This window comes from Lepisosteus oculatus, chromosome 5, assembly GCF_040954835.1.
Source record: "Lepisosteus oculatus isolate fLepOcu1 chromosome 5, fLepOcu1.hap2, whole genome shotgun sequence".
Taxonomy (NCBI): Eukaryota; Metazoa; Chordata; class Actinopteri; order Semionotiformes; family Lepisosteidae; genus Lepisosteus; species Lepisosteus oculatus.
The window spans coordinates 44,394,985-44,683,342 of NC_090700.1; the positions used below are offsets into that span (position 1 = coordinate 44,394,985).

General features: G+C 38.7%; 11 protein-coding genes and 3 long non-coding RNA genes across 31 annotated transcripts; 8 read left to right on the plus strand and 6 right to left on the minus strand.

The window, feature by feature from the left end:
- Positions 1-213: 213 nt before the first annotated feature.
- Positions 214-37,515, plus strand: dmxl2 (Dmx-like 2). Of its 11 annotated transcripts, none has more exons than XM_015342932.2 (45): positions 214-667; positions 4,854-4,979; positions 5,150-5,221; positions 5,883-5,961; positions 6,668-6,812; positions 7,914-7,980; positions 8,908-9,080; positions 9,373-9,553; positions 10,022-10,196; positions 10,685-10,891; positions 11,639-11,901; positions 12,227-12,929; positions 13,094-13,215; positions 13,388-13,477; positions 13,619-13,733; positions 13,957-14,076; positions 14,270-14,497; positions 14,705-16,402; positions 17,623-17,733; positions 18,420-18,589; positions 18,773-18,870; positions 19,278-19,443; positions 20,726-20,990; positions 21,423-22,525; positions 22,612-22,803; positions 23,205-23,281; positions 23,433-23,563; positions 24,078-24,326; positions 24,913-25,068; positions 27,872-28,053; positions 28,518-28,651; positions 28,868-28,953; positions 29,119-29,320; positions 29,434-29,551; positions 30,144-30,209; positions 30,699-30,785; positions 30,996-31,117; positions 31,217-31,355; positions 32,413-32,473; positions 32,731-32,858; positions 33,598-33,675; positions 33,880-33,971; positions 34,233-34,285; positions 34,852-35,069; positions 35,961-37,515. In XM_015342932.2, the coding sequence occupies exons 1-45, from the start codon at positions 581-583 to the stop codon at positions 36,168-36,170; spliced, it is 9,345 nt and encodes a 3,114-aa protein (XP_015198418.2). In that variant the 5' UTR covers positions 214-580; the 3' UTR covers positions 36,171-37,515. The 11 variants fall into 11 exon arrangements, with proteins under 11 accessions (XP_015198418.2, XP_015198419.2, XP_015198420.2 ...); XM_015342933.2 differs by having other exon boundaries at positions 23,436-23,563; XM_015342934.2 differs by having other exon boundaries at positions 22,612-22,797.
- A 99-nt stretch (positions 37,516-37,614) lies between these two features.
- gldn (gliomedin) lies at positions 37,615-49,076 on the minus strand. The gene is made up of 10 exons (XM_069190505.1): positions 48,551-49,076; positions 46,405-46,456; positions 45,082-45,099; positions 44,537-44,635; positions 42,540-42,632; positions 42,019-42,141; positions 41,563-41,646; positions 41,356-41,481; positions 38,857-39,007; positions 37,615-38,770 (listed from the first exon to the last, which is right to left on the minus strand). Exons 1-10 carry the CDS (start codon positions 48,878-48,880, stop codon positions 38,305-38,307), a joined length of 1,542 nt encoding a protein of 513 aa, XP_069046606.1. The 5' UTR covers positions 48,881-49,076; the 3' UTR covers positions 37,615-38,304.
- A 12,423-nt stretch (positions 49,077-61,499) lies between these two features.
- Positions 61,500-70,827, plus strand: cyp19a1a (cytochrome P450, family 19, subfamily A, polypeptide 1a). 2 transcript variants are annotated; one of them, XM_015343030.2, is made up of 10 exons: positions 61,500-61,739; positions 63,214-63,373; positions 65,161-65,311; positions 65,626-65,780; positions 66,345-66,521; positions 67,375-67,489; positions 68,689-68,800; positions 68,943-69,105; positions 69,631-69,872; positions 70,214-70,827. In XM_015343030.2, the coding sequence occupies exons 2-10, from the start codon at positions 63,232-63,234 to the stop codon at positions 70,451-70,453; spliced, it is 1,497 nt and encodes a 498-aa protein (XP_015198516.1). In that variant the 5' UTR covers positions 61,500-61,739; positions 63,214-63,231; the 3' UTR covers positions 70,454-70,827. The 2 variants fall into 2 exon arrangements, with proteins under 2 accessions (XP_015198516.1, XP_015198515.1); XM_015343029.2 differs by lacking the exon at positions 61,500-61,739 and having other exon boundaries at positions 63,205-63,373.
- Positions 70,828-71,315: 488 nt separating this feature from the next.
- On the minus strand, positions 71,316-77,845 carry LOC107076884 (uncharacterized). 2 transcript variants are annotated; one of them, XR_001478017.2, is made up of 4 exons: positions 77,606-77,845; positions 74,571-74,667; positions 73,165-73,283; positions 71,316-72,479 (listed from the first exon to the last, which is right to left on the minus strand). It is a non-coding gene; the product is annotated as an uncharacterized lncRNA (long non-coding RNA). The 2 variants fall into 2 exon arrangements; XR_001478016.2 differs by having other exon boundaries at positions 77,288-77,845.
- Positions 77,846-84,079: 6,234 nt separating this feature from the next.
- Positions 84,080-115,144, plus strand: tnfaip8l3 (tumor necrosis factor, alpha-induced protein 8-like 3). The gene is made up of 2 exons (XM_015343031.2): positions 84,080-84,289; positions 113,271-115,144. Exons 1-2 carry the CDS (start codon positions 84,244-84,246, stop codon positions 113,831-113,833), a joined length of 609 nt encoding a protein of 202 aa, XP_015198517.1. The 5' UTR covers positions 84,080-84,243; the 3' UTR covers positions 113,834-115,144.
- A 3,563-nt stretch (positions 115,145-118,707) lies between these two features.
- ap4e1 (adaptor related protein complex 4 subunit epsilon 1) lies at positions 118,708-135,999 on the minus strand. 2 transcript variants are annotated; one of them, XM_069190506.1, is made up of 21 exons: positions 135,734-135,999; positions 135,273-135,344; positions 133,350-133,473; positions 132,825-132,898; positions 132,618-132,739; positions 131,954-132,113; positions 130,560-130,726; positions 130,286-130,359; positions 130,066-130,188; positions 129,427-129,536; positions 128,890-129,033; positions 128,490-128,598; positions 126,852-126,970; positions 126,254-126,556; positions 125,744-125,855; positions 123,913-124,051; positions 123,345-123,603; positions 122,355-122,927; positions 122,064-122,254; positions 121,672-121,832; positions 118,708-120,985 (listed from the first exon to the last, which is right to left on the minus strand). In XM_069190506.1, exons 1-21 carry the CDS (start codon positions 135,872-135,874, stop codon positions 120,825-120,827), a joined length of 3,438 nt encoding a protein of 1,145 aa, XP_069046607.1. In that variant the 5' UTR covers positions 135,875-135,999; the 3' UTR covers positions 118,708-120,824. The 2 variants fall into 2 exon arrangements, with proteins under 2 accessions (XP_069046607.1, XP_069046608.1); XM_069190507.1 differs by lacking the exons at positions 132,825-132,898; positions 133,350-133,473; positions 135,273-135,344; positions 135,734-135,999 and having other exon boundaries at positions 131,954-132,049; positions 132,618-132,699.
- Positions 136,000-137,150: 1,151 nt separating this feature from the next.
- On the plus strand, positions 137,151-151,972 carry scg3 (secretogranin III). Its single transcript, XM_015342863.2, has 12 exons — positions 137,151-137,639; positions 138,262-138,314; positions 139,158-139,197; positions 139,335-139,556; positions 141,294-141,436; positions 141,854-142,009; positions 142,520-142,706; positions 143,380-143,496; positions 146,235-146,318; positions 147,016-147,126; positions 148,045-148,134; positions 150,949-151,972. The coding sequence occupies exons 1-12, from the start codon at positions 137,543-137,545 to the stop codon at positions 151,065-151,067; spliced, it is 1,419 nt and encodes a 472-aa protein (XP_015198349.1). The 5' UTR covers positions 137,151-137,542; the 3' UTR covers positions 151,068-151,972.
- Positions 151,973-154,850: 2,878 nt separating this feature from the next.
- lysmd2 (LysM, putative peptidoglycan-binding, domain containing 2) lies at positions 154,851-165,155 on the minus strand. The gene is made up of 3 exons (XM_015342867.2): positions 164,807-165,155; positions 163,003-163,361; positions 154,851-155,663 (listed from the first exon to the last, which is right to left on the minus strand). Exons 1-3 carry the CDS (start codon positions 165,050-165,052, stop codon positions 155,609-155,611), a joined length of 660 nt encoding a protein of 219 aa, XP_015198353.1. The 5' UTR covers positions 165,053-165,155; the 3' UTR covers positions 154,851-155,608.
- A 14,633-nt stretch (positions 165,156-179,788) lies between these two features.
- tmod2 (tropomodulin 2) lies at positions 179,789-203,414 on the minus strand. Its single transcript, XM_006628654.3, has 10 exons — positions 203,235-203,414; positions 195,956-196,156; positions 195,320-195,476; positions 186,473-186,595; positions 185,565-185,639; positions 185,250-185,380; positions 184,963-185,070; positions 184,184-184,327; positions 183,450-183,594; positions 179,789-181,998 (listed from the first exon to the last, which is right to left on the minus strand). The coding sequence occupies exons 2-10, from the start codon at positions 196,079-196,081 to the stop codon at positions 181,967-181,969; spliced, it is 1,041 nt and encodes a 346-aa protein (XP_006628717.1). The 5' UTR covers positions 196,082-196,156; positions 203,235-203,414; the 3' UTR covers positions 179,789-181,966.
- A 1,355-nt stretch (positions 203,415-204,769) lies between these two features.
- On the plus strand, positions 204,770-218,602 carry LOC107076875 (uncharacterized). 3 transcript variants are annotated; one of them, XM_069190509.1, is made up of 14 exons: positions 204,770-205,000; positions 205,509-205,624; positions 206,145-206,263; positions 207,247-207,372; positions 207,868-207,953; positions 208,359-208,569; positions 208,700-208,833; positions 210,410-210,542; positions 211,073-211,216; positions 212,870-212,952; positions 213,962-214,103; positions 214,818-215,021; positions 216,469-216,638; positions 218,230-218,602. In XM_069190509.1, exons 2-14 carry the CDS (start codon positions 205,584-205,586, stop codon positions 218,332-218,334), a joined length of 1,698 nt encoding a protein of 565 aa, XP_069046610.1. In that variant the 5' UTR covers positions 204,770-205,000; positions 205,509-205,583; the 3' UTR covers positions 218,335-218,602. The 3 variants fall into 3 exon arrangements, with proteins under 3 accessions (XP_069046610.1, XP_069046612.1, XP_069046611.1); XM_069190511.1 differs by having other exon boundaries at positions 216,469-216,626; XM_069190510.1 differs by having other exon boundaries at positions 212,873-212,952.
- Positions 216,426-220,211, minus strand: LOC138239228 (uncharacterized). Its single transcript, XR_011189698.1, has 2 exons — positions 219,718-220,211; positions 216,426-219,135 (listed from the first exon to the last, which is right to left on the minus strand). It is a non-coding gene; the product is annotated as an uncharacterized lncRNA (long non-coding RNA).
- Positions 220,212-221,334: 1,123 nt separating this feature from the next.
- Positions 221,335-231,030, plus strand: leo1 (LEO1 homolog, Paf1/RNA polymerase II complex component). The gene is made up of 12 exons (XM_069190508.1): positions 221,335-221,444; positions 224,326-225,036; positions 225,196-225,300; positions 225,761-225,855; positions 225,983-226,131; positions 226,283-226,367; positions 226,907-227,001; positions 227,679-227,813; positions 228,703-228,838; positions 229,715-229,907; positions 230,173-230,270; positions 230,733-231,030. Exons 1-12 carry the CDS (start codon positions 221,387-221,389, stop codon positions 230,835-230,837), a joined length of 1,965 nt encoding a protein of 654 aa, XP_069046609.1. The 5' UTR covers positions 221,335-221,386; the 3' UTR covers positions 230,838-231,030.
- A 20,718-nt stretch (positions 231,031-251,748) lies between these two features.
- Positions 251,749-253,898, plus strand: LOC107076881 (uncharacterized). Its single transcript, XR_001478010.2, has 3 exons — positions 251,749-251,870; positions 252,873-252,955; positions 253,677-253,898. It is a non-coding gene; the product is annotated as an uncharacterized lncRNA (long non-coding RNA).
- A 2,806-nt stretch (positions 253,899-256,704) lies between these two features.
- Positions 256,705-276,749, plus strand: mapk6 (mitogen-activated protein kinase 6). Of its 3 annotated transcripts, none has more exons than XM_015342984.2 (6): positions 256,705-256,950; positions 264,912-266,138; positions 272,831-272,975; positions 273,443-273,607; positions 273,877-274,078; positions 274,258-276,749. In XM_015342984.2, the coding sequence occupies exons 2-6, from the start codon at positions 265,584-265,586 to the stop codon at positions 275,360-275,362; spliced, it is 2,172 nt and encodes a 723-aa protein (XP_015198470.1). In that variant the 5' UTR covers positions 256,705-256,950; positions 264,912-265,583; the 3' UTR covers positions 275,363-276,749. The 3 variants fall into 3 exon arrangements, with proteins under 3 accessions (XP_015198470.1, XP_006628718.1, XP_015198471.1); XM_006628655.3 differs by lacking the exon at positions 256,705-256,950 and adding an exon at positions 261,780-261,880; XM_015342985.2 differs by lacking the exon at positions 256,705-256,950 and adding an exon at positions 262,916-263,052.
- Positions 276,750-288,358: the final 11,609 nt, after the last annotated feature.

Below are 288,358 nucleotides of genomic sequence, written 5' to 3' on the forward strand. Positions count from 1 at the left end.
AATTTTTGAATGCTTATAAATCTCCAGCCCCCTATATTCCCAATAATGAGTAACTGAACTCTTTACCAGACAGTGATCGTGACGTAAAAACTTAAGATAGCCGAGCTCCCAACGCTATCAGGAAAGAATTGACCGCAGCCGCGCGTCCTTTGACCGTCTGCCAAAGCGCGTGTCGTCATCAACCTGGAGCGCGCGCCGCCGAACTGAGCGGGTCTCGGCGCCGCGCATTCCCAGAGACTGATGGGGGCGCGCATGCTTGCGCCGCTGCAGAGCTGAGTCCGTGCAGTTGAAGAGAGTAATCCGGGCATTTACGTTTGATATCGAACCAAGACTAGAAATTAAAAACAGGTATCGAGGAAACCGGACGGCGAGAAAGGAAGCATTTCGGCGTTTCACACAGGGCGTTGAGAAAATATCAAGTAAACACGGGTGTTTGTTATAATTGCGCAAGGCAGGCCGAAAACTGACGGATGAGGTTCCTTTTCCATTCCAGCGTCCATGGAGAAACCGAGAGGCAGGAAGAGTGCCGGTGTGTTGTAAATAATTGAAGATCCACCCGGTGTCCGTAAAAGAGCGAAAAATGCATTTACACCAGGTGCTTACGGGTGCTGTCAATCCAGGCGATAATTGTTACTCGGTCGGAAGCGTCAATGACATCCCCTTCACGGTAAGAATGTAAATATTGTGGCAAAAAATCAGAGTGTTACAGCGTGTAATAATATTTAGCGACCCGCAAGTCAGATCTGCCAGGGAAGCCTGCCGGCATCTTTATCCGAAACATCATTAATTTTTCATGACAGCTGGGCTTTCTGTGTGTGTCTGAAGGTTATCTTTGGCGCTGTCCCTTGGACTCCTGCCGACGTAGGTTTGTTTAGAAATACGCAAGTTTCGGCAAATGACCTTTAAGGAATTTCTGCGGTTTTCGCAAAATATAGAAAGTACTGTCCGTGACGTGTCGTACTTAAGCTGTTTCGTGTTGTTGTTTTACCGAAGGCGAGTTTTTAGCGCAGTCAGTTGTTAACAATGTTGCTCCCGATTCCTCAAGGCTCGAGTTCACAGCTGGCACGATGACGAGGAGCATCGCACGAGAGATGCTGTAATTAGAATGGCTGGGTAGTAAAGTCATCATATCAGCTGCCCGCACCACGCATTTGTCGAAGCTGTGCTTGAGTTACCAGATTACCAGGTACCTAGCTGTTGTGAGCACAGCCGTTATAGGAAACAACTCGAGTCTGTTCAGATGAAGCACTGACCAGGATAAATGCACTACAAGACATTAAGGACGCAATCAATGAGTACTGGACCAAATAGCATCTGTTGTGTTTTTAGTGTCTTGTAAATACGACTAAATTAAAAATGTAAAGAGGCCTCACTTACACATCTGTTATAGTATGCGTATGCATTATTTAGGGCAGTCTTTTTGCCTTTCTGTATATTTACAACGTGCAATAACTTAAGCCTGTCGGGAGGTAATATATCTTCCAAAATAGCAAGTATTTGCTATTTTGTAAAAGCAACGAGAGAAGTTTGTATAGCTCAGTGATTTTTTAAATAGACTCCACTGCTGGTGCTGCTGTGAGATTTTTTTTGTTTGGCTGTTGTTTTCACGCGTGCTCTTCACACATTTTTGAATTGCACGCAGGCAAAACGCAGACTAGTTAGTATGAGGGAGGGTTGATAAGCCGTTTACATGTGACACAGGACTGTCATACCTACTAACGTTTTAAGATTATTCCGTTATGTTTTGTAAGTGTAAAAGCAGACAAAGAATTAGTATGTCTTGTTAATTTGAAGATTTTTTTGTACTGGTTTATAGTGAATCGATTCATTTTTGACAATGGAACCTTATAAATCCTTGCCTCTTTTTTAGGTTTTCCTTCCTGTATTTGGTAGAATTACTCAACGATACTACAACTGACAGTGTTTTCTGTGTAAAATGGAGAACTTAAAACTTGAAGCGAGCAGTTCTTTTGTTCTTTCACAGCTTGTCTTGAAACATTTTTGCATTCATTTAACCACTGTCAACCATGAAATGACCCTTTCAGAAATGGGATGTGACCAATCACAATTTTGTCTTCACAACAAGCATATACTGTAACTGTATAGTATACTATATTTAGTATTGCTTTTGTGATTCTGTGGCATCCCTCATTGGATACTAATGAAAAGTTTTTTTTAACTAAGTGCATTACCCATTTAGACTATGGCATTTGCAGAGGAGAGAAAAGATGTCTGATAATGATAATTGAAATTAATCATAATTACAGTCCAAACTTTTACACTGATTTTGCATTGGTTGTGTCAGAGCAGTGCTAGGAAATATGCATCAAATTCAGAAACTGTTTAAGTGTTGTGCAACTGTCTAAGATGTTTTGAGTCCTGGGTCTCATATTTGTAAAATACATTTTAGCTATGACTGAGTTTATGTGATAGTAGTGCGACACCATAATGTACTTCAGATGGAGAAGGACCTGCACAGACCAGTCGGATCCAGTTAAAATCTAATGTAGAGTTTCTCAGACCCTGGGATTAGATTTCAATGTAGCCTACAGATGTAGTATTGCATCATATCTTGATGCGTTTGAATTAACAAAAATGTGTATGAATCTTCATTGATGTTTTTTTTTAAATTTTAGACAGGTCTTTGGAGCTTGGCTTCAGTTTGTGTTTGTGTCATCTGAAATTTACAGTCCTTCTTTAGTTTTCATATTGTGCCAAAATACCCTTGTAAAGATGCACAGTTTCAGAGTTGTCTTATTCACTTAATCTCTTCAAACTTCATGTTGGCTTGTCCAAGGGTAGTTGCTCTCTGCCTAGAGGTTACCCAGAGTTAAAGCAACTTAGATGTGCAACAAACTACTGTAGTTGTGTGTCATACTGAGCAAGTTACTGAATCCCCTTGCGGTCAGACTGTCTTCAAATTGGGGTTCTTAGGGATTCCTAAACAGTAGGAGCTTAGTTAATGAGTTCTCTTCGTACTCTAAATCACTTATCATAAATCCTCATCTTGCGATCACAGCAAGAAATGTCAGTATGAGGACAGTGTGAACAGTTCATTGTTCTGTGTCCTTACATTGGAGCAGAAAGTGACAAGATAAAAAAAGTTATTCTGTTGTTTTGGGTTTAAGGATTTTGAGACGTTAAACTAAGGTCCTGACTACATCCCACATACCATAGTCTGTAAATTAAGTGTTGAACAGCCTGGCCTCTCTAAATAGTCCCTGTTATTCAAAAGCAAAAAATAATTTCTCAATTCTCCACCTCACCCATCACCCAGGTGGTTGCTGCTTATCGGTGATGGATGAAGTTTGTCCCTTCCTGTATGTAGAAGTCTTTGAAGATTGAAAACACTATTATTCTGTTTATTTCATAGTTATATAATAGTAATATAAATTTGTTAAAAGTAGCAAGGTGAAGAAGATAATCCTAAATAAACACTTCAAAACATGCTGCTGAGGTTATTGCAAACTGAAGGTGGGGACCAGACAAGATTACACCAGGTCTGTGTTACTGCAGGCTGAAGCACACAGGTTCAGCAGGACCTGCAGGAACACGACTACTGAAAGGGTTCCCCAAGCACCATAAACAACAGCAAGAGACATGTGGGCACTCAGTTCTCATATAGCACATAGCAACTCTATATTTAAAAGTTCAATATTTCATGTTTTGCTTAAAATGGCAAAAGGGGCTTGTGTGTGTCTGGTGTACTGAATACATTAAAATGTAGTTCTTGAGAAAGCAGTGGAGAACAATTTCCAACGCAGGATGACAAGGCTCCACTGTGTGGAAAAAGTCCAAACTTGCAGAAATGTGGAAAACGGGGGAAAAAAAAGAGGCCGTAGAGGGGTTTTTGTGCGAGGTTTTTTTGAAGCCAACGGTGATCTGTCCTTGATCTTCTTCCCCTGTTTTGTGTTTTTGATGGAGAGTTTTTATGATGCGGTTGCTCTGGGAATGGCTGGCCCAGCCGTGACGGTGACTGGCTTTAATTCTTCAGCTAATGTACAGTGCCTGTAAGCCTTGATGAGCTCTGCAGTGTCTCGCTCGGCTGTTTCGCAGTGCTGCTGCTATGCAGGTCTCATGTGAAACGCTAAGCCTCATTTGATGTGGAGGTAATTTCAACTCTCCTCCCCTCTTTCCCAATGCTGTAGATCACACTGAGTTACAGTATGTACCACAGGAGGCTGAGTGGTTTTTTTTGTGTGTTTGTGTATGCATTGAGGTTGAGCGCACGTGTGCCCACATTAACAATGCAAACATGGCAGACATTGTCTCCTTCTGATGTTCCCATTAATAAATCATGATGTCGACAAGAACACTCGTGATGTCCAGTGGGTTGGGTAACGACAGGTGCTGGCGAAACATTGGAGCTTTTTACCAGGGTAATATATTTGCTTGTTAGTCATCGGGTCTTTTGGCGATATCTGTGGAGAGTCACAGTGCAGTTGTTTCTTTTTTCATTATTTTTAAAAAAACTGCACTGAAGCTCTTCTTTGAGGTGTGATGCCTGAGCTGCAGAACTGCAGTTTTGCTGACACATGGTAACTGCCAAATTCCACACCAGAGGTGACTGCGGTCCATGGTATTGATCAGCGGTTTAGTTGGACACTAATTAAGGCCTGTGGTATCCTTGACTGTAGCTGGACACCACATCATTAAACAGCTCAGGATTAAAAAAGCACATTGTATGCAATCATTTTACCCCATGTAGTGTAAATACGATAACTTTGTTTATTTTAATGTGTACACCCTTGAGCCTATTGAATTAAGGCTTAAAACAAAATGCAAATTCACGGTGCAGGTATTATTGAGCAGGTAATTCATTCATTTTCCTTTTGTTGTTGCATTAATTGTAGGCTTACGGATCAGGATGCGACATTGTTGTTTTGGCGAGCGACTTTGAGTGTGTTCAGATCATACCAGGTGCTAATCATGGGAATATTCAAGTGGGCTGCGTGGAGTGCTCACCTCAGCTGGGGCGAGTAAGTGCTGATTACCTTTTCAGTGAAATCATGTACAGTAGAAACCCCTTGAGGGCATACAGGGTTGTGTAGCTGTTTGGGGTTTGTGTATTTAATGGTCATCATTTGCTGTGTCCTGACTAATATGTCCACTGCTTATTTGTTATTTTCATTGCATGTATTATTTTTAGATTGCAGCCTCTTATGGGAATACTGTGTGTATTTTTGAGCCAGTTTCTTCAAATCCACACAAAAGACATAAAGTAAGTAATCTTTTCCTAACCATCTGTATTACCACCCCCCAGAATGTGTTTCCTAATTGGAATATTTAATACTGTAAGTAAGTGTATTAGAAATAAATAGGATGTCTTTAAATAACACGTTTAGGCGCAGAAATGGTTGGTTTTCATGCATGAGAGCTGGCTTCTGATTATCTAACACTAAATGTCGTTATTTTGCAAATAATTTTTTTTAACACAGGAATTTTATTTTTCAGTTGTATTTGAATTGAAAAATGATTTAACTTGTGTGTCTCTAAAAGTGACTTTTTTAAAATAATGTCTGTGCTCAGTGAAACTACTGTTGTATTTTGATTTAAAAATACAGGAAAGAAAGTACTGTATTTACCTTTGCAATAAGACTTTTGTCAAAATATTTTGTAAGATGAAACTACAAAATATCAAATGTTCAATGATAGGTTGCAAATCAGTTATTAAATGCTATTTTGCATGCATTAATCTAAGAAATTAAAATTATTATTTGAATTCATAAGGAAAAATAATGCATTTGGGGTGTGGTGATGCATTGTATTTTTAGAAGCCCTGTGCTTTGTTCGCTGTCAGTTTTTACATGCCTAATAAATCAAATTGTACCTCCTTTTGTTTGAATCTAACTTTGTTTCTACTAACCTGTTTCCACTAACAGCACCTAAATTATCAATGGCAAAAGACAGGACAATTTTTCCTCAATTCCATTACCTGCAATTTGGCATGGGACCCACCAGGTAACTTAGACAATGTGTTTATCATCGCATTTCCAATTAACGTTGTTTTTCACCTTCATAGTTGTAGAAGCTTGAATGTGTGCACAGCATAGTGTAATGGATTTCCTTTACTGATCTGTTACTGAGAGCAGTATTATGTCTGAATTTTATCATTGAACTACAGGGAGAGGTCTACAGGTGATTAGAAAGGTATTTGCCTACTAGCTTTATAAATCTGGGTTGGTATCTAGCTTTTAGCTCACCAACATACTCACAATTAAATTGTAATTTATCTTTTGCAAAGAAAGTTTGTTGAGGCACAAAAATAAAGGATAGATATTTTTGTGTTGTACTGTTTGTTAATTGAAGATGTTTTCCCCAAAGGTGAGTGCAGATTGCTCCAAGCCAGTGCAGAGAGAAAAATATTAGTTGTTGATGTTTAGATGTTCATACAGACAAGAGTGTGAATGGGAGTTTTTGTAATCATTATCAGCTAAAACATTTGAATGAAAATGAACTAAGAAGCAAGCTTGTCAGGGAACTAGAATAATAAGTCCTTACTCTTGACTGTGATTCTTAAGCCATTTGAATTAAAATGTTTCTCATTAAAAATGTTGGAGCGTAGCTTGTTTTGTAATATTATTAAATTGCATTTGTGTCATCAAGTGCTCATTGCAATATTGGTGTTGTCCATTTCAAATTCCGGTTCCTGTTTTCTTCTGTCAAGGCAATCGGATATTAACAGCAACAGAGCAATTGCAGCTCTGGGCCCCGCCTTCTAGTGATGTTCTAGTGGAGGAGGAAGACTGTCACGTTACAGATGACAAAATACTACCAGTCTTAAATGACTGGAAATGTGTCTGGCAGTGCAAGTAAGTATTGTTCATACTGTGCACTTCCTGCACCCACCCATTAAAGCAGAAACAGAAGTTGTAACTTCAGTTTTATAGCATTGGCTGAATGGTAAATCCGTTCAGTCTTCACTAAAATATACATTTTCTTTCATTTTTTTTCTTTTATGGCTGTGAAAGGTGAACTTTGAGACACAGAAGGGGGTTTAATGCATTACATTATTCATTTCATTAAGTATGTATGTATGCTGTACTTGTGTATATACTGCATTCAAATTTCATGCAATACAATACAGTGAAAATGTAAAGTAGACAAATATTTGCAGAACTGAACTCTGAGTTCAGAAAATTGATTCTGTTAACCTGTTCTTTGATGTTTTCTATTACCTAGAATCGCCAGCAAACTGTCCCGCATTTTATGATTTTTTTCTTGGGTTGTGCAAAAATATTTGGAAAGAGCTTGCAGGCTGCTTTTTTGCCAAAGCTTATCTTTTACCAACATGAGTACTCTACTGTAACTGTTAAGCAAAGAAATGCTTTCTCATTGTGGTGATAATGAGTAATGAGGAGTTTAGAAAAGGCAGGTTATAAACCACTGGGGAGAACTAACATAGCAATGAAGTTGTACAATAAAAAGCCACTAAATCCTAGCAGTTGAAGTAGTGAAATGTGTCAGTAAAATAGAAATGAAAGCAGTGAGCATGCTTATGATAACAGCAAATGAACAAAGCAGTCTTGTGGTATTAAAGATAAGTAAATGCCACACACGTACTTTAATGTGATATATTGTTGCTTGTCTCAGGGTGTGACTCTTTCACTGGTGAACATGATAAACTACTGCTGCTCTTCCGTTACTGCTGAATGTGTGTACAATATATATATACAACGCAATACAGGATAGAGAAATCTTCTATAGTTGTGTTCTCAAACCTTTTGTCCATTATTACAAAGTAAAATGCTGCATTGCTTTTTACACTAATGAAAATGATGAAGGGGGTTTTGGAAAACCAGTTTTCTCACAAATTATAGATCTTAAGGATTTCAGTGTTGCGATTTGTGAAGCATAATTGGTCAGACATTCAGTTTTGATGCCTTACCATATGCATTCCTTTGTTTCCTAAGGACTGCAGTGTCGGTCCACATTATGAAGTGGTCCCCTGATGGTGAATATTTTGCCACAGCGGGGAAGGTAAGGAGAAAATGAATTAAAACAATTACTAAAATGTAATCCAAAATGCTACGTCTCCCAAGGGGTTAATGTTTCACGTTGGGTTTTATAAAAAAGAAATGTGTTGGAAACAAGCTTACTGATAAGTTCCCTTTCTGTGGAAAGCAATGACTGTATTCACATTGTATGCTGAATTTCGTACTGCTAATTTAAAATGATAAAACCTTAAAATACTCAAAAGAATGCCAATTATTTATTTAATTGTGAAATAAAGTGATAAAGGAAATAAGTAAACATGGTGCATACCTGCTGCACAATATAACCTGACCTATCGGCAAAGTAGATTTTGGAGTTTCTGCCTCACTATAATGCATTGTTTAACACTGGATCATTTATTTTTTTGTTCTTTTTTTTTAACTTGAAGTTACAAATTGATTTCTGTTTTCATACTTCATCCAGTCTGGATTTAACTTTGCGCCACTATGGGGCAATCTGAGTTTTTTATGCTTGACTCTTCAAACTTTATTCTGAAACCCTCAGTCTTTTTCATACTGTTAGTCCTGCAATGTTCTTAGCATTGAATTTTAGCATGCAAACTTAGCATTGAATTTTAGAACTGATACTGCTTTCACTTACAATGCCCTGAGCTGACAGGCTGGTGCCACAGAAGTTGCTGCTGTACATCAAGCCGGGGTGTCCCTATTCCCAGCCCTGGTGAAGCTCTAGTCGGGTAGCCCAGGCTCAAGCCAACTGGCATGAAACATGTTCGTTTCTCCCTGGCTGGTCTGGAGGGGTTACACCTGTCTCTTGACGTATGGCATAAAACCCAGCATCTCTCGATGGAACATGCGTCTTTGCTGTAACTTGCGAGAACTCTTTGGAATGAAGGTGTTCAACATGTTGTCGCTGCAGATGTAACATGAGCTCTTTTAATGCATGTTTGTACAGGACGACTGTCTTTTGAAGGTGTGGTATCCCACCACAAGCTGGAAGTCTGCTGTTGTAATACCAGAGCTGCCTGACAAAAAGCCACCACCTGTCCATTTCTCCTTTGTCTACCTGGCACATCCTCGCACTGTCACAGGGTTTTCTTGGAGGAAGACAAGCAAATATATGCCTAAGTTAGTCATTTTTATGACAGCTATTTGATTTGTTGTTTAAAAAAGCAGATTGGACACAATCATGATATTACGTATTTGTGCACTGTAATGTTTTACAGCCCCACTGATTAATTATTTTGAATTTATGTCACCTTGGATAAGGCAGCAGCAAGTTAAATTATTGTTTTAAGTTTAATCCAATTACAATGTTTTGATTTTCACATTGAAAAACTGGAGAATTGTTTTATATCACTGTAACATAAGCATAGTGTTTCACTGCAACAATTTAACCTTTTTTCTGTACTGTACACAGGGGATCAGTGTGCAATGTACTTCTTACCTCATGTCAGGACGGCATTTGTAGACTCTGGTCTGAAACTCTGCTGCCAGAAGACAGTCTTCTGGGTGGACAGATCTCGGAGAGCAGCACCAGTTTCAGCAGCAGTCTTCCTCATCTCGGGAGTCAGAAAGATAAAATCCAACATGCACTGGAGGTGAATACACCCATGTTTGTGACATTCTGTAGGAACGTGATGGTAGATTTGAAGTTATAACAACATAGGCGTTTCTATCACAGCTCTGAGCATTTGTTATCAGAAAGGTACTTATTCCTGGAAAGGGCTGTAGCCACCTCCTAGTGCTTGTCCTGGAAGCTCAGGGCTGGAGGCAGGATTTCATCCTGCATGGGGCCATCGGAGAGATCACACACGGAATCCCACAGGGATAGTTTAGAGATGCCGATTGACCTATTTGGCATGCCTTTGGGAGGTGCTTGGAATCCAGATCACCTGGCAATAACCCTGGCCATAAGAGGAGAATATTGCCGCTCTACACCAGCTCAGCATCAAACCCAGGGCTCACGTGCTGTTAGGCAGCAACACTTTCATGCCGTTGTGCCTCCTATGCTTACATATATTTGTTACAATTGCTTTTATTTTACAGTGTATCTTTGTGCCTTGCAGACGATTCATCATTTTAAACATCTCAGAAGAGGCCGAAGGAGGTCTTCAGCATTAGTGGCCCACACTGAGTTGTTACCAAGTCAGCTGGGTTCACATGAAGTCCACAGACACATTTCTCAACATGCTAACGCCCTTTGCCATTTTCACATTGCAGCAAGTATCAACCCTAACACAGGTACAGTGCAAAAACAGTTTTTTTTTGTATTAGAAGTAGTTATTTTAGAAATTCTAATGTGACAGTGTTTTCAAGAAGGTACAGAGATTCTAATGCTCGTTTTGTACTCATTGTTTTTGTATTCTTATGCCCTACGGTGCTGTGGACTGTGTCCTTCCCCTCTTTGTTGTAGAATCCCTTTCTTTTAATAGTAAATGACAGTGGTAAAGGGAAAATTAAATTATCTGAAATACTTTTTCTATGATTCCTACAGCAGGGTATTAGTTGAACCTTAATTAAATACAAAGTTCCTTAGCGGTTTATCATTACCAATTAAGTAAAATGCCTTAATTTCATCATTGTGTGTGACTGTTTATAATTTCAGTGCCAAACTTTAAAATGTATGTACATTATTATACAATACTGTGTTCCTTTTTCATTAGAAACAACACTTCATTTTGGGTTCATATCTGGAAATGAGAATACATTTTGTATTCTTTTCTCTGCAGACATTCCATCAGTATTGGCTGGTACAGCTTTCATATCAGATGAAGGAAACGGTGGCTTTGTTGTCCATTGGCTTAACAACAAAGATCTTAGCTTCACGTCTTCCATGGATCTGTTCATGCAGCAGCTGAGAAAGATCTCTGAGCAGCACCTAGACCCAACCACTGAGGAGTTTGACCAGGAAGGGTTACAGATGAAGTTTGACTTTGGTATGTGCTTTCAAAAAGCATTGCTCCATAAAACCTAATTGCAAGAAGTGCAATTTTTATGTTGTTGTTATAACATCGTTATCATAACGGTAATTATTGCTTTCATTAGATTCATTCCATCTTAATACGTATAATACAAAATATTATATAACATTGCTTACAAAGAGATGTATTTGTTAATCTCAAAGTATCAAACTTAAACTGCAAGTGATATATTCTTGAAATTAGTGCAACAGGATGCAATGGTGCTGAACATGTCACAGAAGTGACATCATCACTTTGGACCTAAGCAGTGCAGAATTCTTCTGCGGCAGAAGACCTGATGGTTTTGAATAGTGGAGTGCACTGTTAAGTAGGAAGTGGCATTGGGTGTGCTATGATCTAGCAAGTGACTGATTGAACCCTGGCAAGGGAAGAACAGAACTGCAGCTGTCACATTTGAAACCATAAAAACTGAAGGGCCAGATGGCTTCCTCTTGTTCATAACCATGTAGCCTATTTGATAGTTTACTAAACACCTTGTATATGTACAATAACTTCCTGTCTTTGGTAACCTTTCTTATGTTCTTATGTATACCTGGTGTGAAGACCCTGGTATTGTGTCAGTGCGTTCAGGAGTCAGTTCATGAACTACACTGAAACTCATTGGTACATTGTTAGCCCTTTTGGAATACATTTTAGATGTTGAAGTGCTTTTATTATTGCCAATTGCTAGCTGATGTCCTGATTGCTCTTGGTCCATGTTAGATCTGGATGACATGTCTGACAAGGGCTCATCGGAGCATGAAGATGGGGAGCAGGAAGGGAGCACCAAAGCATCATCCCCCGGCTCCAGTAGCAGTGTTCCACTTCCCACAATGCTGCTGGACAGGAAGATGGAGGCCCTTGTTACAGAGTGGAACAAGAGCCCTGACATGCTTTTTACTATCCATCCAGTCGACGGCTCCTACTTAGTCTGGCATGTGAAGTATTTGGATGAATACACCCCTGGGATTTTCCGACAGGTCCAGGTATCACCTCTGTTTTTGCTGTGGTTTACTCTCTGCATCCTAGTAGGTTCCAGGAAGTGATAGTGATTTCAGATATCCATTATCTTTAAAGTTTATGGACTAAGGTGATAAAATTAAATGTCACAATATTAACATTAATATTACCATATTACAATTTACCAATCCAACTATTGATGCCAGTTAAAGTTTAAAACTGCAGTTTTTCCATCTACAGTTATCTTCATTATTAACATTTTCTGTTTTCAGTGTATTATCACTTATGACACTTTCAACTGTTTTTTTTTTTTTACTGATACATTACAGGTGATTTGTTTTTTGCTTTCAGGTCTCCTTTTCCTCTCGTATTCCTGTGGCTTTCCCCACTGGAGACGCGAATTCCCTTAGTAAAAACATCATGATGTATGCCTCTACCTTTGCCGAGAAGGATCCTGGTCATGCTGTGGAGCAGAAGACCCCAGTAAAGAGGATTCCTCAGAGTGCATCGGCTGCAGCTGGATTAGGCTCTGGGTTGGGCTACTCATTGGGAGCCATCGGGGGACCTGCAGTAATGATGGTATCAAAGCACATTGATGGCTCTCTGAACCAGTGGGCTGTGACGTTTGCAGAGAAGTCCGCTTTCTCGTCAGTGTTAACCGTCTCCCACAAATTCAGATACTGCGGGCATCGCTTCCACCTCAATGACCTGGCTTGTCACACGGTGCTTCCTTTGCTCCTGACATCCTCTCACCACAACGCTCTGTCCACGCCCCAGTGCGAGAATGAGTGGGACCTGGAGAAGGAGAAGCACATGCTGCAGACCGTCCGGCCCCTGAAAAGGTTCTCCAGGAAGCAGCTGAAAAACGCAGCCACTCGAACGTTCCACGACCCGAATGCCATCTACAGCGAGCTGATCCTGTGGCGCGTGGATCACATCGGGCCTCTGTCCTGCACGGGCGGCGTATCCGAGTTGGCTCGGATTAACTCTTTACATACCTCTGCCTTCTCTAATGTGGCCTGGCTTCCAACACTGGTGCCCAGCTCGGTGCTTGGTGAGTGAGGGTGTCTTTATAACACTGGAAAGCTGCTGCTCATTGTGCTAGAATGCTAATTTTTATATGCACTGTGTTCACATTTCTTTGAATTTTTATTTAAAAACAACTACTTACCTTTCTCTCAAAACACATGTTTCTTCACTATTTTCTCCTTATGTCAGGTACCTACTGCAATTCTGCAAGTGCTTGCTTTGTGGCTTCTGATGGCAAAAACCTTAGGCTCTACCAAGCCGTAGTGGATGCACGAAAACTTTTAGATGAGCTTTCAGATCCCGAGATATCTGTAAGTTGATGTACAGCACAGATAACTTGTTTATTAAATTTCCATTGGTTTATGCATGATAATGAGTCTTGTTTGGAGGTTTGAAGAGAGAAACATGGGTGGGATGTCTTATATGCTCTGTTATTTAATTGCAGACTGATTAAAATGATTAATTCCCCGTCTTTTGTTATAGAAACTTGTTGGCGAAGTCTTTAATATTGTCAGCCAACAGTCCACGGCTCGGCCTGGTTGCATTATCGAACTTGATGTCATTACTAATCAGGTGAGCAAATGAAAACTTTTTTTTTATTTAAACAAGGTGGTATTTTGTCTAGTAAAAACTAATTTTGGAATATACGTATCTTACATGTTATGCTCATAAGTAAAGGTCATCTTTCCTAAAGTCATCTTCATTTTTCTTTAGTGTGGTTCAAATACACAGCTTCTTCATGTCTTTCAAGAGGACTTCATCTTGGGTTATAAACCACACAATGAAAATGATGAAATATTGGATCCATCGTGTTTTCCAGCAGCACCAGGTATTTTGCTGTCTTGATTGTTTTGTGATTAACTTTTCACGTTTTTACTGTGATTTACAGTCTACTGTAAATCACAAAAAGTAAATCACAAAATATCATGTGGCAGAGTTATTTTAATATGCTATATCTACTGAAAAAACAAATGCAGCAGAGCACAAAATAACCAGATCTCTGATTTTAGTTTCATTGTTACCATGATCCTATTTTTTTATGTTTTAAACAGGATTCCATCCTCAACCTTTTTCAGAAAAGTTCTTTCTTGTGGTAATTGAGAAGGACAATAACAGAAATTCTGTTCTGCAGATGTGGCACCTTCATTTAAAATCTGTGCAAGCTTGTGTGGGCAAGTACCATGTTTCTTTTTTGTTTTTCTAATGTTCCAAGTTTGTAATAACTAATTCTGTTCAATGTTTCTTCTTTGCCTTTGTCTTCTTTGTCATATTCTAATTGCTGTTGGCAAAGGTAAAAATGGTTCAATTATAATATTAAACAAATTAAATATTAAATAATGTGCGTTTTTTTTTGTTGCTGTGTAGGTAAAACGATACCAGAACAGCCTTTTGAAAACCAGTTAACAGTACCAGGTCAGAATGATGCAGAATCCTCACCAGATACCTCCCCAGGACAAAGCCCCCTTCCCCGCTCATCATCAACAGCAAACCTGCAGTCTGCGAGCAAGCTCATCCTCAGCTCCAAACTGGTGTACAGCCAGCCTCTAGAGCTGCCTAGGGGTGTTGAAGTTATCCGGGCCACACCCTCAGCAGGTAATGTTCTTTTTTTTAATGGTAATTTATCTCTATCCAGTATGTTTAATTTGAAGATTAGAGACAAGGAAATCTAAATTAATGATCAGTTGGAAAAGTTAATATAAAGGTTTGTGAGGTTGAGGGATACTGCTGTTACTTTTATGCTAAGAGTGTATAACCTTTAAAAAAAACTTGGAGTGACTTTTTCTTTCTTTTAATTTAAAGGGCACTTGAGTTCCTCTTCAATTTACCCCGTCTGCTTGGCACCTTACTTAATTGTGACAACGTGCTCTGACAGCAAAGTGAGGTTTTGGCGGTGCAATGTGGACACAGATTGTACCTCTGGGGATCCCGAGGAAGGCCGTGTGTATCGATGGGAGCCCTGGTCTCTGATGAATGAGGAGGAAGACAGCGACAGTGCAGTGTGTGTTCAAGGGAGGCCTGTTGCTGTCAGCTGTTCTTACACTGGGCGATTAGCAGTGTCCTATAAGCAAATGGAGCAGAACAATGGCTGTGTCTCTAAAGATTTCTCAATGCATGTGTCTATTTTTGAATGCGAGTCAACTGGAGGGTCTGAATGGGTGCTGGAACAGACTATTCATCTGGATGATTTTGCAAAGGTTGGAAATGTGCTAGACCCCAGAGTCAGTGTTGATAGTAACTTGTTTGTGTACAGCAAGTCAGATTTATACCTTAATAAAGAAATTTCCTTGAGCCCAAATATAAAACATTTTGTTCATCTTGACTGGCTGTCCAAAGAAGATGGTTCTCATATACTGACAGTAGGAGTGGGATCCAACATTTTAATGTATGGACGCATCTCTGGGATTGTAAATGAGCAAACCAGCAGTAAAGATGGTGTAGCTGTCATTACTCTGCCTCTAGGTGGAAGCATTAAGCAAGGAATAAAATCCCGATGGGTTCTTTTGAGATCAGTGGACCTAGTATCTTCAGTGGATGGTACTCCTTCCCTACCTGTATCCCTGTCATGGGTGAGAGATGGTATACTTGTTGTTGGAATGGACTGCGAAATGCATGTTTATGCTCAGTGGAAGCAAGGCAAGAAACCCACTGGTGAAGCAGAGAATGAGAGCGTGTCATTTTCTGAGAACATTGCAAGCCAGGCTACAGCTACAGAAAGTGACACCAAAGCCAAGGCAAAGAAGCACAGCGTGTTTGAAGGAACTATGTGCATGGAGGATGCTTTCAGAGCCCCTGCTGTCACTCAGGATGGGGGTCTTTTTGAGGCTGCACATTCCCTATCACCCACTCTGCCTCAGTATCACCCCACACAGCTCCTGGAGCTCATGGATTTAGGCAAAGTCCGTAGAGCCAAAGCAATACTTTCCCATTTGGTGAAATGCATTGCTGGGGAGGTGGCGGTAGTGAAAGATGTAGAAGCAGGAGAGGGAGGAGCAAGGCGTCACCTCTCCAGGACCATCAGCGTCAGCGGGAGTACGGCAAAGGACATTATCATAGCTGGGAAAGAAGGCGGACGGGATTACACAGAAATCGACTCAATTCCTCCCTTGCCTTTGTACGCCTTGTTGGCTGCTGACTTGGACACCTCATACAAGGCTGTGGAGGAAATCGGGAAGGGGGTCAAGGGCTCAGAGGCGCAAACGCAGAAGTCGTCGGAAGACCAATATGCAGAACTGTTCCAGGTTCAGTCAGTTACGACTGATGATTTTGTCAGCTTTGCAACTGAAAAGAAGGAGAGTAAATCACGTGTTATTAATCTGTCACAGTACGGGCCTACTTACTTTGGTCCAGAACACGCCCAGGTGTTATCGAGTCACCTAATGCACTCCAGCTTACCTGGGCTTACTCGTCTTGAGCAGATGTTCCTAGTGGCACTAGCTGACACAGTGGCCACGACAAGCGCTGAAGTGAGTGGAGGAAGCACAGACAAACAATACACAGGCGAGTCAACAGTGTTTCAAACTTTATTTTATAAGGAGGGGACAAATGATGTCCTGATAACGGGGAAATTTGTTGCAAAATAAAAATCAAAGGCAATCCATGCCATGGCTGTAGTTTAGGATGCTAATGTGTGATTGCTCCAAAACATCCCAGTAATGCCCACACTGCTGCACTGAACCAGCTGCCTTTTGATATTGGAGACATGGTATTTCCAAGTTGATAATGTTCATGTGTGGTGAGGAGCACATGATTATAATCCAAAGACATAATTCATTCAGTTTTCCATTTTTATTTGGCACCAAATCAAATGGGAGTTGCAAATGTTTTAGAGTTTCCAATGAATGGACGGCCTTTCATTGTGTAGAATGCTTAGGCTATCCTGCTGGAGGAAATGTTGATTACTGTTCCTTAAGCAATGCAGTAACCTTCTGATGCATTTACTTAGGTGAATTGTTTTACTTTCTTGTCCCTTTTACAAAATGGCACCTTGGCTGTTTCCCTGTGACAGAAATTTACATAATAATTACTCAGTCTATTATTCCATACAGTATATACTAACTGTACTGTCAAAATGGAAGCATAAAGCTTCTTATCTGATGTCTCTTACCTTCAATTAAAAACATATTTAGTCTTTCCAGTATAATGTAGATCAGACCTTAACAGAGCGTTCCGGCACGTAAAGTAAGCATTACTGTGATCACAAAAGCAAGGTTCAAGGGTGCTTATTAAAATGGAACATGACTCTGATTGCTGGATGTAGTTGGTAATATTGCAGGTTTTTGTGGGTGTTACCGCAAATATTAACGTTTTACACAAACTACTTTGTGTGGGGTATTAATAAAGGTGGATCTTCCCTAGAGATTTAAATAGAACTCAGATCAGCTTCAGTAGAGCTTGTCAGCTAATATTACTTTGTTTTTTATTTGAAATTTCCATTAGATTTCCATCTAAGTTATTCATTTCTTTTTAGTAGAAAGGTTAACTATAATCTGCACTGCAAAAGACTTTTGCTTTGCTTCTGATATCTGGTTTGCTAATCAGATTGAAAGCTAGACAGGCCTAAAGGGAAAGCCTAGCTGGACAGGCTCTGTAAAGAAAGCAAGAGATGAAAAAATACAGAATGGGGATGTTTAGATAGCCAGAGGCATGTTGACATTTGCTAGTTCATCCATCCTGTCACTGCTTTTTCTGACCTGTTTTTCTGTTCATGCTTTGTCCAGGAGGCGAGACGCTAGATGAGTGTGGTTTGAGGTATTTGCTGGCTATGCGTTTGCACACCTGTTTGCTGACGTCTCTTCCTCCATTGTATCGTATGCAGCTGCTGCACCAAGGTATAACGTGCCACATCTATGTGTCTGTTACCATTTAGTTTTCAGTTTCATGGGAAATGTGGGCATATACTTTAGGCAAAGGCTTAAAGGGAATATTTTTATACAGTATTTTAGATCTTTCATGCTAAAGTTGAAATGAAAGCTGAAGTTGAAATGAAGGGAGTTTATTAAAGATGTTGGGGAGGAAGGTTAGATCCTAAACTTGCACACTTCCCCTTGCCTACATAAACAGTATGGGTCTCACACCAAGGACTTTCCTTTGTGTATCTCTAATATCCCTCAGCCTCACCATCTATATCCTTACAGCAACTCCATAGCTCAATCTTCACAATAGTGAGCAGGTTTCTATCACATTCATTAGGATCTAACTGATCTACTGAAATAGTAGTTTGTTGCAGTTACAGTCTCATTTACCAGAATGCATTTAATTGATGTCACTTTTTCTCAATAAAATAAAGGATTAATGTAATAAGGCATTACAGTCCTCTAATTATTGTATATGCTCCTTTTATGATCCAGGTTTACTTAATCTATACCTATTTACAATTTATAGAAGTACAGGAAGTTTAATTTATAAGCTCATTTATATTTTGTCTGTAGCCTAGCTTTACACACTCCTGGTCTGTACGTGAGTCTGACCCCTGTAAACTGTTTTCATGAGCTAATGCCGTGACGTACTGTTCCAGGTCTCTCTACTTGCCACTTTGCTTGGGCTTTTCACTCCGAGGCAGAAGAGGAGCTTCTGAACATGATCCCAGCGATGCAGAGAGGAGACCCGCAGTGGTCCGAGCTAAGAGCCGTAGGAGTGGGCTGGTGGGTCAGGAACATCAACACTCTCAGGAGGATGGTGGAAAAGGTACTGATTTCCACATATGCTGAACCTCCTTGATTTAATAAGCAGAGCTACCTTGTTTTATTATCCATTACCAATGTTTCCAACTTCGTCGTGAGTTTGTCTTGTGGTCAACTGCAGATATTTGACTATAGGCATGAAGCGGTTTGGAGTGTTCTCATGATTTGTTTTTTTTTTTGGTTCCAGGTTGGGAAAGCTGCTTTTCAAAAGAATAATGATCCATTGGATGCTGCCTTGTTTTACCTCGCCATGAAGAAAAAAGCTGTTCTTTGGGGGCTGTTTAGGTAATAACACAAGCCACTTACTCGAGTATTAAATTTAATACTATTATTAAATAGTTAATACTCAAGTATAAGTCAACACAAGTTTTAGATGGTATGTTGGGGTGATGGTATATGTTGCCTCAATTCTCTTGAGTTCTGGGTTTGATTACAGGCTGGGGTACTGTGTGGAGTATGCATGTTCATGTGGGTATTCTTTGGGTGTATTGATTTCCTCTTGCCTTTGAGGCCTGTGCTGGTTAGGTCAATTAAATTCAAATTTTCCTCAGTATTCTCTGTATTAGTACAACATCTCACTGTTTTATGAGCAAAAGGAAGGCTTTTACAGCCAAAACTTTTGTGTAATGTGCGTAGATTGAGAAGTGGAGTACGAAGACTTTCTTTTGCACATTGTTATTCTTGATTGGCAGGTCCCAGCATGATGAGAGGATGACCCAGTTCTTCAGTCACAACTTCAGTGAAGACAGGTGGCGCAAAGCAGCATTAAAGAATGCCTTTTCCCTCCTTGGAAAGCAGCGGTTTGAGCAGTCTGCAGCCTTCTTCTTACTGGCGGGTTCACTGAAAGATGCCATTGAGGTTCAGAGATTTAATTTTTTGAAAGTGAAATGAGTTTGCTTCAGAAAAATGATATTTAGAATTCTAAAAGGTGTATATGAAATATTAAGGCCTGCATAAATAAGGAACAAAAATAAGTAATATGGGAAGGAAAATATAACTAACTAAAGCTTGTTTTCTTGAAAGAACTCTACTTGAACCAAATGACACAGCTGTGATATCTTTACATTGTAGATTCATAGGAAGAGAGGCAAGCCTAGCTGCATTTTAGAGTTGTGACATTTAACAAAATGACACTTAAAAACTACTGAGTAAAAAGGTGAATTTTCTGAATATGAAACTGCTCTATTCCCTTTATGATAATTGAGCTTTATAAATCATATCTTTGTTTCATGTCCTGTCAGATTGTACAGCTTGTCCACCTCAGGCATTCACACCAAAACTGTTTTTCTGAATGCAACTTGTTAATCGGGTGTCTGTTAGATCTAGAAACAGTACATTTAAGTATAAATAACACTATTACCTAGTGGGTACTTGGCCGACACCTTTATCCAAGCCAGCTCGTACTGTAAGTGTGGCAGTTAGCAAAACACTAATAATTAAATGTCTGCCATCTGTACTGGCTGACGAAGGCTGATATCCAGGAATAAAGGCACACAAAATGAAATGTTTTGCTCACAATGCAGCTTAATGACCAGAGTTTTTATGTTGATTTGAAAATTACAATGTGCCATGGTAATGTTCTATATGCTTAACATTACATGGAAAACTAGCTTGTGATTTGTTTTAGGAAAAAAAAACGTGCCTGACCATGAAGAAAATAAATGGTGTGATTGTCTCTTTGTGGTTTTCATCACTTTTCTTATATAACCCTGAGATTTGTGTTTCTTGGGAGTAGATGTAGTCTAAACTATTCAGATAAGTCAACGCAAGTACTAAGAAAATCACACATTTAGTTTACCTTGAGGAGAATGTTTATCACTACTTATAGTCTAAACAACAAGATAAGACATACATCCATGTTAAATTCAGTCTTGTGCCTCTCTGTTTGAAGTTTTTGCAATAAAACAGTTACTGTATATACTTTGGACTAAATCTGTTAGTGTTTTATTTACTACGTTCTTATGTAGTAATGTGCTAAGTTTTTACAGGATACTATTGGTTATTGTAGAAGCAGAAGCAGTTCTGTAGTAATTCTTTATATGTAGTGAATTTTACAGCTATCCAAGTTTACACATTTTTTTAAAAAGTAAAATTTTGGTGGCATAAATGTTCACATGACTCTTGTTTTGGACTTTCATAGGTGTGCCTTGAGAAAATGGACGATATCCAGTTAGCCATGATTGTTGCTCGGCTTTATGAGTCTGACTATGAAACCTCCTCTACTTGCACGGGCATTCTTTATGAACGAGTTCTGGGATGTATGAAAGATGGAACAGGCTTCTCTTGCACTAAGTTACACCCAGATCCTTTTCTGCGGAGCATCTCATACTGGATAACAAAAGACTATACAAAGGCTCTGGATACACTTTTAGAACAGATACCAAAGGAAGATGATGAAAATCCAGGTAATTTGATTTGGTGGTTTTACTTAAAACAATACTGTGGTATATGTAAACTTTATGATTCATTTGTCTGTAGATAAATGTTCTTGCTTCTTGTTCCTGAGAAGACAAAAATTGCTCTTTGAGTTATCTGGACAAAGTGAAAGAAAAGGTTGGTATCTGTAGATTCCTCAAGGTACAGTTTGAAAGGCATTATGTGTCGATAAGAAAACTCGGTTGATGTAGTCTTTGCAGAAATGTAGCGAAAATTAAAAATCACTAATTTGTGGTTGACTAAAAGTCTTCATGCATGTTTTTGAAGCCGTTGTCCTGGCTTCTTTCAAGAATTGGCTGCTGAGATTCTTGGATCAAATAGCTAGCTATTACCTAACAGGCTAGATAAGTTGAAAGTCCTGCTTTTGTTTGTAACCATTCTTGTTCTTGATATTTTTCCAGATGTGATGGTGAAATCTTGCAATCCTGTTGTCTTCAGCTTCTATAACTATTTACGAACCCATCCTCTGCTGATCCGAAGACACTTTGCCTCTCCAGACAGCACGTTAGCTACTTTAGGCCTGACAGCTGAAAAGAGCAATGCAGATGAGATCAATCTCATCGAGCGGAAGTTATTCTTCACCACTGCTAATGCCCACTTCAAAGTCGGTTGTCCAGTTTTAGCCCTCGAGGTGCTCTCCAAAATACCAAAAGTTACCAAGAAGTCCACTTCCTCCTTGAGCAAGGAGTCATCAGTGATTAATGCGAGGTCATCTCAGCCGCAGGAAAATGGAGGAAGAACTAGTGACGTGGACTGGTCAGTGTCAGACATGTCCTCCGCGGGTTTGGCGTGGGGGAGTAGTGGCGATACCGCCACAGTAATTGACTGGAGCCAGCCGGTGATGACCCTGGAAGACGAGGGCTTGCAGCTGGACTGGGGAGATGACAAAGACGAGGATGAAGAGGAGGAGGAGGATGGTGGTTTAACAATGAAAGCGTCTAAATCAGATGAAAAGGTTGCACTGCCAAAAGAGCAGCTGAGCTCAGGAACAGTGAAACCTCAGGGTCTTAAGAGAGGGGACTCCGGGGCTGCGGACTCGGAGGTGGATGTAATCGCCGAGCAGCTAAAATTCAGAGCATGCTTAAAGATTCTGATGACTGAGCTCCGCACACTGGCTACGGGGTATGAGGTTGATGGAGGCAAGCTCCGGTTCCAGCTCTACAACTGGTTAGAAAAAGAAATAGGCGCCATGCATCAGATCTGTAACTACAAGGTCAAGGGCAAGGAAGCTTCACCCGAACTAGAGAAATGGAAAGACAGCGATTCAGTGGATCAGGACAGTGCTCTAGACAAGACTGATGCGGGGTCCTATGAACGGCACCAGCTGGAGCGTCGTAGGTTGCAGGCCAAACAGCAGCATGCAGAAAGGCGCAAGGGCTGGCTGAGGAAAAACCAAGCACTGCTGCGAGTGTTTCTGAGCTACTGCAGCCTGCACGGTGCACAGGGAGGGGGAGTTGCATCTGTAAGAATGGAACTCATATTTCTGCTGCAGGAGTCACAACAGGTCAGCTCTTTAAGCTTTTAGAATTTAACTGAACCTTTTTCGAATTTTGTATACCCTGCCTTATTCCCTTTTCTTTCTTATTGCAGGAAACTACGGTAAAACAGCTTCAGTCCCCTCTTCCGTTGCCAACAACGCTGCCTTTGCTCTCTGCAAGCATTGCTCTTACCAAGACTGTCATAGCAAACCCAGTTTTGCACCTGTGTAACCATATTCACGACATTCTGTATACAATAGTGCAGATGGACTCTCCACCACATCCTGATTTTCCCGATGTAAGGGTAAGAACTGGTGACTCCAGAAAATGCAAATATTAGTCCTGAAATTCACAAAAGCACCAGAGATTCTAGAATCAGCTGTGTAATGAAGCATATGACAGCAGATGTGTCATGTAAAATAAGCCAGATTGGATAATAAAGCAGGTGGATAAATGTTGCTAGTGTATATTAGTACAGTATGTAATATTTATTCCTCCACCTGAAGTCTTGTGTCTCTCAGTCGTGTTTTTATTTAAATATATGTATGGTATGAAACATGGCACCTTCATGATTTGTTTTCTGTAAAACTAAGTATAGTCGATATAACTTTTTGTACAATCTTGAATATTGTAGAAGCAGCTTTAGTGTGTTGAATAACATGCTGCACTTCTGCTATTAATGGTGTCGGTTGGTTTGTCCTGCAGGTTTACTTATTGCACACGCTGGCAGCTTCCCTTTCTGCATGCATCTACCAAGCCCTGTGTGACAGTCACAGCTACAGGTACAGGTTGTATTGGACAGCTAGTTTGTGATATATAGAGAGATCTCATGCCTACATACAGTATATGAAAAACCAAGCTAAACATTTAAGAAAAAATATGCATTTATCTTTCTGTGTAACTCCACGTTTTTCCAATCTTCTTCCAATTAAGCAGCCAGACGGAAGCAAATCAGTTCACAGGAATGGTTTATCAGGGCCTGCTGTTAAGTGAAAGACGAAGATTACGCACTGAGAGTATCGAGGAGCATGCAACGCCAAGCTCACTTCCTGCCCAGTGGCCAGGTTTGGAATTTGGCCAGCTTCTTGCTTTTCTGAGTTTTTCCTATTCTTTTTCAAGCATTTATCCCAACTTCACTGCAGCTGCTTCCTCTTTATTTTCCATTCTTGCTTTGGAAGTAGAGCCTGTTAATTTGCTCTTTGCAGGAATCATGATCATCTCCTTCATGTCTGTCTTCATACTAACTTATAAGAGAAGGCAGGCACATCCTTGAAAACCTGTTCCATTTTCCAAGTATTCAAAGATTTTGCATTTTCTACAATCCACTTTGACAGAACAGATGGTGTACTGTGTGAAGGCTTTTGTAAGCATACAGTGTGAAGAACAGAAACGAGCAGAGCACAGTACTGAGATACTGTGCTTGTTACAGTACATTACATTAATTGCATAATTCCGTGGAAAAACTAACATGAATAATAAATCTGTGACCTATCTTGGGTTACATTCCCAAAGATATCTTATGTGGGCCATAGTCAGCGAGGTGCATTGCTCTGATGTAGTCCTGTTGTCTCCATGCAGGTGTGACCTCGCTCATTAATCTGCTCGCCTCTGCCCAGGATGAGGACCAGCCTAAGCTGAACATCATGTTGTGTGAGGCCGTCGTGGCTGTTTATCTCAGTTTGCTGATCCATGGCCTAGCCACCCACTCTAGCAACGAGCTATTTCGGCTCGCTGCACATCCCCTGAACAGCCGCATGTGGGCTGCTGTGTTTGGAGGAGGTGCAAAACTAATCGTGAAGATGAAGAGACCCTCAGAGACTGCACCAGGTATGAGCATTATTTCAGTGCTGTCAGTGGGTGCATTCAGTGATCCCTGTCTACTGTATACATCTGTGACTTTTGCCTAACAGCAGAACAGTGGTATAGTAAGACAATCCTTATGGAGCTCAGTTTGATTTTATAACCAGGAGAATATTTCTGAATATTTCAGTAAAATTTGCTCTGAACTAAATGAAGTAGTAAACACATTCACGTGCCTGTAGAATGACCATACATATATGACAATCGAAGAAGAATAAAATAAAGCTCATTAATTATAGCAGGAAATACAATTATATCACTAATCACATGTAAAATGATTTCCCAATAAGAGAAAAGCAAGTTCAATCAAGTTTCTTTTATCTACTTTGAAAGTTTAGAAGAATCTGGCAAAATTCATCACGTGAAATATTCAGGAATGAAATGTATATGACTATGAATAATGTGTTAATAGCAACAGCTGAAAGAGAATATTAATATGTAACAGTGTTTATGCACCCAATGCCAGTATGCTTTGCATACAGTATGTGCCTTACTGTGTTGCTTGTTATGGTGAATTATTTAATGCCACCATAACATTGTTTACTTTTGACAGCTGTGTTAGATGGAGATAAAACAGAAAGCTTGTATATAGTAGGAACTGAACAGAGTAGACCAGCACATACTGAGCAGCAATCTGCATTCCAAATCACTCTGTCTACTACTGTGAGTGCCACTGAACTTAAAGGAGACATGTCACCTCCATCAAATTGTGAGTAAAGTTAGTTGGTTGCGGTGCTGTGCCAAGCTCCTCTAATTTTCCTTTATTTTTTTTACCTTATTTTCTACCTAAATGCTGAATTATTTTCAGCTTATGCCAAATGTAATTTGCTTTGCATACAAAATCAGTTTGATTTTTTAACTTGTTAGGAAACAGTGTTTCCTTAAAAAAACTACCAATCATTTTGTAAATCAGGTTGGAATGATGTGCATGTGTTTTGCAGTGTGGGGTGGATTTGCAGAGGAACGTAGTGTTTGAAATGCTGTTAAAATAATGTTACTTAAACATGCTTGTCTATCAACAATGCAGCCAATGCTGATAACATTTACATGGATTCTGAATCCAAAGGAGACCAGAGTTCATATTGTAATGATACTGATGCAGGTATAAATTTTACATTACTTTGTGTTTTTATCTTTCAGCTGTATTTATGTAGCTCAGTGTTGCAGAAATAAACTATCCCTTCTTTAAACCATAGCTGTTCAGACAAAAATGCATCCATTGTCATGAGACATTCTGAGCTAAATGGCACTGGTATTCATAAATGTCCACACGAACTGTGAAAACTGTTGAAAAGGAACTTTGCGTCATTTCTGTCCTTACATTTTGAAATTACTTGAAATATCTATAAAAAGCCTTGGAGTCATAATTCGCTACAGAAGTATCAAGTCTGTTCATTTTAGTCAAAATATTGTATGATTTTTTAACTTTTTTTTTACTTTTCTTTCCCTTGAAATTGTCCTTGATTCTGACCTTTCCTACAGATGAGAACATATGGCACTAAATAAAATAATTCTCTTAACTGTATTCATCTGTATACAGCACCTTCAGAAAGTATTCACCCCCGTTGGATGTTTTTCAGAATTTGTTGCAAACTCAGATAGAAATGCATTTATGTGGGATTTTTTGTCACTGACCTACACAAACTGCTCTGTAAAGGAAAGATTATGTAACCACCCAAACACTTCCAGGCAAGAAGGAGAGACGTTTCCAAGAACCCATTGACCAACCTGACAGAACTACAGATTTGTATGGCTGAGATGGCAGATGTTGTTCAAGGACAGCAGTCACTACGCAGATTTAGTCTCTTAGGGAAAGTGGCTAGACAGAAGTAAATAGCACTTCTAGAGAAGAAGGCAGGTGGCAGAACCTGAGACCATGTGACAATAGATTCTCTGTTCTGATGAAATAAAAATTAAACTCTTTGGCTTGAAAGCAAAGCACTGTGCTCAACACTTGTCTAACAGATGCTTCACTACCATGATCACCGTCATCATCTTGTGAAGGTGCTTTTCAGGGGCTTAGACTGGGGCAAAAGGACTTTAAGACTGTTGTTACATCCAACTTGTCAGAGCTTGAGCCTGCATGAATGGGTGTAAATCCCCCAATCCAAATGTGCAAAGCTGATGGAAACACTCCCAAGAAGACTCAAAGCTGTAATTCCTACAAAAGGTGCTTCTACAAAACTGAGTTTTCTCAAACTGAGGGCAGTGAATATTTCAATATGGTGGTGCAGTGGTTGCAGTTGCTGCCTTGAAGCTCTGGAGCCCTGGGCTCAGTTCCAGAGCTGGAGTGCTATCTCGTGGAGTTCGTACGTTCTCCGCATGCTCACATTGGTTTCCTCCAGGTTCTCCCGTCTCTTCCCACAGTCCAGAAACATAGTGGTAGGTTAATTGGCTTGTACGAAGATTGACCCAGGCGTGAGTGTGCGTCTGCCCTGCGTGGGGCTGGCATCCTGTCTAAACTGTGCCCTGCCTTGCACCCACTGATGGTTGGGATAGGCTCCCACTCCCATGTAACTCTAATTTGGAAAAAGGGCAGAAAGGGGGTGGGTAAATTCTTGTTGGATGCTAAAAATATTTTCCCCTTTAAACTGTTATATATGTTGTGTGAATTAAAGTCATCTTCATGTGCTACAAATTCAGGTTGTAATACAGTACATATGGGACTGGAAACTTTCTGAAGGCACTGTAACTTATTAGTCATCTCAGAGTGATTTTCCTCCAAATGGACGATTTGAATGGTTTACAGTGATTCCTAAAATATTTTGCTTCACCTAGATAATGTACAGGGTCTGTAAATACATATGTGTAGGGCGTCTTTTATGTGAACTTCTTATAATACACTGTACAATTTTATAGAGATGTTATTTACATTTTAACTGTTTTATCTGTTTGCATTCATTATATCTACAGTAGCTGTTTTCTCTATAAATATAATTTAATGGGGTACAAGTCATTGGTGGTGCTTTTAGTATTTATCACTGAATTTATTTTATAGGGTTTAATTCCACTGTACAGTACAATAGCTGGAAGCCTTTGTTGTTTTCTCATGCATACCAAAGAGGGCTAAATAATTAAAGTTGGTAAAGTAAATTAATAATAAATACAAGACAATTCAGTCGGAGAACTTCATTTGAAGGTATAACAAAACAATTAAAGCAGACCAAGAATGAGTCATTTAAATGATTAACAGAAAAAAATAAGTGATTTGTTTTGCGGTTGTTATCTTTGCATGTTAATTTAATCAGTGTTAAAGATAAAAACTAATGTATTAGGGGGCAGATGTGCGTGAAGGGATGGGAAATATGCCATTTAATTAGTCACTTGAGTGGTCTTTAATTTTCCTGGTTAAAAGTGTGACATTCTCATCGGTGCTTTTGTTGGATGCGGATGAGAGATGCTGAATTAATTCTTATTCTCTTTAGAAATACCAGCATTGCAGGTGCTCATGAGACGTGACTGATACATAGACTGCTTTCTCTGTTTCCCCCCTCTCTCTCTGTGTGATGTAGCTCCTCCTGCCCCTGCAGAAGAGGTAGACAAGCATCGCCGCCGGTTCAACATGAGGATGCTGGTGCCTAGCAGGCCATCCAAAGAGACAGTGACACCTCCTCCGGTCCCCACAGAGAGGCCAACGTACAAGGAGAAGTTCATTCCTCCAGAGCTTAGCATGTGGGATTATTTTGTGGCCAAAGTAGGGGTTACAATTTAAGCTCTTTATTTTAAATAATAGTTACAAGCACGCATGCATCTATCCATTTTCTGACAATGCCAAGAGGCGCAAGGCAGGATACACCAATCCATCAACAGGCAGACCCAGGCATAGACACACTCGCACCACTGCCAATATTCCCATAAGCCAGTTAACCTACCCGTATGTCAGTGAACTGTGACAGGTAACTGGGCCACCTGGCAGAAACCCACACAAATGGGGAGAACATAAAAATTCCACTCATATAGCACCCCAGGTCCAGAATTGAACAAAGGGGCCCAGGTGCTGCACATCAGCAGTGCTAATCACTGTGCTACAGTGCCACCCACAAGTATAAATATTTGATGCAATTTAAATGTCACTCATTAACTGTTATTCCTTTAAACATACCTCCTCTGTGAATGTGTTTAGTAACAGGACCTATGAAATGTTATCCTTTTTTGCAGCCTTTCCTCCCATTGTCGGAGAGTGGCGCCCTGTACGATTCTGATGAGAGCATTCCAAGTGACGATGAGGATGATGACGATGCATTCCTTTCTGACACTCAGATGACGGAGCATTCTGACCCAAACTCTTACAGGTCTGCTACCTGTTTTTTGTGTTCAAGACTGCATATGTACAGTATATATACAGAAAGGCTACACTGACAACTTCTGTTCTCAGGACTGTTCCTTTTTTCATCTATTCCAAAACCTTATTATTAGTGAAGCAGTTCAAGATAGAAAGGATAGATTTTATTGTGATTATTAACTCTGCCATATTTGATGTAATGCATGCATTTATTTCTTTCCTGCAGCTGGGCACTAATGCGATTAGCCATGGTTAAGTTAGCTCTGCACAATATCAGGACGTTCTTTCCTGTGGCCGGACTGGAATTTGCAGGTACACAAATATGTACAGCAGTTTTCATGATGGGCATCTTCCTATTGCCTTTCTATTAAATTGATTTGTTGTATTGATTGCCCCTGGAGGTTGTTTTTTCTCATGTTGTAGTGCTTCAAGAGATGTTCAACCCTTAATTAATGTGTTGCATGTCACTCTTTTAAGACTTACCTGTCAACTCACCTTTGGGTAATGCGGTCATGAAAACATTGGAAAACTGGGAGCAGGTTCTGGTGGAAAAAATGAACAAGTTTGAGGGTCCTCCACCAAATTACATCAACACCTACCCCAGTGACCTTACTGCAGGAGGGGGGCCAGCCATACTGAGACACAAAGCCATGCTGGAGCCAGAGAACACTCCCTTCAAGTAAGCACCATTGCAATGAATTGCATTCGCTTCACCTTCAAGGCTTTCAGGCTCTCACAAAGAGAAGTGTGATTTTATTTCCCCATGTAAAGCTTTTCATATTGCTTTCTCAGGGCCAAACATCACCTGGCATTTCCTGTTAAACGGCTGTGGCATTTTCTGGTGAAGCAAGAGGTCCTGCAGGAGACTCTGATTCGCTACATCTTCACCAAGAAGAGGAAGCAGAGTGAGGTAAATGTGGGAAGAGCAGAGCCTTTCTGTTGTTTCCAGCTTTCTGCCTGTTCTCCCATTCAGGCAACACAAAATAATGAGCTACCAGTGTAGCTCCTATTTTGTTCCCATGCACATATTTAACATAACCATGACTTTTTATGTATTTTTCTTGCTCAGTCCTACATGAATAGATTGTCATGTAGTGCAAAGTTGATACTGAACTAAATCCCCCTTTGCCTATCTTATTCTTATTCTTATTCTTCTTATTATTATTTAAACCATTTTTTCAATTGGTTGTCAAAAGATTGAGTACATTTAGAAACTCAAAACGCCTTCATGTTATCAGGCAATACCCCAAAACCAGTGATCTGATTCAAGGTAAGTTATATACTGTAAGGGGGCAAAACCATGCATGGCAATCACGCAGGTAGAAACCATTTGGTAAGCTCTGACCACAGTTCAGGTAAAAAGTGGTGTGTGATTGGCATTGGCAAAATTGCCCATGTGTGTGCCTTCTTTATGCAGTTAAGAATTCTTTTCATTTCTTTTCATTTCATGTTTTGTTTCTGTGCATGTGTTTTGTGTTGTGACTGTGTGATGTGTTGTGTAGTCTGTAGAAGACCATGTGGAGCAACTCAAACAAAACTGCGTAGCGGGAGATCGCAAAAGCAACAAGGTAGTATCCCTCTGCCGAGATCCTCACCTTGAGCAGCTTCCTATCTTTTCAGTGGCTTTGCGCCTTTGTTGACATGAAACATGTTCTGGGACACTGCGGCTGTGGATCAATGAAGATTCATTTTAATTGTTGGAATTGCATCACTGTTTCTTTAACAAAAGCTGTTAAGACTGCTATACTCATGCCATTAACAAACTTCGAAATTTTAAACATGTGGCTTTTACCAAAACTGCAAGAGCTTTTCTAGAACAAAACTATTTGTGCAGGTGACTGCTCTACATAGGTTGTGTCAGCATGCATGTGTGATATCAGCATGCATAAGGCATAGAGACTTTCATCCAGGAAATGCCAAACCCACTGAACAGATGCAGTACATGGGTTTTGATATGCATGGTTTTTAACTATTTTATAAAGCCAGAGAATACTCCAGTGCTGCAGTGCAGGTTAAATGTGAATATATGACCTTACAGCATGTCAATTTTATTTCAGGTGGAAGCAGATCTTGGCTATCCAGGAGGAAAAGCTAAAATTATTCACAAGGAATCAGACATTATAATGGCCTTTGCCATTAACAAGGTAGGGCATTCCATAACTTCAGACAACAAGTGTTTATTCCCGTCATGGGAGCTGCAAAGTAACAAGTATATCAGCCATCAGAAGTGAAACCATTTACAGCATGTTATTTCTGCAATGCTGGCCACCCAGTGTTGGTTTTTAGATTGTTTAAATATGACACACTACACCATGATAATAGAATGTATACTTTTTATTCCCATTGTTTTGCAGTCAAATAATAATGAAATAGTCCTTGCATCAACCCATGATGTGCAAGAAGTTGACATTTCCATTCTTCTGGCTGCTCAGCCATATACCTGGATTGGGGAGGAGTGTGACCGGGAGTCACGGAGGTAGTTTTTTAACCGCAGTCATGCTTAATGGAGCCTTTGCAGGCTGTCCTGATGTGTCAGTGCGAGAATAACGTTTTGTGTTTGGTGGTGTTTCCTCAGCTCTGACGATCTTGATCATCGGTCTTCCCACACCAATATTGCCCAGGCTAGCGCTCCACATTTTGCCTCCACTCAGATACCAGCCTCCGCATCGATGCCATGGCTAGGCAGTGGGCAAACAAGCATGGGGGCGAGTGTGGTATGTAGCTAGCTTTCTAAAGTAAGCAGGATCCAGCGGTCCTGCAATACTATCATCCTGCCACTAGGTGGACATGGCGTGCTTTTTTGAAAGCCCTGTTTTCAGACATAAAATGAGGATTTGTTATTTGTATTTTTGTTTTGTTTTGACAATTTCAAACATCTAATCTAAAGATGTTTTAAATGTTTCGGCTCTGATGTTTTCATGTTATTTCAAATCGAGTTATTATAGTGCAGAAATTGAGCTTGGAGTATACAGATCATTTTTGTGTCCAGTTAAAGTTGACCTATATGTATACCTTAATTTTGTGATAAAAGCATGATATTTTTTTAAATTGGTCCTGATTGATTTTAAGTTTTAAAATGTAGGCCCTTTTGCTTAATCATATTTTACAGCATTTAATTCTTATTATTTTTTAATATTATTAATTATTTCTTATTTATCTGAATTACACAAATGTAAATATTACAATGTCTTGGCTGAGAAAGAACAAGTAATAGGTTTATTCCATGCTGAAAAAAAGAAGAATCAGGTGTGGGAAGAAGGCTCCACGGCCAAAACGTTGTGTTTTTTTCTTCTTTTTTTTTCAGCATGGAGTAAACCTATTACTTGTTCCTATATTCACAATATATTTGTATCTAAAGTGGTTTAGTGCCAGGTATTCCACTGTTACCACTAGCCATTAGATAAATTCAGCATATTGTAGAATTAGTTCTTACAGAATTTACCTTATGTAAACGACTTGGTCTTAACCAAAATATGATGTAGCAATCTCTGTTTTGGTGAGGTGTGTGGTGATCTTTTTTTTAAGTTAATGGTGTAGTAAAAAAAAAGCGGGTTTAAATAAGCAACTCCATGATGAATTACCCTGTACACTGTTGTCACACTAAAATGATTGAATTGTGGGATTTCAGTGCGTCTCAACAATAACAAGATTCTAGCTCATCACATGTTTTAGGCACTCTTAAAGGTTGTTTCTTATTGTATCAATAGGAGTGAATAAAGCTCTGAACCAAAGTCTGGATAGTAATATTAGTCTTTGCAAAATGTGTTGCAGATTATGAAAAGGAACTTGAATAATGTTAAAAGAATGACCTCACATCCCGTTTACCAGTATTGTAAGTATCAGTATTTATGAACTAAGCCTTCACGGACTATACTGACTTTTACTTACTGTAATGCTTGTAATGATTATTTGAAGCGCTTTTGTTAAACCTATGAAGGGGATTATGCTATTATGTATTTAATCCTGAGTAAAACATTGGTCTTTCTTTTTTAGCATCTTGCATGTTTCAAATGGTATTGATTGTAAAATAGATATGTTACTATATTTATAGTAATTCAGCATCTTTCCTCCCCTGCAAATTGTGATCAGATTTAACTGGAGCTCAGGATGGCAGTGTGCGGATGTTTGAATGGAGTCGACCTCAGCAACTGATATGTTTTCGACAGGCTGGCAATGCAAGGGTCACAAGAATGTACTTCAATTCTCAAGGAAACAAGGTAAAATAGCTTGTGTTGCTTATGAAGCTAGGGCTGCTTGTTTTTTTTTTATTGCACGTGGTGGATGCCAGTATTTCTATGATGTCTCTGAAATACATCTCGAAAAGTTGTGTACTTGGGTACTAAAGTGCAAACATTTTACATTATTTAAAAATAACTCCATACTCAAAGTAGCCGTTAGGTTTGCCCTACTTCGCTTGAATAGGAATGAAGACCTGATGAAACATATCGCCCATCAGGGAATGAGAACCTTGTGCCATCTGTGTGTAATTTGCACTTTACTCTCACGCGTCTCATATTTAGAAAGTGTACAGAACCTTTCCTCTTTAAAATTGTTAAACTGCTGTGTGAAAAGTGAGATTTTATTTCTTTTGTTGTGACGGTAGATTTAGGTATATCTTAATCCAGTTCAGATTTGCTACTGTTTTTTTCCTTTTAACAATAAACCATTTCAGCAATATTTAATTATTGAATCATTTCTCAGATTTGCATTAGGTTCTTAATTTCTTTTATATTAACCACTTATTTTTGTTGGTATGCTGCATGTTTGTTTTAAGACATATCAGACATATGTACAATATGTGGATGTTTTGCACAGTGTATATCCTTGTCTGCTATAAAAGTTATCCTGGGCCTTATACAGTACATTCAGGCAAGAAATAGCCCTTTTAGATTTTTTTCCAAATTTGTTTTCTGAGTCAGTTCATTTTAGTGTAATGCATACCTTTTTTTTCTGCAGTGTGGGGTCGCAGATGGAGAAGGATTTTTAAGCCTTTGGCAAGTAAACCAAACAGCATCTAATCCTAAACCTTATTTGGTAAGTAGAAAAAAGAAAACTTCATCAAGAATCTGTCATTGTAAGCATATAAACAGAATTAGTGAAGCGTGGTTAATTTAATGTTTGCTAAATAACTCTGCAAGCATACCATAGATTTATAATCTTTTCTACATTTTCTTGTCATCTCTGAGGCTGAAAGGAGATCCATGGTCTTAACTAACACATTCCTTACTCTCACTGTAGAGCTGGCAGTGTCACACTAAATCAACTGGAGATTTTGCTTTTATAACCTCCTCAAGCCTCATTGCTACAGCAGGGCAGTCCAATGACAACAGGTAATTAAGACTGTGCCCATTGATTTTATGAGAAGAATGGCTTAGACGTTTTATTCTGGAGAGAACTGTTGTATAAATGTAACTGCTGATTATTCTATAACTTTGTTAAAAGAGAAAATCTCAATTGTAAATGTAAAATCTAGATGTTTTATTTTCTGCATATACGATTGTATCATATATTTAGTGGAAATTAAACAGCCCTTGCACAGAAACTAAAGGACAGAATGAACACTATTTCTTTCCTTGTCTTGTTCTAAACAGAAACGTGTGTTTGTGGGACACTCTGATTTCACCTAATAATAGCCTGGTGCATGGTAAGTTAGTTTCCAAGAATATTAGTGGTTGTGGGCAACATTGATGTGTGGAATGTTACTAAAGCTGTCTCATATTTCCAGCTTCCTGAGTTCTGATCTGTCTGTGTGGAGCTTGCGTGTTCTCCCTTGTTTCTCAGTACGTTTTGGAAGGTGCTCCAGGCCCTTCTCCCCATCTCCAAAAGATTGGCTAAATTTGATGACCATTCCTAGATTGTCCCTTTCTCTGTGACCCTGCACATGACTGTACTGCACATCCCGTGCAGGGGGAGAGCTACCTTGTGCTTCCAGGCTGGGTTCCAGCTAAGCATAATCCTCACCATCAGTAAGCAATTGATGATGGATGGATAAATGTTTCACATGTATGTTCAATCTGAACACTCACACGTGCACACGTTAAGTAACCATCAGAATTATGGGTAGTAGTAACCCTCTAAATTATTTAAATTTATTTGAATAAGCAGTCTCCCTGGTGTTTGAAATCTGTGAATGATGTGTCTCATTGGAAGATGCATTTCTGTGAATTGACAATTTCCACTGTGCCTGATGTGCTCCGTTTTTCTCACTAGCTTTCCCCTGTCATGACAATGGTGCCACGGTACTCCAGTATGCACCTAAACAGCAGCTTATTGTTTCTGGAGGTAGAAAAGGCTTCATCTGCATATTTGATATAAGACAAAGACAACTGCTTCACACATTCCAAGCACATGATTCAGCCATCAAAGCTCTGGCGATGGACTCCTCAGAGGACTTCTTTATCACTGGCTCCGCTGAAGGAAACATGAAGGTACCTGCTTTTAGAGAGCTTTTAATGTTTAAGATCTATGACGCAGATCTGGAATCAGTATGGGACGGGCTATGCCGCTAGAGGAGATAAAAGCAAGCTGTGATTCTTTATGGTCCAGTGATGGCACTAAATGCGATTTGATTTATTTTAATTCAAAATCAAATTATGTCCAAGTGAGTGGTAAGAAACTTGGAGAGTTAAAGCTACCAGTGTTGTTGTATAGAATACAGTTAGTTTACCACGGAAATTGTATCTGATAAGAGTTACACAAATCCTGCAGCTTGGGCTGGTTCTCGCCTTCATACTGATTTGCTTATTTTAAGCAAATGCATTCCGAAGTTTTTAAGGAACGAATTAAGTGTTATATTCTCAATCAGCTTGCAGAACCTAGTTTAGTATTGCAATCATTGAAATGTGGTGCAGTGGTTGGCCCTGCTGCCTCGCAGCTCTTCTGTCCTGGGCTCAGTTCCAGACCTGGGGTGCTCTCTGAGTGGAGCTGGTGGCTTCTTTCCTTGTTTGCCTGGGTTTCATCTAGATCCTCTGGTTTTCTTCCCGCTTCCCAAAGACACACTGGTAGCTTAATTGATCTGTGGGGAAAACGGGCCCTGGTGTAGGTGTGTGCGGGTTTGTGTCTGTGTGTCTGCCCCGCGATGGACTGCCCTCCCGTCCGGGCGGTGTCTCCCTCCCTTACACCCGTTGCTTGCCAGGACAGACTGGCTCCTGTGGGGCGCTCTAGTGGGTAAAGCAGTTCAAAAATGGAGGGACGGAAAATGTTTGACGCGGAAGCATTGCATTACTCAACACCTGTGAGATGTGGATTGTTCCTCATGCAGCACACCAGAATGTTATCGTTTCTAACATTTCCTCCCATTCCGATTCTGTGTTGGACAGGTGTGGAAATTAACAGGTCATGGATTGATTCACTCATTTACAAATGAGCATGCTAAGCAGTCCATCTTCAGGAACATCGGTGCTGGGGTCATGCAGATTGAAACCTGCCCAGGAAATCGCATTTTCACATGTGGAGCAGATGGGACCCTGAAAATGAGGGTTTTGCCTGACCGTTACAATATACCTGCAAGTATATTTGATATTTTATAAATTATACACATAAAGCTTTTGACAGCAAAATTTAAGTTCCTTGATTGTGGATAGTGGCAAAGTGAAGCTTACAGTTATTTTTCCAAAGCTTGATAAGAGATGCAAGGAATTCTACTTGAGTTTAAAAAAGTTACATTTGTTCCAGAATCTCTTATAGAGTGTATTAATAGGAAAGCTATGCATGTACTGTAATTGTAAAAGCGGTGCAATCACAGGTTATTGGTAGTGCTCTGTAAAAGTACTCAATGCCGATTTTTTTTTTTTAAAAGGTGTGTATCTGTTGTCATTTTGTGCCCACAGCTATTAACAAAAAAATCAACAACAAAAAAACTCTTAGCTTCTACTACAAACACTGTAGTTCTGTATTTCAAGTTGGTGAGTGGTCTCCAGTGTGAACTGAGTTGTTGGATCTGCATTTTGTTTCTGCTGCTTACATCAGTATATTAAATGCCTGGCCCTTTAAACCTGTTTGTATTGTAGGGTTATGGTGACAGGATAAATAATGTGTTCTTACATGCATCCATAAACACTGTTATGAAGTGTTTATAAAATCCATGTAAGATCTATACATTGGGATATTCTGTGAAATATTGTAAATGTAATTTATGTTTCATCTATTTGGTGCATCAGTTTTGCATTTAAACTGGCGGATTAATCTATCCAGAAACAGGGTTTTGTTTTGCACAAAACACTTTTCACTTTTTTTTTCTTTCCAGACTGTTGTATTTATATTTCAATTATTGCCTTTACATTAGGAATGTAAGGTGTATTACATAGCATACAGGGACACAGTACAACACTACTTAGGTTAGTGTTGTTTTTTAAATGCTTTACCCATGAAAAAGAGAACCTTTGCACTCAAATGTGGGACACTACAAAACTTTATTTAAGAAAACAAATGCTATGAAGGAAGAAACTGTTACATTTACAAATGAATGTCTGGCTTTTATTTGGCCAAGTAGTAAATAGTTTGAAATAGTTTTAATATATAAATATATATAAATTACCACAACAGCTTGTACAAACATTAAAGCTTTTCTTTATTCTCTGTTTGTAACATAAAAACTGAATTAGTTCTTTGGTTAAATGTAAGGTATTCATTAAACATATTTGTGTTTCAATCAGAACTATTGCAAATCATGTTTGTGTATTTAACTGTTTAACTGAATGTCCTCCTTTTACTTAATGTCTGTGTTGTGTATTTATCTCAAGCATTAATGCACTGTTCATGGGAACAAAACGTTTCATTGCCGAGAATGAATTCTGTGTACAAGAACGGGTAGTTCTGTCATTGTTAAGAGTTTTACCTTTGTAAGTTGAATAAATTCTTTTTATTTCATGAAAATCTATCAAGCTTTGTTTTTCTATTAAAAGCTAGTTGTTGACTTGCAACTTCTTTCTGTGTTCAAGGATGAGAACATTTAATTCTATTGGATAAATGCCCCGTAATTGTGCACATTAACAACACAAATTTAAACATTAAGAATTTTGTTTTTTTATATTATGTGTTTGTTATTAAAGTATGATCTGAATGGTAAAAGCCTGATTTGAGGGGAGTACTTCCCTAACTTTTAAGCATGTAAATGATGGAGAATGTGAATGAAAAAATGAGTCTTTTACCTGAAATCTTAAAAGCTAGATTTGATAACTTCTCTGTACATTATTTTAGATTTAAAGTATATTAAAAGGATTTTCATTCTGTAAACAGTATTTAAGGGAAATTAAGAACTTGGTATACTTCTTATCTCAAGGCAAATGTTTTTTTCCAGACAATTTTTAAGAAATGATGTTTACAATTAAGCATATTTTAAATTAATATAAATTAGTCTTCACTTTATTTACTGTATTTTAGAGTGAACTGATTGGTGTACTCTTTGGTAATGGAATGAAAGAAAAGGTTTTTCATGCTTACAGAAGTGGAGGTAATATGTAAAATTTTAAGGTTACTTTAAATGTAAAATATTTTATAACCCATGTTTTAAATGCACTTTAATTTTGATTAAATTGGACACAAACACATTTAAATATAATAAAAAAATAAAGCCTGCTACTAATGTCTAACGTATAAAATTGTACAAAACAAACTTTTAAAATTAAATGGTTTTGGATGTGTTTCCATGCAAATTTCTTGTGATCATTCATCTGATAAAAAGTGTACGTTGTATGCTTTTACATAGCTGTTGTCCCATGTATACAAACGGTGATTTTTAGGATTATAAGACAGCATTGCCAAAACGCCATTTGATGATCTTAGATCAAAATTGACATTGACCGGTTTCTCTTTCAGTAAATCAAAGGCATATGTAACTCTCATGTCTTTAGTATCAGTAACATAGAGGACTCCACAGGCTATGAACGCATTGCCAGCTTTGGACCTTGGGTAAGTCGTATTAATGTATTGAACAACAGAAAATGATTTTTCCTCCAGTTTAGCAACCATAATATTTTCATCAGAATGTGAAGCAAAGATGATCCAAAGCCCATTTTCATCTGCTGCCAGGTTGAAGTACGTCTTGGAGTTGTGGAAGAGATAGGTGAGGTTGTGGAACAAAGCATTCTCTATTTTCGTAGTCCATAATTTTTTGCTGCTGATTTCGTACCTGTAAAATAATGGAGATGCTGACAAATCAATTTCAGGGTCTGGAGGCAAGAAAACAAAGTGGCTGTCTTACTTCAGAACACTTACTTTGCAATCTTGTCTGTACCACCAACATGATAGTAGAGAGATCCATTATGTACAATATGACCGCACCCCTGGTAGAACTTCTTTATGTCCAACGTCAAGCTGTTGTTGCTCTGGAGTGAAGCAATGTTCTTATATTGCTTCACGGCTCGACCTGTATGATAACAACAAAGTTTTCCAGTGCAATACAACCAATTTCTTAAATGTTTTCCAAACACTTAAGACATTAAATGCATACCCCTGTTGCCTAGATGTTGCTAATCAGAGCTTGGGTTGAATCCATGGGTGACCAGGACTGGAAAGCAGTATTGTACAATTCGTTGAGACACCAGGGCTGGGTGGGTTTGGAGTCAACCACAAGTTCCATGCCTTGGTAAACAAAAAGAAGTCTTCGCAGCTGCAGGACAGCCTCGAGCTTGCAGTGAAGTTGGCGAGTGATGCACAGTTGGTGCAAACCCGTGTACGGAGCTGCTGCATTAGCGGTATGTCAGTCAGTCGGATGCTCCAACATTTGGGGGTTTTAGAAGAGTATGTGCACAGGTCCCCATAGGGGTTAAAGTGGCAAAAATGGATGGATATGAACCATAGAAGGGGCATTTAGCAGTTTCATTTTTTTTTTTAATTGAGAGTAGTTTAAAGGTAATAGTGCATGATAGCCAAGGAGGTGAATATGTTGCCATCAGTTATTTCTTGTATTATTTTTGTCATTAATTCAGGAGGATCTGTTTTTTTCCACTTTGATATTATAGTGTTTTGATAAGCAAAAATGGCAAAACATCCCAATTAAATACATTATGATATAATACTGTAACAACAAAACGTGAAAAAATCCAAGTGAATACTTTTCATAGTCACTGTCTTGGATGGATTTTGTACAAATACGTAATATTCTATATTAAATAGTTATTTATTATATCATAAATATAGCTATATTTAATGTTCAAAAAGAGCCTGCATGTTTTGATGCACAGTGGGTGTATAAAGTATTGACCCCCATTGTATTTTGCCATGGTTTGTTGAATGACTAAGGGAAACTCGACAGACTTACATATTTGTTACCCTCTTGATCCATACAACATCCCCAACACTATTGATGTGTTTAAAAGTTTGGAGCTAAAAAATAAATTAGTTAAAAATAACACCCCTAAAAATCTTCATTGCAAAGGTAATCACATAAGCATTAACAGTCCTTAAGCTCTGCTGCAAGCAATTGCCTTTAGAAGTTGCACAATATGTTGACTGGAAACCACCTGTGTACAATTAAAGTGGTTATCCATTCAAATTGGACACATCAGTTTCGGTAAGGTTAAACATACCTGTCTGTGAGGGTTCCCACTGTTGGATATTGCTTGCAAAGCAGTACAGTATGGAGACAAAAGAGCTTCCACAACAACTAAGGTACAGGAGTTGTGGACAGTTCAGATGAGGGATATAAAAAGACTTCAAAGGAACAAAGTATCCCATGGAGTACTGTTAAATTAGCTATCAGAAAGTGAAGGACACATAATATTACTCAGAATCTTCAATGAACAAGTCGTCCTCCAAAACTCAGCAGCTGGGCCAGAAGGACAGTGGTCAGAGAAGCTATCAAGAGGCTGAAAATAACCCTAAAAGACCTACAGTGTTTCATAAGTGAGATGGGAGAAACTGTGAGTGAGTCAAAAAGAACTCAGGTACTCAACAAATCTGGGCTGCATGGTACAGTGGCGAGGAGGAAGCCCTGTTTGAAAAATCTCATAGGACGTCCCTTTAGGACTAGGCAAAAACGCACATAGGAGCCTCTAAAGCAAAATGGAAAAAATTGGAAAAAAAAATGTGGTTTGAGACAAAAAAACTGAGTTGTTTGGCCTTAATGCAGAGTGTTATGTCTGGTGAAAAAGCACTACTCATCACTCGCAAAACACCATCCCCACGCATGGCAGTGGCAGCATCATGTTGTGGGTTTGCTTTTCATCAGCAGAGACTGATAGGCTTGTCAAAATACAGGGGCCGAATGAATGGAGCAAAATATAGGCAGATCGTGGATTAAAACCTGGAAAAGTCTGAAAAAGATCTGAAACTGGAGATTTAGATTTCAACAGGACAATGACCCCAGAGCAACCCTGAGTGGCTTAAAAAGAAGGAGATGTATTTGAGGATTTGAGTATTTTAAGTACAGACTCAAATCCCATGGAAGTTCTGTGGCAGGAACTGAAGACTGCTGTCCAGTACCTCTCCCCTAGTAACCTGCAATAGCTGGAGCAATTTTGCAAGGAAGAGTGATGTTAAATTAAACCCACAAGAAGTGAAAAGCTGGTTACAACATAACACAAAAGACCTGAGGGTTTTTTTATGCAAAAGGGGGAGCAACTACAGTATACAGTATACTTTATTAAATGCTGGTCCAAGTTCAGTTTTTCAGTTTTATATTTTTAATTAAAAAAATTTACAATAAAAATGATTAATCCCATTTAAATGTTGGTACACAGCAAAATGGGATAGAGGTCCAATGTCTACACCTACCTGAAAAGTGTTCGGCTACCCAAATCTGTTCGTCATTTTCGGATGCAGTATCTTGCATCCATGTCCCAAATGTGGTTTCCATTTTTGTGATGTCAGTAGGACAGCTAACAAACTTTATGATGCACTCTAGTCAGAGAAAAGTGTGGTTAGTACCTTGAAAATTGAGCAAAAACTAAAAAAAGTAAAAACTAAGAAATATATTAATACCAGCTTTCTTCAAAGGGGCTGCTTTTGCTTTTTCTGGAGCTTTTCCAGCTAACGTATCATCATTTGGGACAGCATATGACAAACCTGTGGGAGAATTAATACAAACAGAATAGTGTGGCACTTGTAATTATTTTGAATTTCTAAAAATGAAATGTGCATTTTCTTAACACTTTATGATATTGCTTCTTGTTAATTGGTTTCTGGAAAAACAGGCCCTGGTTTGAGTGTGTGTGCGTTTGTGTCTGTGTGAGCCCTAAGATGAACTGGTGTTCCCTACAGGGTGCATCTCTCCTTGCGCCCATTGCTTGCAGGAACAGGCTACAGCTCCCCTGCGACCCTCAATTGAATAAAGCTGCTAGAAAATGGTTGGATGGGTGGATAGTCAAAGACAGAGAGGCCCATTTTCAGAGTACTTGGTTGTGGAGGGGTCCATTAGACTGCTTGCCATAGACTTACTGATGCTGTTCTTCTGGGTCCTTGCTCTGTGACTTCTGTTGCCTGGAGGCCCTGGGGGTCCAGGGGGACCAGATGGACCGACCGGACCAGGAGGACCTGGAGGACCTACTGGGCCAGGAGGACCTTTTGACACAAGAAAAGATCGAAACAGGATGTACTGTATAAAGCCGGGGTGCAGCACAGGGGCTCAAGTCATCTGTAAGGCAATGATGTGGCAAGAGCTTCCATGCTGGTTTGTCTTTTCCTTCACGGAAGAGTTGTTTAGGTTAATAAAAACATCTGGCATAAACAAAACAGAAAGGCAGTGCAGCACTCTTCCGAAGTGAGGAGAATGTGTTCGATTTTAAGTTGTGCAAGGATGTGAAAAGCATTCTTGAGGTTTATAACCTGAAGCTTTACATCGCACATGATGACGGTGAATCTAAATCGCAAACAGTCCTGTATGGAATCTTGGGACATTTGCTTGAAGTATGTCCACCGTGTACCTGTGTTGGCCTTTAACGGTCAGTTCTTGGCCTTACCCTCCGATAAGACATCATTATAGGTTTCTCCCATTTCCCCCTTTGGGCCAGGATCTCCTTTCTCTCCCTTTTCTCCTGAATCTCCTTTGTCACCTGAAATACAGAACAGTCCTGAGCGTTTTCAGACAGTGTCTCACGTGATCTCAGGAGCCTGATACTTCCCCGGATCTGACCGCTATTACTATAACACCGCAGTAGCGCAGGAGAAACAGAACCTTGGGACAATCATGTGCGTGATAAGAACCTGGGAAGGCAGGGAGCCTCACAGATTTCCCAACACATGGGAATCTAATTGAGGACTCTGTTAGGCTATAGGGCTGTGCTCTTAAAGCAGTGGGTTCAGATGATTAGTCTTCAGCCTTGATCTCTTCAAGGCTTTCTTGAACAGACAGCAAATTGTGCCAAAATGTTTTAGATTCCAGCATAATGAGAGGTTAAGGACTGTTCTTTCTGTATACATTTTAAAAAAGGAAAGAAGGGGGTTTGTCGCATTCATATCCTCCGCCCCGATGGGACAGGGAGAATTCAAGGAGATCATTTTCCAAAACACAGTCATACATTTGTTCTTGGTGATATATGTTCCTTGAATTGTCATCTTTCAAAGCCCTGCTTTCACTGCCTGTTCATTCATTGTTCCCCCGTTCTGGCCTGACTCATGGGATCACGCTTCTGGTAGTAAAATAACGTTAGATGTTCACTGACGTTTTCGGGGGGAAATGTCAGCATACTGTATTAATCCAGTCGAAACCACAGTCATGAATAACATTTTGTTGGGAAAGAAAACTTGGATCTTTGTGCTTTTCATTTCCTGTGCTAACCTATAGAGAAAAAAACTGTAGTGCCCACGTTTGATAAAACATTTAACAGCCACAGTGAGACAAAGCCCTATTAAAATGACAACTACACATAGCTAAGACCATGACTCAGAGGCCAATAGCACATAAGTGGATTGAAAAAGATCATGAGTGCACTTTAATATAATATACTGTACATTGTGTCAAACATTTACCAAGAAATTATTGAAATTGTATCACCCACAGATTTTAAATATTTAAAATCAAAATATTAAAAGCAGCAAGTAAAAGTGAGTTTCAGCCATTACTATACAATTTAAATAAAATGTATTTCCTATATTTTCTCAGAAATGTACTGTAGAAAGTTATGTACGATATAAGAGGTATTTGCAGGATCCTGCTACATTCTTGCCTTCTTGTTTTACTGTTGAATCCCATGCACAGACAGCCCATGTCACTATCAAAAAGACCACTGAACTTTTTTTATTCAAATGAGAAAATAAGGCCTCCTCTCTTCTTGAACATGATCATATGTTCACGTAGGGTAATAGATCTTGAGGTTAAGATAAAGATTCCCCACCCAGGTCAAACATAAACTCACTCTTTGTTACCCACTGAAATATGAGGTTAAGTTGAAAATGCAAAATCACAATGTCCGCAAGCTGCTATGGTTAATATTGTATGTTAACATAATTATTGCATTGTTCAATATTAGAAAAATTATTGCGATTTCCAAAATACAGTCAATATTTTTATTTCATACAAATTTTAATAAGAATTTGACGAGCTGGCAAATATAAATGGATAGTGTTCCTAATACTCTGGCGTTAACTCGCCTGGCTAACTCAGCTCTGTCACAACGCCCCTCACTTTGAAGGAATGAACCAGGGAGCTGCTGAAAGGGTGCAGCTGGGGAGGAGGGAGGGGGGTAGAAAAGATATAAACAGTTGTGGGGGGCCTTCGTAGGAGAGAGGAAGTGCAATATTGCTATTTGACCTCTTCCCAAACTTCTGTTAAATAACGCCATGAATCTGAAGACGATGAAGCTGCTTCTTGGCATCATTTCCAGTCACCCGTGATCTGTGTGCATACAGTATGTGAGTATGGTGAAAAAGAGCTGGTCAGTTGCGATTACACATCTCCTGACTTATTTAACAGGAAACGGACTCAAGACAGTGGTTCTAAAGGGGCGTCTGCTGTCACCTTTCTTTCCACGTTTCCCCATCTCTCCCGGGTCCCCTTTGAGTCCCGGCAGCCCGTCTGTTCCGTTGTAACCCGGCAGGCCGTCCAGGCCAGGCGGACCTGCAACAGAAACCACAGCGCCGGCCTTGCCATCTGCTACAGTACATAGCCTCTTGTTTCACGGTAAGTCCCTTTCATTTGCGGAAGGGAGGCAATACGCACCGGAACGGAAAATATTTGACACAAAAGCGAACAAAAACATTGTGACGAGAACTGTCCTCCGTCCCACGAAAATAGGAAAAGTAAAAAAGCAAATCTAAACTCAGTTCTTTTTGTATGTTTTTGTAGTTGCAGGTATTTTATACAGTATAACTACAAAGCCATATACAATTATAACTATAACATGTTATGCTGGTGATTATATGATTGTATTTTAATTATATGGACTATACTGTAACTAGTGTTTCAGATTGTGACTCAAGATATGAATACTGTTGTGCGATTTTCAGTGAATTATATGATGCAATTCAGAATTATTCATTTTATTCTTCACATATTTTCCTTACCAGTTGGTCCTGGAGGGCCTATAAAGCAAAACAAAGAGCAATTAGTCACACATCATTATACACATTACAGATTATACATATTATATCTAGATACATACTGTACAGTTAATTATATATTTCTAAACAATATATTATTTTCTTTTTGTAACTGGCATTTTTAATAATTGAAAGAAATTACTGTCTTATACACATTTCTAAACTATTACTCTATTTGGTTCTTGCTTCTTTTCATTTTTATGTGTATGGCAGCCTCTAGAGCTATTGGTACCTTTTTAGATCTGTAGCTACAGTAAAAGCTGATTTACCAAAGAAATGTGGGTGTAAATCAAGGGTTTCCAACATTTCTGAATTTAAATGTAAAAGAAATACAAGGGACAGCACAGTGGCACAGTGCTTTCTAGCAGTGCTGGGACCCTGGGTTTAATTCCAGACCTGGGGTGCTATCTGTGTGGAGTTTATATGTTCTCCCTGTGTTTGTGTGGGTTTCTCAACTTCAAGCTTGGTCACATGTGGTCTTTATAATAGGATAACAGCACAAAACCTGCATCAAACCTAATGACAAATAGAGAAGATATGAATCAGTGTTCTTGATCAGCTATCAGAGTCTCTAGTAGAACGGTTATAGTATGAGCTCAGGAAATCAGCACGCAAGTGCAGGCTGTGAATCACGTGGTGCTGGAGAGTTTCTGCCTCGAGAAGTGGTTAAATAACCTTCAAGAGGACTTTAGGAAACTATTAAAAGGCTACAGGAAGAGCATGCTCAAAGTTTTCAAAGCCAAGTATTCACAAGATACTGTGAAATACCCTCAGTCATGCTACAGTATGATTGAACATAATCCATTTAGAAATATAGGAACAAATCATAGGTTTATTCCATGCTGAAAAGAGAAGAGAGAAAATAGGTTTCGGCTATGAAGCCTTCTTCAGGTGTCATATTTAGAAATATATGCAACGTTTATCGAAGTATGTTGTCGTTTTACAAACAATAATTACAGTCATACAAGTCTTTAGTTTTTTGTTTGCAGTGAAAAAAAAATGAATGTATACCTCAAATGGACATGATTTCTGTCAAATAAACTTTTTGCTACAATACGCCAAAAGTCTGAGTGAATCTGGAAGCTACAGTAAAGTGCATTTGTTCAGTAATATTAAATGTATATTAAGATTTCACTGCATATAGTTTTTAAAATATATATATTTTTAATTTTTATTTTGAAAATATGTTATATTTCTTAATCACGGTATATGCAGTATACTATATTCATATATTGTACAAATGGGATATGAACTATGAATAATAAAAAAAATACTTCTGATACATACCTGTTAAGCAAATTCCTTTAGTGCTGTTACAGAGATCCACCAAGACTCTGACCTGTTGGACAGCGCATTGACAGAGGCTCAGTGGCTAATTCTAACTGCACATCTTCAGGATGGGCTGGAAAGCCCTGTTTGCTTGAATGCAAAACCAGTACCCACATCAGTTCTGCACTCATTTCAATCACCCCTGCAAACTGTGAAGTAACTTTTTCCGAACAATCATAATTTATTCTCAGACGGTGCTTTCAGGGATGAATACATTTAAAATGTTTTAAATGCAATCGGGGGTGCAGACAATACTCTTTCCACTTATTGTTGAATAACTGAATACTATCTTAAGATAAGATATTGACCTCATTTTGAGACCTACTATAAGTGATCAACTGTATTATTTGTTGTGTGGTAATGGAAATGGGCCTTTTTATTGCAGTTGAACTTGTTTTGTGTAATAAAGTGCATACATTTGACTAATAAAATCACAGCATTGATATCTTCCATAAAGAATGACTTAGGTAACACTTATGTATATTATAATCTATGACATCCTTTTATGTAATTTTCTGTAAATTAAGCTTACCATCAAACACAAAGCCTGTTCTGTGCAGTTTACAATGGGAAAATTTGGTTTCAAAGAGTGTGAATGAATTTAACGTGTTTTCCTCATAATTGGTCATTGTCAGACATCACTTCTTTTCAGCAAGTGTCTAAAGTGTGCATTAATTCTTTGTGAAATATATATTGTACAATGCTATTCTTCCAAACACTGTGCTGTGTAGGTTTCACCTCATTCAAGATGTATTATTATTATGTATAGATCACATGAGAGCCCTGATTATACCTCATTACGTGTATAACGCAAAGCTTCACATTTGAAACGTTTATTTCCTTTTCTTATTTTCACTTTTCACCACAGACTCAACCTCCATTTGTGTTTTTAAATTTACACACTGATGCAGCTTCCTATTGAAACCATTGCTTATTACAAAGGGTCACCTTATAAAGAGTCTGCACTTTATAAATAAGACAGTGACCATTATTAACAAGAAGAAAAATAAAGGTCTTGCCATCGTTGAGGCTTCAGTCTGAGTAAAAATTGTGAGTGAAGCAACAGAGCCAAAACACTGACTGACACTTGTCTGACATAAGCCAGGCAAGATACTTGATCGAATCTCTGAGAGCCATAGATTCAAAAAACTACACAACAGCCAACTGGCATGTTAAGAACATAAGAACAGTTACAAATGAGAGGAGGCCATTTGGCCCATCTAACCATTTAGTCATGTGGTTTGGAGCTGATTGATTTTTTGAAAGAAACTAAGGTCTCGGGTTCAACAACATGACTAGTTTTTTTTTTTCCACTAATTCAGTTTTGTAACACACTTAAGTTACAGATAGGGGCACCACATAAAAAATATCAGACTGCGACCTTGAAGCAGACATGCTTATTAAAAAAAAAAATAGAAAAGAGAATGAAGAAGAATGAGAGGTGAAAGAGACAATGAATTAGAAAGCACCAGAAGAGAGGGGTGATGGACAAAATGTGTCACAATTCAACCTTTTTATTAAAAGAACTCTGAAAAGTGAATCTAAGCTCAATAAAGTAAGTTTGGATAGTTACCGTAACTGTAGATTTTCTTAATTTCCATTTTATATTTTATATTCCATTTTATATCCGCTTCATGGGACTGTTTTTGGGCAGCGGAGCACTTTTAGCAACAGACTGCTCCAGCTACGGTGTTCAAGGGAACGTTTCCACAGGTCTTTCCTCCCGGCAGCTGTCAAGGTGTATAACGCTGCCCTAGGCTGCCCTCGTCTATGAACAGCATGTTGCTCCATTGTACTTTTTGGACACTCAATCTGTATATACCTATGCACATTTTTCACATATTTTATTGTTTTTACAGTGACTATGATAATATTTTTCACACACCTATGTATTTATTTTTATTTATTTATTTTATATTTATTTTGTATTACTGTATGTATTCAAATTTTTTGTCCATCCTGATGTCTGATTTTTTGGCTTGTCTTGGGCTGCTGTAACACATCAATTTCCCTTTGGGATCAATAAAGTCTTATCTATCTATATTAAGAGTTCATTTATGTAGGTGTGTTATTCGTCAAGAAACTTTAGCACAATCAGACTCACTGGGACCATGGAGTACGTCATCATCATCAGCATGTCCTCTTGCTCAGCTCTGATGTGTGTCTCCCGCAGCTCCTGGCTCCTCTTGTTGCGTGAGTACTGGTACTGCCCAGCGTCCTCAGCCTGGTCCCGGGTCACCTCTGAGAGAAACTCCACCACTGAGCTCTTGGAGAATTCCTGCAGACGAGCCCCCAGGTCAGCCAGCTCACCGGACAGGCGGCCGTGCTGCAAGATGAGAAAGATCATCCCTGCGCAGTTCAGCATAGTCAGCACACCCAGCCCACAGAACAGGACACGCAACGTCCAAGAGCCGCTCGAACTGCTGGCTTTCATGGCTCAGCTGGTCCTTGAAGCTGCACCAGTCTCTAAATCTGTCTTAGAGGAAAACTGAGCAAATACGCCTAAAACACAAAACTGTCCCAACTTTTGTAGAGTTGGAGGTTGGAATAGAAATGCAGCCTTTGTGCTCCCGAAAGTCAGACAGTATTAATGTTGCGCAATCCCAGTGTTCTGGAAAGAACTGTAAGCCTGTTCATGCACCTGATTTATATGCGGTAGTGCCCATTTGTGCACAGTGACTATGGCTGTGGGCTGTTTTTGACATAATTCACATTCATAGAGCAGTTAATGATGTGGAAGAAGTTCAGAGGGAGAGGGTCTGGAGACAAACGTTCTGATGCTTCTGAACATTGACTTGACCTACTCTAGTGCTGACTTCTAGTCTGAAAAGATCCATGTTAAAAAAATATTGTAATAGAATATATTCACAAGACTTCTGGGGCCTAACTGTCAAGAATTCTGGAATGTCATAATGGTTGGAAAATTATATTTTAGGGTATACCTCCCATTTAAAGCTTTGTCTTCACCATACCCAGTTAGCCTTCAAATCTGAGCATTTGGTAAATAATATACAGTGTGATTTTCTCAGTGGTTACCAAAATAAGATAGTGAAACACTAATTTTACTATTTATTATACTGTTCGAAGACATCCCACATTCCCTCTGTATACATTTCTTTTAATAGTAACGATTGAAACCATAAATTAGTAATAATACTAATAACTGGATTAGTGGTACAATACCAACTATTGAAATATCTTTGTCTTCTATGCAACATCAGTTTAACACATCCAGATTTTGATCACTTTAAACATGTAATGAAAACCTGTTTTTTTTCACAGTATGCAATTTCAGAAAAATTATGTTCTGTTCTTGTTTTTAACTCATAAAACCTGTATGGATAGTATTGCATGCAAAAGACAGACATACTGTACACTCAGATAGATCCACTAGCCAAAGATCATCAAGAGATAGACCAGTAGAACTCTTTTGCTGGTATTAATTTCACCTCAACAGATTTAGCTGAGGAGAGGGTAAGAAAGTGGAAGAGTGGAAGAATTACATTATTGAGCTCCTTTCTTTAAGTGACTGTGTCGGTTCTCTTGGGAGAATCAGAAGATTACTGTAAGTTTGAGAGGAATCTTAACAGTGTTTTCAGGTAACATTGGCATTTCTGATGGTATATCACTTATCCAAACCAGACATTACTCAGTAAAACAAATATTGGTTATTACATGTAATTCTATTTCAAGATATAGAATATAGGATATAGGCTGAAGATATAAAAATGAACCATTTAAGCCTTATTTATAATGCTTCTTCCTGCACGCTCAGAAGAATTAACATCTTACTAAAAAACTTGTAACTTGACTGGCATCCTCTGAAATGCTTGAGGTCCTGAATGTAACTGATTACTTTGCTGAGAGCCTGTTCTTGACAGCAGATTCCCAGCTGACAGAGAAGAGAAGCCTTAGCCAACCTGCAGGCAGCTGATACAATGGCTCTTAAAAATGACCTCTTTCTGTTACTCTGATTAGTTCTCTTACCAAACTAACCAACTGACATTGTGCTTGAATATAGCAGTGTCATGCACAGCAAAATGACAACAGAGATCAATATGCTTGCTCAACACACTTTCCATCACAAACCTCTAGTGTTTTATATTTAATGAATAGATCTTACAAATCATCCACTAAATCAATTAGGAACTGTCGTATCTACTTTGAGGCAAATGCCTACTCCATATACTGTATATACTCAGTAGTGTTTGCATTATATGCACAGGATGCTGTTATAAAATTACCTTATTCACAACTGTTTAGGTGATTTATGTCTTAATAAACATATCAGCACTTGTACTTGTATATTAATGTTACAGGTATGGCCCTGAAGCAGAAAGCCTACAGGGAGCCCAGCTGCTGGTCATTTCTAAACTGAAGAAAACAGAGGCTGAACTGGAACAAGCTTTAAATTATATTCTTCCTTTCTAATAAACTGTGTTTATAAAGAGAATATTGATTCAGTGCCAGAATGTGGCATTTCAGGAAACAGCCATTAGAAACAGACAGCAGAAATTTGATTATCATGATGGTGGAAAAACTTGGTTGTATTAGATATTTTCAAAATGAAAATGAATGAGTTTATGGTACCGATGCTGTTCACGGCTGAAGGTCCTGAGTGACTAGTAGAAAGATGTCTGTAATTGTCGAATGGGCACTCTCTGTCGATGTCTCCTGTCTTGTGCTTGATTGTGTTTGTTTATGTGAGAAGTGGGGGTGAAGTGGGCTTGAGGTTGATGATATTCTTTCAGATCTTTTTGCCTTGAGGCTGTAGGTCAAGGGAAGCCAAAGAACAATAATTCAAACAAAAGGAATAAAGCAGGCAGGATGCAATCTGAAATAGCAGCATGTGCTGACTGCGTCCAGTGAGTACCTTTGATATACTTCACACTAGAAATTTAGTTCTTTAATACTGTTTGGGGGTTAATATCCAAAATCACTATGGCCCACACACATCTGATCAAAGCCTCATTCATCCATCCACCCATTTTCCAACCTCTTTATTTGATACAGGGTTACAGGGGAACCCGAACCTATTCTGCGAAGCAGTGTGTGCAAGGCAGGATACACTCTGGACAGGATGCCAGTCACAGACACAGACACAATCACACCAGGGCCACTTTCCCATAAAATACCAGTAATATAAAAATACCAGTATATTTTTTGGACTGTGGAAGGAAACCCACATTAACACAGGGAGAACATACAAACTCCACACAGACAGCACCCCATGAATTGAACCCAGGTCTAGGAGGTAGCAATGCTAACCACTGTGCTACTGTGTCACCCATCAAAACCTTATCCCACCCATTATGTCTTTACAATTTAATTGGTCTACATTTCAATTTTAATTTTAACAGCATGTTAAAAGGCAACCAATTGTCCCCCTGTTCTCTTAAGGGTTACTCTTTTACTGTCCTACAAAGCTGTTCTGGAAAAAATCTCCTAGTTACTCTGTGGTTTCATTTTTTATTATATTTACAGAGAAAAGAAACATCACTTACAAGTACAAATCTATGAAGTTAAGTTAGTTCACCATGTTGAGTAATATTCGTCATCAACAGGCTGTTCGCTGACAAGCAGGTTCACAGGTCTCACTAATATCTGATAGTGTGTTAGTCTGGCGAGTAATAACATAATATTGTTCGATATTATGTATGCATGCTTTTCCCCCAGTTGATTATTTTCCAATGTGAGACTACGTTTGAAGATTTGGAATTGAGTTATTCAGGAGACAAGATCACTGGTTCCGGTAAACTGTGGAAGTATTTATTCTGTTGTAATTGCAGCTCAGTCCTGACTTTTTTACTGCTGCCAAGGCAATTTGTCTTGATGTAGCAAAGTGTCCTTTAGGGGTAACAATTAAGGCACCATACAATCAGAACCAAGTTGAATCTACAGCGCCAGATACTACACTGATAGTAAATCCTTCCCATAGTTCACTTTGACAAAAATAATTACTCTAGTGCTCCATTATACATACTGTACAAACTATTCTTTTGAAAACCTTTAAAATCGACTCGCCAAAAATTATATTCCAACACAATACAACATCCATGCATCCTGAAGTATAACATTATGTTTGATATGTAAATTAGATTTCCAGAAAACTTTCTAGCATATAGGGCTGGGATCCTGAGTTTGTAACAGTGGCATCTTAATAAGAACATCTTCAGTTTGTCACATAGATAATACCACATTATAAGAAGCACCTCGAACTTTACACTGAGAAGCATGTTTTGTTTTAAAAAATATTTGACACAAATTGAGGGGAGCACACAGTGGCATGATGGTTAGCATTCCTACCCTCACAGTGCTGGGGTCATGGGTCCAATTCATTTCTGGGGTGCTGTCTGCATAGAGTTTGTATGTTTTCATGGGTTTTATCTGCGTGCTCCGATTTCCTCCCACAGTCCAAAGACATAGTGGTAGGTAAATTGGTTTCTGGGAAATTCGGCCCTTTTGTGAGTGTGTGCATGTTAGTGTCTGAGTGAGCCCTGCAATGGACTGGAGTCTCACCTGGGATCTACCCTGCCTTGCTCCCATTGCTCTATGGGATAGATTGTGGCTCCCCCACAACTCAGAACTGAATAAAGCATTTAGAAAATGGATGGATGATGCAAACTATGAAATGAAAGCACTGCATACAATCTAAAGTTTTGGTACTCTGTAGTGTTAAAAAGAAGTGTTAAGGAGAAATATGAATTTGGAATCAAAATTTTCATTTTGCAAAGCATGTTAACTAACCTTTAAAATATTCAGCTCTTTAACAATATTATGCACATGCTTGTACATGGAAGTAAAACATTTAAGTGAGCTGTTTAAACAAAAACAGAAATATGAGGCATGAAGTTTCCTTATTTGTCCTGTGACAGGACATTCACAGCAGAAACAGAATCAGTGAGAAAAGAGAAAAAAGACTGTTTAGAACTAAACCCAGCAGAAAACAAATTAACCACTCATTGCAGTTTGAATGGAGTAAAGTAAATGCTGTATCAAATGACAAATGTAAGTGGACTTTTAGTGGTGAGATTCTTACATCAATATTAGCCATGATTAAATGTCCGCTTTGTTCTTTGATTGCTAAACTTGTGGGAAAGCACATGAGGGCAATGAAATTAGGTTGTAACGTTAGTGCGCTAAAGCATTTAGACAAAAATCACTTCCTTTATTCAGAACATACAAAAGCTTTTTGCCTGTTCTGGCATGTAATCTTTGAGTGAAAGCTTTTCCTTCCTGGTCTCACATTTCTTATTAGCCTCATCTTAAAAGACCAAGCAATAACATACCACATTCCTGTTGTCTTCTGGCCTAACCTATCAGTCATTATCAGCAGGATCTGGGTGGGTTTTGGAATACTGAATGTTTTCATCTCAATTCATACCCCTTACCATTTTCCCAACCTTAGTCCTTACCCAAATTTAAATATCCTTTAAATTTGAGACCTAGATAAACAAGTACATAATGTGCCAGTAATGTCACAAGCCTTGTGCTATTTGTTGCAGGTGTCATTGTATGAGTTGTCTATGAGCTGTTATCTTTATATTTGTAGTAAATATGACAATTAAATATTATCATAACAGAGAATGACACTTAAGAAATGTTATAGCAAGCACACTATAGGGCCTCTTTCATGTTAAATAAGCATTCGATTAATTATTGACACCCGAAGAAGGCTCTACAGCCGAAACATTGTGTTTTTTCTCTCTTCTTTTTTTCAGCATGGAATAAACCTATTAATTATTGACTAAGACTAGTTATCACCAGGATACTGACTTTTTAGTTTTTTATGTTTATTTATATATAATAGGTTATGAACTGGAATGGTAGAATCTCACATTTATATTTTTGTTGCACACAAATTTAATAAAATGCCTGTTTTTTTCTAATGAGGCTGTGTTAACATGCCTATTTTACCAGTTTATCTATTTAAAATTTAACCACATAGCAAGCTGAAAAGTATGTTTTTCACCTTTTAAAAAACATGTAACAAGTGTGATGCATTAGGATATACTAATTTAATATTTATAAGAAAAAAACTGCATGATTGATCTTGTTCAAAGTCTGTAAAGACTCTTGCCCCCCATTGTGAGAAAATTAAGTGAGTGGGTCATTTTTCAGATTAGGATTTAATGATTAATACACAGACATATACAAAATAAACAACTAATATTTTAGTAAATTAATTAATAATTAGCATCAATTTTACTAATATGTAATTTGTGTATCTAATGCAATGTGTATAAAGTAACAGCAAATAAAACCATTGACAGTTTTTGCTTAACCTGTTAATTTATGGCCAGCTCAAGAAACTAATTAACAGGTGTACAATCTGGGTTAAACAAGATGATTACCTTTAATATGTGTATTCTTTACTGTATTTTGTGCAAAGCAAATATACAGTTGTCAAATTCCGCCAAGTCTATTTATAAAGAACTAATAAATTGATTTTTTCTAATTGAATGGGTACCCAGAATGGCTTTTCCAAACATTATTCAAACACTTTTCCAGGACATTTAAAAGGGTACGAAATTCACACTACCCTAGATCTACAAGAAAAGACTATTCTAATCTAAAGGAAAGCAATGTCATTCTTGCAAAAGATCTTAACTTTCTCCAACATGCTTTTCACCATTCTGCAAAGGTAATTGCCATCCTCTTTCCATTTCCTGGGAATCAATATTAAGGACCCTGTTCATGAACTATTTTTTACTGAACTAACTGATATACATGAATTACAGTACCAGGCAAACAACAGAAATGAGTAGATTTTCTAGTAGATTTACACTAGTCCTTTGAATTTATTTTGTACCGGACTATTCTCATTTCATTCTGGCAGTGGCAAAACTGTGTGAAAGAGCATTCTACCCACCTACTCTACAAACTGCAGATGGTTCCACAGCTGGCTGTGCTTTCATTTTGACAGCTGCTGACCAAATAGTCTCTAGATTTTGTAGTGGTAGGAAGCAAGTAAAAAAAAAAGCACACAATATACAGAAAATGAAGTCTAGAGTTTTGCCAAGATACAGAAGTGGAAAGTGTAGGTAATAGGATCAAAGGGGACTGTAAAGAATCAACATTGATGGGTGCATTTCAAACCACAGTGAAAATGAAATGTACAAAGTGATGTGTAAAACTTCCAATTTACATCACAAAATAGAAAAGATAAATTTCCAGGTATGCTCAGCACCATATTTTTGTCATATGAACTGAAACGTGGCAACAATACAACTGGTAACGAGAAACAGCCCTATTACATTGTAAACAAGCAGGCTTGTGAATACATCACTTTTAATCCAATAAAAATATTGCTCTCCACTTAGAGACATTTTTTTCCCTACAAATATCTCTTACTTGTTAACTCTGTATGCAGATCATGTTGTAACCAGTGAGCAGGGTGGGCCACTTCACGTCTGAACTCGTGCTCTTATGTATGGACCAGGGGTTTGTGACAACAATGCCGACTGTACAGTACTTTCACATAGTTCAAGATTTTGTGTCCAATTAGAAATTTGTAACATTTTTCTATGCTGTCAGTTTATTTATTTTGTTACCAATATTTAACGGCTGGTCTGAGAATATGGGACTGCAATTTCCCTTTAAAAGGCAACTCTTACTAAAGAATTTTCAATTCTGTATACAGTATATTCCATGACTATTTTGCCAACAATAAAACATTTGTTTGGCTATTTACTGTGTCTCACATGGGAAGATAAAGGCTTTTAACACATTCTCATAAAAGACAGCAAATGTGCCTCTCTGCAAAGTCTCTGTTCTCCCCTCACCATGAAGGGCAGACCATGAATCATAACCATAAGCATCAGTTGGAATTTGCCTCAGATGTGGATGTGTTGTGGGTGCTCACTGCTTTGCACGGCAGGTGAAATTGGAATTTTGTTTTTGCATTTCTTCAAATTGAAACAATTTGGCAAAGAAGCAACATGTGAGGACAGCCACACACATCCTTTCAAAGTCTGAAATTAACTTAAAAAAAGGTTACAAGTGTCTACTGATTATGATTTTACATTTTAGGAAAGTAAAGAAGAATTACAATGAGTCAGACATGTAAGATAATAGATATGAAACAATGCTATTGAGGTACACTTAGAAAAATATAAACTTTGCTGCCAATTGTTTTTATTTTATGAATACAGTAGACTGGTAAAAGTAAATTACATAACTCAGGAATGAGTGTTCAGAGTTCATATGGCAACACAATGGTCTTATTGTGGTTTCTAAGTTTCATTTTGTGGGAACTAGAAGTCTTTACAATATATAATGAATTAAAGATGTCTTCTTTTGTCGAGAGGCCCTTTCTGAGAATACTCATTCCAGAATTCGTCTAAAGATACCAAAATGACTCTGTTCCCTCTTTTCATCTAATCTGCTGTGCCATTTTCACTTTGTCAATGAGTGCCTCTTTTCCTAAAGACTTGTAGACAAAAATAGACATTTCAATTGCCACCCAGTGGATTATAAACTTTAAGAGGACACAAACTCTGGTACATGGATTCTGTATGCTGTCCTTTATACTCTTTATGTTACATAAGACAATTAATTAATTAATGTTTTTCTGTGAGAAAATGGTGTTAATTGAAGTTACTTCCACTGATGATGATGTCTGTAGCTGATGTCATGCTAGTCCTCTGAAAATAATAGTGACAGATATTGCCAGTCTTACTATTGCTAAAAGGTTTTTTTTCTCTAAAACATACCAAAATAAAAGACAAACTTGCTTTGACTCAAGACAAGACACTCTTTCACCAAGTAACAGACTGCTGAGGAGCAATGTTTATTAAGATGCAGGAGCACATTAATCACAAGCTGAGATTTTAGTCACCGGCTCCTTGTGTGGGAACACACTGAGAGTGAGCCATTGCTGGAGCATACCAGCAAGCACTGACTGGCTGCTAATTCATGCCAAAGAATTTGTGCGCTTGAAATCATACAGACGCCATTATGTTAGTTGCTGTTCAATACAAAGATACCCAATTGAGTGCTACAAATTCTTTTGTCAGGAATGTAGGCGTTAAGTGAATTCACAAAGTTATTCATATTGTTTAAATAATGCACAGATATTCTTCTTATACAAAAGGCTACTGTAAATAATAATAATAATAACAACATTAACATAGTCCATCAAGAGTCTTGTATCCCTAATTAAAGAGTTAATATACAGCAGATATGACAGAATAGACAAATGCAATCAAATACTATAAGATAATTGGTGGTTCAGTTGATGGTTCTTGGTGGAAAGTACTCAGCCACATTATAGCCCTTGTAAGCTAAATTAAATTTTCATTTTACTTGTACTCTTTAACAAAATGTATGGCACGTATTGGCAGTTACAGACAGCACAGACAAACAGAATGAAATGAGCTATCCAATTATATGGTACCCAATTATTAGCCACAGGGGATTACTGGTTATGGCTCTAAACAACTGGATGGTTGCTGGCTCAAATCCTAGATGGGGCACTAGGTGTTGTGTATTTGTCAAATTACTCCAAATGGATACTCAGTAGTTTGGTCAGACACAAATTAATATGACAAGGCAATTGAGATTATAGGGATGGCTTGTTTAATATTTATTTGGTATAAGTCATAAGGCTGAGGTATCACCTGACTGTAATGTCAAAACTGACTGGACACTCCCCAACTTCCTGAGGAATGAGTCAGGGAGCTGCTGTAAGGATGAAGATGGGTTGAAAGGGGTGAATGTGGACTAGGTTCTAGCTTGTCCTTCTCCCAAACTTTCTCTTAAAATCTCTATTAAACAGAAGTAATTTTGGATGAAAGGAAAAATATCATATTGTTCCTGTTCTAGAAATTCAGGACCTCGATCATGTAGAATTACACCACCATATACACACAAACTAATAGACCTGAGCTGGAGGCTAGCTAGCCGTTCATGATATTTTACTCAAAACACCAGGCCAGAGAGAATAAGAGATTATTTAATGAAGCTGTTACTTACAGTACTGTATGTATATTTCACCACACAGAAAGCTTCTCAAAACGTAAACAATCCACTTAACTGGTGGTTTCATGCAATACATTATAACAGGGTTCATTAATCAGCTCTGCCATCTACTGGCATGATCTGCAACAGGTTGCAATTAGAGAGCTGCCAGAGACAAGGACAGGATCTAGACACAGTAAGAAGCATTTTTTATTGGCAAGACCACACAGCTGAAGTGGGGCCCTGGGGTCGGTCCCAGATTTGGCTTGCTATCTGTGTGGAGTTTGTCTGTTCCCCCCATGTCTGCAGGGGTTTCCTCAGGGTGCTCCAGTTCCCTTACAGGGTCAAAAGACTTACTGCTACAGTAGGTCAACTGGCTTCTGAGAAAATGGGCAAAAATGGATGTGTTTGCATGTCTGCCTGTACAGTATGTGTGCCCTGCAATGGACTGGTATCCTGTCCAGGGGGTGCCCCACCTTATGATTTTTGCTTGTTGGCATAGCCTCCTCCAGAACCCTGAATTAGATGAAGCAGTTAGAAAATGGATGAATGTTCGAAAAAAGGAAAAAATAGGACCCCACTATATTGTAAATAGGAATGTACTTTGCACAAATATATGGTATTAATGTGCTCAATATATGTATTAAACATATAAAAAGCAGGAAATGCATATTAATGAAATGCTTATTTCCTTGTGGTGCATCTCTTTCCCATCTGTTTGTATTTATGGAGAGAAAAGGAAGATTCATTTTGTTGCATTTAGCTAGGATTCACTTAAATTGAGGACCTTCATTTCAGTGCCATCAAGAAGTTTTCAAATGATTCCTGTCCCAGTGCTGTGAAGAGCAGTTCTAACCACTGCACCACCATGTCCCCATATATTTTACTGTGATATACATAGAGTAAAGAACACCAATACGTGTTGTATTTCTAGAAATCTTGGACAGATTGCGGTTTTACACTATGTATTTTTCAAGCTTTTTAACCAACAATTTGATTTACAACAATATTGGAGTTAAACTTACTAATGTTAGACCCAAGTGTACACTTAATACATGAGCAGTACTGTTCAGAATAAATTACAAATGATCCAGTTCTTTAACCCATGATGCTGTCTTTTCAATCTAAACTAAACAATATATTTCATGTGTTTGAATTTGAAGGAGAATTATATCTCTTATTGTCCATCTTTTCACAGCAGGCTTAATAGGTATTTGGGGAATATATTACATACATGAAATAACATGATATGGTTTTACTGTCTTACCAAATAAAATGGGATTTGAAGTTTTTGTATAAGCTGTCTGCTAGAAAACATGTACACTATAGTTATTGCAATCAAGGCTAAATAACCTTTGAACAGGAGGCAGTTTTGTGTAATGGCTGTGTAAGAAAAATACTAAGGTGCACATTAGCATCAGCTGCATCATGTTCATAACTCAAGCAAGCAGGCTTAGTATTCAGAGAGACTAGCAGGCCTGTTTCCTTGGCTACAACAAAACACTCTGTGGACTACAACAGTTGTCTCAGATTCTTTTGTTTGTTTCCACAAAAACCTGGACCAGCGTTAAGCCAAAACCTTCTTTAGCTGTGCGCCAGCTACTCAAAGCAGTATGACCTTAAGCACCAACTCATTATACCGTACAATATTTACCAGTTAACTAGGCCTTTATCTGGCTTTTGTCAGCAAGAAATATATGTTCTTAAACAACTGCTCCAGATCGGCCCGTCTGAGCACCTAAATTAGATCACGCCTCACTTAGCAAATACATGTTCAATTAAATGCTGCCTTTGAAAGTGTAGAGCTTAAGAATAACCTACCACAGTAAAATGTCACAATTTAGCACAACAACTAAGGGGGAGTGAAGGGAATGGGGTTTAGGGCTAGAAAATTGTACTATAGACAAAATCTAAACTTTCTGCTGACATTCATCGCCATGGATTGCTTTGTTTGTATTCAGGATGACTCAAGCTACAACAGTGTGTATGCATTTACCAGAATCGCCAATTGTACCGGTATCAGAGTAAAGCCATGTTCTGTTTTTCTGTCCTCAAAGATGCAATCTCATTCATTAATTCACAATGGAACAAGTAATAGGTTTATTCCATGCTGTTTTGGCTGTGTTTCAGGCACACCTGAAGAAGGCTTCACAGCCCAAACGTTGTGTTTTCTCTCCTCTCTTTTCAGCATGGAATAAACCTACAGTATTACTTGTTCCTTTGCAGACTACGCATGCTGACGCAGCTATCCACCTGAATTAATTCACAATTACATTAAAGGGTTTTTAAAATCAGCCTTACAACTGGTGTCAGATCGTCACTCCAGTATTGACAAGCCCCTATATATACAGAATCATGACATACAGTTTTGGAACATCTACAAAGAGCTAGGGTCAATTTGCAAGATCTTATGTATAATCAATGCATCACTTATAGTGTATATAAATTCCATCATACTGCAAAACATTCAAGTAATGAAGCTTTGTGGACCACACTTATGTATGATCCCATAAAAGACCACTTGAAAAGTAGCACTTTGAAAGCTTTGGGAATACACTTTTTCCCCCTATTTCATTGTGTCTTTCTTTTAAAATAGATTTTCTTTTGATTTATCTGTGGAATGAGGAACAATATTATACACCTTACTCTTCTCTTCCTTTTTCTCTTCCTTTTTATTTTAGGGTGGGTGATGTAAAAATGGTTGAGAGTGATTTCAGCAAGCAGGAGCCCTTTATTTTTTCTACCATAAACTAGTGTAAAGAATCTACATGGTGAAAAGCAGTTCCATATTGAGCACACTTTTTGTTGAGTAGACTACATTTTTACTTAATGGTCTGAGAACTTTCATACATTCATGTGCCATAGTTCACTCAGGATTTGCTGGATAAAACTGACCTGAATTGTTTCTCCACCTTTCTTTATTGGATTGGCTTGTTTTTTTTATACAAATCCAGCAGTGAGGTACGCCCATCACTAAAAATTAAGAAACAGCATTCATCCTTCTGAAATCTAATTTCTAAACTCTTTTCTAGAAAGCTGTTTTTTTGTCCTACTTGGTTCTGCATCACTGCATCATTGTTCAATCTGAAGAGGCTTTGGTGCAAAATTTGGGAGATTTCTACTGGTAATGGCACTTGTACCCAAAATCTACAGCTGTATCTAGGCAACGAGTAAATTAGCAGCTATACACCGTGTAATAAAAGAAAGAAGAAAAGGGATTTAAAAAAAGAAAATGGTCATTGATAAGGAAAAGAACTGAAGAGATATAAATACCTGCTGCAAAACAGTCAAAGATATTCTCTATTTGAACAGCCACCTGACACCAAGAGACGGTATGTACTTTTCAACTCTTTAATCTAAATTAAATTATAAGTGTTTATGTCTGCCTTATTTACAGTGGATATTAGAAAATTTCTAATTTCTAAAGTATATTTTAGGGATTATTAATGGAAATAATTAAATAAAATATTTTTTAAGTTTACTTTTCCTGAAGGTGGGGTTATCTTTAAGACAAACTTTGTGTCAAAGTAAATATTGTCATGTCTTACTGAACAAAATTAGTTTAGAAAGCTGGCAAAATATTTCTAAGGAATCAATCCAAATACTGGATGCAGATGAATCCTTATAGAATTTATTTGATATTGACAATTCAAAAGATTACAGATTTGTATTTAATTAGACATCTTTTTAATGATATTAAACTGCAGTTTCATATGAATTTATTTGAAAATAAACTAGGACATAATTATTGTATTTTTGACAGAAATGGTGCTAAACAAGAGAAGGAAATTAAAAGTGAATTAACACATTCCAGCAACATGTGGTTGATATATCTAAACAAGTATCAGCAGGTTTCTTGTGTTTTTTCCAACATGGATTCAACAGCCATTAGGTGACATTGAATACTTGAACCTCTTTTTCCATAATTCAGATGATCAGATTCTGGGAGTCATGTGCTTTTACACGTTTTTTTATGATGTTTTAGAGAGGTTTTAAATGTGGAGCATTTCCTTCACTGCTAAACAGTGCTTAAACAAGCTCTTCTCTACTTTGAACATGCTGTTTTATCAATAATATTCCTTTCCATCTCCTGACAAAGACCTAACCTGAAGGATAAAATTAAAAGATGTCCAAAACAAAACATATATATACTGAACATAACAACATTTGCAGAATAATTCGAACCATTGCTTTAGTCAACAATGGAGTCAGAAAGTGTATTCTTATATTGTGAAGGAAAATCTCCCAGACTATTAAGGCAGCCTCTTGACGGAAGAAAAAACTGAACAGGTGTGTCAAAGCTGACAAGGAAGCTTAATCATAGGGAATGGGTGTTCTAACCCTGATAATTCAGTAAATTATAAGAAAATTAAGTTTAGTCTCCACCGAAAAGTGAATACTGGAAACCATCGCTCAAACAGCTGTAACAACGACACGTTAGGAATCAGATTCAAAAGCTTTCATGTCTGTATGTTTTGGTTGTACATTTAACATTGTGTACCAACTCGACGTCACTATTTGATCTTCAAGGACAAAGATGAAAAAAGAACAGTGTTGTGGGTAAGTCAACGGCACTTAATACCAAGGTTACTCCAGGATTGTTTTTAGAAATAGAAATAAACTATCTTTTTTATTTTGACTTTTAAATCACCCTGACCTGTCTAATAACCAATTCTGTTAGTATATAAGGAAAGCCGGCTACAGAGGTGCTGAACTCAGGCTACAGATTGACATATTAATTCTTGGCGAAAGCAGTGTTGGTGTGGCAGCACATCTTTCTCATACATTAATTGGAACATGAAACAGGTACCCTTGGATAACGTGATGGTGAAGATGCAGAATCCAGTCTCACACAACATCACTGATGTAACTCCGGAGATGATGTCTGGGGCCACAGCCATCCTTCTGCCTCTGCTTGGTCTGCTTGTGGTGGCATTGAACTGCAGAGCCAAACAGTCCATACCAGGTGAATAGCTTTTCATGCATACAGCAGAAACCGTTTGTGAGCTCTTCACTTGTGTAACAGCTATACTTAACGATGGATGATACTTTATGCTAAAATCTATGCTGTTGTAAGCAAAGAATATGCAACTTAGACTGACATGAAAACAGTTAACGCTGGTGTAAAATAAAACATAACAACGTATACTTTTCCAATAACCATATTTTCTTAAAATACACAGATTTTAATTTATTTAGCACGTAAACTAACGCTCAAATAACCTCGTTTTTGCAGAATGCCCACGTCCTATTTCACTTGTCTAGCAGAGAGACGGTAGCTTGCAAAACATCTGCAGCTCTCGCTTTTGATATGAATTTTGGTTTAAAAGGAAGTTTCGTGATTAGAACAGCTACAAAAAACTGAAACAATGATTATCATCATAATTATAATTAAAAACATATATGTTGTAGTATATCAAATCAGTTACGGTGACAATTTCTATGAAGGGGCAATCGGTGAAGCGGCATTCGGCAGAAAAACTTCTATCAACATAGTGCAGAAGAGATTATACTGTATACTGTTGCTGAGGTGACCACAATTCCGTGTTAAACTTAAATTGATTGAGACACCTTCAGTTCGATGACTCTTTCCGGATTTTGAGAAAAGGTTGAAAACACGTGTATAAAATATTATTTTTTATCTTATCTTCTGTTCACAAATTCGTCCTGGCTGTGCATTGATATCGAGGTAATTGTGTGCTGCTGCACCATCTTGCGGTGCAACAGCACTGAGTAGGTAAGAGGCATGTATTTTTCATTATAAAAACAGTATTTAGTGCAGACCTGTATTAAGAAGCCCAAAATTAGAATATAGTGTACCATTTGCAAAAGAACGGCTTAAAACCTATTATCTTTAAAATAAAAATGTAAGACTGCTTGACAACATAACAAGGTAATGTGAAATGTTCAAATGACTGCTCACTACCGACCTTGACAATTGAAATGTCTTTTGTAACTGGTATTTTAATTGTATGGTTTAGAGATATATAAACTACACCTACTTGCTTTCCACGTGATATAACGGTTATAAATGCAAAACTATATAATTGAATTTGAAAAAAAAACAATCAAAACCACTCAATGCATTTTAATGCTCCCAAAACTAATTGTTTCAAACAGTATTTCTAACAAGGATCAGATCACTTCCCAATGGCAGAAGCCTAACATATAAAAATAACACATTATCACTGGGCCACCGCAGTTTTACACCCTCAGTCAAGAAAGCAAATAATAATACTGGAATCTAAAATTCTGAAAGCTTAAGTGTAAAATTAACAATGAAAAATTATTTCGGACGCTTGCAAAAGTAGCAATCATCGTTTTGAAGCCGGAGAAGATAATGTATTTATGTATTTGGTCCAGTAGCTTAATTAAACAGCATCACTCCAGTATTACTGAGGCTATAGAAAAAATGGTTTAGAAATGCTTTGGGATTTTACTCTTGCAATTGCATTAATGCCCATACAATGTAATACGTATGAAAAGTTTAGTGGTGTACATAAAAAATGGCCGAAAATGTACATGTAGGCAAGACAAAAACATGCAATTTTAAAGATGTAATAATCATATTATTAACATCGTGTTACTGTATAAGTACTGTAATATTTTTTATCCCTACAGTGGATCCATTCTTATTTCCCATTCTTGCGTCTGCTCACCCTTCCTACACAGCAATTACACAATAAAGCTTTCGGTAGGTTTCCTTGGGAATCGGCCCCACTGTAAGCATCTGTTTTCTGTTGTTAATGGTAGGTCCTTCATTCTGTTTTGGAATTGGGCCCATCGCTTCTTACGCCCGGTTTCTGTGGCTGGGAATAGGGACGGCGTCCAATTACTTCAATGAGAAATACGGAGACATTGCGAGGGTCTGGATCAACGGAGAGGAAACACTTATCCTCAGCGGGTGGGTACGGAAAGCCTACCGGTCTAAGGTGCGGTCCCACAATGCACCTTGTTCCTCGGTTACATCGACTGGTCTGCAAAGTTCAAAAGTTCAAAACACTAAAGAGTATCCATGTCGACATAATAATAATAATAATAATAATAATAATAATAATAATGTAATTGTTCATTGAACGTAGTGAATGTCAATGTTGTTGATTAGTTAATCGTTCGTTTTAAAGCCTTCAAGTGCCTTGGGTGGAGAAAAATAAACTGCATTCAATTTATGCTGTTATTTTAAATTTAATAATAAATCACTATATGTAAATATTGCAGATCTTCGGCTGTCTACCATGTGCTGAAACACGGACAGTACAGCTCACGGTTTGGGAGTAAGAAGGGACTTCAATGTATTGGGATGTACGGAAAAGGCATAATTTTTAACTCTAATGTTTCTCTTTGGAAAACAGTCCGCACTTACTTTGCCAAAGGTAGGTCAACAGATGCCTTTTCTAATGCCACACACACTTTTACTGCCGACAGTACCTGCTCTACTAACAATAACCATTAATTATAACTGAATGTTAAGTTATTTGAACTGGACAAATTAAGATAAAATAAACTATTATTGTTGTTGTTGTTGTTGTTGTTGTTGTTGTTGTTGTTGTTGTTGTTTCACCAACATAAATTAGATGTAGATGCTCATGTTTCATTCCACCGTGTACCATGTTTTTAAGTTATTGCATTATATTGAATTATTGTCTTAACCCTTTTTATTGTTTGACCCATTATACAGTATACAGGTAATTGCACTTCAGATCGTGTCTGTGCACTCTGCTATAGATTAAATTAACTGGCCATAAATAATGGATAGATGAATAAAATTGTGAGCGGTCTTCTGTCCCGACTCAAATAACGCGATTCCCACGACACACATTTTATCCTCTGTAGAGATGTGTCTGCAGTTTAAGAATTTTGTCGGGATTTGTGCGCGAGCAGCGCTTGAGATTTATCCGACCAATTAGTTTTTCTGTTCTTGTCTCACCTTTCCCCAGCCCTTACAGGTCCGTCACTTCAGCAGACTGTGGCGATCTGTGCCGTGTCCACTAACAAGCACCTCGACTGCCTACACACTGTCAGCAACCCCGAGGGACAGGTTAACGTGCTTCACTTCTTGAGGTGCACCATAATGGACATCAACAACAAGCTGTTTCTCCGAGTTCCCCTGGACGGTCGGTGGCTTTATTCCGTTTTTCATCGATTTTAGTTTTCTGTCTAACCTGTAGCATCTCCTTCAAGGCCTTCAGAGTGCTCAACTTGCACGTTTAATTAGAAAGGGGGTGGTCTCACCTTGTGAGGCAATACTGATAACAACAAGTAGCAACAAATATAATTATGGGTTTTAATTCTTTGTTTTAAGTAGATTTATTCTCAGTTTGAGCAGGGAGCTCAGATCTTAAAACAGTCCACCTCTTTTTATACACCTGAATGTTCCAAAAACTTTGTAAGTTAACAAATGAAAACGGAAGTGATACTCTGAAAAATGTCATGGATCAGAACCTGTAGGTTGTAAAAAACCCAACAGATGAAAGATATTTGAAGCTAAACCATCCTTGGAATTTATTCAGGACTAGAAGGTGAAATATACTATTTTCCATGATGAATGGATGTATTTTTTCTAGTTTCCTCACCAATGATTTGTTACTCTTTTGTGCTCTGGAAGTTTAAGATTTCTTACTGTTCTCTTAGGCTTATTCAACTTTTTTTTTAAATTATAACTTTATGGGAAACAGAGGGAAAAAATCAAACTTCCCACTTTAACATCAGTCAAGGTAATACTAGTGAAGGTGAATCCTTCAGGGGCATATCCACTCATTGAAAATAAAAACTATTATTTCATAAAATGTTTGACAAAATTCATTGACAGAAGACAGATAGATGTAGTACTTGTTTTATTATAGTATGACATGCTCCTTAATTGTATTTATTTGGAATAAATGTAATTATTAAATGTAGTAATAATATTTATATAATATTTTAAGTATGCTGTTTTCCTCCATTTGATTAATCTGTCTCCAATTTCAGAAGAGGACCTTGTGCATAAAACGCAGAGGTATTTTGACTCCTGGCAAGCGCTTCTGATCAAGCCAGACATTTTCTTTAAATTCAAGTGGTTGTATGAAAAACACAGCAAAGCAGCGTAAGTACTGGAAATTACAACTAACACTGTACTAAGTTGACGTATTATTAATATAGTATACTGTCATTTTGCAGTTCCTAAAATAAAGTATCACAATTTCAAAGGTAACTCTTAAGTTACATAAGCAGTAAAATAAGCAGTTATTTTATGAAAACAGGGATTATTTAGGATTTATTAATCTTGCCAAGATTACAAATGAGAAGAGGCCATTCATCCATTCATTCTATGTTTGGTAGTACTGTACAATAGCTAATTGACCTGAATGTCTATTCCAGACCTTTCTTGACGGAAGCCAGGATATCCTTCAATGACATGACAGGGTTCCAAAGCCATTCAGAAGCTCCTTAAAAAGGATTGCTATACAGTTATCTATTTTCCATTTTTATACATGCAGTAAAGATGGGCTGACTGGAGCAACAGTAGCTGGATTAAGTACCTTGTTCAAGTGTACAACAGAAGTGTCTCCTTTGGGATACATCATAACTTAATGATATAAGAACTATTGTAACATGACATTTTAGGAAAATAGTTCAAGTAGGTAGCTGCATCAGCATGCACAGGATGCAAAGGAACATGTAAAGGTTTATTCCATGTTGAAAAGAGAAGAAAGGAAACACAACGTTTCGGGTGTGGAGCATTCTTCACACTCGAAGAAGGCTCCACGGCCAAAACGTTGTGTTTCCTTTCTTCTCTTTCCAGCATGGAATAAACCTTTACATGTTCCATTTTAGGAAAATATGCTGCAGGTAAAAGTAACAATTTCTTTATTAACAGAAGACAGCTAGATATAGTACTACAGTATATGGCAAGACCTCAGATCTCTTCTGACAGTCCCTCACAGCACTGCTACTGCATCTGTGCTTTTGTGTCAACACTTGCTCTGGATTTTGCTCACTGGGGACACCTGCAGTGATCAGAGTCTTTACAGTTTCTTTGTTCAGTGTTACAATGTGTCAGATTTTAAATCAGCTGATACTCAAGACATCACAATTCTGCTGGTTTTCCATTTTTTATCAGCTTAAAAAAGTTTCAGGAAAATGGTAAACCTGATCTAATTTAAGTCCTTTATCTCAGTTATTGATGTGTCTGAAAGAGGCACCCACTGCACTGAGGTCTTTAAGGGTCAGAGATGAGGAGCTTAGCCATGTACAGTTCTCATTATTCTGAACAGGTAAATGATACAGTGCTTTCCTTTGCAGACAGGAGTTACCAGAAGCCATTGAGAGGCTTGTTGAGAAAAAGAGGAAATTGCTGCTGGAAACTGAGAAACTGGATGAAATTGACTTCACGTCAGAGTTAATATTTGCCGAGGTCAGTATCTGCTAATGGCACACACTCCCACTTCACTTTTGGAAATGAAATCTATGTGTTGATGTTACATGGATTTGTTGCACTGCCTGGATTGTGAAAGAACTTGCTCATCAGTGAGTCTTGCTGGCTTGGGCTGTTCCAGAATCATGGAGATCTGTCTTCAGGCAATGTGAACCAGTGTGTGCTGGAGATGCTGATAGCAGCACCTGACACAATGTCTGTCAGCCTGTATTTTATGTTGATGCTCCTCAAACAACACCCGGATGTGGAACAGAAGCTGCTTGAGGAAATTGACACTCTAATAGGTGAGTGTCACCTGCTGAGGCTCAGCTGTAAAACACTGATAGTGTAAGTGCATCAGCAGATAAGACAGCTTGAAATGTCTGTGATTATAAAAAAGGGTGAAAGCACACACTTGAAGTTAATTTGCCATCATTTATTTTTGCTTAAATGGCAAGAGATACAGCAATCCCACTTTACCAAAGACATAGATAAAGAAACTGACAAGCTGAGTTCAAGCCTATAATTATTTCAAATTTGATTCGGGCTACTGACTGCAGATTAAATGAAACTGACAATCACTGAGCCAGGGTTTTTGAGAGGAGGCTAAGATTTAATGCTATAAACCAGCTCTCTCTTTTATTCATTCTTCAGAATCATTCAGCTAGTCTAAACCACTTATTAAGACAGGTTTTATCATTTTTGCAGTTTCTTAATCTATAATTGCAGGGAGATACTATATACTGTATTTCTGTACATCTATATACTACTTTTATAACATATATGATCTATAAATATGAAGCCTTGAAGTGATGTATGTTTTCTTCTAGGAGATAAGGATTTGCAAAATGGTGACTTGCAAAATTTGAAAGTCCTTGAGAATTTTATCTATGAGTGTTTGAGATTCCACCCCGTTGTCGACTTCACAATGCGGAGAGCATTAGAGGATGATGTCATCGAGGGATACAGAGTGAAAAGGGGGACAAACATCATCCTAAACATGGGGCGCATGCACCGGCAGGAGTTCTTTCCCAAGCCAAACGAGTTCAGCCTGGAAAACTTTGAGAACAATGTAAGATAGAATTTTGGAAGTCTTGCCAACACTTTTTGCCTTTCCATAATGCAGCCGAAGAATGCTATATTGGATTCTTTTTAGAGTTTCTAGAAGAAATAAAATACAATTCCCAATGAAAGTGGTGAGCTTTGTATTTTAGAAACAGAAATAAAGGAATTATCAATAACAAATTCTACAAGATATCATTCACTCAGTTTGAATCTCCAAGTCCACATTAATTTGGTTTAATTGTTTTTACTATACATTTCTTGTGGCATAAGTGTGTGTGAATCAAAGTCTGTTGGCTAAATCCTTCCATGGATGTGGTGAAGCAATCATTTATTTATTGTTCACTACAGGTGCCCAGCCGTTTTTTCCAGCCTTTCGGCTCTGGGCCCAGATCTTGTGTTGGGAAACACATCGCCATGGTGATGATGAAGGCCATCCTAGTGACCCTGCTGAAGAGATACACAGTGAGTCCGCAGAATGGGTGCAGCTTAAGCAGTATCAAACACACTAACAACCTCTCTCAGCAACCGGTAGAGGACAGGAACACTCTGGACATGATCTTCATTCCCAGACAGAAATCACACCATTAGGATATCAAGGTTGGGAAGGAAAAAAGACATTACTTATTATTTTCTATGTGTGTATTGTAGGGTTACTTCTGGTGGACAGGTATCTGGTTTTCTTCCCAGGTATTTTAGAAAATGTGTTTTACTGCATTAACTTAATATGTACATGTATGTCCTTTAAAAAAACAGCAGCATGATAGGCTTTATGCTTTCTGTGTCAGTGAAAGTATTCTAAGTAGAGGAAAATATATTACGTTTGTACACATGAACCTTTCAGCATTCTGCTTGTGTTTGGGTGCTGTTTAGTTCACAAACAATTTCCTGTAAAGCAACTGTACCATCTTGCAATAATGCATTGTGAATGAATATTATTCAATAATAAAACTGATATACTCTCAGTGTTTCTGTATCTCTGAGTACAATGAGTCCACATAAATATGTGTATACAAGTGGCCCTTGCTGATATCTGCTCATAGAGCATGTGTCTGGAAACAGTTCTTTTCAGTAAAAAGAGTATTTGGATATAAGTTAGTTAAATTAAATCAGAGCTTCATACACAGAAGTTTGTATAATGTACTATTAATATTCAATGTTGCATTATGCTGTTTTTTTCATGTATCCTTAATTTTACTGCAATATTAAAATAACTGTAGAATGAAAGATAATTATTTATTAAATATATCTTAGTTTTGAGGAATAAACCTTTAAATTTTAATGATTTTTGTGTGAGAAATAATATTGTGAGAACCAAAGGGGAGCAGACAGCAGTGAAGAGCCACTGGTCTAGACTTACAGTATAGAGTAACTGAACATGCAACAGATGCAACAGCAGAGGGCGATATAATACAATATTAACCCAGCTATGTCATTAATCAGCGAGGTGAATGTAGCTTAGAGAATTAGAAGAAAATGACTAACATTATTTAAGAAATAAAGATGGGTGCTAAAATACGAAATCCGATGAAACTGAATGACACTGGGTGTGTTTATGCTTAGTTTATTTTGGATGCATTTGGATGATGTATCAGGGAATTACGAAAGCGGTCATGAAAACAGATGTCAAAGATGAAGCAGAAGGAGGAGGACAAATGCATGGATCTAAATGATTTGTGAATTCATATATACAGTACTGTACAGCAACACATCACCCCTCTCGGCTTGTGGAGATGGTGAAAAACAACAAAAATATGAACATCTTGGAGCCCTGGAAAGAGCCGTAAAGGGTTTGAGATGGGTTTGTCAGTAAAGCATTTGTATTCTCAAGCCTTTAATTCTCTAATGCAGGTCTGGGATCAGGTCCCACAAGAAAAAACACATATGGGGGTCTTCCCCTGTCTCCACACTTTTGGCCAAACTCAACAGTTACATCTGGCGAAAGCCCAGCACTAAATACCAGGAACGCCTGGGATCTGGACATATGCTGTGTGCACTTACTGGACAATATGAAGACAAATGGTACAGTTCCTCACCTTTCACAGCCTATTATTACTGCATTATCGTCTTTTTAAATACAAAGGTTCTTTAAGGTACCAGCATGACATCTGTCCCCTTCCTGTTTAGAATCCTAAAATATATGTGTTATAAACATATTATATATAAAATCAACCAATGCACTGTGTTATGCCATAAAGACAGCTTAATTTTTTTTTTCCTTTGTGTTTACAAGAGAAGAAAATAGATAAGCAGGTGGTGACCACATACTGTGCTTCCTGGCCACAAACAGGCTTGAGCAGTGCATACCCCCAATACATGCAACTCCTACTCCTTGTGTTTCAAAAGGTCACAGGAATTGAATTTCCCTCAGGGAACTGCAATGTTAAGAGATGCAACAAAACCAGAACAAATTTCTGCCAGTCATTAGAAAATGAACAGTAACAACAAAGAACAAAGTCACTGGAGAGATTGCTTTGGCTTAGCCAGAATTGAAAACAATTCAATTTTAAAAGACCGGCCTGGGCTACCTCTCGGATACACTGCAGGATCCTGTGGGACTCTTTGTTTTCACATTGATGTTTTAGAGGAAACTGGAGCAATCACCTCGGCAAAAGAGCTGTGGAAACAGATGGGCACATATTCAGTTTCCATTTTATTTCAATTTTGTGATGCCACTGGTGAAACAGTCACTTCATCTAAATTAATTTAATGTCATTATGTTCTGTATTTCAATATGGTGACTCAATAGTCGTTTCTATTTAAAAAATACAGATTCACTCATCATTTTAGTATTTTAAGTTTTGATTTAACAATCAAACCCATTAAGGTATAATGTTCTGTTGTTTTTCTAAGTCTGAACAATACAGCTATCTGTAATTGAAAATATTTAATCAAATTAGTGGTATATTATGCCACATTGGACCAAGGGAAATTTCAGCTGTATAATACTTGTGACAATTATAAAACGTGCACTGTTTTTGAAAGTAGAGTCACATGGCGAGGATGGGGTGAAATTTCAGCAAATGTTTCGGCATGGCTCAGCTGGGAAATGACACAAGCCCTAGGGCACCTCAGAGGGCCTGAGTGAGGGCACAGCTCTGACAGAGATAGGCTCCAATAAACAGCAGCTGGCTGTGCTTCAGTCACAGGCTCCTGATTGGCGGGCTTGAGTTGTGAACGTTAACCACATTTAATCTTTTCTGCATTTCTTTGGGATGGAAAAATGGTGATATTTAACAGAGGTTCAGGAGGAGGTCAAATTCCAATCTCGCTCTTCCGCTCATCTGTGTATACAAACTTACTGGCTGCCTTCAACTCTTTTCTAGTTCTTCACCACCCCAACTTCACCCTTGCAGCTGCCTCCCTGGTTCATTCCTCTTTTATGAGAGGGGTTGTGATCCTCAGTCAGCACTGTCATTACCTAAACCAGGAGAGTTAACAACAAAGTATTAAAAATGCTACAGCTTTTTATTCATCAGCTCGCTTTGTTGTTGAAATTGACTGAACTACTCTAAAATAATAAGTGGAACAAGTTAAAGAACTCCTGTCCTCGGATATTGAATTTCAGTCTCTCTTTCTTAATCAATCTTTCCACATAATACTTTGCCATTTTAAAAGGTGTGGTAATTAATGGAGATGAATGCTGGATCCTCCTGAGGTTACCTTTAAGTGCAGTTTTAATCAGTTAATCTCTCAGGAAAGTACCCAACAGCCAGCAGTTTATCACACTTAATAATTTACCTTTTTAAATTTGAAACACTAAGGGGAATTGCACCAAATCCAAGGTATGCTTTAGCTTAAAAACATTATTGAAATTCAAGGGCATTTAACCCATCTTGCTTATTTGATCCAAGTTGTTTCTTGAATAAAAGAATATCAACTTCAGGAACATGGCTGTACTGCAACTAAATGTTCCAGACCCCCACAACCAAAAACCAGAATAGTATTTTATAATGTACTGTACAAAATTGTAAACAATATTCTAAATGTCAGCCAACTTCTGCGTTCTACAATTTTAACATAACATCCCTTGATTTAAATTCTACACTTTAACTATACATTCTGTTTGCCTCTCCACCTTGACTATAAGAAATTAATGTTTAAACAAACACCCAAGCGTTTTTCATAGTTTCTTCGTGCTCATTGTTTCTCATTTTATATTTATACAGTAGATGACATTTTTCCTACCTGTATGTAACACTTGGCACTTGTCTATATTAAAGTTGGCTCATCCTCCTACTTAATTATCTATCATCTGTGAATTTTACTAGCTTATTAACTATAACAGAATATACTGTAGATCACAGTTTATAATTAGGAAGGGCAGTGGTCGTAGTACAGATCCCTGTGGTACTCCTCTAATTACATCACCCTAATTTGAGTGTTAAGCCCCTATCTGAATTCTGTGTAATTTTTCATTATCCTGGTCTCAATCCAAACACTCAGATTATCTTGAAAGTCTGTTGCTTGCAATTCGAGAATGAACCGTATAGGGATATTCTATCAAAAGTCTTCTGGAAATTTAAATATACCATATCATATGCCCACACTGTGTCCATTACTATTGTTGGTAACAGTTCACCAAGATCTGTCTTTGTCCAAATCCATGTTAACCATTACCTATAACCATGTTTTTTTTAATTGATCACTTTAGTAATAAAAAGCACTTCTGAACAACTACTGGGTAGGCAGTAAATGTAAAACTTACAGTATGAACCCTTCTTCCAAAGAGTTATGAGTCACCCTGTGTTCATGCAGTAAAGCTGAACAGGAGCTTCTCAGATGTTTTTCTCAATTTATACTGGCTGGTAAAAAAAGGGAATGAAGACATTAAGTCATTGGTAGACCAACCCACAGACCTTAGTGTTTTCTAAAGAAATGGGGGGAGAGGAATCTGATACCAATAACTCACATGTTGAAATAAAGCAGAAGGCTTAATTACAAAAGCAGCCTTTGGATAGCCACTAAAATATAACCCAGAAAATAGCTATTGCTCACATTGTCTCCCACATTCTTCAAATCAAATGAAAAGCTTCTCAGTTATTTCTAAGCCTTTAGGTATTTTACTATTTCTACAATATGTCATACTTTATTCATGCTTGGCTTTAATTCTGAAAAGTAATATCACATGAATTTGTGTTGCATGATACAGAGTGGCATACAACTGAATTACAGTAAGGGAACAAACACATTTCTCTTTAGAAAAATCCAAGTCAAAATCTCTGTCTAACATGTCTCTGTATGTTACAAAGTCCTCCTATGGAGGAATGTCAAGCAGATATGTAACATTTAACCTTCAAAAACTGGTAAGGAAAATATTCTGAGATAACACAAGAAAGTATGTCTTTACTTTGCACTTTGTTCTTACTTAAGATGTAATGCTGTTTCAGCAAATCCTAATACATATAGGCACCCAAACTTTAAAAAAAACATTAAACTGTAAGCACCTATAATAAAAAAATCCTAAACAAATTAAAAATGTCTATATATAAACTTACATGTAGGAGAAAGCATCCTGTGTTAACACTTTTTTTAAAAGGACATTTCTTGACCTTCTCACATTTTCTTAGCAATCTAGTACATTTGCGCTAGTTTCCTGTAATACACTTGACTCAGGTTCAACACAAATGAAAAGTGTGGGTTGTGAACACAATTAACACTTAACTGTTTTCTTCAATAGTGTTTTGATGTTTATGTTAAAATTATGTAGCCTTGTCTGTTAGAGGCATTTCTATTTACATCAATGACAATGATATTCATTATGAAATGCTGATAAAAGGGATTAAAAATCTATTGGGCAAAAGATAAAAGGATATGTGGACAAAAGTGTGAACACCATTCTACTATTTAATGGAAAAAATCCTTTGTTTGTTCCTGATATTGTGAAATAACTATATATCTATTTTGTCTGTGAAGTAATGAGCAAGAATAGAAACCATTGTTGTTTAAAAGAAAGTAAAAAATATTGAAATACATAATGATTTTTATTTTCTTCAATGAACAAACGCTGCAGAAACTGTAAATGTACAGTAATGACTGTGTTCCTTTACTGTTCATAAATAATCAAGGCTGAACCTGTTTCCTGTACATTTCTGTTACACATTTCTGCTAATCCAGAATCCAGATCACCATTTCCAGGCTGAAAAATTAAACATGGACCAACTCTATTGCTTGTTATAGAAAATGTACATTTCACTTTGTGAAATAATGCCTCAGCTTTACCTAGTCTCACATTCTCTTTTATTCTTCTGGTGCTAATGCAAGTCTTCATTTGAACCTCTTAAGAAAAAATCTGTAAAGTTCCATTTTAGTCATGTTGTGTAACACAAATAATGTTGTGTTATTGTGGCAATGCGTGCCTGTGCAGAAAATGTAGGTACAGATACTCCTACAGATACAGACTAAAAAAGGTCACTCAATTGTAAAACCCATTAAGCAATGTAGTCTTGCTCTCCTTTGATTTCAACTAACAGGTTGCAAATTGTGATATGGAAAATATACATATACTATACTATACAGTAATTATGGAACATACAATTTTCTAGATATAAAATTCATGCGAGGTGCCAGTGATTTTACAGGACAATGTTATTTGAGTGTTAAACTAACAAAACAACCTCCCAAATAAAGATACTCTACTATATATTATTGTGCCCAACATTTAAGGGTATGTAGCATCATAATTGCTTGGCACAACCAGGTGACAGACTGTGCTGAAAAGTTTTGTGAAGAAAAGGCAGCAGAAACAGTCACTCACTTCAAAAGGAGAAACAGGAAATGATTTCTGAGTTTTCATAGATTTACATTTTAAAAGTGATTAGCACCACCAGCCATTATGTGCACAGCCAACACTAATAAGGAATCAGGTTTCATTTCATTATTATTCAGTCTGGTGACTCAATCACACCATGTTCTGGAATGATATTTAGCCAGGCATAAACAACAATATTCAGCTCTCATTACATTAGGCAAAAATAAAGTAGTCCTAAAGAAGGAGTTACATAATCAATCCTGTGGGTAGGCAATGAGTTTGCAGATTGGCTTAGAATAATTAGCATATTACACCATGTGAGAAAAAACAGCCAACATCCAGTTTACTAAACTTAGCTCTTCTAATGATGTAAGTAATCATAATGAGTGATGCATGCAGATTTGTCGTGTGTTGTTAACTGATTCACAAATGAAATGTGCTGATAATCTGCAGGTCTCCTATAACACAAAAAACAGCAATGCTGGGGATGTATTAGCATTGGTTGCTGCTTGAAATCATTAGGCACATTTTAAAATAATTTTCGTTTCATAGAATTACAAGGCAGCAAGGCTACTGCTGATTTGATAATAATATTCATTCCCTATATTCAAAATGAGTATAAGTAAAGGACAGGCTTAACATACAGTATTGGCACTGTTTAAACAAAAACTCACCTTTAAAGAGAAGAAATTGTAGGAATATGCCAGGACTGTTCTCTTTTGAAAAATCACCCATAAACCAACAAATTATATGAAATAATGGCAGTCTTCTAATGTTTTTATTGGATATCTGATAGTGTTGCAAAGATCTGTGCACTGAAATGTGCCAAATAACCTAGCACTGTGAAATAATGTGCACACAGTCTCGTCATAAATGTACTGTAGTACAGTCTAACAATCAAAGATATATAAAATGCTAAGCTTAGTGGTAACTAAATAGACCTACTGTATACGTACGAGTATGCTCAATAAAAGATTAATTTGGTATCCTACCCATACAGTGTCTGGAGATCCTCTGGACCAACGTGTCTGTTCCCAGCTGTGGCATTTAGAAGGCAGGAATTCTGCCAAGTCATTTTCTGAGTATTCATATGTAAGAAACCGTAAAGTAGAGTAGTTGTTTTCTAATTGCCCTTCTAGCAACAAACCCACAGACAATAAAGCTTGGGATTAATTTAGATCTAAAGTAGTTAAAGTGAAAATGCAGCTTTCTTGTTGTTCCTTAAGATAAGGGTCAAGGTGTCAAAATGTAGGCTCAGCTTCAAGAAGGTATGTGCTCCCCTGGTCTGGGGATCATTAACTTTGGTGTTGCTCTTCCCACGCCCACTGTACCTGAAGGAGACTTGATGTCAAGGTTTTTATTCGACTGATGATACACCAGACGGGGTCACCCCGAACGTTTGAACGTTGAAGTGGCTCCAAAGATATCCCACTTTAATTTTCTCTTAATCCTTGCTCCAACAAAATCTCCAGGCTGACATCATATGGATTATATAGAGAACCTATGGTAATTTGCAGTCAATAGCTGTCTGCAAGCAGAGGTGAGCTGTAAGAGCTTTGTAGCATAATGGAAATTATTTCTTCAACACAGGTTTCACCCTCACATTTCTCATTGGTCTCAGGCTGTCAAGTAATCTCCTCCTTGAGCCGGAAACATTAGTATTTAGGAATTAAAACCAACTGACAATGTCATTATGTCTCAAGTGAAATGCATGTCTCATTGACTAAACAAATGAGAACTAAAATAGGGCACACAAATAAGTGCCTGTGGAAGGAGGAAAGAGACTAGAGCTCCCAGAGAAAACTCCCTCAAACATGGCAAAGATCTTAAACTCCAAAGAGAAGAGCCTTAGAGCCCAAGTCTAGTATCGATTCCAGAACCAAAGAACTGTGATGTACCATTGTACTGGCCTCTGGAGAACAGGTCTGTAGCAAAACATGTCCTCAGAGATGGAAACTGACAGAAAAAGATGGGAAAGAAGATAAAGCTTCCCCCCATAGTTTTTCTTCCAACTAGCAACAGTCATTACAAGAATAAGTAGGGTTTTTAGCTATTTCATTCCAACATGGGTGACTCACTCCACTTGCCACTGCAAAGTGTTTGAATATGTTCTTAATAATGTATAACTTATATTCTCACTATGGCATTATGGAAAAGGTCTGCATTTTTAAGTCTCTGAAATGAATTTCCATATGAATAGTTTGTCAGACATTAACAGCACGGAAAACAGAATTAAGAGGCAGCTTTTTCAATGTGACATATTGTGATTAGCTGCTTAAAGTGTGTTTTCATAATTGCTCCTATAACGGCACTGGATCATAAATGTGAAAAAAAATTCTAAATGAAAAAAATTCTGTTCTTCCACTCTGGGAACCTGCAGTAACAAAGGAGTAGGTCTTCATCCTTAAACAAATCACTCAGTCATATTCTCCACGAAACACTGATAGGAACAGGCTGATAACTATCTAGAGTTACCTAGTCTTATTTTCATATATCAAAATCTAGAGTCACCTAGTCCTATTTTTAGATATTTAAAATTTAGTTATCTAGTCTTATTTTTATATATTCAAATAATAAAGACATTTACATGCACCTCAGACCTCAAAAGTTTGCACAATGGCATCATTATCTAGCATAATCACTCTTTTATGTACAAAAAATCATTTCACTAGAATATTGCTGCTAATGAGAAAACAATTCAATCTCTTCAGAATTAATGAAAAACAGCTTGTTTGTTTATGAGAGAGGTTTATTCTGATTGTAAACAGCCATTGAAAATCTAATAAACATCAGTTAAAAGATCAAAATCCTCAAATGTTTCTTACAATGAGACCTGTATCCAGAAACATAAGGGTATGTGACATTTGTCTGGCTCAATTCCATCCATCCATTTCCATGTATCCAAAACAGGGTCATGGGACAGCCAGAGACTATCCAAGCAAGCAATGGGCACAAGGCAGGATACATCCTGGACAGGACACCAGTCCTTTGTGGAGTACACACAGCCACAGACATGCACACACTCATTAGGACTAATTTTCCAAGAGGCCAATTAACCTACCAATAGGTCTTTGAACTATGGGAGAACCAGAGGAAATCCATGCAAATGGGGAGAACATTCAAACTCCATGCAGATAACACCCCATGTCCAGACTTGATTCCAGCCTTTTATTAATCACACCCATGTGAAAATGTGAACTTCTCAACAATTATTAATTAATTAATTATTTCATTCCTATGTACATGTTAATAATTAGTGGCCATCTAGCAACTGCAGTCCTTCCTCTTCCTGCCTCACCAGCATATATTGATGTAGTGCAAAACATATAGAGGTTCACAGCACTTCAAAAAATACCCAGACAGAAAGTATTCGCTTGCTTTCTGTGTCTGGCTTTAATTATTTCCTGGAGTTTGCCTCCTTGTAGGCAACTGCTTTGCCAAATTACTAAAGTACTGTAATGTTTTTTCTACTGGAGAAAATATCGAAAAACAACAAAAAACATAAAGCTGGCTTATTTATAATACTGAATTGAACAGATGGACAGGGGTAAACAAAAATTGGGAAGGTCATCCAGAAAATAACAGCCACATGATCGCCTCTAATGAGAATGCTTGCGAGAAACTAAATTATTAGCCTTCTTCAATAGTCTTATAAAATATTCTTATTAAGATTAAAATATCTTAATTTCTCCATTGAATTTAAGTATTAATGTACCATAGATGTTTTTTCATATCCCAATTCTTTAAACAGTTAATGTAAAATACCAACATTCCTAAGTTAACTTTCTCTTCTAATTTGTTATCCACAAAATAGATTTGTAGTCACTCAAAATAAATCTTCTTGTATGTTTTAAATCCTTTGGTATCCATCTACATGTAATTATATTTGGTGTGATGGCATGCAGCATCTAATTATATCCTGATTTCAGCTGTATATAACTTTTTAGATTTTAATATTCCTGCATCATACACTATGCTCAGGTTTAGCTGCTGTGTTTAATTATTAGCTTCTATGTGTTAATAAGCATGCTTCAAATCCAGATACACGTCTATTGTAATTATTAATATCAGGTCAGCCAGAAGGGGAAAGACTTACACCAAATCATCGTCTTCAAAGAAACCTTCAGCTCCCAAGCCTGTGGCTGATGGAACTATCTAGGTATACAGATGAGCTAATGCTGAAAATTCCAAATTCTTTTAACAGGAAGCTTCTGTAATCTGACAGCCTGGGATAAAACACCAATCTTGAAAGATCCACAACATATCATTATAAAATACAAAAACAGTGTAGATCTTGCAATCATATATCATATGCAATGATTAATATCATGTAAAACATAAAATGTGACTACGATATGTTGCTAAATAATGTACTCCTCATAACAAGGAGAAATTAACCTTTGCTCTCAAGCAAACAACAAAATCATAAAGATTATTGCCTATTCTATTCACATGTGAGTTCTTGATATAATCATATAAAGGTCACCCACTTCCATAGATCCAGTCATGAACTGTGTTTATTTTATATTCCAGCAGGTCAATCAATGGCAAACAAATCCACATTTGCAATTACTGACCGGAGACCCATTTATACGAGAGGATACTTATTAGAACCATTGCAGTAAAGTACCTTAATAAAAGGGTACGACAGGGGTAATTTATTTGAGATTTGAACCCATGACCCACTGGTACAGAGCACAGAGAACTCACCACTACTCCACAGACAGGCAGCTCTGGACACACCCGCAAAAAGCATTACACATACAGTAGTCCTATTAATTGTTAAGTGCTGGGATGTAGCTTTACACAAAAAGGAATGCATTAGCTTTGATCAATTAGTGTTCTAAAAGGGCTTTAGAGAGCTCTCTTAAAATAGATTTATTCTTCAGAGTAATATCATTCCCAATGTTCTGTATGTAAACATTTACAAAGAGATTACTGAGCTACTCATTTGTTATAAAAAATGCAGGTTTGTGTTTGTGTTGATTATTTTACCAACTCCCACATTTTCTTAAAAGCATCATTTTTCGAGGTAAAGCTACAAAAGCTTCCGACAGAACTCCATGGTTCAAATCACCAAACACAGTAGTTACAAGAGCAAACATGATATTAATAACTGTAATTGAACAGATATTTTGTGCAATTACAGTATAGTGCTCAGACAAGATGATTGGAACATAAAAATGAGTATTTCTAATAATTTGTGACTAATTTGTTTCTATTGTTCTGAGTGTTGTCTATTTTATAAATTAACATACTGTAACATTAGACACATTTTATTCCTGTGTTAAGTACATTTAAAAACATTTTAACAATCATCTCACATCATACTTACAGTATATACAGTATGCGCATCATTATAGAGAAAGAGGTTAGGCAATAAGATGCATTGTACAGTAATTAGTAATAATAATTCCTTACACTTATATAGCTCTTTTCTGGACACTCCACTTAAAGTGCTTTACGGGTAATGGGGACTCCAATTGACTGCTGGCTGAAAAAAATCATTTTTCTCTCAAACTCCAATAAAAAGAAGACACATTGAGAGATTTCATGCAGGGCAATGTGATAAAAAAAACTGTATTTTTTAATGTGAAGTTGATATACTGTAGAACAAAATTATGATTTCCTAAAGTATCTTTTTGTAATGTCATTTTTCTCTGGCAAGGAAAAATCTGAGGAAGAATTTATTTTTGTGAACTTTGGAATCTTCTTGCACTTTTGGAACTATGAGTTTTGTTCTAATTCCTGGCACGTGTGTTGAACTACTCCTGCATGCAGATTTGCCTTAACTGCGTGTCTTTCACAATGTAGTCTCACCCTCTGCCAAAGGACTGATTTGTGTGGTATGCAGAATGTTTATCATTCACTCCGTTGATGATGTACATCTCTGCAAACAGATCATATATACATATTTCAATATCTCAGTCAAATCCAGGTTATAAGTATAAAAAAGGCTATCCTATCATTCAAAGACACTAAAATAGAATTAACCTCTCTACTGCACAATCATCAGATATTATAGTAAGCTAAAAAGGTTGATATATAAATTTTCATTTGTATTCAAACAAACCAGTTGAATTACATCTTTAAAAAAAAAACAAAGATGTAATTTGGTCTTTTATGTTCTTTTATGCTTGCACACAGTAATTACAGAGTACCTCACATGAAAGTGAGGTTTGAATTTTCAAAGAAACACAAATCCTCAAAACAAGAACAACGTAACGTAACGTAAATCGTACAAAGAACTACAATAGCTTGTCTAATAGGAAAAGTGAATGGCTGTTCCAGTTTCACTTGAATTATTTCTCCTACAGAACTCTTCCTCCTTGGTTATGTAGCTTTTCTTTCTGTGCTCAGATAAACAAACGTTTTCTATCTGTAGGACTCTCCTTAGTATTTTGCAATTTGTGAAATAAGAGATCCTAACATTTATAATGCATTGCAGCTGTTATATGTATCGATTGCTACAAATAGGTAAGAGCCCAGATACACTTGGCCCATTAAGCATTTTACCATAACCATAGAGCAGCTGTGCTGGGGCAGGACATACAAGCATGCAAACATCACTTAGCAGGCACCTGGTACTTTTGGTTGGGTCTAAGCCATGCATACCCACATAACTCCTCAACCACTGTTTACAGTCAATAGCACAAGCTATTAACAGTTTAGCTGACCTTACCTTTCAGCAAATCACTGGAAAACCAAAGTGCAGTTCTTATCTTTTATCCTGTTATGATGTTATCTGCACTCAAGACCCCCCTAGGCATTATGGCATATTAAACAAACCTGTGTAGGAAGGGTGGAAGGGTAGTAAACTGCAGTCTACATAAAAATCTCTGTATGCTGCCTGAGGCTTGTCAGTTGAACAGTCTTTGTTGAAAATTCTGATCCATAAATAATTTTGCATTGAGCTCGGTATACTGCATAATTACACTTTACCATCTTACTATATACATAATATCAAAATAGTGGTCTCAATTTATTCAACAGTTATTGGAAAAAAGTTTTTCTCAGTAACCAAACATTAAGGTTTACACCTCAGTAACACAGCTCTTCCTTCATGTTCTCATTAGGTAAAGAGTTAAACCCAGCAGAGACACATTTTTGACACTTCAAAATAAGAATTACAGTAATCTTCTTCTGACCCAGATATGGGATTAAATGTATAGTTGTGCTAGTTGATTTATTTGATTTTGTAAATACAATGGCCGAGGAATGCTCAATACTGTCATTAGTCTACAAACAATATACTTTTTATCAAAAAGATCAACAGTTCACCATATCCTCAGTCACCGGACTCAAGAGAAAAGCTCCTGGCATTCTTATTTTATCTGCATGTGATTGTTTAATGACTGTCTGAAACAGCCAATGGCATTCAGAAGGCTTGCCTCTGCTCTGAAGTGGCTCTGTCAGCTTTTGCTGGCTGGGAGGTGCAAAAGCTATTGCAATTCTCAGTGCTTTCAGGGGCATCCAGCTCTGACTCAGAGAGAGAGGAGGAGAGAGCGAGCTTAGCTTAGTGTCGGTGCCAGCTCTTTTCTATACACAGCTGCTACTTCTCGACTCAAAAAGAGTTTCAGTGTCACAGTTAAAGAATTAAGTCTGCAGGAAAAGCAGTCCAACAGGAAACATGGATTCAGACTCTGGAGAGCTAAGTGAAGGAGAGCTGTCTCCAGGTAAGGGATTGGTTTTATACCCATTTCTTCTGCTAACTTGGTAAAACCAGGCTCTGCTTGAAGCCTTCTTTGCATTGTAAGAAAATAACAGTGGGGACTGCATTAGTTACAAGATCTTGCAAGCTCAGGCAAATGCTGTCACAATCTTTATCAACACATTATGTTTCAAGGGATTTTTAATTCAGTGTTGCTTCAACGCATCATTAATAGATGTTTAAAAATAGCAAAAGTAGGATTTTATTCTTAGATCAGGTAAATCATCAGATCTACCAAATCTATAACTCTTGCTATGGATGCTGGAAGAGGTTCAACTACAAAGATAAGATTGGTTGTTACTAATCACTTTCCAGAGGTTTACTGCATTTCAGCATGTCCACACATTGTAGAAACATTTTCTATTTCTTTCAGGAAGTCTATTTCAGATTCATCAAGAGGAATTCTATTAAGATTTAATTGTTTGAGTATGGCATAAAACAGGCAATTTGCTGATCCTTCAAATGAATAAGAAAACAGCAGAATTACAGTGGATTCCCAAGAAAAACCTTTCAGCTATAATAAATTGCATCTCTCCTTATCTTTCTGTCAAGGCCAGTCCAACTTGCTAGATTTCGTCTGGGGAGATAGATTGTTTCCTTGGCCTTTTTGTTTCCGGACTGACCTGTATATTTATCTGCAGTGTGAATAGACCCTGAACATAACATTTGGTGCCAGTTCCTGGGCTTTTATTCTAAATTATGTTGACAGGTTAGAAACACAAACATTTATTCACTTAAAAGTTATACATTTTATAGTGGTATCTTTTATAAATCTAGTACTTGTTGATCTCCTGTTGATTACAAAGCATTACCCAAACCAAGACAAAGACTGAAACTGCACACATGCTGCATGGGGAACAGTATTTTGGTCTTGAATAATGAATTGTTCTCACACTCTACAGTAGAAAGCACAAGTACTTGTCTTTGCATTGAAGAAGAAAGATTCAGTTTTACAGGTGGTTATAAACTGGAGAATGTTTCTTCATCAAGCTGATGCGTTACTATTATAATGAGCTGAATAAATGACTTCCCCTTATATTCCAGTACATTAGTAGTTTATGCCTGATACCTGTAAGTAATTAATTCATATATATATATATTATATTATATAAAGCCTACAAAATTCAATTTTGATGTAGCCAAGCATGTTTTTTGAGTGACTGTGTGGTGAAGAAGAAGCTCCCATCTCAGTGCAGTAACATAGATACTCCTTCAAGACCAATCTGACCCACTTGGAGGTGAAATTTACAGTGATGAGGAAGGTACTGACCACACAAGATTCATTAGAGTTGTGAAGAAAAGCAAAGGATGCTGATCAGGTGGGAACCATGAAATATTAGGAAAATTATTCACTTTGGATTATAGTTGTTAAAAACAGTAAGTGGTGATGATTAAATCTTCTGCAGAGTGAGGTTTTTGTGTTTGGTTATATAAGAGATTAGTAATAGTGTAGCACATTAAAAAAGGCAATTTATTGATCCTTTTGAAAAAATTTAAGGACACACCCAAAGACCCTATATTATTGGATTCAGCATCTAGTGCTCTTTAGCTTTAGTGAATTTTATGTCAGATGTGAAGACCAACAGCAAATCTGGAGAGATTTTCAATCGATAAACTATGTATCCATAGGGATTACAGTTCTAAACCCAGCTGAGCTTTGAGGTCACTCAAGACCTGGCAAACAAACACAAGACTCAATTATAATTTGACGAGGAATGACAGCAGCTAAAGCTTCTGTGATGGTTGAATCACTCATCGAATTTATTGAAAACTTTGGCTTAACCCACTTGGCTGAGGGCCATGGGGGGGGGGGATACTAGGACCCCCATGCGTCGTGAAGAGGTGACCCAGGGGCTGCTGGTGGAGGTGGAGATGGAGTGGAGGAGGGATGTGAAAATGAGCAAGAAGGAGGAGAGGGTGATGTGGTGTATATAAGTGAACTGAGGCGATTACGCCAGGATTAGCTGCAAGTTGCGCCAGGTAAACTGAATTATTTTGGCTGCCTACATTCCACCAGCATTTTCATTAGAACTCCATTTAGGATCACATTTAGTAATAATTAAGAATTCTGAATTAATCTGGCTCTTGGATGAAAAGTAGAACTTTGTGGTTTCTGTGGTGTTTCAATCAATGTGATATCGTCACACAGCATAGTACTGAATCACATTATGGAATCTTAATCCTTCTCAGATCTGGCTGTAATAAAGGCTGTGACTCTCTGTTCAGTGCAACTCTTTGTCAAGGAGTTGTACCTTAAAAGTAATTGGTTTGAAAATGCATTACCACACTCACTTTTGCGTCGGTGTACTGTGTTCTGTGGCTATGCCTATTGAGACCTGCTTCTTTTAAGTCTTCTGTGCACAATTAGTTACAAAGCAACAGGCAGCATTTAATCCCAGAGAGGTCACACTCATCGATGTTATTTTGTGTGCTACTGCTCCTAATGCATGGCTTTTGTAAGTAAAACATTGATCTGGCTGTGCACACAACAGTCCATCCCAACAGATTCTCTGAATTTGCAGTCGTGTGCATCAGTAAAATTGTTGGCCCTGGGACATGATTGAGAAACTGTCAAGAAATATTTCTGTACGGCACAGAGAAAGGTGATTCAAAGCAACTGTGAAAGTATAACAATCAACTTCAAAGACTTTGCAATCATCTAAGTAGATGACATGCAAGCTTTCTGCTGCCAAGGCCATATTTTAAATTAAAACAAAATTTTCATTTTTCTTTCAAACTGCTTTGCTATGCTTATGTTACCGATAGACAGCATTATATATGGCCAACTTTTAACTAACTGCAAACAAGCTCAGTGAGCATAACACTACATATCTACAATAATTAGCTTGGTGTCTATAATAGCTGTTACAAATCAGTGACTGGTTTCTAGTGAATTACTGCATGCATGAGGTGTTTACATAGTTATGTAGTTTTTAAAACAATATCAAAAATGGTGTATATTATGGCGTTTATTATTAATTTCTGCATGCATTTATATTAATAATGCTCATTCCAGAATTTAATCAGACTCATGAAAAAAATAGTCATATTGTATCTAATAGATGATCATAAGGTGCCCATTGGTTTCTTTCTGGCAGTGATGTCATAATAATGACAGTTTAAGTATAATTTGTTTCTGTTGTGGCTTCCTTGTCATTTTAGAAATCTATTATTAACAAAGCTGACAGCTGCAAATACAGCAGCTACCAAAGAGGGCTTTGCTAAACAGCCAGAATCACATCTGCTAGGAACAAGCTGTGATTTGAAAGTTTTTAAAGAACTGAAGGGACAAAATAAATGAATTCAGTCGATCTCAAGATCTATCGTTGTGACACGTTGTGAAAAAAAACACTTCTAATGGCAATCAAATATTTTGAAGAAAAAAATATGGTCTTCGTGGAGGAGAATAATTTGAGGGCAATAAGAAATGTAGCTGCAGAACTATGTATTTTCACTCTTCAAGTTTTGTTGCACTAATTTATTAAATGTGATTAAATATACTCATTAGTGAGTGACGGACATATTGTATTAAGACTATCTATTGTCTCATTAAAACTATCAGTAAACCTCTTCATAACAGCATGATGAAACAGTGGTTGGCATTACTGCCTCACAGCACTGGGGCCCTCAGGTGCGTGAAATTGCCTCCGTGTCTGTGTGGATTTTCTCTGGGTGCCCTGCGACGGACTGGCATCCTGTCCAGGGTGTATCCTGCCTTAGCCTTATAGGCTCCATCTGTCCCATGGCCCTATATTGGATAAAGACTTTAGAAAATGGCTGGATGGAACTGGGAAACAAATTGAGCCTCCCAAGATGAGCTGGAATCTGTAGCTGAGGGAGCTCCTGCTCGACATTCTAACACTGCAGTTTCCACCAGACTAGGATTGAAAAGGGATGGATGGATAATTCTCCTCAGTATAGCTGATGGCATATTGTTCAATTATCTTTCTTTTTAAACAGACCATTCAAGCTATGGTTGCTGTTTATACAACCATGTTGTATATGTGAGTAATATCTGAAAAGGACCTTGCTCAAATGTATACCAGCAGAACTGACACCTGGGATTTGAAGCCATCACCTTCCCATTAAAGAGCCCCTCTTTACTGCACCACACAACACCTTTACAATAAAGCAAGCCAATATCTACATCTGTGACTAGAACAAAAGCAAAATCCAGCTAAATTAGCACTCTCCATAGCAGTGACTAAAAACGCATAACTAAATTAACCATGTCTTGTGTGTAGTGAGAGGTGTAAGATGACTAACAAAACAGACTGGAGCATACAACATGTAGTATTATGATGATTAAAATCATGTGCTGAAACATTTCTTAAGTCTTCTAGAACATCTACCCAGACACACCCAGAAAATGGTGAAACTGAGACGCAAACTAAGATATGCTGCCCTTAAATGAATGACAATTTGTGACACATACTGTACATAAAGCACTATTTTGGGTACATCTCCATGCCAAATATTTAAGTACTGATTCATTATATTTTGCAGTACACTTCCCCTCTTTTTTTTAATCTGGTCTACAGATGTAGCCTTCCTTTGCGGCCTGGAGATTTATTACAGAAGCAGCCAAAAGCTCTAGACAGAAATTCTGTCGGAGACTCGTGCTGGAAAAGAAGATGCAAAACTTTCTGAGCAGCTACAGTACAGTACCTCTCCTCAGCTCAATCAAATGCTTAAGTGCAGTGATGAAGTCCAGTTTTCTTTTATGGAGGCTCAGCAAATCACTCACCCGCCTGTGAGCAGTGTGTTTGGCGTTTTCTGACAACATATAGAGCTGAGCTCTGGGGTTTACATCACAGCTTGAGAAGAAGAAAAAGCAGTTTAAAGTTCCAACCTACGCACTGCTGAAATATGGCTGTGTTTCAAATGCAAGATGCTGAGCCAGATCACATTATACTGTATATTAGACAGGGAGCGCAGAACTTCTTTTAACGTTACAAGGACATCATTAACCCTGTGTTTTATGGAGCTCTTTTTAAGGAAGGTTCTGGAAATGTAACCATAGTCATTTCCTGCAGACACTGGCTGACAGGAAAGAAGGGAGAGAAGCTACTCAAAAGAGAGCAAAGGCAAAGGCTTCGCAGGTCAGTTCCAGCACTTGAATAAAAAGGTCAGCTGAAGCAGCTGGGCACACTTCGCACTATGAGCTTCTTTGGAGGAATTAAACAAAAAAAAAAAACAAGGACAGAGCACCCCTCCCTGGAAAAAGAAGGCCGTTCTACTGTTGTGCCCTGCTGCTTGATAGAAGGCTGTAAATGTGAGCAAAGCAAATCTTCCCCCCCCACCCCCCTCCCTCGCTTACTCCAATGTCAGCTTGGATCCGATGTGCAGCTGCGCCGTGCCTCCAGGGAGAGAGGAGCCCAGATGTGTCGACCATGGCCGCCAGAGAGGCTGCACTTTCTGAAGGACAAGGCTTCCTGCCTCTCATTTCAAAGTCTTTCTGATTGAGCCTACCTCAGCAGCAGATAGCCGGAGTCTACCGTACCTTTCTTCTGAGGTAGTGAAGACCCCGCGTGTTCCCCAGCCCCTTCCTCTCTGAATTGTTTGGAATGTTTTTGCACATTCTGGGGCAACACTTTGCCACCTATAAATGCAGACAATGCAGTTCATAACACAAACATCAGTTCACACAGCAAAAGTACTGATTCAGCAACTCTAAATTAAGAAAGTGAGGCATGAATGATTTTACTTTACAAGCTATAATCCACTCTAACAAATTACCAAGCCAAACAAAAATCAGCTCAACAGTCCCATTCTCGGAAGTGCAAACCTAAGAACATGCAAGTTTCGGCACATCAGCACAAATGCCTACGTAGCAAGACATCAAAGTGATCAAATTCACTTCTTGGTCGAAAGAGGGTCAGCCTCCAAGAACCACCTATTTTAATGAAATCCATAAGAACTGTTTTTCTTAGCAGGGCTCTGCATACTAAAACCCAGTCATGCTTTTAAAAGAAAACCAGCTTTCATGTAGCTGTGCTTAAATGTCTACTGAAAAGAAACATCTCAAGTTAATTAAGAGCAGATTGAGCTGTCACGTTAGAAACATAATATGTGTTTGATACTTAATTTGACTGCCAGTCTAAAATTAGAACAAAGGTGACCTTATTAAAGTGTGGTCAGTGTTCCAAGTATTTATCATTGTTGTGGATGTTTTTAGAAAATTTGTATGCTTTATGGGAAACTAGACACAAGAACATAGGAAAGATTGCAAGTGAAAGAGGCCATTTGGCCCATCAAGTTTGTTCAGCTACTAAAAGCTAATTGATCAGAGTATCGGCTTCATGAAAGAAACCAGGATAACACCCACATGGCTGGGTATCCTGTTCCATACTTCCACAACGCTTTGGGTAAAGAGGTGCCTCCTATACTCAGGCAAGTCCTCATATGACTTTTTTTTTATTTTAAGAATTTTAATGACTAACCTATGTCAAATTCCACGTTTCGGATTAAAATAAAATGTTTCATTACAAACCCCCATAGCAACCAGCAGTCTCCTTTAAAATAATTTTCCATTTGATAGAGGACTCAATATGTGTGCTATCAAAATTGGACTTGTACCTCCACATTTTCCTCCCTTACTAAGTCATTTATTGGTGGGTCAAATTGTTGTTATTTATTATCTGACAGAACACACAGAGCCAGGTAGTGTGTTCAGCCCTCTCATTTCTCCAGTAATGCTACAGTCCAGCTGACCTGAACTCTACAGATTAGCAATGATTGCCTCTTGCAGGAAAAGACAAGTCTCCTTATTGCATCTGTTTATGTTAATCTGAGCCATGGGGGTCAGTTAAATTCAGTAATTGTCCATCTTGCTAATGTTGTCCGGCATACAGTTGCTGCCACTTATTGAAAGGAAGCTGTATTTCAGTCTAGTTCTGTTCTCTCTCTGCCAGTCCTGCCCACAGAACATACACTACCGTCTCCAGTCAGAGAAGTAGGCTAACAACGTCATTTTTCCCTTTCAGTGTAGGAGTTCCTTTGTAGAGCCCTGCCATATAATTATACATGTCTTCTATGTACGTCAAAATAGAGGATGTTTGCAGAGTCTGTGTCAACAAGCTGTACAGTAAATGTCATTTGCTTTTTAATTTTTTAAATGGCCACATTCAAAAGTCAAATTGCCATATATATTATTGTTTTCCTCATTAAAAACTTTAATTGCTAGTATAAAATGCTCTAGGGTACATTCTTGAATTAAAAAAAACTATGTTTGGGTTTCTTATATTTAACATTTATTATCAAACCTTTCATTTTGCTGAAACCTCAATGGCATTTATTGCCTTTAAGACAGTAACTCAAATGAAAAAATATTTTCTTGTTTGTTTCACCATTTAATCCTGGAAAATAGGTTTAGATTGCCCATAGGAGTACTAACCTACACAACAGACACCCTAAAACAATCTGGAACTCTGGAACTTAATCGAAGATTTAATTTAATTATTTCTTCTGCAGTTATTTATCAAGAATGAAATAACACATTTATAAGTTACATGCATTCAATTCAATGTTCCGAAATCAGGGTTTTAAAAAACCTACAGACGCAAAGTTATGGGGTTAGTTGGCAGGCCTAATCCAAAAGCTTTTTGGAGATCATGTTCCATGCTGGGGCTTGGCTACATTTTGCTGTCTTGTGCTCTGCCTAAAATGGCTTTGTAGCCTGAAAATCATTTATCCCAAACTCTTACATCATTTTCCCTGCCAGACAGCCACTTCCCCTTGAGGCCAAAGTAACAGGACTACTGACATCGCTACTGAGGCCCAGAGCACAAAAACATGTCTGTCTCCCTCTTAAGAGTTAACGGGTCTTTAATGCATCTCTTCAGCTCGTTGTACAAACTTGGCGTGGAAAATTTTCTTTTCTACTCTGAGGTCTAGGGAGCAAATTTCATCAGACTAATCACTTGCTATCAAGCGGTCCCAGGTGACTAAGGGGTTGGGTAGCATTTGGTACTAAATTTGTCCTCATTGATACTTTAAATAACCTACTGTAAATGTTTTATAAACACTTGCAGATACAGTATGTTTTTAATATGTAGCATGTTAGGCCTCCCTGGGGGCTCCACACATAATGTAAAGTCTTCATAAAATAAAACCAAGATGTTTTTCCCCGTTCTTCTAAAATAAGAAAAAACAGCTATGTTTTAACTGTTTTTTTACAGATATTAAATATAAAACATATATCTGTATTTGTTTTTAAAAGACAATCTTTAAAGATTGAAGCTACACTCAACCACATGGACAAGTCTTACTCTTGACTCTAAACAGTTCTTTACACTTAACGTGTACAAACATTAAAACAACATAACCTTTGAAAATCAAACACCTTTATCTTGCAAAGACAGTTATGAGAAAGGACAAAATATACAACAGAAATTTGGGATTTAGAGACATCCTAATGACAGCACATACTGTATATATCATATTTAAACTTTATACTTTGTGAAATAAATTCAAATGATTATAATTTTGAAGATATGCTACTTTCCTAGAAACTGAAAAAATCCATTATGAAATCCAAACTATACCACTGTTGTAGTTTTAAAAACACTTAAAAGGCTCATTCAAATATCAGAATGCTTTTATATTCAAAACAGAGAGATAATGCTTGACTTGTGAGGTATTGAGATGACACATCATTCCTTGGTAATATACTTTAAGATAAATGTTTAACTCAGGAAATAAAGAGCATTTTGTTGTCCAACACAATGTCATGCTTTTATTACTGAAATAGACTTTGGTCAGCGCCTTTAAGTGCATACTCAAGGAAATAACAATAAAAATTATCTAAATTAATATATCCTTGGAATTGTGAGGGAGCAAAAATGTCAGACTAAGCTAGCAGGAAAAGAGCAAACAGAAGATTTGCTCAATATTTTCATTTTGTGCAGATCTCAGGGATGATTGAGTTGCTTATTAGCTTGTTAGACCAGGACTGAGAGAGAGAGTGTTGGAAAACTGACACTTTAAAACATTTTGCCATACCTGCAGTCTGTTAATGCACCTGTCCGCTGACAATCTGCCCATATTGATGTGACAGTAGAAAAGCTTTAAACATAACAGTAACATGTCTCAGTCATGTAACTGAATAGACTCCTGACTTCCATCGCTATCACCCAGTGCATAAGCAGTTACAATACAAACATGGCAGCAGTGCATACACTACATAAAAAAAATGTAACTTACATTCCTTTGCCAAAACCTTTTTTTTAACAGCCTTCACAGCATCATCCGCCGGATGCTTGTTGACAACACATGTGAATTTAGAATAAGAGAGGGAATGGCACCACAAAGCAAAAAAACTACTGTATTTTTTAATGCAATCTACATGAATAAAACATTATGTCCTGTTAGTGACATAAATCACACTCGCACTTCATTGGTGGGTCATCATGTGCCTATGGCATGGACGGTTTCCTCCAGGCTTGAACTGAGAGTCACGCACAGGCAGGCTGGCGTCTCACACTGCGGTTATGGGTAAACAGCAACATCTTAGTCGGAAAAAGTGAAGCCAGCAGATGGGCCCTGCCAAGACAGATGCATGGAAAGGCATTGAATCCGGTAATCTCTGTTTTGAGGGATTCTGTTTCTGCCTCTAAAGGTTGTGTGCATAGGGAGGATAAAGTGACATTTTGTTGTTTATTTTAGTTCGTGTCATTTTGTAGTTGGTGGCACAGCCTGCAATACAATTTTACATTTCTCTGAGGAATTGAATGGGGATACGCAGGTCAACCCCACTAATCGCAGGAGCGCTACAGCCATCCTGAAAACATGACAGAATTCCATTTTTGTGACAGTGGACAAAAAAAGAGCACAATTTTGCTATCATTTGCTATCAAAATATCATTTGATATTAACCCCCCTGAAGGTAGTAGGAAAGTACAGGAAAAATATTTTTTTTTACTTAAGAAATCCTCCCTTCCATCTCCCCCAGCAGAGGGAGTGTGGCAGTAGGGTTAGGCATGCTACACAGAATGCATATTCTCCTCGTTAATCAGTGATACATGTTGAATATAAGAGAAAATCACTCTTGCTGTCTTGGGAGAAAAAAAGCTTTTTTCCCTTCACTTTAAGAAAGAGTTAATACCAAACAGTCAGTTATTTCTATCCTCTAATAGAAATGTATCCCCAATAGGAGCTGAGCATATGGGCTGTTTTCTTTTGGTTTGGTATTTAAACAGGTTTGCTTCCGTGTTCACACTTCTCAGAAGGGCAGACAGGGCAAGTGAAGACTTGAGGACAGAAAGGTCAGAGCCCTTTAATTTCTCATGACTACTCTCCTGCCATTTTCAGAGCAGTGCTACCAGCATGTCAGCTAATGATCTTTGAAAGACAGGAGTTTTGCTCTATTGAATGCCCCAGGGCATAGCATTGGACCATTTACCTCAGAGTCAGCTCAAATCTTTTTGGTACAAACACATCATCACATTATGCTGCGTTTAAATTCATGGTCTGAATTAAGATTCTAAAGAGAAAATGTACTGTAACTTCTAATGAAATGCTCTATTTTCTTTTCAAAGCAAGGGCTCAGTTCATTTATTAAAATTACCTTTCCTTTATTTAAAGATGCTCAGAAAAGGCTACTTTACAAAAAAACACCTAGAGATTTAATAAAAACACCTTGGTTCAACAGATACAATCAGAACAATTTAATGTTACACAGCAGACAAGTTAAAGCCAGGATCTTCACTTAAAGGGTTAAATTTCTTTTACTTCTGGGAAAACAAGCAAAGTTGCAATATAAGTACAGTTTGTGTAGGATGTACCATTTTTTTTCTGATTGTGAACAGAAGGGTTTTTATTTTAGAGATCTTTATGAGTATCCAAAGAGACCTGCTGTGCTCATCAGATGGCGACCTAATTTGGGAAGCTAGTCTCTCAGGGTATTCTTGGACAGATAGAAGTGATTGATGCACACCCCAACAAAGCTGTTTGGCTATTTTATTCCCCATGGGTCTGTTTTCTGTCTGTGACTTTCACGTGAACACAGGGAAATGCTCAAAGGAAGGAAAAAAAAACAAGAAGAGGTCTGAATCATTGTACCGTGTTCTGAAGTTTTAAAAAAAGGAAGCCTTACATCTGGACCAGAGGAAAAAAACAAAAGTGTGGATTGTGTGTGATGCCAGAACAACCTCCACTGTTCAGTTATGGTGTGTCTTCTCCACCCTCAGCCAAATGGAAAAGGCTCTTTCAAAGAGAATTAGGTGACATTATGTAATGGAGGAGAGGAAAATATTAAAGGTTCCTGCCACTTGGGAAAACCGTACTTGGGCTGTGAAAGATACATCATCAACACATAAGCAGTGCTTGTAAAAAAATAATTTGATGCAGTAACATGTTACTGGTCCAAAGGATTGCACTTGTAAATAGCAATTTGAGGGAAATTGATTTTAATAAGTAATGTATTACATAGTTATAATACACACTCAACAAGTATCGCAGTAAAAGATTATCTTTAAAAGTTACTTCCACTCAGCTTGTTTATTTTAATGGAGTTTTTAATGAAAGTTCGGGAGGAATGAAAGCAGCCGAGCTCATTCGACACAGCTGCTGCAAATCTCACTAATCCTGACGTAAGCAACCGGTCTCCATATATATCACACGTCACCCTCTCCTATTCCTGGTTCGTTTTCGCCTAACTCGAATCCATGCTCCGTTCTCATGGATCTGCAAATTCGCTGCTCCGATGAAGACTTTTTCTGCAGCACAGGAGACTCTCCTACCCCTCTCGTCCAGTCCAGTCTTCCCCCCGCTCCCCTCACCTCCGTCTCATTGCCTCCTTCACCCGCCGTGCCACATCAGCGCTACTCATCTCCCAGCCAGTCCTCACAAGATTCAACTCCTCGCTGAAGACTTCTTTCTGCTGTCGTAGTCCCTCTCTCATCACAAACCCAGCCTTCCCGTCCCTCCACGGCAAAGTCTCCAAATAACCCCCACTTCTCTCGAGGATGTCCCAGCCGCCATGCTTCACGCACATCGGCTCCCCCTTCTCCTGGATCATCTCTCGCGATTTCCAACTGGACCGTAGCAAGCCTCCAGAGGATACTTCGAAAACATGCGAGTCCGTTTTAAAAGAAACGCTTCCAAAAAAGCTCTGTTTTCCCTGTACTTAACCGCAGTCTACACAAAGGAAACATCAGCTACACAGCTTCCCCCGGCGCCCTCTGATGACATCACCCGCGCCGCCGCCACTCATCCCAACGTGAGGACCCCGAGGCCGTCCGCGCCTCTGCCTGTCGCGTCTTCTGTCTTGTCTTGACCTGATATATCTGTGTCTGTGTCTCTTCCCCAACCCATCCATTCCTCTGCTGAACAACCACACCTAGCCTCTTCTACCCCGCCTCCTTCCCTAAACTCCTTGCTGCCGAGTCTAAGGCCCCAGGCTCACGCCTCTCCCCAACCCCCTTCTCTGTTTAATTTAATTTCTGCACTCTCATCTGTCTCTACCTCCGACGTCCAACACAGCTCAAGCTCCGCCAGCTTGGTGCCTTTGGCCCCGGTTTCTTTTCTTTCGGCCCCTGCTGTGGTCTCCACGGTTCAAAGTCGAGAACAGTTTCATGATCAGCCCACTTGACTCTCCTCCATTCCTCGCATACCGCATCAATCTCATCTGTATAGTGGTCCGTAAGTATTCCAGTAAAAAACGCCTTATAATCGACTTGTCAGCCCCCCATAACTCCCACGTGCTAAGTGTCAATAGCCTTATTCCCAGTTCAGACTTCTCCCTCCACTATGCCACAATCGACCATGCCATTTCTCTCATCAAAATCGCAGGTCCGGGCGACTGGCTCGCTAAGGCCAACATCTCCAGTGCCTTTAAAGTTATGCCTTCCGACCCAGACTTCTGGCACCTCTTTGGAGTTAATTGGCTGAACAAGTTCTTCTTCGCAGTCCGCCTTACTTTCGGATGCAGGAGTAGTAATGTTCAATACCTTAGCCGAAGCTCTCTGCTGGATCCTCTTGAATAACTATATGCTTCCCTTTCTCGACGATTTCCTTACCATAGATTTTCCTCATGCCTCACCCGCAAGAGCCTCTTCCACACTTACTTCCGTTTTCGGGAAACTAGGGGTACCTCTCGCCAATGACAAAACAACCGGTCCCTCTCATATAATCCAATTCCCCGGGATCACCCTCAATTCCATCAATTTCTCCGCCTCCCTGCCTCGCGACAAGATCGACAGGATCCAGACGTATATCTCTACCTATTCTTCCACCAAATCTTGCACAAAGAGGGAACTTCTCTCTCTGCTCGGTCACCTCAATTACGCCATGCGTATCATTCCTCAAGAACCGTCATTCATCTCCTACCTTCTCGACCTCGCCTCTTCCGTGTCCGTGTTCTTACCACCAAGTAAGCCTTTCAGCCGACTGCAAATCCAAGCTCAGGCTCTGGCAGCTTTTCTTGGGCAACTGGAATGGCATATCTCTCTTCTCCTCTCCTCTCCAACGCCGAGGATATCCAACTTTTCACAGACGCAGCCCCCTCAGTCGGTTTCAGAGGCTATTACAAAGGCCAGTGGTTTGCAGCCCCTTGGCCTCCTGAATTCTCTTCGATCCCTCTCGCCGACCAGTCATCGGCCTTGTTCGAAATATTTCCAATTGTCGTTGCAGCTTCTCTTTGGGGCCACAAATGGAAACAAAAATCCGTCCTTATCCATTCGGACAACTATGCAGTAGTCCATATAATCAACAAAGGAAGGTCTTCATCCCGATCTATCATGAAATTTCTCCGCCACCTTAAATGGATTTCTCTCACACATCAATTCATCCTCGTAGCTGCTCACATTCCAGGTCACCTTAATGAGATAGCTGACTCTCTCTCTCGCTTTCAATTTCAGAAATTCAGGAACTTGGCACCAGATGCAAGACCGAACCCATGCACAATACCTCCCTATTCGGAACTCACGTTCCTCTGAATCATCCTTTCCATCACTACGTCCAGCTGGCCCAGCAAACTATCCTCTTAGGGATTGCCCCTCGAACTCCCAACTCTTACTGGACTGTCTGGTAGGGCTTCCAATCCTTCCACCTCTCCACAAACATAAAATTCCCTTCTTTCGATATTCTCACCGTATCATCCTTCGTTTGCTATTGTAGAAACTCACTCAAGGTATGAGCATCCACCACCAAAGTATACCTGTGTGGCATCCGCTTCTTCCATAAACTCCTTTTCGGCACGACCTGTCCCTCCCTTATCCACCCTCAAATTAGTCTCCTGCTTAAAGGCTTTCAGCGGCTTGAAAAACCACTTCCGAACCAACGCACACCACTTGCTTCGGACATCCTCAAATCCCGCATCTACGTTCTCAGGTCTGGTTACCACTCACCCTGGGTCGACCGCACTCTTGAATCTTTATTCTTGTTAGCCTTCTTCGGCTTCCTAAGATGCTCTGAAATTACTGCTGCTTCCACATCCTTTGATCCTTCTTCTCAACCCTGCTTATCCGACATCTCCATCTTATCTTCCGATACACTGACCTTCTATCTCGAGAAAAGCAAAACCAACCAACTCGGGTCCGGCACTCTCATCTATTATTTCAAACTCTGTTCCTTCGTTAGCCCATACGAGCCTCTATCCCATTACGCACATCTTCGCACCTCTGCCGGAGCTTTGCCTACTGACCCTCTGTTCGTAAACGAGAAGGGCTGTATCGTGACCCGCAACTGGTTCCTCTCTCACCTCTACGACATCCTTCTAACCGCCGGATACCCCCCTGAACAATTCTCCGGGCACTCTGCCGCTCGCCAAGGCATACCCGAGTATCTCATCAAGCAACTCGGCCGTTGGTCCTCCGAGGCTTATCATGCATACACCAAAACTAACCCCGGTACCCCTCAAGCAGGCACTTTCTCTCCTCGGCTTAATAATCAATTGGTTTTTGTTTTTCTGCACTGGTGACTGGGGGTCCCGCTTGGTTCTTTTGGGGGGTCCTATCCTCCCCGTCCAACAGCCAGGAGGTTGGCCCTCAGCCAAGCGGGTTACGCCAAATCTCCACATCTCAATAAATGATTCTAATTTCTCCCAAGCTTTCGGCTGCCGTCATTCCTCATGAAAAGATAATCATTTACACAAGTCACCTATAACTGTAATGCAGTACTTTTTAAAAATATCTTCCCCCAACACTGTTCCTAAGAACAAAAGGAATTTCATCCCTATCATATATGAGAACAATGCAAATAGAATTATATTACAGAGGGCTCCAGGCTTGTAGATTTTTTCAAGGACTCCGTTTCATTATATTTGACACTGATTGCACACTGCACTGACAGATCTATTTCATAATCTCTGAAATCTCACACTCACTATAAAAGACATTTTATTTAAGGAAGAAAGTGGAGATATGTGAATGTAATGGTCAGAAACAGTCCATCTGCTCACAGCTCTTAAAAATTGATTTATATTCATAAATCATATTTAATTTGTAATATTCATGATACGGTTACACATAAAATAAAAATAAAAATACATTATTTTACTGAAATATGTGTATAAAACAACTTGTGGTAAATTTTAACTTCAGTCTTCACAATATAAGATGACATTAATCATAAAATGTAGTAGCTGTATTTCCCAGAAAACCTGACACAGAAATGATTTCATTCCTATGAATTTTCAAACCACAAAGTAAGAATTATATTAGATTGAATGTATGCACTGAAGTATAATATTTCTAATGCGGTCTCCATTTTCCAGAGCACAGAAACCTTTTGACACGTGTACAAATCACTGCAGGCTGTATTCACTTGTAGGTTGTGTGCACTAAAACCACAATCAAAAGGGCACTAACATGATTCACTGGGAAGTCAACCCTTTCAAAGTGACAAAAAAACACGCTAATCCCAAGGTTAAATAACATGCTAGTGATCAATCTTCAAAGTGTGTTCAGTTTGGTTCAGTGTCATCATGTTTAGAAAAAAAAGAAAACTCCCAAATTGTTACCATACCATGTGCATCTGAGTTTTCTTGCATTTAAAATGTTCATCACTGAAAAACAAGAACATTCATATGCAAAACCTTGAGCTGGTTAGCTGCCCTGCCTGTGCTCATATAATTACATACTGTATGGACTGCATCTGATTCATTCATCGTTCATAACGTTTGTGGGTCATTGTTAATCTGTTTAGTTTTGTGATTTTTCATTTTTAATTATAGAAAAATGTAAATCATCTTTGCTCCTGGAACTCATTTCTTGCTGCCATTAAAGTCACAAATTTCTCATGCTGTAGCAGGGTTTTATATAAACCTCATGTTTTTTCTTGTATTTTACATGTGAAACTCACTGCACATAGTGCACATTGTATTGGTAATCCTTCACATAGTTTTTAAATACATTATAAGTCTCCTTTTGTTTTGTCTGTGACCAGGGAAGCAATAGGAAAAATGAAGATTTAGCACATGGCTAAAAGACTGGTGCAAAGAAGATGGATTAGGTTCTTGTTCATTGGGGTTATTCTGGAACAAATGGAACCTCTACAAGGTGGACGGTTTGCATTTGCACCCCAGTACTGATGTTCAGGGGAAGTGTACAGTATGTGTAGAGTACTTGAACAATATTTAAACTAGGGAACTGGGAGTCAGGGTACTCACAACAGGCTAGTTCTAGATGGATACAGAATCAATAGAAAATGGATGGTGATCTTATTTTGAAACGTAATGTTAAAGGCTCAAAACAAATACAAGCAATGAAGCCCTATTTCAAGAAAATATATGGCCTAAATGTTTAAATGGCAACAGTGGGAAAATGTCAGAAGGGAGAGAACATTCTATAGGCTGCATAAAAGAGCTCGCCGTTCAGAGATACATCAAGAGTATACTGAGCTACAGGCACAGCTCTTCAAAGAGACATCAGAGATGACAAGAAGAAGGCAGAAAAGAATATTGCAACAGAGGCAAATATATAATACAAAGTAAAAAAACTGGAAAGGCAGATATTTCATGAAACAATAGGAGAATCATAAAAGATGATAGATATAGTAAACTTGTTATGAGCTCCAACAGTGTTGGGTGACTGTCACTGAGGTCCTACAGGGAATAGGGTTGCTAAAAACCAGTATAGTACATCATCCGGTTCTGTTAGCATTTTGATGATGTTATTCAAAGACTCCCTGGCTGGAATATTAGGACTCTCACTTAGAATAGGAGCTGTACTCACAGAAGAAAGGAAGACGAAACTAAACAGTGAAATGTGAAAAGCAGAAAAGCAGTGTGCAATTTTAAAATGTATTTATGCATATTCTATATGAAAACCTTGTGAAATAATAAAACAGTTCTGAAAGAACTAACCAAAAATGTTTTTAAACATTTTAAAATACAATTACACTAAATTGCTCCCATTTTTAAAATTACTTTATAATATTGTTAAACATTTTGTGGTGACAGACTCTTCCTACTGCAAACCTAATGGCTTTTTTGAATTCATTTTATGTTTTTTTTTAACCATTTTCAGTGTGAAAAATAAGCCATTTAATTAAAGCTAGTAGCTTTGACCCTGAGATACCGAGGTTACATAAGGGTTTTGTGATGACATTTATAACAAAGAGCTCAGTTCATCATATTTTCTTTTTGCTTTAAATCTGTGGCCTCTGAAAGATCGACCACTTTCAATTAAGTTAGTATTCGTGTTATTCATAATTTATTTATAAAATCTAAGTGTTGTCAGTTGTACATAAAAAGCATATATGGTTTCAAGATTTAATGAGGCTTTGCATTGATGTAGTTAAAATGTTGTCATCTTGAGGAAATAAGATACATCTTTCACATGGAAGCGTGATGGAGCTTTCACCCTTTGTTAACATGGTCTCACCTTCAGCAAGAACATTGCTAATAAAGACAGAGCAGCTCAAAACACCTTTACCTTTTCTTGTCAGTGTTTGAGAAGATTAAATGCAATGGCACATTAAAGTTGCCTGACAAATCATGACAATACAAACATCCCTACGCTTTCCCTGCAGATGTTTAATTTGAAGCACAGTGAAAAAAATAAACTGTTTTTATAATCCTTTCTAGGGGGTTTCTTAAATGATAAAGCACGCATTTATATCGGACCTTACAAAAGAATTCACTCCTCTTCCAATGACAACCTATTCGTTGAATTAAATTAGATCAGGGGCAAAAAATCACTTGACCAGACTGAGATCCTTTTGCATTTGCACACTAGTAAATACCTTTGAAAACGTAAGGTAACTAAGTTCAATCACCACTTAGAAAGAGTTTCCTATAAGTATACTGTATATTCTGCATATTTCTAAATGAAAGAAACATAAGATAAACAGCTTTTGAATATCCCAAAGTATAATGTTCTGCTAATGGTCTCAGATATGTAAAACATAATTACTACGCTTTTGTAATACTCATGTACTGGAGGGCATAAAAGGTTATAAACATTGTAGGAGCTACATACTGGAATATGCCAGCAGTCAATATAACACTTGCTTTCCATGTGGGTTACCAGACAGGAAACAATTTAGTGTTTCAGAAGGCGCAGTGTGCACCTATTCTTCTGTCCAGCACTGGGTATGAGAGATGTGAAAAGATGGCACAGGGTCTCCCATTCGATCAAGTATAAGAGCCCTTGTGTGGCAATTTTACTTGGCATTTGGCATTGGAACTAATGCCTTTGAAAATAACATAAAATCAGGAACGTTCATTCTGGGAATCCTGGCTAGCTACAAGGAGCCAAAACAATTTTTTTGTTTAATTTTGTGAGTTTCTGAAAACTAGGCACTCAGATAAACAATTTACATGCTGAACATTTCTGTGATTAAGTAGTTCTATCACATTATAATTATAACAAAAGGAGCCAATGAATCTTAAGGGATAGCGTACTTAATACTTTAGTGTTTGGTGTTAACTTGCTTCACTGAGAAAATATGAGCCCTGACTGTAAGGTCAGAGCTGTCACAACCCCTCTCATCTCTGTGGAATTAACCAGGCAGGAAGCTGCAAAGCTAGAGCTGGGGTGGAAGGGCTAGAGCTCAGTGTTGTGGACAGCAGGCAATCATTTATACATAAGAGAGCAGAATGTGAGATTGCAACTTAACTTAACTCCCAGACGTCTATTTAACAGCACCAGAAGTGTGAAAGATTGAGCTTGGACTGCGCTGTTGTCAATGCAATGATTATATACTAGACCAGAACCTGCTGACAATGACGCAAGAACCTAAACTACTGTCTCCTTGCATTCCTATATTGAAAATCAACAAGGGTATTCAAAACACGTTGGCCACATGTGTGAAAGGTCATGTGTATAGTGTCAATATTTAATTCTGTGTGTTCAAATTGTTAAGAAGCTAGCTGAGCTTTGCTCCTGTTTTTATTAAAGTATGCACAGCCATAGCAGAAAAATCATCACAAAGTATCTCAGCAGCACCTAGCAACCTGAACCACCCAGAAAATGGATCCTGGCATCTGTGTCTGCTTTTTTTTAAAGACAATGAATAATATTGACGTTCATAATGTTCTCTCTATTCTCCCATGCAGAAACTGATAATATATCTTACCTACCGAAGTAATTATGGATATACCAGTGAGTCCAGAAGTCAGCTCCCTCCACAACACAAACATTTCAAAAACAAGCATTTGTACCCTGAGCTGTTGATGAGCCTGCAGGGAGCACGCACTGTTCAGTGCAACGTTTGTCTCCCAAGAAATGACCAGCTGCTACTCGGATATAAAAATTAGGCTTTCTTGTATTTTGCAAGTTAAATGATGACAAAGCCTTCAGGATATATCTATAGGAGATAAAAATAGAATGTCCATTTGCATCCATAACCAGACAATCTAGCAGGTATAACCTAATGTGGGAAGAGTAATGTAACATTGAAAACTTATCTGACTATCAAACGTGCAAGAAAAGACACATGGCTCCATCTAAAAAAAGAATTATGGTCTCAGTTTTACTTCTAAAATTACTACTTCAACAGGAAGAGCATACACTGTAGATGGTTATACATACGGTTTTAAACTGAGATGCACTAAAATACAAGAAATTATTCACTTGAACCATAAAGGTTTATAAATAATATTTGAACCAGGAGCATCTGTTGCTTTTTAATGTGTGTATTCATCAAAGTTTTATTAATGTGGAGATAAAAAGGAATCTGTTCAAAGCAACCACATTTTTTTTAGAATAAAACCCCAGCTTGTTCCGGGCACTGGTCTGACTGGCACTGGTCTAGGTGCAGTATAGTGCGCAGTATGCCTGCCAATGTAAAAAATCAGCCACATTATACTGTACATTTTCCACTGATGGCAGAAAACATCATTCAGGGCTCTATTAAAAAAAGTCTGCCTGCTGCCTGCAATGATTACTTTAATATATATGGAAAAATGTTGGTCTGGAAAACTCTTTTTCAGGACAAGGCAGTATTTTTAAACACAAAGCTCCAAAAACAAGATAATAACCTGTCCACCACAGTTCATAATCTCATCACAGACATAGAACATTTCCAAGTTAACAAAATAGTCAAAAGAACTATACAAAATACATGTCTTTTCTGTCTGCATTTCCTTCAACGGGTAATTGATCACAGACGATGACACTGCACAATCAGACAGTGGCTGTCCAATACTAAGCTTAATAATCAAAACCAGTCCAGGATCAAAACACAGTTCTGACCCAGAAACCAATTGCAAATTGAGAATCCATATGCAAGAAGCCTTCTGAGTATAGAAAAGCTGCTGTCAAGTTTTAATGTACTGTAATTGAGGCCTTCTGTATGTCTTTTTCATATCAATAAGAGCACTGTTAAGGGATGAAGTTGCAAGCTAAATCAAAATAATATTTGTTCAATGGCATTTAATAAAGCAAAGTGCTGTATATGTAAGAGAACGAAGTGCTGATGGATAAATGTGCTGGTTATTGGGAAGAGATCCCAAAAACAGAATTGCTTTTACACTCCAGAAGCTTAGCTAAGCTTCTTTTAACTGGCCGTGTTCCACGCACCTTGTTCATTTTCTATCATGTCTGATGTGTAAGAGTTGCATCATCAACATTTCACAAATAAAGGGAATACCATAGTTATTTCTTAATAAGAATCACAAGTAGTAACACAAATAGTATTAAATCATAGGTCACCTTAAAAATCATATTTTAATGTTGCTTCCCATAGCCACATTAAAAATCTAAATAATCTTACAATCCATGTTGATCTTATGAAAAATTTATATATGCACATCCCCATTTAGACTCATTTTTACAATGTCCTCTGCTGTTTTACCTCTTCCGTACTAGAAAGCATGAGGACAACAACTATGGAAAAAACTATGTTTTTTAAGCTACTTAATATTAATTCCTAACCACCCAAGATAGTAAAAATAAGTAGTGTTCACTTCAAGAGACACAACGTTCTCCTTTACAGTGAGAAGAAAATTGAGGCTTGGTAATACTGACACTCAGGATACTCAGTGACGTCATTCACTGTTTGCCAGACCCTGTCACAGTGTCAGATGGATTTGCTGACACTAAGAACAAGTGTGAGGTGTCAAATTTCAGGGCCAGATATCTTTCACATTCATCTCATCTCAGTTTATTGTGGAGAGACTGAACTGACAGCAAATGTCATTCATTTTTGTTTACAGTCACTTATGGTACACTTGCCCCAGTGTTGTAGATATCTCATTTTAACTGCCACAGTTAGTTAACAGCATGCAAACGCATTGCTGTCATTCAAAGGGCTCAGAATGGAGCACAAGCAAGCTTTTTCTTCACAGTTTTGGTGAGATGTGGCACAAGTTTAGCTAACTGCTTCAGGGGGAGAAAAATGAGAATGCATTGTATTAATATTACATTGCCTGGGAGCACAACTTCAGATTCAATTAAGTCTTCTGAGGACTGACAGATGGGAACACGTCAATAGACATTTTAGACAACTAAGTTATTTAAAACATGGTTTGCTTTCTTTGCTTGCTTTCGTGAAACACGTTGTTAAAGGGAGTTTGCTGTCCAGATGTGAGTGGGCAAAACTTTGGTCTGCATTTTGCATCTATGACTAATATTTTGTTTAAAGACATTCCCTGGGGGCTGGCTTTTAGGTGTGTGCGAGCTCTTTGTTCCAGGAGAGAGTGGGCAGATTACCATACAAACGACCAATGGGCAGATGGGTGTACTGACATGATATAATGTGTGTCACTGAAACTGTCAAAACAAGGACATCTTTTCTATAGGCTGAACCAAAGAAAACACTCCTAATATAATCAATTTCCATACACTATTCTATAGTAGCTGTAGTTATATACAGTAGTAAAGAAAGGAAATACTGCAGGATCTTCAAAGACTTACTTGTTTATGTAATCATATTTTTTCAGGAAGCAATTGAAATGGCAAACAGAACATTGTGACATACAGTAAAAATCCATCCATCAATTTTTTAACCACTTCATCCAGATCAGGGTTGTGGGGGAGCCGGAGCCTAACCCAGTGAGCAACAGGCAGGATACACTCCCACCAGGCTCAAATTTCTCAGAAGCCAATTGACGTACCAGTATGTTTTTGGACTGTGGGAGGAAACTGGAGCACATGGAGAAAACCCACATGAAAACAAAGAGAACATTCAAACTCCACGCAGACAGCACCCCGGGACTGGAATTGAGCACAGGGACCCAACACTGTGGGGCAGCAATGATAGCCACTGTGCCTCAATGCCGCCCCTGTAGTTAAAAATGTAGAATATAAATCAAGCTGTCATACTGAAATTGTACAACACCATGGTAAGGACTCATTTAGCATACTGTGTAAAATGCTGGCCACCATATTTACAAAATATTATTGCTGCTACTGTATATGGAATCAGTCCGAAAAAGAGACAATCAGCCTTCAAGGAATGCCCTTCAATGACAGGCTAAAAAGAACAAATCTCAGCCTCAAGCAGAGAAGACTATGAAGCCTAATTCAAATACATTTTTTTAATTCTTCAAATGCACTAGCAAATTAACCCAATGAAGTACATTGTAAGTGATGTGCGAAACCAGGGGAAGCAATTGTATTTCTCTTTTAAAAATAAGAATAGGCGGCACTTTTATGCACAGGGTTGCGGCAGTTTTGAACAAGCAGTCCACCCACATTTTTGAAGCTGGTGCCATGGCATCTGTCAGGGAATGGCTGCATGAGCTCCTCAGATCAATTAGTAACTAGCAAACCAACATGTTAGATGAACTGAACTGACTCCTTTCTTTTGCAACCTTTATTATCCTTAAGTCTTAAAAGAGGGTGGGTAGGTTTAGCCTTACCCTGACCTGCTCAGGGCTCACATTTATATTGTGCTCTTTCAGAACAAGAAAAAAGGTAATTAAAGACAGATATGCAGCAGCAAGATAAAATATCAGGATTAAACAGGTTGCTAGTGAGTTTATTAAGACCCCAGGAAAAAAATATTGTCATATCACCTTGGATTAAAAAACTCACGTCTCACACTTTCTGACTTTTTAAAAATTCACGGAGAGAACCTTTTGTTAAAGTGTTAATTTAAAAAGTCACACAATCTCTTTACATGGGATTACACAAAGAGATGTTTCAAAATATCATTTGAGAAGTCAAAAATATTCTTTATTTTTTCAGCTTTAATTTTCAGTGAAACAGTTTTTTACCATCAGGAATAATGCAGAGTTTAACTCTAAAATATATACTTTGTGATAAGAGAAGTCAAATATGGCTATAAAAACAACAGTTAAACAATTGACCAAGTTGTTTCTTGTAGGTTTCCATACATGTGTAAAAATACTGTAGTATAAATATTTTGGAAGAGATATTCTGCTGAAACACTTTTCTCATTTATTTAAAATCTGCATTAAACATAACCAGTATCATGTCAATGACTTTTCAAATGAGCAGTATGTCAAATTAAGTATTAAGGAAATTGCATTTGATCTTTGGAATGTGTGTCTGCTGTGTTATTTATAATAATGTTGCTCGGTTGCTACTGTATCTCTCCAGCTATTTAGAAAGTACTGCCTTTTTATAAAGCACTCACGTTTTGCAGGAAGTCAAATGGAATAAAAGTATGTTGATGCCATGAACAGTGGAAAATTTCAGTGCTGATGGATAGGAGCTGTGGCAATTTTGAGCAATCTATGGTTTCCATCCAAAACATGACAAAGTCATTAAATACTAAAGGCTGGCTCCAAAATAAATTTGTGCATAGCAGGGCAGCTTTCAGACTTCTTAATACCTTCTGAGTACGTGGAAGCCAACAGTCACACACACAACAGAACTACATGTAAACAGCAGGCTGCTGGCACAATGCACGAGTGTCACAAAAACAAGCAACCCTCTTCTGGCAGTGATACATGTATTAACGAACACGTTGTGTTGCCCAAAGACACTGGATCAGATTTTAAAATAATGAGGAACATTCTTTGTCATTTATGGCTTCATGGATGTACAGATTAGTGCTGTACACAGTGAAAGGCATGTGGACAGAAATAATTTAAAACACATGCACATCACATGCTCAGTAGTGCAGTAACGTAACAACAGAAAATTACCATTTAAAAAGGTTAAGGTTTAGGTCCAACCAAGGAAAAGGAAATTCATTTTTTCCTTGTTAGGACCTTAAGCATTCTAGCTTTTTATTTATCCTTTTTTATTATTGGCAACTTCTTCTGAGACAACATGTAGGTCCAATGCTTAAGTAGTTGTTTAAGGTAAAGAAGGGCTTGTACTGGTGCAAAGAATACTGTTATCTTTGAAAAGCGAACCCATAAAGAAGTACCACTGTTATTTTGGTCATTTAATATAAATATGATAAAATACCATGGTAATATATGCACCTTCAAAAACAATTAAAAGAGATGAACTGATTTTGAAATTAACTAATCACATAACAATTTGGTTCATGTTCTAGCCATAAAAGCATTGAAGACTTTCAAAAAGGACTGTCATAAAAACAAGCCATGGAAAGAGCACATCAACCCTTCATCTGATACCTGCTTTCCATTTATACTACATACAGGCAATAGAGCTGTACTATAGCATAACTGGCAAGGAGAATTACGTGAAGAGTTTCTGTTACTTCTTCATCTTTAAGCATACTGTATATACATTTTTCTTCTGAAGCAAAAAAAAAAAACATATCAGTATTGATAAAATTCATTTCAAACCCTGGATTGTGACCACAGTCAATACTGGTCTAGATTTCAGTATTACCAGTATATACCATGCAGTTCTTGTGTTCTAGCCATTTAACACATACAAATAAACTATAAAACTACTGTAAGCTCATTGAAAAACAAATCTCCAACACTTAGAGTAGTTACTACAGATGTTACTTCCTTATACTCATTTCCATCTTGTGACCAATTTCCATCTAATTCAGAGTGAAAAGCTGAAGCCAAAACGTTGTCCCCTTCTTCAGGTAGTGTTGCATGTTAAAAGAGAACCATCTTTTACACTTTAAATGAAGAATCAAAAAGCATCTTAGTACTTATGTTTGTTTAAATATCATAAACAGTCCCTATTTGTTTTCTTGTTACATATGAATTGTATCACCACCACATCCCCACTCAAATGTACGAATTGAGCCATTCATTAAAAGGATAAAATCAACGAATCAATTCAAGCCTAAAATTTTTTAAAGATATCCTTGCAATCAGCAAGTTCTATCCAGCACATTGTGTTTTTTTAAATCAGTTTTAAAAATAAAATTACCAGCTTTGAAGTCACACCCTAAGAGTGGCTACTTCAACAATGAATTGTTCATTCTTCTTGTGTTGGAAGGCCAACCTCACAGATGCTTATGTCAGATCTCAAGACTAGGACCTGCCCCTTGTTAAAAGAACACATTTATTAAGAGTATCCACCAACATTCACATCTTTTAAAATAAAAACTTCTGCGGTAGTTATATTTTCCCATACCAGGGCTGTAAATAACAAGCATGAAAATCTGTTTCACAGATGTTTAGACATGTACCATATTTTAGAGCAATTCTTTAAGACATCACAGTTTCATTGACCACAGAGGAGAAGGGAAAGGAAATTGTAAACATCTTCTAGTAATTAATGCGTACATCTGTTTAATAAGTGATTCAGAAAGACTCCCTATTATGTTGCTACCAGGTTGCCGTTCAGAACTCATGTCCCACAAAAGCCACAGTATATAAAGTTTCAAGAAGGAAATTACTTTTACTCAACACACATTTTACAATTACAATGATTCATTGGTTGTTTTTTCTTAAGGAGTTTTCTTTACGAAACCTATAAAATAACACCAAAACCTAAAAAATGCCAAATTTCCAGAATTTCCTTTGTCAGATGGCTTATCCTTAAATGATGCTTATCAGAGCTGAAGTCTTAAAATAACATTCTGATGCACAGACATATTTGAGCAACAGCTTAGACATACAGGCTTTATTCTTTAAAACCTGTAGAAATACATCGTTTTATAAAGGGGATGTTTAAACACACTTGAGCAGCACTAATAATGAGCACCCGGCTCAAGGTTACATATGGAGTGGTGAGACAAGGCTGAAGCCAAGAGACTAAACACAGGCTGGGATTTGTCTCCTTTGAAAAATTCTGCAAATTCCTCACTGTCAGGAAAAGGAAACCAAAAGTATTTCACTACTGAGGGGCTACTGAATGCACCCAGTCAGCAGGCTGTCATATTAGGTTAAAAAAGAACTGGGAAGAATTCCATATCTCCACCTCAGCCATCTGAGCCGACAGCCTGCATTCTCACCTGTGTGTACAGTATGTGCCTCAGAAAGGTCATGGTATACCAGGGTGCTACAAAAGCAAACACTGCTTTGCATACACACTCATGTGCAACCCGGGCAGGGAGGTGTACAGCTTTAAATATAAGCTCACACACAACCAGGTTACACCTTAGTCAGCAGTCATCAGATGGGCAGAGGTATATTTGCAAGTTCCGTTGTTTAAAATAAAGTGTAGCAGATCCAGATTTCACCTGTAATCAATGCTAGAACATTATTTGCCTGAGATATTCTAAAAAACAAAAAAAGAAAGAAATCTGAAATAACTATAGTACGTCTCCTTGGCAGCATGCCCCACACTGTTGCCAGGAGAACTGAAATGCAGACATTTTCAACTTAAACTATAATATTTCAGTGAAACTGAACATTGGCTGAGCATCAATGTTCAGAAAAGTTCTATTTTTATAAACACAGCTAAACATGACAGGTTTATTTAGTCCAATTCCTACATGCTGTAAAAATGTTTCATATACTAAATGAATATTACAGTACATGTCCAATAACAAAACTTTAATGATACAGACTTTTTAAACTTTTAGGGCTTAAACTTTGAACAATAAGTTAAACAAAACCCTTTCAAGGTAACAGCAGTATGAAAACTGTTAATGTAAAATAGACACAGACTTTCAATTTAATCTTTTTAGAGAGAAAAGACCTTCTTTCTATTGCAGACCAAAAACTGCTCTCTTTTAGCAGCTTTCAATTTAATTGGTCTGGTTTTGTAAGCAATTTGCAGCTGGGTGGCATCTAAAAAAAAGCCATTATTGCACCCACTCCTCCTACAACACTGATCGGAACACCGCCGAACAGGAAGCCTGCTGTTATTTCTGGGAGAAACAGTTTTTCTCCCTTTAAATCATTTCTTTACTACATTTGCAAAAAGTATTCTCCTTTATGAATAGACAAAAAGTGTCTATTCATAAAGGTAACCCGCATTACCTAATTTACAGACTTTGCAAAGAGAACAGCCTCAGCGTAACAATAAGGACCCACTGCCACCAAAAGGAAAGTGATTAATTTTATGTGCTTTAGGCCAGAGCTCAGTATTCTACATTGTTACGACACCAAAGACTGTCAAATGAAGCATCGCCTGCAATTTCCTCCCCGCCAGAAAATGTAATGTAGAATGACTTTGGCATTTCACAGGTGAAAAAGCTTTTGAAAATGATAAAGGTATCCTGTCAAAATTCTCTCCCAACCCCAGCATTACACAGATTTAGGACATAATATTAATGTATTTTATGCCACACATACTACTGATATACCTTGCTGTTCTGCACATATATGTTGACTCTCAATGACAGAGCAGAGGTATTACTGCCAAATGACAAAGTGAGACTCTCCAGATGTTTAGTGACCAATGACTCTGCTTCTCAGTGCTGCTAGAATCACAGATGTGAAGCACTCTATTAGAATGTAACAGAGAAAAAACAAAGTACAAAAATAAACAAAGACTCCCAAAATGAATTACTATTGACTAAACTGGACTTTAATTGTAGTTTCAGCTGTTATAACTCCTTACAAAAGGGCACAACAATTCCAAAACTAGAAACTCCCTCTTGACTATCACATGAAGAAAAAATAACAGCTGTTTTTGTTTAATTGCTATGCAGGAATCCTCAAGACTGTATACTAGTTGTTAGTGCCTCATAAAACAATGGAAATAAAGGGATATTTTAATCTTCAGTTTCCTTACAAAGGCTATATATATATATGAACTCTCTCCCAGGTGCTGCATGACCAGCAGGGAAGTCAGATGGTACTGCTGCAGCTGTATGGGCTGTAACACAGCAGTTTGGAACAGAAGTCTTCAGTATGCCAATGCCAATAGATAAAAACTGTTCAAAAACAGAAGATTCAAGCCCTCCTCTTTATTACATAGTCCACATGTTTCTGATCTGCACTCCATGAATTCAAGATTGAATTGTCATCTGAGGTTAATCATGTATGGGTTTTCAAGTAGGATTTGCATTTTAATTACTTCAATGCATTGCTGATCATTGACACAAAGAAGATTCAGGTTTTGGATCCCTAATTTACTTTGACCAAAGTCAGTAATTCAGTCTTTTTTCTTCAGCATTCTTCAGATAATTTAAAGCACTGTATGACTCTGAAAAGTTTTAAAAACGTGTTGAGTCAACAGAACCCATGAGTTGAATGTCATGTGATGTTGTGTCCCAGGTAATCTTTGACTTTCTTGTTTTTTTTTTTACTACAGGCCAAGAGAGTTTTAATTCCAAAAGCCTGGCCCTGCAGGCTCAGAAGAAGATCTTAAGCAAAATGGCCACCATGGTCGTGGCCAACCTCCTCACTGACGACACTAGCAGTGAGATCCTGGACGAGCTCTACAAAGTCAGCCGGGAGTACACGAAGAACAAAAAGGAGGCTCACAAAATCATGAAGGATGTGATAAAGATTGCCCTGAAGATTGGCATCCTCTACAGGAACAATCAATTCAGCCCAGAGGAGCTGGAAACGGTGGAGAAGTTTAAGAAGAAGATGAACCAGACAGCCATGACTGCGGTCAGCTTCCACGAGGTGGAGTACACGTTCGACAGGAACCTTCTCTCCGAGCTGCTCCTGGAGTGCAAGGACCTTCTGCACGAGCTGGTGGAGCACCACTTAACAGCTAAATCCCATGGTCGCATCGATCACGTGTTCGACCACTTTGCGGATGTAGAATTTCTCTCCGTACTTTACAGCTCCTCTGAAGAATACAGACAATACCTTAAAAAGATTTGTGAAGGAATTAACAAACTACTGGATGAGGGAATTCTTTAACCAGCTCTGTTTCTATAACCCTTCCTGTACTATATGAACTATATATATTTTTTAAGGGATGGATGTTTTTTCATGTGGCTGTTAACTCTTTTTAAGTCTGCTCAGCCCTTGTGTGTAATTGTAAAAAAAATGTTCACTTTAGTGTTTAGCTTGTTTCTTTCTGGAGAGAACCTTACTGTAAATTGTACCCTGAATATCATTTTGCCACTCTTGGCTTTATCTTATGTATCTGTGCCAATGACTTGTATCTGGTTTCCATTCAACACAATTTTAATTTAAGATGAGAAAATCTTTGAGTAAGAATTTGCAGCAGTGTTTTCTTGTCATGGAAAACATTAAGGGAGGCACGGTGCTGCAGTGTTTAGCATCGCTGCCTCACATTGCTGGGGCCATGGGCTCAGTTCTACCCCTGAGGTGTTCTCTCCGAGTTTGCATGAGTTTCCACCAGGTGCTCCTGTTTTCTCCCACAAACCAAATCCATCTCCTAACCTGCATTATCCAGTACAAGGTTGTGGAGAAGCTGGAGCCTATACCTGCAAGCAACAGGTACAAGGCAGGATATACCCTGGAAGGGATGTCAGTCCATCACAGGGCAGACACGCTCACATGAGGGCCAATTATGTCCAGAAGCCAATTCACCCATCAGTATGCCGTTGGATTGTGGGAGGAAACTGGAGCACTCGGTGGAAACCCAACTTTGTGAGGAGAACATATAAACTCCACGCAGGCAGCACCCCAGGAATTGAACCCCAGGCCCCAGGATGTGCAGGCAGCAATGCCACCATGCCACCCGCTTTAGGATTTATGCTGTCCTTTTTTCTGAAGAGAGAACAAGCACACTGAAAAAGAAATGTAAGCAGAGTTAAGTACAAAAGCATGCAAACTAGACATGAAACATCAAGGAGAGATTAGGAATAGGTAGCAGGATACGACACAGTCAGGAAATAGATTTGTAGATTTATATATCATTTTTTATTTATCCCTCTATCTTTAGCGTCCGTTATTAAATCTTATACTGTAGATACAGTTGCTATCAGGAATCACTACATTCATTAACAGATGCTGTACTCACAAGAATGCTGGGCTATCAGAGCCTGCTGCAGCCTTTCTTGACCAGATGTTAGCTCTGTTTAGCTAGTGTCAGCACTATCAGAGTATACCAAATATATAGATCAAACATTTGCCAGAACAATCAAAAGACGTTCTGCAGAAAAAGTCCTGTAAGTGTATGGCCATGGTTCTTTCAATACAGTCTTTCATACCAAGGTGTTAATGGCTGTGTGTTTTATTAAAGGCTCCTCTTGAACACGATCATGAAATGTTGTGTTTTTTGTTCAAATTTGTTGTTGATCATAAGGTCAGATAACCTTCCAAAAGAAGACATTCAGAGAGTATTTTTAAGGAGAATGTCTTCCTAGCATTAAGACCATAAAAACTGTCTTAGCAAGTAGAAAGTCTTAAACCCAAATGAAATTAAACTCACCAGCCATTGGCAGATTATATTGGGTTGAAGCAAGGAAAGTCTGCCCTCCATAGGGTTTCTCAAAGTCTGGATTTCATCCATCATATCATGACACCTACTTGTAAGAAGCATCAGCATTTCAGTGAAACCCCTGAAATCTGCTACATAAAAATCTGACATTGAGCTGAGAGGTTGGAATTCCAAAATGAAAGTACTATGTTTTTTTCAGCCGGTGAATTCTGTTTGTTAAGTTCATACTCTTGCTCTCTTTGACTTTTTACAGCCCCAGTTATACTTTCTAAGTCTCATTTAATTGCCACTTCAAACAGCAAAGCCGGTTAAAGGTTGGCAAATGTTTCCTTCCCAGAGGATCAGCCAATTAATTCCTCTAATTAACACAAGGATGCTGTGGGAACTAACCCACCTGTTAGTAAGTGGGTACAGAGAGCCAGCAGATGACGGTTTCTTGATGAGTCACAAGGATTGGCTGGAAATTTCCCAATGCTGTTAAATCCCTGCTTCCTCATAGTGATGATGTAAGGTGCTCTGGAACCAGGAAAAAAAATCCAAAAAGCAGCAGTAATTAAAAAAACAGGTAATCCATTCCTCACTCCACCTATGCTTTGCAGAGGGGGGTTCATATGGACATACTGGCAATTTCTGACTTGTTAATGCCATTTGTCCCCCAAACATTTTGTCAAGCATACTATATTACTTCATCCTATTCCAGAAAGGATACATGGAAAAAACCCTGATACAATAAACACAGTATGTTACTATGCAAATGATTGGTGATTAAAGGAGTTTTACATACAAGCTAAATGTACTCCTTCTACGAGGTATCAGAATTCACAATTACTGCATGCAATAAATAAAAAAACAACAGATGTCTGTAAAAAAGGATTTTAATATGTGCTTCAAATACTGTCTAGTTATTACATCCACCCACACAGATTGCTGGATGTTTCCAATTGATCCTACTTTAGATGTAAATGCAACAATATTTTCCTTGTTCAGTAAATTGTAATATTTTGTTATTGCACACTGAGGACCATTTTTAAATTTCTATTCATCCAAAACGAGAGCTTTTTGCTTACACATGATTAAAAACGTTTAAATTAATTTAGGGAAAAAAAATAAAGTTAGTTTTTAGCTAAGTGTGGAATATTACATGATTTTTATATTGTTTTTGAATTTGTATACTTGGTAATGAAAATATAAATATATGATCAAGTGCATTGCGTCACATTATGATCAATACTGCAGATTTCATTAAAACAGGGAAGGTGGCACAATGGTTAGAATTACTGCCTCACAGCACTGGGCACTGGGTTCAATTACTGGGGAGTTACTTGTGTGGAGTTTGTATGTTATCCCCATGTTTGTGTGGTTTCTCCCACAGTCCAAAAACACATTGTTAATTGGTTAATTGGCTTCTGGAGAAGTTGGCCCTGGCCTGTGTGCTTTTGTGGTTGTCCAGGGTGTATCCTGCCTTGTGCCTGTTGCTTGCTGGGAAATGCTCCGGCTCCCCCATGACCCTGAATTGGATGAAGTGGTTAGGAAACAGAAGGATGGATAGAAGTTATGAAAAGCAGCACCAAGCCACTCTATAAGGACAATGAATCATGGGTAGAAGGATAGATGGGACCATGCTGAACCTAAGAGTTAATCAGCCATGCAAATTAACCTAAGCTATTTTGTATATATAAACCACCATAACTACTACACTGCTCTCAAACACGTTTGATAAATACAGTCTTGCTCTACTTTGTATATTTCTGCAGAACATCTAAGCACAACAGCTGAGTTGATCACAGAAGGCTTTTTTTCCAAAGCAATTATTTTGACACAGGAGAACGAGCTCCAAGGCCCACCCACACAGAGCAGAGAAAATGAGCCAGTACATCAGTCTGCGGTTTTCGCATGGTTTCAGAGTGGCCACGACTGTTGGCCTTCCAAGCAGGTGAAGGAAAAGATGCATCCTTGTGTGGGAAGGGTAGCTTTTTATTTTTTCCCCTAAGAAGCACAACTGTCACTTTGATTTTGACAGATCCATGGTCACTGTGGAGGTGTGGAGAATAGTGCATTAACTGCTATTACACAATCATGAGTGCAGGGGTGGATTTGCAATGTAACCTAATGCATAGTTTTAATGAAGTGGTTTCCACATTATATCCTGATTAGCAATTTCAGCCAGACACAAAGATCCAAATTTTATTCTCTAACAATACACCACAAAACCCAGTAATTTCAAAATAACTCATTGTCACACCCTGGGGTTGCAACAATCTGGCCTTTCCCCTTAATTCAATTGGTGAAGCAATAACTCAGTTCTTGTCCGAAACTTCTGTGTAGTTGGGCAGCTGCAGCACTACAGGGAGTTCCCCCCTATACATAAAGTGCTTTCGGTTCTTTCGGGAAGAAAACATTAATAACTTACTGCATGTGCTGCATAAATTGTTCTGTTACTCTGCTGCTGTATCTCAGATTCTGATTTTACAATCTTAGATAATTAGCTTTGTTTTTAAATATCAAATGTCAAGAAATACCAGATATGAAAATGCAGCTTCATCATAAGAAGTCAAAAGCACAGAGAACATGGAAGAGGAGACACACATGAAAAGTCCACCCAGCTGGCTCTAACTCATTTGGTTGACAGCAGCTAGTGATCCATGGGTCTCATTTAGCTGTTACTTAAAAGATGCTTGGTACTTTTGAAATAATATGAAGGTGTACAACAATGCATTTACTGAAGCAATCTGAGAATGAAGTACCTCACTAAAGTATACAACATCACACCTGGGATTTGAACCCATTACCCTCTGGGTTTGATCATAACACAAGTCACCGATGAAGGGACAGCATTTGTATACATAAACACATCATTTTAAATTCCTCACATCCCACGTAGACCAAACCCGTTTCTTATGTTTATTTTTTTGAAAAAGTGCTTTAGCATGAAAAATAACCCATGTAGAATGCACTAAAAAGCGCCAGGTACAGCCCATATACCTTAACTGTGTGTACAAAACATAATATGACATGACCAATATCATTAAAAGCTGGTGTATCTGTACTACTGGCTTCACCTAAACCCATTATGCTTACATCACATGAAAGACACTCATGACACCCGAGTAATGTTAAGCCCATGGGCGGGCGATGTCTGTACTGTAATTTAGAACTGGTATACATTTTACTGTTGACGTACAGTACACCTACTCATATGTTTAACATGTTTTTAAGAATGTTTTCACAACTCGTGTTCGTCTAGTGTTTTTAAAATTTTATTAAAAGTGTTTGGCGCCCTCTTGTGGTACGTCTTAAAAGCATGCAATCTTCCTGCCATGTTTTTTGCCTAGTTCGGACGTCACAAAAGTCTAGTGCATAAAAACGAAAAATCGACGCTTCATCTGGAGAAAATGTGATTTTATTTCTCCATTTGCAGCATCACTTTCTCTGCTTCTCTCCTAGTTTACATGAAATATAATATATAGGCGGATTTGAATATTACACGTTAAAGGAAACTCACCTGAAACGCGGAAGACGCAATTCAGATATAGAAAATACATTCTCCACAACGTTTGTTTTTTAAGAATGACAGAATGACATGAAATGCATCAGTTATTAAATGAGCCATGTGTACCACAGCAACAAAAATCGATATCCTAGTAAACTAGCAGAAAACTAGTAAACTGTTAAAACATAAGACGTTTGGTTATCTTTATCGGTGTTAAAATACAAATTATTTGATTTTGCAATTTCACCCAAAATGTTAAAAACGTGTTGTTTTAAGCGCTTTAAGTTAAAATCACTCATTTAGCAAAGAGTTACAAAATAAAAAGCAAACCGAAAATTGTATGAACTTTAAAAATAATTGTGCACAATTGAAATACCAGTTGTTAAAAGTTAACAATAACTAGTTCAGGTGTGTATTAGTAGTCACAAGCAAAGGCCTCTATTTCACCAAAATCATGTAGAATGACCAGAGATTAAAATAAGCACAGTTAATAGTAAGTAAAACTAAACATGCATATGGAGGACATTTATTCTTATTATTTACTGTACATATTTAGAGGATTCTTTTACTCTACAAAATATACAAAAGCCTAATACTTAAAAGTGAAATTCAACAAAAATGTGAAGAAAACACTAAAACATGCTGACTCTGCTGAAAGGATGAAACAGGCTTATGAACATAACAAATTATGTTTAAGTCTCAATATGACACAAATGAGTTATTAAATATAATTTACACATGTTCATTCAAATGCTATCAAGCCCCAAATTTAGAACATGCTAAAATTAACCAAGTAACTGCATAAGCTAATTATGAAGACTGTCTGGAAAGCCCTATAATTAAGACATATGAAAAGCTAACATTTTCATACTGGTATAATAGTACTTCAAGTGCAAAAACAATTAATTTTTTTAGTTTGGCAGCCATATACGTCATAAAACTGCAGGCTTAAATTAATTTCAACACAAAACCTATCTTTTCAAGTGCATAAAAGCTCCAAGATGTTTCACACCTTCCTTCACCTCAAATTTGTGAAACTGCTTATATATGTATATGTGTAGCATTTTATAAATGTATATGTAGGCATGCTTTAATACTACAGTTGCTACTTTATAAGACAAAGGTCTTTTATAAATGGGCACTGATCCACAGGCAATACTGCACTTTATTCCTTCAATCGGGTACATTGGTTTCTAGCTTTAAGCCTTGGATTATATTCAAACACAAGACGATTGCAGAGGCTTATAGTTTTTTATGACATTGCGTATTAATGACATGTTAAAACTGGGTTTGGGACTCTTATTTTCATATGGGACATAGCTACTGCTTGATATCCACAGGTCACAAATACATTTCATGTTCCTCTGTTGTTCTTTACCACAATTTGTGCACAGTTAAGGTTAAGTCAAAGTCTTATGGTGACAAGGTGACACAAAAGAACACATTTACATCCCCAAATTCTCACATCATCTTTGATATTAGACATCGTGGAGTTGTGCTGACTTTGAAATGACATTAGTGATATTCCTGCCTTCAATCTGCCACCCCTGCCATTCACACATAGAACATTGCATGGGTTTAGACATCATTCTGCACCTGCAACCTGCTGCACAGGTTTTGATACTGTTTATTTGCAAGCTGTTCCTTTCACTCCCTGAGATAAGGGCCGACAGTATCAATGAAGAATGCCCTTCACTCTTGACATAAAAAATATATATAACATCTGGTTAAAAAAGGACAAGCCAATGACAGCTGCAATGTAGTTATATTCAGTGACCTGCAGCACATCTCCATTCCTTACAATTAAATCAATTGAAAAAAGAAAGCAGTATAACCTTTAGTTTTTCTTTCTAGAACACAAAACACTTCAAGTGCAACAATCATGGGACTTTTCTTGCTTTACAAGAAATCTTCCATAATTCCTGCTGTCGTCTGCTTAGTTTCTTACACACACTATTGAATGCATGTTGAACAACTGGCCTCCAGGTCAGTCACAACCACAGCAGCAATCATGATTCCTGGATGGCTTTTTGGCACTGATAGATCATGCAGTCTGGGAGATAGGGTGATGGGGACCTGAGCCACACCACCAGCATTCCTGCATGGACCCGGCAGTGCAGGAGGCATGGTGTAGATGGCACCAGCTGGCATGCTACTATACCCTCTTCACCTGTGGGAAAACATGACAAATTCAGTGCCAGTCTCCAAACATCTACCCAATGTTTTAAAAGGTACTACACGCAACATTCACTTTTTGTTTATGTGTTCTATGTTTTATACCAAATATGCTGTAAGGGTAAAGATTTCTTATATGCCCCTTGCATCCAGGCACACTTTAAGAACGATTATGTACGTTTTTATATAAAATACCTGGGAGCACAAAATATTCGGTCTTGTGAATTATTGAGAGCCTTCACTTCAGACAGAATATTTTCTAGTGTACAACAGCCATCACAGATTAGGCTCATCCTTGAAGAAGAAAGAAACATTGCAAACTGGCTGTCGGTATGACTTGTTTGCCATCTGCCTGTCTGATGCACCCAGGAGATCTGCCAGCACTACAGACACAACAGCTCTGTTCCTGTAGGTTTTTTTATGAGGTGCTAGCAGTTCAGGATTCGTGACAAGTCCTGTTGCTAAAAATCACAGAAGCAGCTGGAAGACAACATAATGAGCTTGTTTTTTTTGAAGTCTCAAGGTCTGAAATACCGTACACCAACATGCAATCTACCTCCAGCCTTTTAAAACAAAACAGAATATTTCCTAGATTCATCTCAGAAGAAAACTGCAAAAGGTTTGGAGCAAGCTTCTAAATTAGGAATCACAGGGGATTATACAGCACAGGTAACTACTTACCTATGATATCAACTACGTGAATCTGCAGTTTCTGCTTTAATGCATTCAGTGGTGTTACAAGAGAATTGATTTGATCTGACAAAAGCTTGAGATTCTGTTTCACATCATGAGTACAGGACAGCCAAAGTTTCCCGTACTCTTCTGTGGACACTTTCAAGGGCCTACAAATAAAAACCACAACACATTCTCAGAACAGACGTAGACCAGTAACGATCTGATTCTATGTAACCTAAACATCCTAATCATACAATATATCAGTATGTCATCTAGTATATTTTGAGGTGGCAAACATTGTGATAAAAACCCATTTATCACTTTACTGAGGGAGCTACAAAACTCCCCCTACCAAGATGATCACTAGAACAGTCACCACAGCACATTCACCACTGTACCTGATGAAATCTGATAGCACCAAGGCCACAGAGAACTGCAATTCCCATGATCGTCCAGGTTCCGTGTGGTAAGATACTGTACCAGTAAGAGGTGCTTGTGCACATGGCTCCTCCATCACCACATCTGTCTGGAAGATCTCGACACTTTGGGGTACAAGCAATGGAAAATGGTGACTTGAGCTTTTGTAAACCTAAAAAGGAAACATCAGACATGAGCACATCTGACTTCACAGAACATCCTTTTCATGAATCCAATCTGAAGTTCAAAAGACTATGTAGACACATGCCTACCTTCAATTCTGCAGGTACCAGCTGCAGTAAAACATCCATAACAGATAATTCACTGTGGTTTTCAACAAAGAAAACCAACACCAAGGAGTCCTCTCTGTAGATTTTACAAACTGACAGAGTCAGGCGTTCATCAGAGCACACCTTTTCAATTACTGAGCGAGCCAGCTCTGACAGTTCTGTTGGCAAATGAGAAGAGAGTCTGGACTTGTTCTGGTCTGGTTCAGGTCTCTCTGCAGAAGGCTGCACAACCACCATATCACTGCCTGCAAACAAAGAGGCCGGGGACTGGGAGGGGAGAAGACACTCTCCCTCTTGTCTCACCTTCCCTTCTCCAGTCACATCACCCAGCTCTGTGGATTCTTTCACATCGGGAGAGTTCCTCAGTGCCTGACTTGGTGGGACCAGTCCCGAGTCCTGAGCTTTAGGGCTGGGTTCCAAAATATTATCTAAGAGGCTTTCCACTGTGCTCCGTGAGGAAAACGAAGAATCTGAAAATTTGTCGTCAGCACCAGGAGACTCCTGAGCTTTGTTCTTCCGTCGGAATCGTTGTGAAGCCACCTCCGATTTACCCATCTGTACACAGAACAAGATCAATCATGTTTTCTTTCGTTATGTCTAAGGAATTATATAATGTGGGCTTTTCTCTTGGTATGGCAAGCGCAAGTAATCCTGCATACAGTTTTAAAAATATATCATTAGGAATTTTAAAAATACTGTAAAAGGCAACTCACCGGGAAAATGAGGATCTTGCATCAAAAGAAATCAATAAAAAAGATAGGCCTAAAGGGCTCTGCTCATTTGCATTTCCTTTTGTTTTCTTTACATATCTTTCTACGTCTGGAATCACCAATTGATGAACCTCATACCAGCACAAGAGGAATAAGAAATAGGCTCACTTCCCTCTGTCTCAGAGGCCAGACTAAATCTGGCAATGGACTATAGAACTGGGCTCTTAAGTTCCAAAATAAGTGCTTTTGATGGTCCACTCACCAGGCACAAAGAATTGTGTGATCCCAGCCCTACAAACAGGGATGAAGCCAGCTGCTGCCTCTCCTGGTCCTGCTCTGGTGTGGCCTCATTGATCCTGCACTCCTGTGGAGTTGTTCCCTCCATGCTGGGAGACTGAGCTGGTGTTCTTGTGGGCTTGGACAAAGCCTTCAATGTACTCTCTTCTGGAGCCTCCTTCTGAGGCAGGTACCCCTCTTTACCCCACACCTTCCTCACCCCCTCCAGCTTCAGGGTGCTGGAACTGCAAATCAAACGATTCAGCTTGAAGCGCAGTCTGAAAATTACCTGCTTCTTAATTTTGCTTTCTTTCATCTATCCTCTGCATTATTACTTAGAATGCCTTCATTATGAGCAAAATGTTTCTTTATCACTTGCTTCCCCACCCCCCTTAAAATCAGCAGTCAAAAACTTGAGAAGGTATATAAAACAAACAGCACCTAGCGCTGCCTCTATTGTAAGAGGAATAAATGGTTTTGCACAATCCTGATCCTTATAAACAGCATCTCCCTTTCAGTAAAGCATGTTAACTCACATGCTGCCCTAAACATACCTTCCCTTCTGTGCCATCTCTGCACTGTTCCCCGAGAGCCCGGAGCTCAGAGAGAGGCCTGAGGGAGACTGCCTGCCTGTGATGCTACAGGAGGACAGGCTCAGAGGTAAGGACAGCGAATAAGGCTCATAATTCAATGCTGAAAGGAAAAGGAAAACAAACAAGAGTAAAAAAAAAAATTCAACATGTTCTGATGAAGCTTTAAACAAACCTCAACCTAAAAAAGGCAGTGAGGATACAGCTTGTCTGAAAAGGATGATTATCTCGTCGTCTGTTAACCTTTTCTGGATTCCGCAATGTCATGAAAATAACCAAGATCAAGAGAGGTAACCCTGAGGGTGGGCTGCTTCTTTTCATGTTAATGTAACGTGTGACAGGATCATTGCATCCCGTGTCTCATTACCTTTTGCACTCCCTTTGTATCTTAATGCAACCTGACATCTTTAATTTACTTTTGTCCTCTTTTTTTTCCCCCCAAGTTCTCTATTCCATCAATGCAAATCCACGCATACACCCTATCAAATGACATTACAGTGACACGGAAAAAATCTATTTTCATCACTGATATATAGGAAATACTAAATGGTAAGACAGTATTTTTTCACATCTCAGCTTTTTAAAGCAATTGGTTTTATCTACTATGAATTATGAATCTACTAAAAATAAATGAAAAAATGAATATATACAGAAATAAGAAAATAATATATGAAACGCATATGGTGCTCTGAAGAGGTACAATATTTATACTGGTGCACTGTCTTCTTAAAAGAATATGGAAAGTCAGAAATGAAAATAATACAGTTTATAATTTTGATATGGATATAAAAAATGTCCAAGGCTGGAAAATACAGTTTTGCCTGATGGCAAGTGCTATAGCATCTGTATTCTGGTATAAGTTCCCAATGGGCCACATGCCACTGTATTCTGCTAATCACTGTTGTCAAGAAGCGCAATAAGGAAAGCACAAAAACCCACTGACAAACTTCAAGAATGAGTAACTGAAGCAGAAAAGGTGTAGGTTACACAAAACCCTTTTGAGCCACATGTGCGTGTCCAATGGTATATAAACCGGTATATAAGAGGTTAAGCCTGATATCTTGGCCACAGTTGCTGTCAGTTCTGCTGTTGTGTGTATTTTGCACTGATTAACTAGGTTGCCCAGATCCATTGCATATTAACAGCTATTGTTTCCTTCTGAAGCAGGTGCACAAACTCCATAGGAATTAATCATTAATTACAAGTAAGGGAATATTGTTAAAAGACACAGGGGAGTGTCTAAAGAGAAACTATGTAAACCAGATTGTACAATACCCAGTGCAATGCAGCCAGAACATGGGGGCTAACACAATTACATTTTAATGATGCCATGGGGCCTTTAATCATTAACAACCAAGTACTCATGCCCTTGGATTAGTCTCAACCAAAGGACAGCACCTCCTACACCATAGTGTGATACTGGCTTGGAAATTCTTGTCCAATTAATTTCCAAGAAAAGCACCAGCAACCACTGGTCCAACTACACTGTTTTCCTTAGATGTCTTCTATCCCAGTACTGAACAGAACCAGGCATAGCCTTGCTCAGCTTCTGAGATCTGATGAGATCAGTCTACAAGGTACTGTTCAGAGTAGGTAGAAGAGCTAACATACAGACAACTACAATTGTGTATTTGTGCAAAGCACATAGAAATCTCTGATTTTGTCAATCATTTTTAATCACAAACGATCACTAAGGAAAAATGAACATGCTATCCCAAATCGTTTCCCCTGCTTCATACTGCATTATAAAATGACTTTAAAGTAAGCCTGAACACTTTAAAGTGGGCGATTGCACCTTTCTCCTGGGAGAGCTCCTCTTGTCTCTGGTGATGAGGTTTATAAGGTGCTGCACCAGAAGCCAGGGCCTCAGACACAAAGCCATCCAGAAATGACAGTGAGGTGTCCACCTGCATTAACAGAGATAATAGCAAACAGGAGGAAGTGCACAAGAGTAAATCCCTGGCGCCGCATGCATTGCTCCGAGCAAAAAGAGGCCTGCCTGGTGCAGCGCATTCTAAGACCTGTCAGGTCCAGACAGTTATCAAATGACTTCAAAGTGAGGCTGAAAACAAGTTATTGTCAGAATACTGCTGAACTGACACTAGCTACAATTTAGGAAATGAAAGCATAAGTATAATACCTATAAGATACAATCACTACAAGACTATTCTGCATAAAACACTTTGAAGTTGCTTTCCTTTAGTAAAAAAGGACCAGAGAAAAGACACAGATTTTCGTTACATCAGAGCTATGTCTGGAGCCATGGCTCAACCTTTAAAGCCTCCATTTTCAGCTACAGAAATACCTCTAGATCTTCACAGCTGGCATCCAGGGGCAGAACTTGGCTCATCAAGTCTCTGTCCTCAGTCAGGTGCCTCAGCTCGAAAGCGCACTGCCGCAGGACTGTGTCCAGGGAGGTGCTGTATTTGAGTGCCACTGCTCTAGCCGTTTCGGTGCATGTTGTGCCGCTTGACAGTTTTGTAATGGCTGCCATAATCCAACTTTTGGTTTCAGGGGTGACCGAACTCTGATCCAGCAACCTTGCCAGTTTCTTAAGCACCACCTCATACCCTGTCTCGGATTTCAAATAGGAGTACTCTCCCAAAACCTAAGGAAGGAAAACTTAATTGTAACTAAATTGTATGCAATCCAGTAATCCCAACTGCTCCTTATACAGATATTTTATTAAGTAATTTTTTAACACTGCAAACACTCCCAAACTATATCAAATGTGCCAAAAGTAAAGTAACCAAGCACATCAACAAAGGTGGTTCTTCTGTGTGGTGGATGAAGGTTAGGAGAAAGTCAACATTGTGTTAAATAACAAAAAATTACATGAATCAAACTCTAGACAACCCAGGAAAAGGAGATATGGACTGCAGAAATGCTACGGTGCCCCTTACCCAGCTCATAACCTGAAGAAAACGTTGAGGAAAGTGAACATTGTCTTGTTCGAGAAGGGAGAGATACGAATCGACTGCATACAGCCTCAACTGCCTGTCTTCATCTTCATTGTCAAAGCCTGGTGGGAAAGCTACTGATTAATGTTTATTTAGGTTACGTGCCAAACCGTCTCAACAAACAGAAGTCAAAACGATGTCAGCTGTGAGAGAAACTGAAGCCTGTTTCTGAGGCAGTATTTGAAAGAGAACTGACAGGCTATTCATAGACGGCTGGGAATGAACGAAAAACAAGCTGCTTTGTTTTGATTCGCAGGCAGGTTGTCAGATCTCTGTATACATTTACCATTTCTTTGCTCGCTCTTTCTCAAAACAAACTGGCTATTTTTATAGTTCAGGAAAGTGCGGTCATAGACAAACATCTGATGATTTGTCTCAGAAAACAAAGAAGATGACAGAAAGACTAGGGGTCCAATGGTCCAAAACACTTCTTGCATGTGTTTTCTTTAAAACAGAAAATCATTTAAAACATAGGAAGCAGTGTTAAAGGGCAAGAAGGAAACTTCAAAAATGTTCAATAGTACTACAATCCTGTAACACATACAGTCCTGTTTCAACTCCTATTAGAATGAAAAAGACCAATGTTTGCGATTTAGAAATGAAGAACAGTACTACAAGACTGGCCTTTTACAGTAACAGTTCTTGTGGGTTTAATACCAAGGAAACCTAAGGTTTTACTGTACTGTCAGATTAATATACTCAAATATTAATCCACAGCCATGAATTACATTGCCTTTTATTCAACACAGTGAAATGCTGAATAATCTATAGAAAGACCACTAACACTTTTGTGTGTTGATTGAACTTCTCAAATTTTCTGTCAAAATTCACAAATAAAACCCAATATTTTTTGCCTGCTACATGGAATCATTACAACTGTAATCATCCCTCAGCAGATAATTTACAGCGGTTAGCAGCAATTGACTGACACTAAATCTATCTCCCATAGGTGTTACCAGTTGACGAAAGCTTTACATTTTTTAGATCCTCTAAGTACTGTGGCACTACACGGGGGCCTGCCCAGTGTGCAGGCGGAGCCCTGTAGGGAGGGAGACGCCAGGCCTTTGTAGTGGCTGTTCTGGCTACTAGAAGATGAACCACAGCTGTGAAGGTCCTCTAAAGGCTCACAGGACACCCCCCGAAGCGACAAGCAGGGACCACCCCCAGAACAAGAGTATCTTTTCACCAGCAGTCCCAGAGGGGATTGTACCCACGTAAATTGTTATTTTTCTTTTTGCCACGCTGAGTTCTTATTTTGTTTTTGGCCTGACGCACCCTGCTCTGCCAGACCGGACCCCACAGGACAGAAGAAACCCAGTCTGGTTACCGCTGTGCTAAGCGGCTTCCTTTCCCCAGGCTGGACCCTGTGGCATAGCGCAAGCTCAACCTGGATATCGCGAGGCACAGCGGTACACCTTTCTTTTTGCTTTTTGTTCCAGTTTTTTCACCTTTTTTGTGTTATTTGCGGTTGCTGCTAACCTCACACTGGTGCTCGCCGCGGCTCCGCCCACTCCCACACTGTTACACTACAGAACAAGTTCTGGGAAATTAAGTGACACTTAAGCAATTTCAATCTCTTACCTTCAGCCAGGAGCCTCAGGAAATTATTAGGGATATCTGGTTGCATCATGTCCCCACCCAGGGAGAAAACTGTATTCATTGTCTGTATAAACCACCCATTGCTTGGGGCATATGTGCAGAAATGTATAGGAAAAAAAACAATGTATTTTAAAAATATCTGACTGAAATAGCACCTACTCATTTTTATGAGTACATTAAATCAACTATATTTTAGATTTATAGTAAGAATCTATATGTACAACATATCTGTAATCACATAACTACAACCTACAACTGCAATCACAGGCCTCTCTCTTTATGTCAGTATCCAGCCTGGAGCAGGCACTGAAGTTGACTTTTACAAAGTTGGATCACATTGCTCAGTGGTCTTGCGGTTAAATCACCAATTACTCAGGAAAGGATATTTCTCAGCCAGCTCTGCCACCTTTCCCACCAAGTCGATGGTCGTATATTCATCTTTACTCTGTCTCAGAAAATCCAGCATCTTCTCCACAATGATGGTCACATTCTGGGCATTGGTAATCCGATAGAGCAGCTCCAGCGTCTGTAAAAAAAAGTCAAAATATTTGAAGTAAATTCATCTGCACTAAAGATCTAACAGGAGCCTTGAATGTAAAATCATGCAAAGATTTTATTTAAGATAATTGATGTTGGGTTTCAGTTTCCGAAACTGCACACAGTAGATCATGAAATACATCTCCTTATAAAGAAGACTACACTTTCCTTTTTATACAAATGTCAATTTTAACTGTATAAAATCAGAAACCAAGTCCTAAATTTCTTGGGTGGCATAAGCAGAATTTTCAGATGGTGAAGTAAAGGATTCAAGCTTTTTCGATTTGTGCTGGCTAAAGCTTAATCTCAATTATACAAACTTCATTCTGAAACTGCGCATCATTGTGAATCCAAAGCAGGCAAAGCAGAAGAAGCTCTTCACCTCTCTCCTGATAATGGGGTCAGGGTGATCCAGGCACTCAATGATTGTCATCTGATGCTGAAGGGCTAGATTAGCATCCTGCTGGACTACATAGGTAAGTGCTTTCAATCCTAAATTAGAAAGACACATCCAGCTGTTAGTGACAGTTAGTGACTTATGTTTGACTCAGAAATGAAACTCCAAGAGAAGGATCAATGACAATACACTTTAAAAAAATAAAATTGCAAATTATTTTTTCTCGATACACCCAGACCTATGGAAAAGTACATCAGTAAATACGTGAGAGATGCCTAGAGTTTGGGTTATGGCTTATGCTAAGAGCAGGATTACAGCTAACTGACCCCTGGATTGAGAAAAATTTAAAAGCATCCAGACAGTAGAAGTCCGTGGAGTCTCTCTGCCATTCGTGTTCTTTTTCAAACACATCTTACAGACATTAACATTTTAAATTTATATGAATCAGGAAATTTATCAGTATTTCTCTGTAGAAAACCTCAGAACAGAGGATGTATTTCAAATTTCTAAAATATACTTAAAGTCCTCCAAAAAACGAAATCATAATCGCATAACGTATAGAATGCTGCAGCTATTAATTTCCAAATGCATCACATAAGGTACTTCAATGTACATTTTACTTACCTAGGTATTTTAGATTAATTTTGGGTGACAAAACAAACTTTCCAATGCACTGAGCTGCTTTTTCCAACAAATCTGAATTTGGGCTGATTGTGTAGACAGTCCTCACACACTCATACAAAATAGCTGGGGAGATAAGAAAGGTAAATTTACAGTCTTAAGTAAACCATACCTATGCAAATTGTAATTAATGCAATAGAAACTAACAATCAGTTTAACGTACCATAAGTAATATTATGATTCATTTCAGCCCTTCGCAGAGACTCGTCCAAGACATCGTACATTATTTCACTCGCACTGCAAATCAAAAAGAAAAACATGTAAAACTATAATATAGTCATTCAAAATGCAGTGTTAAGGTCTAGATTAGGCATGATCATAATTGTTAACATTACACATCTGTAAACATGTTGCTCTTTTACGCCTGTAAGAGGGAATGATTCCAGATGTGTCTCTCCATGCAATAACGACTCCAGTGTCAGAGTGAGTTACCTCACCTCGGGTCATCCTTCCCCAGCAATGCCAGCACCCTGAGCAGCTGAATCTGCAGCCAGGGAGCTGGAACACTGTGGTAATTGAAGTCAATGGGGAGCTTCCCTCCCACCACTTGTCTGAGGATTGTTATAAAGCTACCCGTCAGATCTTTAAAGCCACCTGGGTTCTCCTGAAATGAAAAAAAATCAGCATACTGGTAAAAACAGCTCTTGTTTTGTGTACAGGGTAGTCATTAGCTAGCTGCCTCTAGATTTGTTTTCTGTAAACAGAATAAACAATTCTATGTGTTATTTTAAGGCCTATTACTATCCCCCTCCTTCACTGCAAGGTCAAATCTCCCTGCTTGACACACCCCACACAAGACAAATTCTTATTGACGACAGCCATTAATTTTACTTTCAATTCTAGGCAAGAACAAACACAAAGGAAAAAATGTATATTTTCCTTTAGAACATTGCCTTTATTCAATTTAAGAAAAAAAAGCCCAACATCTTGAAGCAACTGGCCCAGTAGTAGATGACTAAAAATGCCACAAGTTGGTTATATTTTTTACTCAATTCAAATTTTATTTCATCAAAGATTTCAAATAATAAACTTCTGCAGAAATCCATTAATGTCTCTAGAAGGTAAACATACAAAACAGAAATTACCTCTTTTTAGTTGCCAAGTTTGAAAGAATTACAGCACATGCGTCTTCCATACCAGTTATGTTTATTACAAATTCTGAAGGAACCGCTGGTAAATTTCTGGTAGGAAAGCAGCAAACATTTCCTACCACGTTTTACTGCTGTGTGGCAACTGTGCAACCAGATATAGTTAAACGAAATCACATCTTCACTGAATGAGGTTTTAAACAAACTTTTTTAAAAAGTACAGTGGCCGGGTGGCTCAAATGGTAAAAGCTCTGAGTGCCTGATGGCAGTTTGAGTTCTGAGATCAAGGCAGCCATGTTACACACAAACTGAGACTGGGGTTCTCCAAAGCATGGCACACTAATATCTCAGCTCCCAACAGGATACAGACAGGGTAAGTCAGCCAGGGCTCTCTCAGCAAGACAGCTACCCCTGCAGCCTCCTGGGCCTTTGCAGGAACGTGGTGCCATCTGTGAGGGACATGCCTCTTCTGTATTCAGCCCTGGACGTCCAGAAACCCTCTATGGCTGTGTTGCCCATTACATTTTAAAAAAGACAAATGGCTTGACGATGGGCATGGTGATGTCTACCCACACTTCCTCATTCACCCCTGTGTGTGGTTGTGGGGTTCACAGATGCGAAAAACACACAGCTGATACATATAATTCCAAACTGGGAGACAGTAACTGGCAATTTCAATAAAAAAAATACTGAAATGCACAACAATATTCATTTTGTTACCCGATGTAATTAACCCACCTCACCTTGATCATCTGCAAGTAAATGTGCAAAGAGGCCGTCATTACCCCAGGGTCCTTGTCACACAGGGCTTTCCGAAACTTGTCATGGATGTGCTGCACCTGATTGGGGGCAATAAGATAGAACTTGTAGAGGGCGAGCACAGCCTTCCTCCGGATTATCTCTCTGCAAGGCGAAAAATAAAACACTGTCAAATTGTATTGCCTCTTCCTGAAAAACCGTAGGAGAAAATGTTCATTGTTAATGTAAATGTTAATAAAACCACACACAGTGAAAACATAAATCGGTTCCAAAATAAATCTGGAACAGGCTACTCAGTCATGTTGTTGAAACAAATACCCTGGTGTCTTTCAAGAAGCAGCTAAATGGGATGGAGATGGGATGACGGAACCTCTCTTATGCTCCTAAAACTGCATGCTCCTCAATACTGGAGATGGAAGCAGCTTGTTAACATAGTGGAATGCTGACTGCTGTACTTTTCATATACAAGCCAGCAAATATCGTGTAAGAAAAAAAACTGTCTCAGCATCGTTATGCAAATTTCACATCTCTCTCTTTTATACTTGTTGATTTTAAGGAAAATCCATCCAGTCCTCTGTTTGGAAAAACAGCAACTGCCCCTTTTGTTCAGTCCCCCCAACCCAAAAAAAAGTTATTTGTAAATCATACTTTGAATGTGTTAACTTGTCCTCAACGAGTGGAAGAACAGCAGGTATCATGTCTTTCGGAAAAATCTGACTGGCCACAGTCAGAGCCATGCAAACCTCAATGAGATTTGTACTTTGCAAATCCTAAAACAGAAAAGAAAACACTTGTTACCCAGGATATATTTGGAAGTTTTAAAAAATGCTCCTAAGATTGTTTAGAGTACAATACCTTTAGTACTGTGTTCACAAGCAGGAGCAATAGGTCATGGCTTTCATTCAGGAATAGCGACACAGCAAGGTAACCTGAGAATACATAACTATTTCAGTACTTAAAGTACATCTCAGCTGTGACAACTGACTAATGGTCAAGGCAATATGACATATGGACACAGAGATGAATAGGAAGACGACTTACACATTTCATGCTGGAAACAAAACTGAAACCAACGTAAGAAATAAGAAAATAACCATTTACAGTAAATACTCAATAAAACAGGAAAAAAATGTTTATAGAATGAAGACCGTGCACATGTCATAAAAATTAAATATACACACGTAGATACGAAGCATTTGTATATAGTTTACTCTGTGGAGTTTCTCTGAGTTTTTTTTTGCCACTGTCTTTTCATTTTCAGAGTTCAAATATATGTTATTTAAAGGTAATGAGTAATTTAATGAAAGGAAAATTGAGAAATTAGGAGAAACAATGAAAGATAAGTTTATAATTAAAATCACTACACACTGCAGAACTTACCAACTCTCTTTTCCAAAACACTTCCCTGCTGGGCTAATTTAATGGCATGAATGTAACTGAAAGAGGCCTCATATCCCAACATTTCACAATAGATTGCCCTCACCATAATTTCTTTCATCTGCCTCTGAAATAAAAGAATAAATTCCTCAATATCAAAACACGGTGACAATTACAGAACGCATTTGTAAGGGCCTCACTGGTTGATTTCTTATCTGCTGTTATTACAATACAACCATCATTGCTTGCACAAAAACTCTCAGAGAATTTCAGTTCAATTCACAGGAACATAAGATGGGGCCCAGATTTCTTAAACAGGTCTCAAAAGGTCAGATTGGGAAAACAGTTACCTGACACTTGCTATACTTCCACTGGATCACAACAAAGCTGTGTCTTGCCCCCCCTACTGTCCATTTTGTACACTAACAATTGTAAGACGAAGCTCACAGAAAGACATCCCGTTCCATTTAATAATTTAATTAATTGCTTACACTTATATAACGTTTTTTTGAACACTCCACTTTAAAGCACTTAACAGGTAATGGGGACTCCCCTCCACCACCACCAATGTGCAGCATCCACCTGGGTGATGTGACGGCAGCCATAGTGCGCCAGAACGCTCACCACACATCAGCTATCAGTGGGGAGGAGAGCAGAGCAATGTAGCCAATTTATAGATAGGGATTATTAGGAGGCCATGATTGGTAAGGGACAATGGGAAATTTGGCCAGGATGCCGGGGTGACACCCCTACTCTTTTCGAGAAACACCCTGGGTTTTTTAATGACCACAGAGATTCAGGACCTCGGTTTTCAGTGGGTTGCCAGCTGTTGCTGATGACACAACCCTGGCCAACTTATTAAATACCCAGAAAATAATAATATGGCCATTCTAAACAATTTTATAAAATGGTGTGATGTTTTCTCTTTCAAGTCTTGAAAACAAAAGAAATGGTCATTGATTTTAGGAAAAATGCAACATCCCTCAAACATACTGTAATCAACAGACAATGACTACAAGTACTTGGGACTAGTCATAGAAAAAACCTGAAGATGGGACAAATGTTGTAATACCATGTATAAAAAACACCAGAAGTAATGCTTTTTTCTTTGAAAAGTCAGCTATTTAAAGGTAGATAGAACTATTTTTTCTCCAAGTCATTTCTTGAAAGCTTCTTAACATACTGTCTCGCTTGTTTGTTTGGCAACATCAGTACCATTAATTGTAAAAAGATGGGGGAAATTAGAGAAAACACTAACAAAATGATTTAGGCAAATCAAATCAACTTAAATGTTACTGGCCATATCACTCTGCAACTCACAATCGGCAACCCACTGAAGCCATGCAGGTGTGAGCCTGGTGAGCGTTCTGGCGCACTATGGCTGCCGTCGCATCATCCAGGTGGGGCTGCACATTAGTGGTGGTGGTGGAGGGGAGTCCCCATTACCTGTAAAGTGCTTTGAGTGGAGTGTCCAGAAAAGCGCTATATAAGTGTAAGCAATTACTATTATTATAAATATCCTCTACAAACAGGCTATAAAAACACCGAGTGCATTACGGAGTGCGCGTCTCACTCCCTCCACTGTGAATTTGCACTACTCCTATCTAGGAGACACCTCTGTGTCCCCAGGTGTAAAAGTAACAGACTCAAGAAATCTTTAATCGCTGCTGCAACCTCTCTCAATGTACAGTAACTCTCTTATCTCTTATAACACTATTATACTGTATTGTCTTCTCTGTTGGTAATGGTTGTCTTCCTTATTTTTATTGTTGTACTGGATTGTGCTGTAAAAGAACCCACCCAGAAAATAATAAACTTGAATTTATTATCGTCTTTCTAGAACTGAACAGTACTTCTATATATCCGTCTTAGATTGTCTCCTCAATTGCACTCGAAATGAATCACCGCATACCGCATAGTACTTACCAGAGTCGTGTTAGGCGATGACGCTTGTTCCCTTATTGCAGACAATTCCTTTTTAATCAGTTTTTCCTCTTCCTAAAATGAAAGGCAGAGTAATGTGTTTTACCGTAAAACGCTGGGGAAATTAAGAGCAGTTTTTTTCATTGGAAATTATAAGTGACTTTGTAAAAAAACGCAAAAGGCTTGACTGAGGTTTCTTAGATCATCTAATAAACCAGAAACCGAGCAGACTTAAACCATGACGCTGCTGTTCCTCGTATCTATCTCGAAACACATTGTAAACAATATTATTTTTATGCAAAGGAACAAGTAAAGGTTAATTTTATCCTGAAAGGTACCAAGTAAAAAACGTTTCGACAAATGTCGCCAAAGAGTGCAGCTAAAGACGCTTCAGACTCTACAGATTGAGTTACAACAGTGTAAGACCACAGCTGTAAATACCGCTGAAAGCAAGTCTTACTCACATGTTTGGAAGTCAGTTCAGTAATATTCCTTATCAGGCTTCCTAATTTTGAAGTAAGAGAAAGTTTTCCAGCTCCAGGCTGCGAATCCAACAACAGAAGGCTTGGAATAGCAGTTAGTGTCTTCTCAACTACATCACTCATTGCAGCTGCCTCACATCAAAGAAAAGTAGATTTCGAAAAGCTGCACAATTAAAACAAAAACATACAAATCGATGCTGGGCAAATTCAATTCATTTACTATCATTCAAGACAGAATGCCATTTTGCAAAAACGTCATTTCCTGTTAGTTTGGAAGCAAAACTTTATGTAAAATATAAACAGTACAAAGACTTATAATGCGCCTGTATTAACACCAGATGGCAGCACTGAATAGCACATTTCGTTTAATTATTTAGCGTGTCTGCATTTGAAAACTGATGTGAGAAACTGATGTGTAAAAATGTGCACGCAGAATTCGTTTTTGAAATAAACTACAAAATAAGAGAAACGTTAAATTCATGACGTTTTCCATGATTCATTGCTATTCGATATCGCCTTAACTAAATTACTTACAGTAACTCCGTTTCTGCAGTTAGTACCAATATCTTTTCCTACTTCTGCTCCTCCCGAATCTGTCCATTAACACAGAGTGATAGTTCGTTTTTTTTTAAATCCGCTATACCAACATGCTGAAAGAATATCACAGACAATGGACTTGATATATTCAAAGTGCTGTCATGTAGTTATTTTAGTCTGAACTCAATCGCCACCTCATCAAGGGACGGTGTGCACTACATTACATAATATTTCCAGTCGCTCCCGGAATGAGCCGCGGGAACTAATTCTACAACAGCTGTTTCATTTCATGCGATCTGTTATGGCCTGAGGTTTAAAGGTTTACAAGCCAGTGTTGCCTCAGAATAGTAAGTGCGACGCTAAAAAAAAAGTCTATTTACGATTCTCAAGTTTAAAAGTTCATTGTAAAACCATTGTAAATGCTTCACAATAGTAACAAAACACTAAGGGAAAACATGTTGACCATGAAAGGCATTTTTCTTTGCAGTTTAAATCATCTATATCTTAATATAGTGTACTAAGTATATAATTGTATTAAGTAACGCCCACTTCTTCGCTTTTCGTGTATTGCGTATTGTGTATTTAGATTGTGTAGTGTATTTAATATTAATTAATCTTATATTTACTGTATTATATGCCGTTTTATGGATGTTTAAATATTAGCAGTGCGGCAGTATTTCCTAATGTTAAAAAATCACTGAACTTCGAGCACTGTTTGACTATTAAACAGCAAATCTGGGATTCCTATTATCGAAGCTGGGAAAGGCGTTTTCAGGGATGGACTGACGCAGGTTTGGTGGGAGCTGACGCACATGGGCGGATTTTCTCTTTAGTCCACCTCTTCGATTGTCTGTCAGAAGGAGGCAGATCTATTTCTTCTGGGTACCATTCAGCCATTGGCAAGCTAGAGGCTTAGACAGGACTTGTATAACCTGCGAGCCTACCAGCTCATTTCCCTTTAACTAGAGCAGGCGACCTGATTTCAGCACCGCTGGTGCTGAACAGCTCCGCAGAGTGAATTTCAAAACCCGGTTTAGCGCCACCGGAGCTGTGGAGTCTGTGCGCTCAGGCAAAGCGTTACAAAGAAGAGTCACCGAAAAAGCAGTAGATCGAAAACGGGAGCTGGCCCAAGATCAAGAAGATATTCGAGTTGAGTTTAAGGTGTACATTTCTGAATAACCTGGAATAAGAGCACCCCTGGAGTTATTCTCCGGTCCAACCCCGCCAACTATTAACAGCAGCTTCTTTTTCAGAATGGCGTCTAAAAGAATGGTATTTTTCCTCTTTGTTCAGATTTTCTCAGTTTTTCTATACCAGCTCAATGCCTTTCCCACACCTGACGTTACAAGTGGTAAGTAACAGAATAAAAGACGATATTTATTCGCATTTTTCTGGTGTTATTGTTATTTTATTCGTTACACCAAGTAAAAGTGAAAAGGGGGATTATCTTTTATATCCGATTGGTTCATAATCAGTGGATTCAAGATTTAAAATGTAAAATATTAAGCACGTACAGTACCTTGCCGCAAGACTGAAACGGATTAATAAGTAACTATTTTAATGAATGATATAAATGGTAGACACGATCCTATATGAAACTAAAGAGTTTGACTTCCATTTCTTCCTGTAAAGTCGATTGTGTGCTATTTTCATTGCTGTTTAATCCATTGATTGCCTTAATCCGATTATATCACTGCTGTTCCCGTCTGAGAGTTTAGAATGCAGCAATGAACTAAACAAATATTGGAGAAAATTCATAAGAACAGACTACATTGTATGTTAGTCCGCCTTTTTATGACGAGTATTATCGGAAAGGGTTGTGCGAAATTATAAATGGTTATCATTTTCAGATGATGTTTTTGGGACACAGAAGTATATAGTGCGCATTGACATGACTAAATATAATTTATATTATAGCAGCTCATTAAACAACATTTTGTGTGTATTTAAAAATAATCTGATTTCTTTTACAGATAAAGCCGTGTACAATAGACAACTAAGCGAGGAGAGACCACTCCAAGAACAAGTAAGTTGTTTACATTGTGAAAAGCATGAAAATGTCACAGCAAGACATTATATTTTTTTAAAGAGCAGATTATTCTCGATATACACGTGTTGTTCAATGCAAATAATGATATTTCCTATTAAAACAACAGTATACTGATTTATTACGCTGTGTAGATTGATCTGCTGTGTAGATTGATTGGCATACATCATTTGTGATTACTTCCCAAGTAACATTGCATTGACTTGCATGCAATTTCTGACCCAACACAATAATAGGGTACAAGGCTTAGTCTGCCTACCTCTTTAGCTTTGAACCACTAGGCTGTAAAACCCTGCAAAGAGCCATGATACAGACCAAGACACTAAAAGCATTTGTCTTTGTCATCCTTAAAAACTGTCAGAAGCTGCAAGCAAATAGAAAAAATAATGATGGAACTGTTCTATTTCTGTAAACTGATCACAGCCTGGGCTATAGAGATTCACGGATCCATTTTTCAAAAACTGGAGTGCAGTAGGCCAGACTGAGTTGAGTGGTGTTCATCCTCTGAAAAGGGGAAAGATTTTGTAAGATTAAATCGTTTTGAAAGATAATTTCTTCCTATTGCTACCCTTCAACATCGCTTTTCTGTCTGCACCTAACATTTCAAGAAAATAAGATCTAAAAGCTATCTATATGTTTTTGTAGAAAGCTGAAGCAAGGGGGCTTGTTAATACAGAGGGTTAAGAGAATCATCCACATGTTAATGTGGAAAACATGATCCTTTAATAAAACTGCACCGTGTAACAGAGACAGTAGCAGGTCAAATGCTTGATGATATGCAGTGGTGAAATTCATATTTCTTCCCGCTTGTCATTGTAACAGATTGCAGAGGCAGACAGCGTTAGCAAATCAGTGGCGAAAGGTAAGTAGATGGTGCAGATTTATTTTATTTTATGTTTAAGCAGAAATCACATGTGAACATGTCGTACGATCCCTGTATCGGATAAAGTGGTTAGAAAATGGATGGATGTCATATGCTTAATACTTTCTCCACTATAGACAACCAGTCAGCATCGACAGAACCCACTATTGATCCAGACAATGATGACTTCAGTCTGCTTAGGTCCTTGGCTGAAACATCAAAGGATCTAGGCAGCAAGACTCCAAGTTCAAAGTCCATCAATACCCACTACTTTCCTGATGACGCAGATTCAACTAAGAACCGAAGACTCGTGGATGACTATGACTCCACCAAAAATGGAATGGACTACAGATATCAAGGTATGGAATAACATTTTTTGTACAGCCTTATAAAATATTTAGTCTGTGTCCCCGTTAATACCATAGCCATACAGTAGATCTCACTGTGAAGCCAAATGCATTTACCTTGTATATGAGAAGTACTCTGCAACATTTCATGTGGGGCTTGCCTGGTTCTAAATTACAGGAGGAAAGAAAATGTTACCTTTGAGTTGCTTCTCAAGTAAGCTACTGGAATTAAATTTTACCCTTAAGGGATTTAAAGACAGTGCTTAAATATTTTTGTATAGAAGGTTCACATTATCGTGCTTGCTTTTCAGATTTAAGTTAGATCATGCTGGCTAAGAATGGTGGCAAACGTACACAGTGATATGGACAGGATTGTGGGAGAACATGCACTTCATACAGCAGCAACAAAAATAATATTTAGCACAAAGTGTGTGTGTTTAATGTAATGTCCGTTGCTTTAACTTAATGGGGTGAATTAAAAAGTGGGATTCTTAAACCTGCATACCAAGCTCGCATATATTGTGTGACACCAGACATCAGAAGCCTAGTGGCAAGAGGGCAGAAGCAAGAGGTGATTTGAGAAGAAAATGGGATTATCCAAGCACCATCTGTTATTGGTGCTGCGTGCAGACTTGACGCACCCAGACTAAGAACTGTTTATTTCTCTGGAAACATGAAAAGCATGGTGTGGCTCAAGAGCAACTCACACCTGTCCATTTCCTAAGCACACTGCCACACCTCCAGTGTGTGGAAAATTACCTCCAGTCCAAGCAATTTAATTGCCCCAGCTTTAGAAACTTAAGATATTATTACTGTTAGTGGTAGATATACGCTCCCCAGCAAATGTAATGTACAATTCACATTCTTACGGGTTTCCCTTACAGTAAACTGGTCTCCATTTATTAACAAGCATTTTATTCAGTATAAGCAGCAAGATATATAAATTAAAGACGGCAGAGCTTTTAAGCTGTTTTTTACATGTTTCTGTAAACTTTAGATTTATGTGGAACCAAAGAACGTGTGAGCAAATACACCACTACTGTAGATAACAAAGGAATATTTAAAAACACTTTTTTCAGGTAGCTTCATTAGGAATGGCCAGCAAGGCTGTAAAGAACCACACCAGTGATGATGTAAAGTCAGCAACCAGAAAACGGTTTCTGCTGAGCATGTCTCTTTGTGCTTATCAGCTTGCCTTGACCTTGTGCTTATTGAGTGGCTTGTGTCGTGTTGCTGATGCCACACATATGGTGCAAGCTTTATTTCAGAGAATGCAGCAGCATGCTAAATATTTTTTACCAGTGGCTATCAGAGATATACAAGAGATATACTGAAAGTATCAAGAGCAATAAAAATCACAGCTTAAAGAGTTTTATTGTCCTATTATGACAACGCTTCATTTCTGTAGTGAGCAATTGTTTTTATCTCACTTGTGTTTGAGAGATTATAAGAGATGTTCAATAATGACTTTTATCCATGACTTTTATAAATGTATGTGCTGAAATCAAATTTCAAATTTCTGTAAGAGATATTTCATTATGGCTAACAACATTTTGCACCTCAGAGACATCAGTGAGATTGGGAGTCAGAGCCTGAAAAGTGCATTCTCCATAAGGCATATCTTTAATATTCTAGTTTCCAATGACTACATACATATGTAGTAAAGATAAGTTGAAATGCTACAAAAAGTAGTCAGATGACAAAATTAATCTGCATCTACTAAAGATTTGGAGGCTTCCTTGCTTACAGATGACCCAGATGGACTCCATCAGTTGGATGGCACTCCTCTGACAGCTGAAGACATTGTCCAGAAAATAGCCACCAGGATATATGAGGAAGATGACAGAGGAGTTTTTGACAGAATTGTTTCCAAACTGTTAAACCTGGGATTGGTATGACTTTTTTTAAACAGCCCATATAAAATGTATCTGAAAGTATTACACATGTAAAATACATACATCTATTATGTTCCATAATCCTATATAGTTTTTATGAATTAAGGATTCAAACAATTATCTTTAATTAATGCTAGCAGCCTTTGGGATGTTTAATTCTTTTGTTTATATATATATAAAAAAAAACTTTTGTTAATCATTGTAGTAAATATTGCACAGAAAAAGATTGTTCAAGAAGAAAACAAAACCCAAACCTGTTTATGTTTAGAATGTGTAAAACATCAGACCTCCTATTCAAAAGAGTATACATTTAAATTAGCATAACTAAAGACAGTAATAAAAATGACCAAAATTCAAATAGTAATACAATTACCAATTCAGATTCTTCTAACACAAACGAAACCCTTGCTACAGATCACAGAAAGCCAGGCAGATACACTGGAATATGAAGTGGCAGAAGCCCTGCAGCAACTGATAGCAAATCAAGTGAAAAACAATGAGATTGAAGACACCAGCATGGACTACCCTGCCTCCAGTACCGAAGACCCAGGAGAAAAGCAAGAGAAATCAGTATGTCTTGGTCCCTGAATGTCTGCAGAGGAAACAAAAACTTTCTGTATAATGTATAAAACTTTAACTATATAATATGGACAGATAACTTAAATCTCTATTTTATGTGTTTAATTTCAATTTTAAATATGTGTTCACGGTCATTTTTTTACATGCATCAAAACAGCTGTTGGATCACTGTAGAACTGAGTTAAAGCTCTATCATCCTTATAAAAACACACCCTGAAAAGATATTCACAACAAATAATGTTACTATACTCAGGAGAATAGAACTTTATGGATGACTAAACATGGACAATAGCTTTCTTCTTCATTCAGCTTTAAAACCATACGAAACAGTTGTGTGGGATATTGATCTGTTGGGAAATCACAATAGCAGTTACCAGAAATGCCTGATTGCATGACTCAGCTGTGCCAACAAATGAGGAGTAAGATTATCTTTGCGATGTATGAATCAACCTTGAAAAAGGAAATTCAACAATTGACTTTAGACTCTCTTTCCCATCTCAGGTATCTGAGAAGGCCAGCAGGAGGTATGAGGATCAGCATGTGAGTGAGGACGTTGATGACACAGTGGACAACACATGGGCACCTCCCAATGAGGCAGACCAAAGGAACGAGCTGTCTCCCGAGGACAGTCTCCAGGACCTGCAGTACTTCCCCAACTTCTACAACCTTCTGAAGAGCCTCAATTCAGGTTAGATGGCAAATAACTGTCAGACCATTTCCAGAGCTGACATTTCGGTTGTATGTTAACATAAAGGCAGCCTTTGTTTTGGTTAACTGCGACTTGTTCGTTAAATCTTTCAGATGAGACGTTAAACCACGGTTCTGACTAGTTCATTAAAGTAGCAGTCCCTACTGCTATCCCTACCTTCTACTACCTGACTACTACTATCATCAAAAATCCTGTGACACTGTCTCTAAAAGTAGAGGTGTTAACCCTGGAGTCCGAGTTAATTTTAACTCTCACAATCTGGCCTCCAGTGGGTGAAGCATTTAATTTCTCTAGTTGATATCCTGGGACTGCTAGCACATAATGACTGTCCACGTTCAGCAGTGAAGATTGTCCCTATACAGTATATATGTAAATTTCTCAGGGAAAAATCATGATATTTAAATACCGAATAATTTTCTAATAAAAAGAACAGAGACAAATGGAGGAATACATCAGATTTTAATGCAATGTATCTCATGTGCATAAAATGGTAAATACTTTTTATTACATCCTGTACATCCTGCTTTGTAAGGGGGGGAAGCTCACATTCAGGAACATCCGCCCAGAACACACAAAATGAATTTGGCACATCCTTCCCAGCTGTATCCAATTCACAAAATGAAAAATGAAATTGACTTTTCCCTTTTTCCAGAACAAGATGCAAAGGAAAAAGAAACTCTGATCACCATAATGAAAACACTGATTGACTTTGTGAAGATGATGGTCAAGTATGGCACAATCACGCCCGAGGAAGGAGTGTCTTATTTGGGTAAGGATGAGTGTATTTTCAAACTGAAGATCAACCAACTCATTGTAAGGATTTCCAGGGCAAAGGTGCATCTTACTGACGTCTGGTTAAAAGGGTGTGGTGTGCTGTGGCAGAGATTGAGATTCCTTCATGTGGAATTAGATCGCAATGAGCTCCATTTCACCTGCATGATTTTATATGATTCCTGAAGCGTTTTCGTTAGCGTGACTGATTTTAAATTACATGCTGCCATGTGCTGATGTAGGAGGTTATTTTTTGCATGCTGTCTGAGTGCTGGGGAAGCAGATCTACATTATCTCCTGTAGTCAGGGACCTTGCCTTATCTTGTTGGTGCAGTTAGCTGTTGTACTGCTTGAAATGATTAGCTCCAGGGAGGCTGTCTTTTCAAGTGGAAAGATCTGTTTACACCCTGGATGCCTGCTCTTGCCACACTGACTAGTCATTGTATTTCCTGTTTTAAAGGCAAGCTTTAAAAATAGCTTTTCAATAGTGAAGGCCTGGCATCTGTTTCTGTTTTAATTTTGCACTAAACCAAATACAAAAAACATTTTTTACAAAAAAAAAAACTTTTTTAACACACCTTTAAATTTCAACATTTTAAGAAGTTGTTAAGTTTATTTTCCTTTATTATTTGCAATCTTAAACTGCATCATTCGGGCTTTGAAGTCCTTCAGCTTATTCACAGCTGCTTGTGATGTTAATGCCTGGGGTTTGTCAGATTATTTGGTGTTTTTTTCCACAGAAGTAGGTTCAATTTAATCTCCCCTCGTCATTATTTTTGCTGGTCTTTATTCTTCAGAAATTAGTCTCACTGTGCTGTTGTTTTTATTCCCTGTCCTTTGTATAAATATCTTTCTTTTCTGTGATGCTTATCAGTTGATTATTCGTCTTTTATTTTACACTAAATACAAATGAAATATTGTAGTTTTACACACCACCATATATTGGAACACACATTGGCCAGTTCATAATACAGCTATTGTGTTGGCTAAACTTACTCTACTAGAAAATGACACATAAGAAGTCTCCTTGATTAATATTCTAGTGTTTACGTGATGTGTGTTTTAGACACAGTTACAGAAGCCAATGACATTTGTGCCTCATTATCGCTTCATAAATCCTGAATGGTCATTATGATCGGTCTTGTCAGGTGGTTTAGAGATGATAAATGTCTCTGAGTCTGACCTTCATCTCCTCAGGCAAGGGCAGGAAACAACGATGCCAACTGCTCAGTTTAAAAAAAACTTTTGACGGTAAAAGGTTCCCATTAAATATTTACCTCTTCTGTTTCCAAAAATAAAAAGCTTTTCCCAAACATCTGAAAAGTACAATTTAAGAAGAAAGGGAATAAGATTACATTTGTTTTCTCAAAAATCAAATATAAAAGAAGTGACTGAAGCCGTTGACGTGGTAAGGTGTGCCTCACAGACAGTTAGAGCTCCAGGATAGAGGGTGCTCGTACAGAGATTTCCATGCTCTACAAACATGCTGAATTTTGAATTCTGAGCAGGAGTAGGCAACTCTGAAAAAGCTATTAACGCCTTTCAGTGCCAAGATGTACAACATTAGTGTGCACAGCCAGCAGTGTCACATTTACAGTACATGGACCATCCACCTGACGACATGAGCTGGGTGTCCTGCAGCAGAGCTACTGGGGGGGGGTTGTGTTCTTCTAGAGACTATAACCATCTTCTTACTATTTGAATAATGTCTATAAATTAGGGTGATGCAATCCCAGCACATGCTACAAACAACTGCACCTAGTGCCTTTTAAATATATACATGGGCTCAACCATTTCAAAGTGCAAGAGAATCACTACTTCTTTTCTTTTGTTTGTGGGGAAGGTAGCTAATGAAGCCATGGACCTATAAACTGTAAACAGACTGTTGATTCAGTTTGATTTGCGTAAGATGGAAGTTTCCATGGTAACCTCTATGGCAGAATATGATGGTCCAAAGGAAACCATCAGATAAGGTTGTATGTTGCCTGGTAACTGATGCTTTGCTTGTTCCTTTATGATCCCATGTTTAAGATGACTCATCTATTGCAAGACTCGTGCTTCAAGAAGATCATCCTCAAGGGAGCAACAATAATTCCTGGGAGAACCGCAGTTAGTTAAGGATTATGAATGGTAGAGTTCAGTTAGACTTCGTTGCTTCATGTTTAAGGAAGCAAGCAGCCCATTGCTGAGTGGCTCTGATAGCGACAAGGCTTTATTTAGGATGAGCATGGTCCCAACATAACATTGAACAACTGAACATTTGGGTTGATTGCACTGTTCAAAGAAATCCATTCTGAATATGTTTTCCGCACCACAACATTGGTGGTAAAAAAGGAGGCTGTTCAAACTGTGTCAAGGGTATACACAAGCACGTAGAAATACCTGGAGCTGAGGAATGAGAGGACAATGGTGTCACTTTGCATGGTTCTCTGGAGGGCTTTTCGGAAAAGTCTTATTCAAGAACTACACTGAACTGCTCTATGACCCTACAGATTATTAGACTTGGGTTATTAGACAACTCCTCTCTGCAAATCCTGCAGGTTTCCGGTTTTCATTCCATTCTGATTAATAGAAGGCTTTATCAGTTGCTCGTGGAACTCTGTTAGTTTTGTAATAGTTGGATATTTGTGAGTAAACACATGACCACATGAGCAAAACTCCAACTCAAACTTTCATGTGAAAAGAAGAAAACATAAAGTGATCAATACATATAAATGGTTTTCCTTTGTTTTTCAGAAAATCTTGATGCCATGATCGCCCTACAAACTAAGAATAAACTAGGCAAGTCGCTGGTGACATCAGACATCAGAGCACCGACAGGTAAACGGGATGAGCTTCAGCCCTTTGAGTAGGCAGTTGGTAAAGGTTGTTTATTGATTCAAGTTTTCATCATTGGGATTGAAGAAGGTAGTTCCACTTCTTCCTTTTATTGCACTGAAAAATATTAATTTGCCCCTGGAAACTGGATTCCTATCCAGAGTAAGGATAAGCAGAGTAACTAAGCAAATGGTGGAAAGTACATCACTCAAGGTACAACAGCAGTGTCTGCAGCCTGGACCCACAACCCTACAGTTATGAATTCAGCCGTACTATGCTACACCACTCCCATTAAACCTTAAGCTCTGAATTTGTTGAGACACAGAATAACTAAAACTAGAATTAAGCATGTATATCTACATAATTTTGTTCCCTCTTCATAAATCATAAAACACTTATGTATGTTCTATTCTTTTTCTTCTTTTTCTGAATCTATAGTTTGGTTAGAAGTAAAATAATTGTAAAATATTAAGAGAACAGATAAGAATCGACTAAATTTTAATGTGTGATGTACTGTATATTGGTTACATATGTATTATAAAAGGATTGTTATGTAATGTCATCTGCATTTAAAATGGTATTATCTGTTCTCTAAAATAAACCCTTTAAAAAAGAAAGATGCCTAAAACAAGTTCTGATAACATCGTTGTTCTAGCAGCATTCTGATGCTGAGTGTTGTGTTTTTGTATGCCTGTGTTAGACAAGACCAGCGAGGAGGAAGACAACACCAAGGAGGAAGTGGCCAAAATGGAGAAGGAATATGAATCTCTCAAGGACTCAACAAAGGAGGAGCAGGCTGTGCCAGAGTCAGGTAAGCACTGTTTTTTTCCCTGTCCAAGCACCCAAAGGCATTATTAAAAGATACAGATATTGATTCTGATCACAACAAACACAAGAGTATTTTAGGATATAGATAATCAGTGCGCCTGTTAGCAAAGAGCTACTCAAGGAACGTTATTTGGGTCAGAACTTTGTTTTTCGAAAATGTTAGTAGTCTTCAAGCCAGCTAAAGCCACATTGTTGCAGTGCTGCAGAATTCATTACATGTGATAGCCCCACAGGGAGCAAGGCACGGTGAACTAAATCCATCTGCAACATCATCAGAGCGGAACCAGGCCATTTCAATAACACTTAGAGGTAAAGCAATGAGGACACCTGCCATCGCATTACTTTCTTTTCATCACTAAGCTAATCTAATTCCGCGGAAAATGGAAGAAAATCATCCTGGTATACAAAATACCCATGTTGATTCTTGTCTTTTCGCAAACAATGGAAAAATAAGGGATTAGGGATTATATTTAATTAGGTGTATTCCTCAAACAGCCAATGTAATTGGTAACACAGTGATCTGACTTTTAGCTCTTCACTGCCTGTGAAGAACTCACCTTGATTAAAATCAAAGCTTTCAGTGCAATCTGCTTGCATTGACACGCACAGACCAAAAAGACCGAAATGAAATACTATTGAGAGTAAAAAACACAAATTACAGAAATAATCCAAACTATTGTACATTTTTCTCTATATACATACAGTAAGTGTACTGTAGCCACAGTACTGCAGATGAGAGCAAAAATTCCTGTTTGGTCCCTTGCTGCAGGAACTGCGGTTTCATGCTACTGTACAATAAACAGACTTGAAAAAGGATGCTGCCTGCGACTGTAATTGAATCTACTTAACTGAAAGAGGCACATCCATCTGAGCTGACACTAGAGATCTTTTCCTTTCACAGGCTCTTCGGGGAAGACAGAAACCTATTTGGAGGCAATCAGAAAGAATATTGAGTGGCTGAAAAAGCATAACAAACAGGGCAACAAGGAAGGTAAGCAATTAGCATCATTCCTGCAAACTGAAGAGCAAAAGGCAGTGTGCCGCATGTATTACACTGTTTACACTTCTACGAGACCAGGGCTGTTTCTTTGTGTTGTAATTATGCTGGTCTAGCTTTATACAGCCTGATTATTCACGGCAAGGTTTGATCTGTTCAGTCTGAGTAAGGTATCTTCAGGACAAAAATATTCAATCATTTAAAAACAACTGCTATAGAAAGCTGCATTGATATCTTGTAGCCAGATCTCACAAGCTAATCAGGGGTGGCTCTGATCAATACGGAGATGAGTGACCTCTGTGGAAAACCGGATTGCTGCTGCAAGCGGATGCTTATGGACCAGTAGGTGGTGCTCTTCTCTCTGAACCCAAGTTCCCAACAAATAGACAAAGGGGACACAGTGCTTTAGGAGGTAGATGTCCTTCAGCAGAGACAAAATCAAGTCCATAACTTGGAGTTACTTGGCCATTAAACATCCCATGACATTATTCACAACAGTTAACCTCGGTGTCCTTATGTTTACATAATTACACCAGTGTTGAAACAACATACTGCTAATCCCTTTCCCTTTAAATTTGGACAGTTTTCACACCAGTGCAACTGGCCTGAAGATAGAAAAGCCTGTGGAGATTGAGGCACTGCAGTGAAAGTCTGTCTTTAAACAATAACTGTCTTTTATACCTTGCAGATATTAAAGACCTCCTGCAAATCCGTTATCATTCATCCAATGCTGCCTGCAATGCGATAGTAGTAATTCTCCACATCTCAATTTGTTAATAATTTTTAATAATTTACATTTGTTCTGTTTAAAGAGATTTGAGTTTTGAATAGAGCTCATGCATAATATTAACCTTAGTCTTTAATGACATTCTATGTAATTTACTGTGCAGCATAGGATCACACAACACATAGGACATTACAGCAAGCGACTAAAGATCTCAAAATAACCAAATTAAAGACCCTTTTGTTTGGGAAAAATTTGCAATTGAAATAAGTGTTCAGGAGGAGTGGAAACAGCTACAGTAGTTTACTCAGAAGCACCATGAATATTTATCAGTGACTTGATGAGCTTGCCATAATTACAGAGTAACAAGCTTTCTTCATTTTTTTAATAGAGCTTATTCATTCCTTTCCTCATACCTGCAATTTGCATTAATCTTCTCTACCTGCATCTGCCTTCACTATTCTCTCCACTGTTGTGTTGGACCTACCCTCCCTATAAATTCAGAGGCCTCCAGCATGTCTGTTACTTCTTTAATTACTTTTTATGGAAATTTACTGAGTCCATTTTCATAAACATGCACCGTGAAGTTTAAACCTGTTTTAATGGAAGAATTGCTTACTCATCATGAATGTCTTATGAGCCAAATATTGTTTGCATTCAAATGCACATGAAGCGCATGCACTGGCAAACATAACTCCCTGAACTTGGTATGGTATCTACGGTATTTAAAAGCACAGGTATCTCCAGGCAAAAATCACATCTGCATCGGTGTCGCCCACAATGTGTTAAGCTGATTTGAACATCCAAAGCCCCTAGTTATTAATAATGATGCATTGGAATCGGCACCAGACTATTTTTACATCAAAGCAGTGTAAAATTAAAAAGAATGAGACAACAGGTTGAAAGAGATAGCTGCCTGAGCACCAGAGACAACCCTCTTAATCAGAGCTGTAGGGTATCTAAGCAAAAGCAGGTTCCTTTTCACAATAGCAAAATACTCTCTTGCTCTTAGTTTACATTCTATTTCAAATGTTAAAACTAAATGGTGTTTAAGATTCCTGTTTCATTACCATTGATCAGTCCCAGAGGCAAGCAAAGCATTAGGGCACTCAGGAAAAATGTTCGGAGAAAGACAGCTCTTCGCTTGGGTATTGATTGAAATAGAAGAGAAGAAAATTGGATATCACGATACCGAAGTGTCCAGTCAGAGGTGTTTTATCTGTTATAATTTAGCACTGGATTTCGTGCCTGAAATTCACATCCGTTTTTATTGTCATTTTACTTCTCTCTCATCCACCCCATTATTCCACAGCTGGTGTGACACAGAATCTTTCCCACACAAATGAGACACAGGAAAACAAGAACGAGTATGAGGGCCAATTAAAAGAACCCTAATTAAAGAAGAATATTCATCAGGATTCTGTCAAGCTGCCTTCCAATAGTTGAATTCACAACATTTACTTTCTTCAGTAATTTCAGAACTGAATAATAACTGCAATGTTACATGTTATTTTTGTTCATTTCTAATTGAATATCTTGAGTAAGGTCATGTAAAGGCAATGTAAGGTGGCAATATTAAGGAAAAAAGCTGTTTCTGTTCCCATAGACGTAAACAGAGCATGCCAGCATAACACAAAAGATCAGGTGAAACAGCTAAGGCCCCCTTCACTCCATATTCTTCCTCATTGCCCTTGCTCTCAGAATGAGAGTCCCTCCCTAAGCCAGGTTTAAGACAGGTATGCATGAGCAATTAACATTTGCTGGGCTGAAGTTTTTGCCTCTTTATTGCCGTTTAGATCTTTGACTTTACTGTGGAACAAAATAATAAGAAATGGTCTTGATTGGGAGTGGCACAATGGCACAGTGGTTAGCTGTGTTCAATTACCTGGGGATCCATTTCTAATTCCTGTGTGTAGCCTGTGAGGGACTGGCATCCCATCCAGGGTGTATCCCACATTTCACCCATTCCTTGCTGGAATAGGCTCTGGCTTCTTGCTGACCCTGTTTTGGATAAAGCAGTTAGAAAATGGAAGGATGGATGGTCTGGTTGGAATGAAGCCCTTGTCTTGTCTCGCCTCTTCCAGATTATGATCTGTCAAAGCTGAGAGACTTCATGGACCAGCAAGTGGATTCTTACATCGACAAGGGCATCCTGGAGAAAGATGAGGGCGAGATCATCAAGCGGATCTACAGCAGCCTGTAGACTCCAGACAGAAACAACTGAAAATATTCAAATATACAATTTAAAATAATATAATCTATTAAAATTAGGCAAATGTATTGCAGCTCTCACTTCCAGTCAGCTGGCTGGTGCCCCAAAAACCCACCTGAAACTAAATTGGGAAATACTGCAATAACTACACAGTTGGTCATGTACACTATGTCCCAAAAGCAATATCCTCTAATAGCGATAGAAAGCATTTTTTACAAAGCTTCCACAATGGTACTGCTGAATAACAAAAAGCACCCACCTAATCTCCTGTCTGCAAATTGCTGTGTGCACAACAGGGAATTGTTATGGTACAATCTGGAGTCACAACGAAATGGCTGTTGTGTATATGATTTTGTAAAAGAGATTAAAGCTACAGTACAAGCTGGAAGTGAAAGAGTTGCAAAATGCTTGAATAGACAATAGAAGGCAAATCCTATCTTTTGCTGATCCTTTTGTGCAATCAATTACTCATTTACTAAAAAAAAAGAAAACACTAAATGTAATCTGTCTGGAGAATGTACCTTCACAACCCTTTCCAGCATCAGCGTGAAACATACTGTACTATGGCTTTTAATTCTGCCAAAAAATAATTTTGTGTTCTGTCCAGTGTCATTTAACATATCTTCGTTATGTTATTTGTTTCTGTAAAACTCACTAGTTCAGGGAAACATCTTTTTGAGTCCCCAGTGGACCTTCTTTGTCAATCGTTATAATTGTGACTTATGTTGTGTCCTTTTTTCCATTCTGCATGTTAAAAGAACATGAAACAAACAAGAAAGCATTGCACCCTGATGTCGTGTGAGTAAATGCAACTGAAGTATTTTTAAGTGTAAATATTTGTGAATTTTTTCAAAATACTGTAAAAGTAATTAAAAACTTTGCCTTTCTTTAATGAAGTAGCTGGGTACAGTTGTAAAGCATTTCCTATCTATAATTTCACAACTCTAGCTCTGTTTGGTAAATCAAAAAAATGCATTTGAAGCACCTATATCTAAAATATAATTATTTTACCTTCATCTACTACAGAATCAGCCAGCAGTTATTGATTACACTTGAAATGTTCAAGTCAGCCTTGCAGAGATTGGCTCTTCCAGGATGCTGCTATTTGATTTTGAAGTCATCATTAAAAGCCTGGATTTTGCTTATTCAGTACTTTTATATATATATTTGTATAGAACACATAAATGCCCTCAAAATATTTTCAAAATTTTAAAAATCTAGGTTTTAAAAAGGTGTACCTAAAGCCAGGTATTAAAACAGCCTGTGGTGAGGGAGTTTCATATATAAATGATGGTCCAGCCACAGTTTGAAGTCCAGGAATGACAAATAGGAATAGTTGGTGTTAGTACAATATATCCAATTAGTTTAAAACAAATCAGAAATTAATTCATATCAAAAACTTTTTTCTCTGATTTAACTTCATGTAACACAATGACAAGTTCCCCCTCCAGTACTCAGTATTACATATGGAACTGGATAAGCTTTGTTGTAAATATGAAAGCAAAACAAAATTACATCATTCAAAATGATAGTAACCTATGAAGATGATTCACAATTTGCAAATGAGAATTCAAATGTATTCCACGCATGTACTTATGCTGTATGTGCATGAGCAGGTAGCTTTGTCAAAATAACTAGACAAATTACAGCTTTCCACCCCTTTCATTTGACAAGACCAATTTAACCACAAGGAAGAGGAAAAAGGAGTTACAAAGCATATCAGTTCTATTTGGACAGGTAACTTGAAAAATAATCAAAAATATTATAGATAAGATCTTACAATAATTGCCAAGACATTTATTATATTTTTCAACTGATAGCACGTGTATAATTAACAATGGATGCTAACAGAATAAATATGTATCAAATGAGAACATAAGGAAAATAAGACAAGCTGGCTGGTTTCAATGCAGACAGAGCAAGAAAAATATTTTTTTTGTGATTTAATGAGATGCAGAAGAAAGTTATAATTTAACTGCTTTAGAATATTTTAACTGCTTCATACCTTTCAATGTACATTATTAACAGATGCAAAGGAACAAGTAATAGGTTTATTCCATGCTGAAAAAAAGAAGAAAGAGAACACAACGTTTCGGCCGTGGAGCCTTCTTCAGGTGTGAGAGAGACAGGGCAGTAGGCAAAGGTAAAGTAGCGGGAGAACAAAGGTTGGGAGGGAGGAGGAGTGAGAGGCGGGAGCAGGGGACAGAAAGAGAGGCCAATCAAGAGGTGTGAAGTCAGAATGGGTGCAGAGAGGTGTGAAATGAAACTTCCAATGAATGGAGAAAATTTAAAAGAACAGTAGTCTGTCGTTAAGAGAAGGGAGAATGTGTGATCCTAGCTGCAGAATAATTTTAGTTTCGATGGTCTTTCCGATGTATGAGTTCGGAAAACCGTCTTTGAGAACACGGACGGAGAGATTAGAGTGGTCGTGGCCATCAGAGGTGAAATGAGAAACAATGGGCTTGGAGAGATCTTTAATCTTCACAGCCCTGACGTGTTCTCTGAAGCGGTCTCCAAGTCTCCTTCCTGCTTCTCCAATGTAGATGGCTGGGCATTTACTGCAAGAGATACAGTAAATAAGGTTGCTGGAGGTACAAGATGCTGTCTGAGTGATCCGGAATTGTCCTGAGGGGCCTTGAATGAGTGTGGTGGTGGCTGTGTACTTGCAGGTGATACAGCAAGCTCTGTTGCAAGGGAAAATGCCTGGTGTGGATGGCTGTTGAGGGCGGTCAAGGGAGCTGTGAACAAGGAGGTAACGCAGATTCGGTGGTCGGCGATATGAGATGATAGGGCGATCAGAAAAGAGGGCCCCGATGGAGGGATCATCCTGTAGGATGGAAAAGTTCTGGTTAATGGTCCTGGGGATAGGAAGTGTGTTACGGTGGTAAGGAAGCACCAAAGGCGGTTGTTATGGCGGGAGTTCCTGATCGGGTTGATGGTCCGGGGGGTGTTTTTGGCTCGGGCAAGGGCCCTGTCAATCACACTGCTGGGGTATCCTCTGTTGATGAAAAATGAGTACATTTCAAAGGGCTTGGTTCCTGAAGTCGATGTCGTCGCTGCATAATCGTCGTAACCTAAGGAACTGTGAAAAAGGAAGAGAGTTTTTAGTGTGGTTGGGGTGAAATGAGCTGTACAGGAGGTAACTGTGTGAATCTGTGGGTTTGTAATAAACTGAAGTGGACAGTCGGGGGTAGTTGATAGACAAGTGGATGTCTAGAAACGGAAGAGTGGTGGAAGATATGTTAACCATATATTTGAGGGACGGGTGGAAGTTGGTGAAATGGTGCAGGAAGAACTCAAGCTGATCGTTGGAGCATGTGGCGGCACCGACGCAGTCACCAATATATCGTTTGTAGAGGTCAGGGACATAGCCAGTGTAGGAAGCGAAGAAGCGTTCTTCTACCCAGCCGACAAAAATGTTGGCATAGCTGGGTCCCATTCTGGTGCCCATGGCAACTCCACTGACCTGTTGGTAAAAAAGATTGAAAGAGAATGCGTTTAGTGTGAGGACCAATTCTGCAAGGCGTACCAGGGTGTGGGAGGGTGGATCAAGCACTGTGTGTTTGTCCAGCGTGTGCTTGAGGGCTGTAAGGCTGTCATTATGGGGAATGACGGTGTACAGAGATGTGATGTCCATGGTAAAAATGTGGCATTCAGTACCCTGAAATTGGAAATCATTGAAAAGTTGGAGCGCGTGGTTGGTGTCTTTGATGTATGAGGGAACTCCAATCAAAAAAAACAAAGGAAGGGGGAACAAAAAATTCCAGAAACAAGTTTGTTGAAAGGATTTCAGAACAGTCAAGTTTATTGATATTCAAAACCATAAGTAACAATCAAAGCACAATAACACCGAACCCAAGCCAAGAAGGTTTATAACTTTACGCACCACACACAAACCAACACATGCATACTTCAAAATAGAATTAACCCTCTCAAAGCATGACTTTAAATAGGCAAATGAGAAATTAAGGTGTCCATGCACCCACAGCTTATTCAAAATCAGTGTTACATGGCTGAAGAAGGAAGGAATATATTGATAGGAATGCTACATATTCAGAAAAGAAAGAATAGTTAATATAGTAAAGGGATATATTGTATAGATACTGCATGGGTACAGTGCTAATATCAGTTTTCTAACATGCTAATCTGTAATATAATAGTAGAGAGTTCACAAGAGGTACTCTGTACAGTAGAGGTTATTAGACACCTGTTTTGTGGCACATGTAGTGAAAGCTCTCAGCGGAAACAAGCCGTGGGTGCCTGAAACAACAACGCACACTCTCGCCAATAAAAGTAAGGACCTTGGATTAAAAATAAGATTTTAAAAAAGGCAAAGCAGAACAGCTCAGTGCAAATCCATGGACAGAAAGTCCTGTTCCATAATTTGGTCAATGCAAATTAGAAAAACACATGACAAACGTGCCGAATATTTCAGCTGTCACTGCTCCAGATTTCGCCATTGGCTGTCCAGGTAAACAAAGAAACACTTTCATCTTCAAATCCTGGGTCTCCTACATCAGCTGTCAATTGATTTAATCAATACTCTGGTATGAAGATGCTGCATGTGGCGCCTCTTCCCCCTTGTGTCTGCAAGCACAAAAGAAGAAATAAAGTATTGTTTTCATCCACGGATGTTTAACACAAAAGCCACATACTACAATCTGGCTAATTAGCAAACAAGTAAATGGATACAATCCAATACCCACTGTACTGGCGTAGACTGACAGAGATATTACTTTTGACGCTCTCACATGGAATTGAAATGAAATGGCTTGTTTTGATGGGAGGTGAGGTATTCTGCACTGAGAGAACAGATTCCTCCTCCGCACAGGGCTGATGGCCTGCTGCTCTTCAAACAGGGCTCATTTGGCACTGAGCCTGCTGCAGAAGGTGACATCACCCCTTGGAAGCTGGACAGTGCTGCTAGTCCCATCTGGGGCTGGAGGTCTGGTCAAGGTGTAGTGGAATTCTGGGGGATGGCACTGCATAGCACTGAAACTACACTCGGCCTACACACATCACACGCCTGGGACACACACTAGCAGTGCACTGGTGCATGTTCCCAAAAACTGTTGGTTTTTGTTTCTGTTGCAGTCTCTTATTTTTTTACTGATAACCTCTAGGGGTTTAAAGATACCTCGCAAACCTACCGGACTACAAGCTCTCGAGCAACAGGTACATCATCTGTAGGCCTTTTGGAAAACCCCACCTCCCAAAAACCCAAGGAGAACAAAAATGGCAAAACAAGCGCCATCTTACAATGTGTCTTTTTTCCCTCTTTTGTCTAGAAATCTTTATTTTCACGTAACAACATCAAGCACGAGTTGCACTGTGAATGTGAGTAAGAGGTACCTTTCACACCCGGAGACCTGGTATGTGTTTTGGAAGTGTGAGAGCTTTGCTGCGCCTTGTTGAGCCTCATGTGTTGGTGCCAAAACTTTGAGAATCGCTAAATAAAACTTATCTTGGAGTACAGAGCGTGAGTCCAGCTGACTCTACTAATTATGCCGCTTTTTATCTGGACAGCATCTCCAAAATATTTGTCTGATCGCTCTTTTATTCTCTCTCCCTCCACCTCCCTTTGCAAAGTTTGACACTTCTACTGCAGTCACGCTTATGTGACACCTCCTGCCACTGCGCCCAGCTATCCCCACTCTCTACAGTACACAGAACACGGGCCACACGAGGTAATTCCACAAGAACAGAAAGTTGACTCACTGTGACTCGTGTTATCGCCAGCTCCCAAAACAGTACTGCTGCCTTTACACTCTTTTTTTTTGTTACTTATGTTTTTTATTTTATTTTTTTTGAAGAACAAACATAGGTAACCAGAAATAAAGAAAAAGGTTGCCAGTCATCTCAAAACCTCAAGTATTCCAAATATAAATGAGTATAAAGTCTGTCATTTATCATTCTTTTGCATTTTCACAGAGGGTAAAAAGGTGAAGGAAAAAAAGAACAAGCTTCCAAAAACATACAATCATTTATCAATAGGTAATGTAAATAATCCGTCTCTCCCAATCTCTCTCAAAAATCTCCTTCTGGAGTCTTAACTGAAAGGTTAATTTTCCCATTTCATAAATCCCTGGCACTTGCTTATGGCATCATTCCTTTTCAGACATCTTAAATCAAAGAATCTTAAAAATGTTTTATTTCTGTGTCCCATTAATCAAACTAAAACTAAAAAAAAGGTCATGCTTTGGGGTTTTTGCGGACACTCTACCGAAAACCTGTCTACCTTCGTACGTCCTTCAGTTATAAATAGCACATCCGGCTACTACCTGACCTAGAACATCCTCCTGAAAGCTCCAGAAGCAGATAAGCCTCCCTCTATGAAACAGGATAGAGCTCCACTTTAATTTGTGAATAAGCTTTATTATTTATTCACCAGTAACCTGTTCAGCCTGAAAGACAGCCAATTAATTCAAAAGGCCTGCTGCTGTCCGTGGTCATTGTAAGAGAGAGACAATAATAAATCTGAAAAGCATATTTTTATAACAAAATCATTTAGACTTCTCTGTAGAGTATGGGAAACCATGGATTAATTTTGCTTACTAAAACAGATAAAAAGATATACACCCAGTAAAATTTGTGATTACAATTGGGGTAATTAATTTCTATAAATTCCACTCAACTTTCAAAACTAGGCTCAGACTACAATAAAGAACATTTACAAACAAGAGAAGGCCATTTAGCCTAACAAGCTAACTCAGTAGTTAGTACCTAACTGATGCCAGGAATTCATCCAGCCGTGTCTTGAAAGACTGCAAGATTTTGATTTAAACAACAATGCCGTGTGAATTGTTCCTTAGCCCCTTAACTCTTCGTGTGGAGCACGAGTGTCTCTCTGTTCATATCTCCTATTCTGTTCTCGCATATAGCTTCCTGCTGGCACAGTGAGACCTGCCTGCTACCTTTATTACACAGTTCTATGATCTCCGACATAGGAGCAAACGCCAATAAACTAGGAAACCTTTTTGCCATTTCAGAGTGTCTGTTTTCAAATATAAGGCATTTCCTCTTCTCAAATGACAGAACATACTGATAGAAATGCTGTAAAAGCCAAAAGCATTCAGCAATGACAACAGAGAGGGAAGGCTTCTTGAGCTGAGTCAATGATTCACAGCGTGGCCCGGCTTTTCCTCCCATTAAAACAGCACATTAACTTCCACTGCTGCTTGGATCAAACATTTGAACAAAATATTAGAGCACTGCCATGAAACATATTTCAGTGCCATGCCAGTGCAATATTCAAACGCCACTGTGACAAAACATGCCAGCATGTCATCCATAAAAACCATAGGGACAACTGTACAGCCGTATGGACAACAGAAACAACAAATCAAGATGGCAATTTCAAAACAAATTTAAAATTTTAAAAAGTTTATTTTATTGTTATGTTTCAATATTATTTAATATATGAAACCCACACAACAGAACCTTTCACAGAAAATGTGGACCTGCTATCAGATTTGATTTAAAAAAAAAAACCTGTACGTATTTCTTTCTAATTCTCTTCTTAAGAATACAGGAGATATTCCTTTTGTGCTTCTGAGTGGTCAGATTTTCATCAGAGCAGCAGTTCAGAATTCAAACAGAGTCATCAGTTAACCAACATCTTCTTCCTTGTCATGTGACAGCTTCGTGGAAACTGTTGCTCCGGGCAACATCGTGTCATACCAGTATCAGCTATGGAAGGAAGGCTGCCTTGCATGGATCTTTTAAAAAATAATATAAACAGCGAGGCAGCAGTGCCACCGTGTCATGAAAATTTGCAGTTATGATGCACTCTGCTGACAGTCTGTTACACAGGGAATAGAAATGCACAGCTTCACAGCGTGAAACTTGATAAGACAACTTTTACACAGTTTTCAAATCACTAAAAATTGCACAGTAAGTATTACATTGATAAAGAATAATAAGAAAAAATAATAATCACCCTCACCACCAGTCCACGCTACTGCACAACATATTCATTTCAATGTACTGTTCAGTGTTTACTATTCGAAAATGAACCACAGAGCAGACAATATCTAGAATTCTCTCTCACCACTCCAGGGAAGCAGAGTTTCTTAATAGAGTAAAGTACTTCCACTGTACCATCCATTAGTGCTTAGAGGTTTAAAACTGAGAACAAGAAACAGGTCTTTACCCGAAGGGTTGTGGGTGTATGGAACAAGCTATCAGACATGTTGTTGAAGCCAACACTCTGGCTTTTGTCCCCAAAGACGCATTGATGAAATCTTTCCATCAATTAGCTACTAACTACCAGATGGGCTCAATGGGTTGAATTAATCCTCTTTTTTTGCAACTTTACATTTTTAAATTCATTTCTACAACTGAGCGTCCCGCTCCATGCAGCAAGTACCATGGGTGATCAATCTCCCATATTTCTGTTGGGCTGTTACAAGATTTAGTATTTAAAATGTAATTTTAAAAGAAAAAAAAACTCAACATTGTGTTTGCCTTTTATTTATATCCAGGAAAACTCTTTCGTTCATACCAGTCACTTTACCCTTCCTTACATTTCACCCTTCTGAGGGGCTTAGCCTTCCAAATTAACTTAACGCTGCAAAAACACAAATATTTTCCATTAACCCCTGTAACATAAAAAGACCAGCTTGTGTACAAATCTACAAACCTTCTCTGCACATCATGACAAAAAAAGTAGACATTGAACTGAAAAAACATTCTATAAGTATTTTTTCTACGAAAGGAGACAAAACCAGAGACTTTATTGCGGAGAGAGCTGCAATGATCGATGAACCTGCTTCTACTTTCTCATCCCTAATTCAATTCGGCTGGCGGTTTTTGGTACGGATTTGTCAGAGCCCTTCTCCAGTCCTGACAGCAACAGAGAGAAACTGAAAGTCTCCTGGGGCGCAGCCTTCTGAAAAATCTCGGGGCTTGCGGAATGGCTGGCAGAGCGTCTTGGCAGTTACAAGCATAGCCACACTATGGGAAGCAGGAAGAGAGTGGGGGAAATCACTGACAGTCCCTTAACACCCCCGACAAGGTGCAGGCAACTTCCAGCTTGAAACCAAGCGCACAAGCACTAATTACATTTTACAAAAAAAATACCCTAGTCTCCTGCCTCAGCCTATCGTCATAGTCATATAGTCATAGTCACAGCCATAGTCAATTATCAGAGACTATTGTTGAAAACATGAACTGACTTAAGTACAAACTTCTAGCTTGTGATCATTTGGTAGTTATTAGATAGTTGATCCAAGCATCTTATCCATTACCTAGAAGAAGCCAGAATATCAACTTTAACAACGTGGCTGGGTGGGCGACTCGACACTACCACAACCCTTTGTGTAAAGCAGTGCCTAAAACACCAGAGCAAAGAACAAGAGAAGCCTAGTTTAAGGATTCTAATACTGTTTGTATTTGCCATGATATGCAGCCATATCACCCTACAGCTCACATCTGGCAACCCACTGAAGCTCAGTACCTGGATGGGATACCTCCTGGGGAAAAACTAAGGTTGCTGCTGGAAGAGGTTTTAGTGTGGCCACTAGGGGGGTGCTCACCCTGCGGTCCATGTGGGTCCTAATGCCCTAGTATAGTGACGGGGACACTATACTTTAAAAAGGTGCTGTCCTTCGAATGAGACGTTAAACCAAGATCCTGACTCTCTGCGGTCATTAAAAATCCCAAGGCGTTTCTCGAAAAGAGTAATGATGTCACCCTGGCGTCCTGGCAAAATTTTCAATTGGCCCTTACCAATCATGGCCTCCTAATAATCCCCATCTATGAATTGGCTTCATTGGTCTGTTCTCCTCCCCACTAACAGCGGATGTGTGGTGAGCGTTCTGGCACACTATGGCTGTCGTCGCATCATTCAGGTGGATGCTGCACATTGGTGGTGGTGAAGAGTCCCCATTACCTATAAACCGTTTTGAGTGGAGTGTCCAGAAAGTGTAATACATACTTGTACGCAATTATTATTATCTGTCTTCTATTTTTCTATTATGACAGGAACACACTCACATGACACTAGACTGATAAATTCTCACCATCTGAATCATAAGGCCTCTGTGACTTACTAAGTCTGACTGAGTAATGAACCTTAAAAATGGTCTAAGACTTTTCATGCCCAGACCATAATCAAGACCCCAACACCAGGCCGATCCCCTCACCTTCAACCATCTCTAACCATGATCACAAACACAGCAACAGCATGGCTCTAGTCCATCAAATCCACCCATTACTCCAATCCTCAGGTCATAAACTTTAACCCACAGTTTTCACCCTAGCCAAACACTGAGCGGAATGATAATCCTAACATAAAACCACTGTTGAAACAGTTAAACTCTGTGCCTAATGATACATAGCTGTGTAGCTAGAGGGTCTCCTTCAGTTCTGGAGCCACTCAGTTGAGCTATTGGATCCACTTAGAACCCTGGCAAGTTAAGAAAAGATAGATAGATACTTTATTGATCCCGTGAGGGATCTGAAGACAGCTGAAGACAGCAAGAACTTTGCCATTCCCAGAGCATTAAAAAATATTTTTGTGTTGTTTACAATAAGATAGCCAGCAGCTATATCACCCTGTACCTCACAACCGGCAGCCCACTGGAGCCCAGCAGTGTGAGCCTGGCCAGTACCTGGATGGGAGACCTCCTGGGAAAGCTAAAGTTGCTGCTGGCAAAGGTGTTAGTGGGGCCAGTAGGGAGAGCTCACTCTGCGGTCTATGTGGGTCCTAATGCTCCAGTATAGTGACAGGGACACCATACTGTAAAACAAAGGTGCCATCCTTCAGATTAGAAGTAAAACTGAGGTCCTGACTCTCTATGGTCATTAACAATGCCAGGGTGTTTCTAGAAAAGAGTAAGGGTGTTAACCTGGCCAAATTTCCCCCGGCCTTTACTAATCTTGGCCTCCTAATAATCCCCATCTATGAATTGGCTTCATCACTCTGCTCTTCTCCCCACTGATAGCGTAGTGAGTGTACTGGTGCACATTGGCGGCTGTTGCATCATCCAGGTGGGGCTGCACATTGGTGGTGGTGGAGGGGAGTCCCTATTACCTGTAAAGCGCTTTGAGAGGAGTGTCCAGAAAAGCGCTATATAAGTGTAAGAAAATAATAACAAGACAGTTGGGCTTAGATTTATGATCCTTCCACTATAAGTTCTCAACCAGTTATCCAGTTATCATAATCAAAAAGCCTCTTATTCTTCGTGAGGGTCACAGACAATCCTGGCAGCATAGGACACAAGGTGGGACTGCACCACAAAAGGGATTATGGACACCAATAAACCCAGCTAGCAGATGTGAAGCACCTCCTAGGTATCACCTGTCTCTCCAGAGCTTCTAGTCACCTCCCCTTTAACTGGTGGTGAATCTTAGAGTAACAACCCTGCTCCTTCCACACCCCACGCTTCCATTCAATTACAATGTCACACAGGCGAGACACAGCAACTCAATGGCTTCCAGAAACAAGGCAAACAGAGGCTGGGGATGCACAGCTCAGGACCTCTAGATTCTCTTTGTCGTGAGAACACATGCACATACAGCATTGTGCTATAGGAAGAGACTGGCTGGCAGGCGACGATTAAAAAGGTGGATAAAACGCCTTCCTTGTGCTCAAAAGCCACACAGGTTTTTTCACTTGCTCATGTTATTGCAGAGGTGGTGAGTTTGCTACATTTTCATCCTGTAGCAGCTGTGCATGCAACGCAAAGCCCTGACAGGAGAAAGGGATGCTGAGCCATTCAACCCCTGACTGAAGAATGAACAGGACGAGCAGAGAGGCAGGTCTAGACTGGATCCATTTGAAGGACAAAACCTTTCCTGCATGCTTTCATGGGTACTGTTTTTTTTAACCATTTCCTATTCTGCCACAACCAGTAATATTTTCCTTCATTCGGCCTTCCTGAACGTCATGCAGTAGGTCATTTTGTTATGATAAAAATCTTACCCGATATCGTCCTCTTTCAGTTTCCTAGCAGCCTGTTTCGAGAGTTTGATTTGCAAGTCCAGTCTGTGTAAGTAGTCTTTAGCTGACAGCTCCTCAGGCTGAGTGGCCCGGCTGTCTGGTTCCTGGGGACTCTGAGCAGCAGAAGTGGATGAAGATGAGCTACCCTCACCATCCTGCGTCACACTGGGACACTCATATTTGGGTGTACAGCCGTCGCTGGCCTCGCTTTCTGGAGACTCTAAAGAGCTGAGTCCATTGAGCAGCGTGGATTTCTCCGAGAAGACTGGAATGCTCAGAGTCGTCCTTAGGAATATACAATCATTACTGAAGAGTTTATTTGCTCTTTTTATTTGTTCCATCTGAAAAAAAACAATGAAGAAAGAGAAAACTCAAGGTGTGACATTGCAGAAAAGGAAAGATTAATTCACCCAATCATTACCAGAGATGACATCTGAACTCCAGCACTTGGGTCAAGATCAAACTGACTGTTTAATTTTCTGCTACAGCCAAAACAGAAGATAAGATTTACATTAAAAGCAGACAGTATGCAACCATAAGTGCTAAAAAAATGTTGTAAAATACTGTATTGCAAACCAGAGGGCATTCTGAGCGTGCCTTGTTTCCCTTTATAATTGTGGATTTATTATACATCTTTATTAGATGAAAACATGAAGAAAAAGTAAAACATTGAGCACCAGAATAACCACGACTGCAACAGATTCACAAAGTTATCATAAAGAAATTACAAGACCTGTTTTATATCAGATGAACCGACACAATAGGCATCCACGCAATTTCTAGTAACTTTTTTCCAATTCGGGGCCATGGGGGAGGCAGAGCCTATCTGGCAATGATTACGAGGCAGGGTACGCCCTGGACAGGACGCCATCCCATCACAGGGCACGCACACACACATCAAGGGCAATTTTCCCAGAAGCCAATTATCCTCCCAGCATGTCTTTGGACTGCAGGAGGAAATCAGAGCACCTGGAGGAAACCCACGCAAACACGGGGAGAATGTACAGACTCCACACGGACAGCACCCCAGCCATTGAACCCAGGACACAAGCCCTGTGAGGCAGCAACGCTAAGCACTGCACCAACCTGCTACCCCAGATCTCAACAAGTAAAGCAAAACATTGAAATGCATCTCAGCTAGTTAATATAGTTGCCTGTAGTTATTTCTTAGTACAGTACAAATACAATCTTATTTCATATTGCACCTGAATGCAATACACTGCACACTACAGAGGTAGGTAATGTTAATGTAATGTTAAATCTGTTCATTTCCTGTATTAGCTGATTTTATCTATTTGAAATTGGAGTGGGTAACAAATTTTCCACATAATACACATGAATATATATATATATATTTCCGCCTAGGAACGGGGTGATACCTGTAAACGATTCTTTGCATCACAATGTGTATTTATGTTGCTAATAGACTGGTGCAGCTAGAATGAGTACAGAACTACTTCCTGGTACATAAGCATGCCCATATGGAAGCAGTTCCTTCTGTAGATGATGTCATGCTCTGTACGAACAATATAGCTACGTTTTGAACATGCTACTATATATTTTATTAAGCGCCAGTGTTTAATCATATTCATAACAACCCGGCTGTGAATCTTTTGAGAAACCGGGCGACAGTTCTTCTGTAAACAGTGAATGTCGCTGTGCTGGGTAAACCGGCGTGCTTACCCTAAGGCTCGCTGTGCCAAAGAAAACATTATGATATCTGCCCAGCAGATTTCTCTGTAAACAACAGCCTGATCTTTCAAACATTTTGTTTGAAGATTCTTACCGTTACTCCGTATCTGAGCGCTATCCCTTGCAGGGTATCGCTGGCCGTGACTCGGTGCACAATGTATTTCTCCGCCAGAGGGGCTGCAACGCTGGCAGTGCTACCGTAGGAACGGGTCTTGGTCCGGGCCAGGCTCTGCGACAGCTCGGTTTCGGATTCCGAACCGGAACGCGAGCGGGAAAAGACGGGTTGCCCGAACCGATCATCTCCATCCCGCAGCGGCAGTACTGGGGAGAACTCCGCCATCTTCTTTTCAATAAATAATGAAGCAGCTGTGTTTATGATACGGCTGATTCGTCCCAGTTAAAGAGATGCGCCGGCAAATTCAAACCGTGAGTTAAGGAGTAGCTGTTTCAAGAATAGTGTTGCCTGTGCGTGATTTCTGAAGAACTGTGCATTAGAAAAGCATTCAGTGAAGAATGTTTTTTTTTTAATTAAAAATTATGCTGCCAAAAAGGTCAGTTATTTTACACCTTTCTTTAATATGCTAATATATTGGTGGGTGGGATTTGCATAGCCTCATGCAAATACACAGATAGACATTATCTATCTCTCCTACCACCCACAGCCACAGTATCACATACTGGTAAAAAATCTGAAGTTATCCTACATGCGCTTGACACCTATGATAATGGTTCAATGTTTTTAAAAAACTAGAAAGACCAGTTTCCAGAAATACCGAGAAACTATCACGCAAAGAAAAAGAAACCCAGGCAGGAACAGAAACTGAAAACGACTTTGTTACTGACCTGTCTGTTTTGCCCTGATAATTCATGGCTGGGTGCCTTTTTCATGTGGTATAAATATAATCACTATATTATACAAGTCTTATACACGGCAAGTGAAAACAGTTTTGGCACATTAAAGTGACTTGTCAAGCAGCACAAGCAGTAATGTGTTCATTTAGAGTGCATTTTTAGATCTTAGTGTCCTGAACAAGCTTAATACCAGCAATTAAGATGTAGTAATTAGCCAGATGAATACCAAGCAGCATCTACTACGCAGTATTTACTGACAGAAAATGCAAAACAGGATTGCTGTTTCCCTGGGCTCCACTGTAAAGATAAATTGCTATTCTTTTTGTCGGCCTGAAAGCAAAGCAGTTAAGGTGCAAATTACAAGAAGCAGAAACAAAGGATAGCTTCCTTAGATCTGCATGAGGAAATATGGGTGTATATGGGTTATTCATGGAAAGGATTGCGGCAACATAGTATGTATAGGATGCATGGCAGGGCAGGACTTCACTCATGATAGGTCACCAGTCCATCACAATTTGCACACACGCACACAGTGACCATTTAGAGACTGCAGTTAACCTGGCCAGCAAGTCTTTGTCTGGAGCTCCCAGAGAAAACATGAAGACACGGGAACATGCAGACTCCACACAGAAAGCACCTCAAACCAGAATCAAACCATGGATCAAAGATCTATACAGTAGCAACACTAATTGCCATGTCAAAATAACATAAACAATTATTAAGTCTTAATAATAACAACTGTCTTTGACCTTGTACATACGGTATTGTCCACCCGCAGCTTAAATTCATACTAATCTTAGCACTTTCAGACAATAATTGGTTGAAGTAAAAAAGCAGATGTACATACACTGTACAGTCTCATTTCTACAGGTGCAGGGGCTGGAACCCTATCTTTAAGTAATATAAGGTAAGACAACCCTATAGGAGACCCTAAATGTTCAATCAAGATTCTTAATTTAAACCACAGAAAGAAGGCAAATCGAATTATGGATTAAAGGATCATTCACTATTTGCAAAGCTAAAATTTAGTACCGTCACATTATCTCAACACTCAACAACACTGTATTTCTGAAACCAGAAGAGCAGGGAAAATAAATCAGTTCTATGTGAATTGACGAGAATGGCAAGTATCTGTCATCTTAGTGTGACTGGCATTACTCAGTGTCTTATATTAGATCCTATCCTAGTCTCCAGTTTAAAAAAAACACCCTGATTATCTGTAACAAATCCTTGAAGTGTGTGGATATGTGGATATAATCTGTACTCTCCATGTGATCTGCTGAAGCCCGAGATGCTGTAAACGAGAAGCGTGTGAATGTGGACATTCAGGCACACAGCAATGGACAAAGTGTGGCTCTACATTGGTCCCATTCTTCAGGAAACGACAGCATGTAAAAACTGCACACTCTAAATGATGGCAACACATCAGTGCTCTCTTGTGAAAGAATACTCTCCAGACCTGTTTCATTGACAAACATGACAGGAAACGCCACTGTTCTTTATGGTCAGTTTTTTTGTAGTATTATACTAGTGTTTCGGTCTGTCACTTGCGAAGAATTACACGACCTATAAACAATGAAAATAGCTTTTCCCAATACCAGTCTGGAAATGTTGGCAAAACCTTGCAGTTGTACAGAATCCCCTTAATTTAACCGATACAGTCAAAACTTTGAGGAATTAAAAGCTTATCTGGGTTTAAACAGCCCCAGAGGATTAAGCCACTTATCTGCATTGACCTTCCTTCAGACAGACCTACAAAAGGAAGGTGGAAAAAGACAGACCAAGCGTCAGGAGGAAGTACTCCACATGTCCTCTCAAACAGGTGCTGCTTAGCAGAAGAGCCTTTTGACAGTGCTCCTCTGTCGATAGTGATTTTACTGGCCTTTTACCTATGGTCACCTGTGAGTCATCATGAGCCGACACCATCTGCAAATGTCACTGTATCAGATCTGTGCCCTGTTGTTACTCATCTGTTATACATCATTGGCATCTGATGTAATTAGTTACTTTCTGGAGCACGTCAGGATGCACGTCAGATAAAGGAAGCTGTTATGCAATAGTCTAACCAAATCATTTTAAACGCTGTGTGTGCTCCAATCACAGTAATGGGGGGAAATGTATCAGGTGAATTGACTAGGGCAATATCTGCTTTCGGTGAACAATACATTTATTTAATAATTTTCATATGTGTATTGTAGTTTGACAACTATATAAATATAGATTTTCATATTAATCTGTGTCCTATTTTTGTTATATAACATTTAAGGAATACAGCATATAGCATATATGAAATATAAAATATACATTTCTCTATACTTTAGATCTTATTTACACATGTATACAACCAGGCTGACAAAATGAGGCTGACTTTATTAATGAATGTGATAGCCATGCTTTGGTGAACCTAATCATAAGGGACAAGTGCACCTTACTCAGACTCTGAAGGCTTGCATGGAAAGTACAGTGTTTTCCAATCTGTATTAAAAAAACAGTAGCAACAAAAAACACTAGACATCTACAGGTTGACAGTTTGTGGATGACAAAATAATCAAAATGAGGAAATGTACACAAAACTAATTATTTATCTGAAATACAAATTCTTGCTGCTTGCAAGCTAGCTCCTTACAAATAATGAATAAATGACTCACTCCTTAAAGTAATTGGGATCCCATAGCAACCAGTATTCCAGAGCACGGTTATGTTCCCTTATCAGGTAAACACCAAACCCCTGTCACAGACGCTACATTAAACAGAGCCCTGATTGTTATTGAAAATAGGATGTTACACAAAAACAAAACAAAAATGTTTCCTTTTGTTGTGATGATGTCTTCTTGCATTAGTAAGTATAATGAAAACAAGTATACAGTAACTACTTTGAAGGAAAAATAAAGCAAAAAATAAAGAGCTCTATCTCCATAAAGAGAAATGGGTGAAGCATTCTGATTTTTTAAAATTATTGTAGAATAGCTGTATTGTTTCATCATTAAACACGATCGTTAACAGAGTCACTGTATAAAAATTGTTACTTCACCTGTATATGTGCTCATTAAACAGGTTTATTACACAAAATATAATATAATAATATGGTGCCCTAACACAGGGGTCTGCAATCCTGTCTCTGGAGAGCCACAGTTCTGCGGGTTTTGTAGCAAACCTTAAACTGTCAATGAGCATAGATCTGGAAAGCTGGTACTCTAACTCCTCCTAACTCCATAGGTAACTCTTCTTAATTGGGAAGCTGGTCCAATTGAATCCTTCAGAGCTTGGCTGAAATGAAAGACAAAGAACATTGTGGCACTCAAGGAAAGACGATGCACACCCTAGTCCCTAATACAACAAGTGCTATAAAAATACAATAAATGGTGACCAAATTAATATAACAGTTAAGAAATGATCTTCCCCAAAAAACAGATGTAAGATGGCAAGAACAAGACAACAAAACTCCTTTCACGGCCCTACTGAGCAAAATTACTGAATTTTAAAATACTCACATAGGCAGCTGAAATGTTAGAGATTGCAAGAGACTCTAAAATCTCAAAATGGCATTGGCTGTGAAATCAATAGCAATATCTATATTCTTAAGGAAAAGAAAAGGTAGTTAACATGGAACAATTGCAGATATGGTTGAGAAATTGTGAAATTATCAGTTACACAGACATGATGTTTGCACTCACACTGATACCCGATGTACAGCAAACAATAAATCAACCAAACAGCAAATATTGTGTCGAAGTAGGTTCCTTAATTTTTAAAGAATACAATGTGTTTGCTCCAATGACAGTAGTGGGGGAAATCATTTGGAAGTCATTTCTCCCCTATGACGTGTTCTCATTTCAGTAGCAATGACTGTGAAGAAGTACCTGAGGACTTGGGCAGCATCCACTATTGACCTCTATTGGATAAAGTGGTTACAAAATGGATGGATGGTTTTGCTGGAAAGAAACCTTGGTCTTGTCTCTTCCGGATTAAAAGTTATCGAAGCTGAGAGTCTTCTTCGACCAGTAAATGGATCTGTAAATTGGCAAGGGCACCTTTGAGAATGGGAAAAGATCATGAGAACAAACCTTCCATTATTAGTGATCCATACAATTCAGTCACAAATTACTGAGAATACACATTGGCATAGTGAGGGACAGTTTGCCTTAAGCTATAGTTAAAAATATGATTTGCTCAGGAGCTGTAAAAAGTTGCACCATGTGAACCTGAACTAATCTGTCCCTGTAAAATCCAGATGTTGCTGGGAGGAAGCTGTTGTACATTTCAGTTGACTCCTCATCACTCAGACAGAATATACACACTACTGATGTCTTCCTGCAGAACAGCTCCACCTACTGAGGGAATTCTCTCAGCGTTCCATTTCCAAAGAGGATCTTACAAAGCCACAAAGAGGACTTCAAAATTATCTTTCAAAAATTGTAAAACAGCCCTCCATGATAACTCCACTAAATTTCCAGCATATTTATTTTACAATGGCTTTTCGAAACATCTCAAGATGATCTTCCCCTTTTACTCGCCAAATGCTATGTATATTTATTCATGACTGTGACTGAAAGTATCATTCTGATAAATATTGATGCAGGTATGCTTGAACTCAAAAGACTGTTTTTACAAAAGACATTCTGCATCCCAGTAGCTGAAACCTTCAGACCAAGTTGCTTCAATAAATCCCTTTCCCATCTGTCAGGCCTGAAGTTTAAACTCTTAATCTACAGCTGCCTCATTGGGTTTAACACTTTCCACAAAGACCAGACTGAATAACTGTAGCCAAGCCCCTTCTCCCAAAGCCCAGCAGTGGGTCTCTCATTACAGAAAATAATGAAGGGGACCATTAGGGGTACAAATCTGAAGGAAATCTATTCCGACAGCTCAAAGGAAAGAGCACCAAAAGAAGAAAATCCTACACTTACATGTCAGGATTCCTGGAAGGAGCCCTTGTTCTGTTGATGGGCAGACCTATTAAGCTGCAGTATCCCACACACTGTGAGAGCTCCATGGTGTTCTTGTTAGGAGCTCCTGTATAACGACACTCCTGCCATGCTGACAGAGATCCATGAAGATTGGGAACCATGCAAACCTATTCCTAGTGAATCAGTGTTGAAATTGGTTGATTCCGGATGCTTTTGTTAGCCCTCGGGATGCATCTGGCAGGAAAGTCGTGGGCTTGGTCTGTAAGGTCTAAAAATTGCATTTTTTCTTTCCAAAAAATTGGTATTAGTACACCTGGGGCTAAGGAACAAGTAATAGGTTTATTCTGTGCTGAAAAGAGAAGAAAGAAAACACAACGTTTCGGCCGTGGAGCCTTCTTCAGTAAGTACTTCTTTACAGTAAGTACTGGTTTAAACATTATTCCAATCCCTCAGTAAGTGAATAATAATGAGTTGTACCCATTGACATTTTGACCTTTCTCCCTTGTGGAATAATGACACTGCCCATTTCGTGGGTGATCAAATCTAACTGAGCGTACTCACACCACACATATATTGCTGTAGGGATGTGTAATTAAAATATACAATGTCATTCTAAAGCTCTCAATCAGACTAATGTGCAAAGACTGTCTGCAGTGACACAGCCAAGAAACTATCAGTAAGTTCATACCTGATAATTACCTTTTGTTTTATTTTCCACTGTAGAAGATTCAAGGAGCGCAAATTAATGTAGCAATATAAATATAAAAATCTTTGAAGGCTACATCCCTCATCACTGAACAACCAAACCTATTATTTAAAATACAGCAACTGCCTATAAAACTTTATTAGATGTAGCCTACACCTGTTAATCTGAAAAGGAAATAAGTAAATGAATAAAATTGAGATTTTAAAAACATTCATTAGTCATATGAATTCATGCAAAGAAGGAACCGACATTTAATATTATTCATTACAAAAGCAGACTACATAGACTCAGTGACCTTATACTTAGCTGACAAATGAAAACAGTGAATTATTACAGTACTGGAACACCATATGGACTGCAGGAGCCAGCTGCTTCCCTCTAATCCAGCCTCTTACATGGGAACCTGTTTAAACAGGTTGGGTGTATTTGAGGACAGCTGTCATAGAAAACTTTACTATGCAGGTAAGCTATGGAAAACAGGTTTCTATGGGCTTAGAATTTCATAGTGTAGGTGGAGTATTTTTAAGTACAAAAATGGTACAGAAATCTGTGCCATGGTGTACTGTACTGGGCCCTCGGTTCAGTTCTGGACCTGAGGTGCTGTACCGTATGTGTGGAGTTTTTTTGTGTATGTTCTCCCCGTGTTCACAAAGTTCTGTTTTCCTCCCACAGTCCAAAGACATACTGGTAGCTTAATTGGCTTCTGGGACAATTTGTCCCGGTGTGAGTGTGTCTGTGGGTGCCCTGCAACGAACTGGCATCCCTTCCAGGGTATACCCCACCTTGTGCCCATTGCTAGAGACAATTGCGACATTGCGGGACAGGTGGTTAGAAAATGAAGAGATGAATGGAAATTTCACAAATAATACCAAATGGTAAAGGTTTTCATCCCTGGGATTTTCCTTCTTTACCATTTGAAAGGTCTTGTTTTAATGGTTGTCTCCACCAATATATACAGTACTGTGTTATAACCCCAGTTTCTCAAACGAACTACAATAGGTGTCAAAGTAGTTCCTTAATTTTACAAAGAATACAATGTTAATGTAATTTATTTTTTTTTACTTTCCTGAGAGAATTCAGCATTGTCTCTATACCATCTCATTCCCTGCACAGACCACGGAAATGTGTGTGTGTACGATAGGATTTTAATTCTGCAGGTGCTTTTTCTTTCAAATAGGCCTTTAGATTTATTTTTTTGTGAAAAAAAGAATGCATCTTTTCAGCATTGACCCTTTATGCCACTGTTGATCTGTAACTTCATCTGTGTGACTATTTGTGTTAACATTTTGCAAAACTGTTTACTTTGAAGTTTGTGCAAAAGTGTTAGGCTCGTAATCTCAACATTCAGTGTGGAAATAAAGATATTGAAGATAGTATGGAAAATCGCCAAATACATATAAAAGACAATGGACAAATAACAACTTTTAGAATATGAATATACAATGGTTGCAATAAGCAAAATAATAGATGCATCAAGAGACATCAATTGATAAATAATGAAGAGACACCCTGAGATCAAGGGGGTGGTTATAGTTCATGTGAGATGATAATGGATATAAATCCACAACAGAGAGATTATACCATTAATGCATGAGGCAAAAGGGTGCAATTTACTTTCATCTAATGCACCATCCTCTTCCTCTCTGCCCAAAGTAAGTTACACGAAAGGACAATGGTGAAATAACTCACTGTGCTATGGTTTTCATTGGGTTACCTATGGAAGACAATGAAAAGCACCTGTATCAGGGTTCTTGTTTTCATTAGGCTCATGGGTCTGTATTGTTTTGAACCATCAAGAGTGCCCCTGCAAAGTCTTTGAAACATTTATCTACAAAGCAGTTTGTTTTGATGGTTTGTCGTTTTATTTTGCATTTTTAATTAAAGAATGAAGATTAAGTTTGATGAAGCAACACAAATATTTTAAATGTTTTGATGTTCTCACTCCTTCGTGCAAGTTTGTTCAAAACAAACTACAGGGGCCCTTTTTTCTCATGTTCTGTGCTCACTGATCTAATAGCCAAAGACATTTCAATATGTTCACATCTGACATCAGCATTTTACTGCCTCTGGTATCAGAGCTCTCAGCCCAGGAGCACAATCTGGATCTGAGGTTAAAAACAGGTCCTGCTACATGACTCTGAATGTAGTGCCTGCTCAGACACAAGGGAGAAGTCAAATATAGTTCTTTATTTAGGGTGAATGACATTTACGAACACCACCACTCCTATGCAAAGTAAATTATGAAGGGGGTGCAGTGCATGTGCTCGGTAAATTAACTGCAGAAAGCATTTAATTCATGAAATCCTATCTCTGCTATAATGGGGATAAGCTGTTTGGACATGAAAAAGCAAACAGGGGACTCATTGACTATGTGCCAAAATGAAGTTTGCTCAAGGAAGTGACAATGGTAAAAGGGTAAGTATGCTCAGTCCCTGTGTGACTCGGTGAGCTTCACTAGCACATCAGCAATCATTTGTGGCCCATCTGCTACCGCAGGCTTAAGTTATAGAATAGGGCTATTCATCATACTGATTTATTCCTAATAGATGCAATTAACCTGCTACAAAGGAGCTGTACAAAGATGATATGAGGTGAACATGCTTTAAAGTAACCAAAAGCTCGCCTTACTGGTTGAAATGTATACAATACACAACAGAAGGCAAAACAGCCGACTTTGATGTGACACATTTAGGCTGGTTGGTCTCTTCATACAGATCAAATAAAATAAGTGTAGTCATCAGTGGAAAAAAAACAAAACCAACAGCCTTGAAACATTTTGTATTATATAGTATTAGAAGAGAATCAGAATTCGTGAGGCATATGAGGTTTACTTCTTAGTGTTTTAACGCTTGCACTTAAAAGGAAATGTGGTCACAATAAATACATGTATTAAAGATCATAGAAACAGGTGAGGACTTTCAATGATGTTTCTTCTTTTTTCTCTTCTTCTGCTTCTTCCTTCTCCTCAATCTCCTTAGTACCATGAGTGAAGGCTCTCAGTTATTAATATTGGGTGCGGGGATACACAGAAACTGTTCTTAAACATTAGCATGGGGAGATCATGGAAGGTAGGTATGGACAAGCCTGGTACTGGAGAGCCACAGTACCACAGGCCTAGCAGGTCCCACTTAAACCCCCACTTCCAAAGATTCAGAACACATTTGAGTTTTGATTAATTTATTAAGTTAATTGGTTTGGGAAAAAGTCAGGAACGGACAACTTTGGTCTCTGAGAGCTACATTGCATTCTCATTTCAGTTGACCTCTAAACTACTTAACTGAGCAAATCATACGCTTAACTGGTCAAAGGAAAAATGTCTCAAGTGTTTGGAAATTGATGATTTGAGGGTGACCCTGTAGAAGCTATTGGACTGTGGCTCAGCACATCCAGGCCCAGGTTAATTTCATAGACATAATGAAATTATAAAAGTAATAATAATGTTATTACTTTCACTTGCCATGTTTATGCACATGAGGGCTTAAAGCTCATGTTCAATATTCTCAAAGTTTAATATCTGATTTCAGTGACTCAGAAAAAATTAAATCCATATTAAACCCTCCCTCTATTAAACAATAGCTGACTGAGACCTCAGTCCTCAGGCCACAGTAATGGTAATTAGGTAGATTTGAGTCAAACCGAGTGGTTGTTATGACGATTTTGCTGTATTGGATAAATCATGGCCTTTGTGCCTGCTGCCTGCCCTGCTGGCTTTGTTCCTCTAAAGCCTGTAAGCAGATGTACATGAAATGAAATCCCTCCGGTCTCGCTAACCTTGTTCATGAGGCTTATCAAACCACAGGTAATGCGATAAAGATGTAGGTTGCTGGACTGCCATGACACTGAAAATCATATTCCTTTTGTAAGCGACTTCAGCGCCTCAGATGGAAATCATAGCCGAGTCGTGAAGGCTTTCTGAATTGTGTTCATTTTTTTAATATCTCTAAATCATTGTGGGGTCCACATATAGTCCTTTAATCCATCAACACACCCATTAATAGAAAGTCTCTTACTGGTAAACTGGTAAAGATCACAGCATGTTGGAATCTACCCTGGACACCAGGCCATCTCAGGGCCACAGGGAAAGGGACAATTTAAAGCAGCCAGCCAAACCCAGATTTAACCAATAGTTTGTTTTCTTCAAGAAGGCAACATTAGACATATCCCTGTCCTCAAAAGTGCCTATTGTCTGGAATTTCCAGTCCAGAAATCCAGAAGTAAAATTAAGTGATATTGTTCATCTGTAATGTTAAATGGATACAACGCCTTTTGCTACACAGTGAACATTGACTGACAACAAGTTCATTAGCATAGTAAAACTGTATTAAAAGTCATCAATCATGTTGACTTTCAATACGAGAAGCTTACAGTGGATTTTCGGTAATTATCTTAATCGGGCAAATTGAGAATCACGTATGCAACGCAGAAATATGAATACTGTAAATCTTTATTTTTCTTTAACTTCATCTTTATTTTGTGTGGTGTAATTTGATTACACCCTGTTTATCATGAACAGGTACCATGACCTTATTTCTGTTCCTTGTGTGCAGCATTGTAAATGTCCCAGTACTTCAACCCTGCCACGCAAGAACGTGACTTCAGAGTGCTGAACTGCACTGTATTCAAAACCGAAAGAGGTGTATTGTCAGTTAGAACTCTGCTGCCCTCTACTGGGCAATCACCTTTACAGCATCAGGGATATCATTTCCCACATAAAGCACAGTGTATGCAGTACATACAGTACTGTATACGGAACACGTGCAGTTCAGGGTTGAGGGGGAGTTGGAGCCTATCCTGGCAAGCAACGGGCGCAAGGCAGGGTACACCTTGGATGAGACGCCAGTCAATCGAAGGGCACACAACACTCACACCAGGGCCAGTCTTCCCCGAAGCCAATTAACCTACCATTTTGTTTTTGGACTGGAACCGGAGGATGCAGAGAAAACCCAAGCGAACACAGGGAAAACTTGCGAACTCCAGTTTCCCGGGTCCAGAACTGAACCGAGGGCTCCGTGTATATACTGTACCACACACGCCTTAACTCGAATGCAGTGTGTTAGCAGCTCTCATCCTTTAAAACATTTTCGGATTCATAATGCTTTCGTTTTACTCGACCAAGAATTTCCAATCAGGATTGATTATTTCTAGAAGAATTATAATTCCATGTAAATACTGTACTGAAGCTTTCAGACCACAGTGCGGCTCTAAAACACTGCTATTATTACTAACATGACCAAACAAAAGCGTGGTTGCACGAGCAGAATAACTGGGTATAAACGTCTGTCGTGAAATTGCCAAACATTATCTGCAACATGTGGACAGCAGGGGGCATTTCAATGCATCTGTAACCGATTAGGAATTTGGAATGCTTTTTCAATAAACAAAAAAATAACTAACAACTTCTTCAGCCAAATATATCTGAACAGTTCTTTGGTTATTTAGCATCTAAGTAATAAATAAAATACATATAAGATTAAATAACCTACTACATAGGACAAAAAACACTTTAACAAGGCCGATTTATGTTAAAAGGTTTAACTAAATACGTAAAACATAATTCAGCAGTTGACGGGTGAGCGGTACTTGTCTTGGATAAACGTTCAGAAGTTAAGGCATTTTTTTCCGCTTCGAAAGTTGTGTAAAATAAGGTTTTGGAATAGCAGTTTTGGAATAGCAGTTTTACGGCAGGGTTAGGTATGATACTGCTTCAAAACGTGTCTTAAGTCACATCAGGTCTCTGCAGACTCCGTGGGTTCTGAGATTAGTCCCCAGAAAGAGACAAAGAAGCACTGTACCTACAGTTCAGTGACCTGGGACTGTTGCACAAGGAGGCTTGTTTTGTGTAAATTCACTACCACGCAGCACTGCTCATGCTTTTCATTATAGTCATTGGATTTTAAAGTACGCTGGACTGTTTTTGATTAACTGCTTACTATATAAAATTCATTTTCATCTGTAATTGGATTCCCCATTCTTGACAATGAAATGTACTTAAAAAAAAAACTAATTTTCTATTTCCAGCAAAACCTAGAAAAAATTTCAGTCTGATTTTAAGGAATAACTGTCCAGTACAGGTTTCAGCTATGATCTCTGGTTCCACCTCCCAATACTTTCTCACATAAATTAAAGTAGCAAACCACTCTGACATTTCAAAATCGATTTTGAAGTAATCATTGTGGACAGTGGACATTTGTAGAGAATATTCAGATTCACTCAATGAGTCAGGGTCTGACCTTTGCACGCTTTCAAGCACTTTATTATCCAATTCCCATTACTGCTCCAGGAAACAGGATTTAACAATTTAGCCTAATCTCCTCGATGTCAGGATCCACTCTGGCTCTTTGGCAATACAGCTTTCAAACACCCATTCAGCATTCAACACCCATGCACTTCTGTGACTGTAATTATCTGTTCACCTCTTCATCTGAAAGATTTAAATACTGGGTAAAAAAAAAGATTTAACCAAGAGTTATTACTACAAGCAATAAAGGTGCTGGGCAGAAGAGTCTGTAGGAGAGGATATTTGGCAGGTTCCTTTCCTCCCAGAAGATACCCCCCACCTTTAATTGGGGTCTGCTGGAATTTCATTGGTGCAGAAAGAAGTTACCAGGTCATAGTGTTTCACTTTCACACTGTGTTAACCAGTGCTCCAGATCCAATTTAAACTTGTCCATTACTGCACTACAGAAAGCTTACCTCATTCAGCTTTGAGAGATGGGTCATGGTTACAACAGTCTGGTAATTTTCTGCCAGACAGGTGTTGTCCTGTCTGTTCCTAGTCATCTGTGCTGACTCTTCAGAGGAAGAGGTGTGACCTGTCAAGACACGCTCTGTACAGCTAGTACACAACGAAATGGCGAAAATGTAATTTATTACTTTGAGGTGACAGGACATGCTGCCTCAGGCTCAGGCCTTCTGCGTTTATAAGAAAACATATAGGAACAATATGTAAGATCTCACGAAAAGTTATGAATTAATGTCCAAGGGCCTTTGTTTGAGCGTGAAGTGTTAAAATCACCCTTGACCTCTGTCAGGCCTGCGGGTTTTACTTGACATTAAATACAGGTTTTACTTCTGATGGTTCCCCTGTTTACCTCAAACACTTGGCCCAGTTCTCACCTGCAGGTTCTCAGAGTATGGAACAAGCTACCCAGCCACCTTTGTGAGACCGATATCCTCATTTCTTTCAAGAAAGGGGTGGATGAGATCTTTGGATCAATTAACTACTATCAAACAGGCTAGATGTTCCAAATAGCCTCCTCTTGTTTCTAACCTTATGTTCACAGCACTAAGGAGCATTATTACACTCACTCTGCTCATGAAGTGAACCAGTGACATAGTATCCAGGCAGTGCAAGCAGTTCATCAGATAAACACAAAAGACCTCCAGGATGAAAGGAACCCCCCCAGTTCCTTCAGTATTTTTCTCCACAGCAGCAGTCTGAAGCTGGGGAGAAAAACTGCCACTTCTTGCAAACCAAATAAATGCTGTATTCAGTGGAGGATAATAAATCTTGCTTCCAGCCTTGTAGAAGCCCAACCCCATAAATGCCACAGGAAAAACCAAACTACCAAAAACTAAAAGAAAACACCAGTCTTTTACAATGCTTCAAATCAATCCGCTTTTCCAGTTCCAAAGGAAGCAGAAAAAAAGCAAAAGTTCACAGTCAGGAAACAGACCTTCAGGGATTTGTTTTAATATATACTGCCAAAGATTTTCGAAAGGTCACTAAGGTGAAGTGCTGAATCTTATGGTTCTAATCAAGTTGGTAATAATATAAATGTTCTCATGGACATTTGCATTTATTAATGAAGCTGAACTCATGCCCTGGCTACAAACAGAATTGAAAATGGGATGGATTTCAATTACATCATATAATAGGCATTTAAAACAAATACAGAAACTGTCTCTGATTAAGAAGCCACCTGCAAATTCAAGGACATACAAGGACTGGTATAACTACAGTCTCTACACAAACCTTTTCCCCTTTGCGTTGATGAAACAGATGTGCTTCAAAGCTTTTAAACACAATTGGAGGTACATCTCCAGGACTGATTATGGGATCCATTTTGGTATTGCACAAGAGCATGAAATACCTGTTGCTTTTGCGGGACGGATATTTAAGCAATCATATGTTGTTCAATCCCATAAATATTTCAAGGAAATAAACAGTGTTTATTGATATTTAGTTCCAAGCTGGGGGCTTTTAAGGGTTGCAGCACATTGGAGCCTGGACATTGCATTGCTGTCCAGCATTTCTCTGGAAGGTATGAGGGAACTGAAACAACCAGCAACCAGAGGTAGCATTGAAAATCCATCCAGAAGGCACTTCAGTCCAGAAAGCAAGAGCTGGAAAGCCAGCATCGCTAACTGCTACACCACCATGCCAACCCATTCTTGAAATTCCTGAGATAATTCTGTAATCATATTGTATCACACAGATAGAATCAGGTGCATTCTACAGTAACATCTGGTCTCTAAGATTGATAAATAAAGAGCAATTACTGTAATCATATATTCCGAGACAAGAAAAAAAACATTAATGCGAAATAACATCCCCATTTGTATGCAGGACACTAACATACACTATAAAGAATGAGAAAATCACAAAAGCGATATGTAAAAACATTTATTGTTGCGCATGTTTTACACAGTATAGTGCCACTGAGCTATGCAGTAAATAACAGTACATAATATTTCCTCTTCTTGAGTTCAAACCTGCAGTATTTAAGTACATTATTTGTTATTTCAGCAGTTTGTAACTTAAGACACACATCTAGTATTTTACATGAGAATAACATTGCTGTGGGAAGGTACTTAAGTTTAAAAGGAACATCTACAGTACACACCAAAAGGTCACAGAATATTCACAGAGCAGGAGAGTTTTGCACAGATTTAATAATTTCCTTTTTTTCGTTAAAATAATGCTTTCAATAACATTTTTATCCTACTATTACTGCACATATTCTGTATAAGTTCTTGTATTACTTGGCTAAATGCTTCAGAAAATAAGTTTATTCTTTTCAAGGCCACTGTGCAATTATAAACCAGAATTCAATTTTTAAAGAACTGGAGGTGGTTTAAATGAGTGTCACAAATGCAGATCATTACATATCAGAGCTATCTTTCCACACATATTATACAAACATCACATGGAAAAGTACCAACGGAGAATTGGCCAAGCCTTCACATTTAAAGCATGCAAATATTCCCCTGCATAAATCCAGTCAATTTATAGCTAACAGCATGCTGCTATTCTTATGAACTCTACAATATTTCACTGTTGGAATTCTATATAATGGGTTACTCAGAGTGGAAAATTATATTGATACACATTTACTATTGGACTTGGACATATCCCCATGTATCTTCAAATGGCTTTTAATAAAATGGATTGAGGTTAAAAAAAATTCCTTTTTTGTTTTTAATCTATAACTCAGCAATCTGAAATGCATCAAATAAAGCAATGCAAATTGAATATCATCAATAGCTGTCTTTGGCATATTATCTGAAAAAGTATGACTTTTAAGAGTTTATTAGAAAACGTACGGTAAAAGATTAAGAATCAAGTTTCATACTAAAAGGGTGTTGAAACAGAGGGGGTTTTGAAGTCCATCAGTATGCTGTTTTGCAAGTTCCCTTTTCTCACAGAAGAAGAAAAAACTCAGAGTAAAATAAAAACATTTACCACATAGATGGTGTATCTAAAACATTTTTGGTAAAGAAACCCAATGCTTTCACTCTATGCAATGGTGCTCAGGAGGATATTACATGTGATGTATTACCTACCACTACCAATAAACTTGAAACTGGAGTAAGAGAATGAAACCACATACATATACCATGCTTAAGCTAACAGATGATCAGTATGCTTCATCCCTGTGCTGCTGACACACGAGTTTACAAAGTGTTATGCTTGCAAGGTCCTATTCAGCTCCCTTTTTATCATCAGCTCCATGCTTCAGAGAGTTGAAAGAAGTCATGGACTGTCAACTGCCCTGATGAAGTGTGTGTGTGTGTGTGTGGGGGGGGGGTGTTAAACATACAGCGTGGCTCCATGCAAACCCTCCTTTTCCTGTGACTCCAAACAGTAAACAGCCTCCAGTCTGTGCCCATTCTTACTGCTGATAATGACAAATTTCAAAGTCATAATAAGCAAATCAATACAACACTACCTTAAGGTCTTTAAAAGTCTAGCTGCATACCAAAAGCCTTGCACATGAATACAGGTAGAACCTTTAAGTATCATACACTTAAAAAAAGGGAGTGTCCACTTAAAATATGGAATGATGCACCTTAATTACATTATATAAAAACAAATACAGAAAAAAATCCCTATGCAATGTAACATACAAAATAAGTTTTAACAATAACAAGGTAATGGTTAAGAACACCCCAAGGAGTCTGACCAGTCTAAACCGTCACCTGGTGCTTCTCCTCAAGCAAGGATTTTAGAATATTTCTACAATGTTTTCAATACCTAGAAAAAAAGTTGTGCAAAATTCCAAATCACTACTCATTATAATTCCTAGCATTTTATTTTATAAGCACAGTTTAAAAAGGTGGGTGCTATTCGAGATGTGTTATGAAAGAAAAAAAATACTTAAACAATTTACTAGACTAAAAATAACTGCTGTATTATAGGAGAGGGCTATTCCAGTCATTTCCCTTCAACCCAGACAGGTGTTCTCTGAGGATGCCTTGCCCCGAACGTTTGGCACAAGACTTTGCAGTAGAGCTGTAATAATTCCACAAGATGCAATGTGGCATTTGGCAGGCGAACAATCCACGTTTAGACATCTCCCTCCACTCGCCTTCTGCGAACTAAACAAAAGAGCTAGAGGTTACCACATAAGAAACTTGAATGCTTTAGCATTTAAGATAAATAAGCTCCTCTTACAAACATTTACTCAGTGTATGCTTCAATGATCCATATTAACTTTTTTTCTGAGTCAAGTACAAAACATGAAAGTCTTCAAAAAGCTGTCACTTTTTTAAAAACCTCTGTTAATAAGTGGGTTAATGACTAGATTTGACACTGAAATTAATCTATCCAAGACTAGTCTGAATGCCAAGTAGCACTAGTCTATTGCTTTAGGATCACCTAACATATGTCGTGGTCTGAAACTAATAGGATACTGTTTTTAAACCCGCTCTTACGAAACAGTGATTTTGCATGAACTGAGAAGTTTGAAACATTCTGAGGTTTGAAGTCAGGCTGCACACAACTTCCCATCTAAAATACTATAAGAAATGGCTAATATCTGAAAGGTTGCAGTTATAGCATATAAATAAGAACAAGAACTACTGTCACACTGCACGCAATATTGTAGAACTACTTCAAGAACAAGAGTAACATGCTGGTTTATCAATGGGTTAGAAGAGTTCTCTACAGACTCTAGCCACTGTGCATTCCTGTGAACACATCGCATGCTGTTAGACAGCACACTCAAAAAGCAAACCTGTTGCTTATTAGACATGTAAGAAACATACTCAGAGAATTGAAAAGGAACTTAGACCTTACAGATAAAAAACTGTCAATTTTGGCAGCTTTACACACAACCCTGGATGGCAGGCTTAAGGCCAGGTGTGGGTTGTGCAGACTCACAGCTGGACAGGTGGGAGGGAGTCTGTACAATGACATAGCCTCTCACTCCAGAGACCTTTAGGGGTGAAAGGCTGAACAGCTTGGTTGAAGGAAACAAAGAAATATTTCAAAACACAAAAACATGAATGGAAAAAAGAAAAGAATAAAAGACCAAAAGCACAAGGAATAGAGAACAAAAAAGCACAAGAGTACAGCAATATTTCATCATTTACATCACAAAAATTAAATTCTAATTAAACAGAACCTTCATTATTAAATGATGCACATCTAAGAATAAGGACACATGTAAAGATGGTCAGATGATTACTAAGTAAAAGAATGTCTGTACCAAAGAAAATCACAGATCACTCTGTTTCAATTCACATTTCACATATTTTGAAACAATCTGTTTTTCTGTCTGTGAAGAGATCATTGATTGCCTTGTCTCTGACCTTTTGACCCAAAGTGTTTATTTAACAAACACATAAACAGACTCACACCTAATACAAGAGATGCCTTCTAGATCTAAGAAGATTTCTGTAGTATAGAAGTCTTTTATTTATTCTTTAGGATGATAAAACTATGTTAAGTATGCACAACTTTTAAAGTTATCCTTTTCATATAAAAATACTTTTTAAAACTGATTAGAACAAGACACTGCACAGCCAGCTGTAAAGCATGTTCTCACCTAGGTCATTGTTCTTTGTGATTGCTGCTGCAGCTCTGGCCCTAGGCCCCTGCTGTGTGAAGTGGTATCCAAACTTCAGGATACTCGTGTTGTCTTCCAGCATCTTGGCTATTTCCATTTCCACTGTGGCACCCAGCTGCTGCCTCTGTTTTATCAATTGACAGAGAAAGAAAGAGATCATTCATCTCTGCTGCAGTTTTGAGGTGGAAGCCAACTCCGGAACTTTGAAAACGATTTTTACTGAACATGTGAAACAAAAAAAACTTAGAAACGGAGTTCAGAAGTTTAAGTTCAAATTTAGTAGATTTGTCTCAGGTCAATGATAAAGACAGTTGTTTGCACTCTACAACTAACGTTAGTTGACGCACTATAACTTAACTCCCAATTGAAAAGACGAATGTAAGAGGAAGAACCACTGACATAAATATTAATTACATTTAATACATGAGGGAGTTTCAGATACAGCATGAAAATACAAATGTGGACTGTATAATAGAAAGGCATGAAAAACAAGCAATTAAACAAAACAGAACTCATTTCATTTTTAGTGGACACAATTCACATGAAAAATACATTTGAAAAAAGATGTTTAAATTGCTTTAATTCCACCCTTGATAGACACCACTATCAAAGAGTCCAGATGAACTGCTGTAGTTTTAAGATCTGTAACTAGGGGCTTAAATTTGTTCTTATCTAAAGATTGAGAGCTGTGCATACACTGGCTTTATTCTTACCTGATTATCAATCTTTATTTCTGTCAATGTGTCATTGTCCCTTAAGGCACCTACTAGAGCCTGAATTCCAGTCCCAGTGATGAAATTGGATTCCAGGTTCAGAGCTTTCAGCATCTTGTTTTCTCTTAACATATCTGCAAATGCCTTGGAGAGGTTGTAAAAAGAGATTAAGTACAGCCACACATGAGAAGTGGCTAGTCAGTACAATGTGCTCATTTGTTTCCATTTCTCTATATAAACAGTACTGTTGCATTGGGAACAATCTCCCCAAGTATGAAATTCCTTTCATTTTCTTTAAAAATTAAAACACAAAGCATTGTTTTAAAAACATTTGTAACAAGATCTGAAACAATTATGTTTGTTTAAACAGGGAATAAACACATACATCAACATTTACGTCCTGTGTAATATATGCATAAAACAATTCAATTCTGTACATGGAAAATGTCAAAACATAAATGAACTATTCTGACCGTTACTAATTGTTTTGACCTACTATTGCTACTATTTTATCTTTCATATCAAAACATACTGTAAGTGCAAAAAATAAGAAAGCACCACAACAGTAACACAATTTTGGTAAAAAACAAGACATAGAGATGGAAAACAAGAAAACGCAATAGAAATTAACATGGTCCTGAGCATACATAACTCCTACTAAGGACAAGGAGCTCTTGTATACAGAGAATTCAGTTTCACCTACTTTGCAGGTCAAGGTAAATATAAACGGCATTCCAGAAAGAATCCCTGCTAAACCGCTTCACTGAAAAGACACTTACAACAGCTATCGGGTCGTTGCTTCTCGTCGCTGCCAGGCTGAACTTCTTCACACATGTGTTCTTCTCCATGGCCTTTGCGAAATCCTTCAGCGTTGGGATGGGAATATTCTGAAAGCATGTGGACACAACGTTTCAGTCCCGGTTTTCACATTCGGAAACGGCAGATTTTATGCTTCCCTTAACAACACGAAACTCCCCAAAACTAAATGGAAGCCATCAACGTTGACATTCAGTTTTCCTTCAGGATTTAAACACAATCAGGCATTTGGAGAGTGCGAGAGGCATACCTTGATGTTGTTCAGATTGACCTCTGTCAGAGTTGGATCATTGGATTTTATCCTCTGCAAGGTCTCTTCAACGTTGGTAGGATTAGGTGGCTCGTCAAAGACAGGTTTGACTTTTTCCCCTTTAATGACGTCTATAAAACAGTTTACAAAGGCTCAGCTGCATGTTCACAAGGCTTTACTGCAATAAATCTTAAACACTGTTCCTACCTTTTTAGAAACCAGAACAGTAAAGCCCTGTAGCCAAAAATTAAATTCCATTACTGTAGTGAAATGGAACCCATTTCTCACAAGTATGATGTTAAAACTTTTACTTACTGTTGTAGCCTTCTGTACTGCTACTTCCATCATAGCTTTGAGTGCTCGTCACCAGTGTATGCACTCCAAGAATAGCTTAAAAACAATCAATCAAAATAAAACGGCTGTGTGATTAACAATTTCTAAACTTATTCTCAAAATCTTAAACCACCCCCGTCTGTCTGGTGACCTGAACACTGACCCCAGTTTTCAGATGTGCAAGCTGGCAGACATCTCTATGGTAACCACAGCAACCGAGAATTGCAGTGATTGCCTGCAGATTTCTTTTCACTAGAGGTAACAAGACTGGTCATACATATTTTAAAGCATTAATTAACAATTTCAATATTTCATGCTTTAAGTTTGATATACTGTATTTTCTATAAAAAAACATTGAGATATAAAAACACAATAAAGATAAAATTGCTTTAAAAGTGTTTTCCTTGGTTTTCTTTTCCTAATAAAGCACGAATGCTTCAACATTTCTGTAAACCTTCTAGGTTAAGTTTCTTGCGATGAACCTTGAAATGTTGTAAGCTTTGAATTATGGGAGACGATAAATAATTTATTTCTAAAGTGAGCTATTAGGAGAGAGGAAACACTTACATGGAGTGAAGCAGGATCCACACTATAGCTACTGGCTTGGACTGAATGGCCTTTGTGTTTTTTGGTAAAGTGGGAATAAATTGCAGCAAAGACACAGCTACATTGTAGTGTGCCAGGACAACAGACTCTATAAATAATAGTGCAAAGTGCCTGGTTGCATTTTAAAATGTTCAATGGAGTAAGACTAAATGTTGAGGCTTTTGGTGACTTTAATGCAGGATCATTCTATAAAGTTGTGTTTCTGGAGTGGTAACATCTATTTAGGTTTTTGATTCCCATACAGACCACAACGCACCAGCAGTGTTGCCCTCCTGCCCTCTTACCTGCTAGGTCACACAGTTCGGTATCAGTGGCACTAGATAGGGCTTCTTCAAGTTCCGGGTCAAGGGTCGTTACCTCCTCTTTGCGTGTTTCAATTGGCTTTTGTTTAGGTACCCATGCTTTACCTGATGTAGGCAGACAATACATCTTATTATAATATGCAACAATACATAAAAAAATATTAATATTTAAAGAGACACTTTCCCTTTTTGCCTCAAAAAAACATTCTGAACTGGTGACAGGTTTAGTAGGTTACTGTAATTAAATCAATTTTAAATCCAAACAATGTATTTACATAAAACAGGATTACAGGAGAAAAGTAATCTAAAGAGGAAGCTACACTGTATGCATAGACTATACCACAGCAACTGTAGCTGCAGGAACTCGATCTTAGGCAAAATGCATATAGCGTGAGTCTCAAATTCAGTTCCTGGAGGGCCTAATATCTTCCAATTTTTGTTCCAACCTGATTAGTCAGTTAAACAATTACTTAATTTTCCTAATTGGACACATGATATACATTCTTCTTAAGGTCTCTTAAAGATGACTATTATAATTACTGTTAGATTATTTTATAATTATAGGTAACTAATTAGACCCAATGTGTAAGTGTTTAATGATGGAACAAGTCGAGACCAGGCCTTCTAGGAATTCAATATCTGTCCTCCGATGTAATGGATGAATATTTCCTACATTTTCCTTTTGTCCTGCTTGTGCACAAGAACAGAGAGAAATTCCACAGATGGAAAGAGAGAAAAGCATAAAATACATTAGTATCAAAAACAAAGCTTTCAAAAACACATTCAGTATAGAAACTATTTCTGGCCTACCAGCATCAGTGTAAACCATGTAAAAGCAGCCCTCATCAGCACACACTCTCTGCACTGTTAAATATCTCAAGTCACAGAGTTGTTTTTAACGAGTGAATGCTTTCAGGGTATGTAAATCAAACCAGCTGTAAAATTCTGTCATGGTCATTAACTTGAAAAGGTTAGCACAGCTAATGCTGATTTTTTCTTCTGTGGAACAAACTGTAGTAATTGGCAACTCCATAACCAGATTATGAAGCTTGTCACCTCAGTATTGTGATTTTATTAATTCAAGCAAACCATTCTAGGCACACCAAGAGGAGGGGTATCACTATTTACAGTACAGAAAAGAGACCGAACTACGCACTAACTAGTGAAGACAAACATGAACATTTGTAAGTGATCAACTGCCACCACCAAACACTACCTGAAATATTTCAACACTAAAAGGAAGCTAGATAATAAAATAATAATAATAATACTAATAATAATAATATAGCTTACACTTATACAGTTCTTTTCTGGACACTCCACTTTAAAGCGCTTTACAGGTAATGGGGACTCCCCTCCACCACAACCAATGTGCAGCCCCACCTGGATGATGCGACAGCAGCCATAGTGCGCCAGAACGCTCACCACACACCAGCTATCAGTGGGGAGGAGAGCAGAGTAATGAAGCCAATTGATAGATGGGGATTATTAGGAGAGGACCAATGGGACATTTCGCCAGGACACCGGGGTTACACCCCTACTCTTTTCGAGAAAGGCCCTGGGATTTTTAATTACCACAGAGAGTCAGGACCTCAGTTTTACGTCTCATCCGAAGGACGGCGCCTGTTTACGATATAGTGTCCCAGTCACTATACTGGGGCATTAGGACCCACATGGACCGCAGGGTGAGCGCTCCCTGCTGGCCCCACTAACACCTCTTCCAGCAGCAACCTTAGTTTTCCCAGGAGGTCTCCCATGCAGGTACTGACCAGGCTCACACCTGCTGAGTTTCAAAGGGTTGCCAGTTGGGAGTTGCAGGGTGATATGGCTGCTAGCTAGATGTCTTTTTGGGGGGGAACCTGTACACTTTCTAGCTAATCATTTAATGCAAATCTCATTCGCAGCGATTAGAAAAAGTTCAAGAACTGGACGACTGGTGATCAATACAAAGAACACAAATACAAAAAAAGAATCCAGAAACTTCTGGTAATGCGTTGAATGCAGGATTTTAACTAACATTTAAACTTCACAGATAATTACATACAGCAACAGTTAAAGAGCTACACTTCTTCCATTATCCATTTTTTCCAGGCAATTAATTCACAAAGCCAAGGGACTAAACAGTAATGCTCGACTTAGCAACCAACACAATACATGCACAGAAGGCTGCAATATATAGAGAGATTCACGCCTGTATTTTGGAAACAAAAGTGCATTTTTCTAAGAAAGGAAAAATATATGTAGTGTACTGAAAAACAGACCTCAATGTACTAATGTCTACAAGACTCTAAAACTGAACCAGTGCATGCAGGGAGCAGGGTACATTATAGCAACATACATAAACCTTGGAATCTCTCGGGATCTAAATGTACTTGAGAAGCAGTGCAAATGTCATTCAACCTGTTCATTCAGCACTTATAAAACTGCTCTGTACACAGGCCAGAATTTTCACACGATGACAGACTGTGGGCTTTCTCAGTGTTTCAGCTTGTAAAGGCACTTGCTCAGAGTGCAGGCCAAGTTCTCTGGTTCAAATGTTCTGGATTCAAGTAATGTCACCAGATGACTGTGACCCAGAATTCTCCAGGCTGCAGCATACAATTGCCTGAGTGCCACCAAATAATGGTCCAAATCTCTCAGGTACACTTTCTCTTCAAGTCCCAGAACACCTGCAGGCACAATGCATCTCAGCACAGCCTGAGACATGGTAAAAGAAATTCCGGTGGGTCCGTACAGTCTGACTACACTCATTCTTCTATTGTGCTTCAGGGGTTTTATAGCTTTGACCCAAGACATGAACACACTCAACTGGTGACTGCAGGTCAGATGGGCATATAGCAAAATAACTGTGGGAAAATTGGCATTTTTTATCATTTTTTCACAATTCTTTTCAAAGGTTAGCCTCCTAAAAATTGATAAACCATAGTGCATTGGCAAATAAGCCCCAAAAAACTATTCTTAGAAATGTAAAACTGGATGTAACTAAATTGAAAGCACGTGCAAAACAAAAGTTAAGAGTTGCTATTCTCCATGCTCATCCATTATTTCACATTCTCAGCAGTGCTTTGTCGACTAACTTCTCTGGCATGCAGTAACGCCATCCCACTCCTCTCCTGCCAACTCTCTCCCCTCCAGGCTGAGGAGCTCCATTCCCAACGTACACAATGTAGCACTGAGGAACATATTACCTCACTTTCCCAAAACAAGTCCCGCTAACCAGGATATGCAAACTTATCACACAACATCAAGTTTCCTCTGTGTACACATTTTGTGAAAATCACTGCCTCGTATCAAAACAAGTATGTGCTTTCCCAGGAGCGTGCTTCCACAGAGAAGGAAACTTCCTCTATTATTTCTCAAAAACAGTACAGCCTGACAAAAACCCCAATCACTCATGACGGGTGCTAAAAACCGTTGTCATATTAATAAAAGAAATCTTTTTTAGCTCTACCTTCAACAAATGGGTTCGTATTACCTCAGGATACTATAACAATATAATATTTCTAAAAAAAACGTATTAATTAGTAATTACAAGCCATTCAACATAGGCAGGCTATATAAAGCTATATAAAAAAGAAAATTGCTCTTTTTTTACCTAGTATTTATTAAATTTAAATACTAATTTAATTTATTTTTTCTGACAAAACACAATCTAGGCCTTTAACTGATTAAGGTCTTTAATTAAGAAAATTTCATCCCACCTGCCAACTTAAAATGACAAAATCTTGTTTGGTCTGTTTTTGGCATTTGATAGTCTGGACCTATGGGTATTAAACCAAACGGGATGTAGAGTCTACAGAGAGCACAGAGTGAACTTCAATACAATTTAGCTTTGTGCTCTTAAAGCTCTTAGCCTGTACATGGTGCACCACATTTCAGGACCACTCCCAGATCTCATGCTGTTGACAACAGAGGGTGTTGCCACATTCTGCAGCTGATTACAGACCATCAGATAACATAATAACATAAATGCCCTTTGCCAGATTTAGTAAGGTGTTTTTTACCCTTGGACTCTTACCAATCAACTCTAAATCACAGATCTGTCCTTAAAAATGTTTAATATAATTTCTATTGTTTTATTAAAAAAATATTTGTGTACAGCAGATAAAGTGCAAAAAACTAATTGTGGCATAATATGGCAGTTTAGTTTGTCACCCTGGGATCCTACTGTGATTGAAAATAAATGCTTGGAGTGTAAATATAAAAAGGTTAGTGGGTTTCCCCAGTAACCATACAAGAGTTACTATACTAGGGAGAGCATCCTGCCAGCCAAACCACCATGAGGCCTGAATGACATGCCTCAGTGACCAACTGCTGTTCTACAATGCTTTAAAGCACTGAAGATATTCAAGATCAGCGTCAACTCGTACAACCGGAGATAGACAGTTTCCTTACAGAAACTCCACCTCCTGCAAACCCCTTACAGTCTCACCCCTGAATAGCTCAAATAAAAGATTAAACAGTATTGTGCTGTCCAGCCAGGACTTTTCCAAGTGACCAGTCATTAAACGTGTTAAAAGTTTATTAAAAAGGGGCCAGATGAGAGATTAAAAGGACTTTAAAGATGTATCCTTCACCCCCACCCAATTATCTATAGCCATACTCTCTGTTTCGAATGCTTATGATCAAAGTGTGAAAATGAAAGAAAGGTGAATTAAAACCCTTACTGCTTAGCAAAAGAGGGGGGGGGGGGGTTCTCAATTCAATTCCAAGAGAACAGGACCTCAGAAAGACAGAAAGAGTAAATGGCCGTAGCAGCGCTTCCAAAGCAATCCAGTAACTGTCTGTTCTACATAAGCTTGAAGGGAGCTTTGTAGAAGCAAAGAATATTGCTAAGAAAAAATATCATGATTGTGCAGCTGAGCCAGTAACTCCATATCACAGCGACAGCAAAATTTGGCAACCATATTAAAAGACACTCTCCCACCGCCTCCTCCCCCACAGTAGTCCCCTACACTTTAATGAGGCAGAGTCACTAAGGGACCTTGCACTTCCCGACAGCCTCCCAACCAGCAATCAGAAGGTAATTAGTAGTTTTCCTGTTTTTTGTAAAGTATTGTACATGCATTGCAAGAACCCAACAAAGCAATTGGATTCACAGCACAATGTTTCATGTACTGAATGCACACATATTTTGCCATGTAGCACAAGCAGTGGTAAAAAGTTTGACAGAGACTTTCATGATGTATCATAAAAGGACACAACAAAACTCTATATTGTACGAGTCTTGAGCAGGCATGAAGTTAATGATCAGAGTCAGGAAAGTGTCTAGACAGCAGTAATACATTTCCAGTCTTGGGAAATCAAAGAAATGATCACTTATAAAGCCAACTCTTCTCAGCTAAAGATCTGAAGATTAGTAAAACAATAGGGTACAGATTATCAGGCACTGCAGTTATCCCACTTCTGAGGTAAAAAACGCAGGAGATGTACCCAACCAGCATTCAACAGAAAAGCTTTTCATACACTTTGATCAGAACTGAAAAAAAATAGAGAGTACTATACTATATATCTTTGAACTCCATGCAATACCAACTAAAGGCAAATGAACCACAGTGTCACTTAAAACACCAATTTAATACGTAAATCTGCCATATTGATGTTGCTCCTTTGGTCAACAACACATAAGATAGTAAGGCAGCCTAATATTTCCCTTTCAAATGCCAGACCTGTTCCAGTAAAGTCCACTTCATTCTGCAGCAAAATAAGTTCAACACTGTTTGATAGACATAAGATGCAGATTAAGGTCAGGTCGTATTGAAGAGTGTCCTCTTAAGCAAATCTATGTAATGCAGCCACACAAGATCCTGCATTACTCCGCGTTCAAATGAACGCAAACATCAAAAACCACCATTGTTGACAAGTAAGTGATAATCTCAAAAACCCTTGTGTTTATCTAAAGAAGCTTAGCGTCCATTTAAAAACATGCCTCTTAAAGATTTTTTTATACATGTTCCACTGATCCTGCTTGTGGAAGACACTGCAGTTTAATACACTATACTCAGTAGCAAAAGCATGCCGTGGCACCTTTTAGCTCTGCGTCATTCACTGCTGACAAGCATAATTATAATAGTGAACTGCCCAGTCAAATATGGAACCTTGCATTCCTAATAATTCATGACTGTGGTCTAAAAGCAAGATGTACTACAAAGCATGGCCTTTCTGTAAGATGAAGAGCACAGAAAACAGGAAAAACATTTTTACAAATACAGGCACAAACTATCAACTATAGTGTACCCGAGTTTGTACTGTACCTGCGTGAAAGAGAAAAACAACAAGACTTTACGATAACAATTCATTAAATATCTGACATCTGTATGGCTTTAGTCAGTAAATGAAATGCATTTCCTTTTTTCAACAACAGTAGAGGTACTGTACATATAAAAATACATATCAAAACAAGACATGAGAAAAGGCCATACTATGCAACAATGTATGACTTATTTCAAGCATCAATTAAAAACAAAAACTAATGATTTAGACATATAAACACATTTTTGAAGGCTAAGAACACTGCTCATCGTAGGAATTAAAGTCTTCAAGCAGAAACATTTAATTGAGGAAGAAGATATATATCCATCTCTTAATGTGCACGTTAAGACCACGAATCCATCAAAGTTTTAAGTTCTGTTTTTGTCTTTCTAGGACCATTTAATACATCTTCTATTTGCATCACAGAGAATGAATACTAATAGTTTTGGAATTTGGCTAAACTCCAGGCTTAACAAAAAAAAAAAGTGTTCCTTAACTTACAGATTTCAAATCACCTTTTAAAATGACCAAGAGCCTTGCCTTTGGAAACTTGAGGAAACTCTCATAAAAGACGAATTACTACTAATTAGTACTAAGGTTACAGCATACATCTTTGAGGGAACTGTTTTTGTTACTTTCAGCACTGAATAATAGTTTATTTTTAACTTTGCTAACTCAATTGGTGAGCTACATTCCACCCTTAAATACAATTCCCACTACATTCCAAGACAAAAACAGGATTGCCTTTCTAACAGCAATTCATTTTCAATGCAGGATTTAAGTCAAGTCTATTTCCACTCATCCTATTTCAGCAATGCTTTTCTATTCAGTATATCATTCCAGAAAGCTCATGTAAGTGCTTTAATTTTCCACATGCTTATTTTAACAGATCTATCACAACACTGAAATGTTTTATCATTATGCACTCATATTTCTGCACAATGTATCAATTCTACAAAATCCTAAACAAAATTATTCCCGTACCATGAAATGAGCTACACACATAACCTGCCTGTCAGAAAACATGACAGAAGAGGATTAATCGATCACAAGATAACATGAAAATATAAAAAAAACAATATTGTAAACATTAAGACAGCAGAGAAAAATTGAAGCTTCCACTTGTCATGTTAAGAAAATGTGCATTATACGGTTTTTGCTGGGGAGTTACTGACAGAAAAACACCATTGTACTATACCACCTGAATCTGCTCACACCATTTTAGTGCATGATGATGCAATGCGCATCGTCAACATGCAGTATGAAGTCTCAGACCTTATAATGAACTCTAACCTGACCCCCCCACAAGACACATTCCTCTTTCTACTCACCAGAGGCAAAACTGCTCTACAAAAGCCCTGCTGATGTTGTAATCAGGAAACCCAACCCCTGATCAGAGCCACGTCTCTATCTGTGCCAACAGGCAAAAGACACTTCAACTGTGACACCGCACAGCAGACATGGGATTCACGTACCCTTTGATTAGAAGACAAAAGAACAGGAGGGCTGAGAACTGTAATTTGCATAATGCAAGATACCTTTAGCAATAAGAGCTGTTGTTGCACTGCTGGGTTTGAAACTACTGGGAACCTAAACATGAGTAGAAATTACAGGGATAAAAGAAGAATAGAAGGTACTTCTTTACAGAAAAGGAATTTGTAAGTCTAGAGCAAGCTTCTCGGCCGTGTTTGTTGAAGACAATACACTGGATTCTTTCAAGAAACATCTCGGTGAGATCTTCAGACTGAATGGCCTCTTGTCTGTAACCTTGCTTATGTTACAATGCTGTACCTGCACTTTTTATTTTCTTTAATTGCACATGAAAACCTAAGACAATTGATCAATTAAAAATAGCCAAGCAGACACTCATGTGAAAAGGTAGATTTTCTAAGATGCTACATGTGTAATGCGAAGGCTTTAAATTCCATTATTAGCCTCTGTAATCCAGGTTTAACCTGTCTGTGAAAGTTGACAGGGAATACACTAGTGCCCCCAGAACTTCAGCTCATGCACTGTTTTATAGTACCCCTTTCTTACAAATATGTAAGAAAAGGAAAACTACATGTATTATCAAATTTTACTAAACAGATTAATTAGATCATAAATTGTACTTAGTAAAATGTCGTTATTTGATTAATGATTTCATTTTAAAATCCATGAACCACTCGCATCCCAGATTTAAGAAAGACGTAAAACTGTTATACTGCACAATCTGCTTCAGCGGGCCTTTATTTATTTTTTATACCAATGGAGAGAAGTGCCCAAGAAAATTTTAGCAGGATTTAAAATGGTGCTATTTCTAAATCGGAAAAGCGTGCTGTGCTTTCCGACAACGAAAAAGACGTCTTTTGGCAATTTTATCTAATGTTAACCCAACAAGTTTTAAAAATCTTGCATTCATCTTCCAAATCCTTTCATGTATATTCTACAGACATTTCATACGCTTTTTTTAAACAACTACTCAGTTTACTTCCAATATTATCTACTATTGATTATTAGCAATATTAAAAGCACAGCAGTCTGACAATAGCTGAGTGAAAGACACTTGTCCCTACAGAACCTCACTGCCCACCATACCTTTCCTTTCTCCTGTGAAAGGCACTACATCCTCTCTATCCTTATACTCCAGTGCTTCCTTCTCTAGGTAGGCAAGGAGGCGTTCTCGGTTGAAGGGCCCTGTGTCTTGTTTAGTGGTCTGATCCTTCTGTCGCAATCCTGCTGGCAACAGCGCATTCTAGAAAGAAAAAAAAAGGAAAAATATTCCAACTTCAATCTGCACACAGGAAATCAATCAAACACATTGCTGAGGTGGCAATTCTTAGAATCAGCAAAACCCATACCGCCAATTTACTGAACAACAGAAACCAGGCTTATAACTACAGGAGTGAGAAACAGCGGACTGAAATATATGTCAGAGGCAGCTTTCCAACAATCCCTCAAAAACAGCTCTGAACTTCCACCTCCGTAACATTTTAATGATTCCCCCCCCCCCCCCCGATACTACACAGCCCAGTCTTAACCCTTCACAGCTACTGACCCTTAAGTACTCAGTTGTGCAATGCAAGCAGCAGCAGTCCTGGCTGTCTGTCTGACTGTGCTGTGTAGTGGGATAATATGCACTGACACAGGCAGTCACTGTGCTGCTAAAACCATGCGAGGGCCCCGGTTCTCCCAGCACAGCCCTGTGAAGCATGCAGTCTGCCATGGCCTCACCTCAGGGTCCAGCTCCTCGAGGGCGCTTTCCAGTTGCTTGAGCTCTTCCTCGGAGAGCTTGTTGAGGATTTCGTCCTCGTCGATCTCCTTGTACTTTTCCAAGTCCTTCTTAAATGGCAACGCCATGGCCACTGCGTCTGTCGACTAAACAAGGTTCTGTGGCGTCTTCAGGGTCGGTGTGTCCAGCCAGGCCGATGTACACTGTTCAAGCATGCACGAACAAAAAAAGAAAATCAGAAAGGTTATGTAAGTGGAAACAAAGAGTTACATTAAGTTCTTCAGTTTCCATTCTTTTGGCTCCTTCTTCTCCATCTCTTTCTTTCCCTCCTCACATTGCCAATGAAACAGACTATGAACTGGAAAATGCCCCCACTGAGTTCTGAGCTAACCTTTAGCCTCCATATAGCTCTGTAAAAGCCAAAGGCCCAGTTTTTGTCCTTTTTCTTCCTCTGGACCACCCACTCCTGTCCAATGGGCTTCATTTGAACCTTTCTGAATGAAGCCAGACGAGAACAACAACCTCCCAAAATGTATGCATAAAGCATGATTAACATGTCCTCTCCCCCTCCGATTCAAACTGCATGCTCATGAGCTGCCTGAATAAAGAACGCTTTGTTAATCTTCATATTATGTGGCCTATTACTGCCCATTTTGAATGTGGTGTACATGGGGGGCATCTGTGCTACTGTGCACCAAATCTCATTTCTGACTTTCAGCAGCAGCCTTGAGACACATCATTACAAAGGGCTGACACCTCAGAAACAAAAGGAGGCACAAAAACTCAAATTCCTTCAATGTGCATTCTGATCATTAACACCATAAAAGGAAACCCAAATGATTGTACAGTATATGTGAAAATGATAAAAACAAATTGTTTACATAAGTTGTTTGTTATAATGTGGATGAACTTCATCAATGTCCTCTCCCACTAACCACAGTTTACACAATTACCTCGTTATTCCAGAGTTCCAGTGTGCAACAGATGTTAACTATTCTCCGAACAAAGCAGACTTTCTCATTTAACCCTTGAAATGGTACAGCACTGGCCCGCAACAGGACTCAATGTAGCTTTCTGGGTTCACTAATTCTGAAATTATTTTAGTTCTTCAAATTAATCTTTTCTGATTACTGTATAGCACTACACATTTTTAACATAAGGTTAAAGAAAGGATTAAAGACATCAAAGCGTGGGGAAAACATAACTATTCAGTGAATAAAAGGCATGACCACTGGAAAGCTAAATGCTATTATTGTGGAACATTAGTATACACAACAAAACACCAGGTATAATGAATGCATATGACTCAATGGAGGGTTATTGGGTAAATTGAAATACTGTACAGTAGTTGGCATGCTAATACAGTGAAACAGCTTTATGTGCTGTACTGAAAGAGATGTCATAGTTCTGAGTACCTTTTTGAAAAGGACATTTAGTTACTTGCTTTGCAAGCATAGCCTTAGAAATTCACATTACTGAATGGCAAATAATTTCAGTACACATATATCCATTTTAAACCGATGCTGATAGAATCCTGATAAAAAGGGGGAATTCCTTATGATGCTAGATGGAATACAAATCAGGGCTCTAAGCAGGAGCATTCCTGACATTCAAGTCCTGTCATTCGATTTTCCCTGTGCTGATCAAAACCAGTGGCTTGCTGCAGATATAACACAGAACCTGAATGCAGACCACCTATAGCCTATAGATCAAAACGTCTGAAATGCTGCGTAGTCTGGAGAAATTGAAACAAGTGGATCTGTAAAACCATCACGTAAAGAAACTGTATTTTAGCATAGCATTAAAAAAGGTAGAGCTCAAGCAAAAAACACACCATAACTTGCACCTTTGAAAAATGACAGACCCATTTTACCAATATTTTTGATTTACTTGCATCACAGAATCGAACCAGGTTTTCCACTGCAGAAACGCCTGCTCTCTTCCGCAGGACACAGGGCTGAGGAAGGCTTGCGCATACCAGCTCTCCCGTCCTGAGAGCTAGAGAGCAGATCTCCCCATCCTCCTCTTACACTTCCCCACTAAATCACAACCATCTGGTCTGAATATTTGTGTGGGATCTCGGTGTGAGATTGCTAATGAAAAACAAAACACCACTCAAGAATTTGAACGCTGAACTGAAACAGCTGTCCTAAAAAACAAAACAAATTTGCAGATAAATGTAAATGGGGTGTCTTAAAAATGTATTATTTTGTTTAGTTACAACCTATACCTGTAAGAATCTATGGAAAAGTACCAAATGCTATGTAATATTGTCCTTTCCCCCATAGCTTAGGGCTTCTTACATGTAAAACTGTAATCAGTCCTGTTGTGCAGCTTTCTGGAGAGCCATAAAATATGTAAAAAGTAATATGATAAAAGCTTCTGAGTAGCTTGTGACTGTACATTCAGGCCAGACATTGAAAGGGGAAAAGAAAATGTTCCACTCTCTGACATATAATAATAATAATAATAATAATAATAATAATAATAATAATAATAATAATAATAATAATAATCTCTTGCTTTAATACTACTACCATTATAGAAGCCAGCAGTTCAAGCCTTATTTTAAAATATATAAAAATGATTAAATGAAGTAAAATGATGCCATCCAAGACTTATCCAGAGTTGATCATGCTAAATTTCCAAGATTGGGCATATTCTGAGTTTGAGTAATCTTTCAAATGGTGCTCTTACTCCAATACAGATAACATTATGTTCCTTACAATAGTTAAACCCTTTTTCAGGGGAGCTTTTATTTTCCATTAGGTTTACATTCTCTAGCTACCTTGGCCTTAAGACTGCTCATATTTTGAAACCTCTAACAATTAGCTCAGACCATTAAACTTCTCAGTAATTTGATCATGTTGACACTGGGCCAGCACAGGACCACTCTCCCCTGTAGCTGCTGCCAGAAATGGATTAGGCTAATCTATTTAAATATACATAATACTCTTACAAATATCAGGATTTACCTTGTCAAAAATGCTATTTTAAATTTGTAACCATCTTCAATGATAATAACAGCTAAGGCAACATTGGTATGATATTTAAGGTTTTTCTGTAATTGTTTTAAAATATTTTTGATCAGTTTGAAGGCAAGCCGCATAATACACTGCCATTGTGTTAGGCCATGGCAAAAATCAAATCACTGGTGCATGAATATCTGGAATTCTGCACATCCAAGCTTGTCAACACTGTGCATCTCAAACACCCTTTAAACTTTCCTCACAACAATGCTAAAACTTTTTACAAACTTGAATCCCTTTGTCCTGTGTAAAAAGTTAAACTGCAAAACTCCCAACACACACGATTCCGTAACCCCTAACAGGCTAAGATCACTAAGCAGGCACTACTTTACCAGCACCGAACCTATGACAAGGTTTTTACTTTTTTGGGACCAAGTAAGTTAAATTTTTTAAAATAAACTCTACTGCTGGTACAGTGCTGCTACAGTATGTGATCATGTGACCCCTCAAGAAGCACTGTTGAGCAGAACTCTTGTCAACTGTCCAGCTACACCCATGTGTGGATCTCTGTCCTTTAGGGGCCGGACAAGCTAGAAACACTACAGCCAGCCTATAGGAAACCTACAGGTCACACATTAGATTGCCGTAATACACAGATGGGATTTAACTCTCTGAGTTCACTTCATAAGCAAGATAGGGACATGCACATTATAACTTCAGAGGGGATGTGAAAGGTCACTTTTTTTAACCTCTTCTCTGTACCGAGGCACTCTTTATTTTTAAAAAAGAATTACAAAGCGTCAAACAAGGATAAAAAACTACTGAAATGGGGAGGCTTTTCTTTAATGATGCGGTAATATATCGCAATCAAAGCTCCAACAGGGGATTTGAAGCCTAACCGGAATAAATAAAACTGAGGTGGGGAAAACAGTGTTCCTCAACGGGGGACAGTGATACTTAAATGGACCAAAAGATCAAGGTGAGATGCTACGAATCATAAAACATTATTTGGGATTTTTTTACAAAGGGTTTACAAAACCAAAAATAATGAAAACAAATAAGGGTTGATCCGATATCCTTGGCTATGTCTGTCTTCAATATTTCCACCTCTCCAAGGTCCTCACTTTCAGAACAGAGGTCCTTTACATATTATCTTTACATACAGATTGTTACATTTTGGCAGTTGTATTCTTTCTTTTAGTCTTTCTTCTGTTAGTGACTTGATTTTCATCAGCACTTAGCGGAAAAACACTTAAAGCCTTGAAAGAAAAGAAAACAGATTTTGAATTTATCACTGAAAAACGCGGCAGATTCATCAAAGTACTGCCGAACTTCCTAGAATACCAAGAAAATACTCTACGTTCAACCCCAAAGCTGAGAACTGTGATTCCCAAGCTTGTGAAGAAAAGGAATACAGCATCACAAAGACTGGTGGAGCTCAGCATCTGTGGTGTTTAGAAATCACTTATCTTTGTTAGTTGTGCTGAGAGTCTCTGTAAACTGTCCAGAAGAGTGCTAAGTGTCGTGAAAAGGAAAATAAAAAATTCTATTCTAGGCTTGCCTAATTTTGTTCACATTTGTATTATTTAAAGCCATTGGGATCTGCCAGCTTTAGTTTATCCGAGTTCTACTATTAATCATTTCACATGCAAGGAAATGGATTCAGCTGTTTCATACTGATTAGTCTAGGGCTTGTCCCACACAAGGTCATCGGGTCTGCTGTCTCTGACCCCATCTGTGCTGAGAGCCCTCTCAAGCAAAGGATCGCAACAGTACCCCTATGACTAGATTACATCTATGGCAGTACAAAAACAAAGGAAAGTCCGTGTGTTTAAAAGCAGCGAAATCAATTTCACAAGGAAAAATGTTAATCTCTGCCATCCTCTTTACCGAGTTCAGGCAAGAATCTAACCAGGTACAATCAAGGAAAGACTTTACCTCACATCGACTAAGCTAGGCGATATGAGACTCAGCTTCTAACATTGCTATGTGAGACAGAGACTAAGAGCCTATTATCACTTGTATAATGGGGATGGAATTTAAGGGGTGTTTATTTATTTTAAAGCAAAACAGGGGACATGCAAAATGTTAAAGGTTCTCAAGAAGCAGTCTTAACCATGAGCACACTTCCACAACTGTACAAAAGATTCTTTAGAGAAAATACCTTGAAGACTCATGTTGTGTTATATATTGTGTATGTGTTGCGTCTCTACTTTCCTGCAAAGCAATTTTCCCATCTGAGACAATAACGGAAGTAAGACCATCTCAGACAACCAGCTGCTTCACACTTTGTTGTCCTGTAGTATCGCGTTACAATTTGAAAATCCAAACTGATTTAGAAGTTTGTTAAAAATATGAACTTAAATTACTCCATACTTTAGAATAATGATTCTTAATGAGGGACACTAGTGGTACAGTGTTTGCCATTCTGTCTCGCAGTGCTGGGCCCTTGGATTCAATTCCCGGGCTGCTATCTGCGTGAAGTTTGTATTTTCCGTTGACGGTTGGGTTTTCGGGTCCGGTGTCCGCCCCACGGTCCAAAGCCATACTGACAGTTACTGCCTCCTGGGAAAATTATGCCTTCATGATGTGATGTGGGCCCTGCGGTGCTGTCTAGGGTGTATCCCTCCTTGCGCCCGTCGCTTGCCGGGATTGGCCCCGTCTTCCCTCAACCCAGTATCGGACTAGCTAATAACACGTTTTAAAAAAAAACATTCAGAACGGTATTTTAACAGTTGCAGCAGAGCAGTTTTAATTATATTTTAGTCTGTAGTCTTTTAAAGTCTTAAATCTTTAATCTTTGTGCGTTCACGATTAACTAGGACTTTTACACCTGTCATATTCACAACTGCATACCTAAGATAGCTATCATGGCATAGCACAACATATTATAGTTCTGGTTTAGCCAGTTAGATACGACCGGTACATACGCGTTGCAACCTTAACCCATTTTATAAAAAACCGCACAGTCGAGAAATGTCGGTGCGCCGCGCCTGTCCAGCTCGTTATCAGCTGCAGGGCAAACAAGGTGTATGTGAAAGCATACTGGCACCAAGGCAGCAATTCTAACAGGCATGCGTGGTTTCGTTCGCCATGATCATACGCTGTGCATGACTAACGAAACTATGATTTATATGCATACATGCACACGTAGTTATCACCCTTACGACAATATCATTAAGGGGACGGCTACAAAAAAAAAAACTCTGATCGCAGCCTTTCATTGGTCGTCTACAGAGCATTGATTGCATAAAGCTCTGTGTGGATTTCAGAGACTGCAATCTGATCACTGCCTCAACCACCCTTTCACTTCTCATCTTTAAATAATGAGAGGAGACCGCCGTCGAGGCTGGGCTCCTGCTGCGGCGGGGGAAGTCAATGTTGCGTTGTGGTGAAGCAGTAGCGTTACAACCTATAAGCGGCACATCTGGCGACTCCACGTAAATGTAAATGACAAGAGCTCTCGTAAAAATAAATCGTCCCACACAAAGCGCCGCAAACTAAATGCCTAACATTAAAAGCGATGCATCCAATGCAAAACCGCTTCAAGCTGGGTTGTTCTCACTTAGGCTCCTCGGATATATTTTACACAAGAAGCACACAGCGAATCAAAATGTTTTCCTGTATTGCAACTGTAGCAATAACGCTCAACAGGGGATAAGGAGAGATTCGCATTTCCGGGAAAACTTACAGCACCCCTAATTATCAGCGTGGGATATGTTATTCAACGAGAACTATTGCATTTAATGGTGAGGACGATAAGCAAACCTGTGCCCTGCAAAGTGAGCCCATTTTACAAGAGCATTATCTCTAGCAGTGGGAGCCCCCACATAATCCCCATAACATAAACATGGTTCATCTTAATCTCGTTTACTCTTTTAATTATCCATTACTTGGGCGTAAACTCAAGTAATACACCGAACAATAGGAAACAATTCTTTCTAGCAATTCATTGCAATCTTTCCCACAGTCGGATTAAAAATGTGAAATAAGCGTCGCCCCTACACACTCAGCGGAGATGTGAGAGAAAAATGACTCAGTCCAGTACTCTCCTCCTCCTTCCCTACTGCCTCCCGCTACTTCACTTTAATCGTCTCTCTCACTGAAAACAGACCATTAAACCACTAACGGTGCCAGCCCTTTCTGTGCAATAATAATTATGTGTCGGTGTTCGAAAAGCTTATTATCCGTTCACAGCGCACAGTATCAATTAGATTACCACATTCACAGACAGCCAACACAGCAGTGTGCGTCTGATTTGGGCAGCTCTACAACCTACAGCAACTCCAAAGCCATCGCATTTGCTACTTACCCTAAGCACTGTTTCCGAGCAACCGCAGGCACATTAATAAAAGGTCTCTTCGAATGTTATTTCTCTTCCGTTGGTGCTAACAGCCGCTTTATAACTATTATTTCCTTACTCACACCAGGGTCAGTCCTTCCACTGTTTCAACCACCAAGGGCGGTAACACAGGAAGATAGAAACTGGACGCAAGCGACGTTTCGTGGGGCGGTGATTGCTGGCAGCTGAGACAGCCAATAGAAGAGTCGCTGCCCGCCTCGACTCTTGTATGCGCCAATCACGTCACGGAACGAGCGATTCTCGCCCTAAGAGTGATTCAGCGAGCGGTTGCAATTTGCACAGGCTCATGGGATTTGTAGTGCTGAACGAAAATGAGCTTTTTTCTCCTGTTAGAAGTCACACCGCCTGCTGGCATTTCTGTGACAAGAAGTTATACAGCACTTTTTGACGCAGGGTACATTCCAAAAGAATTGTGTAATGTTCTCTTTATTGTTTTAAGAGGATATATATCGTTTCTTAAATGTATTGATACTTTAAAAAAACAAATTTCTTAATTATGTAATTTCTTCTTCAGTAATAATAATAATTATTATTATTCTGGACACTCCACTCAAAGCACTTTACAGGTAATGGGGACTCCCCTCCACCACCACCAATGTGCAGCATCACCACACATCAGATATCAGTGGGGAAGAGAGCAGAGTAATGTAGCCACTTCATAGAGGGGGATTATTAGGAGGCCATGATTGGTAAGGGCCAATGGGAAATTTGGCCAGGACACCGGGGTTACACCCCTACTCTTTTCGAGAAACACACTGGTTTTTAATGACCACAGAGAGTCAGGACCTCGGTTTTACGTCTCATCCGAAGGACGGTACCTGTTTACAGTACAGTGTCCCCGTCACTATACTGGGGCATTAGGACCCACATAGACCGCAGGGTGAGCACCCCCTGCTGGCCCTACTAACACCTCTTCCAGCAGCAACCTTAGTTTTTCCCAGGAGGTCTCCCATCCAGGTACTGACCAGGCTCACACCTGCTTAGCTTCAGTGGGTTGCCAGTTGTGAGTTGCAGGGTGATATGGCTGCTATCGATATTCCTACAAATATGAACGGATAAAATCGTACCTGAACTTCATGGGTCTCGAGGTGTCTCCTTAACAGGTACGGACAGAGAAAGGGGCGGACGGTTCAGTTTTCAGGTTGGAAGAAATGAGACATCATTCATTACCATTAAATCAAATAATCCAGTTTTTTTTCTCCCACGCCAATGACACTTAAATCGAAACCTGAGAAAATATTTTCAAAATTGATTCACTTTTACAAAGTCTTACTTCAAATTGCTAAGGGAAAAGCACTCATTTAGAAAAATCCATACAGAAAAAAAACTCACAAAATCCGATTTATTCTCAATTACTTTATTTTTTATTTTTAAAGATGCACACGCCTTTCATCTGTACTGTGTGAAACAATGATAACATTCAAATATAGTATTTTTATGAGAATTATAATTACTGTTAAAAAGTATACGATGGAGCAGAACAATTAACGTGAGTCTATACTATTATGCTGAATTCGAATAGCTCTTCAGCTGTCACCTTGTTAGCGTGGGTGATATGCAATACAATGAGTTAAATACACGCATGCCTCATTTAGCTGTACAACAAGGGACATGATATCCGCAAAAGGTAAAAAACAGGTAAGCGTCTAAAGAGAAATGTTGCTAGGTGCAGTTTTAGGGAAACAAATATGTTTGCATGACAAGACATCTCGCAGGTAACCGAACTTTTGCTGTGATTCCAGCGTTTTTGATACGTGCATGTTGGAACAGAATCTCTTAAAATATTTTTTTTATATATTTTTTAACGTCAATGTATTAATTCCTTGTACATGAAAAATTGAAATAGTACAAAACTCTGAACCCATTTTTGCATTTTAAGCCGCCATTTTCATCTTTTAGACATTATTTCAGTTGTTTAATGGCTGTATTCATATTAGAAATTTCCATCCACCTTAATAGAAATCCGGCTTTTGTTCCTGCTTCATAAGAGCTACTTTTAAACATACCGTCGTGGGTTGAAAAGGTCAGAAAACTTGAAATGCATCCAATAATTAAACACCTACACTGTAACTTTGAAATTCATGTCTTTTTTTTACGTACTTCATTTTTGTGGCGTTATCTTGCGCCTCAAGAGGCTCCACCGCAAAACGAAGTTTGTTTTTTATTTTTACTTTTCATCGTGAAATTAAACTTTTCTTTTTTAATTGTATCTTCTTTCAACAGAGCATAATTGTTCTGCAGGTTTTCTTGCAAACATCAGTATTGCTATGAAGAAATCCGTTTAAAACTATACACAGTATGGCGGAATCTATTCTAAAATCTCTTAAAGATCTGCAGAGGTTTGTATGTTTCATTTTATACTTTTAATATATACTTGTTTTCGCCGACCGGTTTTTAAAATAAATGCAAGAAACGAATGGGTACGAACTATATATATATATTGTAACGCTACGGGGTTCACGTGGGCACCCTCGCCGCTGCTGCATCAGGTCGGTCCCCCACTATCGGGGACTCAAACCCAGGCTACCGGTGTCACTCAACAGGGACTCAGCCTGTTGAGCCAAAGGGAAATCTCCCGTCAGCCTGATGGCTGCGGTCCCAGCTATTCACAGGGAAGGGCGGTGACGTCACCGCTCTGGTAAGCCAGCTCTCGCAAGCAATGGAGGCCGTATGCGTTACAATATAATTCAATTCCCAATATATAATTACCCGTATAGCTGGATATAGCTGTGTTTTCGTTAGTAATTTGTCTATTTAGGAAGAAAACATATTGTCTTTCGTTTCGTTCGTTTTCTCTTACTTGAGGACGTAGGTGTCGGTAAAACACTAAGCAGCCAAAATGTCGAACTCTGTTCGCAGTTACAACAATGACGAAACCAGAGACCTTCTCAAAAATCTTTGCATGTTGTATTTCCAAAACAAAGATGACGGGAGTCGCCGTGAGCTGGCAGACCTGCTGGTCAGGGAAGGAGGGGCAGGTAATGAAATTACCTGAGATTATGGTCAGATTTACAATGCAGTAACAGTTCCAGCAGCTGTCCTGTATCGTAGGTAGTGCATCACTATTTTAAACTGTTTCAAACTGCCCCACCGTCGTAAAATAATACCAGGTAATGTTTCTTTTTTTGTGTATGCCATTATTAAATATGGGCGACACGCTGGCATTGATGCCTCACAGTGTTTGGGCCCTGGGTTCAATTACAGACCTGGGTTTCTGTCACTTGTAAAAGTTAATTAATGTTAAATATGGAGTTTGTCACTCGGCGGCCTGTGTGGGTCCAAATGCCCCAGCATGGTGTGATGGGACACTATACTGTTGCAAAGCTCCATGGAAAGCGGAGGGCATGACGAGGCACAGAAAGGCATGGTGGCCATCCACTGCAACCAAGGAAGTCTCCAGTCGCAACGACTACTCAGGCTTCTGAGGTCGAGAGAGCGGGACTGCCCCAGTGCAACGGCTTTCCCACACAGCTCTCCCAAACAGATGAGCTGCACGAAGGACAGCCCTCATCGTCAGACACGACGGACAACCATCATGGAGTTTGTATGTCGTCCCCATGTTTGTGTGGGTTTCCTCCGGATGTTCTAGTTTCCTCCAGCAGTCCAAAAAAATGCTGGTAGGTTATTTGTCTTTCGGGAAAATTGGCCTTGGAAGTGAGCGTCTGTGTGTGTGGCTGGCATCCCCTCCAGGGTGTACCCTGCCTTGCGTCCATTGTTTGCTGGGATAGGCTCCAGCTCGCCTGTGACCCTGAATTGGACTAAATGGTGAGCAAATGCAGATGACGGTTGATATATTAAAATACATTTTGTTGGTAAAACGAATAAAAAACCTTATTTGGTGATATGTCAGATCTTATTTGAAAACTATAGAAGTTAAGACAACATCTTTCAATCTTTCAAATTTAAGAGGGTTTTAAGCTGGGTGTGGTTAAAATTGGTGTTTTGTTTTGTCTCCTTGTAGAATTGCTTGTTAAAATATTCATTACACTTTCCGACATCGGCTTCTTCACTTCTAATTCTGTGTGGTTTCCTGCTTACTATACATTTAACTCAATATGGAACTACAGTGACGCAAGTCTGCTGTTTGGTAAGTGAAGTTTGTTTAAATGTTTGAAATCATAATGAGTTCATTGTTTTAAAGACATGTGGGTAAGGCAAAAAAAAGCCATTTTTAAAAAGCGCCTTTATTCAACTAATGACTCAGACCTTTTGTTTCACTTTTTTCCTTCTTAACGTGTATATAGTGTCTGTAGATCTGGGACAGAGAGGTAAGATAAATGGGCCATTCTAAGATTAGGTGTTTTTTTAAGTGTCATTTTGCAGAATACCCTAAAATATTCTATCCAGTACTTTCAAAACCTAGCAAGTTGTCAATTACAAAAATATTTAATTGCTTCTTCGCATTCCTAGAATTATATAAGAATATAGACATACCTTTCACTCTATTTGTTACAGGTACAAAAAACGTAAAACTCCTTGGTAAACGAGGAACACCAAGTATATTGAAAGGACGCTCGTGGCTCATTTATGTCAGAATAATAACCTACATTTCACTGCATTGCTATTTTCCTTCAACTTGCAGGAGAGGAGCTAGGTAAACTAGGACTTATTAAATACTTGGTGGCAGTCCTTGATCATGAGCCCTACAAGAGTAAACAAGAAGAAAAGGTGGGGATTTTCATGTTTTCCTTTTAAAAGCAGCGGTTGTCTCATCTGTTGCAATGAGCAACATATATTCTAAGAGGCTTAAAAATGCAGCAAATGAGTATTAGAACCACTATAGGATTGGCTGAATTTTTAGTGCTTCTCAGAATGTACTGTATGTTTTATATACGGGAACAAATAGAGATTAAGTCCACACTGAATATGAATAAGACAAAAGAGCAACATGTTTCTGCTATTGGTCCTACATCAGCCATAGTCTTTCTTTCCGAAAAACAGAGGTAAGGGATTAACCTCTACTTGTTTCTTTGCACCCCACACACTGAGGCAGTTTCCCACCTGACCCTCTCTATAGAAATGTATATGTTGTTTTAAAAGGAAATCCTAAATAATAAACTATGTGTTTTCCAGAATGTGAAGTATCTTCTGAAGGCTTCCCTCTGTACTCTACACAATCTTGCCAAGGTTCCTGAGAATAGGCCTCTTCTCCGACAGGACAGAGGGGTTGGGAAAATCGCCTATTACACTAGAGTGGAGGACGGACTGCTCAAAGTGGTGTCTATCATGCTACTGGGTTACATCATTGATGAGGATGAATCAGATGTGCTCATGGATGAATCAGGTGGCAGACTATTTTGTGAAGCAGCTGTGCCTGCTTTGTTGCTGTATCCTCTCAGTGTTGTGCAATATGAGAAGAGATGCTGTTATAATATTGAAGTGTACAGTATATAGTATGCTTGTAATTCTTTCAGGTGCTGTGGAAATCATGGTAAAAATACTCCAGGGGGCTTTAGATTCCAAAGACCAACGGTGTTGTGGATACAGAGCTTCTGAAATTGCGGAAGGTTTGTCCCTCATTGCAACTTGTGAGAAGAATAAGGAAAAGGTAAAAGAAAAAAACTTCAAATTAAAGAGATTAAACCAAATCCTTTCATAAAATATACTGAGAATATGTTCTGAATTTCCAAAAGATACATTTGAAAGCATTACTCCATGCATCAAAAAGGAAAAAAAATATGAATGCCCTAGGAATATGAGCGTATAATGTTGTTTGAGAATTGGCCTAAACATAAGTTTCAACATTATAGTTTCAACACATGCTGACCAAGAACAAAATGAATTGCAATTCAATTGGTAAAAGAAAATATAAGGAATCGGGCAAGGTTCAGAACAAGCTTTGCTAAAAAATAGAATTATTTCAGTAAGCTGGCATATTTGATACTGCCCTTATTTGTTCTTTATTCATGATCACATTCTCAGTCCCAGCATACTGGTGACAGACAAGCTGTTTGTCTCAAGTGGGTTTCCAGCAATGTGAGGGGTTAGTATGCAATTGTGGGATAGAAATCCTCAGTACTGTCATCAGTACTCCATCCTGAGAAACCATCTGCCAGTTGCTTTCAGACTACAGACTTAGACGCTTTCCCAGTTACAAGATTATTTACATTCAGAAGCATCTCATCCAGTTTCTTAAGTGAGAGTCAAAGCATGATATGCTTGTGTAATTATCTTGTAAGATGTGAAGAAAGATTATGAACCATTTGGCTGTTTTGTCATTAATGTTTCCACTTAAATGTACCCCACCCTCAAGTATTTGCCTAGATGCAGTTTATTTGAACAAATTAAGAGTTATTTAAATCTAAACAATATTAGGATATTTTGCTAACAACAGTGTTACAGCTCTCTCTGTCTTGGCCTAATGCTTTTTCCCAATATTCTTTAAGGTTAGTTAAAACATTCAGGATTATTATGAGAAACAACTTTTGTATCTATGAGAGAAATTTAAGCCTTAGTCACTGGTCCCACTGGTTGTGATAAACAGTGATATAAAATAACAATATGCACTTTAAAATTAATTCAGTCAACACTAGTTAGTCAAAACGTTCATGAAAGCTAGCTCTCTTTTTGCGATTATATTTACAATACAATGCTAATTCATGTAACAATACAATGCTGTAAGAAAGACATTCAGCACATCTCATTTAAGTACAACAGAGAAACCCCCTTATGATTTAGTTTGAGAATTTTGAAATTGATCAAAATATTACCATTGCTCTTTTCTCTAATTCTCTATTTAAAAAAAAATACAGCACATCATCATCCATCCATTTTATAACAGCTTCATCCAATTCAGTGTGTTGGGGGAGCCAGAGTCTGTCCCAGCAAGCAACAGAAGGGACACCAGTCCACTGCAGGGCAGACAGACACCAACACAGTCACACCAGGTCCATTGTTCCCAGAAGCCATCTAACCTACTAGTATCTTCAAATTGTGTGGTAGGAAACCAGAGCACCTGCTGAAGACCCATGCAGACACAGGGAGAACATACAAACACCAAGCAGATAGTTCCCCAGGTCAGGAATTGAACCCTGGGGCCCAACACTACAAAGCAGCAATACTAACCTCTGTACCATTGTGTCAGTCAGCATGTTATCATCCTATTGATATGATATGTTTCCTAGATATTCAGATCTGGAGCTCTTCCAGTGTTAATGGAGATGATGGAAAGCAAAAACAGTCACGACAAGTTATTTGCAGCCAAAGTTGTTTGGCAGCTTGCCTTTGATGCATCAATACGAGATGAAATGAGAGAAAGTGAGTAAGTCAGCAAGATAACGTTCTGTATCACACACTCTTTTCATTCCTGAGATTTTGAGCAAAGTAATAAAACAGGAAAATGAAGTATTGTCCTAACACAGAAATCCATAGTACTACTTAAAGGCGTTTAAAAATCTACCATCTGTTTCATGAAGTAGTATTCTTGTGTTATAATACTGCAAACAACATCTGTTCTCAAGCAGTTAGTTGCTTCTCTTTTTAAATTAATTACTGGTATCTAAATTGTTACAAATGATATAGTAATTGCAACTATTTCTGGTTTTAACCATTAATTATAGTGGCTGTCATCATCATACATTTAAGAATAAATTACATTTCTATAATTTATTCTGAAAATGCAAGATCATTTTTTCCTAGTACTGTATGCATACAACTGTCTCACACAAAAAAACTAAAAATAATTTGAAAAAAATATTTTCCCTTTTTTTGTAGTTAATATTAGTATTGCAGAATAAGAGAGGTTTGCACTTAGAAATTTACATTTATAATGGTGTTTTATTTCATAGATGAGAGTCTTATGAACCTGCTGGAGAGCCTCTCTAAAGATAAGAACAAAGCAGTTCGTAATACTGCCCATGGGGCAAAGTGGGTCATTGGAAAGCAAGCTGAAGAAAAATCAAAAAACAAGGAAAAAAACAGTTCTCAGTCAGGTACATTAACCTGTTTTACAGACCGTATACCTTAACATTTGCTGCACACTACAGCAAATGCTATTTTAGTAGTAGAATCAGTAGTAATTATTTTTTTTTCTATATTGCTTTTTTTATTCCAAAGAACCCCATATCACTACACATATAGGAGGGGGGGTTCATCTAATTTTATCCACCACTGAAGAGCAGCCCCCCCCCTCCCCCACCTGGGTGGAGCAGTGGCTCTGTGGCTAAGGCTCTATGCCTGTGTCTGGAAGGTTGCTGGTTCAAATCCCATGGCAGCCAGTGGAATCGTACTCTGTTGGGCTCCTGAGTAAGGCCCTTAACCCCAACTGCTCCAGGGATGCTGTATAAATGGCTGACCCTGCCTTTTATTTGCAATAGCCATTCTGAACCTGCATAGTTACCAGAATAATTAGAATCAGGTGGTTAAATCGTTAGATAACAATTAAACAAGGTCTTAGTTTGTGCAGCCCTGTCCTGAATAATGGTCAGATTAACTGTCAGCTTGGTCTTCCCCATATAACCTAGTGGAACCATGTTATGCACTGACCTACAGAAATGTCAGAGGACCTTAGAAAAAGAATAGTTGATAGTTATGGGTCTGGAGGTTGTTGCAATACCATTTCCCAACAACTGAGACTACATCTATCCACTGACAAACAGAAAAGATTCATGACCACAGTGACAGGTGTATACTTTTGTGTGGCAGAAATAATCAGAACAAGCAAAAATGTCTTCCAACAGAAGAACATCATCTCAGCTGTCAGATATGGTGGTGGTAGTATCATGGATTAGAGCTTATTTTCCTTCCTGCCTCAGGGGCTGAACAGCTCACCATCACGGACAAAAGCATGGATTTGGCATTGATGAACAATTTCCGCAAATAGCTAATTCTGGAAAATGTCAGGATGAATGTCATGCATTCATCAGCTGAAGTTGAGCCCGACGTGGGTCACGGAGCAAGACAATGATCCTGAGCACACAAGCACACCATAACAAAATGGCTGAAAAAATTGCAAGTACAAGTTCAGACCTAAACCCCATCAAAATGTTATGATAGGACACATATTCTTGCAAGACAATCCTCAAATATCACCAACATGCAACAGTTCTATAAGGAAAAATGTGCCAGAATTCCTTAAAGCCAGTGTGAAAGATTGATATACAGTTGCAGGAAGCTTCTAGCTGAAGTGATTGGTATGCTCAAGGAGGTGTCACCTGCTACTGAATCCAAGGGATCATAGACGTATTCCTAAGAGAATATTCACTGTTGTTTTATTAGTATTTCAATCAAATCACTCAAATCTATAGTATGCCTTTGTGGTTAGGCTAAATGACTTTCATGAAGATCTAATTACATTTTAGGCTTAAATATACAGGAACCTGGACCAACCTAGGGCTCTCACAAATTTTACCTACTGGTCCACCCACATCACTTACCTGGTTTTCCTTTGAGGTCTGTTTTCCGCATGTTAAAATGCTAACCAGGCCCAGCCTTGCTTAGAACCTCTGATGAGATCAGGCAATCAATGATCAGGTCAAACAATGGATGGATTGATACTATCATACTGTACTCGGATGAAAAGGCACAAATCGTATTTATTTTTTTGGTAAAGCTAGGTTGTTTTGTAAATAAGGTTTGTTTTACAGCAGGACAGACTTTGGGACACATAATGATAAGTTACCAGTGGGACAACCAAAAAACCATGCTGAAAGTCAATAAAAGACTGCAGGTTGGTTGAATATTTTGAAAATTTTGATCATTAACATATTTACCAACACGTCTGTCTGGTTTGATTTACATTTTTAGAATAGGTTGGACTGCAGTGTACAAATAAATTAGTAAAAAAATAAAAGATTAGCCTTTTTAATGTTTTTATGCTAATCTTGAGACAAAGGTAACATAACCTTTAAGGTCACTGTCACGCCCTCTGTAACCAGAGGGCACTCCTACTCTGTCCTGTCCCTAGTTTCCTGTGCTTTGCTCTCCTTCTGGTGACTCTCTCTCTGGGGCTATATATTTCCGGGTCACTTATTCTGCTTGGCTCAGCATTGATGTTTGGATGTCCTGAGACCTGCCTAGCACCAGGCCGCCGCTCCAGAACTCTTCACACTGCTGAGCCCGGGCTAACTCCCCGTTCTGCTGCCTCGCATAGGGTCTTTTTCCGCTCTCCTGCCTCTCCACGGTTCGTCCCTTCCGACATTCATGACAGTAACCTGAATATAATATTTACATTTTTTGTGTACGATAAAAAAAATCTTTATCTCTGTCTCAGATTTACACTGTCAGGTGAATAAGATATAACTCTCAAACTGTTTACAAGAAAAATAATTCATACATTCATTATAAGCATATGAACAATTCTTGTGATGTGAAAAGCATATAAATAACCTGTATAAATATGATTAATGCAGGCAGCAGTGAGAAACCACAGCTGAGTTAATATACATTCATATCACTGCACTGACAGGAAGTCAGTGGATGATTTTCAGATCACTTTCTTCTCCCGTATCAGGAAGGCAGACTCACAATTCCAGTTTGGGAAAACATGTTTAATGCAAACAATTGCTGGAATACACTGAAACACTAAAGAGATGTAAAAATTGAGGTCTTCAGTTTAAGACAAACCTTTCATAAACCCATGCTGTGATTGAATGCCTCTTTTTATACATCGATACATTGCTTTGGCAACAGTGCTGTCCATTTCTCATGTGATTAATCAGAAGTCTGTTCTATTACAGAACAGTGGCTTAAGGTTGTGGATGGATGTGGAGCAGATGGCTGGCTCTACACTGCAGGCTATGGCTGAGGCTGTTGAGCAGGCTTATGCTGTCTTAATCTGCATCTCTTCCAAGTACAAAGAGAGTCCAAGCTGCAGAACAGGTACAACACCTTGCAGTATCAGGGTAGTAGAAACAGAGGGCCATCATTAATTAAAACATTGTACGTAAACTATATATATATAAGTGTTTAGTAAGTCATATTATAATTTAGTTCTTTTAGCATAATAAGTTAAAACTGGCCATTAAAAACAAAAAGATACACATTTAAAATCTCAAAATTTACAATTAAAGGAAGTACAGTATCTTTTCAAGACAAACACTGTTAAATACTTATTAATATTGTGTCCGTTCACCGTTTTTGTCTTTGAAATCATTTGTGATATGTTAGAATAACATTAAAGTACCTTGATGGTGCTTTTGTACACAAAACACACTGCTTTGTGTGGTCTGATAACCCTCTGAAAATGCTTGGGGTGACCTTGATCTGTCCCATTCAGAGAAAACAGAAACCAAAATTGATTGCTTAGTTTTGCTGAGAGGAGAACCCCCATCTGTGAAATGATGCCAAGACCCTGTCCCATAAATTAAATAAACACAACAGGTCTGTTTCTCTGCATTGAAACAGACGAGCATTGGATCCCAGCTAAAGAGTGTTTTGTGTACACAGATTAACAAAGTTTACCACACGTGTGCGTTTGAGGTTTTTGGTGGAGTCTGTTATCTCCCCTCGTGTGAATTCTGCAACGAGGCCAAACCATTACCTTCCTCTGTGATCTTCCACGTGTAACTCAGCAGATCTTGCTTTTATTTGCAGAGGCAGAATACACTTTCCAGTTAAGAAAACAAATCGTTCCCCTCATGATGGAAAAGAATTACAGGCCAGATGGTTGGCTTGGGGCTTTATTGGGAGCTAAACTGTGGATTGACTTCAGTAATGACAGTAATTTTGAAGAGAGCATCAGCCAACTGATAAAGGAGATTGAAACGTACACACCAATGAAATCAAATGTAGTTCTTAGTAAGTGCTGCCTTCGATCTTTCAGCAAATGCAGGAGATACTTCCTTTGTCTTATGACATGTAACTATATGACTTTCTGTTTAACAAATGCTGTCCAATTTCTGGTCTTGAGAGACAACACAAGCCTCCAACAGAGAAGTCAGCTAAGTGTCAGGGAAGTTTGACTCATTTTCTTTTGTCTGCCAATAATGTGACCTTTAAGCAACCCAGCTCATTTCTTTTTTCCAAAGGCAGATAGTAACACAGGAAATTAGAGTTGCCATCAAATCCAAGAAAGCCCAAATCCCCAGGTTTCTCAAAGTCATGTTACCAAGTTAGTTCAATGAAGTTCGGTCACTTTAGCTCTTGGGTCTTTGGCTTAGGATCAAATAAAATTGAATCCTAAGGGATCTCCTAGCTGGTGAATAAAATGTATGAAACCTTTGCACAGTTGTGAGAAAATTTGAGTAGACCGTTTAATGAAGTCTAATGAGTGTAAGTTTAAGAACTTTATTTTCTTAAAACAGCTGACATGGGTGTAAGTTGGGAAATAGTTAATTGCTTCTGTAGAGCCATGCGACTTTGAATGAAGTTGTTAATTATTAGTTATTAATTATAAATGAATTGAATAAACTGCCTTAATTGGCATGAATTCCCACTGTTTCCAAGTTAAGGGCCAATGAGGATTTTATTCAACTGTGAAAGTTGCAGGAAAATGACTGGAAATGAATTTTCTCTGGTTAAAAAACCTTCAGTGGCACACAGGGGAAAAGAAGGAAGTGTGGTCAGACTCCTCGACTCACCTACCTTTAGGCCCCTTATCTCTTAAAATATGACACAGGCACCACTGCCCCTCCTGGAGGCTGAGTTTTGATAGGAGAAGAAGCAAGTCACTCACAGGCAAAACCACATGCCTGCAAGTGCCCAGGGAGCCACAAGGGAACGCTGTTTCTGTGTGGCCACTTGGGGAATCACTGTCACAATTGGCTAGTGACATGACCCAACATCTAACCCACATGGAGCACAGCCTGCATTCAGGAGGCTGATATAAACTTTCAAAAAATATTTTGTTTGATTGTAGTATCAAACAGGTATTATGCATCTGTCACACGTTGTTATAAATGAGGTCTTATGATGTTGGATACAGAATTTTTATTTGGATAATATAATATTAGGATACTATTTATGTGTAAAATCCATGTACATGTTTTTAAGGTTGTAATTTATCATTTAAAATTAAATTTTAATCCATTATCATGAAGTTGCATATTGGAGCTATTACCTTATAAATTATTGATACTGCATACCATATTAGGAAAGAAAAATAAAATTCTTATGCTTTACCCAGTGAATAGTGAGTATATCACAGAAAGGATTTTCTTAGAAGATACAATGTTGAATTCAAACTTACAACTACACACTGAATGATGGGCATAATAACGTCTTTATTTACGTGATGTCACTGTAGATAAAAATGCTATTCCCCCGATGACCAGTAGGAATGATCCTGCTGTGCTCAAATGGACAAAAAAAGATGTTGCCACATGGCTGAAAGAAAGCAAACTGGATTTCTGCCTCGAAATCTTTGCAGAGTATGATGGAGCATTGATTTATCAGCTTCAGAAGGTGCGGAAAGAGGCAAGTTATTAATGTGTACATGTGACATGGAATGGTTTGTAATTTAGCTCCTAATTGAAATGGCAAACTCCTTTTTGTTCACTTACAAACTGCTTTAACATATTTGTTTTTACTGGTTGAATTAGTCAGCAAAATTAATATTTTAATGCTACATTTATAGGTTATCCCATATATAACTGCCACATTCATATCTGACATATCTGAGCAAGTTAAGAAACTTGAAAATGCAGACTTTGAAACACATACCAATTTTTGATGTTTTATTCTTCATGAATGTGAAGACAACCCAATGGACATCATTTTAAAAATGTACTGGATTTTATAAATAGACCTCTAATATGTTATGAGTAAAGTAAAAAAAAACTACCATGTTTGTACTTCAATGACATTTGAATACATTGGTGGTTTTTCTTTACCAACCCTTTTTTATCACACAAATAAATGTACCAGATATAAATGGTAAAATATAATCTCCATCTGCCATTATTTATCCTTTTCCACTCCTCAGTTTCCCATCTCAGTTGTGCTCCAGCACAGTTCTTCCATTTTTAAGAACTTCATTTTCTTTTCACAAATACAGAAAAACACAGAAAGAGAAAACTGTTAAGTATTATAGATACCTTATATATACCATATATGCACACATCTAAGGAAATTAGGTTAACAGACATAAGGCTTATGCTCAGGTGCATGAACTCACATATCATTCTGAATCACTTCCAAAACCTTTGTTGACGCCAATTTCCATGAAAAATGCCATTTTTCCTTAGATGATTTTTAACATCATACGATTTTGAGACACAGTCCTATGCCCTGTATTTTCCACAGATTTTCTGCTTCCTCCTTCTTAACTCTCCACAGGTCCCTGAGGTAAAAGTTGTCTTTTTTTTATGAAAACCACCTCCACCCCCCCAACTTTGGATGTCTTCTTTATTTTTATTTTTTTCCCTCTCTCATTTTTAATAATGACAACAGTAATAGTTGTCTTTAATAATGGACAGGGCCTGGCTACCTGCTCCCTTGACTGGAACCTCAATACCTTTGAACACCCCACCGTTGAAAACTTTTCCAGCATGTTCTTTAGAGTGTGAACATTTAATGTCCAATGCAGCCTTAACTGAAACCTTGTGCTGCATTTTAACTCATTCTGTCAAGCCTCATGTGTTTTGAGCTCAGAAAGAGATAGCACACCTACCCATCAGGGCCAGTACATGGCGTAGGCAAGCATCTGTAATAAGATCCTATTTCACTTTAGCTTAATGCATTAAACAGTCAGTTCAGCACAAAAGTATTTTACATTTGATATATAGGGATTTTCCACTACTTCACTCTTCCACTCCTGGCCTGCTGCTTGATGGGACGGTGCAGTCATTGTGCAGAATATTTTGCTCCTTAAAAGAAAAAACTTCAAATACAAAATGAAATTTTTCACTAGAAAAGGAAGAGATCGCTGTAGACTGTTAGAGGCGAAAGAGAATTGTGCTTAACAGGAACATACAAAAAACATTGGAAAAAAAGCTAAATGCTAATTCCCTTTTGAATTGTGCCCCTTGTGTGATTTTAATGTATCTTTCTGTTTTTCTTCTGCTAGGCTCCAGAATTCTTCTTCACAAGCCTAAGAAAAGATGTGGGATTCAATTCGCTAACTGAAGTGCTGCTATTCACCCAAGCCCTGGAAAAGATAAACCTCTCTTAATTTATTAGCTTACATAACTTGTAGTGGTATTGTTTTTTTAATACATAACCATTTGATTAGTATAAGCCAATAGGGTAATTAAAAATGTTTTTTGTGAAACCAAAATAAATAAGTTAAAAGGAAAACACATTTCTGTATTCACAACAAATTGAATCTTACTTTGTGTGAAACACTACAGGGACATTAATAGTAGAGTTTAGCAATGTACAGCCTTGAATGACTCAACAATGTATTGTTTTCAATGAATATTAAAGTGTAATTTCACATACCTTAGTCACATCAATTTCTTATTTTTTGCAGATCAGCTGAATCTATGAATCACAATTTTACAAACAGAAAATGCAGAAATAGAACCTTTAAACTTTAAACTTTTTAAAACCTACTTTATTAATATTTAAAAATGAAACACCCTGTTCTTATTATTTTTCAGTGGGTTCTTTATAAAGCTGTTTTTGTTTTCATTTTATAGTACTGAAACACATTGATTTTAAAAAGAACTAACTTTAACAGAAGACTACATTTTTACAAGCAAATTTAAAATGATCTTATACAGTAATAGATGAGACTTTTGTCATTTGCATCCAGTCCTGCATCCCCTTGATTAAATAGGACTTGACAATGCTTGGTCTAACCAGGAAATTTCGCTTCTCAAGCAACATGATGTCATCGTGTTTTTGTGGAAAACCCTTTAAAAGCTTGGAGTGCGTCAAGCTGGAAGCATAAGTGCATATTTTAGAAATGACATCGTTTCCCAATGCAGTTTTATTGGAAACCAAATGAAAACAGGAATCCAGCAAAGCTCTAGGACAAAGAAAGACAGATGCAACTTCAGTATAAAAGATGTGTGACAGGGACTAGAGAATATTCAGCACAGATTTCCACAGTTCAGCAGTTGCAACTTTTGGAATAAAATGTGTTACTTCTGTATTAGCATTTGTATTTTTTTAAACAATACCCTTAGAATCTAGAGTATTATTACCATAAAGCAAAGTAAAAAATATGCCTTGTCTGAAGGACCTATATCAAAGTTCTGATTTAACCGGTACTTGGAAATTTCATATCAGATCAAAGCTGCTAAAAGACTTACAACGGATAATCAAACATGAAAACCACGATACATATATAGTAATTATACATTGTTTTCAGGCAAACATTCAACAGCACACAGGTAAGTGATATACTCTATACAGTGTCTTTAACTGTAAGTAAATCATCTCTCTTTTGGTGATTCATTTTGTGTTTGGGGAAAAGAAAAGAAAAATACTAATGCGAAATATTTTTGTAAAGTTGATGGTCCATCTACGTACATATACTGTAATAATAATAATAATAATAATAATAATAATAATAATAATAATAATAATAATAATTGCTTACACTTACATAGCGTTTTTCTGGACACTCCACTCAAAGCGCTTTACAGGTAATGGGGACTCCCACCACCACCAATGTGCAGCCCCACCTGGATGATGCGACGGCCGTCTTAGTGCGCCAGGACGCTCAGAACTGTATAGGACGTGCAGACGTTGTCTCGTGTTTTATAAAGTCATTCCTTAAAGCAATTCAGGTATAATGTGTGGATTACTACAGTTTTTGTTCACTACAGTCGGATTAAAAAATAAATCGAAACAATCAAACTGAATCGGCAACTCCTTCCAGTGGCTGACCACGTTACTGCAACAACTAGTGCTAGCCCAGCGTTGCCTGCTATCCTCGGTACCGGTACTTGGAAATTTCATATCAGATCATCTCACGTCATCCGTGGGTTTCATTATTTATTTAGAAACTTGATTTAGCTTTAAAACTGAATCTATTAATCAGAAAAAAAATGAACCCTCTCTCTTTGGCGTACAGAAATATTTTTACTTCCTGTTTGACCCAACCACGCATGACACTGTCTTGGTTTATACTACATAAACGCATTCAAATTTTCAAGCACCGCATATAGGGAGGGAGGGAGATTAGTACACACTGCCTTCACAGTCTTACAGGTGAGCCTGCTTATATAAGAATGTGGAGCTGGAAAACACTGAAGAGGAAGTCAGATAAAGATATTCTTTGCAAAACATAAAAACGCACATATTCTAACCAAGCAACCAGTCGGTTCAATCCAGAATTCGTTTAATTGAAGAGCTCCAGTGCCAGTGTTGGGAGCCCCCGGCTCCCGACAGCGTATTTGTGGAAAACTAGAGTAAACAGAGAAAGCCACATGGCCTTGGAGGGGCCATGCAGGCTCCATGACGAAACGCTAAACTGAGGTCCTCACTGCTTGACCAGTACAACTCCCGTGGCATTATTTGTGAATGGTTGGTGTTGACCCAGATATCCTGGCTAAATGTAATTCTGGGCTTGTACAACATGACGTTCCCCTCAAATTAGTTGGTGAGGTCGGTTGTGCAGTGTAGTGCCGACAGGCACTAAGACAAGTGTGTCCGTCCCATCCTATGTGTGAACCGCTCTGGGGTCTTTCAGTATGAAAGTGCAATATAAATGGGAAGGAAATTTTTTTTACAAATGATAATGTTATATTATTTCTCGCAGCGAGTTGTTATTCGGGCGAATTATGTTATTAGTGTCCGTCTCACGAACATTTATTTCGAGCTCTGAACGTCTTCATGATATATATAATCAAATTCGCATCATGTTTATTTTGTACAATTTATAGATTTGAATTGGCACCAGATAAAGGTGCCAGTTATTATTTATCTCTTTAACATTTCTAAACAATTTGAATATTCACGTTTTGTGAACAGGTGATTCGTTTAACGAAGTAGTGAGACGTAAATGAAAATAATAGCACCCTGTAGCTGTCATAAACCCCCTCCATTCACACGGAACTAGTCAAATTTCTAAATGAATTAAAACTCGTATGTTTCCAAGAACTGAATGTACAAACCGATGACGTAGTAGCGACTAGAGGCCAGAGCTGCTCAGCTCGTCTGCTTGCGTCGGATATACACGAAGTCTTCCGGGAGTTACCGAGGACAGGAAGCCACATGGAGAATAATGTGGTTATATCGCATAAGCCACGGCTGCGTCACCCTTCCTAAAAATGGCGGACATGGACGACTTGTTTGGTAGTGATGGCGATAGCGACAATGAACAGAGAGGTAATGGTTATCTTCATCACTGATCATTTTCTAGTTCTGATTATAAAGCGTTGGTGATTATAGTGTTTGAATGCATGTTTCGAGAGACACTGGCCAAAGCGAAGCCTGTTCCTGACTGAGGTATAACTGTAATACGCGATCCCAGTATCTGTAGATATGGTGGGGCTGAGGTCTGTAGTAGTTTGGATTATTGATCATTAGTTTCTGCACCTTAACAGTCGTGCTATACATCGGGCACTTAGTAACGAACGTCTCTTTTCAGCAAGTTAAGGACTCACTGAATTTTTATCATGTTCTTTGTTCGACCACAATTTTGGGAGCAAGGCTTATAAGTATTACAAAAATAAAACATCGGTTTTGGATAACAAGCCTGTTAAATTGTTCACGAAGGCCTATTTTTTTCCAGGACCGAACTACAGGGTGCAGTATGAATACATACAAAACAACATAAACGCTTTGAAATAAAGGTTGTGGCATTCTTGCATTTCAAGATATTCACGATTTATTTCTAGGAGATTAGTGACGTCATTTGTTTATCTATTTTGTGGAGAGTGGACGAATGCAACATGGCAGTTTCTTTACATTTACTGTTTGAGTGTTAACCATCCGTCAGTGCCTTGTGAAAGTTCATAATTAAAAAGGTTCAGCTGGTTTCTCATGCTGACCTGTATCTCCCAGTTCAGAACTTGTAAAAACCCAGTTGATCCAAGTTTATTGCAGCATAACTGAAAGAGACTGTTTACATTATTCTGGGAAACGTGAGATGACCAGTATAATTGACGAGTACTTTTTAGAACAATTCATACCATTAGAAACCAGTTTCTAATTTCTACTGGAGGTTCTGCTAGCAATTTCACTGTAGCCAGTGCTGTTCCCGGGTATCCCTTTGAAGGAGGATATGTTGAGGATACGGCGGAGCAGTCGAACTGTGGCTAAGGATCTCTGCCTGTGGCTGGAAGGTTGCTGGTTCAAATCCCGCAGAGGAACCCTACTCCGTTGGGGCCAACTGCCCAGGGGTGCCATATAAATGGCTGACCCTGCGCTCTGACCCCAAGCTTCTCTCTACCTGTCTGTGTGTCTCATGAAGAGCGAGCTAGGGTATGTAAAAAAGACAAATTCCTAGTGCAAGAAATGGTCTATGGCTAATAAAGTGATCTTATCTTATGTCAGGACAGTGCTTCGTTTTAGCATATTGGGGTTTGTGCAGTGTGATACACCAGCAGAAGACTTGAGTTTCCCAGGTACTTGCAGCAAGTTAGTACCCTCTTAGTGCTTGGTAAAGTTGGAGAAGCATTGTGGGGAGTAGCGATTTATTTGGGTACACTATATCTGAATACTTTTGGGATAGAGCCATATTTAAATTGGTTTGATACAATTTGTGTGATGCAATCACCATTGTAATACAATGATTATTGTTTTCAAACCATGTTTTAACGTGTATTTGTTAAATATTTGTGTATGGTTAGATCATGTGTGCACCGCAGGGTTGCATGCTTTCATGCTTGCCTCCCCAATGAGGAATGAGTGCAATGGCAGGTACATTAGAATTACAACATATAGGAACGTAGTAGTAACAGAGTGATGACATAAGTTCATGATATTTTTGCATTTCTGTGTGGTTTGATTGATTTGTAATGTGCCTCACTCTGCATGGTTCACTTCATTCAGGATTCAGTCATCTACAAGCACTGGCAGGAGGGTAGGGACTGAATAATCCTTTCCCACAAGGAATTCATATCTCTCTAAATAAATGAAGAAAGGCTAGTCTTATGGCACAGATGAATAAAAAATTAGATTCACCTAATAAAGGAAACGTTAGCCCTGCATTCACAGGGAGCTGTGATTTCTGGACTAGCCCTGTCTTCTCCCATAGGGAAGATGTGTTGCCTCTCTCTAATCAGGAGACACCCTGAGCACCAGTTCATCACCTCTACGGAGAAGGGTAGACTGGGGGCTGTCAGTGTGTGGGCTGTGGAGGACACAAAAGCTTACTGTATAACCACAGCTGAAGCATTGTGCATTGCCTGAGATTTTTCCCACTCAGTCTAGAATTACTATGAACACAGCAGTTATGAAAAAGTGGTTAAAGTTAGTTTTTTGCACTGTATGCTCTCTGTTTTAGGATTGACTTTAAAGCCCCACCCAGGCATTTTGTGGAGGCAGTTGATAACTACAGTTACACATTACAGAAGACTTTTACTTGATGCATTTAAATATTTATTTTGTTTTGAAAAACTACACTTTAAAAAAAAATATAAAACAGGATTCAAGGTATGTGTGGTTGTTACTTTTATCCTTCCACACTTAACCTATGTATAGGTTACTTAACCTATGTATAATTTTTGCATTAACAATCTTCTGTAGTGCTCTTAAAATTGAAGTGCTTGGTGATGTACTTCACCAAGTACATGTGTAAGTTCAAGTTTATTTGTCATTCCAGCCATATACAAGTATACAGAGGAGCAATATATCGTTATCCAGGTCTCCAGTGCGAATACAGACAAGACACTGAAGAGACAATGCTATAGACAATGTTGACAGACATTTCTGACAAGGTACAGGGTACATAAAGTGCAATGTGCATAGTGCAATTTACTTTACAGGATTGTGCAAGGAATACATCGGACAGTATGCCTGACATTAAGCAAAAAAGAACTAGGTTTCCAGATTTGGAATAGATATAGTAGGGATCAAGAGCCTGACAGCCAGACATGAAAACAACGATGAATTGGTGAAATGCGGAATTTTAGAAATTATTACAGGTTAATCTGTTAGTGAGTAATTTTTTATTTATTAGTTGTTGCTTTAAAATGAATCAGTGAGACAATAACGCACGTTTTGTAGAATTCCCCCATCATTGCTCGTTCTCTTTTGACCCTAGATTCCGGATCCGGCTCAGGGTCGGGCTCGGATTCGGAACAGGAACGACCCAGGTCGGTAAGCAATGGTTCAGGCAGCGAGAGCGAGCCGGAGGACCGCGACGACGAGGACGACGAGGAGGACGGGCGCGAGGCAGGCAACCCTAGCAACAAGGAGCTGTTTGGAGACGACAGCGAGGAGGAGCACGGCAGCCAGCACAGCGGCAGCGACAACCGCTCCGAGAGGTCGGACAACCAGTCCGAGGGCAGCGTGCGCTCGGAGCAGGAGGACAACGAGCAGCCCAGCGGCTCCGACGGGCACCAGGAGGAAGAGGAGGAGGAAGACGAAGGCGGGCACAGGTCGGATGTAGGCAGCCCTCAGTCGGAAGCTGGCAGCCATCGGTCTGAGGGCGGGAGCCCCCGTTCCGAGGCCCCCAGCCCGCACTCGGAGGCGGGCAGCATCCGCTCGGACGCAGGCAGTGCCCACTCGGAAGCTGCCTCCCCTCGCTCGGACGACGGTGGGAGCCCTCGATCGGACCCGGGGACCCCCCGGTCTGGACCGTTGACCCCACACTCTGAGGGGGAGGGATCGGTGAAAGAGGCGCATTCAGAGGACGAGAAGTGGGACGCACAGGCCAAGAGCGACCAGTCAGACGACGAGGAAAAGCCCCGGCATACGGATGAGGAACATGGGCACTCCGACGAGGAAGCTGAAGAACGGGAGCATAAATCAGGTAGGAGGTGAATGGAGAAATTCCGTAACGATCTTGCCAGTGCACTTTGCGGGTGACGTGGTGGTGTTTGCAAAAGCATTCTTTGTGACCTGAGTTTTACCGTTCTGGGTTGTAAAATCTGATGTGATCTGATGTTGGGATTTTCTTTTCATTTTATAGAATCTGCAAAAGGCAGCGACAGCGAAGATGATTTTGTGAGACAAAAACACAAAAGGACAGCCGCTTCAGATTCAGACTCGGACAGTGACGCCGGAGAAGAAAAAGGTATGAAGTCGCCCTGCGTACTGAGTGTGAAGTGCATGAATCGGCAGAAGGTGGCACAAGTTAGCAGAAGTTTCAGAAGGTGGCACTGGCTCCCTGAAGCCTGGATAGAACTGAATTGTCTCTGGTCTTTCGCTGTCGCAGATTTCAGCAGAGTAGTGCTGTATGGCCCTGAAGCTAGGGATGGCTTTGATTGATTTTTAGCTAGGGAAAAGCTGGACAGGCTGAGACCACTATACAGAGTTTCCTGCTTCTTCATTTAAGTCAAGAGTTAATAATGCGGGCTGGTTAAGGGCAGAATTATATTACAGAGGAATCTACATCCTTAAATTTTCCTTGTAGTTTTCATTAAGAACTTTTAGGCTTAATTATTGTTGATGATTTAAGTGTCTCTCTCTGAGTAAAAGCCCTTGTTTGTCTCATCTGGATTAAGACTTGTCCATGTCATGTTTTCCTTATCCAGGCAATAAGCCTGCAGCCAGTGACCTCTTTGGGGAAGCAGATGACATCTCCTCAGACAGCGACGCAGAGAAGCCTCCTACTCCTGGACAGCCCATGGTAAATCAAGTCCAATGTCTCTCCAATCCTCATCTAAATGTGGAAATTGTGAAAGGATTTTTCTTTGCTTAGCCATTATGTGTCCGGTGCAGTGCTTCCGTGAGTCTCACAGCTTTTTGTACTGCAGGACAATGACGATGGAATGGACAATGAGCAGCAGGAGGAAGAACAAGTGCCAGAAACAAGGATAGAAGTAGAGATTCCCAAAGTCAACACAGATTTGGGAAGTGATTTGTACTTTGTAAAGCTGCCCAACTTCCTTAGTGTGGAGCCCAGGTGAATAGTTTTTTTTAATATACAGCACACAGATGAAATTGTTGCATAACAAATTTGAGTACAGATGCTTGAGACTCTTCATGCTTACTTAATTGAATCCATTAATTGAATGCCCCTCTAAGTCCGCTTTATAATTTCTCATTCTTGACAGACCCTTTGACTCTCAGTATTATGAGGATGAGTTTGAAGATGAAGAGATGTTAGATGAAGAAGGCAGAACCAGGCTAAAACTAAAGGTAAGAGTATCTAAAAAACATAATTCTTTTTTAAACAGTTGTAAAACGGTTGTAGGTTTTGAAGGTGGCTGTGTATTGTCCAGAAAAGCACTATATAAGTGTAAGCAATTATTATTATTATTATTATTATTATTATTATTATTATTATTATTATTATTATTGCATGGTAGCCTGACTTGGCAAATTCACATGACAATTCACAAAATGGTCATGTACGTTAATATGTGGGAGGCTTCTTAGCTTCAATCACAATATAAAAACTCTAGAATTTCTCAAAAATAATAATCTTGTAACCTAGAGCCCCTAAAATGACCTCACTCAAGCTTTTGTATGCTATTCGAACCTCGTGTACTATTCAAACCCAGCTGAGAATCTCACTTTCCAAGCAAGTGTATGTCTCCCTTGCGGCCGCTAGAGGCAGCCTGATGGGGTTACAGCACTTTGATGGGGCACCTGGTGCGTGAGCACTTGCAAATGCTATGCTTAACACGGCATTTCAATAAAAGACATTAAGGACTGCTTGCTGCTTCATCTTCAAGGTTGAAAACACTATTCGGTGGAGGACCCGGAGAGACGAGGAGGGCAACGAGACCCGTGAAAGTAACGCACGCATTGTGAAGTGGTCTGATGGCAGGTGAGGAGGCAGCTTTTCCTTAACTTTTGTTCACAGTAACAAAACCCCCTGTGCTGTTTTTTTCAGTTTCAGCTCCCAGCTGACGTTGGTTTTAACGTTTTTAATTCTTTCCAAAACATCATTGTCTCAGCGAGGGGGGGGGGAAATGTTTTTTGACAAGTAATTTCAGTTCTAGTAACCATCTTAAAATTGTGTAAAATATCATTTCATGTCTTTTTAAAAGATTGTAACAATGGTAGAATAATTGTACTCTTATTGTGTTTTGTTCTGGCAAGTACAGACATTTCATGGCTTTTATAGAGTACTTATTGTAAGAAAGTCTAAGCCTTAAAACTTCAGGGAATTTAAGTGGTAATGATGATAATGATTGTGCAGTTTTAAATGTCTTTGTTATTGTGAAATTGGCCCTTGCTTGCATCATTGTAACAGCTTTCATGATGCGATCATACTTTTCAGAAGTATTGATAGAAACTAATTTGGCATTTTTAAGAATTGCTTTCCGTTTTAAGCTACTCCATAGGAAGTGCTGTTTTACATTTATACTGCACAGTGATCATGCTATGTTCCAATGTCAAGGAGTCAGATAAAGAAGTGATATTCTGAAGCATTCCACCATGTTATAAAAGGTGTTAAAAGCCTTCTGGAAGAATGCTGATGGTATTCCTTTCTCTTCCCAGCATGTCCTTGCACTTGGGGAATGAAGTGTTTGATGTCTACAAGGCTCCTCTTCAAGGAGATCACAACCATCTCTTCATCCGACAGGGAACTGGGCTTCAGGGACAGGCTGTGTTCAAGACCAAGCTCACATTCAGGTGCCAGAGTACTCTTCTCTCTGCACAGTACCTTCCTGAATGAGACACAGTAAATGAACTCTTTTCAAAGCCTGATGGGCAGTTCTGTTGATTTTCCCCTGTCTTACTTGACAGTTGTGATTCTTTCCTGCTGAGACTCACATTTTAATGTACATTTTCTATTATATTATACTTATAATACAAAACATATAGAATATATCTTTAATATACTGTCCTATATTACTAATATACTGTTTTCCAAGTTATAAAAAATAGTGGAGGCATGTGACTTGTTTGAGCCCTGGTTTTCTGACAGAAAGGTAGGGCTACTAGTGTAATGTAGCCCCATCAATGGCTTATCTGGACCTTTACAGATTAGAAAACATTCTGCGTTGGACTGTGCTTTTTAATGTCCCTCCCTCGTATATATGGTCTTTCATACAGCTGCTGAAGGCTGAGTGTGGTTATTGTTCTCTCTCTTAAGCTCAAATTCTACCATAAATCTGTTCTGTTTAGACGTAAAACACTTGGAAAAACTCAATAGAGAGTCTTGCATAAAAGAGCATTACGTTCACAAAGACATAACAGCAGGGCTTTTGTTTGACACTTTAGACTCATTCAGCTTACAACTCTTCTGGAAAAGTTTCAAGTACTGAGAACAGTGAGGATATGTCAGCACATGTTGTGAAAAGATGGTTTTAATCACGTGTTTGGAAACAATCAGATTTGAAAATAGAAATTAAAATTGACCAGGGTTGAACACAATTATAAGAAGTTTGCTTGTGCACATGTTTGTACAAGTTTATTGGGTTTAGAACCTTCTCATTTTGTTCTCCCTTGAAATTTAAAATGTCAGCTTTTGTGCTGTGAGCCTGAGCCTATCTTATTCATGATGATTTGTCTTTTACAGACCCCACTCCACAGACAGTGCCACTCACAGGAAGATGACTCTGTCTCTAGCAGACAGGTGTTCAAAGACTCAGAAGATTCGGATTCTGCCAATGGCTGGCCGGGACCCAGAGTCTCAGCGCAATGAAATGATCAAGGTAATGAGGCAACCAGTAGCCTCATTTATAAATAGTAGATGGTTATCTGACAGGTAACTTATGCTTCGTTAAGAAATTAATGACTAATATAATGTCTGTGAAAGACACAAGACCAAACATAAACATGAACAAGCTGCATTAAAAACTGTGGAAAATGCAGTCACTCCATTGCTCTTTTTTATTGAAAGTTCTACACCTTTTTCTTGATTTGCTAAAATGCTTAAAGAAAACATTCAGAATCTTCCCTGTTCATACCAGTCTTGTTTAGCTCAGAGCTATTTGCTCAGGCCCATTCAGCCTGTTTGGTAGTTGTTCTTTGTACTTTTGCATGGTAAGTGACTAAAATGGAAGCAGGAGTTCCAATATATGTATATTTTTAAATTGACAGTCCTTGTCCTTTCATTCTTAAAGCTGATGTTCTGTGATTTTTAAATTACACAGGTCTGTATCTACTGAAATGACTTTAGAGCTCAAAGCCAGCCAAATGTTTACCCTGTTTGCTCTAATATTTCATTTTTTTGCGAGGGAGGTATTTTGAGCTACATTCAATGAAGGTGCTTCAAAGGTGCAGCTTCCCCCATTTGTGTATTGTAGAGAAATAATCAATGCACTATGACTGCACATGTCATCCATCACGTTGTGGTGCCAGTATTATTTTGATGGACTTATTTTTTCTTTCCACATGTTAATTGTTTACAATGAGGATGAGCTCCTTTGTGAGCAGTACTGCTGAGGTTTGACTAGAGAAGTTGGACTCGCGGATGTTCTCTTCCATGGTGGCAGAGTTGTGTGGTACAGAGTGCAGGTTTGCTGCCACCCGGGCATGAGCTCCAGCCTTGTCCCAGTTAACTCCCAGTCCCTGTCTCCGCCTTTCAGAAAGAGGAGGAAAGGCTGCGTGCGTCGATTCGCAGGGAGTCTCAGCAGCGCAGGATGAGGGAGAAGCAGCACCAGCGCGGCCTGAGCGCCAACTACCTGGAGCCGGATCGCTACGAGGAGGAAGAAGAGGGGGAGGAGTCCATCAGCCTGGCAGCCATCAAGAGCAAGTACAAGGGAGGCGGCGGAATTAGAGGTGAAGCTCATGAACGCCATCTCCCAAGTGTGAATTGCTTGAATAAGAAGGAAATCACCTGTGTTTTTGGAGGGTGTTACTACCTGAAAAGAATGAAATTAGGGCACAGGGGTTTTGAGGTTGTTTTCTTGTACAGTATAACAAGCAGAACTGGAACATCTCTAAGTCAGTCAAAGTCCCATAACATGCTGACCAGTGTTCAGAATTTAAACTTTGCCGTAATAGGAATGTCATGTTGGTGCTTTAACAGTATTTCTTCATACAGAGGAGCGGGCCAGAATTTATTCCTCAGACAGCGATGAGGGCTCGGATGATGACAAAGCCCAGAGACTCATGAAGGCCAAGAAACTGGACAGCGATGACGTATGTCCTTCAACTGTTTATTTTAAATCTCTCTTAATGTCTCAAAATAAAATAGATTGCTTCAGAATTGGTTAAATAATCAGAAATAGTTAAACACAGAGTGACATTTTCAAAAGCTGATTTTTGTGCTGTTAAAATTAATGAATTATGATCTCATAAAGACACAAAGCACAATATTGTGATATACATTTAGAACCGTTTTTTTCAAACTTAGTTTTAATGTTTCATCCTTCCAATATGCTAGTTGTTTGTGTTATACTCTCTGATGCATTACTGTTCTTGCACAGCAGTTGGTGCTGTTACTTAGGTTTTGGTTAGATTAATATAAACTCAAAGCCAAGCTATGTTCTACATTAGGCTGTGAAGTACATAATTATTTTAATCTTTTAAATTCTCCATACGTGTCTGGTAGAAACATTTTGAATTTGCAATCGGCATTTGTCTTTTACTGACTCTTAACAGGAGGGAGAGAGTTCTGGGAAGAGGAAAGCTGATGATGATGAAGAAATGTCCACAAAGAAGGCCAAGAAATATGTCATAAGTGATGAAGATGAGGAAGACGAATAATTTTGTAACGGTCGCAGTATTTTGTCAGTTTAGCTAGTTATTCTATTTTTATGAAAAAGGAATTTTGTTTTTGTACAGATTGGTTAAATTAAAATAATAAACAGCCTTTCAGTTGTGTGGCATTAAACACTATAGTGGAGTTTCTAACTTTCCCCAAGAAAGTATTAAAGATAATGTACCAAATAGTCTAAAATGTTGGTAACCTTTTTTATATCATGCCCTGACGAGAAGAGGCCGAAGGCCCATTCAGCCTGTTTGGTAGTTAGCAGTTGATTGATGGGAGGATCTTAAAAAAAGAAGGGTATTAATTTCAACAACATGATTTGGTAGCCTGTCCCATACTCCTACCCGTTGGGTGAAGAATTGTCTCCTCTTCCCAGTTTTAAATGCATTTCTATTTAGTTTACACTCTCTCAGTTCTGAAGAAATCTGCAAGGTCAACGTTGTCAGTCTGCCTCCTTTGTTCAATAGGTTAATTTCCTTCAACTGAACTTGAACTTTATTGCCATATGTAACCAGTACATGTACTGGTACAATGGAATTCTTACTTACAGAAAGTGCAGACAGTGCATCAAGACAATATACAAACAGTAGACAATGTACAAGTAAACAGTTTGAATGTAAATAATGCAGACGTGTAAACAATGACTGGAGATGTGCAATAAATAAGAAATCATAATGAGGTAGATTGTGTAGGTGTGGTCCGAGGGGCATGGCTAAACGTGTTCGCCAATCGCACTGCTTGTGGATAGAAGCTATTGAAGAATCTAGTGGTCAGTGTCCGTATGCTCTTGTATCTCTTGCCTGAGGGCAGTGGGGTGAAGAGCTCATGCCCGGGGTGGTGACTATCCTCTGTGATGGCCAGAATTCTACCACGGCAGCGGTCCTCATAGAGCTGTTTAATCTCGGTGAGACCACAGCCGATGATCTTCTGGGCCATATTGACCATTCTCTGCAGTGCCTTTCTTTCTCGAGAAGAGGTGTTGCCATACCACACGGTGATCCTATTGGTGAGGATCCTCTCGATGGTGCGGTGGTAGAAGTTCACCAACACAGGTACTGGCACCCCCCATCGTTTGAGTGCACTGTCAGTGTACTTCTGCACAGCATGAATATGAGTGTGTGCAGTGCAGAGGTTTCTTTTTTTAAATGGGCTCTGCAGAGTTCCCAGTGCTGAATGTGAGAACGGCACTAGCCCACGGCGTGGGGTTCTGCTGGTGCTGGCATGGCTTCTCGTGGGCTTTGATCATGGGATCTGAGCTGCTGCGTCTCCCTCGGCGCACTGCTACATAATGGAGGCTAATTAGTAGTCCAGCTGGCAACGCTGTTCCCTGTACTTCACTTGCACTTCAGCAGGTGACATGGCAGGCTGCTAGATCCTGTGAAGAGTGTGGGTTGTACAGGGCTCCTTTTAGTAACTTGAGATTTCATACTCATCCTGCAGAACCTGGAGGACTGCATCCTCCGCGCTCAGGACTCTGAGAGTTGGATGTAAATGAAGGAATAAAAAAGATACAGAATAGTTGCAAAAATATCCATCAAGCTTTTTTTAAGTGACTGACAAGCTTATGCCGAACAGCTAAGTTTGCTAAAATAATGTGGTAAGCCAGGGCAAAAGAGAGTAAAGTCCAGGTGTTTGAGGGAAGGCATTGTGATGTCATGGAAAAGAGGCAAAGTGTCATGGAAAGCTAACTTTGATGGTCATGGGGGAACCCAGGGAGCAAGTTCTGATTTGCAAGTGGTGTTGGTAGAATGAAAGAGATCTGCTTGCTTTGGGATTTTTATTTATTTAGCAGGGAGAATGCCCTGGAGGTCACCTCATTTCTGAGGCGGCCGTAGCCAGACAAAACCGGCTGCAAATCTGCACACAAGACAGGAAGCGGTCTTTCTTAATGGCCGGGGGATTTAGCCAATATTATATAAAATGGTTCAGCTTTTGATTCTGAATGGCCTTTATTTCAAACGGTACACATAGGAGGTCAAGGTAGCTTTTAGTCACAATGGTGATCTGAACTAGAGTTGTTAATGTTTCTGATACGAAACTGATGTTGGCTCCTGAAAATGAGGGTTGATACTATTATACCAGAACGAAAATCATGGAAAGGCATGATTTTTAAGTCTCAATTTTTACAGATTTTTTTTTTCTGTCTGCATAGAACAGAACAGGACATCAGTGAGCTTTAAAGTCTTATGTTAATACGTGTCTTTATCTTTGGAGGTTCTGAATTCCTGGTACTGTTGGTAATAAAAGGTTTTTAGAAAGTACCTGAGTTAACTAATTGTGAACAATTAGAGTGCTTTGTCCTGTTTATGTTTCCAGGAACTGTCCTGGGCTCTTCTGTCATAAATCTTTCTGTGTAAATCATTTTATTTCCCTCTTGGAATGTACAGAATTGTTTTTAGAGAGAAAATGGGCTTTTCCTTTCAAACCATTTTTATGAAGTTGTACTTTAAAAGCTGCTGATATCCATTTAAAAAACTAATCCAGTGTTTGCCATAAAATGGTGTCTTGAGGTAGCAGCCTGACATTGTTGACCTTTTCTGAAATACATTTTCTCTGCTCCGTCTGCTCTGACGAGCAAGAATGTGGTTATGCAATACTGTCACATTGATGAACTGAATAAACTCACAGTGTGGTAAGCTCAGGACAGAGCAGGGAAGTAAAAAAATCAGAGAAGTGCTGGGCCTGGAGTGCATTAGTTCAGAAGTTCACATGAAAAACTGAGCTCACAAACTGCATTTCACTAAGATTAATTTGTTTCCTCCGTTTCACTACAAAACTGGGAGATTCAGTAATACACCTGCTGCTTGCCCAAGGTACAGAGATTTAAAATGCAAGCAGTCTTAAGATTTTTTTATTTTTATACTTATTATGCCAAGACTCCTTTTTTTTCCATGCCTAATTACACAAACCCAGTTACAGACCGGTGGCGTGTCATGATTGCAGCTGCATTTTGAGATCACATCTTCTAAAGGTGACTATCAAGCCAAAGGCCATCTATCATTTCATCATCCAGGAGCGTGCTCTGAATTCGGCTGCCTTAGGAGGCAATGGCATGCATGACTAAAAAGGCTTTTGGGCTGTTCTGTGTGAATGATTGATTCAAGAGCCCTTCTCTGCCTGTGAAACCAGGCCTGCAACACTGAGAAAGGTTTAAGTCTTGCAATGTATTTGCTAAGTTTCCCAAAAGACCCCTTCTAACAGCGTCCATGTTTGTACTGGTCTGGGCATGCCTGGATTACTGAAGAGTTTTTAAAAGAATGAGTCAACACAGCCTTGGCACAACTCCTTTGAGATGAAAGACTAGCCAATGATACCAGCTATGCAGCTCCATTTTGTCATTTTCACTATACTACAGTAGTTCACTTTGTGTAATTGCTGACGATTTGGTGGCAATAGTAACAAACTGCTGGGTAATATTTCATCCAGTGTTAATGGGAACATACATGTCAATACCTTATCCGTCCTTTACCTTTAGAAACCTATTATTCTCTGGTTAAAACAATTTAACAAGATACTGTTGACATGATCAAGCGATAATAGCACTGGATTAGCCTAAAACACTACTGTTGCTTATTAAGGTGTTTAGATTAGTAAGAAGTGTACGCATTCTGCATGAAAGCTTAAATCTCAGTTCCCTGCTACGTTCTTATCTTCGTCTGCTGAATCAGGAGTCCTGGAGATGTAAATAATATGAAATGCAGACACTCCTTCTGAGGAAAAAATGCTGACAAAGCAGTCGCCCTGTCAGCCACACCCATCAGAAGCGTTCTTAATGATAAGAAGGGTTCTGCTTTTAAATATTGATATTAAATATTATTAAAGCCTTCATTAGGCTATATTTAGAGATGTGCACCATTAGTTAGGAAGGCCACCAACACTATGCTGAAAAGCAGAATTATCAACTGGGACCCACTTGCCCTGCGATCAGTGAAAGTTTTCATGTTAAGATAGGTTTAGTAAGGAGGTGGTTAATGGATTATTGCCCTTATCTTTCAGAATTATAACACTGACACAGTTATAACATTATAACACTACGCCTAACCTCCTCCCCCCAGTAATCATATATCTTTGATCTCCATGTGATGCTCATGATCCAACTGGTGTGTGTTTCCCAAGATGCTGTACTCAGGACTGGAATATCCCCGTCTAACTTGCTTACGTAAGTGGTTAATTCCTGTAATCTAAACGAAATCTAAGAGCTCAGGGCTCAAATACGATCTCTGCTGGCACCCCCGACAGAGAGTTTACAGTGCCAGACGTGGGAAGAGCAGAATTAACACTGTGCCTGTCGGAGGGAGGCTGTTCACTCAGTCTCCCACTGCCATCCTCTTTCCAGCTGAGCTCTCAGTACTGTCCCGCACATCCAGCTGGCATTTCATGCTTTGCTGATTTTTTTTCCCCCTTACTTTGCAGAACTGTACAATTTAGGTCAGGCTGTACCCAGATAGAAAAGGAGAAAATCCACTAACAAGGAGTTACTTTCCAAAATGAACTGCACTACGCTTAAAGATTATGGATTAACACTCCCCTAAAAAATGGAAGAAAAAAAAATAAGCCATTCCAGTCCAGACTCATAAAGTGTGCATAAATCCCAATAATAGGTACAAAATCTCTTATTTCTAAATCTCCTTATTCTTACAAGAAGCTCCTACTGTCTCCCACATAAATTGCCTTCTCACCAGACATTTATGTTTCCGAACTGCTAAAATTGCTTTTAATTTAGCCACAGCGTTTGAGAGCCTATGAAGTAGCAAGGGAAGGTGATTAATCTGCAGCATTTGTTTCTGTTTATTTGAGGCTTTCTGGAGGATGTGGAGAGAGTTAGGAGTCTGAACAGAACCTTTTTAACAGAAGGTTCTTGGTGGAATTGTATGTCTAACTACAACAATTGTGGAAATAATGGGTGATTTTTTTTATTTAGCTAATTTTTATAAATATGCTAAATGAATGATAATGAAAAGCAGTTCCTGGTGTTCAATACTTAATATATGTTTGATCTATAAGCTTTATATTTAAGCTTTATAAGCTAATATATGTTTGATCTGAAAGTACAATATTACACTCCAATGACTGACAAATTTCCCTGAGGTTAATATATCAAACTTTCTGAAGATGACTGATTGTTACTGCATGCATCAGTTGAAATACATGCAGTAACTATATTTAAGGATTTGTAGAAAAATAAAGATCTAGGCTACCAGCCAACCCCACTACCTCATAATACAGTATCCAGTAGCAGGGCAATACAGTATGAATTTCTGGATGAGGCAGAGGTGTGGACTAGTCTCTCCATATCAGACACAGTCAGAGAAAGATGTAATTGAGCAATATTTCCAGCATGAAAATGTGGATATATTGTGTTTCTCTGTTGGCATTCGTGGATTCGACCCTCTCTCATTGCTCTAGAGCAAGGGTCACCCACTCTGGTCCTGTGGAGCCCCAGTCCAGCCAGGTTTGTGGGTCATCATCAAGTCTCTAATTCATGAAGACGTGGAAGAATTTAAATTTGATCAATTAAGCAGTTGACATGAAGTGTTTTCATCTTCAAGATAGAATTATCTTCAGTCTTCAAGAACCAGACCACTCTTAACTGAACAGGACACTTGCTGTATTCTTTGTTGACGATGGGTGTCCTCAATCTTTAAAAACAAATGACCTTTATGACAATCTTCACTGGGGCCCTTCAGGACCAAGGCTGAAGATTCCTGCTTTATCCATGGATCCCTTCTAACCACTTCTTCCAGTTCAGGTTTGTGGGGGAGCTGGAGCCTGTCAGGCACAAGACAGGGTACACCAGTCCATCACATGGCAGACACAGACACCGACATGCCCTCATTCACACCAGGGCCAAATTTTCCAGAAGATAATTAACCTACCAGTATGGCTTTGACTGTATGAGGAAAACAGTTCACCCAGAGGAAACCCATTCGACCATGGGGAGAACATGCAAACTCCACAAAGATAGCACCCCAGGTCTGGGATTGAACCCAAGACAATGCTAACCACTATGTCATTGTGTCGCCCATACTATACCTGCTCTAGTCTAAAGAAATTCCTCTGGTCTCTGCATCGCTTCTGTAAACCACTAGGTGTCAGCACCCACAGGCACATATTATGGGGGTCCGTATGTCATGGAGAGAGCTCCTTGGCATGCTCATAGTGTAGGACTGAACCACCCTGGCACTTGTTCTGTCACCCGAACCTCTGTGGTGTCTGAGGTGTAACGCCTCTAATCGATGCTCTCATTTGTGTGGCATGCAGTGCCCATGTAAGTGTCTGCTGGGTAATTTGCCCGTGCTTGGCAATTAAGAAGTAGGATTGTAATTCCCAGTATAAATGTTTACAAATAAACACACAGGCAGCAGACCTGAGGTTTCAAGACCTGCTGTGAACTCTGGTAGAGAGTGAACACTGACCTGCTTCCTGTTTCTCTCATCAGTCTATCAGCAATACAACTTGAAAAGCTAAATAAATAGAATTCAATTCAATAAAGAGGGGGGAAAGTTCATGGCTCAAGCTGAAGAGAGATTTATATTCTGACCCAATCTTGTTTAGCACTGCTAGGTTTTTAAGTTTAATGTGAAATAGGCAGGCAAATTAGGATATTGCAGAGAGAATTCACAGAGGTAAAGGACTCCATTTGTAATGATTAAATTATTGTGCATTGACTGGTTAAGTGAACGGTCTTTCAAGTAGGTTTTTATACAATTGCAGTTCTTCAGTTTCTGAGAAGTATAGCAATGAAGATATATTTTGGAAAATACACTGTAAGTATATACATATTTTCACAGGGAGTCAAAGACTGCTTCTCCAGAAAGACACCAGAAACCAAAGTTATTTTTAAAGAAGGTTCACACCTTCAACTATTGACTGATTTTAAAAAATACATTAATATCTAGATTTCTACCATACACACCTCCCCTGGAATTCATTTCCCAGTTTTCCATCTCTTTTAGACTCCCTTTTTCTAACTTCCTCCATCGATCCTTTTTCCATTTCAAGGTTGCAGGAGAGCCAGAACCTATCCTGGCAAGCAACAGGCACAAGGCAGGATACACCCTGGACAGGACACCAGTCTATCACAGCAAACAGACACACACACAATTTCACACCAGGGTTTATTTCCCAAGAAGCCAATTAATCCACAGTACTGTATGTTTCTGGAGAGCATTCAGAGGAAACCCACTTAAACATGGGGAGAACATACAAACTCCACACAGATAGCATCCCAGCTATAGAAATGTGAACGCTAAGTACAAATACTACAAGGCAGCAGTGCTAATTGCTGCACAGCCATGATTCCTCAGAGGTGGGATTTGAACCTGTTTTCCTGGAAGCAAAGGATTACATCCAATATAGTCATTTAGCCCATCGAGCTATCCTGACTCCCCTCCTACTTGTTCTCAAGTTTTCTTTCTGTCTCCTTCATCTCCTGCTCCTGCCATCTCCCTCATTCCCCCACACTCCTGAAGAGGCTCCACAGTCAAAACATAATGTTTTCTTCTTTCAGGAAATTAATTTCCACCTGTTTCCTTGCAGCTTGTCCACTGACACAGCTCCACACTCTGTGTACGAAAATTGTGCTGAAGCAGTGTAGAAACACAGTGGTCTACCTCTGTGGGAAAATGCTCATTTTAACTACTAACAGATTTGTGGTGGATTTTTAATGAGCTGGGTATTAACTGTAGTAAAGTGATGCGAAATTCAATGCTGCCTAGACTGCTTCTGGCATCAACAATTCTGGCTGGTTAAGTGCAGCACTGCTTTCTCAGGGGCTGCTTGAGTCCCTGTGTTCTGTTTGTGCTGCACAGACATGCATTCAATAACTCCTAACCCTGAGAGAAAAGACTAATCCAAAGCAGTTTTTTTGTTATGTATTTTTCACCCACTCTGATGTCAATCCTCAGGTAAACTCTATAACATTCAAATGAAGGTTATTTTCATGGGGCCTTATAACACAAAATATTTACGTACTGTATATGTTTTATTTTTCCATTTCTGAATTAGGTTTGTTTTAAAGTCAAAGGCAATTTAAACAAATCCAGCATATTTTCCAAAATATAATGACTTAACTCCATGAAATGTACCACAGCAGTCTTTAAATACAGTAGATGGTGACTAAGAGGCCTTTAAATACATAGTGATTGAATGTTTTGCTGACCTCTTCTATTGTCTCAAGTAAATATTTTTCTAGAGTACTTTCAAATAAAGCACTTATTTTAATAAACTGCATGAAGTAATTATAATTAATGTTTACTTACTTTTAGGATTTAAAATTACATACTTAATTCTGTAAACAAAAACAAATGTAGAAAGAAATATTTTAAAATACTTAAGCTTTAAAACTATAAAAATATGAGTAGTTACGGTATTTTGTTTTGAAAACCAGAAACTTCCAATTTCTTTTCTACTGTGCTCAAGGATTCATTATAGGTCTCTGTTTATCCCTTTAAAAAAGTCTACAGATATGTGGTATAATTCATAAATCTAGACAAACCTATAAGGAATAACTATCTAATATATTTTTCTCATCATCAGAGGGAGCACGGTTATAAAGATAGTGTGTTGCATGTGTGAAGATTTTTAAGCAGTACATAAAAGTTAAAGCTAATTACACCATTTCACAAAAACATTATCTCATCACATTCTGTGAATCATGGTTATTATACAGTACCTGCTTTCTGCTTTTAAATTGCATTGCAGATGAGTGAAATGTAACCCTTCAACACCTCATTTTGACACAGTACGATGATAGTATGAAGACCATAAAAATAATACTATCCAAAATATATTATGTCAAGAATATAAGTTAAGAGGGCAATTAATTGGAAATCTACTTCCATAAATTCCTTCTGAGTGTTATATTGAATAGCTGGCATATACTGGAAATCGGATTTCAGAGACAAACTTCTTAACTTACACAACTTTTATAAACGTTGTGCCAGTAACATATTTTCTGGAGTGAAATAAAAAGTAATGGGTGTCTGTCTGTACTTTCGCAGTTTGTTCTTGGAAGGTTCATCTGCATCATGGAAAAGTAGAGCCAGCTTCAATGTAAAGTTTGAAATTTAAAGTAATGCATTTCTTATGCATTATTCCAGTGGCTTAAACTGCAAGAGCTGATTAGTGGATAGGAAACACATAGTAGAAATAAGGGGTTAATGCTGAAATCGGGGTGATGAAATTTGTGAAGTGTCATAGGGGTCTCTATTACAAACACTGGCCAGTGATCTAGTTAATGCCCAATGAACTATACTGTGTGGTACAGTCAGTAAACTACGAATTCAGGTTCATAGGTGAATTTCATCTGGACTGCAAATCTAAGAGCCCTTGCTTTTTGCAGTATCTGCAAATGTATTGTCTTGTACTCAGAACATTCACTTTTATGTTGCTTGGGTCACTGAAAGAAATGGGTAGACCGTGTGCTCTGTCCTGCTGTCATAACGTGTATCATGGATATGTGGCTTTGTATTCTGAACTACAATATACTGTATATATACTACATACTACAGGCCATCATTTTGCCATTGTGCTCTGTTCTGGAAAGAAAATATTATAAGCAAAAAGTAGTTTGGCTAAGCTCATCCCGAAACAATATCTAGTAAGTGCAATATCTCTTAATTAATATTAATTAAAAATAATATTTGCTTAGTAAACACCCTCATACAGGAAGGGTTACACTATATATAGGAAGCTTACATTAAGTACAAGAAACAATCATTCAGGTAAGTACAACAAGATATATTACTAAAATGACAACAAGGCCAGCAAAACCTGAAAGTGCAATACAAGTGTTGCACTAGGCAAAATGAAATAATAAGAATTACAATTTTGTACAATGTGGGTACCATGCAGTAATGAAGACAGCCTGATGGTATGTAATTCCATCAAGAAATGTTTACAAAATCAAAACGCAAATCACATGGCCTGTCTGAGAGCTAAGAATGTTAGTGCAATGCAGTGTGAGAGCCATTGAAGGATGCAATAGAGAGCTGTGATCACATGTGCTGTCTAAACAGATTGTGTAAGCCAGGAGGTGGTCAGTGACAGAGCAGTTCTGATTTCTGTTGGCAGGTCTTTAGGCCACTGAGAGCTGAGGGTGCAGAAGGGTTTAGAAGAAGGAGAACAGAGAGGGGGTACAGAAGGGAGATCAGAGGAAGAGGCAGCGATAGGCAGGAGCAAAACAGTTGGATGAAATGGTTTGAAAGTTCTGTTGATGTTGCAGGAAAGTAGTTCCACCATCATACAAGATCTATAGTCCATATACTGTATACAGGATATGTAGAAATGTACAAGTTTCTTCCTATCTCAAAGAAACATTCTTCACAATTTAATTTCAAGTATTGTAGTTATAATTCATTCCATCTAGACCTTGCTCTTACCTTTGGAGCCTTTAACATAACTCTGGTATCCAAACTAGGTCAGCCCTGGATTACAAGAGCTGCACAGTCACCAGGCCTCAGTCTGCCAAAGTTCTGTTTGCCAGCAACACCTATGGTGACTCTTTCCTGTCCATCAACAGGAGGTGCTGTTATCACCATGGTGAGGTCTGCAAACAAGGCCCAGTTTCCACTGCGATCTCTCCACTAAACACTATTGTGAGACAAGGCCTCTCTGGGGCTGTTTGCTGTTAGTGTGGCATCTTGCAGAGAGAAATATGGAAGAAATACAGGTGTGTGAACTTGCACAGCTGAAATTAAACTATTACTAATATTTAGTTATGAATAAACAACCAAGAGAAGAGTTAACAGTAAGAACACATGCATTATCATGTTCACTAAAACATATATGAGGCAGTTATGTCTATAAGTGCCACAGACTGCTACTTGTCCAAAGGAGGCTTGAGTGTTTCAATACCCCTCAGTCATCTTACTCTGCTGTCCTACAAAAAGACACACCAGCTGGCTGTGGGATATCTCCTAACAAGCTATAGGTCACCATGCAAATCTGCTGGCAGCTTCCACTTCCAAATGTATCACAATTTAGTCATCACTGAAAGGCTCGTCTTTCAAATACTTAGTAACTAGGCTGCAGTGTAAATTATAGCATAGGAATCTTGACTAGGAAACCAGTTCTCATTTAAAACGCTTCTATATTTTCTTTTTTGCAACAGGCATTTGACACCCATGGTTAAGAGAGCAATGATATTGTCAATCCCCTTTGACACTTATTCAAAGAGTAAGAAGGCAGTGTCACCCATAGATAAGAAAATAAAATTGCTCTGTTCACATTAAAATCAGAAGCAGGCAGATGAAGGGACTCAAGAGCTTTCGTTTCACTACACCCATTCCTAACGATCTGGTTACTGAGCTCACAATCTGCAATTTCTGTCTTGAAAACCAACACTGAAACTAAAAATAACTTGTAGTAAACATTTATAGCCAGCATGTTACAGATTCTTATTCATGACAGGACTTACTTGCTTTCACAGCTCACTGCTGGGCAAGCTCAAAGCCTTAGCCTTCTTAACAGAAGGGATCCTAAAATGTCACTGCTGGCTATATATAGGCCACTCCACTTTAAATCTAACTTCCTGTAATGTCCTAGAAATCATGACACTCAAAGTAATATATATATATAGCCCTTTTTGAAATTACATCATGTTATTAAAAAGCAGTTAATCTGAATTTTTAGATTATCAACCCATATCAATTTATTTTCATTTCTGTGGGCAGTAACACACAGATATCGAGACAAGCCAAAATCACCAAGTGGCAGTGATTGTATAACTGCATTGACTCAACATGACTGCAACTAAAAAAAGGGTTATGGTAAAGTTGTGTTAGTTTCAATATCAGACAGTAATGTTTAATAATTACTGCTGTTTCTTAAGCATGAAGAAAATATTAACAATCTTTTTTTGTCAGCACACTGCACAAATGTATGTATAATTTTGCAGGAAGTGGGGAATGTGTGGTCCAGATGGTTCTCCTATAATGTCATATGAATGTGTTTGTTTTAATTAGTGGCCATGGACTTTAATATTAAGAAACTCACTAGAGACTTTTTACAGATCTGATAAATGTACATCTTCAAAATTCTACTGTTTTGTTTTATGTTAGTGCAGGTAATGTCTTTGTGGTTAAAATCCTCCATTTGCTTTTGCAGACCAATGCAGGAACATTTGGAGATTGAATCTAGTTTGCTGCCATCACTCACTGAGTTTTCAAATGGAAGAGCAGAATGTGCTTTTTAAATGCAGTAAGTCTGGTCTATAGAACGTGGAGTACCAGCTAATGCTAAATACTATGGGGTATTGATGTAGATGTGCTAGTCTGGAGAGAATTGCACCATCTGACCACTAACCCCAGAGCAGCCTCCCATCCCAGTACTCACCTGACCCAGCTTGGCTGAGCTTCTGAAGTCACGTTACAAAAATAGGCCACCTGTTGGGTCTGTAGTTTTCACTGATCCTGATTCAAAGGGACCAATAAAGCTATCATAAATGTTCTTACATAAATATTTAGTTTCCATCAATAGTAATGATAATGTTTAACTTAAATTGGCCCTGGAAGGGCTGAAAAGTTATTTGCTGATGCTGTGTTATTTGTGAGCATCACATATACAGTATCTGCATTTAATTATTTTTGTAGTTGCATTTGTACTAAATTGTGCAGTGGCTTTTTTCCACACTTACTGTCAAACATAACCTATCTTTGGAGCAAGACAGGGATGCTCTTTAGATTTACACAAAGTCAGTCACATGCAAAAATAATAACATAATGTCAGCATTACCAATATTTAGCATTAATGTGGCCAAAATTGCTTATTCAATATAGGATAGAAAAAAAAACAGTCTTTGAATTCCAAATAGTTTGGGGAATTCCTTTGTGATTCTCAAATAATTTGAATCTGAAAGGCTTTGAATAAAGCACCTTGACATAATAAGGCTCTAAAGTATTCTCTGCCCACCCTTGTGGACAGAACATGTGCACATGTGAGCTTTTCCTGCACCTGGATTCAGTCCTATGGGCCTGTGTGCTTTCAAATCGAAAGACGTGTTTGTTTTTTCGCAGCTGAATTTTAATTGGAAGTCCACACAGTCAAAAATTTAGAAGGCTACCCCATTAAGAATCTGTATTATAATCTCTCTTGTTTGATATTCATATAACAAAATAAATGATTAAATGAATTCTACACAAATTCTATGTTTATATCAGATGGCACATTGGATCAGTCCAAAAACATATTTTCAGATTAGTTGACCCGGGGAAAACTGGCCCTGGTGTGAGTGTGTGCGCTTCTGTGTTTGTGTCTGTCTGCCCTGTGATGGACTAACACCCCACCCTGGGTGAATCCCACCTTGTCTTCTTTGTTTGCTGGAATAGGCATCAGCTCCCCCATGACCCTGGACTGGATGAAGCAATTAGAAAATGGATGTATCTATGGATATTTTTATATTGGGCGGCATGGTGGCACCCAATATATAGTTAGCGTTACTGGCTCACAGTGCCGGGGCCCTGGGTTCGATGCATTCCTGGGATGCTATCTGCGAGGATGCATGTGCTCTCCCAGTGTTTGCATGGGTTTCCTCCAGGTGCTCTGGTTTTCTTCTAGAGTCCAAAAACATACTGGTAGGTTATCTGGCTTCAGGAAAAATTGGCCCTGGTGGTAGTATGTGTGTGTTTGTATCTGTGTTTGCTCTGCAGTGGACTGGCATCCATTTGTTAACGTTGCTAGCTGGGATGGGGATAGGTGAGTTGACATCTTAACTAATAAAAAAGAGACACACTCTGATGGAAGTAACCCTTTTTTATAACATAACCAGTTGTTCACTGGAAAACATTAAGCAAAACACTGCCTTTGAACTGACTGTTTGTCTATGATAGATTAAATCTCTATGGAATTCTCTGTTGACACATTTACCTGGTAAACAGCATATTGTTCTCTCTTAGGACTGGGCGGCTCTCAGGTGAGCTGGTACTTCCTGCTCATCTGTGCTGCTTTGGCTCAGATCCTGCCTTCCTGTGAGCCTCACCACACAACAATGTCTCTCTGCACAGCAGAGCCACTGAGGGACTGATCCAGCCTGGCTGATCTTTCTCTGCCAAGGGCTTCACTTTGTGTTTGGACCCTGCTATTCAGCAGTGGCAAGCTAGGATTGTCATAAACTCAAGTGTAAATCATAATGGAAGACGTTTTTGTGCTCTTTCTTTGAACAAAAAAAAAACAGAACAGGCCCAAAAGAGACCAGTTTGTTCAGAGCATTTAGGTATAGCATTTGAGGTTGTCTTTTTAAAAATCTTCCTCTTTTCATTTTTAAAAATCACCTATGGAAACCAACCTCCTATACAGTATATAGCTTGGTGCTCTCGCTGCTGATTTTTAAATCATTCCTTAAAATTAACAGCTTCTGTCCCTATTTTATACACATGTAACGCATCCTCAACATCTAGGGATACTAAGATTTAATGTCCATAATCAGTATGTGCTCTCTCAAGTTCATAAGTCCAAGAAAAGCCCCTGTGAAACGGGACTTGTAAATGAGATAAGCTTACCAAAGGTCAGCATGAGGAGTCCCATCTGCTAGAGATAAGACTCACCTACTGTAACTGGCTGCACTCAAACAAAAGCTAATGATCACACATTTATCTTAGTTTCCTTGTTCTTTAAGTTGTCTTCCTTTGCATATTTCCTACTGGCAAGTATTCAATGACAATGACAACAGTAATCTTGTTTAGCTGGTAGCTATGAGAAATCAGAGTTAAACTGTTTTATAGCAAACTCAGTTCAGAGAGCGTTCTACAGCACCACAATGAAAGTAGTTTGTTTGGTTACATATATATAATATACAGTACATCTAGTAAGATAGTAAGATGAGGAATAGTGAAATGTTTTTAGAGTGAAAGATGAACAGATTCCCCTGCAATATCCAGTTTCTGTTTTCATTTGAGTACTATTAAATAATCAAAAGGAATTACAGATATATTTTTCCTTCGGGCAGTCACATTAAATGCTCTGAAACACGACAGATCTTCTTATCAATACCTTCAATAAAGTAGGTGTTTCCATAATCCATCTTTAGTGTCATATAACCCATTAAGCACACTGCAATTTGTGGTAGTGTAATGCAATAACATACAGTACAGATGACTAAAAGATGATAGTGTATTCATTAACGTGCTTATTTATGGCTATGACAAGGAAAGACATTTTTGTTTTTGTAAATAGATTTTATTTTTCTGCATTCCCAACATAACAGAACAAGTTCTATCTAGTATCAGCCTGTATACAGTTATCTTGAAACAAAATATTACATGTGTTTTGCCTTATGCTTTATGTTGTTATGATAATTATATTCAAGCTGCAACATATATCATCTGAGTTTTAAATTATGGGCGTAGAATCTGGAATACTGAATACTGTGTTAATCTGTGCAAACCAACCCCATCACAGAGTTTCACAGTGTGTGACCTGGGGGCTTGCTCTATTCATCTGGGAGAATAGAGTACAGGGATCTGAAAGCCAGATGTGTGAAGAGGTAATGAGATCTGAAGAGCTACAAAAATAATGACAACCTTTATTTTATATAGTGCCTTTCATGGTACATCATCTCAAGGTGCTGTACTATAAAACAGACAACAGAGACAGGCATACACAAATCAAAAGAGTAAATTAAACAGAAATAAAAGCTGGGATGTAAAAGTGAATGTTAATTCTAAGATCTTATATGGACTAGGATTTAATTCCTCAGTCTCAGAGCTACAGATCAGAAAGCAAAATCTCCCAGCGTTCAGAGCTTCATATTGGAAACTTAGAGAAAGCCACTATCCAAAAAACACAAATGATGTGTAGGTGTGTAGGAGTTAACCATTCACTGATGTTCTCAGGGGTCAAACTGTTTATTCCCTTAAAGATGAACAGCAGATGTTGTGATGTTATCCACCAGGAACCAGTGCACGGAAGCTCAAACAGGAGATAGGTATGCTCGTGCATTTTACTTTTTAGTTAAAAAAACAGTGAGTTCAGAACATGCTGCAGAAAGTTAAGAACAAGTTTGGAGACACCAGCAAGCACTACATTGCAATAATCAAGCCTGGAAAAATGTAAGAAAACATGCATTGGTTGTTCTACACCATACTGGTGGAGATGTGTACGGATATATGCATTGTCACGAAAAAGAAAGAAAGGCACCTTCACATCACTTCAGGCATGAGCCTCAAATGTAATGTGTGAACAATAATGACATTCTCCTTCAGGTCTCTCTGAAAGGGACACATCACCCCTTGAGCTTCCAAAACATCTTGGAAAAGACAAAATGTCCCTGGGACAGCGTGTTTCGATCCAGGAAAACAAACAACTAAACAGAAATCAACAAAGAGGAAACTGTCTAAAATCACTGACCCAGTTTCGTACTGGAGCCAATCATCCTCTCCTCTGTGTAGACTGTGCTGCTGTCTTCCCTATCAAGGGAAAAAAAAGATAAGGGATCATTATCCATTTTCTTACCTTTGGACGTCTTACTGCCTGAATAGACCAGCACAAGGGACATTTTTCAGATCTAAATTATGCTCAACACTAACCTTCCTGAATTCCCTTGTATCTTTGCAGCCCAGAATGGTCTACCCACCCCCTCTCCCCAACCAGTGAGTGAATGTAAACAGCAGGCAGCTTCTTCTTAAAAAAAAGAGGCCTCTGGCACTCATTGCTCATGCTAATGAGCAATAAACAGGTCTGCTTAATTTTCCTCCTCACAATTCAGATCACTTAAAAATAACTTTAAATCAGATTATGCATGAAAGCAACAGCTCAGCACAAACGTACATATGGTGGCAACTGTAGACAGACTGATTTCTGTATAAAGCCCCTACCTATGTTTTCCTAGGCTAGATCTTAGTCTGTGCCTTCAAGGCTTCATTATTAATAATAAATGATAATAATAAATCTCTTTTCTCATACATACAGTACACTCACCTCCAAAAAAAGAATTTAGCAGATACAAGTGATTCCTGTTTAAAAAAGTAATACATAAGTCACTGCATCATAAACGCTGCTCAAACTCTGCAGACACTTCCGTATACGCCAGGGGTCTCTCACCCTCAATCCAGTTCTTCATACTCTAAACTGGTTTTTAAAGATTAGGAATGCTTGCAAGTTGTTGATCATTTAAACTTCTAATTTGTTATGTTCAGGGATCTCCAGTCTTTAGGACTGAAGTATATTCTGATTTCTTTTCCAGATGATCTTAATTGCTTAATTAAACAAATGATCTATTTAATTGATCATGCTTGAATTGTTTAACATATTGTGGCTAATTGCTGTGTAAGAACTGCTTGACTGGGCTCTACAGGAACAAGGTGTAGTTGTGACTGTAATGCTAGACCAGTAGGGGGCACTCCAGTGTATAAACAGAGGACACTGTGCCATCTTTCAGATATTGAACCAAAGGCCTGACAATTTAAATTGTTAACCTCGGTGTCCCGGTTATGTGACTTGGGCATGCGCAATTAAGCTTCCCGAAACTCCCTCTTAATTCAACATTGGTGCAGAATGGCTACGACACAGTTAGGAGCTGTACTTCAGTGGTGGGTGAAGTGGGCGTGGCCCCTCCTATGAGTTGAGTGATTTGGGATCCTTTAGAATGAAAAGCAAGACAAACATTTAAGCAGTAGTGATCAAGTATTTTGCCTTTCACATTCCCTTTCATTTCTCTCATTTACCCAGGTAAGATCTTTCCTAAACTATCACCCCTGTTTCCTAGATCAGCAGCCTGTCTTTGAAGGGTTGTCAAAGAGATGGCCTGACCCTTTCTTGCCAGGAATCCAAGGCTGGATGAGACTGCGTACTCTGACACCATCCTTGCTGTAAGGGATGTAATCACAAGTTCAGAAACGAACAAATAAACCTCACAACAGTGGGCAATCTCAATGCCTGTTCACAGAGACAGCAAGTCCACTTAGTCAGACAGCGGTCACTATGGGAACCAGGCTTTTCCTCTGTCCCACAAATCTTTCTGTTGAGACACAGGCGTTTGCACCAAAGTATGGGGTCCACTGAGATTCTCTTTATAAAGTTCTGTAGGCTGTGAAGTGTTTTTTACTGGTATCACAGCCAATGTTACAATAACTTAATATGTGTGTGTGCCATGAACCTGTTATTCATCAGCCAAAAGAGGTGTTTACAAGGAATAACAACCCCCATTGAAAAAAATGTGTTAAGGAATGTTTATAGAAAATTTGGGCATAAGCAGCCCATCTGGCTAAGGGCCAGTCACTTGGCTAGAGGACAAGGAAGTGTGGACCCCCTGTGCAGAATAAAATTAACCAAGCAATAGCAGCAAAGATAAAGACAGAGTGCAAGAGGAAAGCAGAAAGGAGAATACTGGGAAGAGAGGGGCTTGCTATGGTATTCATAGCTTTCCAGGAAGTGACAGTACGGAGGATTATGAGTAAGAGCAGCAAAGAACATGGTTGCTGTCACCCCTTCCCAACCTTCGCTGAAAACTCCAGAAGCAAACAAAACAAAACACCGTAATAAATATGCAGCCGCATCACGAGACTGAATAGAAATGACGACTTCTTTCAGCACTGCAATCCTGAGGTAGCCAAAGCCACAGTAAACAGTGGACCATCTTTTCTGGGATCAAGTCCCAAATACTGTCAGGAGAGACAGAAATACAAAGTGAGTGTGGCTTCCACCCCAACAACCGTGACTTCGAGGAGGTGATGAGGAATTAGTTTACCCCCTCGGAGAGCTGGCAGCTTCGGGAAACCGGCATCGCTTCTCTCCCTGCATACTGGTTCACCAGATTCTCTCTGAAAACATGCAAATGAAAATGAAAAGAGTTAAGAAGACCTTATCTGAAAACACCATAGCTACCCAGTGATTGTGGGAACTCTTTAATCGAGTTCAACCTGAGGAACCTTGAAGACAGCCGAATTTAATCAGCATATTCTTTTGGTTACAAGGAACTCAGTTGTTAGTTAAGGAACACATTTAAATGTTAACCATTATCTTGTGTGATTTTGTATTAAAAGTGGCATGTATCTTGCCTGGCTATGAGCTATAACTGTCTCCAAATAAAAGGCTGGAGAAATATTAAATGCTCTTCCCAATGCGAATTCCAAGTCTGCCTGGATCAGTTCCGTCGTTTTGAGTAACTTCTGTTACTCATTCTCCTGAGTGTGTTTTGTTTCTTGAAACTGGAATTCACACATCCGCAGGAACTCCTGGGAGTGACAGGTAATACATTACTGAAGCAGGTGGCGCAATACCCATGTTCCACTCTGTGTATGAACAGAGTTGCAGAACATTTAAGATGATATTTTAAAACTAGTTCTTAATCTCATCTGTCCCCTTCAGAACAAGGGCCTTTCTTCATGTCTCCTTTTTAAAATGAAGGAAAAGAAAAGAAAGACAGTGGCACTTCTTTTGACTTGGTAAATAAAGGATGCATTTTTTGAGTTCCTATTAACCTGAAAGTTTGAAAGAACTTGCATCACAGTTCAGGAACTCTGTTATTGATTTTTCCTATTAATTTACTTAGTATGAATGACCACAACAACAAGGAATTGCAGAACATTGTATAAAGTATCAAAACCATATGTGTATCATATATGGAAAATACAAAACATTACATAAAAAGTATGTTTCTATCCCTATTTTCATTACAGTCATATTTTCTTTACACACTCTATACAGTATGTGGAAAACAATAGCTATAAACGTTTTGCATTTGTTTTGCAAGATAACTGAACAATTATTTAATCCATCTAGTGACAAATGTTTTGCATTGTGTGTCCGTCTAAATCAAGATACTGGATTATTTGTCGCTGCAGGATGGAACACATTGATCTTTGTTTAATAGTGAAAAGCACCGAAAAACTGAGGTGACTTTGGAACTCAGGGTAAGCCTGAATAAACCCTCCATTGCAGGTCTGACACCATCCGGGAAACCAACATTTGCAGCAAAAGGAGAAAGAATACAGCTGTACAAACATTTGATAGTAAGTATTATAGACCTTTGACACCGAAGTTAAGTCATGTTGCTGAAGAATATGCAATTTGTAATGTTTTGCTGAACTATATTGTAAGTTAATAAAAACAACTAGCAGAATGCACAGATGTTGAAAAAGTCAGTTATAAAACAAAATAATAAACTTCAGCTGTGATTTGTAAGAAGTTAGGCCAGACAAAATATGTAAAGTTAGGGTAGTGGATTGCTTACAATCCCCAAAGGAAAGTGTGGAAAAGCAGAGAAATAAGCAGAGCAAAGTGTGGATCTTAAAATGCAAATATATGTTATGACAGCTAGGAGCTTGACACAAGATGCTAAATTATTGTCTAAACCTTTATGCCATTGAATTACTTCTGTTTAAAGTTTATCTAACACAACGCTGGCTTTTTAGATTGCTATGCACAAGTAACCATTTTAGTATAAAAACTGTTGATTTTCTGTGACTTTGTGTATAACTCTTTGGCATATGAGAAATATTAACCTTTCTGCATAGGAAGCTGTCCTGAAAAGGGGACTGTGCATAATAAAAAAATACAAGTTCAGCAAGGATCTGCCAATAGATTGTTGGTCAGACCAACACACAGTATTACAGGAAATGTGACCTTCTGCCTACACATTGACTCCAAGCACTGTGAACTGAATTCTTTAAAGAGAAGGTGAGGTTGACGGTAATTGACTAGATATGGGCAGATGATATACTGTACATTCTGAAGACAATGAGGGTTACATTGTTTTTCCAGTACATACAGCACATGTCCTAGTGTTCAACTGATTGCAAGATGAAAATACTAAGAGTACCAAGACATGGTATACCCAGGATGTGCTGTACTGGGCTAAGGTACTTCTGAGGGCATTTACACAACAATCACAGCTTTTTTCTAACACACCCTGTGAAAGATTGTATAAAAAGAAAGAACTGCTCTGCCTGCATCCTACTTTTGTCACTCATGTTTAGCAAGAGCAGGCGGAACATTCATCTTATCTTTGACAGTGAAAGAAGTCTGATAAAGGACAAGGGATTAGCCAGAGAGTACAAGAGGCTATTAAGAAAATGTGGGTTCACAAGTTGAAGGTCAGTGAAATGAAATATGATGTGCAGGACTCATTAAGCACTGCAGCGATAATAAAAGACTGGTTATTATGTAACTACTCCAGAAATGGCTGAAGTTTCACTCACTTGAAGGCTATTGTTGTCACATTAATAACTGGGTATTTGGTGACATGTTTGTGGTTTAGATCATAACAAAATCCTTTATTTAATGTAGATTGAGCAATTAAAAGTGTTTGCTGCTCTCACAAAAGAGACCATAAAATTCTAAAACATGATGGTTCTTACAAGTGAATATTATTTTTACATTTTACTCTTCACCGAGTTTACTGTAATATACAGCAATTTTAGTTATTTCAGTGATTTTTAGTGATACAACATGCAGAATAAAATATGGACTGTCTTATTAAAAACATGAAAATATATACTGTCTTATTGTTAAAATAAACACCAAAATAAGCCCAAATAAACACCACAGACCTGAAAGATAAATTTTGCTTTCAAAAACAGAAAAATATTTTCTTTTACAACTTCAGAGTATTTGAAAACAGAGCAGAGGTTAATAGGCCAGTAAAATAATTTTACTATCTTGGTGCATTTATGTGACATTAGTACTTCAGTAAAGTGACAGTTCACTGGAAAAACAAAGGTTTATGTGGAAGTGGAAGTTTCCATATTAACGTTTATTATCTTTTATGGCAATCCTAGAAATAAAATCTCTAGCCTCAAATGTTTTTATTTTTTAAAATTGAACTTCCAAAGCTAAATTGTAATTTGCATATTATTTATATTCTTTTAAGAAAGGAATACCTCTTGATGTCAAGATTAAATCAATTGTCCTGATAACTTTGTCTTTGGAATTTAAATTATTTTATCCTATTTTACATGCTGAATTTGTTAGTTAAATATTTCTTCAGGCTCTTGCATAACACATTAAATGTATAAACGTGCAAAGCAGTGAAATTTGTGACAAAGAAAAATGCTTAATGATTTACAGTTATCTGACATATCATTTTCTTTTCTTAGATGAGTCTCGAATTGAACGACATCTCAGAAAACATTAAGCAAAGATTGTTTGTGTACAGTGGGGGCAAACAACTGATATTTTTGTAAGCAATTTATTGTTCCTACAGTATTTCCAACAGCACATTGAATCAGCGGATTTCCACAGTCAGTTCAGTGTTGGATAATTACTGCTTTGCACTTACTTTCTCACATCTAAAATGTCTCATTGCTATAGGATGTCCCCTGTGCTATCTGCAATAAACACTGAATTCAGGCTCTACATCCGAGTGAGAAGCTTTTAACCAAACAAATGTTTGTACCATAACAATCTTGTACTGTGGACTGTTATGAAATTTAATTACCCTAAACCAATCAATTAACAAGTCCCCTGTGGTACAGTATCCTTATCCTGTAACTCAAACCAAATTATTGTAATGCACTACATCTACGAATAGAAAATTGCATTACTGTAAGCTCAATTCAACTCCCAACCTCTCTTAAAAAAGTGAATTTGAACTCTTTTGGTTGGGAAAGATACATTAAGATTTGACAAACTTGTTTTCAAGGATGTCCTGGAGTCGCACAAAAAGAACAAAGTAATATAATTTCTTTGAATTATATTAAACATAGTGAAACATCAGCACCCAATACCGATCTGAAAATCTCACCTAAGCAAAAAATACAAATCTTTTTTTCCAGTTCTGCAAGATTACTGCAAGGATGAGACTTGCTGTGTCTTCCTATTTAAGAAGGTTTTATGTGTGAGTGTGCAACTATTTTGGGTGCTGATCTCTCACACTGCGCACTGCTATTTCAATGTTTCAGAATCCATAACAGGTTTCAGGAAATGGACTGGGTATCCACAACCCCCTTTGAGAAGGCAGATGATCATGACCTTGATGTGTGGAAAACATGCGGGCTGCCTAGATTCTGAACTGAAGCTCATCCCGATAAAACCAGGAATTCCTCTGTGCTTGCCCCTGGATCTGTTACTGAAAGATCCTTTCTTGTATTTTTAAATGAAGATGCATCCTAATTTCAAAACAAGTACACTGCTTTTTCATTCCTCAAAATATCATGTGTGTGTTGGGGGAAGGGCATATACTAAAGGGATTATTTAACAGTTAATAAAAAAATAAAACACTTCAGTTTAACTGCCCCCATAACACTCATTGTGACATTTTATGAACTTTATACTTAACAACTGTCACATAACTTGTACACTTAATTGCATTTAGAATTGATTTTTTATTGTGATAGTCTGAAATCAGATTTTTAAAGCAACATAATCCCTACAAGTCTGCCAGAATTCACAATCACAGAACAGCAAAAACTACCCAGCTCTGAGGTCATGTATATTTCAAGTCAGGGTGGTGATTGAGTGCATTGTTTGAAATAATGGAAGTAGTGTATGTATGTTAAGCATCTAGGCTTGCCACAACCAGTTGAATGTCATTTGCTGTTTCTGTTGTCCCAGACATGCCAATCTAGATTCTGAATTTGACTCGGATTGAGAATGGTTGGAAAACTCTATCCTAGGAATTCATTTTCACAGAGCCTAGTGTCTGTCTGAACAGTTGACAGATTAAATCATAGTGCTAGATCCGCAGTTCTCTATTTTTGTGCTCATGTAGTGAGTGCATTACATTCGAAAGTATATTTTCTAACATCCATCCAGCCTACACTTTCAAACCACTGCTTCCAGTACAGGATCACGGGGAGCAGGAGCCTGTCCTGGCATGCATCGGGCGTAAGGCAGCATACTGTACACCCCGGACAAGATGCCGTTCCATCGCAGAGCACACACAGACACACACAGTCACACCAGGGCCAGTTTTTCAAGAAGCCAATTAACCTACTATCATGTCCTTCAGCTGTGGGAGGAAACATACAAACTCATCAAAGGTAGTAACCGAGATCTGGAATTTAGCTCAGGGCCCTAGTGCTGTGATACAGCAATGCTAACCACTGTGCCACCATGTGTTTTCTTACATATTTAGGAGAATTGTTTTGTGTTTTTGTGCTGTTTTACTGTTATTTGCTTGATCTTTTGTTTTGGTCTCATTTTTGAAAGGGTAGAACCATTTGACCTTTCCTTTTGAAAATACAACTAAACCTTACTGCCTGACAGGGAAGATCAGGAAAGACCGAAAGAGCCTGAATTTACAGCATTACAAGTATGACCTGAAGAAAATGCATTATGATCATACTGTAGGTAATAAATGGACAAAGATAGATTTTCCTGTAAGTTCTTCAGTTAACTGTTTAATGTTCGTTTTGTTTAAAGGAGTGTAATATTCTGCAGAAACCCAAGGAACAAAATAGCATTATGATCCACCTGCAGGAGAAGAAGAAAGAGGGAACGTAATAAAATAATAATAATAATAATAATAATAGCCTCCCATCAGTAATTGAAATTAAATTATTATAATAGCAGTGAGTTAAAGTGGGCATCGCAGAAGGGTAAGGGAAAGCTAAATTTATATCTGAAGGGTCTGTATCCTCTTCAGACCCACGTGAAGTGTTTGTCTAATGGTTCTTACTAAGGCAGTTGATTACAACATTATTTTAATAGAAAAGAAGGAAAGAAGCAATGATAATCAGAAGCCAACAACAGAGCTAGAAAGGAACATGACCTATTCAACTACTTTAAGAAGATTATAAACAGTTCTGTAAAAAAATCTTACATTCAGGCTCAAGGATTGGCAGTAATGACTGTTTTAAGAATACAATCCCACAGATTTAAAGGAACAGAAATGTATTTTCTTTAATGAGTGCAGCGGAGTGAGTCATCTTGAGTCCCGTGCTTTTCCACCTGTGTTTTGTAATTGACTGCATATACAGTATATGTGCTAACAGAGTACTGAACAAAATTAATGAGCAGTTTATTTGTTTTTTATCGCTGTCTCATTATATAGAAATAGCTGTCTTTACTGTATATCTACAGCACTTTATATATAGCTTTCTCTATTTTTACTGAAACATTCAAATTCAGGGGAGGACAGGAATGCTCTACTTTGGTAGGCTGGATCTTTATGGTCTTAGATGGAAAAGACTACGAAGGGACCTGATTCAAGTACTCCAAATCCAAAGGTTTCAACAAGCTCAGCCTCATGGATCTGGCAGAATCAGCAAAGAGTCAGAAATCGAAATACACAACGTGAACTACTGTACGCGGAAGTGCATTTAAAACTGAGAACAGGGGGCACTTTATGCAAAGGGTAGTGCCTTCTTTTAAGATGTGGGTGGGTGAGATCCTTGCATCAATTTAGCTGCTAAAGAGCAAATGAGCTAGATGGGCTGAATGCTCGTTTGTGAACTTTCTTGTGTTCTGGATAAAAGTTACAATGGAGATGGCCCAGCTTCAGCCTATGAAATACATTGCAAACAGGAGGTAGCCATGAAATGGTTACTATATGCAGTCTACCAGAACCAATTGCAAACCTCGTTGTCTTACCCAGCCAATTGAAGAAGGTTTAAATACAACATTAAGGACCAGGTGAAAACCTGACTATACAGTTAATCTTGAGATCCCAGTAGCTGGGGCAGAAGGGTTGGAACAGGAACCCCTCTATCGGCCCGCAGCCCCCACTGACGTTTGTTCTCTGAGACGCAGGGTTCCAGAAGTGACAGCAGGGCTTTCTTCCAGCTCCCTGTTCCCACAGCACCCATTTGTCTGCAAGCCCCTGATTTGCAGCTGAAGGAGATCAGCTCATGAGCTCAACGTTCACAATTGCAGAGGCGCAGCAAAAGAGAGGCAGAGCAAAAAGAGGAGAGAGGGAGGGAGGAAGGCTGTGAGAGGTGTTGACACTCCTCTGCAATGGGGCTGGAGCTGGAGCTTGCAAGCCAAACCATACACAGAGCAGTCTCCTCCCCTTCTCCCATTCTATATTAATTCCCTGTGGAACTACTACAGGAACAGCTGTACATGATACTCAGAGCGCAACATCACAAACTCCAGATATCCCTGGCTCAGTCTCTGCTGCATCGTACCTTTTCTGCAGTGGACTATCATTCTGGAATACTTATTCTTCTTCAGCACAAAGGGATTATTAAGATGCAAACATGATTCAGAAGCTATCTGAGAATTTTCATGATGGTAAGTGCCAGAAGATTTTAATCTGTCCTGCTGAAGTACAGGTCTGTAGTTGCTGAAGTGACTTTTAATGCAGTGATTTCTCTTTTCTCTTCCTCTGTTAACATCAAATCTAGATATATTTAAAATGTGCTGAGAGATGGCAATTATTCTTTGATTGTCAAGTAAGCTATGAAAATATTTTCATCTTAAAAATTAACAGACCTATTTATATTTCTTCTTTACTGCGGTTTAAATTGTAACACAACAATTTCCTCATATATATTTAAATATTCATACATTTCCTTTGAAATTTGCTCTTCATAAAAGTATGGTAAAAGTTTTGATTTTGATATAGGGTTTAAAAATGCTTAAAATGTTTATCAGATTAAAGTTTTTTTTTTGCGTTGCAGATACATTGTTTTAATTTATTGTAGTAAGTTTTCATTTCATGTATTGTATTTCCCAAACCCAGATTGCATGTTTAATAAAGGGAATAACAGGGAATTCATAAAGCATTAGCACACTGCTCTGAAAGGCAGTGGGCTCAGTATAACAACTCATATGCAAAGCATTAACCTCCAGGGTTTTTTTCAATGAAACATAGCCTTTTCATAGAAACCTCTACATGCAGCTAAAGAAAACTTCAGCTTGCACAGCTATGGACTAAACATAAGCTTCATGTGATGAAATGTATTTAAAATCTACATAAATTTTAAGTTGTGCATAATTTATTTTCTTTTAATAAACATTTGCTGTTAATTTGTGACATATTTAGAAAACAGGAAAACTTTTTTTCACCATGTTCTCACTTTATGGAGCTCTCTCACCACTGTAGTATGTGGGACATTCCAATAGGGTTTAATGTTTTGGTTACTTAGTCTTTGCAGGGTTCACATGAGTCCACTGAGATTAAATAGCCTGGCAGGTATAATTCTGGACTCCTTCAAAAAGGCTGTGTAAGCAATCAGGATAGATCTGCCTTTTGTTTTGCATAAGAAACTGGAATTTATGTAGCAGCTCTCATCCCAAGGAAGCACTTTCTAGTGCAGAATTATATCTATCAGAAAAAGGAATATAAATTAATAAAACAAGCTAAGGTTTTAGAAGAATGTTTCTATTTGAGATCTCTATCACTCTGTTTTGCAAAAGAGCAAAGGAGTGAACATTCCATTTTATTGGTGAAAATGTTAACGCCTTAACATTTTCTCTTCTAAAACTGATGTGATCTGCACTTTGGAATATACTGTACAGTGGGCTTCAAATAACCTAGCCCATTAAGTTTTCACTGTATCACTTGTTCACTGGTTTGAATGGACAGTGGCTGTTTTTAGAAGGCATTCGCACCATTATAGAACACTGATGGGAAACAAAATCACAAATGTGATAATAGTGAAACATTAAATAAACAAGGTGCATTGCTTGACTAAAAAGTTTTGAAGGGTTATTTTCATATTTTAATTGAGGACACAGGGGGAATTCTCCTGTCCAACCTTCTGTGCACAAAAGAAAGAATGTACTGTGTACTGATGGAACACATTGGTGCTAAAGGCTAAAGGTTTTTTTTATGATGAGGGGAGGAGAGTATTTTAATTATTTTACCTGTTGTGAATAATGAACTTGATTCAGATAGGGAAACATTATGCAAGGTTTTATAGATAAAAACAATCTCACAGCTGTTAATGATCAGCATGTAGCCTATACGAATACTTGTTGTGCTACTTGTTGTGCTAGTAAATTCTATTTTATGAGAAAAAAACAATGTTTAATATTTTAGAATAGGAATATATGAAAGATAAACTTCTAATATAATTTGAAGTCTATTGTACATTCTAGGTGGTATTGACAGCCAAGAAGAAAAAGTAAAAAATCATAGCAACAGGGTGATTAAAATGCAATATAATAACCTTGTCTGATCCCACACAAACTCCAGGTGACCTATTTAGAAAATATCACTGTAGAGTTATACAAACTATGGTGTTTTAGGAACAGCTCTGCCAGGAAACTAATGCACAGAACTCTTTCAAGGCAAAATAGTAATCAACTAAAAAATCCTGCATATTCCACATGCAATCAGATCTAACATTCTGGACTTAATTCACCTTTTCTCTGAATTATTTAAACAAAGTATTGGACCCTGCAGTTGCCAATGTGTAATTAAATCCTGAAAGAGAATCGAGGATTGTTTCACTGGTCCTGCTGTCATGCTCTTCTCAGACAATGTTTGTTTCAGCCAGCTCTTATGCAATTATCTTGATGCCCCTAAATTGTGTTAACAGTGGACAATTCAGAGGTATACTGTACAGTATATGATAATTACGTTTTAAATTCACTGTGAGATAAAAACATGGATTAGAATTTCATGAATTAACCATGTATAATGTTTTTTTTTAAGAAAGTAACATATAATGGTAATTAAAATGTATAATTTTGCACAATCGTTAAAGGTCTTCATATTACATTTGTCCAATACATGGCTGATTATATTGAGGAAAGTAAACTTCCAATTATAAACCTGGAGCACCTGGACCACTTAGCTCATTACACGTGCAGGCCAGGGGTTTTACCGAAATACTCACACTCACTAAAGATATAATATTTGTTATGTCCTGCACGAGAGACCGAAGCACCACATTTTCTGTCATTTCCTTGGGTAAACTTTTGAATAGTTCAAATGTGCTTGAAAGCGCAGCTGGCAGCTTTCTGCCAACCCGGACATCTGATATGAACAAAGCATTGAGAAGGCCTAAAATGTTAATGAGCTTTGCAGGACACACTATCTACTTCGCGAAGTCAACGTGTTATTAGATACAATGAACTGCTTATGGACAGCCGGTTCTGGAACATTAACTTCAGCAGCAGCAGTACTACGTTCAAATAATAAATTGGGTAAGGTGTTCAAGAAAATAGAGAAATATATTTTGTATTTTTAAATAGTATTTCAAGTTTAGCAGTGACAACACCTAAAAAGAAGACAGAAAACGATATGTACAGAGTGACAGAATCACAGCAGCCCACTTTCCGAACTATCCAGACAAAAGAGGCTAGAAAACGCGGTGAACTTCTCGGCGTCAGTAGGGAGGGTCATTCTGCTCAGTGGTAACGCAATGCTTTCGGGTGACCTCAAGTTCCTTCAAGTCAAGTTCATTTTTAAAGACATCGTACAAAGCTTGGAGTCTGATTTTATTTTAATTAATTTAAGCAACTGCGTACTTGCGGACAATGTGTCCCGCTGAATGTTTTATAGTTCCGTTATGCCGCCAAGAGTGAGCTGATACTAAAAAAAGCGAAATTCAGCAGGGCACTTAAATTCAAGCCTCAGGTCACATGTTAATAAACATGTCGGGTAAATTTAGTCAATAGTCTGCGCAGTAACCGTTCTGGATATGTCTAGGGGCATATTTCCCACTTATCCATGAAGACGATTTACAGTTCGATACGGTTGCCACTGTATAGAAAAAAAAAGCAAACGCACTTAAAACGTTGTTTTTGGTATTAATATTCTTATGATAAAAAAACAATTCGAATACAATTTATTCAAGGTATTTGCATCCTCTGTGATGTTAAACGGTGAACAGAAGGATTTTTGACCATTAAAACCCCCTATAGCTGGACCACCTCTACAGCAGAAAACCTTATTCTCCTCTTGTCGCATAAACCTCCACCACACCTCCTCCACGGGTATGGCCACAGTTCTGTGCCGCATTCTCCAGCACATGGTTTCTCACATGGCCCGGACCGTGCTGATGCACTGCGAAGCTACAGCTCACACATTCATGCAAAGCTAGAGTCCCTGCTGCTCATTCATCAACTGGGAGATGAGCTCTGAATTCAGATGCTTTCTCGCTCCTGAGGTTACATCATCATTTCCTTTCGGATTCAACAAGTTTGTTCTGGCTGCTAAACGGAGAATCAGTATCATTTAAAAATAGCTGTAGTGCTAAAAGGTTTTTTAGACTGAAAGGAATATAAAACTATTCTTTGATTTTACATCTGCCACTGCACAGATGGGCGTTATTGTGAAACTGACACAAACATTGGCAATAAATACAGCATATCTACATGACACATGTAGGAGTATCTTTCAATGAGATACTAATCTGAAATGCTAATCTGAACGAGTTACTTTGTCCTCTAACTGTATATATACTTATTGCTGCAAAAACCCAATCCCGTAGGATTTAAGAATGAAGGAGCTGTTCACATCCAAACCATATCAAGGACATCTAGGGTGGTTCGCTGTGACAAGCATTAAAACAACGCACCAGAAATAAACAGTGAACCTGTATGTTTTTTTTTATTTCTTTAACAGAACCGAAGAACACACCACATTAAAACATCCTTTTTTAACTATGTGTATTTCAGCGGCTCTTTCAGCACCGAACTTCTCTGTAAAAAAACAAGGTAGCCGCTATTCTGTTTAAATGGGAATGCAGAGGATTACAGTTCGAAAGGCTGGCCGAATCACGTATATCTAGTAGTTGGTTTCTTGTATTCAATTACTGCTACTTTAAGTAGGTGACTGGGTTTTCCGAGAAATTGGAAAAAGGGATTTGACGAAACGCTACCATTCTCCTTCAATATTTACATTCAATTATTACTCGTTAGACATTGATTGTAACACTGCGAGGTGTCCGTGAAACGACGTCAGCTTGTGAAGGGCTTCGAAATTAAAAATGATTTATGTAAAGACAGGTGGACCGATTTTTAGTAGATATATGAATGTTTTCTGAAATGAAAACATTGATGAATAAAAACTGCGGCAGCCTTAGGTCTCTTTTTTAAATTTTGCCGCCACCTTCATCGCCCCCCTTCGGTGAGCCTCGCTGACGCAGCTTCTCCTCTTACATTAGCCTGAATGGCGATTGCAGCAGACTCGAAGGGTCGAGGGAGCGCAGTGCATATCCAGCTAATTACTACCACGAAAAACTTGTAAATGAGGCGGATACGAACAGTAAGTGAAATAATGTGATTCTTTATATCATCCCGACAGCACTGTCTTTTGTGTGTTCTGTCCGGCGACCTTAAAAGCCGCGTTATTTTCGGCTGTTGTACGCGACTGCAATGCCGGTCGGCTCTCCCCGGCTGCTGCCTTTCTTTGTGCTGTCACGACTCGTCGTGAGAGGCTTCGTGTCGTGCTCGCAACCGGCCCCTTTTGTTGCCATTTCTCGTCCGATTTCTGAATAAGTAAGTGCGGGAAGGACGCTGCCTGCACGAAGCTGAAGTGCTAAGGTCGATAATGTAACAGCGCAGATCTCTCCCAGCTGTGTTGAGCTTTTTGTGCGTTAATGTGTCCGTCTGCCCTCGGCGATCGCCGGGCGGTTCGGCTGCCGCCGCCTCGGCTTCCTCCTCAGCTCCCGGCGTCGAGCTGCTTTTGTGAGGACACGGTCGGCTTCGTCCGCTCTACAACGGCGCCTTTCCCTTCCTCTTTCCAAAGAAGAGGGTGAAATGATTGATTGTTTATTGAGATCTTTTTGGTGTGGTTATTCTGAATTAAATCCGTGTATTTTGAAACCCAACTCATTATAGAGGCATTGTGCACTCGAGGCTGTTACGTGGACGAGCATGTTTTCTCCCCGCTAAGTGTTGTAAAATGCTCTTGCTTGTTTTTTTTTAAAAAGTGTTATTTTTATGTTGAGTTTTAAAATATGGTACATATTTTTAAAATGTGGTAGTTAAGGTACTGTTGAGATTGACGGCAGTTTAGAATGGCATTCTCTGTAGGCTGGCCTATTTTTACATAACACTGTTATCAACAGCAATATTGCGTGAAGTGATAGCGTGAGCTGTAAACTTTATGTACTGAATACCTTTAATTACACGTAACTCCTTAATTGTTTTATTGTTGTGGAAAAATATGGCATTTCATCAACTAGTACAGTAGTTTTGTTTAATAAAATGTGGTGTTATTAGTAATAAGCAATCAACTAGCCCACTTTCGTTTTACTAGTTTGATAAAAGTGAATTAAGGCAATTAAGTGTAGGGTTATTAAACTAAATTCAAATTAAACGTGTCGTTTTCAAGTGAATCCCTACACGTAAGGGCTCTAGTTTTCTTGAAATGGCTTAACTTCCCACCCCTCAAAAAACTGCAACGTGGCCGCGGCGTCAAGGACCGAAACGGAGGTAATTCAAATCCGTGATCGAAGGGAAAAGACGAAAAGTAAATAAAAAGAAAAGTATTTGTTTTTCCCCTCTGTAGAACTCGATTTTCTGATCACGAAAGTCTTCCCAGCGAGTGTATTTTCGAGGTTTCCACAGCCTATTGTGCTGTGCGGCGTGGAGGGGGGTTTCGTGTTCCGTGACGTCATACAGCTCGAGTGGTTTCCACGGCGCTGGTGAAATCGCACTTCCTGGAACAGTGACTCAAGATCTGTGTTGTCACAGTTACACATTTAAAGGCAGACTTCCTTCTCTGTGTGTTCCGCCGGCTCTGTTGTGTTGCTACATGACGGGTGTATCCACCCGTGCGTTTTCCTGGTTTGCAAACGTCGGATATTTGCGTCTCCGAAATTCCTCAAGAATGTGTGCACACCTCTACCTTTTCTTTAGAACCCTTTGAGAGATTGGCGTGATTGGGCTTCCTGATATACCTGTAATGTAGCTAATGTTGTTTTGTTGTTTCCCAGAGCCTTGTGAACACATTATACTTACCCACTTTAAAAATACACTGGAGTTCTCGTTATACTCGTTTCGTTTCCAGTTTAAAGCTGGAATTAAGTGCCCTTTATATTACATATAGCAAAGTAGAAACGACTGTAAATAACTCAATTTGTTTGGAATGAAAAATGTCCTGATACAATAATTGTACAACTATATTTGACAATTATTCTAGATGTAACCATCTTTTTAGCTATGATGTTTCAGACTTTAAAAAGCTACAGTTTACCATAATAAATTGACATCCGAACCACATGGCATGGTACTGTATTTGATCAGTTTAGCTAAGTGCACAGCATGGTGGTCCTGGGGTGTTATCTGCTGTGTGAGTGTGTGTGCATGTGTGCCTTGTGATGGACTGGTGTCCCATCCAGAGTGTATCCAAACTTGCGCCCGTTCCTTGCTGGAATAGGCTTTGGCTCCCCGTGACACTGTATTGGTTAGAGCAGTCAGAAAATGGCTAAATGAATTTAGCTAAGCAAAAGAGTGCGCTGCTCCTTTAAAGCACTGTTGCGTGCCAGTTGGCAGGACAGCCTTCGTTTTCTCTGTAGTATTCTCATTCATCCTCCCTCAGTCCCCACTGCAGCATGTTTTGGATGCTGCTGTGAGCAGCTAACTGGGGAGAAATTAATCGAGAGGACTTGGAAGAAAAGTGGTAACCAAACCACATCACACTGCGCAGCCAAAAGATTGAAAGAGCTTAGGTATAGACCCATATTTGTGAAATTATAGCTCTTAGTATATCACCCCCTCCTCAAGGCCTGAGTGTTTGGATTTCCCAAGCTCCCATGAGATGCTAGGCGGTCAATAGTTTTAAGTCTGAAATTGTGCTATAGTTTCCTAAATATGTGAGACTGATTAGTGGGGATCTGTTAATTTCCCTGATTGTTGTTCAGGCTATTACAATATAACCACACAGTAAAGTGTGCACCAGGGGCACCTACCCTTGAAAAGTGTTCTACTTAGTGAAGAATAGTTTGACCATCCCTGTCCTTGTATGTACACAAGGCTTGCATGCAACTGTTAAATTGTTTCTTTATTAGTAATGTCCTTTAAAGTCTTTTCAGGTGTGCTGTGTACTACAAGAAAAAGCATGATCATCTGGTTTATCAGTGAGGGATGAGCCTATAGTGACAGACTGGGAAGCTTACCGTCTTTCATTGAGTCGTCTGAAGCCCTTATTGAAAGATGATGGTTTTATCATAGCTTTACCGAGAAAGTCTGCATTTCCTTGTATTACTATATCGCTGCCACTTAAAGATGCTGTATCAGTGGTAGGAAAATCAATCCTTATGTTTTGTTCTCTGTTGTCTTTGTTTTTTCAGGTTACCCCAATGTAAAATGGAGGATAGCTTTGATTGCGACTGTGGTGAGCTGGAGCCACCCGATCATTAACGACTGGATCCTTGCTTAATAAAAAGCTACTGGACTCTAGTTGTTTGATCAAACGATCAAAATACTTAAAATAACAAACGCAAAATTAAAAAAAAAAAATCCTAGTGCTCATAGGCACAGTAGAATGACGCTGCTCAGGACCAGTCAAACACTGAATGTATCTGCACTGTGAGGATGTTGTTGTTAGATGCTTTTATATTTATTCACTTTTATTTTCAATGTTAGCATTTTATTCTGGCCTCAAGATTCATTCCATTGTAGTCTTTCTAACACTAGTGTAAATTAGACGGAAGGAAACCTCTTTTGCAAAACATGATGGTAAAATACATCACATGTCTACCAAACGTCAGCTTTTTCAGTTTTTCTCTTGGAAAGCTGTGAATGACCGACTGGGGGGGGAAACTGCTGGCCTAGTTGTTGACTTGTTTGGTAAATCCTAAGAAGAATCACGGTTTGAATGCAGAGTCTTTTGCACATGTTCAGGTTGTTCAGATTTTGTTCGAATCGATCTCAAGTGTCTGCTGAGCATTGGTATTTCAAAAATTAAAGTGAAAACCCTGGTACAACAACAACAATAATAAAAATAAAAAGTCTGCTAAAAAATGGCAGAGAAGTTTGAAAGCCTGATGAACATTCATGGCTTCGATCTGGGCTCCCGCTACATGGACTTGAAGCCGCTGGGATATGGTGGAAATGGTCTTGTGTTCTCCGCCGTGGACAATGACTGTGACAAAAGGGTGGCAGTAAAAAAAATAGTCCTCACTGACCCCCAGAGTGTGAAACATGCCTTACGGGAAATCAAAATCATCAGACGCCTCGACCACGACAACATCGTCAAGGTGTTCGAGATCCTAGGACCCAATGGAACACAGATGACGGAGGACGTGGGCTCTCTGACAGAGCTGAACTCCGTCTACATCGTCCAGGAGTACATGGAGACGGACCTGTGCAAGCTCCTGGAGCAAGGCCTGCTGTCCGAAGGGCACGCCAGGCTGTTCATGTATCAGCTGCTACGGGGTCTCAAGTACATCCATTCGGCCAATGTCCTGCACAGGGACCTCAAACCTGCCAACCTGTTCATCAACACTGAGGACCTGGTGCTGAAGATAGGAGATTTTGGTTTGGCAAGAATCATGGATCCCCATTATTCACATAAGGTAAGCTGTGCATTTGCTTTTTATGAAATGTGGCAGTTCTGGAGGGAATGAGGTTTATTGCCATTGCCTTCCTTTGTTTTAGTTCAGAACATATTATTGTAGTGCTGTGTTCGTTGGGTGTGCTAGAAATGCAAACCTCAGTACAATGAGATCAAGCTATCATGCCTTCATTGGAAGGGAGTCCATATAAGCCTAGTTGAAAATAGGAACGATAAAAATATTTCCTGAAACCCAAAAAAATCGACGCCTTTGCTTCCTATCCCAAAGGATGTGGTTCCTGCAAGCAGCTATAAAGGATATCTCCAAATTTCCTTTCAACAAATGGCAGTATCCTGCTGCTTAACCGTTAATTTAGTTGTGACCAAGCATTAACTTTGTACAAAATGTAGCTGGGCAGTCTAGAGGAGTATATTTATTTTGCTCAGTTTTTATAAATTATAATGGACTTATCCTCTTGAATCTCCCTCCTGCTATCATTAGAGAAATCTCAACTAGCTAAGCCACTGGTTTTTAGTTCTTGTCCTTTCATGTTCAAGTTCTTAATGGTAAAATAGCAATTACTGTCAATGTTTGAATCTTCCTGTTATGGTGTTTCTTGGTATGGTTACCATTCAGCAAACAGACCCATGTGCAGTATATCACAGGTCTTAAATTTTTTAATCGTTCAGTCTGCCATCTGCATGCAGGAACTGTCTGCTTTGTGAGATTGCCAAGGCAGCTGTACATTTTAAAGCTCCTGACTGTGTACTCTTGCAGTTGGGTAATGTTCGGTGGTCAAGTCATCTTGCTGTTTATGTCCAGACATTTCTGTGTGAGTAGAAGCATGTTTGCAGCTAAGCCTAAAATAATCTTGCACATCTTGTCAGTTGACAGTGAAATATTTGATTGCAACTTAATTTGGAGAGTATGCAGTAACTCGGGTGTGCATGTGATTATGTGGGTGAGGTGGCAAAAGTACAGGTCGTGGGATGGCTAACTTAAATATTCAGGAAGCAAACATGCTTGCTTATTTAAAATCTTGTCAGCCTAAAAGAGTATCTAAAGAAGTGTGCATTCTTCAGAGAAAGTCTTGTCTTGAAACTCGCTGATGGACACTAGAGCAACATGCAGTGGAAATGAATGATGTCTAGCCTTTTTGAAAGTGCTGGCTCTAAACTCTGGGATTGCAAAATCATTTCCAAATCTGCAGTGCTATTTCTGCCCTTTGTTCTGCTCTGTCCTTGTAGCTGGAAGAACGCGACCAGTCTTAAACATGTTTGGAAACCTAGTCATGTTTCGCAAAGCAGATGCGGCCAATTGTTCGTCCTTTTTTTTCTACTCTGCTTTCTTAATCTCAAATCTTGTTAGAAGCTGTTTGATTGACCTTATCTTTTTAGTTACTACTTTGTACAAGTTGTGAGTGAAAACAATTCAGAAACATTTTGGGTGGTGAAGAGTGGTATATTTCCAACTCAAAGAATTCTTCGGAGGGGTACGTTTACAATTGCTTTTTATTTCACTTGTCAGGTGTACAGATGGGCTCTCCTGGTGTGGGATTAACCCCTGCACACCTTGAAGCTGAGTCATTAAGATTCAATTAACTTATCTCTTTGCTCTTTTGATATGCACAAAACTATATCTGAACTGTTCCAATTTGCATTTGTACTTTAAAGCTGATGTGTGCACAGCAGGCCACATGTCTGCTTCAATAGACAAGCTGCCTTTATAAGCAGCTGTGAGGGTGCTGTGGTCAGCAGTTACACATGATGCTGTGCCTGCAGACAGTAGTCTGGTGACTGTCGGTGACTGTTCATGCGGCACAGGGAGTCTGGTGAGGTCCTCTGTGTGTGCTAACCATTATTTGCAATTGAAACGGACCAAATGTCCAAGAGTAGGCATCTCTCTTGAACACTGGTTTCTAGTTCTGCGGATCTTGAAGGATTGAGTGGTATTTGCAATTGGAATCAACCTTGTACCAGTTCCTGAATTTCAGAACTGCTCCCATTCACACCTCTGCAGAAGGAAAAAACGTTTTTCAAGGGCTTGTTCGTCACATGATCGAGTAAATGTGAACTTGTCTGTTATAAAGAGCTCTTCAGTCTGCAGTAAAGGTGAGCACACTGAGGAGAGTCTGCTTAAAGTCCTGTAAGCTAAAGATGTTAAAAAAGGTCCTTTTGAAGTAGGATTTTTTTTTCACCCTGGACTGAGTGCAGATCAATTAACATCATAATTTGGACAAAGCTTGAGCTCAGCAGACACAGAGGTCTCCCAGGATCAGGATAGAAAACCTTTGTTCTAAAGCAATGGCTCCTCATCCTCATTCTGGGGAATCATTATCTCTGTGTTTTTGCACAAGCAGAGTTATTAGTTTCAGATTAATTGATTCCAGTTGTCTGTTTTGGGGTATTTCAAATCTTTCAGTTCTTAAAATGTTAAATAGAATTTGTAACTGGTCATCTCTGCCAGTTTGAGTTTTAGGTTTTCCTCTGTAAATAAAAAAAATGGTTGTGGGAGTGTTTGATACTGTACCATTCCCACGTCTGTTAATCATAAATTAATCACCAATCCATATCTGTTTAGTTTTGAAGCAAAGGCTAAGTAAAAGGAGGAGAGACATCTTGACATTTTTTTGTAGGCTGAAGTTGTCAGAAACAGTGTCCTTGAAGTAGTAGGTAGTTTTGAAACTGAACTAAGTGCAGAAATTTAAATGTTAAATTTAAATGCTAAAACAAGCATATCAATTAAAGGCATCAATTCAATTAGAATTTGCATTTTAGAGCTCAACTGGATCAAAACTCAGCAGACAGTGGACCTCTAGGACCCCCTGGCCTAGATAATGTAGTGACACTGCAGTAGCTGTGAAGATGATGGTGCACTTTCAAAATGTCTTTTCAGGTCAAATTCCAAAGCTCTCTGCTGCAGTTATCATGGTTAGGCATGTGGTTTTGTCAGGGGACTGTCTGGCTACAGTCCTCAGTGTGAAGCTGGCTTTCTACTGCCAAGCACCTTAAGGCCAGTTAGGGTATTGCTTTCACAATTTGCAGAAAGGTTATGTTGAGTTTCAGTGGTAGCTCTGGCTGCCAAACATGCTCTTTGGGTAGGTTAGGATTCTAAAATAAGATCAGTCTGTTCACTCGCTTTCTAAAGTCTGTGACTTCTGGCCTATGTACAGACAAATGTACGTATGCTCTGTACCTTCTTTTCTTGCAATGCACATATCTGCAGTTGGTTTCAAGTGTGTGAGGCTGAGGTATGAACAGATTTAACCAGAGTTAACTGTTCAAAGTATTTAAATATTGTGTGAAAAATAAACGATGAGCTGACATTTTGTAAAGGCGACTGGTAAGAAGGGTTTTCTAATTAAGGAAATGTCATTGTCTCTCAGTGGAGACATTACTGTGGAAAAATGCATTACTGACTTTGTTTACTCTACAGGCATCTGTTTTGGAAACAAAGCATAATGTTAATCTTGGTATGAAGGCCTGAAATGTAATGGACAAAGGGAGAAAAAATAACTGTCTTATGAATGGAAGGTAACATATTCTTTGAGACCATTGAAGTCATTGCTTGAAGATATAGTTTTTGGAATAAAGATTTACGGGTTTTGGAATAAAGTTCCAAATCCTGATGCTCACCTTTAAGGACATGAACAGTTTTTCTCCTAAGTCCACCAGTGAACTATCTCACTACTTGCGCTCTTCAAAGCTTAGTCTTCTTTTATTTCCTAACACTGGGAAACCATGCTTTCTGTTTTGTTGCATCAAAGCAGTGAAAAGGTCTCCCAGCCCATATCGGACCTTGCTAGTCAGTCAGTACTTTCATATCCTGTTTTAAAACTCCCTTTTATACTCCTAAATGCCTCTATTTCTTGTACAAGCCTGATAGCAGAGGCCACATTTCAGACACCAAGGGCCAGTCTGCAACTCTTTACTGCCTGGAATTGTCACAAGGTTTAATTCAGAATATTTAACCCATTTCCAGTGTTTGGGCATCCTGACATCATAGGATAGGAGTGTTGTTTTTATTTCTTTTGTGTCTTTGATTTTGGTCCTTCCCAAGCTTTTATGCTACATAAGGGGCCTTTGTGGCCTTTTAAAATGCTTCATAGAGGTTTTACAAAACTTGTTCAGCTTTACTCTAGAATCTAAACATTTTCCTTTTGACCATGGTGGTAGTAACATCAAAAGGTTCCAACCAAAAATGACTAGCAGTTATGTTCAGGTCAGCTTTTGTAAATGTGTGATTTCTTTTTTCCGTCTAATGCTTTTGAAAGCTGAAACATCTGAGAGCTACAACTGCATTGATCTGTGTGATCAGTTTAACGTAGTGATGGGTGTTCATGCCAGCCAGGTGCAATCTCTCAACAGGCGGTGGGTGTAGTTTTGTGAAGAAATGTGGCCAAGCATTCTGAATCCAGGAGCGTCCTGTTGAAGTCCTTTTATTTTGAAGATCAGTTATTTTTGTGGCCAACATATGGAACAAGTGTTTTCGAGAGGAGATCAAGCCCTCATCTTGCCCTTTCTCCTTCACGTTTCAGGCGTTCCCTCTTTAGCATTTCATTATGTGTGATGCCGTTCGGCTCTGACAGGAGACGGGTCTTTTTCTGCAACACTCTGTGGTTCTCCTTGATTCCTTTCCACTCCCACTTTCTCAGCAAACCTTTGAACTCCAGCCCATTTTGGAAGACCTATTTCTCGCTGAACGCAAATCCCAGTTCCCATGCGATGTTGCACATACCCAGCTTCACGGTCATCCTTTCTCCACCTCCAGAACCCACATTGCATCCTTTGCTTCATCACACGTTCTTAAAGCCTAAGAGCTCTGCATTAGACTTATGGGGTCTCACTTGCCCATTTGGGGATTTCAGCAGTTTCACCCCCACGGGCAAGTTTCTGTTCTCTGTGCCAGTGAGATCAGACAGTATGGAAAACTATTTCAAACTGCACCTTTTATCCACCTTAATTACGGTTTGACTTCACTATGGACAGGGACTCCAGTCCTTGTGGTCTGGAATCCAGCAGGTTACTAAGCTTCTTTAAATCCTTAACAGACCATAGAAAAAAGATCTACTGGACCAGTTAAACTTTATTTGCATTCATTTCACCGTTCAACCAGCCGTATAGCCAGTTATGACCTAAAGAGCTAAAGAAAACGTCCTGGATTTAGGACCAAATTTGGGCAAATAAATGTTTATCACCTGATCTCTGTGCCCACCATCTGTATATTGTGTTGCACTGTCCTGACTTCAGTATTCATAGGATTAATTTGATCTTAAATCATGTTTGTCTCATACATGCATTAATAAAGAATTTTATCAAGATATTTGAAGTTACTTTGGGAGCCCGATCTGCTGTGAGAGAGAAAAAAACGATAACACACAATTTAAAGCATGATAGTCAGATTGAGGTTTACTTTCACAGAAATAAGTAGGTCCCAGATCAAGAATGCTATAACATTATATTGATGGTTATCATTCTGATCCCAAATGTGGAAGTTTGAATTGGAAGCTGAGCATTGTCACAATCTGATTTAAGGCTTATTTAGTTTTGGCTCATTCAGTGCCTTATTGGGCAAATGTATTTACCATGTGATTAATAAACACATTCAGTTCTTTTGTGTTTATTTGGTCTTTATTTCTTGTTTGGTATACTAAAACAGATTAGCTCCATTTCTCCATGAAACAGGCTAAAGCTTTTACAATGGTCAAAATGTTTAAAAAAATCTCCAATTATGAACACTTACTTTACTGATTGCTGATACAAAATTCTCCCCACCCCTAACTTTGTAAAGAAATTCCTCCTGTCTCTTACATTAAAGTAAGATGTGGTAATCACCATGTTATAACACCAAGCATTCTGAAAACTGATTAAGAATTGAACAAACCATGGGGTCTTTGTTTTCTTGACTTGAGTGCTGGAAGAAGACGTGTGTATTTGGAAATCGCAGTCACTCCGTGACCACTTCTTACTGTAGCATGCTTTATCTACTGCAGGAGGTGATGATGCTCTGATGTTCATTTTTACCCTTGCTCATATTATGTCTTTGGCATTTGCAATTAAAACAAAGCCTCTTTGCATGTTTTCTGTGAATCTCCTTTCTGTGTAATCTGCCTTGTGAATGCCAGGTCATTATATAATAGTCAAATGTTCTAGTAAATTAATCCTGTTTTGGATTTAAAAAAGTGAAAGAAAGGTTTATCAACAGTAGGCATCACCTGGTTTGTTCACATACTTTTGATCTTCTCTGACTGAGCTAAGGGATCTTTGTTCTGTTTTGGATTGAATTTTATATTGTAAATGTATTGTTAGTTTGTAAAGCACACACACTGAACCTCAGTAATACCAGTGGCATTGGCCTGGAGCTGCAGATAAAGGCCTCTCACTGGTCGGCCTAGTTGGCATTTCCCTTCAGCCACGAGAGAGAAAATGAGGGATAATCCTTGTCTCTGCTGATAATGGGCAATGCTGACACTGGGTGCACATTTCTCTTGTTTTCGCTCTGCCCCCGCCCCCTCCCATGTTTAATTTTAGTGGGGTGAAAGTCATTGGGATGGAAATGGTCTGCTGGTTGTCAATGAGTTTACCCTTGTTTTCAGATTTATCCAAATGTTATTAGGCCTATGTCAGAGAGTGATATTAAAATAAACGACACACAGGTGAGGTACAGAGGAACCTTCTTAAGATGTGCTAATCATTGCATTTCTTTGTTTTCAGGGTCACCTTTCCGAGGGATTGGTCACAAAATGGTACAGGTCTCCCCGTCTTCTGCTGTCTCCTAATAACTACACCAAAGCCATTGACATGTGGGCTGCGGGCTGCATCTTCGCAGAAATGCTGACTGGAAAAACTCTCTTTGCAGGTCAGTGTAACGAAAACTGTTATCCTATGTTGTCGAACCATCTCTGTATTTTTATGGTTTAAAAGCTGAACACCTGGAATCGATTATTCCTTTCCACGGTATGCTGTGGAATGCAGTGATTTTGCTTGTAAGGGTCAATGTCTGTGCAGGTACAAAAAAAATCCTTGAATAGAAAGTACACTATTTTCTTTTTTTTTTGTATTTAGGCTAGTGGCCAAGTTAAGCCTTGTGCGTATGATTATTATGCTAGTGAGTCTGTTAAGACTCTTTGGAGGCAGGAATTCTAGAGTTTAGACCAGAGTGGTTACACTGCAGTATCTCAGCTGTTAAGAGTGTGCTTTTGCTGTTTCTTCAAAACTTCAAAACAGGTTTCCCCTCTCAAATTAGTCCCACCCGGTAGGACTAACAGTGTTGATGGTCTGAGCTTGCCTGTTGTAATATTAGGCTCTCCTGATGTGAACACATAGGTGCTCACGAGCTGGAGCAGATGCAGCTGATACTGGAATCTATCCCCGTTATCCATGAGGAGGACCGTCAGGAGCTGCTGAGTGTCATCCCCGTTTTCATCAAGAACGATATGTCTGAGCCACAGACCCCGCTGGTGAAGCTGCTGCGAGGTGTCAGTGCTGAAGGTAACAGGAATTGAAAATCAGCCCAAGGTTGATCAAGTCCACAACAACTATTGTTGCAACACCTCAGCATGGTAATAATAGAAATTGCATGACAAAAGTGTGGTGTAAATATATACTTTAGCTGTCACTTACGAATACAGCTGTATTTCACTCTCCATGCAGGTGATTTATGTTTCATTGGTCTATTTAGAAAATCATTTAAATGATTATCATTTAAATGAAAGTCTTTCAGGTGCAGAGTGCTAATCTTAAACATTTCCTCTTGTTAGCATTGGACTTTCTGGAGCAGATCCTGACTTTCAACCCCATGGACCGTCTGACTGCAGAAGAAGCCTTAGCCCACCCCTACATGAGCATCTACTCCTTCCCATTGGATGAGCCGATCTCTAGCCACCCCTTTCACATTGAGGATGAGGTGGATGAGATCCTGTTGATGGATGAAAGTCATAGCCATGTGTACAACTGGGACAGGTAAATCTTGCAGCATTAAGTGTTCAGTGTTGCATTGTGTTGTATGTTTCCTCAAATGTTCAAACCCATGTGACTCATAACATATTTGAATTCAAAGCACAAAGTTATTTTTCCTCTGCTTGTTTGGGATTGAACCTTGAAGTGACCATTCCCATGATTTCTGTCTGTTCGCATTGCAGGTATCATGACAGCCAGTTCTCAGACCAAGACTGGCACCTTCACAGTAACCATGAAGCTGATGAGGTCCAGCGCGATCCCAGAGCCATTTCGGATGTAACGGATGAGGAAGAAGTACAGGTTGACCCACGCAAGTACACAGATGGGGACCGTGAGAAGTTCCTGGATGACTCTACCTTTGACTCTCTCTTCCCAAATGAGCCTTCCTGGCAACATGAGGATCACCATGAAAACAAGTACTGTGACCTGGAGTGTAGCCACACTTGTAACTATAAAGCTGTGTCCCCTTCTTACCTGGATAACCTGGTGTGGCGCGACAGTGAAGTCAACCACTACTATGAGCCCAAGCTCATCATAGATCTGTCCAACTGGAAAGAGCAGAGCAGGGAGAAGGCAGATAAGAAAGGTAAATCTAAATGTGAAAAGAATGGCCTGGTAAAGGCTCAGATAGCACTCCAGGAAGTGTCCCAGCAACTGGCTGAGAAGGACAAAGAGAAGAACAAGGGCTTTGATTTCGATTCCTTTATAGCGAGCACCATCAAACTCAGTCTTCAGCCAGAGCCCTCCGAGGTGGGCCTCTTAAACGAACTGAACAGCTCTGTGTCCCTGATAGAATCCAAAAGCTCGTTGTCCAAGTCGGTCAGCCAGGAGAAAGAGGAGAAAGGGATAGTGAACCTGGCCCAGCTGGAGGGCTGGGTGCCCAACCCCTGGGAAAGCCAGTTTGACAACGTGGAGGTCGGGGAGGAGAGTTGCCTGATAGATGAGGTTTGCTGGGACGTGAGGAAAGACGAGCAGCTAGAGAAGGAAAATACCTACACCAGTTACTTGGACAGGCTTTTTAGTAAGAAAGAGGAGGCTGAGGTAGCAGAGCCAGAGCCTACAGAAGACAAGGTAGCGGAGGAGAAAGAGGTAGAGGAGGGCTTTATTGGAAGAAATGGGGAGATTGTCTTCAATGTGCAGTTTGAGTCCTTGGCTCTGCCTGGGTTTGACAGTTCTTCAGATTCACCACTTAAGTCTATACAGGCCACTTTAACGCCTTCAGCAGTGATGTGCTCCCCCCAGATAGCTCATAAAACATATAGCAGCATTCTGAAACATTTAAATTAAACCACACCCCAAGACATTTTTTTAATAGTATGAACATTATTTTACTTGAATCATTTCATACATTTGTGTTGTGTACGGTAAATATTAAGGAATTTATTTTTTTCAAGGGTGCGTTCATAAGTTTGCAAAGAGTGTCAGACAGCACTTTGGACTTATTTCGGTGGTGCGGTGGGAAACAATCGATGATCACGCCCTGATTTAAAAACTGGCATGTCATTTGCACACAATGGACACCTAACAAATAAGGAGAGAAGGAAGAAAAACCATAAAAGAAAACAATGCAGTGCTGGCAACGTGAAATAATGAGGAAAATGCACTAATGATGATAAACTGGGAAGACCTGTCAGTAATGCAGTTAGGCCAAGTCTAGAAGAACTTGTTTTTCATGGAGTGGATCTCATATTGGCATATATAAATACACAGTGGGGGGAAATATATATAGGCATGTTTATTTTATTTTTTTAAGTAATGTGCAAAGGTCTAACTTATTAAAGTATTTTCCCATAAAGGTATCCTAAAACTTTTTCATACTGTAACATTTCTTAAGACACATGATGCCAGCATCATCCATTAAATGTAGACATTGGTACACATGTGTTATCTACCTCAAGGTAACAGCAGTGAGTGGGAAGCTAGGAGCCACACTAGTGCTTTAAGGCATGTTCTTGTATGTTCGCTTTGCCAGCAACCTAATACCATTCAGTGCGCATTGACTGTTTTTTAATACACATTTGCCATAGTGAAGTGTTAATATGCATCATTATTTATTTTAGCAAATGTGAGGTATTTATTTTAATTTTGTAGGTTCAATGTGACTGTTCACAATCGGAGGCATTTTAGTTCAGTGCATTCTTTTGTCCAGCATTATGGCAAGATCGTTTTGTAACGGCAGAATACAAATTCATCCGCTCGAGTTCATGCTTTCTGTTTCCCATTGTTTGTTTCCTTTAGGAAAGCCCTCACTGTGTAAAGCTTTGGTTTTGTTTTTTTATTTATAGGTGCTTGATATTTCTTTAAGGAAAAAAAAACAACAGCTTTATGAATCTGAAAATGCGCCTAGAAGTCTTAAAGTCTTTTTTTAAAAATATATATAAAATAAACCTGTAATGTTAGAATTGTGTGCATGGAAGTAAAAATGGAAGGTACAATAAAACTAGAAGTTAAAGGTGAAGTATATCGTAAGTCATTAAGTTCATTTTAATGTATGTTTTTATTACAATTTATATATACTTTTTTTTCAAAAAGCATGATTAAATTAGGTTAATGTCTAGCATGTAGAACTTCTGGAAATTTATTTTGCCTTTTGAAATACTGGTACTTATTTTCTTGATCATTGGTTCCCCTGTTTAAAAAAAATAAAATAAAAATGGCCAGCAAATATACACAATTTTGTGTGGTTCCACTTTTTAATGATCTAATGTTTCAGTATTTGGTTATATTCCTTGCAAGTATGTGGCCTTGTCCTGCAAGGAAAGTTAAGTGGTTTAATGTTGTTGCTCCTCTGATACATACAAAGTTGTTCTTCACCAGGAAGGGGCAAAAGCAAGCGTACATTAAAGCATCTTCAGGGTAGCTCTCGAAGAAAGGAATTTCTTAAACTTCAAGCTGCTTAAACTTTAAATGTTTTAAAGTTTTCATTCCTGATGGTTCTTTCCAGACATATTGTGAACATCTTGTTAGTGACTGCACTGCAGACCAAACGAGTCGTGTTTTTATCTACTGCTTTCAAAATGGAAAGAGGAGCTGGGAATCCTAACACAATTTCATTGAAAAGTTTATTTCAGAAAGCCCATCACTTCATAGTATTCTAAATCTATAAATGATAAATCCTGAATTATGTAATAAATTGTCACAAGTGTTTAAAACGTTACTGCTTAATTGTTTCTGTAGCGTATGGCAATGTCTGAAAATGGCATTTGAAGTCACCTGCACCCCACTTCCATAAGCAGTTTACCACAATAATGCACAATGGTATATATACAAGACCAGGTAATGTTTAATCAGTGTTGAAAAGAAAACACATTTTAGCTGTGGAGCCTTCTTCAGGTGCCAAAGGATTCCTCTTCCTCCCTGGGCTACTTGCCCCCTTCTCTCACTAAACCAGCATTCCGTCTCTTCACAGCGATCTGTTCCAAGACCAGGCCTTCTGACCACCTCCTATTCCTTTACAGATGTCATCATTGACATCCTGAAGAAGGCTCCACAGCCAAAATGTATTTTCTTTTCAGCATAGAATAAACCTTTAGCTGTTCCTTTGCAGCTAATGCAGCTACCTACTTGACCTTCTTATAAACACGAATTCTGACGAAGCTCGTTCTGATTGATCATGCCTATGGCAAGTGTAAAATTAGCCCTTGTATCACTAGAGAATTTTTACCTTTAAATGGTGCTTGGGGAAACTACTCCATGAATGATTTCTAGGCAATGAATTCTGAGGAGCATAAAATAATGGTTTTGAGTTCCACACGGTAGAGTTTTGTTGTAGAGACAGTACTCTGTCCAAGACCATTGTCTCTGGCTGCTGGGAGCTCTTTTCTGTTTGCTCTGGGATGCAGGCTGTGTGCGCACACGCCCTCAGGCCTACAGAAATTAATATTTTACTTTTCCATGATCCGATATCCAAAATAATCCCATGTTAAGGTTGATCAGGCTGGTTCTGTGTTGCTGCTGAAGTATGACAACTGTTTCCATTTTAAAGAGAAACCCATGAAGAGTGGTGGGGGGAGCACAATGTGCAGGGAGAAGGGGATAAGATATATTTTTAAAAGTAAAACTAATACCTCATGTTTCATTAAATGTAGAATTCCTAGACCTAGATGTCATAATATATGTAATTAAAGGATGAATAACTTAAAATATAAGACTAAAGTGATTTTTAATGATCATAAAAAGAAAACATTTTTTCTGTTAACTATAAAGTGTTCACTTGAGTTATAGTAGTTGAGGTCTACAAATTAATCTTCAACTTTGTATAGAAGGAATTCATGACATTGGTAACTGAGCCCTGAGCAGCTGAAACGTTTGTATTACTGTTTGAGAGAGAACAATTTAATGTAGTCTAATTTAAATCTTTCTTGGAGTAATTTTTAAAACCCACCTATTAAGGCTGTTTTTTGGTAACATTTGCTTTGTCCATGTGAATTCATACCTAAAGGGCACTACATAATGTAAAAATTCAATTAGTTATCCAGTATATTTTTATTGGGTGGTAAAAATGAATGTGACAGAAAAACCAAAAGCAAATATAGCTCTTTTTCTTCACAAAATACAGTTTATTTAGTTTTAAAGCTGATGAGATCTTGTAAGATATCAAGTGATCATGTTCTCCTAACTGAACTGAAGCCAGTGTAACCTAAAGCTAAAACTAAGCAAACCAATCAGCACTGGAGATTAGCTATGTGACACTGGCTGAAAGAAGATAACCCTGAGGGAGGTGACCACCAAATTTGGTTAACCCCTTGAGGGCCATGGGAAATTGTTCAGACTATACGGGATGATAGCCAGGGCACCATGCTAACCAAACCAAAATTGTGGAACGCTTGTGTTGGATTGTGTTACAATGACTTCTCAGAATTCCTATTGATTACTCATGTCGGGATTAAAGAAGATAAAACTAATAATTGCACAAATTGGTACATTCTAAACTGTGCTGTGACGCGTCAATTGCGACAAATGAAAAGGCTGCTGCACTAGCAAAAGGATATTCACCTGGTAGATCAGGAACATGGTCAAACTAGGACGAGGAGAAAGTGCAGCAGATGGGATTGCATTCACAAACCAGGCATTAAACTTTACATAAAGTGATTTCTTCTCATTCTGCATGCTTTAAGCCTCTTGGATCTTAAAATGCAGCAGTAAAGACTTTGATAAGTATATAAACTTATGGTTTTATAATAAAACCTAGTAGTTGTGTGTTCTGGTGTTCCAGATTTGCTAAGAGGGCACAGCAATTTGACAGTGCACAACTCTGCAAGGACAGTGTCCAGTCTTAGCTCAGTATTTATGAGACACACCTGCTGCAGACTTTTCTTTTTGTAGTGTGCTATTGATCCCTACCCTGGACTAATCACAGAGGTCATCTGCTTTTGCTGAGGTCACTTCTGCTCTTATTTTGGACTTCAGTAAAGAAAACTCTTCATGAAGTTTTACTGCTACTTTCCACTTTTCAGCATACCACAGGCCTTTGAGATCTGATCCATTGGTAAAGAGGAACTGCATTCTTGGCACAGCTCAACACAGACCAACTATTTTAGAAGTATATTCAGCTGATTTTTTTTTCCGTTATCAAACTTGAACTTTGACCTCTCTTACATAAGAATGGACAAAGTGCATTACACCATTTACAACTTCATTATTTTATAGTGTTATATCCCCATCATGTGCATTTGCAGTGGTTTTACAGGTTCAATATCATGGAAACTGGGAAGTCTCCAAATATTTTTTTACATGTGCCCTGCCCTTTTTATTTAGTCTTCTTTTATTGCCTTAGCTTTATAGGTTTTTGAAAGTGAACAATTCTAAACAGTCATTCAATCATCAGTACAACCAGTATGATAAATACTTCATGCATTTTAAATATGCAGTCAGTTTGAGCTGCCTCTGTCCCTGATTTAAGTTTCGGAAACTGCACTTATAAAACTTTATGTGCCCTTTAAACATACAATGAACTGTAGTGCTGTTTGTTATATTAGTTGAACCCCACAGCCCCAGGTTAAAAATAATAGCTGCAACATCGAACAAAGGCTAAGCCTCTTTGAACACGTCAGGTGATACTGGCTTAATAGCACTCCCATGTTCACACAAGGTCAGAAATGTGCTCTGTAGGAGTTCCCTGTTTAAAGGCATTAAGATTGTTAGTAAACTGAACTGACTTTTGTTGCACAGACTGCTATTGAAAATAGCTACAGAGATTTATTTTAAGACCGCTGCTTTTATCATTTTTCCAAATGCATGTGAATTTCTCGTCATTTTGGTACTGATAGTGTCCAGACTTGTGACAAGTTTTGACTATAGCCAGACTGAGAATATCACAATGTGCTCTTTATAAATAGGCTCTAAAGGACATGAACTTTGGAGAAGCACAGTATAATAGCTGTCTGCCAAACATATTGGATAATGAAGCAAGCTTTGCGTTGCAAGGTTTTTATTGAGCTGCCTCCAATTAAATTGTGAAATATTATTGACTGGAAAAGCACATCATTGTTGTAGCACTAAAAGATCTTTATCTTAAAGGAATACTCTGATATAACAGAACTACTACATTTAAACCAGGCTGTAAAAAAAAGATTTCAGCTGAGAAAATGTTTTCAAGATGAAATACAATATATACAGTTCCATACTCTAAACTGAAGTTAAAGAAAGGTATACATCATTATAAACTTCATTACGTACAAAAAAATAATGTTGAGTAATTTGTGCCTTTTGCCACTTTCACCACGTTCGTTAAAATAGTACACATGAGGACAGAATCCCTCTGGGAACATAGAAATGAAATTGTTTATTGTCATCATTCTTTTTGAGTATAAAGACACAGCATGTGGGAAATCCCCCTCTCTTCTGTTCTGCTTCCTGAATTCTAACAGACCTTGACTAGTGGCCCACAGCTGCTGTTACAGATGCTCTATGTGTGTGTGTATAACATTGTCCACTATCAAACACAGGTGCAGAGAGCAGTTAATAACAATAACAGTAAACCAAAAAAGCAAATTTGGAAAGCTTTTTTATATAGATATGGTAATATGAACAAGCTGATAGTAGCATCTAACCATTTTCGAACCATGTCATTTCCTTGTATTTATAGTACTTTGCACTGTTCAACTCAATTTTTAACAGCCACGTGAGCCTGTAAGCTTTCTAAATTTTGTTCACCTTTAAAGAGCAGTGAAATTCTGACAGATTCTGGCAGATTTTATTCAATCAGAATGGCATAGCACAAACTGTGGTGCAAAGTGGAAAAGTTGCACTTGAACTTGAAGCAGACACGTTTCACTTATTACACAGCAAAGCCTCTGGAACCGATCCTCTGAATGTCAAAAAAGCTTCAGAGTAAAAGTTTGGCAAAAGACTAACACATTTCTATTTCTCGTTAATACCACATTTTAACGTTTTTACAGTTTCAGTGGGTTTATCTTTCAGAAAAGTAACTTTTCAATGTTCAAATTGCTTCACTTAAAACAAACCTAATTTTCCTACTCTTTTTCTTTATTTGTATTTTAATGCACTAGTACAATGCCGGCATGTCGTTTAATCCGAGCAACATTGTTTTGTATGGAAGCAGCAGGCAGGGCGCTACATAATATTGGATGTTTGAAAAAAGGTTTAAAACCATTCATTTCAGTCTGAAAAGTGGAAACTCATCAAAACCGTTCTTAAGTGCCATACCAAACAAGGAAACAACGTAACTTTTCTCTAGAAATATTAAAGCCACAGGCATGACTTCTAAAAAAACACAAAGAAATAACAGTAACTTAAAACAACTTAGTAGACAGGAGAACTGTGTTGTACTGCTTTCCTAAACAAAATACGTTTTAGCAATCTCAGTTGCTAGCCAGACATTTTATCATGTGTGTTTTCCAGATAAAGAAGACAGCAGAATAGCACAAATGCCTCCACCTGCATGAACCTCTGAACCAAAAGTAATTAAGCAGGTTCACAAAACAAATGTGGCCTTTCATAGGCAGTGGAAATCTTCCACTGTGGCAGGGTTTCAGGGCTCGGCTCCAGAGCAGAAACAGTATACTGTACTGTGTATATGTCACTAAATTTACTGCCACAGTTTTCTCACACTAGTTCAAACATTGGACTTCATGAAGACTCCTGTGGTCACTAAAAGGAATAACAGCAGCCAACAAGGCCAATGATATTTAACATAATCTGACAAAATTTTAGGTTTTAGCTAGTCAATTAAAAGTATTTTTCAGTTAAACGTATTTTTCAGTGTGCTGAATTTCATTTCATTTTTTAATAAATGCCACAAAAAGCATTTTTAGTCACTCTTTGCTTAAGTACTTTGTTTTGGCTTTTAATTTACAGTATTGTTGCAACTGTAATAAAACAAAAACAACCAGTAACTGTAATTCAGCTTGGAGTTTAGGGGCAAAAAAACAGGATTTAACAAGGGTGGCATGGTTAAGCAGTGGGTAGTGTTGTTGTTTCACAGCTCTTGCGAATGGAAAATTTAACAGTACAATTAAAATTAACAAAAGCCAAGGTTTAGGAATGGAAAATTTCTGAAAACCACTGTCATTACTGAGATAAAGAAAATGACCTAGCAGACTGCTGATACAAAAAAGATATAGGTGGTTAAACATGTATGTAGTGTGTCTGAAAAATCATAAACATCTTTGACAAAGACTGTACCACCCCAGTGTAATCCCACCTTGTGGAACTAGTGCCTATCCAAGATTGAGGAGCCACAACCTACTGCCTACTGGTAGCCTGTCGGAGTTGGACATCTAGCTTCACATGCCTGCCGCAGTGTGCTGTGTATGGGTATGTTCGTGGCAACCTCAACAGCATAGGACACATAAGGAACATCTGCTTGTGCTGCAAAGTGCTTATTATGCTTTTAACCATCTTCTCTGTCCCTCTGCAGCTCTCAGATTGGTTGATGTTTTATACTGTATAGTGCTGTAAAGGCAGCACATGTCCTCTGTGCCCTTTGTTTGGTGCCCATGGAACTGTGCCCTCAACATCTTGTTCATGGGTGAGTACCTCTAGGGGCAAAGACAAGCACCTACATGACTGGATAACTGTGTGGAGAGATGTTGGAGTTATTTTGTTGGGGTTGAACATAAGAAAGGTTACCAAGATAATACCTTTCTGCCTATCAAGCCCGTTTGGTAATTAGTAACTAATTGATTCAAGGTTCTAACACAAACAATTATTGAAGGATTCTAGAGTGTCAACTTCAACAACATGGCAGGGCATCTTGATCTACAGTATATACTCCCACAAGCCTTAAACAAATCAGATTGACTGCAATTTAAACCCAGGTCCTCTTGCACCCTAAGCAAGAATCACTCTTAGACCAACAATTCTCACCTTTTGCTTTATTGCAGACGAAACTTTGTTGCCCTCTTGTTATTTAGAATGGCGCTAATGATTATATAAATGTTATTACATTTTTATATAAATGACCAATTCTGCCATTGTTTTTACATGCGGTCAGGTTTTGATATTTTATGTCAAAACAGGGCATTAAAAAAATTCTCTAAACATCAGTTCCAGGATTAGAGATTAGGCCAACAATATGTGCGTGTACAGTATTTGTGCAGAAACAAATGCAATCTCTAAATTCTGTTAGCAGCTGTAGATTTGATTTGTTTTCCTAACACTTGAAGCCCTCACTTATTTGGTAACTGCACATTTTGTTAGGAATGATTTCTAAAAATGACAGTGTCACGCTTAGGACACTTATGGTATGTGTTGGCAATAATAAGCACAGCAAGCATGGCTTCAAGCACAGTATTCACCTGTGAAAGCAACATGAAGGAGAAGTGTCATAAAGTCAGTTACGAGCTGGATTGCATCTGAAAATAAAAAAGACTTCATTAATTAGAACATTTGGGCTACCAATGATGCATACTGGAAAAAATGCTTTCTGACTGATACTTCACAGAGGAGTATGATTTTTTATAGAAAGAGCCTTAGACTGAAAAAGAATTTAATGGTACGGATTGCATGAGTAACTACTACAAGAAGATACTGATCACAATGCTTTGGTTACTTATCCTGGCTTACCATAATTGTGCTCTGTGCACTTTTGAAAAAAATTGTAAACACACTGTGAATATTACAGTATCATATTCACAGTGCACACAGGATAAAAACTGTTTTATTAAAAAGAAAACAGAATTCAGCTAAATATTTATTTCATACCATCACATCTTATAAATAAATCAAACTACCACTGAGTACAAAGTATCTAGTCAAATAGGAATCCTAGCAAAATCCAAAAAGGTCCTGTACTTCACAATAGGCACTGACATTTTCAGCTTTCTGTCGGACAGTGACAGTCCCCTGCTTGGACATGTCATCTCCCATCAGCTTGGTACTTCAGACCTTTGAGCACTGAGAAGACAAGCTTTCTGTTACACGACTGTGACTGTGATTGCAGTCATTCAGTACAGACAAGTATCCACAACCCTCTATATAGAGAATGAGAAGACATCTGCTCTACCACTTTCATCCCAAGGTTTCTGTTTGGCTTTATATATGGAGGTTGTTGGGAACAAATGCTTTCCCCTTATGTCAAAAGGATTTGGCCTAGGCTCCACCTACATGTCTATTATGAGCTTTTTACGTAATTAATTTGGTAGCAGTCAGTCAGGCGCTGCTTTATTTTTAGCAGATCACTAAGGTTTTAAGTGAACCATCTGGAAGGAAATGCCACATTTTAACGCCAACAGCACAGGTCAAAATCAAGTTGACTACAGTAATTTTGTGGAATGAGTAATGTGCTCAAATGCAGAGGTACAAGGCACAGTTCACAGTTTAGGACCACTACATACTGTACGTCCCAACACTCATTCATTTTGGACACCTGTACTGTTGACAAATATAAGCATTACTCTAATCTCTCAGATACTGATTGCAAGGTATTTACATGGGAAGAACTCCTGGCTTTTGGAATACATAGGCTATCTCAATGAAAAAACAGAGAGAAAACACTGATGTCATCTTTGATAAAGTTGAAAATGAGAGGTCCAGGTCAGTTTTGTCATCCCCATAAATACAGTAGCCTTGAAAAGACAATGACACAGTGCCTGGAGACACAGAGGTGTCTGGTCCCTTTCCAGTCTCCGCAGTCTCCATGGCAAATGTGATTAATGCATGCTGGAGAGGCCTAGGAATGTGCTCTGCTGTCTGGCTCCCTCTTTGAGATACTGTATGTTGTTTTGAAATAGAAAACCCACCCAGCCACCTCCACCTCTGTAAAGCACTTAATGAACTCTGCAAACGGACCAGGGAGTAAGAGATTACTGATTGTCTGGTTTGTTCATTCAGCTGCAGGAGTATTTTGCAACAATCTACTTAATATCTTACTAGATTATGTAATTGGCATACTCCTTATAGAGCAACTGTAGATTGACAAAAGGATACAGGAACCAAGGGAGAAAATATCAAATGATGTTCATTCTTCCTCCCCTTAGCAATATGGACAGTAACCCATAAGATTTCTAGCTCCATAGCAATAAACCTCTTTATGGGCTCAAACTCCCATCGTGCCTTTCGGCTGCACATACACTAACGTGAGAAAACCAGCCAATAGGAGATGGAATAGTCAGGGAGCAAAACAGTTGACATGAGCTGACATTTGGACCCGCAGCTTGGGCTGTTTCCCTTGGGCCCATCCATCTATCGCAATTGTTTTTGTATAACCCACATCATGCAAACGTGTCAGGAGTTTAGGATGAGATCTTCATTTGCCCGCAGGCATGCTGCAGTAAACAAGCTGTGGCTATTTGCATCACACAGAAAGCAGTTTGCATCTCAGAAACGAAGCCTAATGATTTCCATCCACTGGCCAGATGAGTGTCTAGGATTGCAAATAGACCATTACTCAGTACACCACCACCTCACAAACACAGCTGACTAAAAAACAAAAACGAGAGATTAAACCCAAATCCACAGACGACACTAAAGAATGCTGCTGAATGAACTATTTCAAAAGTCATTTCAAAGTAAAAGAAAAAAAATCCTGAAGACATTGGCCTGCACATGTACTGTAATACGAACAGATTCCAGCGACAACTCAGTCTGTATTCTGGCAAACTATTTTGAATGTAAAACAGGATAAACAGAATCTATCCATATAGCAATAAGCATAGCTTAAATGACAAATCATGTGGAGAATGATTGTTTGCTTTAATGTGTCTGTACTTTTAGATCGAAGTTGAACTTACAGTTTGAGGTCATGGGTATGAAAAAACTCCCATTTAGAGCATGGAAGCGTGTTACAAAAGCTCAAAGCATGCAGTCCACTACACATGGCCTATATATACCAGTTAGTTTCTGGCAAAGGCAAAAATCAAGGTCACAGGCAATAGTTCTTTGCAATTATTACAGTGCCAAAAATCAACAAGCCCCCTCAGTTGGTCCCTGTTTTATATTATAGACCTAAATCACAATTAGATGAAAATCTTAATAAAATATGAATATAACCTGACTAAACATATACAAATATATAATATAATACAAAGACATTCTCATTGGTACAACACAGTAGTGTTTTAAATAGACATTTCCTGCAGCTGTTTAGTTAGTCTCCCAGATCACCTTTTACAAATTTTATTCCTTGCCTACACAGCTCATTTCAGGTGCTGCCATAAGATTTCGGTGAGGCTTTAGGCCGGGACTTTGACTTGGCCAAATCGAAAATGTGAAGTTTCTTCTTCTTCCTCCATTGTGTTGCAGGCCTGCTTGCATGTGTTTGCTCTGTGAGGTGACGGGTGGTGACTTTGTGAGAATGTCCGTGTGAGGGAAAGAAGGGGCTGTGGGGATAGGTTATGTGTGAAATTAGCCACTCCTCTGAGCTAATTAAGAGGTTTATAAGAACAGCTAAACAAGCAGCTTGGCTTGGCTTATAGATAGGCCTGATGGACTCTGTGCCAGGGAGGCTTGAGAACATACAGAGTAGGTGGTGCAGAGGGGCATCACAGGAGCTGTGTGGTAGTTTGTTTGCCAGGTTCAATGGGGTTGACACATGCTGCTGAGGAACATGGTTGGCCAGCTGAACCACCACTGATGGGAAGTGTTGGCACCTGGAGGAGTGGAACATAGCCTGGCACAGTAGCAGCACGGTCTCTCCTCATAAGCGCAGAGTCCCGAGTACTCCCTGGGGGCTTTACCATCAGCGGACAGACTGGCGACCTGAGAGTGCGAGAGAAAACGGCACACTGGCTACTGTTGCTTGCAGTGAGGTGTCTCCCGGGCAAAGAGGATCAGCTGGGAAAAAGTGACTGGATGTTACTGGTTGTTAAGGAAGAGCTGCTGCTTGCTGAAGAGTAAGAGTGAAGAATTGAGTCGAAGGGGTTGTTTCAGTGATGACTGCCATTAGCTTTACTGTTGCCCCATTATATTCTCGTGCCCAAGTATGTTCCACTGACCAGTGAACTGAAGATTAGGATCAGACAACACGGAGTTAAACCAGTTGACTACTCTAATGTATTTGGCTACATTACAGACACCTCAGCTGTGGTAAACACTCTTCGAGATCCTCCGGACAGAGCCACCCATTAGTCTGTAACTGATACCTCAGTTTTTGTTCACCTTCCAGAAAGGAGTTTTGACTTGACGCTGTGATTATATTGGGCAAAACCCAAAGCTCGAACACCCTACTTCAAACCTGCTTCTTTTCATAGCTCAGAAATTAAATTCCTACTGATTCTGAGACAATGGTTCTGCTGGGGTATTTTCAACTAAAATACTTTGGAACCAAGCTTCTTGAAAGTTGTGAAGTAAAATACTGGAGTCACAGCCATTTAGGAAACACTTTGCCTCTATTTTTCCATGCTTGATTATAAAATATATCACTGATAGGACAAATTAATTGCTACTGTGCCTCAAGTATTTTATTTTCTACATATATTTATTGTAGCTTTTCCACATATTCTGCCTGCATTACTCTAGAGCAGGCCACGAATACCATGTTTTGTTTTGTTTTCAAATTACATATATACACTATACAGCACTTTCGTTATTCGAAGAGTAACGTATTTCAGCCTGTGTTCGAGTGACTATGAAAGTGGGTTTGGTTTATGTAACAAAGCTGGCTCAGGCCTCATGTCTTTTTCCTCTTTTACATGTACAGTAGACACGTATTGTTGGAGTTTTCTTATTTTAATGTTTCCATTAAACCACAGTAAATGGACAGTCTTCATCACTGCTCTCCGTTTAAAGGAGTTTGTCTTAATCGGAGGACATGATACAAGCAGCTGCTATCAAGTCCAGTGCCCTGTGGACGGTGCATCACCAACGCTGTTTGAATTGGCA

What these genes read in the sequence shown, in the direction of transcription:
- dmxl2 (XM_015342932.2), top strand. Translation starts at nt 581, where the DNA reads ATGCATTTACACCAGGTGCTTACGGGTGCTGTCAATCCAGGCGATAAT. An exon ending in ACCCTCAGAGACTGCACCAG is followed by an intron (nt 24,327 to 24,912) that starts GTATGAGCATTA and finishes TACTTTTGACAG; the next exon opens with CTGTGTTAGATGGAGATAAA. An exon ending in TGGCCTTTGCCATTAACAAG is followed by an intron (nt 30,786 to 30,995) that starts GTAGGGCATTCC and finishes ATTGTTTTGCAG; the next exon opens with TCAAATAATAATGAAATAGT.
- gldn (XM_069190505.1), bottom strand. Translation starts at nt 48,880, where the DNA reads ATGAAAGCCAGCAGTTCGAGCGGCTCTTGGACGTTGCGTGTCCTGTTC. An exon ending in TGACGTACTCCATGGTCCCA is followed by an intron (nt 46,457 to 48,550) that starts GTGAGTCTGATT and finishes GCTGTCCAACAG; the next exon opens with GTCAGAGTCTTGGTGGATCT. An exon ending in GACCCAGAAGAACAGCATCA is followed by an intron (nt 41,647 to 42,018) that starts GTAAGTCTATGG and finishes ATTCTCCCACAG; the next exon opens with GTTTGTCATATGCTGTCCCA.
- cyp19a1a (XM_015343029.2), top strand. Translation starts at nt 63,205, where the DNA reads ATGAAACAGGTACCCTTGGATAACGTGATGGTGAAGATGCAGAATCCA. An exon ending in GAAACACTTATCCTCAGCGG is followed by an intron (nt 65,312 to 65,625) that starts GTGGGTACGGAA and finishes TAAATATTGCAG; the next exon opens with ATCTTCGGCTGTCTACCATG. An exon ending in CCGCACTTACTTTGCCAAAG is followed by an intron (nt 65,781 to 66,344) that starts GTAGGTCAACAG and finishes ACCTTTCCCCAG; the next exon opens with CCCTTACAGGTCCGTCACTT.
- tnfaip8l3 (XM_015343031.2), top strand. Translation starts at nt 84,244, where the DNA reads ATGGATTCAGACTCTGGAGAGCTAAGTGAAGGAGAGCTGTCTCCAG. An exon ending in TGAAGGAGAGCTGTCTCCAG is followed by an intron (nt 84,290 to 113,270) that starts GTAAGGGATTGG and finishes TTTTTACTACAG; the next exon opens with GCCAAGAGAGTTTTAATTCC.
- ap4e1 (XM_069190506.1), bottom strand. Translation starts at nt 135,874, where the DNA reads ATGAGTGATGTAGTTGAGAAGACACTAACTGCTATTCCAAGCCTTCTG. An exon ending in AATTAATCTAAAATACCTAG is followed by an intron (nt 129,537 to 130,065) that starts GTAAGTAAAATG and finishes TTTCTAATTTAG; the next exon opens with GATTGAAAGCACTTACCTAT. An exon ending in TTCTTCAGGTTATGAGCTGG is followed by an intron (nt 126,557 to 126,851) that starts GTAAGGGGCACC and finishes TTCCTTCCTTAG; the next exon opens with GTTTTGGGAGAGTACTCCTA.
- scg3 (XM_015342863.2), top strand. Translation starts at nt 137,543, where the DNA reads ATGGCGTCTAAAAGAATGGTATTTTTCCTCTTTGTTCAGATTTTCTCA. An exon ending in GAGAAAAGCAAGAGAAATCA is followed by an intron (nt 142,010 to 142,519) that starts GTATGTCTTGGT and finishes TTCCCATCTCAG; the next exon opens with GTATCTGAGAAGGCCAGCAG. An exon ending in GCAGGCTGTGCCAGAGTCAG is followed by an intron (nt 147,127 to 148,044) that starts GTAAGCACTGTT and finishes TTCCTTTCACAG; the next exon opens with GCTCTTCGGGGAAGACAGAA.
- lysmd2 (XM_015342867.2), bottom strand. Translation starts at nt 165,052, where the DNA reads ATGGCGGAGTTCTCCCCAGTACTGCCGCTGCGGGATGGAGATGATCGG. An exon ending in CGCTCAGATACGGAGTAACG is followed by an intron (nt 163,362 to 164,806) that starts GTAAGAATCTTC and finishes GTTTTTTTTCAG; the next exon opens with ATGGAACAAATAAAAAGAGC. An exon ending in CTGAAAGAGGACGATATCGG is followed by an intron (nt 155,664 to 163,002) that starts GTAAGATTTTTA and finishes TTGTGCTTGCAG; the next exon opens with ACACAAGGGGGAAGAGGCGC.
- tmod2 (XM_006628654.3), bottom strand. Translation starts at nt 196,081, where the DNA reads ATGGCGTTGCCATTTAAGAAGGACTTGGAAAAGTACAAGGAGATCGAC. An exon ending in TCGAGGAGCTGGACCCTGAG is followed by an intron (nt 195,477 to 195,955) that starts GTGAGGCCATGG and finishes TTTTCTTTCTAG; the next exon opens with AATGCGCTGTTGCCAGCAGG. An exon ending in TTTCACAGGAGAAAGGAAAG is followed by an intron (nt 186,596 to 195,319) that starts GTATGGTGGGCA and finishes TGCCTACATCAG; the next exon opens with GTAAAGCATGGGTACCTAAA.
- LOC107076875 (XM_069190509.1), top strand. Translation starts at nt 205,584, where the DNA reads ATGGCGGAATCTATTCTAAAATCTCTTAAAGATCTGCAGAG. An exon ending in GTGAGAAGAATAAGGAAAAG is followed by an intron (nt 208,834 to 210,409) that starts GTAAAAGAAAAA and finishes TATGTTTCCTAG; the next exon opens with ATATTCAGATCTGGAGCTCT. An exon ending in GAGTCCAAGCTGCAGAACAG is followed by an intron (nt 214,104 to 214,817) that starts GTACAACACCTT and finishes TTTTATTTGCAG; the next exon opens with AGGCAGAATACACTTTCCAG.
- leo1 (XM_069190508.1), top strand. Translation starts at nt 221,387, where the DNA reads ATGGCGGACATGGACGACTTGTTTGGTAGTGATGGCGATAGCGACAAT. An exon ending in AGAACGGGAGCATAAATCAG is followed by an intron (nt 225,037 to 225,195) that starts GTAGGAGGTGAA and finishes TTCATTTTATAG; the next exon opens with AATCTGCAAAAGGCAGCGAC. An exon ending in TTCCTTAGTGTGGAGCCCAG is followed by an intron (nt 226,132 to 226,282) that starts GTGAATAGTTTT and finishes CATTCTTGACAG; the next exon opens with ACCCTTTGACTCTCAGTATT.
- mapk6 (XM_015342984.2), top strand. Translation starts at nt 265,584, where the DNA reads ATGGCAGAGAAGTTTGAAAGCCTGATGAACATTCATGGCTTCGATCTG. An exon ending in ATCCCCATTATTCACATAAG is followed by an intron (nt 266,139 to 272,830) that starts GTAAGCTGTGCA and finishes CTTTGTTTTCAG; the next exon opens with GGTCACCTTTCCGAGGGATT. An exon ending in GCGAGGTGTCAGTGCTGAAG is followed by an intron (nt 273,608 to 273,876) that starts GTAACAGGAATT and finishes TCCTCTTGTTAG; the next exon opens with CATTGGACTTTCTGGAGCAG.